The sequence below is a fragment of the Pongo abelii genome, chromosome 4 (assembly GCF_028885655.2).
Source record: "Pongo abelii isolate AG06213 chromosome 4, NHGRI_mPonAbe1-v2.0_pri, whole genome shotgun sequence".
NCBI classification, from domain to species: Eukaryota; Metazoa; Chordata; class Mammalia; order Primates; family Hominidae; genus Pongo; species Pongo abelii.
Window position 1 is genome coordinate 151,643,554 of NC_071989.2, and position 288,358 is coordinate 151,931,911.

At 38.2% G+C, this 288,358-nt stretch overlaps 1 protein-coding gene, 1 long non-coding RNA gene and 1 pseudogene across 11 annotated transcripts; all 3 read right to left on the minus strand.

Moving 5' to 3' along the window:
• Window positions 1–6,210: 6,210 nt before the first annotated feature.
• NR3C1 (nuclear receptor subfamily 3 group C member 1) lies at window positions 6,211–130,876 on the minus strand. 10 transcript variants are annotated; one of them, XM_024246811.3, is made up of 9 exons: window positions 130,610–130,876; window positions 125,903–127,099; window positions 41,919–42,085; window positions 37,855–37,971; window positions 28,477–28,755; window positions 26,667–26,811; window positions 23,462–23,592; window positions 10,849–11,006; window positions 6,211–10,315 (listed from the first exon to the last, which is right to left on the minus strand). In XM_024246811.3, exons 2-9 carry the CDS (start codon window positions 127,084–127,086, stop codon window positions 10,163–10,165), a joined length of 2,334 nt encoding a protein of 777 aa, XP_024102579.3. In that variant the 5' UTR covers window positions 127,087–127,099; window positions 130,610–130,876; the 3' UTR covers window positions 6,211–10,162.
• Window positions 78,475–92,488, minus strand: LOC129059560 (uncharacterized). Its single transcript, XR_008525532.2, has 2 exons — window positions 82,666–92,488; window positions 78,475–78,564 (listed from the first exon to the last, which is right to left on the minus strand). It is a non-coding gene; the product is annotated as an uncharacterized LOC129059560 (long non-coding RNA).
• Window positions 130,877–270,697: 139,821 nt separating the features above from the next.
• Window positions 270,698–270,767, minus strand: LOC112133602 (U7 small nuclear RNA; annotated as a pseudogene).
• Window positions 270,768–288,358: the final 17,591 nt, after the last annotated feature.

Here is a 288,358-nt window from a genome sequence, read left to right on the forward strand (position 1 = left end):
TTAGTGGCATTTAGTATATTCACAGTGTTGTACAGTCACCAACTTTGTCTGGTTCTAAAACATTTCCATCACTCCAAAGTAACACTCCTTACCCATTAGCAGTTTCCCCCCATTCCATTCCCTTCTTCCCCCAGCCCCTGGCAACCAGCAATCTGCATTCTGTATCTATAGGCTTATATATTCTATATATGTCATATAAATGGAATCATACTATATGTGACTTTTTGCATCTGGCTACTTTTACTACGCTTAATGCTTTGGAGCTTCACTCGTGTTGTAGCATAAATCGGTACTTCATTCCTTTTTATGGCTGAATATTTCATTTTTTATATATACTATGATTTATTTATCTGTCATTCCTTGATGGAGACATTTGGACTGTTTTCACCTTTTGGTTGTTGTGAATAATGCTGCTATGAACGTGTGTACATGTGTTTGCTTGAGTACCTGTTTTCATTCTTGTGGGTATATACCTAGGGGTGGAATTGTGGGATCATATGGTAATTCTGCATTTAACTTTCTTTTTTCTTTCTTGAGACAGGGTCTCACTGTCACCCAGGCTGGAGTGTGATGGTGTGACTATGGCTAACGGCAGCCTCAGCCTCCCAGGCTCAAGTGATGTTTCCACCTCAGCCTCCCAAGTAGCTAGGAAAACAGGCATGTGCCACTACACCCAGTTATTTAAAAAAAAAAAAAATTTTGTGGAGATGGGGTCCCACTGTGTTGCCCAGGCTGGTCGTGAACTTCTGGCCTCAAGCAGTCCTCCTGCCTTGGCCTCCCAAAATGCAGAGATTACAGGCATGATCTACCACGCCCAGCCTTTTTGAAGTCTAGTAGTGTTTTTTAATTTTTAAAGATCACATCAGAATTTCTAAACAGATGATCACATCATCTGTTAGTAAAGAGTTTTACTTCTTTGGTGATCTGGATGCCTTTTATCTCTCTTTCTTGCCTGATTGCATTGGCTAGAGCCACCAGTAAAATAGTGAATGAAAGTGGTGAGAGCAGACCATGTTTTGTTACTGTTCTTAAGAGGAAAGTATCCATGAAGTATGTATAATGCTGGAAGATGGTTTTTTTGTGTGTGATGCCCTTTATTAGGTTGAGGAGGTTCCTTCTATTTCTAGTTTGCTGATCTTTTTTTTTTTTTTTTTTTTTTTAATTGAGAGTGTACGTTAGATTTTGTCAAATGGTTTGTCTGGCATCTTAATCACATGGATTTTTTCTTTTCCACTATTGTGAATTGCATTGGTTGATTTGTAAATGCTAAGTCAAACCTATATTCCTGAGATAATCCTTTGGTCATGATGTATCTTCCTTTAATATATTATTATATTCTATTTGCTAAGATTTTGGTTAGAACTTTTGCATTTATATTCATGAGGGATATTAGTGTGTAGTTTTCTTATATCTTGTCTAATTTTGTTATCAGAATAATGAAGACCTCATGGAATTAGTTGAGAAGTACTCCCCCCTCTTCAGTTTTTTTTGGAAGTTTCTGTAGAATTGGCAAATAACAGAACAGCCTCCCTCAGCCTTATGCATAGCTTTGATTAATTAAGAAATGCAGGGTTGGAAATTTGTGTGCAGTTATTGTGTTCATACTGCTCTTCATCATTTGCCTCACTTCTGTACATTTTTGGGGACAGCATTAAAAAATTCTCCTTCTCTTAGATTTTCATGAGGACTTAAAAAATAGCTAACATGTATTGAATGCTTGCTATATGGTAGGAGTTGAGCTAAGCAGCTTACATTTATTTTTCTGATGTAGAAACAGATATAAAGTGATTATGGAATTTTCTCAAGATCACAGACTTAGTAAATAAAGAAGCAAGGCTTGAACCCAGATTTGTTTATTCCAAAGTTGTAAGACCACTAAGGTCTTAACAGTTATTAACACTTAGCATTCATACAAGACATTGTTTTTGTATTTAAAATGAGTAGTCATGTATATGCTGTGAGTTTTTTTACTTGTCATGTTGGTGATCTCTTTGTACATGGTTGCCCTCTCTGGGGATGGGTAGAACATATAACTAATTAAACATTACAGGGGCATCTATTAATATTAAACGAGCAAGGCTTTGTGCTGCTGAACTCCAGCTCATCCTTTAACATGTAGCACAATGAAGACATCTTCTGACAGGCTTTCCAAAAAAAATAGCTGCACTTGTTTTAGTGCATTCAAAGTGCATTTAGTGCATTTGTACCTGCTTTTGATACAACTGAATGGCAATTACACATTTGCTTGGCTGCCTCTCTCTCTATATTTTTAATATATATTTATTGAAATTTAATTTATATACCATATAAAATCCACCTATTTTAAGTGTAGCATTTACTAAATGTACAGAATTGCACAACCATTACTACAGTCTAGTTTTAGAACATTTCCATTCACCCCCAAAAGTACCCTCATGTGCCCATTTGCACTTAAACCCTAATATTATCCCTAGCCATAGGAAACCACTGATGTGCTTTCTTTCTCTATATAGATTTGCCTTTTCTGGAGGTTTCATGTAAGTGAAATAATATATGGTCTTTTGTGTCTGGATTCTTTTACTTAGCATGATTTTGAGGTTCGTCCATATTACATAGCATGCAGCAATACATCACTTTTTTTTTTTTTTTTTTTTTTTTTTTTTTTTTTTGAGACGAAGTCTCACTCTACTGCCACAGGCTGGAGTGCTATGACACGATCTTGGCTCACTGCAACTGCCACCTCCCTGGTTCAAGCAATTCTTCCACCTTAGCCTCCCAAGTAGCTGGGACTACAGGCGAGCGCTACCACACCCAGCTAATATATATGTATATTTTTGAGATGAAGTTTCACTCTTTTTGCCCAGGCTGGTGTGCAATGACGCTATCTTGGCTCACCACAACCTCTGCCTCCCGGGTTCAAGCAATTCTCCTGCTTCAGCCTTCCGAGTAGCTGGGATTACAGGCATGCACCACCCGGCTAATTTTGTATTTTTAGTAGAGACAGGGTTTCTCCATGTTGTTCAGGCTGGTCTCAAACTCCCGACCTTAGGTGAGCCACCTGCCTTGTCCTCCCAAAGTGCTGGGATTACAGGCGTGAGCCACCGTGCCCAGCCAATTTTTTGTATTTTTCATAGAGACAGGGTTTCACCATGTTGACCAGACCGGTATCGAACTCCTGACCTCAAGTGATCCACCTGCCTTGGCCTTCCAAAGTGCTGGGATTACAGATATGAACCACCGTGCCCAGCCACATTTTGTATGCCACATTTTATCTGTACATTGGTTGATGGATATTTGAATTGTTTCCACTTTTTGACTATTAAGAATAATGCTGCTATAAACATTTGCATGCAAGTCATTTGTGTGGACACATGTTTTCATCTCTTCTGAGTAGATACATAGGAGTAGAATTGCTTAGTCATTTGCCTTTCATCTTTAATTCCTTGAGGGCAGGAACTTCTCCTTGGAGTCTTAGTATTGCCTTAGTGGTCTTTGAATTGCTTCATCTAGCATGCTTGCCACATAGTAGGTCTTGAAACTGATCAGGAGGTATTTGTGACATATTCTCATGTTTTGTGAGCCTTTGCTTGCTTTTATGCACACTGTCCCCCTTTCTTGCCATATTGAAAGTTTCATTTTTATCTTGATTCTTTGGAATCCTAGTGAACAATTGTAGTGGTTTTGGATGACCTAGATTTTTATTTCTAGCAAAACCCCATGTATATACTCAGTACTTTTAAGACAATGCAACTTTAACAAAAATAGAAAAACGTGTGCCATTATATACACATTATTACCCTATTATTACCCTATTGAATATTTTGGTGAGGGTACATAAGGTGAACAGAATACAAGTTGTCTCTTACACAAGTGGGTAGAGTGAAGAAAGTTTTTTGAGTGTCTGATATGGTCTGCACAAACTCTTTTGTTCTGAGACTTACATGTTTGTAACCAAGTGAAGTAAAACTACTTCCCTAACAAAGTACTGCCTCATTTTAACTAGGAAACAGGAAGCCTAAATAAGAGGGAGGATGGGGTTATTTCACCAGAAAGAAAGTGCTATAAAGTTACCAATACTGTTAAGAACGACTTACTTTAAGTTAAAAGAGATTAGTTGAAATTCTAAAAAAAAAAAAAAAAAAAAAAAAAAAATCACCTTGTGTAAAAGCCTCTGTATTTTCAACTTTTTTTCTACACCCAAAGTCTGGCTCTTTACCTGCAAAACTAGGAGCAAATTTTAACTTGCACTATAGTTTTCATTTATAAACAACTTTCTTCCTTGGTTTGACTGTACCCTATATGCTCCGTATCACTTGAAGAAATGTTTGATTTTTCTGTGGGCATTAGTGAGATAGGCTCCCTGTTGTATATTAGACAAACCAAAGGGCATTCTGTAATCTGTAGGCAACTAGTATTTTCCACCATCAACCACCCCAGGGTACAGGACACGTTTTTAAGAGAAGGAAATACAATAATGCCCCCCTTATCTGCGGTTTCACTTTCCGTGGTCTCAGTTACTTTCAGTATAGTACGATTTTTTGAGAGATCACATTCACATAACTTTTATTACAGTATATTGTTGTAATTGAGTTAATCTCTTGCTGCATCTAATTTGTAAATTAACTTTATCATAGGTATGTAATATAGGAAAAAACATGCAGTTCAGTACTATCTATGTTTCAGGCATCCATTGGGAGTCTTGGAACATATCCTCCATATAAGCAGGGACTAATGTATCATTGTTAAATTTCTAAGTCAAAATTGATATGGTAGCAAAAGGGATTAGATTAAATGAGGACATGTCAAAAGGCCAGACACATAATGATCAATATGGGTTCATTCGCCCTAGTTAGCTCATATTAATAATTTCTCAATAGTGGTTAAAACTATAGATTCTGGAGCTAGCTTTGTGACTGTAGGCAAGTTACTCAATTCTTTAAGCCACAGTTTCCTGATATAAATGCAATGAGGATAATAGCACTGCTTTACAGTAGTACTTCAGAGGGGTACTAAGATTAAATGAAATAATATATTGAATTATCATTGTGCCTGGCACATAGTAAGTGCTCAGTAAAGCATTAGTTTAATTTAAAACAGAAAAACATAACCAGTTCCCTTAGAGGCTCACAGGCCAGAGACATACTTTTTGACATCTGATAGATGAATGGCCTCATTAGAGGCTTTCCATTCAAACTTCAATAACATGGGAGCTAGGAGCTATGAATCAGTGCTTAAATTCTGAGCCTGTTTACTTTCTTACAGAGTTTACTTCCTTATAAAATGGAAACGAGAATAATCTGCCTCATTATTTTCATGTCATTCATTCATTCCATGAGGCTTGTTAAAAATGTATGTGAAGATGTTCTACAGAAATGTAAGGTTACTACTTAAAGTGAATGGTACAGCCATAATGTGTATACATATTGATGCTGTATCTGGTATCTCTGCATTATACCTGAAGACACTGGGAAAGATTTGTTACACACTTTTCCAATCACATACTCTAATTGACTGAGGGTAGCAATAGTATTTTTCTTATTCATGTTGTATCTTCAATATTATATACTAGGCAGGTAGCAAATACTTGGTGCACATGATGATGGATAAGGCAAATTTGGCTTTTAAATCACAATGCTCTTTTTCTTAGTGATGGAGATCTCTTGTGGAAAAAAAAAAAGTAGTCAAAGAAGTTTGTTAGGTCATCTAGTTCCTGGATATGGCCTGAACATCAAATGTCTTGGAAAATACTGACTGGATTGTATAGAATAGCTGACTTCCACTACCCTGCCTGACCTTTCTATTCTATGTGCAATACTGCTATGATATTTATATTAAATGTTTATTCCCTTTTCTTGAAGCGTTGATTTTAAAATAAGCTAAGAATTTTGACTAGATAACGTTAGCTTACATAAAATGTCATCTTTTGTGATAAAGACATACATTTGAAGCAGCCTCAGGAGTGAGTTTCTCCTTCCCTTAGTACCCTTTGCAGTAATTGGCACACAACCATTTGAGGCATGGATGGGATAATCTTCAGGTCTTTGGCACCAGGGTTAAGCTTATTTTGAATTTATGCCATATTAGCAGGCGAACATTGCCACACTGACATTTAAATGCCCACCATATTATCTTAAGGTTCCTGAAGCAGGGGTAACTCTACTTTCAGAACAAAAATCAGATTGGACAATCAGAACTGTACAAGTTCTACAAAAGCATGTTGGAGTCACATAATGAAAAAGCAGATTTTGTTTATTATGATGTTTCTCCATATTTGGCATTGCTGTAAATGGCTAACTAACATTTACTGCCAATTCGGTACAAATGTGTGGTTTGGTAATACCAGAACAGCAAATTTAAATGAAAAAATAAAAGTTAAACATTTCCACACAAGGTTTTACAGTCTGACATTTCACTGCGTAGGTAAAAAGACACTTTTTTTTTAAACTACAGATTATTATTCAGCATGAATAAAAAACTACAACTTTTATTTTTAAACAGGAGTCACTGGTTTTAATTTTTACACATTTTAAAATTACTGTGATAAAAAATAATGAAAAAGCTTCTTAATAATGCCATACACAGTATAATATAGATTTGTCCCCATTATATAGCATTTAATATACAAAATAGAATATTGACACACTTGAATCTATATGTAGTTAAGCAAGTTATTTGAGGAGGGTATTTTCATACAGCCTTTCATCAGAAAATAAAATCCTTTCAGACATTTTCTAGAGAGAAGCAAATCCTTTCCTGAAAACCTGGTCACTAATCCTGGGTGGACCAGGTTGCTTGAAAATAGTCTGGGAAATTATGAAACTCCACCCAAAGGGTTTAAAGTGTCCTCCTTACACTTTTATTTCCCTTCTGACACTAAAACCAGACACATAAAAAAAACACATTCACCTACAGCTACAGTCAGGGAGTGACCAGCCAAGATGGAAATCTCACTGAAGGCTGCCATGGTTCTGGAAGTTTGACAGATCAATGTACTGTATAACAATATTTTTCATTCCATGGTGATGTAGTTTTCAGGGTTTTTAAAAGGGAACTAAAATTATGAGACTTAGGTGAAACTGGAATTGCTCCCTGCCTCTGAATCCTGAAGGGAGCGTGGCTTTCCTTCATGGGCATGCCCAGGGCTCATCCCATGCTAATTATCCAGCACTTCATAGACACAAATCATGATAGTTTTCCTTTTGGGGTGGCCAAGGTTTCCTCCCATAGTTTTAGGCATTTGGATATATATACCCCAAAAGTGTTATGTCCTAAGTGCCTCAGTTCTGCTTGTATAGTATCCCACAGAATGCCTACAAACAAACACTAAAAATACTTTTCAGGATTTGTTGTGAGTAACCAACTCTCACTGAAGTTACTACAAACTTCAATAGTTGGGGTTGGGATGGCCAGATAACACATACATAGGAAATAAATCTGCTTTCAAACAGCACCACCATATAGCATTTAAATCCATAATTAAACATAATTAAGATGACTTTCTTTTCCCCCACGTATCCTAAAAGGGCACAGCTTCTTTTCCCATTTAATGAAAAGCCTCCTATAGTTGTTGATGAACATCAGTTGACTTATTATTGACAACAAAGTGCACATAATCTTTTTTTCATTGAGTTCTATTTTTTTGAGCGCCAAGATTGTTGGGACGAAAATCAGATTAATGTGTGAGATGTGCTTTCTGGTTTTAACCACATAACATTCTATAAATGAATGATAATCTACATTTTAGAAGCTCTTTTTGAAACTTAACACTGTCATTGATAAGAATATTCAAGCAGTTTTCTTAGGCACCAAAAATTTATCCAGCCGGGTTACAAACCATCTTAAAATATTACATTCCCTTTTAGAGAGCATTCAAAAAGCAAATGATTGTTTTTTTATTAAATAATTTCTCCAAAATACTGAAAATAACAAATAACATTCAAAAAGCATTCAAAGAAAACAAAAACATGTCCTCATTTTATTTGGAAATAAACTCTTGTTGTAGGATAGAAGGGAATTAGTGTATTATTGGCAACCTATGAGATTCTGCACTATTTACATATTGCTGGTACCTCTATGCAAACTATTGCCAAACTTCTGAAGCTTCTGTTGTCATTCAACTGCTGGGGGAGGGCTGTATGTGAAAGTAACCCGCTATTAGATGGTGCCTTTAAGTATGTAAGCACCACCTTCCTGTCTCCTGTTTACATACTTTACATACTTTAGTGCAAGGGGAGATTGAGTAAACTAAACCTGCGCTGACAGACTCACTGTTGGAATGAGAAGGGTGGTCAGAATGGGAGGCAGAGGATAACTTCCTCTGTAATCTCACTGGGTCAGAGCCTCAGCAACCTTCACTGCACACAGGACCAGTCTCCATCTCCCCCTAGAACAAGCTGTTTGGTTTCTGAGACCATCGCTGCCTGTATGAATGCATGTACAAACTATAAATCATATAGGTTATCCATCAGCATTTCTTTGACCCCTACAAAAAATATATAACATGTCATGATAAAACAATCTCATCTAAAAATCATTCTTATTTTACACTATACAAGCTATTTTACAATCATTTTAATAAATTGCATGTAAAGCTGCAGTAGCCCTTCCCTTCCCAGATTAGTGAATACCAATATGATATATATCTGAAACTATAACTAAATATAAAAATATATTAGAAGTTCCATATTTTTAATATTAGATTTTCAGTTTTCTATTACACAAATAATTTGGCCACCTTGAATAGAAATCAAATTTCTTGTGGCTTAGTAAATATGTTAAGTTTTGAGTTTACAGAAAGTTGGTAAGGTGCACACAGAAAGGGCTACTACAGCTTCTATTTTGTTTAAAATAATTTTCAACAGTGAAGAAATTCACAGGACTTGTGTTAAACTCTATGGCACACATTAGGGATGTGTAGTTTTACAAACATGGATGTCTGACATACAGTTCTAAATCACAAAAATCAGTAGCTGAGCTTTCCTGTACCATCAGGAAAGATTAACCAATTGGTGACAGATGGGAATGTGAAAATGGGTGTCTAGCCATTTTTGCCATATTAGAGATTTAGTTTTTGGGTAAAGAAGTTTAGTGAGAGGAATTACTTGCTCTGATTAAAAAAGTCTCTCAGCTGTGTTACAGCTGGTTATCTGGAATCACAACTTTTAAGAAGTTATACAAACTACTTCAAAAGGTCCCGAAAGACAAATAGTTTACCAGCTTTCTTGCCATATAGCCATTGCAAAAAAAGGGCATTAGGTACAGACAGGGCCTCTTGGTAGTTATTTTTTAAATTAGTCTTTTGCAACCATCATCCACAATTTACCCAGCAGGTCACTGGACTAGGTGCTCTATACCAGTTAGGACGGTTAATTTGCACAACCTATATAATTCTCCACTGAAGCAGATATATACAAAATATGAAGTTTTTTTTTTTTTTTCTTGACAAGAATACTGGAGATTTGAGTCAATTTTTATGGTCTTCTGATAGCTAAGTGCCATCAGGTTAGAAGCACCAACCCATTTTCACACAGATGATTGATTAGAGTTTATTTGGGAAAGCTAAGAACTAGCTGCCCATCTTAAACAGCTGTACAATAACTTGAATAAAAATCGTGTAAGAAAAAATGAGCAAGCGTAGTTCACTAAATATAAAGGAAACTGTTAAAACCAGACAGTAATAGCTATAAAAGGCACAACTTCCCTTTTCTGATATACACTTGTAAACTTTTTTTCAGGTTTCCATGCATAAATCAAAAATGCTATCCTAACTAACTATACGGGGGGGATACACCAACAGAAAGTCTAGAAAATTTCATCCAGCCAACTGTGAAAAAGTATGAGCAGGAAGTTCATCACACAGACTTTGGGCACTGGTGGTTTAGGTGCCATCCTTCTTTGACTGTGGAGATTACGTCCACATATTAAGGTTTCTAATTTCTGGGATATATTAACTAATGAATTTCACCGTCTACTCTCCCATCACTGAAAAGTGATGACGACTCAACTGCTTCTGTTGCCAAGTCTTGGCCCTCTATAAACCACATGTAGTGCGTATTTAAAACAAAACAACAGATGAAAACAATAAAAAATAAAACAACAAAACCTCTACAGGACAAACTGATAGTTTATACAATAAAAGCTATTAATTCGACTTTCTTTAAGGCAACCATTCTTATTAAGGCAGTCACTTTTGATGAAACAGAAGTTTTTTGATATTTCCATTTGAATATTTTGGTATCTGATTGGTGATTATTTCAGCTAACATCTCTGGGAATTCAATACTCATGGTCTTATCCAAAAATGTTTGGAAGCAATAGTTAAGGAGATTTTCAACCACCTGCAAGAGAAGATATAGTAATGATCAGGCTTCCAAATTGGTCAGTGGGAACATCTCATGTTTGTTGTCCTCTATTTTGAAAAAATTATCTGGCCTAGAATATACCAATCTCACTGGAATTCCCCAGATGAAAAATAAGCACTTCCGTACAAAACACATTTTAAATTTCTTTGATTGTATGTAGAATTATATGGAATTGAGTATTTCATGAATCATTGTAGTACCATAATATATGAAGGGTGCATTATTCTAATGTAATGGATTAATCATACTTTTTAAAAACAGTGTTATTAAATTCTGTAATAATATGGTGATTTTATATACACATGACTAGGTGAAAGGATATTTCATAATTGGCCTTAGGAAAAATGTCTACAAAACTGAAGTTCCTAAGTTGAACTCAAGCTATCACCAACATCCACAAACTGGGGGTGGGGGGAGGGGGGCGCTGTTGGTATATAATTATATTCACTAATCAAAACATACTTTGTCACAGAAAATTCTTTATATTTGGCTTTATGTTTGACACTTACTTCATGCATAGAATCCAAGAGTTTTGTCAGTTGATAAAACCGCTGCCAGTTCTGGCTGGAGTTTCCTTCCCTCTTGACAATGGCTTTTCCTAGCTCTTTGATGTAGGTCATTCTAATTTCATCAAATAGCTCTTGGCTCTTCAGACCGTCCTTAGGAACTAAAAGGTTAAGATGAAGTCAATTAAAGGATTTTCTTTTTCTTTTCTTTTTTTTTCTTTTTTTTTTTTTTTGAGATAGGGTCTCACTGTGTCATCCAGGCTGGAGTGCAGTGGCATAATCATAGCTCACTGGAGCCTTGACCTATTTGGCTCAAGTGATCCTCCCACCTCAGCCTCCTGAGTAGCTAGGACTATAGGCACAAGCCACCATGTCTGAGTGGCATAATCATAGCTCACTGGAGCCTTGACCTCCTTGGCTCAAGTGATCCTCCCACCTCAGCCTCCTGAGTAGCTAGGACTATAGGCACAAGCCACTGTGTCTGGCTAAATTTTTTTGTAGAGACAGGATCTCCGGATCTCCCTATGTTGCCCAGGCTGGTCTTAAACTCCTGGGCTCAAGCAATCCTCGTGCCTCGGCCTCCCAAAGTGCTAGGATTACAGGTGTGAGCCACCATTCCCAGCCAGATTTCTTGCTATAACTTTTTATACATGCAAGACGGGCATTTAACATTGTTTATGTACTCTTACTGCACCCTAAAATATAAGCATTTTCTTAGGATTATTAAACTACAGCCAAGAGAAAATGCAGGATAACAAAGAATTGGAGGACTTAACCTTGAGTAAATCACTTGATTTCTCATCTATAAAATGGAAGTGGTGATGATACCTTCTCCTCCCTAGCTCACAAAGCTATCTGGAGGACCAAATGAAATAATACAGTGATTTTTAGTTAACTTTGTCTGCCATTCTGCACTTGAGTTTAATTCTAGTATTGAGATAGCTAGAAGGCTTCAACAACAGTGTTTATTCCAGCAATTATATCTTAGAATATCTGTGATATCACCAGTTAATTATAACTTTAAAATTGGCATGCAATACATTTTTTTAATGTAGCTAATAGATATGTCTTAATAGGGAGCAAATATCTGTCCTTCCTTATGTACATGGATTCTGGTTAGTGAAACTAGTATAAAAATTTTGTGGGGGGTACACTACTCTTCAGAAAATGGTACTAATAAGGACAAAGAACAGAGGGTTAATCATGGTTTCACTTAATCCTGTGGAAATTAGGACTTTTGTGGAGTGCTACATTTTTCACAGTGTGCTCCTGGGAACACTGATTCTGTGTTAACTGTGATTAGAGGGAGAAAAAGGATTTGGTGGTCAAAGTTTGAGAAAAGCTAAATGTTTAATACATATTAGGCAGACTTCTGAATTTCAGTACTTCTTGGAGATATAACTGTACACTCTCCAGAGAGGGGAAATGCATTATTTCCCAAACTGAAACTTCACTGCTGCTGACATTTTTAGAAGATGCTGGTATAGAGGAAAAGCTATGGATTTAGGAGCTTTGAGAAGTCTTATTATTTTTTTCCGAGACAGAGTCTTGCTGTGTCGCCTAGGCTGGAGTGCATTGGCCTCCCAAAGTGCTGGGATTTCAGGCGGTAAGTCACCGTGCCCAGCCGAGTAGTCTTATTTCTTACTTGCCATGTGGACTTGAATATAACCTCCTTGAGCATCTTTCCTGCTCTTTTTCATTGGATTATGATTAGAATTAGACTAATGAATATGTATGAAAATGTTTGATTCCATAAAGCATTATAAGACATCAGTATTAAAAAATGAAGACCACTTAATCAGGAGTGATAAGGGCATTCTATATTAACAATGGGTTAATTTTACACATTACTACAGAAAATCTAATTATTGCAAAATTGTAAAACAGTGATGGCTTATAGGTTTTTTTTCCCTGCTGGTTAGTCCTAATTCTAAAAATAACTATGGTGAAGCCCAATTCAATATGCATATAAAAGAATTTCCTCCATCTTAAATTTTTTTTTTTAATGTTTTAACATCCTCTTTTGGCTGCAGGAAGTAAGTACAGCCTGGAATTCCCCTCCTACTGGAAAAGTGGACAAGCAATACATGATTATGATCCCTAGGAAAAGAGAAACAAATACGGTAAGCCATACCTAGCCCAGGAGTAAGAAATCTTAATTCTAAGCCTTTGTGCTTGAAAGTAATTATCATACTGCAGTGCAGGGAAAGGGAACCCAGGGTCTAGCAATCTTGCTGGGTTGAGGAGAAAGAGATTGAAGTTTGGGGAGGCTAAAGCAGCTTTAATTTATGGGTCAGACTATTGGAAACAAAGGAGGTACACAAAGAAAGGCCTCCAGAAATCTGTAGTCTTCGGCTGAATAAAAATTTGTGCATACTTAGGGTGAAATCCCTTGAGGCCACAGAGGAAAGAAAGATCTGATTAAACATGCAGGGCATTCAGTAGAGACCTAGGGGCCACATCTCAGAAGCAAGGCTAAATTAGTCCCAGAAAAAAAGGCTACATAGATCAGTGGTTCTCAAAAGGGAGGGGGAGATTTTTGCCTCCAAGAGGATATTTAGCAATGTCAGATATAGCAGACAAATCTACAATTATAAACACCTTTGTCTCAGAATCAATAACAATAAACAAGACTTAAATTTGACTGACATTTCTGAAACAGTCTACCCAAGAACTTGCATTCTTTTCAAGTATACACAGAACATGAATCTAGAACATAAAACAAGTCTGAATACATTTAGGAGGATTGAGTCATACAATGAATGCTCTCTGACAAAAATGAGATTAAAACAGAAGTCAGTAACAAACATATCTGTAGAAAAACCCAAATGTTTGGAATTTGACATTTAGTAAGCTATGGATTAAATAAGGCATCATAAAATTGAAAATCTCTAGTACTGAAAACACAGCATATCAAAATGTGTGGGATGCAATGAAGACAGTGCTTAGAAAATTGACAGCATTAAAAGCTTTTATTAGAAAAGAAAGGTCTCAATTATATATGCTTCTACCCTAAACACAAGAAAAGTGGAAAGGATAGAGTAGAAACGGATAACCAAGAACATGCATAAACAACAACAAAATCAAGACCAAGCTGGTTCTATGAAAACATCCGTAAAACTGAAAAACTTTTACCCAGACTGATTAAAAAAAAAGAAAAGCAAGAATATATTAAATACCAATGTCATGAATGAAAGGGAATAACACTAGAGATACTGGAGCCATTAGAAGGATATTATGGGAATATTATGAATAACTTTAAATTCAACATTTGAAGGAAACAGTTAAATTCCTTCAAAGATGTAAACCAACAAAGCTCACTCAAGAATAAACATATTATCAGTAAACATTTGATGAACTTGTACTTGAAAACCTTTCTACAAAAAAGGCTCCAAACAAACCAAGACAGCTTCGCAGCTGAGTTTTACCAGACGTTTAAGAAAGAAATAATACCATATTATCATATATCCCTCATGGATTTAGATGCAAAAATACCAAAATTTTAGTACAATGAATTCAGCTATATGTAAAAAGGATACTATATCATAACCAAATAGGATTTATCCCAGGAATGAAAGGCTAGTCAATTACTCAGAAATTAAACAGTATATTATACCATTATACCATCTTAGTGACTAAAAACGAAAAATATATGGTCTTGAGGCACAAAAGCATATGATAAAAAGTTTTTTTGCTATTATGAATAATGCTGCTATGAACATGGGCAGTCATTAAATGCATGGCAAGTCACAAGGGTCAACTACATACTCTTTAGGATAGCGATAATAAAAAGACCATACCAAGCTTTGGCAAGGATGTAGACAAAGTTGTAGGATCTAGAACAACTAGACAGAAAATCAGCAAAGATACAGAAAACTTGAACTAGTCTATCAATCGACTTGACCTAACTGACGTTCATAAAACTCTACTTAACAAGAGCACAGTAAGTTTTTTTTCAAGCACTCATGGAACACTCAGGATAGACCATATGCAAGTGCCTAAAAAAGTCTCAGAAGACTTATTAGAGTCATTCAATATTAGAGTCCTTCAATGTACCTCCCACCTCAATGGAATTAAATTAGAAATGAATAGGAAGAGATATGGAAAATCCCCAAATATGTAAAAATTAATTAAGCAATACACATGGGTCAATGAAAAAAATCATGGACATTAGAAAATGAAATGAATGAAAATATATAAAAAATTTATAGCTTTAAACATCTATATAAGAAAATAAGGTCTTCAACTAATAATGGAAACTTCTACCTTAAACTAGAAAAAGAGGAACAAATTAAATGAAAAGCAAGCAGAAAAATAATAATGACATAGAACACAAAAAGAGAAAATCAATGAAGCTAAAAATTTCAATGAAACCAAAAATTGGTTCTTTGTAAAGACCAACAAAATCGATAAATTTTTAACTAGACTGACCATGAAAAAAAGATGATCAGGCACAAATTATGAAAATCTATAATGAAGGGGACACCTCTATGGATCCTACAAAATTTAAAGGATTAGATTACAAACAACTTTATGCCCAAGTTAGACAACTCAGACAAAATGGCTCATTTCATAGAAACACAAAAATTACAAAACTATGTCAAGGAAAAATATAAATTCTGAATAGATCTATATAACAAATAAGCAAATAATTAAAAATCTTCCCTGAAAGAAAACACCAGACCCAGATGGCTTCACTGGTGACATGTATCAAATATTTAAAGAATAAATAAGATCAATACTCTATAAACTCTTTAAGAAAATGGAAAATACTTCTCAACTCATTTTAAGAGGCTAGTACTACCCTGGTAACAAAGCCAGAAAAAGATATCACAAGAAAAGAAAGTTGTAGGTCAGCATCCTTCATAAAGAGAGATATAGAAATGATCAACAAAATATTAGCAAACCAAATTCAAAATATATATGGAAAAGATTATACACCATGATCTAGTCAGAAAACTAGATCTTAAACCATTTCAAGCCATTTTCCTGATTTTGCAAATAAATCTGTATTGGAACACAAGCATTCACATACTATATATCGCTGCTTTCCTGTTATAACTGTAGAATTGAGAAATTGCAATAGGGATTATATGGCCTACAAAGACAAATATGTACTGTGAGTCTCTTTACAGAAGAATATTTGTGGAACTATACTCTGCTTAGTAGTATTTTTGGAAAGAGGATTTGATGGTCTCCCCACTCCTCCAAAGCTGGAATTCCTATTCTCTCTCAACAACTGGAATTTTTTTTTTTTTTTTTTGGAGACGGAGCCTCACTCTGTTGCCCAGGCTGGAGTACAGTGGCACAATCTCGGCTTACTGCAACCTCTGCCTCCCAGGTTCAAGCGATTCTCCTGCCTCAGCCTCCTGAGTAGGTGGGACTACAGGCATGTGCCACCACGCCTGGCTAATTTTTTTGTATTTTTAGTAGAGACAGGATTTCACCATGTTGGTCAGGCTGGTCTCGAACTCCTGACTTGATGATCTGCCCACCTCAGCCTCCCAACGTGCTGGAATTACAGGCATAAGCCATAGCGCCCGGCCAGAAATTGGAAATTTAAGATGTTAATTATTTTCAAATGGATCTATAGATTCAAGGCTATCCTAATAAAAATTCTATCAGACTGTGTTTTTGAGACAGAGTCTCACTCTGTTGCCCAGGCTAGAGTGCACTGGCATGATCATGGCTCACTGCAGCCTTGACCTCCCTCCTCAGCCTCCTGGGTAGCTGGAACTACAGGCACAAGCTACCATGCCTGGCTAATTTTTTCTATTTTGTGTAGTGACAGGGTTTCGCCATTTTGCCCAGGCTGGTCTCAAACTCCTGGGCTTGCTTAAGCAATCTGCCTGCCTTGGCCTCTCAAAGTGGCGGAATTACTGGTATGAACCACCACACTTTTTTTTGGTAGGGATTGTCAAGCTAATTAAAAAATATGTGGAAGACCAGGCGCAGTTGCTCATGCCTGTAATCCCAGCCCAGCACTTTGGGAGGCCGAGGTGGGTGAATCACCTGAGGTCAGGGTTCGAGACTAGCCCGGCCAACATGGTGAAACCCCGTCTCTACTAAAAATACAAAAATTAGCCAAGCATGGTGGTGGGTGCCTGCAATCCCAGCTGCTGGGGAGGCTGAGGCTGAGGCTGCGATGATGAGCCAAGATCATGCCACTGCACTCCAGCCTGGGCAACAAGAGTGAGACTCCATCTCAAAAAAAAAAAAAAAAAAAAAGAAGTGGAAATGCAAGGAAACTAGAATATCCAAAACAACAGTTTGGAAAAGAACAACAGATTTGGAGAATTCATATTACCCAGTTTCCAGATTTACTGTAATGCAACAGTAATCAAGACAGGATGTTATCAATATGAATATAGGCATACAGATCATTGGGTAAGAAAAAGAGTCTGAAAGTAGACCCACACATATACAAACAACTGGTTTTCTACAAAACTGCCAAGTAACTCAATAGGGAAAAGAGAGTCAAGTTCTGGAGCAACCAGATATGGATTTTGGGGAAAAAATTTAACCTTGTCCCTTACCTTGCATCATATACTTAAGCATGTGAGCTGAAACTACAGAATTTCTACAAGAAAACAAATAGTAGAAAATCTTTTTAACCCTGGATTAAGCAAAACTTTCTTAGTACACAAAGACATGAAGCTTTCTTCAAAATTATACACTTTTGCTCATCTCTACATTTTCTGTTAATAAAACTGTAAATGTAATCCACTTAAAGAAAACATGCAAAACATATATTTAACAAAGGGCTATATTGAGAATATTTGAACAATTCTTAAAACCCAGTTAAAAAATGGGCAAAAGATTAAAAGAGGCACAATACCAAATAAGAAATATAGGTGGCCAATAAGCCCATGAAAAGATGCTTAATATCTTTAATCATCAGTATACCTATGATGAAAGAGGCTGACAGTACCAAGTACCGAGGAGGATGTAGAACATATCTTAAGAAGTCTCATACATTTCTGGTAAATGTTAACAATTGTGGAAAATTTTGGCAATTTTAAAAATGAATTTAAACATATACTCAACCTATGTCCCAGTGATCTCACACCTCAGTATTGACCCAAGAGAGATGAAATGTACATCCATATCCTTATTTTTTTGTCTGCTTAATTTGTAAGAAAGGTATAGTAAAATCTCATTATTTTTACAAGATTTATCTAAGTATTCTTGTTCTATGAATTTTTGTATTATGTAATTTGAAACTACATATTTACAATTATTTTTCCTGAACAAATGCTTTAAGGATTATTTTGCCTTAACATCTATTTTACTTGGTAATAACGTAGCTCCTTTGGTTTTCTTTTGGTCAATATAGGGGCCAGCAAACTTTGGCCTATGGGCCAAATCCTACTTGCAGCGTGTATTTGTAAATAAAGTTTTATTGGAACACAGCCATGCCTGTTCTATTTGAGTATTGTCAATGACTATGTTCCTGCCACAAGGGCAGAGTTTAGTAGCTGTGACAGAGACTGTGCAAAGCTAACAACATTTACCATCTGGCCCTTTACAGAAAAAGTTTGCCATGTCTTGGGTTATACCATGCAAAGTAGATCCTTTTACTTCAGCCTTTCAATATCTTTATTCAGATATAGCTCTTTTTAAATAGCATAAATTTGGATTATTTCTAAAATCCTGTCAGATTAGCTTGGAGCATTCAGTCCATCTCTACATTTATTTTATTTTTGAGACAGTGTCCCTCTGTCACCCAGTTTGGAGAGCAGTGGCACGATCTTGGCTCACTGCAACCTCCATCTCCCAGGTTCAAATGATTCTTGTGCCTCAGCCTCCTGAGTAGCTGGGATAACAGGCATGCACCACCACACCCGGCTAACTTTTTATAGTTTTAGTAGAGTCGGAGTTTCGCCATGTTGGTCAGGCTAGTCTCGAACTCCTGACCTCAAGTGATCTGCCCACCTCAGCCTCCCAAAGTGCTGGGATTACAGGTGTGAGCCACTGCACCTGGCCCCATCTCTATATTTAATGAAACTAAACTACTGATGTGTTTGAATTTAGCTGTACTACTGTACCTTATCTGTTACTTCCTGTTATCACGCCCTTGTTTATGCATTTTTTTCCTCCCTCCTCTCATGTCTTTCATTCTTTTGGATTGTTTTTCTTAGGTATTCTCTTCCCCCGATGGTTTGGTACTTTGCATACCCTGCATACCCTATTTCTAGTTGTCATCCTTGAAACTTAAACATACTTTAGTTCTACTTTTTAACCCTCAAGGAAATTGTTACTGTTGTTATTTTATATATAGTAAATGTCAGTTTAAATATATCTATATTATTTACCACTTTCCTTATTCTTCAGTCCTTCTTAAAGATGGGATTACTTTTATTTTATTTTTTTTCTAAGATGGAGTCTCCCTCTGTCACCAGGCTGGAGTGCAGTGGTGTGATCTTGGCTCTCTGCAACCTCTGTGTCCCAGGTTCAAGTGATTCTCCTGCCTCAGCCTCCTGAGTAGCTGGGACTACACAGGCATGTACCACCACCCCCAGCTAAGTTTTGTATTTTTAGTAGAGATGGGGTTTTACCACGTAAGCCAGGATGGTCTTGATCTCTTGACTCCGTGATCTGCCTGCCTCAGCCTCCCAAAGTGTTGGGATTACAGGTGTGAGCCACCACGCCTGGCCAGGATTACTTTTCTTTAGCCTAAGTATATCCTCTAATAATTTTTTAGTGAGCATCTGGTGGCAAACTTTATTTTCACCTCCTAGTTAAAAAAATAGGTGATTGGTGTACTTAGAGCATTCAAATTTAAAGTAATTACTGATACAGCTGGATTAATGTCTACCATGTTTATATTGCATTTGAGTTTGGGGGAATTTCCTTTGACCTATCTTCAAGCTCACTGACTCTTTGCTTGGCTGGGCTCAGTCTACTGATGAGCCCATCAACATAATTCTGCATTTCTTTACAGCATTCCTTAGCATTTATTTTTAGAGTTTCCATCTCTCTGCGTACATCACTTCTTGCATGTTGTCTACTTTTTTCCATTGGAGCCTTTAACCTACTAATCATAGGTATTGTAAATTCCCTATCTGATAATTGAAATATTTGTGTCATATCTGAGGACTGCTTCTGATGCTTTTGTCTCTTCAGACTGTGGGTTTTTTCTTGCCTTTTAGCATGCCTTATAGTTTTTTTGTTGAAAGCTGGACATGATATATCAAAACTGAAGTAATTAGACTTGTAGTGTGAGGTTTCATGCTAATCTGGCTAGGAGCTGGGCTGTATTTAATGTTTGCCATAGTTGTAGGTACTAGAGGCTTCAGTTTCCTCTAGTTTCCTTGTTTATATTTACTTATTCTTCTGTTGTTCTTGGGTTTCCTAAGAACTCCTTAAATAGCTTGTGTCTTGCAGCTCTCTCAGTTGTAATCCACTGTTATTTTATCCTGGAGCCCTTTTTATACGGTGGTAAGGTGTTGGGGAGGGGGAGGGGGAGGTGAATTGTTTTTTAATCTTTATGATTAAGTCTCAGTTTTTCTTAGTGGGTCTGAATCCCTGGGCTGTGACTTTCAGAAATGAGACAAGAAAGCTAAGAAAGGGCTAGAATCCTCTATTTGCCTTTCCCCCAGGTCATATAAGGGCCTGTTGAATTAGTTTTCCTTACAGGGCAGGCCTTTGTTGTGAACACTCTGCTACATATTTCCAAATTTTACCTTCCCCCTACTCCTACCAGAAAAAGGAGGGAATTTTTCTTGCATCTTCACCATAAGAACCTTGTGGAGTTTCTGGAAGTTAGAAATTTTGTGGGGTAAACCCAGGAAATTGCAGGAAACCCCCACTAAGACTGGGTCCCTGGGAGTTTTTAACTCTGAAACTAGTCCTCACTCAACCTCCAGCAATTCATCAAAATTGCCATAGTCTTCCTGGCTTCAGTGGCATCTTTTCCCAGTAAGCTGATCTTGGCTGTTTCTCTGTATTTGTCTGTTCTTCTAGATTTTGAAGTGGTGGTTTGTTCTATGACCTCCATTCTCTGCGTGATCTAAGGAAAGTCATTGCTTTTCCAGTTTCTATAGCTTTGTTGCCATTTTCCTGTTGTGATTTTCAGTACCTACAGATTTCCCTTGTGGTTAATATACACAAACATCAAAAACAGTTGTATTCTGGCTGATTTTTTCAGATATACATTTCAAGTGTTTCTTCAAATGTGTCCAATCTGCTTTTAGATCCATCCACTGCCTTTTCAACTGCATTTGTATTTCCATCCCTTGTTTTTAAACTTACTAAATATACAGAACCAGTCCAAATGCCCATCAATTAACAAATGGATAAAGAAAATGTGGTGTATATATACCATGGAATACTACTCAGCCACAAAAAGGAACAAAATAATGGCATTTGCAGCAACCTGGATGGAACTGGAAACCATTATTATAAGTGAAGTAACTCAGGAATGGAAAACCAAATATTGCATGTTCTCACTTATAAGTGGGAGCTAAACTATGAAGATGCAAAGGCATGAGAATGATATAATGGACTTTGGGGACTAGGGTTGGGGAGGGGATGAAGGATGAAAGACTACACATTGGGTACAGTGTACACTGCTCGGGTGATGGGTGCACCAAAATCCCAGAAATCACCACTAAAGAACTTATTCATGTAACCTAACACTACCTGTTCCCCAAAAACCTATTGAAATCATTTTTAAAAAGATTATAAACTTAAAAAAACCCCAACTTATTAAACTTACTAATTTACCAGGTTCTACAAATGCCCTCAAAGAGCAAGTTGGCTTGAGTTCCACTTATCTCTGTAGGTTCCTGCCTTCCCTTAGTTCTTAATTTTTTTAGTCTAGCATTTTTGGTGGGAGGTTATATACCTATTCCAGTAGTCTATCATAGTAGAAGTCTATATCTTAAGGTATATATTTCCATCCTTATGATTCTATTATTTTTTAAAAAGAAGAACTCGTGATATTATTTACAATGAAAAAAATCATATAGCTCAATTAGTCTGGGATGTATACAATTGAAACCATTCTTTTTTTTTAAACAAGTAACGTTGTTAGTATCTAGACACTGAATTATACCTTCATGGTATCAATCAAAGTTATGATCAGAATTTTATGTAACTGCTTAATCACTTCTTTAACAAGTGTACTGCTACAGGTAACATTAAACATGTCTCTAGCAATGATCTTTACCGGGTTCTCTTGCCTTGATTGAAATATTATTAATACTTCTTATATCCATTAACATAAAATAACTTTTTGTTGAGCAAAAATAGTGTGAAAACATTAAGAAGAATGTGTGCTCTGGAAATGTTTAAACAGATATGAAATGGTTAAATAAAATCACAGTCTTGTGCAACATCCATAGCTTACAGTATTTGGCAACTATGAAACCACAGTTACTAATGGAATTAAGACTTTTTTAAAAATTGCAAATGTACTTATTTGTATATGAAAGAGATATTCAGCTATTAATTCAGTATTTAGTAAACACTGATATGTAATTTTTACTTGAAATGGCCTAAGGTTTATAATACCAACTAGTTCATAGAGCTTTTTTTAAAAAAAGACTTTTTTTTAGATCAGTTTTAAGTTCACAGCAAAATTGGGAGGAAGGTACAGAGATTTTTCATATACCTCCTGTCCCACACATCATCACCCAAAGTCCATAGTTGAGGGTTCACTCTCGGTGGTGGACATTCTTTGGGTTTGGACAAATGTATAATGACATGTTTCCACCATTATAGTATCATACGAAGTATTTTCACTGCCCTAAAAATCCTCTGTGCTCTGCACATTTATCCCTCCCTTCCTTCTAAACCCTGGCAACCACTGATTTTTTTTTTGCTGTCGTCACAGTTTTGCCTTTTATGGAATGTTATATAGTTAGAATCACACAGTATGTAGCCCTTTCAGATTAGCTTTTTTCACTTAGTAATATGCATACTTAGTAATATGCATTTAACATCCCTCCATGTGTTTTCATGGCTTGACAGCTTATTTTTTTTTAATCCTCAATAGTATTCCATCATCTGGATGTATCATAGTTTATCACTTCACCTACTGAAGGACATCTCTGTCTTTGCTAGCTAAAAAGTAATCTCACAGAAGTTTGTTTTATAAACTCTTGTTGCCATTTTCTAGTTAGTGAATCTCTGACAATCCAGCTCCCATGCTATGTTAACCAATCCCCAATAGTAATTAAGCACACCTTTTCTAGGATGCATCTTTTTCTCCCATAATTTCTTATACATGCTAATAATTAGGAAACTAAAATTTTTAACCAAATAACAGCGTAGCAGACAAAATCACTGTAGTCAGCTTTCTTTTTCCGTGTCTTCCCATGATCAAAGATCAAAGGAAGGCAGGAGAAAAAAGTCTACACAGATTCTTATCAACAGAGATCCCTATGCAGCTCATATACCTCTCTGTTTCTGCTATACCTATTTGTCTTATTAATCTTGGTATCACTTACTGTGCCTTTCTAATATTTTACATTCATAAAAATCATCTGACTAGTAGGAAATAATAGTAGACTTGGTATAATTATTAGTACTATGTATATAAATTAACATTTGTTTCTAAGGCCTTCATATTTCATGCTTTTGACATAAGGTGAAAAGGTGTTCTACCAACCTGAAGAGAGAAGCAGTAAGGTTTTCATACAGAGATACTCTTCATAAGATACCTGAAGCCTGTGTAACTCAGAGGAAACATACAGCATGTGTTTACATTGGTCGTACATGCAGGGTAGAGTCATTCTCTGCCTGTGAAAGATAAATAGCAGGGTATTAGTTAGAAATACTGCTACTTCCCCCAAAAAAGCACATTTTTGTTTTGTTTTGCAAAACTATGAACTCATAAAGAAAAACAACTACTGCAATAATATTATTGCTAATTCCCTATAAAATCAGAATTTTGGAGAACTTTCCTTAAACTTCTTCCTGCATCTTGGCTGTTTAAAGAGACTAATGAACAATCTAATGTAACAGTGGAGATGTTATTTTCTATCATGCATGCCATGTATTATTTTATTATTTAATTAAAGTATTAGAATTCTTATAGAACTTATTACTAGTTGCTCATTTAAATCAAGGTTTATCATTTGAATATGGTCAATTAGACAACAGTTTTATGTCCTACACACTTGATTTTTAAAGGTAAATTTTTTCACAACATTCCATCCTAAAGACAAAAATGTGTGACACTGTTCACAGTTATGCAGAGGGCGAGACCTAGAACTTGATTCTAGACTTCTGATGCTCAAAATCTGCCTCTGACAGGCATATGCCCTAATATTCTTTAAACTAAAGGTACTAAACCAATTCTTGCTTATGATTCTCAAGTCATTACATACCTATGATTTTCAAATAGGTCTCTAAATTAGTTTCCTGACTTGTGAAATGACACTAAGAGCCTGAAACTGGGCCCAGTTCACAGCTTTAAAATGCTTCAAGATTTTTTTTAAGTTTCTGACAGAAAGTCATCTTGGACTTAACAACAGAAAGGTTATTATTTTTCTGTACTGAATATGTGGTTTATTCCTTTATATAAAATAAATTAGACATGAATTATATGCTGCCAAAGTGATCAGAGGCTCTTCAAATTTAAAATCTGCTCTTACCGAAGAGGCACCTCCCCAGTCCTTAATAGTAGGTAAAGCACTCCTTTTTTGGGAGGCACCTTTTTTTCGTTTAGTTACTTGTACATGGTTATACTCATATAACTGAAAATTTCAACAAAGTTATAGTGTAGTAGAATAAGTAAAAACTCATTCTTGTTGGCTGTAAAAACAACAAAATTTTTTTTTCCACAACGTTCTGACCTAAGGGCAACCATGAGAGACTGTTTTACAGCTCTATAGAGGGTCAGAACTTGAATGCATACTTTCTGATATGCAATATCTGCCTGTCACAGACACCAGAGCAGTATGGAAACACAGTGGGCTAAGAAAAAAGGGTGGAGGGCTGGGTGCGGTGGCTTACACCTGTAATCCCAGCACTCTGGGAGGCCAAAGTGGGTGGATCACTTGAGGTCAGGAGTTCAAGACCAGCCTGGCCAATATGGCAAAACACCATCTCTACTAAAAATACAAAAAATTAGCCAAGTGTGGTGGAGTGCACCTGTAATCCCAGCTATTCAGGAGGCTGAGGCAGGGAATCACTTGAACCTGGGAGGCAGAGGTTGCCATGAGCCAAGATCACACCACTACACTTGAGCCTGGGTGACAGAGTAAGACTCGTCTCAAAAAAAAGAAAAGAAAAAGGTGGAGGACTGCCCATCTTGTATGCAGCAGCATGAGAACACAAGAATAGGAAGTACATATATCCCTTAATGAAAATGAAACTAATGTAAATCTGTTGAGGAAAAAAAATTATAAATCCCACTTTATGTAAGGAATGTATGTGGCATGATTAGATTTTGCTGTGACTGCTTAAAGCTAAATCTGAATGCCCTAATAATAAGAACCCTAAATTAGGTTAGTTTTATAAACCAGAAGGATAAGTTGGTGTTTCATACAAATCTGTTTATGCTTTTAATTCCACTTAAATGCCTTCAAATTACATATTAAAAAGTGACTAAAAAACAAATACTGCCAACATGGTATTTTTTAAACAGCATGGTAGGATTCTGATGAGTAATAACGTCTTCAGTTTCCCCAGAAACTAAATATATTTACCAGTTAATTTAAAATTGGATCCAACTACCTAATCTTGTTACATTGTGATGCAGTACTCTTTCTGAACATTCAACAGTCCTCTTTTTGGCAATAACAGTCAAGGTGACTTCTGTTTTCTATACAAACAGAAATCTTCATTTTTTATTCTTCTTAGACCAGGGGTATGTGTGTGAGAACTCCTTGTTTACAATGTACTAACAGCAATAAGCTAGGGGTACGAAAAGTAGTAACACAAGGTAGAAAGTGAGAATAACTAGGATGTGACTTCTCTGCTGTGTATCTGGTGATGTGAACATCAAGAGTCTAAGAGTATGCTAGAAAGAATGGATAGGAATGAAGAGTGTGTGAAGGAAAACAATGGGAGAGGAAGTGAGGTCAGATTCTGGGAAGCCTGAAATCATGCAGAATATGTACTGGAGGGTCAGTGGGAAGATACTGAAGACAATCTGTGTACTGGGGAGATATGTGATGCAGTCAGACTGTGCTTGAGGAAGCAAACATTAGCCAACATGATGAACGTTACAGTGGAGGGAAAAAACGAGTGAGGAAACAACTACAATGAGGTAAGGGGAAATAGACACCTGAAGTATTTCACAGACACAGTAATAAGCCTAGAGGATAAGAGAATAGCTGATTTATAAAATCTTAAAGGCTTGGTCTTCTCTCAGTTAAACAAAACAAATTTGTTCCCGTATTCTTAAACCATAGACACTGGGTGAGCCTTGCCATGCAAAGAGATACCTCTTGTGTCTGGGTCCATATGTCCCACCCCATCAGCCTAGATATCCTCATCTACAATTGTCCCCACTGAATCCACATGAGTTTTATCATGCTCCTTTTTCTTTCTGGAATAGGGTTATGTAAATAATATCCCAGTAAGATTTCTTGTTGCTTGTGACAGACTTTACTAACCTCAGATATGCTGTTAAATATCCTCAAACATGTCCTGGGACAGTAATAATGCCACATGTACATTTGCACATGTACATTACACTTGTCCTGCCCCAAGCACTCATAACTCTATTTCCAGTTTGCCTAGATCCTAGATACCTAGTAGGATTGTTTCAGTCCTGAATTATCACAATAGCAGTCAATCAGGAAAACATCAGCTGGTTAAAGATACCCTATGAATACAGGGAAAATGACTCACATACAACTTACTCATTAATAATCAGATCAGGAGCAAAACACAGCAGGTTTGCACTTGATTGTCTATATGATCTCCACCCCAGAGCAAATGCCATAAGAAACATCCAGGAGTACTGCAGTAGGGTCATTTGGTCATCCAGGTGTAAGTTCCTGAAACCTGAATTAAGAGAAATAAAGGTATGAGGCAACACTCTTAAGAAGATCATCTCTGTGGGAATTGCCAAAGAGCAATGAGATCAATTAGCCCTGTCAAAACAAGGGGACCCCTAACAGAAAAAGGAAATTAAATACTAGGTAGACACAGTTTTCTTCTGTTATCTGACACTTTAAGACTCACAAACCCTCTGCTTTTTTTTTATTTATTGAGACAAAGTCTTGCTCTGTCGCCCAGGCTGCAGTGCAATGGTGCCATCTCAGCTCACTGCAACCTCTGCCTCCCGGGTTCAAGCGATTCTCAGTGCCAGCCTCCAAAGTAGCTGGGAATACAGGTTCATACCACCATGCCCGGCTAATTTTTGTATTTTTAGTAGAGATGGGGTTTTGCTATGCTGGCCAGGGTGGTCTCGAACTCCTGACCTCAAGTGATCCACCCACCTGGGCTTCCCAAAGTGCTGGGATTACAGGCGTGAGCCATCGCACCCAGCCCCCTCTGTGCTTTTTAATAGCTTTTAATGTAAAAAAAAAAAAAAAGTAGCCAGTTTTGTCACCTTTGTCTGCTTAAGTAAACATGAACTAAATAGTAAAATAGCCAAAATTCTTGACTTGGCGGTTACCAGTGACCGGGAAAGACAGTGGTGACGGGGATGAAGCGGGATTGGTTGACGGGTGCAAAAATACAGTTAGAAGAAATAAGTTTTAGTGTTCAGTAGCACAACAGGATGACTATAGTTAACAATAATTTACTTTATATTTCAAAATAGCTGAAAGAGAAGATTTGGAATGTTCCCCAAACAAATGTTTGAGGTGTTGGCTATCCCAGTTACTCTGATTTGATCCTTACACGTTGTATGCTTTTATTAAATTATTACATGTACCCCCTAAATATAAATATGTACAGTAAATATGTACAACTATTATGTATCAATTTTAAAAAACAGAAAAGAATCTTGGCTTGCGGTATTAATCAATGAGTTAAGTAAAACATTTGCCCTGCTAGTCACACCTCTTTCCCCCTTAATAAAACAAGGATGACAGGAGGTCAGATTCCTTTCTTGCTCTCTCCCTAACTATCTGCGTGAACACAGGCTTGTCAATTCCCTCTGTCTTTAAAGTCAGAGCTGACACTAACATTGACCTCTGCTGTTCCACACCAAATTCCAATAGGGTAACTTTTATTTAAAATTATCTTTAAAATTACATTCAATGTGTAGCATTTCATTTAGTGAAGGGTTAAAATCATTCTACTTTAGTACAAATTTTGACAATCAACATACTTGATGTTTACCAATCTTAAAAACAACCTGATTTTTAAAAGTGGCACAATGAAGGAAAACAAATGGAATTAACTAAAAACGTTTTATTTCCCCAAACTTCAGTGTAAAAGGAGTTTTGAGTGAGTCTTGTAACTCGAGTTCTGATATTACATCATCCTATGTGAAATTACCATCCTGTGCATAATGATTTGAAAAGCAGGGAGTAATGTAAATGTTTTATTATAAACTCCCTATCACCTGTATTCACCTGACTCTCCCCTTCATAGTCCCCAGAACTGAGTAAGAGAAACAAGATAAGCCATGGGCTCACGATGATATAAAAGCCAAAGTGTTTTTGCTGAAGAAACACAAAGGTTTATATAGTTGCTCTTTCATCTTTTGCATCTTACCTGGTATCGCCTTTGCCCATTTCACTGCTGCAATCACTTGCCGCCCTCCTAACATGTTGAGCGTGGTCATGATCCTCCAAGTTGAGTCTGGAACAGAGCTATCATATCCTGCATATAACACTTCAGGTTCAATAACCTCCAACAGTGACACCAGGGTAGGGGTGAGTTGTGGTAACGTTGCAGGAACTATTGTTTTGTTAGCAGGATTTTCAGGGGTTTCTTGTGAGACTCCTGTAGTGGCCTGCTGAATTCCTTTTATTTTTTTCTTTGTTTTTCGAGCTGTGGGTATTTTAAAAAATACATAGAAATGAACTGTAATGGGAAGGTCTGTGCTACATAGTTTATTCAAGAAGTATTTTTACTTTCTAAAACTATTAAGATGGGAGAAATATTTTATTTAGCAATTATGATAAAGTGACATGGAAAAGGAGAAAAAACATTTTTTTTTTCTGAAAGCAAAAGATCCAGAGGAACCTATTCCCAATTAATTTTGCCTTACAAATAGGCCAGAAACTTCATTATAGTTATTCCTTATACAAAGTATTATAACGGTATGTTAAAACAATCTGAGTAAATAACTTTTGTAAATTCTTCTATAAATTTTTTTTTGTCTCACTTTCACTCTAAATGCAACAATTTCATTGGTTATATAAGGCAAATTACTCTTTACTATAAACTGAAAAAAAATCTAAGCTTGGAATAACGGATTACAAACTGTGGTTTAAGATAATCTAAATCATGGTAGTATATATAATGAAAAGAATTACACTATTTTCACTTGTTCAAAGCCACTTATAAAGATAGGAAGATGACAGCAGATTACATGCTAAAAATAGTATTAGTTCTACCAGTAGAAAAATTCACTTTTCACTTTTACATAGGTACTAACATAAATACTGCTTGGGACTAAAAACATTTGGGAAGATGAAATGAAAAACTTTACATTACTTCACATAAATTATAAGCGGGAAATTTCCCTTTTATAAGGAAGATTTATATTGATTACTCTACAAACCTAAAGCAGCCATTCTCATATTATATATAAATTATCTTTTGCCTTGACTTGGTATGGAACCATCTAATCAAACTACAACATGGATGCTGTAGACTTTTTGGTAGACTTATTCATACTCCTGAAGTTATTTTAGTGACTAAATAAGAATTACATTGTTCCCTCAGAGGGAAAGTACTCAGAATTCCAAGGAAAGGCAAAAAATGTAATTTATATCAGGAAGAAATGTACCTGTCTAAATTATTAGGGGTGCAAACCATTTTGCAAAGGGAAGAGTAAATGTAAATCACCTTTAAAAATCATTTTTAGATCCTCTGTCCTTAAAATGACACATCACATAGTCTGTGGAGGACAGATATGGTGGTGGGAACGATATCTCAATGTACAATGTTAGAATAAAATGGTTCCATTCTTATTGTGTTCTATATTAAATGGGGTACTGAGAAATTCAAAAATTTTTAGTTCAAAACAGAAACAGAATCATGATAGAACTATTCTAATTAGTTTACCATGCTCTCTTGGAGGCACAGTATGATATAGGACTAAAAAGCAGAAACCTGAAATCAGCATATTTGGATTTAAGTCCTGGTTCTGCCATGTTGTAGCTGGGTATCTGTGCAAGCTACTGCCTGACTCTTCATTTCCCCTTCTGTAAAATGAGGATAATATTAGTCCCTACCTTATAGGGTTGTTGTGAGAATTAAATATGTAAAATGCTTAGAATAGTTCCTGGCATATATTATAGTAAGTACCATATAACAACTATCATTACCTCAACTTGCAGGAGAACATGTTTTTAGAATATTTTAAATTTGGATATCGCAACTTAATAGAGGAGTGATAAAATTTTAAAAAGGAAGGACACCAATACATAAACTCTTTAAACAACCAGAAGTATCCCAGTGAAATCTTGATCCAAAATCATAAAATGTACTTTGTTGACAATGTAAAAGAGAACACACATGTGCCAAATCAATACACTGAAACAGTACTTTGACAGCCTCAATTAGCCGTAACTGTAAATGGTTTAGAATGCATATTTCTTTACTCCACATTAGCACAAGGAAGAAAGAGTAAAAAGCTGGAGGATTAAAAAAAAACATTTTCTATGACTCAGTTTGTAATTAATTTCTGACTACTTATATATAGTTCTAAATGAGAAAACTGATGTTTTTCAATACAGCTCAGAAAGTACAAGTGAACCCAATTGTGCTGTACTGACTAGAGCAAGAAATAATACTAATTAATTTTTCAAAATATCTTCAGGAAGGAGTTAACTGAACTGAATCATTTAGTTAAACAATCACTATTTTAAAGCAACTTAGTTAATACAACTTTACTCTATATAAATTCCTGACCCATTGGAGCATATAGTTGATTAGCAGTCAATATAGGAGCTCCACAGAAGTGCTCATGAGTCTGTGGTAACACTACTTCTTTCTTAATAAAAGTAGAGAAATCTTAATTAGCTTAAAACCTAGTTTATAAAAGTTGGTTACTTGAAAGGATAAACAAGATTGATAGACCACTAGCAAGATTAACAAAGGAAAAAAAGAGTGAAGACCCAAATAAGCACAATAAAAAATGTAAAAGATGACATTACAAGAGATTCCACAGAAATGAAAATGATCTTCACACTATTACAAGCACCTCTATGCACACAAAATAGACGATCTAGAGGAAATGGATAAATTGGAACAAAGGCTTTAAAAAATCTTAGGGTTTATGCGTGTATGTGGGGGCGGGGGGGGAGGGTAGAGTTTACTATGAAAGTATCATTTTTGTTTTCAGCTGATCCCCGTATATATAAAGCCATTATTTGGAGTAATAAGTATGTATGTGGAAATGGAAACACACAACCTGCCTAGATTGAACCAGGAAGAAACTGAAATTCTGAACAGACCAATAACGATTTCTGAAATTGAATCAATAATAAAAAACCCACCAACTAAAAAAAGCCCTTGACCAGATGGATTCACAGCCAAATTCTACCAGATGTACAAAGAAGAGCTGGTACTAATCCTACTAAAACTATTCTAAAAAAGCAATCTAGAAAGAGGGCCTCATCCCTAGCTTATTCTACAAGGGAAACATCATTGTAATACCAAAACCTGGTAGAGACACAACAACAACAACAAAACTACAGGCCAATATCCCTGATGAACACAGATACAAAAATCTTCAACAAAACACTAGCAAACTGAATCCAGCTGCACATCAAAAAGTTAATTCACCACAATCAAGTAGGCTTTATTTCTGGGATGCAAGACTTGTTCAACATACGCAAATCAATAAATGTGATTCACCACATAACAAAAAAAATACGATCATCTCAATAGATGCAGAAAAAGTTGTGATAAAATCCAACATCTCTTCATGATAAAAACCTTCACCAAACTAGGTATTGAAGGAACATACCTCAAAGTAATAAAGAGCCCTGTATGACAAACCTACAACCAACATCATACCAAATGGGCAAAAGTTGGAAGCATTCCCCTTAATGCAGTAAGACAAGGATGCCCAATGTCACCATTCCAATTTAACATAGTACTAGAAATCCTAGTCAGAACAATCAGGTAAGAGAAAGAAATAAAAGGCCTCCAAATAGGAAAAGAAATAATCAAACGATCTCTTTTCACTTATGATTCTATACCTAGAAAACCCTGAAGACTCTGTCAAAAGGCTCCTGGAGCTGATAAACAACTTTGGTAAAGGTTCAGGATTTAAATCAATGTACAAAAATCAATAGCATTTCTATACACCAGTAATGTTCAAGCTGAGAGCCAAATCAAGAATGCAATCCCATTTATAACGGTCACAAAAAGAGTAAAATACCTAGGAATGCATCTAAGTTAGTTTAAAATTTTTACAAGGAGAACTAGAAAACACTGCTGAAAGAAATCAAAGATGACACAAATGGAATAACATCCCATGCTCATGGACTGGTAGAATCAGTATAGTTAAAATAGTCATACTACCCAAAGCAATTTATAGATTCAACACTATTCCTATGAAACTACAATGTCATTTTTCACAGAATTAGCAAAAAGCATTCTAAAATTCCTATGGAACCAAAAAATGCCCCAAATAGCCAAAGCAATCCTAAGCAAAAAGAACAAAGTTGGCAACATCACATTACCCCAAATCAAACTATACTACAGGCTACAGTAACCGAAACAGCATGGTACTGGTAAAAAAACCCCAAACACAATGGTACAGAATAGAGTCCAGAAATAAAGACACACACCTACAGCCATCTAATCTACACAAAGTTGATAAAAATAAGCCATAGGGAAAAGACTCCCTATTCCATTAATGGTGCTGGGATAACTGGCTATCCATATGCAGAAGAATGAAACTGGACCCCTACCTACTGCCATACAAAAATTAATAAGGTGGATTAAAGATGTAAATGTAAGACCTCAAACTATGAAAATCCTAGAAGAAAACCTAGGAAATAACCTTCTCGACATTGGCCTTGGGAAAGAATTTACGACTAATCCCCAAAAGCAACTGCAACAAAAACAAACATTGACAATGGGACCTAACTAAACTAAAGAGTTTCTGCAAATCTAGAGAAACTATCACAATCTACAGAATGGGAAAAAATATTTGCAAACTATGCATCTGACAAAGCCCTAATATCCAGAGTTTAAATGGAACTTAAATTAACAAGCAAAAACAACCCCATTAAAAATGGGCAAAGGACATGAACAGACACTTCTCAGAAAAAGACATACGTGTGGCCAACAAACATATGAAAAAATGCTGACTGTTAATCATCAGAGAAATGCAAGTCAAAACCACAGTGACACCACTGTGGAAAGAAGTTTGGAGATTTTTCAAAGAATTTAAGAGTTTAACTACCATTCAAACTAGCAATCCTATTGCTGGGCATATACCCAAAGAAAAATAAATCATTCTATCAAAAAGACACATATACCCATATGTTCACTGCAGCATGGTTTGCAATAGCAAAGACATGGAACCAACCCAGGTGCCCATCAACAGTGGACTGGATAAAGAAAATGTGGTATTTATATGCCATGGAATACTATGTAGCCACAAAAAGAATGAAATCACGTCCTTTGCAGCAACATGGATGTAGCAGGCGGCCAGTATCCTACATGAACTAATGCAGAAAACCAAATACCGTGTTCTCATTTATAAGTGGAAGCTAAACATTGAGTACATGTAGACATAAAGATGGGAACAGACACTGGGAAATACAAGAGGGGGGAGGCACAGGTTAAAAAGCACCTGTTAGGTACTGTGCTTACTTCCTGAATGAAAGTTGCAATCATACTCCAAACACCAGCATCACACAATGTATCTTAGTAACAAACTTGTACATGTACCCTTAGAATCTAAAATAAAAGTTGAAAATAAGAGAGAAACAACTAGATTGGGTTTTTGAACTTAAAAAAAAATTAGTTTCAATAATATTTGGTAATAAATCTGATAATGCCATAAGACTGTTAAGTTTCATTTGACTGTTTATACTAAAAATAAAGCCATACTTTGGACTGATTACAATATATCTTAAAATGAAGTGAATAAAAACATTTAGTTTCAAGAGAAAAACAAGCAAGTAAAAAAAAAATTTAGGATCACCATTAAAAATCTTATCTGTTCTTAAATGCTAGGCACTTTAAGCAGTGAAGGCCACTCCCTTAAAATAAATCTTGAGAGTTACTTGGTATGGGGCAAGAGTATAAAAATACACCACTTGCAGTCCTAAGTTACATTTATGGAGAGACTTGGGCAAAGTTATTCTGGAGCTATCATCGAAACTGCTTGGCTTAGGGGAAGCACTCTGATGAACAAGAGAATATTTCTGAAGGTTGTAAAAAAAAAAAAGTGTGAAACACATGGCTCATCTGTATTGTAAGTGTTAGGGTCTGCCAAAGATTCCTGGCATACGTACATACCAGGCCAAATAAAGATTTTATGTATACTGGGGTTAGTTCAATACAAAAATGATACTTTTACAGTAAAACCACACACACAAACCCTAAGAACTTTTTTAAGCCTTTCTTTCAATTCATCTACAAGTAGAATGGGATCAACTAATGATATATGCCACACAGTACATATCATAGTAGGAAATAACAAATTAGAATTTTCTTCCACTATGTAGTATAAAAATGGATATAAAGTAAATCATGGCCCTATTCAAAGGTGTTTTTAATAATGAGGGTCCAAAAAGTAGAAGAACGTGTATCAAAGACTAACATGTAGTAGTTTTTAACAAATGCCAATTTCTACACTAACTGGATACGTTATACTGACTATAAAAGCATATAATTGGTTATTTTTAATACAATATTTTGAGAAACTGCAGCCTAAATTGTATGCTTAAAAGTTTTTTCTTTTTTTTTTTTTTTTGAGACGGAGTCTCGCTCTGTCGCCCAGGCTGGAGTGCAGTGGCGCAATCTTGGCTCACTGCAAGCTCCACCTCCCGGGCTGATGTCATTCTCCTGCCTCAGCTTCCCGAGTAGCTGGGACTACAGGCGCCCGCCACCACGCCCGGTTAATTTTTTGTATTTTTAGTAGAGACGGGGTTTCACCGTGTTAGCCAGGATGGTCTCGATCTCCTGACCTCGTGATCCGCCTGCCTCGGCCTCCCAAAGTGCTGGGATTACAGGCGTGAGCCACCGTGCCCAACCGTATGCTTAAATTTTATTCATGTAAGAAAAATTTCTGATGTCCAACAAAAGATTCAACTGGGAATGGCAGTGATGGTATAATTAATAGAAAAATCAGATGTCAGTCACTGCCTGGGGTCATCTTCTAGTGCAGTAAGGCCAAAGGGCACTGCAATTGCTATTAAACTGTAAGAGGGAGGAAAAAACGGACAAATTTTGTAGCCTAGTCCATCAAAATCATTACTTTGTAGTTGATATATCTTTTTTCTTTTGATGAAAGAAGTCCCTCATAGTTTGGATACAGAGAAATTGCCCAGAAAAACATTATATACTTAAAGCTCCAAAGATCTTAAACTTTGTATGTATTCAGAAAAGCACCTAAAAATGTTACTGGGTAAGCAACCACAATATATTAGAGATACAACAGAATTTTATTTGGGTTTGTCCTTTGAGCTTCATTCAAAACCTATTTCAAAATATAAAACAGGTAAAATGAAAAAATGAAGATTAGAGATAATTGGGACCGGAGAAAATAAACCAAAGGGCACTAAAAACTCAAGTGTCTTAATACATATTTAAATGGTCAAAGTATATTACATACATAGGAGATTAGAGAGCAGCAAGATGAAACTGGGTAAAATCTGGGCAGAGATCTGGTATCTAAGAAAGTGGGGAATACTGTTTTTATAACAAAAATAAACTACCCTTGTGGAACTGAAAGCAAACTTCTGTGTGCATTTTTTAGTTAATCTCTGCAGTTTTTATAACATTTACAAGAAAGTGGGCAGCTATCATTTTATGTAAATCAATGTTTAACATGCTGACACTCTGCAGTTAAGTTTAAATAGCCTGGTCAAACGTAGATAGAGTTGTGTATGTGGTTTGGGGAATTACACTCTTCATAGTCATACCCATAAACCTATTTTCTATTTAACAAGATGTATACACACAGTGTGTGCTAGATAGCACCAACAATTAGTCTCTCCTATCAAAAGAACCACATAGGTCAGTTGCAGTGGCTCACACCCGTAATCCCAGCACTTTGGGAGGCCACGTTGGGAGGATCACTTAAGGCCAGGAGTTAGACACCAGCCTGGGAAACATAGCAAGACCCCTTTGTCTCTACAAAAAATTAAAACAAAAATTAAAAAAAAATCAGCTGGGCATGGTAGTGTACATCTGTAGCCCTATCGGGTGGGAAGATGGCTTGAGTCTAGGAGTTCAAGGCCACAGTGAGCCATGTTCATGCCACTGCACTCCAGCCTGGGTGACAAGAGTTAGACTCTGTCTCTAAAATAATAATCATCATCATAATCATAAAAGGAACCACACGGTTTCCATTCTCTCTCAGTACTGCCATCTCTTATCTGGAGGACTGCCATATTCATTTAATTGGTCTCTCCATGTAAGATTAGTCTTTGTAAAATACAAATCTGATCATGTCTCTGCCCTTATTTTTCATCTATCTAATTCCTACTCAGCTTATAGATTTCAAATTCAATGTTACTTCTTCCTTGACTTCCAAGACAGAATTAGGTGACCTTCCTCTTGTTCCTGCGGCCCTATGCCCTCTATGGTGTGCCATGCTATTCTGTGACTGACTCTGCAACCTAACTACCAGATAAACTACTTGAATACAGGCACTATTTTATTCATTTTATACCTAGTGACTGCCTTGTTGGTGCATATTTGCTGAATAAAAGTGCTAATTTCACAATAAATACTAAGCATATGTGTTATTAGATCACCACTACCTTCACAGAACTTGCAATTTCAACCACAGCAGAATTCCAAACTTTTTTCACAGGAAAATTTTTTAATGCTGAGATCAGTGTTAATTATACAACTTGTTATATAAACAGGGATATGAAACTCTAACTTATAACTAGTTTCAGGTTTCTCTTTTTTTTTTTTTTTTCAAGACGGAGTCTTGCTCTGTCGCCAAACTGGAGTGCAGTGGTGTGATCTCGGCTCACTGCAACCTCTGCCTCCCGGGTTCAAGCGATTCTCCTGCCTCAGCCTCCTGAGTAGCTGGGACTACAGGTGACACCACCACGCTCAGCTAATTTTTGTGTTTTTAGTAGAGACAGGGTTTCACCATGTTAGCCAGGATGATCTCGATCTCTTGACCTCGTGATCCGCCTGCCTCGGTCTCCCAAAGTGCTGGGATTACAGGCATGAGCCACTGCGCCCGGCCCAGGTTTCTTCTTTGCTTGAAAACCAAAACAAAACCCATCTAGTTCTTCCTTGAGGTTTTTTTTTTTTTTCCCCACCCCTCCCTTGAAGATCTGTCATAAAACACAGATCTCCAAGTAAAAGGTGTGCTTTTAAAAGGCAAACAGAAAAACGGACATGTAAATATGTATGATACAGAAACATTTCCAACCCTAGGGAATAGTTCTGAGGCTGAAAAAAGGAGTAAGAATAATAAAGTTGCTGCATGTTGTGTAAGTTTCATTATTACATAATTTCCTTTCTTTGTATATAGTCTGGCTGTACTGAATTCAGTGTGTGTAAGAAGAACTGGTGGATAAACAAACAATGACATATTCATGAAAAAAATTTCCCATTTTTATTGGGCAGTAACATTATGCTAGTCAAGCATACATATACTGAACTGACTACACTGTTACATCTGCTTACTCATATCTTCAAAGTAAAATGATAAATTTTTATAAGCTACAGAGACAAACAATTGCTTTCAGATATTTACATTACCTTCCAGGTTCATTCCAGCCTGAAGACATTTTCGATAGCGGCATGCTGGGCAGTTTTTTCTTCGAATTTTATCGATGATGCAATCATTCCTTCCAGCACATAGGTAATTGTGCTGTCCTATATGGAATAAAAGGCACTATTAAAGTTTCACAGGTCTTCAAATATATTTTATATGCAGAGCCTCTGTCTGTTTTTGTTTCCGGTGGAATATAACCAAGGCACCCACAGGTATTGCCTTGAGGGAATGTTCTTGCCTACATTGCCATTATGAGGTCGAGAGGTCAAAAACAACACAAAGAGTTTCCCTTTTTCTATTCAACAAACTGAAAACAGTGCAATAAAAAACCTTACTGCAGTATTCACATATTAAAAAAAAGTACACAAATCATCAGCGAACCACTTAATAAATTTTTACAAACCAAGAACCTTTATGTAATCAGCTCTCAGATCAAGAAACAAAACAGTACCCCAACAGGCCCCCTTTCTGCCCAATTCCAGCCAGTACCCACCAAGGGTAACTACTTTTTTGATAAACTGTGTTTTACACAGTTTGATAGATTGTGGTTTTTTTATTTTTATTTTTATTTTTTTGAGATGGAGTCTCGCTCTGTCGCCCAGGCTGGGAGTGTAGTAGTATAGTGGCATGATCTCAGCTCACTGCAACCCCTGCCTCCCAGGTTCAAGCAATTCTCCTGCCTCAGACTCCCGAGTAGCTGGGATTACAGGTGCACGCCACCACGCCTGGCTAATTTTTGTATTTTTAGTAGAGACAGGGTTTCACTATGTTGGCCAGGATTGTCTCGGATCTCAGGACCTCGTGATCCACTCGCCTCGGCCTCCCAATGTGCTGGGATTACAGGCATGAGCCACCACACCCGGCCAATAGATTGTGTTTTAAACAAATAACAGTTTGGGGTAGATGGTTAACTGTATCAGGTTCAATTCTTTGTAAACAATAGGCCACAAAATTGACCACTGGACTATAATTCACCTTTGTTCAGAGCTGCTCTCCAATGCCATATATCTGTACCAGCTGTTTCAATTTCGTTTTGTACTCTGTAAGTTTCCTAGCTTCTTTACTTGGACACAAAATGGAAGCACTAACCCAATTCTATCCCCTATAAATCAAAAGTACGATCAACAGATACATCCATTGTTGAAGTGGTTATAATACAAAAAAGTTATACCCTATAAGGAATCTCTAAATCATTGTCCTACAGTTACTGGAAGAAAAAAAAATCACCCACTGCTAAAAATGAAAAATTCCAAAGTTTTGTTTATATCCAACTGAAATGTCAGGATGTGCACATTATGCCAGTATTGATTTCTTTATCCCAGGTATGTCTTGTGCACAGCTAAGACTCTGAGCTATAGGATCAGAGGCACTGTACCTTCGTAAGTTAAAAATAGCCCTTTGTGGTTATTAGCATGAAGTTGGACAAGTCTATCTATGTGTTCCTTATCTATAAAATGAGGAGTTTTAACTAAGTTAGTATTCACTATTTCATAACACATGGCCACGTACAACTAATAGTCATTTCCTGTCAATCCATTCATTCATTCCTTGACTCATTTATTTATTTATTTTTAGACAAGTTCTTGCTACGTTGCCTAGGCTGGAGTACAGTGGTGTGTCATAGCTCATTGCAGCCTGAATCTCCTGCTTTAGCTTCCTGAGTAGCTGAGACTACAGGCGCAATGCCTGGATAATTTTTTTTTTTTTTTCCTGTAGAGACGGGGTCTTGTTATATTGCTCAGGTTGCTCTCAAACTCCAGGCCTCAAGCAATCCTCCCATCTTGGCCTCCCAAATTGCTGGCATAATAGGTGTGAGCCACAGTGCCCAGCCCATTTTCCTGTCAACCCTTCTGATAAGACAATGAGATATCTTATTTTGGAGTTCCTGTGTCTTCTACTACTTGGTAAATTCCCTTTCTAACTAATAGAAAGATGAGTTTTCAAGTCAGCTGAAATTTTGTGACATTGTTTTGTTTACATGGTATTTATTTTTGTGGTTAAAATCTATTTTTGGCAAGTAATTCTGGTTTTCTATTTATGGTAGGTGTGGTAGCCAGCCTCCCAAGATGGCCCCAGTGATCTCTGCCTCCTTGAATGCATGGTCTTATGTAGTCCCTTTCCGTCCTTTACCAGGATTGGTCTGTGTGGCCAATAAAATATGGCAGAAGTGATGGCATGTTACATGTGAAATCAGATAATAAAAGACAATAGTTCTGCTGCATTGATCACATACTCTCTTGGATCATTTGTTATGGGGGATGTAAATTATAACGCTGCTCATGTTACTCCACAGAGACCACAAGGATGCCAGCTTTAGCTAGTGTAGTAGTAGTCCCACCTACTGATTAGAGTCAAAAGTAAAGCCCACCCCTGCCTAGTGTAAAGCTCTGAATAAAGTGCAACAACTTGCTGATAACCATGTTATACTATGCCAATTTTGAGGGATAATCTATAATTCTAGCAGGTATTAAGAATGGAGTGCTAAGTGTAAGATATTTTCAATTCACAATGGGTTTATCTGGAGGCCACCCCATTGTAAGTCGAGGAGCCATACTGAATGCGTATCACTTTCCCACCATCATAAAAGTTGAAAAATCGTTAAGTCAGGGACTGTCCGTATTATTATTATCACTGCATTTATATCGTGGAAATACTTAAGCAGTTAAGAAAGTGAGGACACGAAGACGCTTCTGTCTTTTGCATATGTGTTAAATAACATCCACTTTATTAGGAGCAATGCACAAAGCAGGGCTGGGCTTTACTTTTGACTCTAATCAATAGGTGGGACTACTACACTGGCCAAAGCTGCCATCCCTGTAATCTTTGTGGTGTAATAAGAGTAATTTTATAATTTGCTAATGTATTAAAAAGTAAAACAAAAGAAAATGACTCATCTAACTCTCATGGATATGCAAACACAACATGAGACAAATAATAATAATCCTCATACAGTGAATGAATAATTATGTTTCTTTAAAAAGTTAATATAATCAGAGCTTTAGGCCACACTGCTTTCAAACTGCTTTAAAAGTAACTAAATTATATGACTATTTTTTTCCAAGAGGAGTCACTGGTAGTATTAGGACATTTTAGACTCTCTTCTAATAAGTTTGCTATGGAATTAATTTCTCATTCTTTAGGGAGATAATGCTGTTGCCCTGTCAACAGTCTGAATCCATAACAAAGTAAGATTTGTGTTAATACAACATTTTTATATATATAAATATATAAAAAAAATATATATATATAAATATATATATAATATATATAAATATATATAAATGTATTAACACAAATCTTACTTTATATATATAAATATATATATAGATTTGTGTTAATACTTTTTTATTTTTTATATATATATATATATATATATATATATATATATATATATATAGTGGAATCACTTTCTCTAAAATACCTTTCCCGACCTCCTCAGGCCGAGTTTTTCTCTCCCTCCTCTGTATTATAATCTCTGTACCTTGTCATTGTTAACTCATCTTTCACTTTAGTGGAGTGTGACTTCCCAGAGGGTAAGGATCAGGTCTTATTGGTATTTATACCACTTAGCACAGTGCCCTGGCTTAACAGAAAAAAAAAAATGAATAAGAAATGAAATGAAAATCTTTTTTTTTTTTTTTTCCTCTCACAGTTCTCACTGTGACTCATTTTTGCCAGGCCAGTATAGTTGGTGACTTTGAAACCTATTAGCTTATGGAAGTTAAAGCCCATGTTTCTAATACAATGAACATTGTTATGCCCAAACTTAACATCATCATTTCATATGATAGCACTTTCTTATAGTGTTACCTTATGCTCCCTGACCAAACTCCCAGACATCAACTTATACTTTTCTATTTTATTCTAGATCTTTTTGTGTTGTTTTAAATACTTTCCTGCCCACTAGAGGACCTAGGAGCCACCCTCCTCCCCCCTCTTAACTGATATTTAGCCTTCATGGGCTTTGCATATAATGGAAATTTCAAAATCCACCCTGAGAAATGAAAACCAAGTAGAGGAAAAATAAACTCTTCAAAACACACACTACCTTCCACTGCTCTTTTGAAGAAAACTTTACAGCTTCCACAAGTTAAGACTCCATAATGACATCCTGAAGCTTCATCAGAGCACACCAGGCAGAGTTTGGGAGGTGGTCCTGTTGTTGCTGTTGAGGAGCTGGATGGAGGAGAGCTTACATCTGGTCTCATGCTGGGGCTAAAGAAGGGAAAGAATAGTGTTATGATTTAACTGTCAAAGGAATATCAAAATGCAGTTCTCTTAGCCTCTCACTTCATAGTCAGAATGCTCACACTGAACTCTGGCTTCAAGTGCTAGCAGGCACTAAAATATCCTATCTAAATATATTCAAATCATGTTATATTCTTCTTTAAACAAAACTAAGAATGAGGTCATTTCTTTTGAAGTGTCTCCAAAATAGAATGGTGTGGTTCTGGTTCACTTGGTTTTTTTTTTTTAGATGCTTAGGATTTATTTTTATAATCACCTTTATTAAGATGTCACATACAGTAACATTTACTGTTTTCTAAGTCTATAATTTATGATTTTTGTTAAATGAATATTCATGTAACTACTATCACAATCAGGAAAGAGGATATTTCCATCATCCCAAAAAGATGCCTCCTATGCCTTTAACTGTTTAGGACATAATTTTTTTCCTAATTTTAAGATCTTATACAGGCATCTTTTAAGATTCAATCAAGTGTCGTTACAATTCTACCCATGTTTCCTACTAGAGTAAAAATTTTTTTACAATCTTAAAGTTTTTGTCCCATGTCCCTAATTTCTAATGTCATCTTGGCTGAAACCACAATTTCATATGACTCAGAGAAGACTGATCCAGAAACATTTTCTATAACCTTCCTGTCTGGATTGCAGTAAGATTGGACAAAGCACTAGGCTTTCAAAAGTGAGTTCCATTCTGCCCACTCCACTCTATGACTATTTGGCTTGAAGAAGAAGACAGAAATGTGAATCTGCTTCTCTTACTAGGTCTCTAACATTTTTCATTGTCTCACCACAAAGAGTGCAGGTCTAGTGATTACTAGGTGTTTAAAAGATAATTTGTTGTTTTAAAAATTTTCAATCTCAAAAAAAATTTGCAAGAATTGTACAATGGATATAAACTTTTTACCAATATTCACCAATTCTTAGCATTTTGCCACATTTAATCATAAAGATGTATTTTTATAAACCAATGAAACAGTGATCTTTTTATTACTGGAGGAAAAATTAATTATTGCATTTCATATTACATGATACAATGGTTTTCAATGTTGTATCTTCCTGAGGAATTTTCCTCTTACGTGCTGACTTTAGAACCAAAACTGTATTATGCAGCTAAAATGATTTTGTAGCCTTCTGCTTATAATTAGAGACTGCCCATTCCATTTTTGGATGTGTTCTTAAGCAAATCTTCAAAAACATGGATGCTGGCAACCTGTTGATTCTGGAATTCTACATATTAAAGTCCATTTTGCTTATCATCTCTACAAGTTCATAAACATCCTAGTACCTCTCTCCAAACTTTTCTTAATTTGCCTTTTCTCTAAAAAAGATGGCACTTAGAAATAAACTTAAATTGAGTGTTCGTTGTCTCTTTGTTATTCTTTATTATCTCTTGCTTTTATTTATTTCAGCCAATAACAGTAGTAAGTCTCAATTACAAATATGTTTAAACTAATTCACAGAGCAAAGTAACTTAAAATTTTTTGCTAGTTATCAATCTGGTTAGAAATTACATTTATCAAGTAATGAAGTTTGTTGCTAATGTTCTGTTTAGGAATAAAAGTTAAAAGGTAATAATACTGGAATGACAATTTCTTTTACAAATGTTACCTTAAGTAATTAAGCCAGTAAATCCAAACGATCCCCCTAAATTCTATCTTCAAATGAAGCTTCCTGAATCTTGCCAACTGCCTGCTTACCTAACAGGCTTAGTCAATAGGACAGCATTCCCACCACCCTAATTCTGGGAAAAGGCCCCAGGGTTTCACATTGTTCTCTGAACACTGTTAAGAAGAATTTGTAGATGCTTCCGTATTACAAGGCACTGATTCCCTGCTAGATTTGGGCGAGTGGACTGACTACACGTTGAAAGCCTGTAACAGAAGAGAATAACCTGAAATGACTCTGCTGTAGGTCTGGCACAGGCCACTCCTGATTAATGGAAACTTGGGACAAATGTAGAGGAGCTGCTTTGGGCCAGAGTTTTCCAGAGAAGTAGGAAGGTCCTGGAACAGTGAATGGTGCAACAATGTGTTGGGGAAGCAAAAACTTCTCTGGCTTCAATTCTGAAGATACTCCTATTCTTGCTCAGCCAGTCTCTGTCACCTGACATCTATTTTTAGGGACCAAACAGTTGTCTGTATATTAGTTTACAGAAAATGAGTGCATTGTTTAAAGTTTAGGACAGTATTCTGTGATGTTTCCCCAATTAATTATATATGCACACATATGCATATATAGTATATATTTATATTTTAAATAATAGTTTGTAGTACTTCGTAGTTTTAGCTCTCAATAACCCTGTGAAAATGACATCATCACCCCTGGATGTGGTCATATAGGCCATGGCAGATGGTTGATCAGAGAGCCTATCTATGGTGAAGCTGACATGTTTTAGATCCCAGCTGTACCACTTCACAGCTTCTGTTACCTTGAGTAGGTATCTACTACTTTGACCCCTGAGTTTCCTCATCAGTAAACTGGGAAGGATATCACCTGTGTGTGTGTTGTGAAAATAAGATAACACATAGAAAATCTACTACAAGTTCCTCCTTCTAGCAGGCACTCAATACATGTTCCTTTTTCTTTTTCAGGAACACTGAAGATTTTATGAGTAAGTATTACATAAATGGAAGGTAGTATTAAGTCTAAATCCTAGGACCGTATTCCCAAATTCTTAGATATTACAATGTATGCAAAACATGTTTAGGCCACTCAACTGTAAGCTACAGATGACAAGGGAAAGTAAAAATGAACAAATGGATTGATAGTACAGTAGCTGAAAATTTGGAACCTTAATCAGGCTTTTGGCATCCCTTCAGGCAGTCGTTCTGGGCTACATCAGATAAGAACTGAGTACATGGAAAGCTGCCAGATGTACCATAGACATCTGTGAAAAAAACCAATTTTTGTCATACAAATAGGAGGACTAAGATAGCTTATAATGAACACCATTGGAACAAATGGATGAATGCTAAATGGTATTCAGTTGCAAGTTTGATATTGTTAAAAGGGCTAGGGTACAACAAAATGGTTAGAACTCAAGAGAAAACCATATGGAATTGACATCTTTTAATAAGGATACATGGCAGAAGGAACCAAAAGTATACCATAGTAAGAGTGCATATTTCACCCCCTTTGAATGGGAAAGCTAAAATATCCTGGTCTTAAGGGCATCATTATCTGTAATAGTTATTGATTGCTCAATGTGTGTTCACAGCTGTGCCAAACATTCTGAGAATGTTAAGAAGTTCCATTATGAACTATTGCTAGGGTGCTTGCTTTTAAGTGAGGAACCCTTGGAACAGAATGCCTTGTTCCAGGTGAATACCTGAATGCTGGTGGTTCCCAATCAGAATGGCAAATGTAGTAGAAACCGAATAATTCCTGAGGCTGAGTTTATGTTAGAGTTCAGAGAGAGAAAACCATGCATAAAGCTAGATATGTCTACTTAATTTTGTTGCAAGCAAAGCAATTGCTACAAGGAGGATTATGGGTGAAAGTCATGGATGGATTATGAGTTAATCACACACCTTGAGAAGCATGTAAAATGTGCAGGTAAATTACACCCATTCATTCAGGCAGACGTTTCCTGGCACCTGAATGAAAGGCAAGCACTGTGAGGATCCAGTATGATGCTACAAATGATAACGAACCTTGAAACTCTGGTCTAGGATGGAGTACCAGAATATTCTGTAGCCACCTCTTGTGTCTCAGTACTATTACGAAGAGAATCAGCTTTACATACAGACAAATCTGGGTTCAAATCCTAGTTCCAGTGCTCTAATAGCTGTGACAGTGGCTAGCTGACTTAACTTCTTTGAGTCTATTCCCTTATTAGTGCCATTTTAGGGGGTTTGTGTGGATTATATATATTAGAGTTATATAAAGCATTGTTACATACTTGGTGATCATCACACAATAGGTCTCTATCCTACCCCCAAGGATTATCTTCTTCCTTCCTGGAGGATCTTAGGGAAAGAGAAGTGCTACGGTCTTCCCTGTGAGCCTGTAGAAGGTCAATGGTCCTCCAGAAACTTAAGTTCAGGTAATTATAGATTTCCTTTTCTGATACTACACCAAAATTTGACAGTTTAGTTTTTTATAGGTTTTAGTATTGCAATGTGGAATCCAAAACTGTTATCAATGAACTTTTGATTGTTACACTGAAATCTGTCAGTCTATCTTGCACTTTGAATGTATCTTTTACCCATGCATGATTTTGTATTATCATGCATTAGTCACCTGCAAAATACTGGTTCACTGAGTTATGCAGATCTTTCAAATGTTGACATAGTTCATTATATAATATAAAAGAGTCACATTTGTCAAGCTCACAGTGGCAGATACAAGTCTTCAAAAATTCTGATTTTTGCTTGAAACCTATATTTTATCAATTGGCAACAAATACTTTAAGTTGTTTTCCTTAAAGTGCTAAGTTTACTTCAGTCATTTTTGGGAAAACATTGCCAAATACCCAAGGCTGAAAACCAGAGTTTATCTCTCATGGTATTCCATAAAAAAAGTAGGTTAACTCACAGTTTAATCTTATACACACTTTTCTTTGAGACAACTATCAAATGCTGTATGCGATATAAGTGGATTATGCACCTTCTCATTTTGTCACACTGACATGAGAAAGACCACATGCATTTAAGGGTTGAAATTTAATGTAATTAATAATTTTTTTGCTTCTTCAAAGATTTTAAGTGCATGGCAGTGAATACAGTAACTACTGTATACTAAGATGCCAACAGTTTTACTCATCTTTGCTTTTGTACCATTATTGCAAATGTTGACATAATGAAATGGCAAATAAAGTATGTGTTACTGTGAAAATAGTCTGCCCTTTAAGGGGAGACTCCCGGGGCCCCATGGACCACACTGGAAGAATTGTTGTTATGGAGACTACAGATAGGCTACAATTCATAACCTAATTCTACAATGCAATAGCTTGGTGACCTTTTAATCTTTCTTAATCTCAATTGCCCTATTGCTAATAGGAGTGGTAATGTACCTGACAAAAGGATACAGTATCGCTTACTAAATTAAAGGCTTCCCTGACAGAGAAAGGGGCAGAGTTGCTAAACTATTACCCAAATGACAGGATTGGCTTAGTCTTCAATTTAAGTGAATTAATCAGCAATTTTTCAGTGTAATGCAAGAAATCTATTTGGGAGAAAGATATTATCACCTCAGAAAGCAAGTGTTAATATGGAAAAAAAAATTCCAGAAATACAGCTGCTATAACTGGATTAATTTTTTACAACTACCAATAGAATATTCCCATTGGCTTGTCAGTTTTTGTCCAAACACCATAACACAGTAGTTCTCAACAGAGCAATTCTGCTCTCTAGGAGACATTTGGCAGTGTCTGAAAATACTTTTGGTTATCACGGTTGGGGAAATGCTATTGGCATCTAAGTGAGAAGAGGCGAGGGATGCTGCTAACCAGCCTACAAGGCACAGGACAGCCCCCACCACAAAGAAGTATCCAGCTTCAAATGTCAATAATGCTGAGGATGAGAAAACCTGGCCATAAAGCTTTAAGCAACATAAAGTGGAAAAGAAAAAAAAAAGGACCAGAAACATTTTAAAACCTAAACCATGCTTAAAAATGCAACAACTGCACTACTGAAGCAGCCCTAAACAGTCCATTCAAGACAAGTCCAAAAAGAGATTCAAAACAGAACTGAAGCCAAGCCGTGGACTATACGGCTTAGTTATCAAATACAGGATTGGCTTGAGCCAGTAATTTCTTTTTCCCTCTAGCGCTAGCACTAAAAGGTAGTTTTTACACATTAAAGTCACCTGTACTTTTCTTATCTTTGTTCATTAGGAAAAATGTAAATACTCAGCTGCACACACCAGGTGATTATATTTTCTGACTGCCCATTTATCTCTGCATTAGCTAAAGGATTACTGATTTGTTTGATAATAAGCTATGGAATAGTTTTCAAATCAAATAGAAAAATGCTTTAGGGGAAACCTTTCACAATATTTCTGTTAAATGGTTTTAGCAGAACACATTTTATCTTATTTAACAAGCCAAAGAAAGACTGATTATTCTCTTTGCTTTGCATTTATTGAGAGAGGTTTGTATTGGTTTCAACTTTAGGTTCTTATTAAGATAGTTCATCCAAACTCTGCATCATTTATATTCACTCCTCTTGGAGAGAGGGTTACAGCAACAAAACCTATACATTAATAGATGAAGAGAATGTTCAGTAGAGGATTTTTCAGACCTCTAAGACACCAGTGGCCTACTATTCAGTGTCTCTGGGCTTGGTTTCCCTGTCTGTAAAATGAAGGTCTTGATTTAATTAACTCCAAATAAGCTGGCCATATCTTGCAAGATGGGTTTGGGGATGGAAAAGTGGAGAGGAAAACACTTGGATCTGTAAAGGGTTTCTTAGGTCCCGTGTATTTATTTGTAGAGAGAATATAATCATGTTATCTATGCTACTTAAAGTCTAATCTGTTTCACAGAAATAATGTATTTCTTTCTCATCGGAAGAATTAATCCAGTTTGGTCACTGTGTTTGGGTAACTTACTTCCTAAAAGCTGTATCCTTTTTGGCTCTTCAAACCAAGTGTCAAAGATGGAGAAAAACAGAATAAGTCTTGAGACCCCAAGCACTCCCTTCTCAGGCTGTGTGTTCTCAGTTCTGTTTGCTCAGGCTTGCATTAGGGGATGCGAGTTTTAAGCAGAAGCAATAATAGTACATTGAATGGTAAACAGAATACCAAGAACAAGTATGGTAAGAAGAAAGACTAAAAACTTTTTCATCACATGGTTACTTCTAGAATGAAGACCGGATTTTGTTCCCACCTTATGGTTCCTCACACGTAAGAGCATACAAGGATAATAGACGGTTCATAATTCAGAATTATGAACATGATGTCTTCAAAGAAGGCAAGAACATGTTGGAGACAATAGTGCAGTTATTGCCTTTTTCCAACAAGGTATCTTGAGCATCTTTGAAATGCCATTTGTGTTCACCTCAAGTACAACAGTAACTTATTTCTAAATATTTTATTCGATTCTTAAAGAGAGATTTGAATTTCTCTATGTTTAGTAACCCAGACTCACATGCAGAGATTTTGCCAATTCTAACCCATCTTCCACATCCTATTTATTACTCCCTGTAACACTATGTCAGGACCTTTTCCTTCCCGTCCACTCTGACCACCGCCATTCTAATGCATGCCTTCTCTCACCTCTTGCTTTAACCACTGCAATGGTTGATACTAAGCAGTCCTTCTGGCACTGGCTTCTCTTTCCATTCTATCCCCCATACACTGCTAAAACTCTTTTCTCAACATGATTAAAAATCTGAAGGGCTCCTCCACTGTTTATAGTACAAGCTCAATATGGTCCATAATTTGGTTCTTTTTATTTTTCCAGTCATGTGTCTTATCACTCCCCTACATAATCCGTGTAGTTTCTTTATCACTACAGGGATCCTGGATTCTACAAATATTTATCAAGTACCTATGATAGGAGTAGCTTTTGCTAAGATCTGTTTTCCCCGCCTGAAGTGTCCACCATGGTATTCCTGATCCATGACAGCTTCTAGACTTCCTAAAACACTGCCATATAGCACTCTGCACAGATGATCCTATGTTACCTTTTGATGTATATGTATCCCGTTTCTATCAATAATTTCTTTTAGGTAGGGCCCATGTCTTGGGTCTCTCCATATCGCCAGCATCTTGTACAAAGTTCAGTATATGTTCACTTATTTTGCTTATTTACACTTTCTATCTTTATCTGTTTTGCAAAAGAACTCTGAGACAGCTAACATGGTAAATATTTATGAGATTATAATCAGTATACAGGTATAACCTCACCATTACTTGGCACTATTATGCAAGCTCTTTCTTTGTATAGATTATCCCATTTAATCCTCTCCACAGACCTATGAGGTGGGTACTATTTTCAGCATTTACAGATGAAGAAACAAGATTTAGAAAAGTTGAGTTGCCTAAAGTGATCTAAGTAACTAGTAAAGTCAGGGTTCAAACCCAGGTCTTTGTGACACCAGCATCAGTGTTCTGAAGCAATCTTCTTCCTTCTCCACTATGATAAAGTGTCAGAACTGAGAAGCTGAGGTATATCCAGGCCTTCAACTTGAGAAATAACGCTTTCTACTTTGTAGGCTGAAGTTTGATGTCTTGGTGACATAATGCAATTTTTTTCTGTACCTGCTTCCAATCATGACCTGCAAATGAAGATTTTTGCCCAAATAGGGATTGCCAGACTAGGTCAAATAGGTAAAAACATTTGTCTTAAAACTGTGTGACAATCTGTGTCATTTGATCAAATTTTCAAATGTTCCTCAAACTAATGTATATCTCATATTGCATAATTAGCAGTTCCTAAATCCTAAAAAGACATTTATAAAAACAAATGGAAATGCAGAACAGTTGTGTCTATATTCATTGTCAATATAAAGGAAGGAAAAGGAACCCTCAGAACCAATCTCAACCTGATTTAAAGTCACATTACCCTTTCCTTCCCTCAAAGGCAAAGGCTTAATTCTTTAATTCTTAGATTCTCACATTAACATGAGAACTTCTTGGTTTCTCTGTCATGCCAGTATACTAGACAAGTTTCTTTTGCTATCTGAATTTCCCTCAGGTTTTGATGCTGCTGCTCTCACTTCACACTGAGGTCCCTACATATCCACTGAAACAATTTAAAGGAATAATCTTAGGTACAGGAATCCCCACTTATCTATGGTTTCACTTTTGACAGTTTCAGGTACCTGCAGTCAACCACAGTTTGAAAACATTAAATGGAAAATTCCAGAAATAAACAATAAGTTTTAAATTCTATGCAATTCTGAGTAATGAAATCTTATGCCCTGGAACGTGAATCATCCCTTTGTTCAGCATATCCACACTGGAGACGCTCCCTGTCGGTTAGTCTCTTACTAGCCATCTGTATTAGTTGTTTTCATGCTGCTGATAAAGACATACCTAAAACGAGGAAGAAAAAGAGGTTTAATTGGACTTAGAGTTCCACATGGCTGGGGAAGCCTCAGAATCATGGCGGGAGGGGAAAGGTACTTCTTACATGGTGGTGGCAAGAGAAAAATGAGGAAGAGGCAAAAGTGGAAACCCCTGATAAACCCATGAGATCTTGTCAGTCTTATTCACTATCATGAGAATAGCACAGGAAAGACCAGCCCCCATGATTCAATTACTGCACCCCCACCCCCGGGTCCCTCCCACAACACATGGGAATTCTGGGACATACAATTCAAGTTGAGATTAGGGTGGGGACACAGCCAAACCATATCATTCTGCCCCTGGCCCCTCCAAATCTCATGTCCTCACATTTCAAAACCAATCATGCCTTCCCAACAGTCCCCCAAAATCTTAGCTCATTTCAGTATTAACCCAAAAGTCCACAGTCCAAAGTCTCATCTGAGACAAGGCTAGTAAGTCCCTTCTGCCTATGAGCCTATAAAATAAAAAGCAAGCTAGTTACTTCCAGATACAAGGGCCGGAGGGATGCGGGGACAGGGGGTAGGGGGGCTGTCACAGGTTAAATACAGCTGTTCCAAATGGGAGAAATTGGCCAAAACAAAGGGGTTACAGGGCCCATGCAAGTCTGAAATCCAGTGAGTTAGTCAAATTTTAAAGCCCCAAAATGATCTCCTTTGACTCCAGGTCTCACATCCAGGTCACACTGATGCAAAAGATGGATTCCCATGGTCTTGGGCAGCTCCGCCCCTGTGACTTTGCAGGGTACAGCCTACCTCCCGGCTCCTTTCACAGGGTGGCATTGAGTGTCTGCGGCTTTTCCAGGTACATGGTGCAAGCTATTGGTGGATCTACCATTCTGGGATCTGGAGGATGATGGCTCTCTTCCCACAGCTCCACTGGGCAGTGCCCCAGTAGGGATTCTGTGTGAGGGCTCCAATCCCACATTTCCCTTCTGCACTGCCCTAGCAGAGGTTCTCCATGACAGCCCTGCCCTGCAGTAATACTTCTGCCTGGGCATCTAGGTGTTTCCATACATCTTCTAAAATCTAGGCGGAGGTTCCCAAACCTCAATTCTTGACTTCTGTGCACCCACAGGCTCAACACCATGTGGAAGCTGCCAAAGCTTGGGGCCTCCACCCTCTGAAGTCACAGCCTGAGCTCTACATTGGCTCCTTTCAGCCACAACTGGAGCAGCTGGGACATAGGGCACGAAGTCCCTAGCCTACACACAGCATGAGGACCCTGGGCTTGGCCCATGAAACCACTTTTTCTTCCTGGGCCTCTGGGTCTGTGATGGGAAGGGCTGCTGTGAAGGTCTCTGACATGGCCATGGAGACATTTTCCCCGTGGTCTTGGGGATTAACATTAGGCTCCTTGCTACTTATGCAAATATCTGCAGCCAGCTTTAATTTCTTCTCAAAAAATGGGTTTCTCTTTTCAACTGCATTGTCGGGCTGCAAATTTTCTGAAGTTTTATGCTGTTTCCCTTTTAAAACAGAATGCTTTTAACAGCACCGAAGTCACCTTTTGAGTGCTTTGTGCTTAGAAATTTCTTCCACCAGATACCCTAAATCATCTCTCTCAAGTTCAAAGTTCCACAAATCTCTAGGGCAGAGGCAAAATGCCGCCAGTCTTTTTGCTAAAACATAACAATAGTAACCTTTGCTCCAGTTCCCAAAAAGTTCCTAATATCCATCTGAGACCACCTCAGCCTGGACCTTATTGTTCATATCACTATCAGCATGTTGGTCAAAGTCATTCAACATGTCTCTAGGAGGTTCCTAACTTTCCCACATTTCCCCGTCTTCTTCTGAGTCCTCCAAAGTTCCAAAGTCGCTTCCACATTTTTGGGTATCTTTTCAGCAACACCCACTCTACTGGTACCAATTTACTGTATTAGCCCGTTTTCATGCTTGTGATAAAGACATACCCAAAACTGGGAACAAAAAGAGGTTTAATTGGACTTAGAGTTCCACATGGCTGGGGAGGCCTCAGAATCATGGCAGGAGGCAAAAGGTACTTCTTACATGGTGATGGCAAGAGAAAAATGAGGAAGAGGCAAAAGGGGAAACCCCTGATAAACCCATCAGATCATGTAAGACTTATTAACTATCACGAGAACAGCAAGGGAAAGACCAGACCCTGTGATTCAATTACCTCCCCCTGGGTCCCTCCCACAACACTTAGGAATTCTGGGAGATACAATTCACGTTGAGATTTTGGTGAGGACACAGCCAAACTGCATCACTGTCTCTGTTACCAGTTGGACTGCCACAGTATCACAGCGCTTGTGTTCAAGTAACCCTTATTTTACTTAATAATGGCCGTAAAGCACAAGAGTAGTGATGCTGGCATATTGTTACAATTGTTTTATTTTATTATTAGTTACTATTACTCTTTTACTCTTCCTAATTAATAAATTAAACTTTAACCATAGGTATGTATTATAGGAAAAACAATATACACATAGGATTTGGGATTATCTGTGGTCTGTCATTTCAAGCATACACTAGGGGTTTTGGGACCTCTCCTTCAGGAATAAGGGCTGGGGGCTGCTATATTTAGTAAGTAATGAAAACATTGGTAAGCTTACCTCTAGAAGATCAAGGAGGAAAGAAATAGTTTTTAAAATTATATAAAAGTTATATAGCAGACATCTGCAATACAGCCAGTTAGATAAAAAATTTAAGACTGAAAAAAGTTTTCAGTAGGTGAAACAAAGTATCTCTTTCACAATAATAATCATACTGGAAACTACTGACTTGTAATTCTGTGTGTCAAGCTGCATGACTAGGTACAGTACATAAATAAATTATCTCAAATAATTTTTACTGAGTCCATTTTACAGATAAGAATACAAAAATTGGGCCTTTTATTTGCCCAAAGTCACATTATAAGGCAACACCTGGATCTGAATTCAGCTCTGCCTAATTCCAAAATCTATGCACCTCATAACCTTGTGACTGTTGCCTGGCAGGGGCCTGCAGAGTAACATCCATTAAGCTTGACAGAGTTTTTTAAGATTATGTGGGTCACTTAACAGACAGTCTTAAGGTAAGGTTAAACATCAAAGTTAATTTCTGTTTTCTACCTATCCTGCCCCTTCTATCCTTCATATCACAATGGAGCACAAATTATAATTAGGAGATACAAAAGCATTCAGTCACTTCCATTTTTTTCTTTAGATACTTACTATATTAAGTCTTAAATGAACATATTGGCATTCCAAATTATTAAGATAATGTCATGCTGGTCAATAAAATGCTAAATTGACATGAAGACTGCATTTCAAAAATACAAAAGTATAAATAGGAGTGTTTTGCATATTCATACCATGATTTTTGCCCTTAGAGGAACTCTGAAGTACACTGTTATATGTTTGACTAATATATTCAACCCTAGAATTTCTGGGGAAGCATTTATTTTTTTCTGAAATACACTGTCCCACTAAAGTATCAAACTGGGCATACATGATGATATGAAAAGCATTCCCAAACCATAGTTAATTTAAATAAAATGAACTTAATATTATACAGCCTTAACTAGAAAGGAGATGTCTTGCCACACTACCAGTTTTGTAAATAGAAGTTGAGTGAATAGATTTATATCTATTAACTAGAAAAAAGTATAGGCATAAATTAACATGTCATCTGATGTAAGCAGATTGAGAAAGCCAACAAATTTCTAGTTACTCAATGTAAAGGACACTGAAGTACCACAATGTATGTATACATTCGACTACATAATAACAGCTGCTATTTACTTAGCAGTTCTTCATCTACATATTCTGTAATCTTCATTACTATCCTGTATTAGTCCATTCTGACACTGCTATAAAGATACTATCTGAGACTGGGTAATTTACACAGAAAGGAGGTTTAATTGACTCACAGTTCTGCATGGCTGGGGAGGCCTCAGGAAACTTATGATCATGGTGGAAGCGGCAGGGGAAGCAAGACACGTCTTACATGGCGGTAGAAGAGAGAGAGCACAGGGGAAACTGCCACATTTAAACCATCAGCTCTCTGGAGAACTCCCTATCACAAGAACAGCATGGAAAAAACTCCCCCCATGATCCAACTGCCTCCCACCAGGTCCCTCCCGCAAAACATGGGGGTTACAATTCAAGATTAGATTTGGGTGGGGACACAGAGCCAAACCATATCATTTTGCACTTGACCCCTCTCAAATCCCATGTCTTTTCACATTTAAAACCAATTATGCCTTCACAACAGTCCCCAAAAGTCTTATTACAGCATTAACTGAAAAGTCCAAGACCAAAGTCTCATCTGAGATGTGACAAGTCCCTTCCACATATGAGCCTATAAAATCAAAAGCAAGTTAGTTACTTCCAAGATACAATGAGGGAACAGGCATTGGGTAAATGTTCCTGTTCCAAATGGGAGAAATTGGCCAAACCAAGGGCCACAGACCCCATGAAATCTGAAACCCAGCTGGGCAGCCCCTAAATCTAAAAGCTCCAAAATCTCCTTTGACTCTATGTCTCACATTCAGGGCACACTGAAGTAAGGGGTGGGCTTTCATACCCTTGGGCAGCTCCGCCCCTGTGGCTCAGCAGGGTACCCCTGTGGCTTTCACAGACTGGCATTCTGTGGCTTTTCCAGGCACATATTGCAACCTGCTGGTGAATCTACCTTTCTGGGGCCTAGACAGTGGCCCTCTTCTCACAGCTCCACTAGGTAGTGCCCCAGTGGGGACTCTGTATGAGGGATCCAACCCCATATTTCCCTTCCGCACTGCCCTAGTGGAGGTTCTCCATGAAGGCTCTGCCTCTGTGGCAGACTTCTGCCTGGACATCCAGGCGTTTCTATACATCCTCTGAAATATAGGCACAGGTTCCCAAACCTCAACTCTTGTCTTCTGCACACCTGCAGGCCCAACACCACGTGGAAGCTGCCAAAACTTGGGGCTTGCACCCTCTGAAGCAATGGTGCAAGCTGTAACTTGGCCCCTTATAGCTACAACTGGAGCTGGAACAGCAGGGATGCAGGGCACCATGTCGTGAGGCTGTACAGAGCAGCAGGGCTCTGAGCAGGAAACCATTTTTCCCTCCTAGTTCTCAGGCCTGTGATGGGAGGGGCTGCCCTGAAGATCTCTGCCATGCCCTGGAGACATTTTCTCCATTGTCTTGGTTATTAACATTCGGCTCCTTGTTACTTATTACTTGTTATTTATTACTTATTACTCCTTGTTACTTATTCAGATTTCTGTAGCTGGCTTGAACTCCTTCCCAGAAAATGGGGTTTTCTTTTCTACTACATGGTCAAGCTGCAAATTTTCCAAACCTTTATGTTCTGCTTCACTTCTAAACCTAAGTTCCAATTTCAGACCCTATCTTTGTGAATGCACATGACTGAACGCTTTCAGAATCAGCCAAGTCACCACTAGGATGCTTTGCTGCTTAGAAATTTCTTCTGCCTGATACCCTAAATCATCTCAAAGTTCATCAGTTCTCTAGGGCAGGGACAAAATGCTGCCAGTCTTTTTGCTAAAGCATAGCAAAAATAACCTTTGCTCCAGTTCCCAATAAGGTCCTCATCTCTGAGACCATTTCAGCCTGGACTTCATTGTCCATGTCACTATCAGCATTTTGGTCAAAAGTATTCAAAACAAGTCTCTAGGAAGTTCTAAACTTTCCTATATCTTCCAGTTTTCTTCTGAGCCCCCCAAACTGTTCCAACCACTGCCTGTTACCCAGTTCCAAAGTCGCTTCCACATTTTCAGGTTATCTTTATAGCAGTACCCAATCCTGCCAGTACCAATTCTCTGTATTAGTCAGTTTTTACACTACTATAAAGAATATCTGAGACTGGGTAATTTATAAGGGAGGTTTAATTTACTCATAGTTCGGCATGGCTGGGGAGGCCTCAAGAAACGTACAATCATTGCAGAAGGCAAAGAGGAAGCAAGGGAAGTCTTATATGGTGGCAGGAGAGAGAGAAAGCACAGGGGAAACTGCCATATTTAAACCGTCAGATGTTTTGCGATCTCCCTCACTATCACAAGAACAGCATGGAGGAAATCACCTCCATGATCCAAACACTTCACACCAGGTCCCTCCCTCAATATATGGGGATTACAATTCAAGATAAGATTTGGGTGGGGACACAGAGCCAAACCATATCACATCCTGAAAGTAGGTATCTCTAATCCCATTTGACAGATGCAGAAACTAGGACTCAGAAATGTTAGAGAATTGGTCCCAGGACACTATATTATACATTTATTAAGAGGCAAAATCTAAATTTGCATTCAAGATTCCAAGTCTACTGCTGCTTTATTTTTTTGCACATGCCAATAGTAAAAGCTTGGTTTTCAAACTGTATCGCAGATTAAGATAGATTAAATTAGAACAATATTATAATAATTAGAGGATGTTAGAACTCCTCTACACAGAAATAAAGGTTAAATGATACCCAAAGTAGCAGGTATCATAAGTAAGAAATTAACACCTTTTTTTTTTAATACCAATACTCATTCATTATTCCTTTACCCTGCATTCTCCAGATACAGATAAAAGGGCTGACTACATTTTTTTTTAATATGTGAATTGTTCTAAAATTCAATACTTTTCTACATTCTGGTGAGATCCTCTTGGTAAATTATATAATTAAATATCAGTCAAAACATACTAAAAAATGTATTGTGGCACTGCATATAATGTATATGTACTCTGATTTACACGTCTACACATACATTTATCAATTCACAATAACAGTGATGTGCCAAGTAAACTATCGTGTAGTTTCACTTTTGAAAATTTAACAATAGAAAATAAGTTTTGGTTTTGGTTGTTTTTCACAGTCTAAGTAAGTATAGGTTACTGTGGTTCATTTTAGAACATTCATTAGAAAAGTAACGTGTTTCTTCTAAAACGCTATCTGCTAACATTTTAGAAACTGTACGTTAAATAAAGAAGAAACATTTAAAGCAAGTGATGATGTAATTTTTGTTTTAAAATTTTAGGGATATTCTGCAAAATGTAAAAATTTGAAGGGCACACTTAGCACTTTTTTTGAGAAAGAATAAATGGTAGCTACTGTTGTAGTGGGAGATGTGCAGTGTGGAAGCTTTAAAATTGATAAACATTTATAATCAAAATAATAGTAAATAATCTTTTCCTTTTTTCTAAAATAATCGTTGGATTTACAAGTGAAATCAATACTGTATTCTCTCAAACTTGTTTTAAAAGCTTTGTCAGAGTTTGTATCTTCATAAAAGTATTGCAGAAATTAATTTTAACAAACCAAATCCCTTTTTGAAAAGAATCAAAAAGAATAAGAATGTGAATGTCAGCCATAAGAAAGCATTTTTAAAACTGTGTTTTCATATAAGTAGTTCTGCATGCAGGAAACAGAAACCGCTGAGTACCACTGCAGATTGGACACTGCTGATAATAGCTCCAAAGTCTAAGAGAAATGGAATCTCTGAAAATAAAAGCTTTACTTAAAATTTTACTTACCAACATAATTTTTAGAGTTGTTACTTTCAACAAAATCATCCCTGAAAAAACTTCACAAGTAAAAATAGTTAAATACAACAACAAAGAATTGCAGGGGATAGAAAGAATCAATATTGTTAAAATCGCCATACTGCCCAAAGCAATTAGTGGGTTCAATGCTGTTGCTCTCAAAATACCAATGACATTCTTCACAGAATTAGAAAAAAACTATTTTAAAATTCATATAGAATCAAAAAAGGGCACAAATAGCCAAAGCAATCCTAAGCCAAAAAGAACAAAGCTGGAGGCACCGTATTACCTGACTTCAAACTACTACAAGGCTAAAGTAACCAAAACAGCATGGTACTGGTAAAAAACAGATACATAGACCAATGCAACAGAATACAGCCCAGAAATAAGACCACACACTTAAAACCATCCGATCTTCAACAAAGTCAACAACAAGCAATGGGGAAAGGACTCCCTATTCAATAAATGGTGCTGGGATACCATCTCACACCAGTCAGAACAGCTATTATTAAAAAGTCAGAAAATAATAGATCCTGGTGAGGTTGCAGAGAAAGGGAAATGCTTATACACTCATGGTGGGAGTATAAATTAATCCAGCCATTGTGGAAAGCAGTTTGATGATTTCTCAAAGAACTTAAAACAGAACTACCATTCGACCCAGCAATCCCATCACTGGGTACATATCCGGAGGAATATAAATGATTCTACCATAAAGACGCATGCATGTGTATGTTCACTGCAGCACTACTCACAATAGCAAAGACATGGAATCAACCTAAAAGCCCATCAACAGAAGACTGCATAAAGAAAATGTGGTACATATACACCATGGAATTCTACACAGCCATAAAAAGAATGAGATCATGTCCTTTGCGGCAACATGGATAGAGCTGGCAGCCATTATCCTAAGCAAACTAACACAGGAATAGAAAACCAAATACCACATGTTCTTCTCAGTTATAAGTAGGAGCTAAACATTGAGTACACATGGACACAAAGAAGGGAATGACAGACACTGGGGCCTACTTGAGGGTGGGAAGAGGGTAAAGACTAAAAACCTATCCATCAAGTACTATGTTTATTTCCTGGGTGATGAAATAATCTGTACACCAAACCCCTGTGGCACAAAATTTGCCTATATAACAAACCTGCACATGTACCCCTGAACCTGAAATAAAAGATTAACAAAAAAGAATTGCAGGGTTTTTTGGGGAGTGGGTAGGGGAGAAAAGGAACCAATAAAACAATGATTATGACAAAACTTTTATCCATAGTTTAAAATTAGAACACAAAACATCTAACCACCTGCCAAAACATGAATCACAAAATTGATATTTTAAGGACAAGTCATTAATTTGTAGCATAAATAGCTGACAACCTTAGACTAAATGTTTCATTGCTGATAAATGATTCACATCTTTAATACTGAAAGCTGACAAGCATTCAGAACATTAAAACAATATATCACAACACAGACTGTTACATGTTAGGTGGACAGTCAGTGCATGAGTTTAGCTGTACCAGGATTATTTTAAGCAAGTTTGGGCACTTTGAGTGTTTGTTTCTTTTTTAATCCATAACTTTCTGTAAGAACCACACTGTGGATCATAACATCTGAGCTATAAGGATTAAGAGTGTAACTGGGGCCTGTTGGGTGGGGGGGCGGGACAGCATTAGGAAAAATAGCTAATGCATGCCGTGCTTAATACCTGATGGGTTGATAGGTACAGCAAACCACCATGGCCACATGTTTACCTATGTGACCTGCACATCCTGCACATGTACCCTGGAACTTAAAATAAAAATTATAATTAAAAAAAATTAAGAGTACAGAGAGCAATAGAAAGAGGGAGATCTTTTAAATTACATTGGAAGCAGTAAGTTTTCTTAGTTAGCCTGAGGAGGAACTCTGTCCCTGTCCCTGCCTCCCAAAAGGGAGCAAAAGGGTATAAATAGTTTATAAGAAGCATCCACTTGAAAGTTTAATTTTTCTCACAGTGCCAAAAAGAATAAAATAATAACAGAAAAGGTTATTATGATTTCTGAAATGTAGCATAAAGCCAAAACCTGAAAAGAATAAGAAACAGTGAATTAGACAAGGGTATGCAATAGAGAACATGAGGGGTTCACACCTTCTTGACACTGCAGGAGTAGCTGAAATGACTGGTTGATGCTGTTTGTGGGTCTGGTTTGAATAGGAGGCAATTTGCTTCTCTCCCTGCTAGCATCAAGAAATCACATCATACACAGTACAGTGGTACACGCCGAGGCACTTCCAGTTGTAGGCTGGCCCCATTTTTCATTCACGTGGGAAAGGAAAACTGAATAAACTCAATACAGCTATGATCCCCACACTGAGGAAAACTCTCTGTAACCATAAACCCCAAACTATTTTTTTTCCTAGTTCATGTTTTACATCTAATCCGTAGTCTACTCTAAGATTACTGTTGTAAATTCATCTGCTCTAAGATTACTGCTGTAAATTCATTTAGAATTATACAGCTAGATAGAATGAAAAGGTAATTTGTCAAATGAAGCTAAATTGGAAGATACTTTTACATTATAAAAACTATTTAGACAATTTAGAAAACAGTAAAAAGTTTAAATTAGAAAATAAAGTTGCCATTCTTTTGACAGTAAACCAGCAAACACTTCCATATATAGCCTTCATCTTTTAAAAAAACTGCATCTATTTATTTTGGGGATAACAATATAAATGGCTAATTTGCACCTTGCTTTTTATGTGTGGTACTATTCATCTGTATACTTCACATTTTGATAAAACTCTTATGTCAATAGATATTTTACATGATTCTTTAGTAGTTGTAAAGTACTTGGCTGGAACTTCCACTCTCCCGTTATTGGTCATTCTTTGGTTTTTCACGATTACAAACACCACTGTACACACCTTTGCAAATGTCTGATTATTTCCCTAAGTTAAATTCCTAGAAGGGACTGGAAAGCCGATGGACAATTTTAGAGTTTATCACATGGATCGTTAAACTGCCTCTCCTCACCTGCTCCAGGAAAGTAGGCAAAACATAGGCACATGTATTTCCCCATATTCACTTCTAACAGAAAACAAATCTGGTGAACTGGCTATTGATAAAATTTGCCTATTTCTCTGTTGGGGTGTTTGTCTTCTCTTGATTAGTAAGAACGTTTTGGATGCTAAGTAGTTAAACACTTAGTCCATTGAGGACATATCTATAAAGCTCTCATTTTGAATCAAAATTTAAAATATTTCAAGTATGATGATATAATCTGTGATGTTCAGAGCCCTGGCTGTTGTTCACATGATAATTCCTTTAGCCATATCTCTGTTTGAAGTGTATGTGAGCTTGAAAATAAAATGACCAGTCAAATAAAGTTCTGGTTAAAGATGGTATATTTAACACATGCTTTTATTTCAGCTCCCTCTCGAACCCAGTATTTGTTTTTAAAAGCATACACCTCTAAGAATAAAGAGAAGAGACAATACCAGCAACAGTTCACAAGACAGAAAGCAGATGGACAAGGATTGTTGGCTTCCTGAGATCTGTTAAGTCACCAGTGGGGAAAGCTAAGAAGCAACCTAATTATTATGAAAAAAATTCTGAAAGGCTCAAAAACTGGGGGTAAAGGTAGGGGTTCAAAATCAGGAAGACTAGTTCAAAGTCTGTTTAAGAACATTTACAGGTTTCTTTTTATAGAAATGGTAGGTCAGACTATGAGTGCCAACCTGCCTGCCAAAAACCAAAGTGCTAGATAAAAAATATTTTTAAAAAATATCCAGGCCAGGCGCGGTAGCTCATGCCTGTAATCCCTGCACTTTGGGAGGCTAAAGCAGGCGGATCACTTGATGTGAGGAGTTCGAGTCCAGCCTGGTCAACATGGCGAAACCCTGTTTCTATTAAATACAAAAACTAGCTGGGTATAGTGGCACACTTATAATCCTACTCGGGTGGCTGAGACAGGGAAAAGCTTGAACCCAGGAGATGGAGGCTGCGGTGAACCAAGACTGTGCCATTGCACTCCAGCCTGGGTGACAGAGTGAGACTCTTTCTCAAAAAATACATACATACATATATATATATATATACACACACGCACATGCGCACGCACACACACATATATATCTCCTTAAAAGCACCATCAAGCTGACAAAATGATAAAGAATTAGGCTAAATCTAAAGGAAAGCATCCAAAGTTACTTGTGCTCAGAGAATAACAGATTTAGGCAAATTTGGATTTCAACTAAAAGGACAGAAAACTAGAAAAATGGACAAAAAAACTTATAATTTACAGTACAGGAACTCCAAATGGCCAATAAACATATGAAAAGTTACTCAGCTTAATTAGTAATCAGGGAAATGCAAATTAAAACTACAATGAAACACCATTGCATACCCATCAGACTGACAAAAATTAAACATTTGACAATAAGATATGTCCTGAGTTTAAGGACGTAATCATTTTGGAAGACAGTTTGGTATTATCCAGTAAAGTCAAAGACAAGAATGTCCTATGATGTAGCAACTCCATTGATAAACATGTATTCAAAAAGAAATTTATACTTGTAAATAAATTAACGTGCATATACAGTAAAATGTGTAAGAATGTTGGCAGCAGCATTTTTTTGGTTAAATAAACAAAAACTACAAACTAGTCAAATGTTCATAATAGTGGAATGATTTATAAACATCCATATATCTTATCTCTGAGGATATAATTCTATACAGCAATGAATAAACGACAGCTATATACTACAACATGAATGCATCATACAATGTTGAATGAAAAAAGCAAGATGCAAAATGACATATATAATATTCTATTCACATAAATTCATATACATATGATATTCTATTAACATGGAATTCAAAATATACAAACTGAGTTATATTGTTTAAGGATGTTTGTATAGGTAGTAAGAAAAACAAGAAAATAACGATCACATTTGTTAGGGCAGTGGTTACCTCTGGGGAGGAGGAACAAAATAGGATTTGTAAACTTATATGGTCATACTGGAGGCCTCCAAGGCACTGGCAATATTCTATTTCTTGCCCTGGTTGATAATTACACACTGCTAGCTTTATTATTCATTAAATTGTATGTATGGTCATGCACGACATAAATTTCAGTCAATGATGGACAGCATTTATAGTGATGGTCCCATAAAATTATAATGGAGCTGAAAAAGTCCTATCACTTAGCTGTAGCTATGCATTGTAATACAACACAATGCTTATGTTTGTGGTGATGCTGGTGTAAACAAACCTACCGTGCTACCAGTTATAGAAAAGTACAGCAAATACAACTGTGTACAGTACATAATACTCAATACTGATAATAAATGACTATGTTGGTGGTTTATGTATTTACTGTATTATACTTTTTTCATTATTTTAGAGTGTACTTCTTTTTTTTTGTTGTTAACTGTCAAACACTCTCAGCCAGGTCTTTCAGTAGGTATATCAGAAAAAGGCATTATTATCATAGGAGACGACAGCTCTGTGTTTGTTATTGCCCCTGAAGGCCTTCCAGTGGGATAACATATGAAGGTTGAACACTGATGATACTGACCTTGTATAGGCCTAGGTTAATGTGTGTGTTTGTGTATTAGTTTTTAGTAACAAAGTTTTAAAAATAAAAACATCTTAAAAATGGAAAAAAGCTTACAGAAGAACCACATAAAATTTTTTTTACAGCTGTACAATGTGTGTGTTTTAAGCTAAGTGTTACTACAAAGGAGTCAAAATGTTAAAAAAAAAATTAAAAGTTTACCAAGTAAAAAAGTTACAGTAGGCTAAGGTGAATTTATTATTGAAGAAAATTTTTCTATAAATTTAGTGTAGCCTAAGTCTACAGAGTTTACACTACAGTAGACTTTATATAATAAATGTCCTAGGCCTTCACATTCACTCACTACTCAATGACTCACAGCAACTTGCAATCCTGGAAGCCCTATTCACAGTAAGTACCTATACAGGTATTTTTTTCCTCTTTTATACTGTATTTTTATTGTATTTTATTGTATTTTATACTGTATTTTTATTGTACTTTTTCTGTTTAGACACATAAATACTTACCACTGTATTAGAGCTGCCTACTGTGTTCAGTACAGTAACATGCTGTAAGTTTGTGGCCTAGAAGCAACAGCCATACCATATAGTCCAGGTATACTGTAGGACATACCATTCAGATTTGTGTAAGTTCACTCTATGATGTCTGCACAATGATGACATCACCTAATGATGCATTTCTCAGAACCTATCTCTGTTGTTAAGCAATACATGACTGCATATGTGTTTTGTTCATTCTCATGTACATATGCTTGTTTCACAGTAAAAAAAAAAAAAAGTAATTCAAAATAAAAAATAGAAAAAGAAACAGCATGACCTCCGCTACTCCAGTCTTTGATGATTTCTTACCTTTTGTTGTCTACATTTTCTCTTTCTAGAACTCCTAAGATGTTTCTCTAATTCTCTTATCTTCTCCCCTATTTTACATTGCTGTCTGTTTGCTCTTATTTCTGGGATATTTTCTTACTTTTATCTTTCAATCCTTCAACTGAGCTTTTCATTTATGTTATCATCCTTTTAATTTCCAAGAGTTTAGTTTTATTCTCTGAATGTTCCCTTTTTCAAAATCCTTTAATTTGATAAATGCATTATTTTTCTTATTTCTGAGGATATAAGTAATAGGTTTGAGGGAAGTTTCCTTATCCAAGATGACTGCTCTGTTGTTTCTTCTGATCTCTGTTCTGAAGCTAGAAGCTCTCCCCTTCCTTTCACCCTGTCCTTCTCCTCCTCCTTCCTTCTAGGCTGAGGATTGGTGGGGCTCTGGACTAAAGGATTCCAGACACAGCTGAGAATAGAAATATCTTACAAACAACAGGAAGTTTAAGTGAGCCATTACATACCAAATTATCAATGGCACTCATTCAGCTGAAGAACACATAAAAAATATACAATGAAGAAAAATTAACAGAACTTCATGGACCTGAGAGACAGTATCAAATGGCCTTACATATGAATGGAGTCCCAGAAGGAGAAGACAATGAAAATTCAAGAGAAAGATATTGAAGACATAACGACTAGAATTAGTTAATTTAGCATGGTCACAGAACACAATATTTTTAAAACATTCTATATATTGCGACAAACAATTGGAAAATAAAATTTATATTAATATAATTTAATAACTGTAGCAAAACACATATACTCAATAGATATGGGACAAAAGATGTGGAAGAGCTTTACAGGAAAAATGAGAAAATATTGCTGAAAGGAACTAAAGATCTGAAAATATTGTTGAAATAAACTAAATATCTGACTAAATGGAGAGATATACAGTGTTCCTGGATTGGAAGACTCAATATAGACTCAATCCCCAAATTGAAGTCTCTTATACCCAAATTGATTTAATTTCAATGCAATACCAATCATAATCCCAGCAGGCTTTTTTTGTGTGTGTATAGAAATTGACAGGCTGACTCTAAAATTTATAGGGAATACAAAGGACCTGGAAGAACCTTAACTTTGGCCCTGCCTTCTGGGGAAGGGTTAGTTATCTCTTAAAAGATGATTTTTTTTTTTTTTTGAGACGGAGTCTCACTCTGTCCCCCAGGCTGGAGTCCAGTGGCACAATCTTGGCTCACTGCAACCTCCGCCTCCTGGGTTCAAGAGATTCCCCTGCCTCAGCCTCCTGAGTATCTGGGATTACACGTGCGCGCCACCACGCCCAGCTATTTTTTGTATTTTTAGTAGAGACAGGGTTTCACCATGTTGGCCAGGCTGGTCTTGAACTCCTGACCTCGTGATCCGCCTGGCTTGGCCTCCCAAAGTGCTGGGGTTACAGACGTGGGCCACCACATCCGGCCAAAAGACGATATTTTTTAAAACACATCAACTGATTTACCACATATATATTTTTAAACTTTTAGGCTTGGGGATACATGTGAGGGTTTGTTAAATAGGTAAACACGTGTCATGGGGGCTTGTTGTACATATTATTTCATCACCCAGATATTAAGCCCAGTACCCAATAGTTGTATCTTTTCTGCTCCTCTCCCTCCTCCCACCCTCAGTACCAGGAATTAAATATGAATAATGAAGGCAGCTCAGCCAATAAAACTGAATCAGTTCTTCAGTCTGTGGGCAAACACAAAACTCTTCTTTCAGAGGTTTGATAAGCTGTTGTAGTTTCGAAATGATCCAAATAATAACTTATATGACTTGATTTATTAAGAAGCCTGAAATATATTAAACAAATCACAGCTCCAAAGAATGAACAATAGGATAATGGAATGTTAAAGGAAAACAAACCAATTTAAAGGAAATTTCCATCTGCAAAAGGCTTAGTAGGATCTGCTAACTCAGAATCAGGAGTGTTCTTTAATTTATGAGGTTCTCATTTCAGTACTTTAAAAAATTAACGGTAAATGGCCCCATGGCTTATAGCAAAAGGAGATGTTCTATTTAAGCAAAGTTATTAGAACAATGGTGATTGTGAGAAGAGCTGAAAACAAAAGTCAGTCACTCAGCAACTAGAATGCCAGAAAGAAAAAAGAAAAGACAAAAATAGAAATACATCTACCACTGGTCCTTTCAGGACATCTGGATACATGGCTCATAACTACCCCAAGTAACATCCCTTTCAAACACAAGAAGAGAAGTCTTCTAATTGCCAAAACTGTTCTAACAGAACGTGTGTATCATATCCTAATTAGTATTAGCATATTTTTTGACCACCAGAAAGTTGAAAGTGAAATGACAGTATTTAATATAAACCTGTTCTTAAATAATACTTCTCCTAAGAATATTTTTTAGTTATTAAAATAGAATTTTGGGGAAAGAAAAGACCCACTTCAAATACTCTGTGGCCAAATATAAAATTATAATTTACAACAGATAATATATTCAAATGCCCTCAAATTTTATTATGAATTGAACTGAAATATTAGTACCATGGGCTTAACATCAATAATTTTATAGCAAAGAAAATACAGAGAGGGAGGAGGGGCAAAATGAATGTCTTTTTATCACATGTCCTGACTCACTTCTACTGGTGCTTGTCCAGGATGATGCAATTATTGAATCATAAGCTGTTCCACTGATGCCATGTTCAAAATGACAAGTCTCAGTGTCTCAGACTTTCAACAAGAATCTATGACAGCCACAGTCAAAACTGTATGCATAACAAAAAGGCGCCATGCAGGTGTTTCACAGGAAAAAAAAAAAAAAAAACTATTACGTTTTAAGAATTAGAATTTCTTTCCTTCTGGTTACTTCGATTAGTCTGTTCATTTTTTATGATCATACTATAATGATGGATGCTAACTCTTGCTTAGTATGTGGCAAGCACTATGCCAAATCATCTACAGTAATTATCTTGGTTATTTTAATCGTGGCAACATCTCTGAGAATGGGTTCTATTAATATCCCCACTTTAGGGATAAGGACACTGAGGCTCAGAAGGTCCACTGTCCAAGGTCACCAAGGTGGTGGCTCTGTGAGAACTGGAATCTAGATTCTCAGACCTCCAGGGGAGAAGTTTACTCACTGCATTCTGTTGTTGCTCTCCATATTGATGACATATCAATGACATTTATTATGGAAAAACATTTGCTGAATCAATTTAAGAGAAGTTGGAAATGTCAGAAAAAACCTTCATAGCAGTATGAGAATATGTTTCCAAAAACCAGGAGAAGGAGATGCCCCAAAATGTTTTAAGAAGGAATCAGAAAGTCCTGAGCAAGGATGCATCGAAAAATGATCAAGTTCCTAGGCAGGAGCCAGGAATGTGCTTTGTAATTGGAATTATAACTGCCCTGAGTAAAACAGATTGTGTTTTCATGAAGCTTCAACAGCTCATTTTAGGAGACATACAAGGAAAAGGCCAGTTAAAATACACTGTGATTCATGCTGCCATGTGAGAATATGGAAGGACCTTTAGACAGAAAGAGGTGTCAGAGAAGTCTTCTGATTTGCTACGAGCTGGAAAGGTAAGTAGAGAGGGAAGCCGAGGAAGAGAAGACAGCCATGTGTGAAGTTTCCTGGCACACAGAGTATAGCTCTTCTGAGGGAACCCCAAGACAACAGAAGATGACAAAAAAATATACTAAAGAACACTAGAAAACACTGTCCAACCAAGTTTCTAAGTGATCTGAAAGTCACAGGTTAAATTTCCTAAGGACAAATATAAGATAGCATCTAGGGAAGGGAAAGTGACAAGCACAATGGTCATACTGCCTTTTCATATTTAGAATGGCACAGTATTCTAGTGCAATGTAGAGCCCAGAACTAGGAAACGGGCAACTACTGGGATTCCAGATATCTTTCTATCACCATCTCACAGGGTGACCATCAACAGCTCTTTCAGCTTCCCTGGGTTTCCGCTCCCTCTTTGGTAACTCATGGATAAAGCTAATTGTCTAGCAGGAGGCAGGTCGCTCCACCTGATAGTCTTCTCAGGACTCTCTAAAATCAATGACTCTCTAACTCAGATACATGATGGCAAACAACCAGGGATGAACAACAACAATACTATCTTAATGAGAACCACTAATAGAAATTAACACTATGTGTGAGGTAGGTACTATTATTATCCCCATTATATAGACAAAGAAAAATGCAAACTCAGAGAAGTTAAATTATCTGCACAATTTCATATAACTAGCCATTAGTGGAGTCAGAGTTCTCTTTCAGGCATCCCGGCTACAGAGTCCAAATCCCTAACCATCAGAATATGCCATATGCTTCCTCTTTCTTACAAGTTGCAATATTCCCAGTATTGTTACTCTGTGTGTATTTATAATATGTAACTTTTTAATCTTCATAATATTCTTGGAAGGTATTATTCCCATTCAGAGATGAAATCAAAACCTTGAGAGTTCCTACAGGGATTTAGTTGTGGCACTGGGCCTAGATTTTATCATGACCTCCATTACTATGCTCTTTCAAATACAGCAAATTATAGAGATTAAATAAACCAGCATCACAGAGAGATGAACTGCAAATCTTATTCACTCAATTTTTTGTCATCAATTAATTTATAAAAAGACTATTAGTATTAACAAAATATATTTTACTTTTATAAATCAGTCACTGTCAGCTAGTTTTTTTTCTAAATTGTAGAATTTTACTAATTATGTTCCTTTTGGACTGTATAAGATGTAGCAACCTTTAAGTTATTTAACTATGACATAGTGCTTAGAATTTAAACATTTTTAAACATTATATTTTGCTATGGCTCATTTGGAAAATCTAAGCTTTAAAAAGACTAAGACAAATTAGGTAAGAAAGAAAAAGTAGACTCCCAACAATCTTTCATACCCATATTGTACAAAAGTTTGCTTTTCTATATCATAAAGCCAATTCTTAAATTTTATTTCAGCATGTCCTGTTAGCACACAGGTGAAACCAAACAACCACCACATCAAAATAATAGCAAAGACAACAACTAATACTAATTAGTTATTATGGTCTAAGTATTTTATTAAGTATTAGCTGATTCTAATTCTTACAAAACCTTATGCATTATTACTAGCCCCATTTTATGAATGAAGACATTTAAGCTCAGAAAGGTTAGCTAACTTTCCCAAAGAAAGTCACACAACTAGAAAATAGCCATACGGCAGGTCTTTGAATAATGTTTTGTTCAACATTGTTTTAATGTTGATGAGAAAAAAAAAAAGATGCTGACTGGGCGCGGTAGCTTACGCCTGTAATCCCATCACTTTGGGAGGCCGAGGCGGGTGGATCACCTGAGGTCAGGAGTTTGAGACCAGCCTGGCCAACATGGTGAAACCTTGTCTCTACTAAAAATACAAAAATTAGCCGGGTGTGGTGGTGGGCGCCTGTAATCCCAGCTACTTGGGAGGCTGAGGCAGGAGAATCTCTTGAACCCAGGAGGTGGAGGTTGTGGTGAGCCGAGATCGCACCACTGCACTGCACTCCAGCCTGGGCCACAGAGTGAGACTCCGTGCTGCACTCCCACCCCCCACCAAAAACAAAAGAAAAAAAAATGATGCCTGCCCAGCTCTGTCCAGGGCCACTGTCTGTGCGGAGTTGACTCGTTCTTCCCACGTCTGTGTAGTTTTTCTCCAGGTACTTCGTTTTCCTCCCACATCCCAAAGCTGTGTGCGTTAGGTTAACTGGCATGTCTAAAGGGTCCCAGTTTGAGTGTGAGTGTGCATGTGAGTGCACCCTACAATGGGGTGGCGTCCTATCTAGAGTCAGCTGCTCTGAGCTATGAGGATAAGCTGCGGGCCCCCTGGACCCTGAACTGGAATGAGCACATTGGAAAATGAATGAATACAAATTATTATTATTGTTTTTTGAGACGGAGTCTAGCTCTGTCACCAGGCCGGAGTGCAGGGGCACAATTTCGGCTTACTGCAACCTCCACCTCCCAGGTTCAAGCGATTCTCCTGCCTCAGCCTCCCAAATAGCTGGGATTACAGGTGTGTGCCACCACACCCGGCTAATTTTTGTATTTTTAGTAGAGACAGGGATTCCCCATGTTGGTCAGGCTGCTGTCGAACTCCTGACCTCCAGTGATCCGCCTGCCTTGGCCTCCCAAAGTGCTGGGATTACAGACGTGAGCCACTGTGCCTGGCCTACAAATTATTATAAAATGAAAATTCATAAAGTCTGCGATAATCATTCAAAGGCATGACAATAAACAGTGCAGTTTAAAAATGCTCAGCAAGCCTGCCCTAATTATTATTTCTGAGCTATGTGGTGATAGGGGGTGCTTCTTACAATTTTCACTTTGCAAATATTTATTCCTTGATTTCATCCACCATCACTATGATCACTATCACTCACTGGTTCACCAAAAATTGGGTAAATAATTATTTTTTGTTTTTATTATTCTTAAATGTATATACAGCTCACATTTATTTCAGTGGTTGATATTACAAGTGTTTTGGGTCCTTATTTAGAAGTCTAGTGATGTTTCTGTGACCAGAAATATACCACAGGAACTTAACTCTTGTTTATATCAATTAGCCTGTGGTAAAATTGGTTTCATTAGAGGTTGTTTTACTTAAGGTCACAGTTTCCAAGAACCTACTGATGATGTTAAGTGAGAGCTTACTGTATCTGGATCCCAAATAAGTAGACCATTCCAGATGGCAGGCTCTTAACCATTATGCTAAACATACAATGTTATGATTTTCATAAACTGCAGATTACTATAAGGCATAAACTGCATGCTGTCAGAATCCTAAATCTAGGTTATCAAAGTAAGTTACTGACAAGTTAGAGATAATCAGCAAGCAATTGAGCTGATATCTACTTGCTCAAGTGAGACATCTGCTGTGGTCAACCAAGGGGCTGTGTCAGGGTCATTGTGCCTCTTCTTCTCCTCCTTAGTAACAGGCTTAGAATTCCATGGTATCTGCCACTTAACATACAGCACAATCTCCTAATCTGTTCTAGCCTAGGTCCTAGGATCTCAAACCTTCAGTCCACACAAAGTGGTCTTCAGAAGAGGAGATGTAACAGAAGAGGAAAACAGATTTCTATCTAGCCTTTTTAAAAAGTCAGTATCAGTTTGGCCTGAACATAGTTTATGATTTTTTCATTTATCATTGATACTTTATTTTGACAAAGGTATAGGGGCCTTGAAAATATATAGGAAATCAGACTTTTGTGTTACTGTAAAATTTATAAATCTAACAAATCAAAATTTCCCAAATTTGGTTGATCTCGTGCTTACAAGGAGAAAGCCACCAAAATAATGTTTATATCCTAGTTGTGGCTAAAATGAAACATTCCTAAAATATGTTAACAAAGTATAGCAGCAAAACTGAAACAACCGGAAACTTCAAAAACTTAACACAACTATACTTTAAATGTCTTTTTACACATTAGCTGTCTTAAAAACTAAAAACGTAGCATGCCATTGTTCAATTTAGGATATTTTCTTTATGAGCAGAAAACAAACAAGAGAATCACAAAATCAAATAAGATTCTTTTATAATTTAAGATTGCTTGGCAGAAATAGTGAATGGTATAAGGCTAATGAAAACCGACTTCTGATGCTACCAAAGCAGCAACACGTGTGCTCAGTGCTTTCTGATTTACAACACAGGCTTTAGTACACAGCACCGTAAAGGAAATCCCTTTTCAGAGAGGGTGAAGCTCTTTTTAATGAGCACTTTCCTCCCTGCCTGTCTCTCTTTTCTAGAATGTTTATACAGTACACAAAATGTATATTTGACACTGGAAATGTCAAATGTCCAAATACTCAAAAATCTTTTGCAATTATTGCAGTTTATTCAAATTGTCTTACCAAACTAAAAAGTAGAGACGAAAGTTCAAAATCTTCTCATCTGTTACAAAAGGGAAGAATATGGTCTGTAACATTTTTATAAGTTGCAGTCATTAATATTTGTAAGAACTGAAATTGGCATTTCCTTCTTCTATTTGAAACACACACACACACACACACACACAAATAAAAAGAAAAACTTGCACTTGAAAACAGACTTTAACCCAGTGCTAATATATCTAGGCCTCAACTCTAATGTTAGTTATTTTTTTACAGGGCATCACACTAGTAAAGAATTAAAGGCCCCCTTCCTCTGTAAATCCCACTTAAAGTACGTTATTTCTAATGTCTATTCAAGTGGATAGAGAGTGACTTTCTGGGAAATCCATTTTACTATTATAGAACTGGAGACTGCCAAGGGCTAACTTAAGCGTTAATTTTTGCTACACAAGAATTTCAGCCTGAAAAACCTACTTCCTTCCCCAGTAAAGACTATAAAATCACATTCTCGTTGTAGAAATTTAGACCAAACACCAAGGGATAAGTATCATTTGTGTGAAATGACATTGATGTTTTCAGGCAGGTAACAGCTCTACCAAAAGATATGCTGTTAAAATGCAGCTTTTATGCAACCTTCAAAAACCAATAGCTTTGTTTTGTAGAGGATAAAGTCTAAATTTCTTCAGTTAGCAAATATAGCTCTCCACATTCTGTGCCCAGTCTGCCTTTCCAAAATGGGCTCTCACTTTTTTAAGTACACATTCCAGTGTCAGCTTTCAATCTCTGTTCCCCAGTGAGGCCATCTGAGTTTGTTCATTTGATGTCTTTTTGGTCTGAGGACTACACTCTCAAAATACAGGCAGCTTGACAGAGTAAACCTGCCTATGATTCTTCAGTATTCATCTCAGGTCTCTGGGCCTCCAAGAAGGTTTCTTGAGCATTCTAGCCCACAGCTGTGATGATGGTGGATTACCTGCTGATTTTGTCTCACAGTATCAACTCGTGTTTCCGGTAGCATACTTTGGAGCTTCAATTACAAAATTTGAATGTGACTTCAGATAAAACTACTGAAAATGCCCAATGAAACTATAAACTACAACACTCAGTGAATGGGGCAGGTTATAAGGTGTTATAATAGTACTTTAAAAAACTGATTTAATGATCAGACAAACATAGTTGATTCTAATTACTTGTAGATTCCACATCTGCAAGTTTACACATTTGCTACATTTTATTTGTAACCCCCAAATCCATACTTGCTTTCCTATCGATTCGTGGATAAACACAGAATAGCAAAAAATTTGAGTCAACTGATATGCATGTTCCCAGCTGAGGTCAAACGAAGTGACACTCCACCTTCTTGTTTTAGCTCTCAAACTGTAAACAAGTGTCCTTTTCATGGTAAATTTAGTGGCACATTTTTTGAGTTTTGTGCTTTTTGTTGGGAATTTTGCTGTTTAAAATGGCCTCTGCATAGTCCTGAAGTACTACCTAGAGTTCCCATGTACGAGAAGACTATGATGTACCTTACGAAGAAAGTACATGTATCATAAGCTTTGATCAAGCATGATTTATAGTGCTGTTAGCCATGAGTTCGATGTTAATGAATCAACAATATATATTAAGTATGGTATCTTTAAATAGAAACACACATGAAACAAGGGCACAACTTAAAATTTTCACATAAATATAGAAAGAGAATGGGTCTTACTGTATTTGTGAATATTTTTCTCCACAAATGCTCCTTGTATTATTGACAAAGGAAAACATCTGAATAATTTTTCTCTCCACGCATGCCAACCTGGTGAAATTTTATACAAATTCTTAATTATTGTTGCATTACGTGTGGTAGAACTGAAGTGGAGGGATGATCAGAGAGAGAAGCCTCTTCTACAGATTTCTCTCTTCTTAGTCCTCCAAGTTCCTGAGAAAGGATGAGGGGGGTCAAAGATGATCCTACTGTCTTTTTGTGGTGATTGTTAAACAGTGGTAGTATATTCTTTCTTAGTTGCTTTGCTTTACCAAAACGCAGGTTTCCCCAAGAATATCATTTTCCTTACAACACTATCTGATGATAGCTGTTCCTTCTCTAACTGCTTCTACCTGAGAGATTCAAGGTTAAGAAGGGTTAGCATCCCCTTCTTCACTGGACAATTGCCTACTCTCTTCATGATGACTCATCATTTCATGTTTAAGATCTATGAGTGGAACAGGCTCATATTTCCATCCCCTAATTCTTCTTACTATAATCTATCTTCTTAGAAGACTTTACCCCTTCTGTTTTGGAATCTGGCTCTCTTCCTCTCCAACTCTGCCACCCATCAGTATCCACTGTTATCAGATAGTGGACTTTATCCACACCCAGGCCTTGGTTTTTTGCTTCAGTTATAGTGGTTTAAAACACAGTATTTCCTAAAACAAACTCTTCTTCTAGGTTTTAACCTGCTGCTTTCCTGCAGCTTTCATAGCCTTGTTTCCTAGTCTTGAAACTTACCTCTTCCTGTTCTCTTTTTCATTTCTTCATACAACTAACAGATATTTTGAGAACTTATCATATACTAGGCACTGGGGTATACCACAGTGAAAAACACAAACATGAACCTTTGCTCTCCCAAAACTTTTAGACTAGCAGGAGTTGTAGAGACAAGTACACAGTAGTTGTAATATAATGAGGCAAATGCTAGGACAGGGGACACACCTGGTGCGGTGATGGTACTGAAGAGGGATATCTAACACAAACGTGGGAGATCAAGAATGGGCCTGCATGACAATGTGATATTCAGCTGGATTTTGGAGGAAGAGGAGAAGTGAAAAGGAGATGAAAGTTAGATGTGAGGTGAAGTAAAGGGAACAGCATTATGCAAAGACACAGAGCCAAGAAAGAGGGAAGTAAAGGCAGTTTAGAAAGGTTGTACAATAAAAAGCTCACCAAATCATAAAAGACCCTGTAAGCCATGGTAAACCCTTAGACTGTACTCAGGACAGTGAGAACCCTAGGGTGTTCTAAACAGGGGACTAATCTGATCACATGTTTATGTTTGAAAGCTCTAGCTGCAGTATAGAATATAGATTGAAGATGACAAGGGAGCCAGTCAAGATGATGATGCAGTCATCCAGCTACAAAATTATGGTAGCCTGGCTTAAGGGAGGAGCAGTTAAGAATATAAGGGTTTGCGAGGTATTTATTTAGTCATCTATGAGGCCTAATGACTGCAATTATATGCACAGAGAGGGGAAAAGCGTAGTTAGGGATTATGTCCAGATTTCTGCTTTGGGATTGATAGCACCATATACTTCCTGAGATAGGGACTACAAGAGAAAGAGGAAGCAAGCCTTAGAATAAGTCAATGAATTATTTTGGATATGTTGTGTTTGAGAGACCTGTAACTCATCCAAGAAAAGATACCCAGTTAGATAGTTGGAAATATGGGTCAGGAGGAAAAGAGATAGATCTGAGCTGGAGATACAGTAGATACGGCTGTCCTTTGCATAAGGACAAATGGTAACTGAAGCAACAGAAAAGGATGGGATCACTTAGAGAAGGAGAAAATGAGAAGAAGGCCTAGCACAAAGCTCTGAGAAACTCTGAAAGAAGAACTTGCCAAGAGTCTAGAGAAGTAGAACGAGGAAAATTAGAAACAGAACTGTATCACAGAAACCACTGGCGATGCCTTTACAAACAGGATCCTGGTGTCTAGCACAGGGCTGGTGCCAACAGTAGGTTACTGGAAAGTGTCCACTGAATTTAACGACAAGCAGGTCACTGATAACCTTGGAAAGGTCAATGTCAATGGAGTGGAAGCAGAAAACCAGTGATTCTGTAAGGTCAATGAATTGCTTCATACTTTCCAAGTGACTCCCACATCTATCCTTTTATTTCCTTCCCCACTGCTACCACTCCAGTTAATGCTTTTACTACTTCTTGCCAGACCTTTAGTAATGACTCATATAACTGCCTTCGTATGTAGTCTCTCTTCAAGAACTGTCTCCCCAAACAAAACAAAGCAACATACAGCTCATCCTATGTACAACTGCCAGAGTAATATTTCTAAGGTACAGCTTAGAACAAGTCAATCCTGGCTTAAAAACATAATGGTTCTCTACTGCCTTCAGAGTAAAACCCAAACCTCTTAGCATGATGTTCAAAGCCTTCCATGATTTGGTCCCAATGTAAGTGTCCAGCCATATCGCCCACATCGTAAACACCTATCTTTATAAAAAATGCTGACTTTAAAAAAATTAAAGCCATTCAAAGAGTCAGGATTACAGACATACATATAAGAATAATTTTCCTCTTTTGTTAAGGAAAAAAAGATGTGTCCAGGGCTCTCTTCATTTATTCACCAAAATGAACAAACAGCATCTGACAGAACAGAATTGTCATAAAACACAGACAATTGTCCCTTTTGTGTTGTGGCATGAAACACATGGCATACAGAGGAAAAAAAGTGGTGTTTTAGCATTTAATAACACATTTGATCAATATTAATCTGTTACAGAAAACATTTCTACTCTATTATTAGCTGACTTATTTTATATTCTCAGCTAAGTAAAATGACAACAAATTTAAAAAGATATAACTTTCTTTATAAAGGTTCTCCCCAGCAATCTGTAGAAGCTATCCAATGGTTCCTAACTGAAAGATGGTAGTTTTTACATACTTCACTAACCTAGCACGTGTGATAGCTTTACACCTATACTACAAGCTAGTTGGGAAATAATTTTATAGGTAAAAAGTCATTTTAGGCTTTCAGACCAATTTTAATCCAAACATGAGAGAGACCTACAACAAATTTAAGAGAAAATGTTCTAAAGATGACCTAATAGACGAAGAGAGTTTTGTTATATAATTTTAGGGGTAGCTTAATCCCTTTCACAACATTCCTAGTCATTTAACTTTTCTGGGGTGGCTTTCTAATATTTTATACAATCACACACATGCACAAACACACACATGCATGCACACACAATGTGGTATGCTGATGACAAAATATTCTTAGCAAAAACTTTGTCCTTCTATAATTTGGTCTGCTTGTCTTGGTACTATATTGTAATGCGGGGTAAGTGGTTGTAAAGTGATCCTAAGATTGATCATAAGAAGATTACTGTGTACTTTATAAATTCTATATCCCAAAGAAATAACAGCTATTAAAAGTATTCTTACTGAGATTGGTATAATGAGTTTTCATATTATGAACTGCAAGAATTGGCTATCTCAGACATATTTTCTTGGTTTATATTCTTCCCTAATTGCAATTTATCATGTTCTTCAGTTAGAGAAAAACATTTTCATCCATATTACTGAAATCTCAACATATTCTACTTTTTTTTATATGCTGGGTTTTTTACTTGCAAAATAATATTAATATAGGCACACCTCTGAGATATTTCAGGTTTGGTTCTAGACCACAATAAAGTGAATATTGCAACAAAGCAAGTCACACGAATTTTTTGGTTTCCCACTACATATAAAAGTTATATTTATACTATACTGTAGTCTATTAAGTGTGCAATAGCATTGTGTCTTTAAAAATGTATTTACCTTAATCTTAAAATATTGTTTAAAAATGCTAACAATCATTTGAACTTTCAGTGAGTTGTAATCTTTTTCCTTGTGGAGGGTCTTGCTTCAGTGTTGATGCCTGTCGACTGATCAGAGAGGTGGTTGCAGAAGGTCGGGTGGCTGTGGCAATTTCTTAAAGTAGACAAACAATGAGGTTTCACTTTTCTTTTCATAAAAGATTTCTTTGTAGCATGAGACGCTATCCGATAGCATTTTACTCATAGTAGAAACTCTTTCAAAATTGGAATCAGTCCACTCAAACCATGCTGCTGCTTTACCAGTTAAGTTTATGTAATACTCTAAATCCTTTGCTGTTATTTCAACAAGGTTCACAGAATCTTCACCAGGAGTAGATTCCATCTCAAGAAACAAATTTATTTGCTCATCCGTCCATAAGAGGCAACTCCTCATCCATTCATGTTTTCTCATGAGATTGCAGCAATTCTGTCACATTTTCGGGCTCCACTTCTAATTCTAGTTCTCTTGCTGTTTCTACCACATCTGCAGTGACTTCCTAAACTGAAGTGTTGAACCCCTCAAATTCATCTATAACTGTTGGAATCAACTTCTTTCAAACTGCTACTAATGTTGATCCTTTGACCTCCTCCTGCGAATCACAAATTCTTAATAGCATCTAGAATGGCCAATCCTTTTCAGAAGGTTTTTGATTTACTTTGCCCAGGTCCACCAGAGGAATCACTGTCTATAGCAGCTATAGCCTTACAAAATGTACTGATTTGAAACTTGAAATTACTCCTTGATTCATGGGCTACAAATGGATGATGTGTTGGCAGGCATGAGAACAACATCCATCTTGTTGTACAATTCCATTAGAGCTCTTGGGTGAGCCCAGGTGCACTGTCAATGAACAGTAATATTTTGAAAGTAATCATTTTTTTCTGAGCAGTTGAACAGGTCTTTACAATGGCCTTAAAATATTCAGTGAAGCATACTATAAACAGATGTGCTGTCATCCAGGCTTTGTTGTTGCATTTCTAGAGTACAAGCAGAGTAGATTATGCATAAGTCTTAAGGGTCTTTGGATTTTTGGAGTGGTAAATGAGACCTGGCTTCAACTTAAAGTCACCAACTACATTAGCCCCTAACAAGAGTGTCAGCCTATCCTTTGAAGCCAGACATTGACCCCTTTCTAGCTATGAAGTCCCAGATGGCATCTTCTTCCAACAAAAGGCTTTTTCATCTACATGGAAAATCTATTATTTAGTAATCTTAGCTAGATCTTCTAGATAACTTGCTGCAATTTCTATATCAGCACTTGCTGCTTCACTTACACTTTTATGTTACAGAGCTGGCTTCTTTCCCTAAACCTCATCAACTGACCTCTGCTAGCTTCCAATTTTTCTTCTGCAGCTTTCTCACCTCTCACAGCCTTCATAGAATTGAAGAGAGTTAGGCTTTGGCTTAAAGGAATGTTGTAAATGGTTTGATCTTCTGTCCAGACCACTAAAACTTTCTTCGTATCAGCAAGAAGGCTGTTTCACTTTCTGATCATTCACATGTTTGCTGGAGTAGCACTAGTTATTTCCTTCAAGAGCTTTTCCTTTGCATTCACAATTCAGCTGTTTAGTACAAGAGTCCTTGCTTTTGGCCTGTCTTGGCTTTTGATGTGCCTTCCTCACTAAGCTTAACCACTTCTAGCTTTTTATTTAAAGTGAGAGACATGCAACTCTTTCACTTCAATACTTAGAGGCCACTGTAGGGTTATTAATTAGCTTAATTTTAGTATTACTGTGTCTCAGGGATTTGAGAGTCCCCAGAAGAGGGAGACAGACAGGGAATGGCCAGTTGGAAGAGCAGTCAGAACATGCACAATATTTATCAATTAAGTATGGTGTCTTATACAGGTGAGGTTTATGGTGCCTGAAAACGATTAAAATAGTAACATCAGTCCGGCATGGTAATCCCAGCACTTTGGGAGGCTGAGGTGAGCGGATCACCTGAGGTCAGGAGTTCAAGACCAGCCTGGCCAACATGGGGAATCCCCGTCTCTACTAAAAATACAAAAATTAGCCGGGCATGGTGGCACACGCCTGTAGTCCCAGCTACTGGGGAGGCTGAGGCAGGAGGATTGCTTGAACCTGGGAGGCAGAGGTTGCTGTGAGCCGAGATTGCACCACTGCACTCCAGCCTGGGTGACAGAGCAAAAGTCCATCTAAAAAAAAAAAAAAAAAAAATCAAAGATCATTGATCACTGGTCATAACAAATACAAAAATGATGAAAAAGTTTGAAATATTGAGAGAATTACCAAAATGTGACACAGAGACACAAAATGAGCACAAGCTGTTGGAAAAATGGCACTGACAGACTTGCTTAATATACGGTTGCCACAAACTTTCAATTTGTAAGTGAAACAAAACAAAATAAACGTGCAATATTTGGGAAGTACAATAAAACAAGGTATGCCTATATCTAAATATGACAGAATACCCCTATAATGGCCACAGCTATTATGTTATCAATTGTTCTTAGAAGCAATACCAGAAACATTTGGAGGGCTTTACCAAAATTCAGATACCCAACCCCAAAATTCTAATTTAGGAAATCTGGTATACAGCCTTGGAATTTGCCAGGTGATTCTTACTTGATACTTAGCTACTTGGGCTGAGGTGGGAGGATAGTCTGAGCCCAGGAGTTCAAGGCTGCAGTGAGCTAGGATCATGCCACTGTGCTCCAGCCTGGGTGACAGAGGAAGACCTGTCTTTAAAAAACAATAAATAAATAAATACATCTAACGGGGGAAAAACTCTAAAACTCTTGGTTTTTAAATATCATATAACATTTTCCCCCCAAACAGTGATGGTCAGTAAATTAAATACATTGAAAGTAGGGCAGAGAAACTCCCAAATATGATCCTAAATAAATCAACATAAGGAGCAAGCCAATTTGAGAAATTCCGTTTAACTATAAAACCACCCTTTAAAAACTTCTCATTATCATGTTAAAGGTATTCAGATTCAATGAAACAGTACTAATAACTTCCAGGCCATTCCTAAAAGATCTTATAAGCCCTAAAAGACCTTATGAAATACTTAATAATTAGTACAGTTGTGCCTTTAATGTTTAAAAGAGGCAGAGACAAACAAGTTAAAAGGCATTTTCCTAACCCTGACTGCAAGTCACAAGCTTGATGCTGCCTGAAGCCAACTGGCATGGTGCCCATTTACAGTAAGTTGTTTACTCCCTGTCTACCAATCACACCGCAGAGAAGGAATGCCTAGAGACACAGAGTGTCTTTTCAAGATAGATCAACAGAGAAAGAGGAATTTATAAGTTTATTAAATTGTTACAGATATTATTTTTAATATTGCTCCAAAATATTCCAATCCACTTTCCATAATCTCAGCATTTTTAAACCAAATAAGTAGCCCTCAATAGACAAACTTACAGTAATAGTTTATCAGTGGAATGGGTAGTATCCTCTCATCAGTTTAAGTATCTTTTAAATAAAATTTTTAAACGACACAATATTGATCTTAAAATGGATTTGAACTTAAACCAATTAGAGTGAAGTTGATTTAAATTGTTTTAAATAACCAATTTTTAGCATAAAGACTGAGACTATTAAGAAATGGAACATCCAGAGAAATAGAAAATAGAAAAAATGAACCCTGATTATCAAGAGAAAAATGGGTAGGAAGTATCTGTCTAGTATATCAACAATTTCACTTAATTCCCAAGCCCAAATAGCAGAGCAAATCACTCCAGTAACAATATAGGATTGTGGATTTTAATACTTTGTTTGGACCCTCAGAGCTAGTCTGGACTGTCCCCTTCCTCCACTGCCCTGTTTTTAGTACATTATGCCCAATAATTTTGGAGTTTTGGTTCCTGCAATCTTTTGATCCTATAATGATATTTCTTCTGCTGCTTCTTTTACTTTTCTGTTTCTCACAATTTGTATTTCTCAAAAAAAAAAAAAAAATCACACACAAATGTTGTCACATTATTAAATTGCTAAATTATTCTATACTTCTTTCTCAACATTCACTTTTTGCTGAAAAAGCTCAGTGCTAATGATCATCAGATGTATGTTAATTTTCCTTTTAAGAGCCCAAATGAGAAAGAATACACACACAGAATAATAGGATTAGTTACAGGTCAGAGTACATATGTTATTTGTAAGATCTTACTAGGTGTAAGATTTAAGTTAGACTTTAGTCAATAGGTAAATACATAAAATCAAATTCTATCTTTGTCCCAGTAGTTAGTACCTGGAAAGGTGCTGGATTCATGACCTTGGAAAATGTATAGTTTATAAACAGGATTTCAAAATAATGCTGAGGCACCAGTGGTACTTCCTCACCTCTTCAGTGCTTGTATTTTAAATCCAAAGGCCTAAAAAAGCATCAGCTGTAAATAGGTTGAAAGTTACATATTTATAACGTATTGCTAGTGTATTTGCTACAGGAAAGCAAGTTTGTCAACATGGTAAATAGCTTGAAAAAAAGATTATGCACAAAGAAAATTCAAATTTAGATTGATACTTTAGTAATTATAGGGAAAGATACTTTTTTTAGATAAATTTCTAGCTTCCACTTTCTCTTTAAATTTTAACCAATGGGAAAAAGAAAAACAAAAACACCACTTTGTTAATTTAACAAAACTATATATGGTATACAAAATTGAGCATCACAGCATGAGAAAGCTGAAATTGGAGAAAATAAAAAAATACACATTTTACCTAATAAGTGAAAAATAATTCTACAAACATTTAAAAAGAATTCTATAATCCTCAGCGTGCAGCTGCATTGGCAAAAGGCAATTTAAACCCACCTCATGAACTACAAATAGGGGAATGCCATGCTCCCTTTCTCTTCCTCTCCTTCAGTTTCCACACTTAAAAAATTTCCTAGAGCCACCAGATGAGATTCCACACTCACTTTTTCTTTTTTTGTTGTGCAAGGTAGTATCTCCAAAACAGAATTTCTAACACTCAATAAAAAAGAAAATTCTGTGCAAATATTTTAGTTGTCTTCACTGAAAAATACGTATCTTCATAACTGCATTGTAATTTGTCTATTTTAAGGTGGTATAGTTACTAGAAGTTCATAGGCCATTCCGAAAGTCTCCCTTCATCTTCTCTTATTACTCCTCACCTTCCCTTATATATTTTAGACTTCCAGAACTAAAACTAGTTTTTGGTTAATAACTAACATAAAACCCTGAGATAACAAAAAAAGTAAGCACTTGATTGAATGAATAAATACTAAATACTTGAACAAGCCAAATGATAGTTCTTTCATCTGAAAACAGACAAGTTAAGATGCCTTGATCGTTAAGTTATTGTGTACTACTGAATAGGAAGTTTATGTTCTGTATAGCGGGTAAGGATTTGGGTAGATTTCTCTTCCCATCCTCTCTTGCCAGCAGCACTTCCTGTTCACCACCCCAATAAATTAAACATTTACTATATAGAGAACTCCCCACCTAAGATGTTTTTTCTTAATCATTCAGTGAGACCCATGTTAGCTCAGCAGTGGACATAAGAGGACATGAGAAAGGAAGAAAGGCTCTGGGACAACTTCTACATTAAAAGCAAGTTGCAAGTTTTCCACAGAAGTAACGTATTTAATTCTGAAGAAGGATAGCCTTATAATGTTCATTTTGATCATGAATCATGAATATGATAGCATCCTTTGAACACTTTTGCCATTATAACCATCTAATATCTGGTACCATTAAATATTTGTGGAAAGAATTATATTGTGTAAACATTAGCAAAGAATTCCAAACACAAGAGCCTCCTTCTTTGCCTTTAGTTTTAATCAGTCTTAATCCCTTCTTGCTAAAACAAGAGTTTCCAAACCCTTAGAAAAATATTTTCTTTTTAAAAAAAATTAAATCTTGGCCGGGCACGGTAGCTCATGCCTGTAATCCCAGCACTTTGGGAGGGTGAGGCAGGTGGATCACCTGAGGTCAGGAGTTCCAGACCAGCCTGACCAACATGGAGAAACCCCATCTCTACTAAAATTCAAAATTAGCCAGGTGTGGTGGCACATGCCTGTAATCCCAGCTACTTGGGAGGCTGAGCCAGGAGAATTGCTTAAACCCGGGAGGCAGAGGTTGTGGTGAGCTGAGATCACACCATTGCACTCCAGCCCCGTGAACAAGAGCAAAACTCCATCTCAAAAAAAAAAAAAAAAATTAAATCTTATGCAGAACCTCCAATACATAAGACAGATAAAAGTTGCTATTTTACTGCTAAAGCTTCCTCTGTACATTCAAATTTATAATATTAATCTGCATAGGAAGGAATCAGTAAGATCAATGAAGATGTTTTGACAAAACCAATAAAACTAAAATGGAAGTTATAAACAATAGTTATGTCAGGGTTATCATCAAAGTTTGGATTTAAACAGTTTGAAAGCCACTACCCTAAAACCTCACTTTGTCCCCATTAACAGCCCCAAGCCTCATTTCCAAACCCCTATGAAACTTTCTCCCCTTATAAAAATAAAGCCCAAACTTTAACAAGGCTCACCAAAATCTAGACTGTAACATATGTCTCACCAGTTTCTTGTAGGAACTATCTTCCAGTCAGTATGGTTTTCTCAGTGTTCCTCAATATACCAAGTTCAGCCATTCATTCTAACAAATATATACTTGAGTGCCTACAATGAGTCTCTAGATTTTTGCTTATTCTGCCTATTATTGTCTTGGACTCTTCCTCAACCATCCTCAACAAAATTCTCTCTTATTTCCCACTCATGAATCCTCCTGCCACTCATGAATCCTGAAGTGTTTGCCTTTACAAGCTGTTTAAATGATAAAGAGCCATATGGTATAGCGTCAAGGCTGCTAATAAATGTACTAAAATACACAATTCTGTCTTCAATTTGGATTTTTAAAAATCAAGTTTTTAGCTGGGTGTGGTGGCTCGCACCTGTAATCCCCAGCACTTTGGGAGGCTGAGACAGACGGATCACCTGAGGCCAGGAGTTCGAGACCAGCCTGCCCAACATGGAGAAACCCCATCTCTACTAAAAATAAAAAAATTAGCTGGGCATGGTGGCAGGCACCTGTAATCCCAGCTACTTGGCAGGCTGAGGCAGGAGAATCACTTGAACCCAGGAGGCAGAGGTTGCAGTGAGCTGAGATCACCCTCCTGCACTATAGCCTGGGCCACAGAACGAGACTCCGTCTCAAAAATAAAATAAATAAATAAATAAAATAAATCAAGTTTTTATTTCTACTGGAAGAAGATAAAACCCATTTCTGAATTTCAAAAGTGAAGACTTGAAACCCATGTACTATTTATAGGAAATGCATGTGCAAATGTGTACAGTTTAAGTGGTATTTGTGGTTTGTTTACTCTGTTGAGTAATTTAAAATTTTAAAGTCACAGTTTGGCACACAGAAAAGCTACTTGGTTGTCAAAAAAAGCCACATTTTACACACACATGATTAAAGAATAATTATCTAAAATGTTTTTCATAGCACAGTATTTGATCAAAAGTTTCAAACATATTAAATGCACGAGTTCCACTCTACTAATGTTTGTAAACTTAATAAAAGTACTTCTAGTGGCTTGTATACAATTCAGATTTAAACTATGTTTACATTTTTCTGTGACTTTCTGTGCTATCAAGCTTTTTAAAATTTATACATAACTGCCTTTTTTTAGAGAGGACTTGAGACAGCTTTAAAAAATAGGTAAATTTCAAGATGGCAATTTAAAAGAGAATGAAAAGTTTATCAATTACATTTCTACAGGAGTAGCTAATTGGATGACTGTTAAATTATTTAGAAACACAAAATATTTAGGATAGTATCAGACTTTTATCTTTGTTTGCTGATTAACTTAAGCCTAGTCTAAAATTTTCTATTGCTACATCAAGGGAACAATTTCAATATGAGAATAGAAGAATACAGGTCTTTAAACACCTAACCTTGATGCCACAAATAGTACTAGGCTTTGTCTCACCTATAACACTTAATGAAGCATTAAGGACACTGTTCCACCTAATGATGTTTCCGGGGTTTCTGGTATTTCATTAGGGATTCATCTAATATGACTGATAAACAGTAAGCAGAGTGACCTCCAAGTTAGATACACGTAAATACACAGACAAGTTCTAATGTAAATTTCCTCTGCTATAAACTGATAGCTACTGCTGTAGGGTGCCAGGTTTTATCTTGAGTCTATCCAGTGAAAAATAGAAACAAACAAAACACGCAAAAATCACAACATATTAAATACAATTTAAAACAAATAAGCTATCCTATAGAAGAACAGGAATGAGATAAAATGATCCTACTGCAGGACAATTCCGAATTAAGCATTCTCCTGTCAGCAACTAGAAAGTCTACTGGGTATTTAGTTTGAAAACAGTTCAGAACTGTTTTTCTTAACTTAGGCAACAGCTTTCTTTTTTGATTGTTAGATTAAGCTAGCTTATTCAGTATAAGTAGGAAGCATGGCTGAATGACTAAAGACAAAACAGGTAGCAGCAACACTGGCATTAACTTCATTAGATTGAAACCTTGGTCTGGATTACAGCATAAACTGAAAATTGTTAAATTTTAATAAAATTCAAAAAGGAAATAAAAAATTAATTGCCAGAAGCTTTGACCAACATTCTTAACACTAGTATCAGTACCTTAATTTTTCTACTTTCCATTGATTTCTCTAAAATAAAATTAAAATGCAATATAAGTGGCATTCAAGGTAATTTTTTAAACCTTAGAACTCTTTCTTCCAAGGAAAGCTTCTCTAGAAATAAGATGTGTAATACAAGCTGGGTGGATTTCTCTACTTGCACCCAACTCTCTGAGCTACCTCTATAACCCCTGATAGTTCTTCTGAGTAGTTAGGAAAACACTAATAAACAATTGCTCAAACACTGCCTTACAGATAAAGGTCGCTCTACTACTGAAGCTGTTGCCTGGTGGACAGTACTACCAGGCACTGACTTGAAATATTTGTCAGCTGCTATAAGAAATTCCTAGATGTCCCACAAATAATAGTTTGATGGAGGGGGCATCAATGTAATTTCCAAACAACTGGCAACTTGCACACAAAAAGTTCATTTGTTCCAAAGTTGAACTTATGACAATTGAGGACCACCAGTATGTTAGACAATGTACAGGAATCATTAGATTCTAAAGTTTAGATAAATGGTAAAACAGTTTGAAAGACCTCTAGTATTGAATTTTGGCCGATACGAATTCATTTCCAAAATCAAAGGGGAGTAAGAGTATTTTTAATTATTGGCTAGCCTTGAGAGAGACAACATTTGGGTTTTACAAAAAGTACTTTTAAAACAATGTCAGCAAAACTGGTGGAACAAAGAACTCAAGTTCTACACATCCTTAAAAGCAAATAAAAAGGGCAAAAACTGTCAAACTGAATTTTTTCGGAACCTGAAAATTAATCAAAGGCTTGAAGCAGCCCAGGGAATTTTTATTGAAAAACAAAAACAACCCTCTTCCCCAGCTAATTCTTGGTAAGAACAGCAAACTCTGTGGTATTTTACCCAGTCCCATCTATCCCTTGACCCCTAGCTTAGCAGTAGCCATGAAAATAACAGTCCACATTCCACATTCCTGGTATGAAAGACAGCAGAATGGACCTCTTTCATGAAGACTTGTATTTTTTTTTTTTTTTTTTTTTGAAACGGAGTCTCGCTCTGTCACCCAGGCTGGGGTGCAGTAGCGTGATCTGGGCTCACTGCAAGCTCCGCCTCCTGGGTTCATGCCATTCTCCTGCCTCAGCCTCCCGAGTAGCTGGGACTACAGGCGCCCACCACCACAGCCACCTATTTTTTTGTAGTTTTAGTAGAGACGGGGTTTCACCGTGTTAGCCAGGATGGTGTCAATCTCCTGACCTCATGATCCACCTGCCTCGGCCTCCCAAAGTGCTGGGATTACAGGTGTGAGCCACTGCACCCGGCCAAAGACTTGTAATTAATTATTTGGTTAATTACAAATAATTAATGTCTGGTGACTCCATGGAAGACCACCTCAAAAGGATTGTCTTTATTTTGCCTAACTTAGAACTGGCTTAGTGCTTCGCTGGGGCACATGACAGGTGGAGGAGTTGAAAACATTTATATTAATGTCTTAATTTGCTGCTGCCTGACAGATAACTGTTGAAGAAAACAACAGACTAGTCTAAAGATTGAGAGGAAAAGCTGGGGAGTCTGTAAGGGCTTTGAAAGTGTCCAGCATATTCCTGGAAATCTAGAATGCCACATGTATGAGTAGGGCTGTGCATATGCTCAGGAAAGATGAAGTAGGCTCCAAACTCTCACCACCTGTTGACCTTAATGCTCTGCAGAAGCTGGTAGTAAAGGCTAAGGCAGGGTTGTAAACTCCCTGGGTAAGAGTTCAAGGCCTGCCCTAATGCATACACAGAGGCCATGGGCAAAGACTGGAAGATATTTTGCTTCTAGGCATTTAATGAAATCTCTGTTAATTATTAGGTGACCACTAAACTAACAAACAGAGACTTCAGGGTGCCCACAATCTTCAAAGAATATAAAATTTACAGAATTAGCCATGAAAAGTCACTAAACAAACATCTACAATACTCACCAACAACAAATACTGGGGAGGGGAGACAGTCTGACTGCCAGAGTTGTTACACTATAATATTCAAAATGTCCAGTTAACAACAAAAATTACAAGGTATACAAAGAAACAAAGTACACAGGAAAAGAAAGAAATCAACAGACACTATGCCTGAGGAAGCCCAGAAACTGGACTTCATAGACAAAGACTTAAAATTATGGCGTGAACCCAGGAGGTTGAGCTTGCAGTGAGCCAAGATAACGTCACTGCACTCCAGCCTGGGTGACAGAGTGAGACTCCGTCTCAAAAAAAAAAAAAAAAGACTTAAAATCAGCTATTTTAAATATATTCAGTGACATAAACTATGTCTAAAGAACTAAAGTATAAAACAGTATCTCATTAAACTGAGAATAATATAAAGATAGCAATGATAAAACTGAACCAAAGAGAAATTTTGAAGTAGAATAACTGAAATGAAAAATTCTCTAGAAAAAAATTCACCTCACAGATGTCACTTGGAGAAGAGAAAATCCATGAACTCAAAGACAGGTCAAATTGAGATCATCCAGTCTGAGGAACTGAAAGAAAAAAGGATGGGGGGAAAAAAACTGGACAGAGTCTCAGAGACTTCTGGGACACCACCAAACAAAGCAACATACAAATAATCAGAGTGACAGAAGGAGCAGAAAGGGGCAAAAAGATTATTTTTTAAAAAAAATAGTGGCAAAAGAACCTGACACATCTGATGAAATACATCTACAAAGCTCAACAAACTCCAAGTAGAACAGACTAATAAAGTACACACCTAAATGCATCACAATCAAACTACCAAAAGCTAAAGGCAAAGAATGAATCTTGAAAGCAGCACGACAAGCAAGTCATTACAAACAAGTGATCCTCAATAAGATTAACACCTGATTCCTTATCAGAAACCATGGAGGTCAGAAGACAGTACGATGACATATTCATAATGCTGAAAGAATTACATGTCAACCAAGAATTCTGTATCCTGGCAACACTATCCTTCAAAAATGAAGGATAAATTAACACATTCCCAGATAACAAAAACTGTGAGAGTCCATCATTAGCATATCTCCAACACATGCTAAAAGGAGTCTTTCAGGTTGGAACAAAAGGACACTCACAATAACTCTACTTCATCTGTAGAAATACAACACCAGGAAAGGGAATTACATAAGTAAACATACAAGACAGTAAAAATGCATCTTTTGTTTGTATCTCCTTTTCTCCATATCGGATTCTAAAGACAACTACTGAGCAATATTTTTAAATCTATATTGATAAACACACAGTGTAGAAAGATGAAAATCTATGACAATAACAGCATAGAGTGGAAGCAGAAGAGGTATAAAGAGGCAAAGTTTTTATACACTGTTGAAGTTGAGTTGGTATTAATCTAAATTACATTTTTTTTCCTTCATTTCTTTGAGCTAGTTTTGCCCTGGTGCCCAGGCTGGAGTGCAGTAGTGTGATCAAAGTTCACTGCAGCCTCAACCTCCTGGGCTCAAGCTATCCTCCCATCTCAGCCCCTCAAGCATCTGGGACTACAGGCACACACCACTGTGCCTGGCTAATTTTTGTATTTTTTTGTAGAGACAGTATCTCACTAAGTTGCCCAGGCTGGTCTTGAACTTCTGGACTCAAGCTATCCTCCTGTCTCAGTCTCCCAAAGTGCTGGGATTACAGGCATGAGCTACTGTGCCCAACCTAGGCTGTTAAAATGACAATAAAATCTCCGTGGCAACCACTAAGAAAATAACTAAAAACATACAACAAAAGGAATGACAAAGAAATTAAAATTGTTACACTAGAAGATATGTAATACAAAAGAAAGAAGGTAGTAATGGAAGAATTTAAGAACAAGAGACACAAAATAAAGGAAACAAATGGCAAAATGTCAGAAGTAATCTTCCTCATCAATAATTATATTAAATGTCAATGGTTTAAACTCCCCAAATAAAAAGCAAAGATTGGCAGATCCAATTGCTATCTACAGAGACTCACCTTAGACTCAAGAACACAAATAGAAAGTAAAAGAAAAAAATATTCCATGCAAACAATAAACAAAAGAAAGCTGAAGTGGCTATACTAATATTAGACAAATAGACTTAAGATAAAAATTGTTCTTATAGGGCACTGTATAATGATAAAAGAATCAATCTATCAAGAAGATGTAATAATTATAAACTTACTTGCACCTAACAATAGAATTTCAAAATATATAAAGCAAAAAGTGACAGAACTGAAGAAAACAATAAACAATTCAGCAATATTAGTTGGAGATTTCAATATCCCACTTCCAATAGATAGAACAACTAGATAGAAAATCTGCAAGGAAACAGAAGATTTGAACACAACTACGTACCAACACACCTGTCAAACACTCTACCCAACAAAAGCAGAATACACATTCTTCTCAAGTGTACATGAAACATCCTCCAGGATAGATAATATATTAGGTCATAAAACAAGCCAAATAAATTTTAAAAGATAGAAATCATACAAAGTATGTTCTTGGACCACAATGGAATGACACTGAGAATTAACAAAGAAGGAAATCTGGAAAGTTCACAGATATGTGGAAATCAACAAGTTCCTAAATAATAAATGGGTTGGGGGGGAAGAAATCACAATGGAAATCAGAAGAATACACCTTGAGACAAGTGAAAACAAAAATACAACATACCAAATCTTATGGGATGCAGTGAAAGCATATACATTTCTAAGAAGGAAATTCATAGCAGTACATGACCACCTTACAAAGAAGTAAGAATTCAAATCAGGAACTTAATTATCCACCTTAAGAGACTAGAAAAAGAAGAACTAAGTCCAAAGCAAGCATAAGGAAGAAAATAATAAAGACCAGTGTAGAAATAAGTGAAATAGGGAAGAGAAAAACAATAGAGTAGGTCAACAAAAATAACCAAAGCTGGGCTGGGCACGGTAGCTCACACCTGTAATCCCAGCACTTTGGGAGGCCAAGGCAGGCGGATCACCTGAGGTCAGGAGTTCGAGACCAGCCTGCCCAACATGGTGAAACCCTCTCTCTACTAAAAATATAAAAAATTAGCCAGGCATGGTGGTGGGCGCTTGTAATCCCAGCTACTTGGCAAGCTGAGGCAGGAGAATTGCTTGAACTCGGGAAGCAGAGGCTGCAGTGAGCCGAGATTGCACCACTGCACTCTAGACTGGGTGACAAGATGGAAATTGTCTAAAAAAAAAAAAAAAAAATCTGTTCCCCTGAAAATGGACAAAATTTTACTTTAGCTAGACTGACCAAGAAAAAAAAGGAGAGAAGACTCTTAAATTACCAGAATCAGAAATGAAAGAGTGAACATTATGACTGACCTTACAGAAAAAAAATAAGATTATAAAGGAATACTATGAATAAGTATATGCTAACCAATTAGATAACTACATGAAATGAACAAATTCCTAAACCAACTGTCAAAACTGACTCAAGGAGAAAAAAATCTGAATAGACTTATAACAAACAAGTAAAGACATTAAGTTAGTAATCAAAAAACTTCCAAAGAAGACCCCAGATGGCTTCACTAGTGAATTTTACCAAATGTTTAAAGAACAATTACCAACAATCCTTCTTCTCAAACTCTCCCCAAAAACAGAGGGAACACTTAGTAAGCTATACAGCTTACTATACCTACTGGTCAGCTATAACAGACCAATATCCCTTATAAATATAAATGCAAGCATCCTCAACAAAATACTGGCAAACTGAAATTACAAGTATATAAAAAGGATTATAAACCATAACCAAGTGAGATGAAACCCAGGAACACAGGGTTTGTTCAACATATGAAAATCAATTAATGTGATAAACCATAAAAGACCAGAAAAACACACAAAAATCTCAATAGCTGCAGAAAAAGCATTTGACAAAATCTAATGCCCTTTCCTGATTAAAACAAACAAACAAACAAAAAGAAAACACTCAACAAACTAGGAACAGAAGGGAACATTCTCAATCTGATAAAGGACAACTATGAAAACCCCACAACAACACACTTAAACTGAAAGGTTTCCCCACAAAATGAAGACCAACACAAAGATGCTCATTCTCACCATTGCTATTCAACACTGCACTGGAGGTTCCAGCTAGGGCAGCTAGGCAAGAAAAAGAAGTAAAAAGTGTCCAGACTGAAAGGGAAGAAGTAAAATTATCTCTAACTGCAGATGACATGATCTTATATATAGAAATCCTAAATCTATTAAATACTCTATTATGCTAATCAATCATTTCAGCAAGGTTGCAGGATACAAAAATCAACACACAAAAATCAGTTGCATTACTAATCAGTAGCAATGAACAATCTTAAAATGAAATTAAGAAAACAAATTCATAAAAGCATCAAAACCCAAAATATTTAAGAATAAATTTAATCAAAGAAGTACACAACTTTTATATTGAAAACTACAAAATATTAATGAAAGAAACCAAATATCTACAGAAATGGAAAGAAGTCTTGTATTCATGGGTTGGAAGACCTACTAATTTTTATGATGGCAATATTCCCCAAACTGATCTACAGGTTCAATGCAATCCCTATCTGAACTTCAATTGCCTTTTTTCTTCCAGAAATGGAAAGTTGATTTAAAATTCATATGAGTTTGCAATGAACACGCAATATAGGCAAAGTAATCTTAAAAAAGAACAAAGTTGGAAGACTCACATTTCCCAATTTTAAAACTTTGTACAAAGATGTAATAATCAAAACAGTGTGGTACTGGCATAAGATTAGACATACGGACTCATAGAATTGTGAGTCCAGGAATAAGCCCATATATTTATGGTCAGTTGATTTCAACAAGGTATCAAGACCATTCAATGGGGAAAGAATAATCTTTTCAACAAATGGTGCTGGGACAACTAGGTATCATTACACAAAAGAGTAAGTTAGAGCCCCACTTCACACCATATACACAAATTAATTCAAAATGGATCAAAGGCCTAAATGTAAGAGCTAAAACTATAATTCTTAGATGAAAACATAGGTGAAAATCAGTTTGACCTTAGATCAGGCAACTTTTTAAAGATACAATGCCAAAAACAAAGAATTAAAAAATAAATTGGACTTCATAAAAATTAAAAACTTGTGAGTCAAATGACACTATCAAGAAGTGAAAAGATGGCCTACTAAATGGGAGAAATTGTCCGCAAATTATATATTTCATAAGGGTCTAGTGTCTAGAATATATCTACATATATACATACACATATATTCTAGATACACACACACACACACACACACACACACACACACACACACTTACTGACAACAATAAAAAGACGACCTAATTTTAAAACAGGCAAAGAATGTTAAAGACATTTCTTCAAAGAAAATACACAAATGTCCAAAAAGCACAAGAAAAGATGTTCAGTATTGTTAGTCATTTGGGAGATACAAATAAAAAACACAATGAGATACCAATACCCAGTAGGATGGTGTCTTAGTCTGTTTTCTGTTGGTATAACTGAATACGTGAGACTGTGTAATTTATTTAAAAAAAGAAATGGATTTCTTACATTTCTGGAGGCTGTGAAGTCCAAGGTCAAGGGGCCACAGCTGATGAAGAACTTCTTGCTGCTGGGGGACTCTCTGCAGAGTCCCAAGGTGACACAGGGCAGCAATCACATAGTGAGAAGGCTGAACTTACTAGATTAGTTCTCTTCCTCTTCTTATAAAGCCACTAGTCCCAATTCAGTGATAACCCATTAGTCCACTAATTCATGAGTGGATTAGCCTATTCATGAGGGCAGGCCTCTGATGACCCAAGCACTTCTTAAAGGCCTCACATCTCAATACTGCCACATTGGGGATTATGTTCCAACATGAGTTTTGGAGGGGACAAACATTCAAACCACAGCAGTTGGCTAATAAGAAAAGACAGTTAATAAATATAGGCAAGGACAGAGAAATGGGAATTCTTATACATCGTTGGTGGGACTATAAAATGATACAGCCACTGTAGAAAAATGTTTGGCAGTTCCTCAAAAGGTAACACATACAGTTATCATATGATCCAGTAATTCTACTCCTAGGATCCACACAAGAGAAATAAAGATATATGGCTACACAGAAACTTGTATATGAATGTTCTTAACACCATTATTTATAATAGCCAAGGAATGGACACAACCTAAAAGTCCATCAGCTAAAGAGTGGATAAACAAAATATGGTAGTATATCCACATAACAGAATATTATTCAGCCATGAAAAGAAAATGAAGTGCTGTTACATGCTACAGTATGGATGAACCTTGAAAACATGTTAAGTGAAATAAGCCAGGTACAAGAAGCCACATATATATGATTCTATTTATACGAAATGTCCAGAATAGGCAAATCCATAGAGACAGAAAGTCACATTTGTGATTGTCAGGGATGTTGCTAACCATCCTGCAACACACAGAACAGCCCCGACAGCAAAGAATTATCCAGTCAAAAATGTCAATAGTCCAGAGGTTGAGAAACTCTGTTCTATGGTGAAGTTTAATCTATTAAAAAGCAAAAAATAATCAATCATGAGAAAATACATTAATATCATTCGTTCCAAACTTACTAGAGCACTAATTCCTCATTCATTTTGACAATATCAGATCAAAAAGTGAAGGAGTATTCAGTTATCAGTCTTAAGTTTAAAGTGCATCTTGGAGTTCACCTATTTTAAGATGTCTTCAAAATCCTGCAATCTTCAAGCTTTTTTTTTTTTGTTTTAAATGAACCAAGCTAAGAATTCACAGAAGAGCAGATTAAATTGGAATCTGGCTCTTTCCAGTTCTTTAGTTTAAGATATTACGATACTGAAGCAGTTCAGTGGATCTTTGTAATAATAGTCCCTCCAATCCCCTTGCCCATGCTGCCCTGCAAAGATGGTTTTCTGCTACCTATTCAAAAGTAGATTCTCAAGTAGCTCAGAAACACATTGAGGGATGCTATCAATGTATTATGATTGCTCTCTTTAGCTGACTTTACAGCACCTTGGAATAGCAGCCAGGAACCAAGGACAAGATGGTACCCCTTGCATACACTCCAGACTGCTTTTTGTTTATTTAGGACCTGAAAAATGTTAACTTCAAAGAATAATGCATATCGTCAGCATTCTTCTCAAATTCACTAATTATAAATATGTCCTTATTGTTTAGCCAACTTTACTTAAAATGAGGGGATACATTAATTTTGCAAATGTATCTTCTACAGCAGAATAACTTGAATTTTTTAAACTGCATATTTACAGAAGGGAGTCATGAGACATGAAGCCAACATATTAAGGGCACTGGCTACAGACTTGTACATTGCAGAATACCACACTGGTCCTCCCAGCCTTTAGCAAGGTCGGCATTTAGCTGAAGCTGTACTGGTCTGGCTTCAGCCTATTACTGTTTCTACTCCTATTCAAACACCTACTTATTTGAGCAGCTTCATGGCAGATGCAGAAACACAAAAATTCCCACTTGGAAATTTTTAATGACTCAATATTTCAATCAAATAGCAACTGAGGAAAAGAAAGTTTAAAGAAAGAGAAATTAGGTCTGTATAAAAGCAAGATATCAGGAACCTATAAGTGGTTGGAAGCTTCGCATATAAGAGTGATGGCAATCTGATCCTAGAGATCTATCAATTCAGCATAAAGTTGTTAAAATCTGCCCTTTAAATTTTCATGGATTATCTAGACCATAGCCAAGTCAAGTACCTGTGTAAGGTATGGAGGACATGAATAAAAGTATAGAAATATACTAAATGTTTTCTATGTGTCTTTCTTTGATATTTAAATAAGTCCTTAATTAACCAAAGACCAGAAAAGGGGGAAATTTTGTTTTAGATTAGATTGTGGTCCTTAAAAATAAAATGTTTGCTTTTGTCATTATATGTACATCTTCTATAATATTAGGTGGCTCCCTGAAGGTTATCAGACAAATTAGTAATACCATAATTACCAAAACAAAACATATTTATCTTGAAAAAAATTCAGAACTTTGAAAATTCCTTTAATTCCAACACTTCTATTCCATTCTGAAAAGACTGCTCTTGCTTTTGACTTACAGCTAAAGCAGATTTTTACTACATAGTCTAGCACCTTATTATAAATCATTTTGGTCTCTTCATATTTCATATCTGTCTTTTCTGTTGCTCCAGCAGACTGTAAACTCCTGGGCAGGAATCTGGCTTTTTCTTTCCAGTCCTTACTAAGACATAAGAGTGCTGAAGGCAGGGGATCAATGCTTGCTGACAGACATTGTCCACAGTAGAAACTGCAGCCATGGTGATCAGGAGGCAAAAAAGTATAAAGCGAAAAAACCGTGGGCTTGGCGAGAAGAGCCTTGGGGTCCTGTCTCTTACCAGATGGGTATCATTGGCCAATATGTTTCATCTCTCTTACCTTTTATATCTTTATTAATAAAGCAGTGGTAGATGATACCTTTCTTTCAGAGTTATTGTTAAATAGGATCACAAATGTGAATATTCTGTAAATGCTAAGAGTTCTGTGTGACTATAACTTATCATTATCTATGCCACTATTGCTAAGGTAAAATACTAATCACATTTTTCTTCTTTCTCAAACAATTGTTTACCTATACTCAAACTGCTGAACTAATCTTCTCCAACCTCTTCCCCACCTCTGTTCCTTAGTGTTCATTTAACACTAAAAGAGTAGTCTCCCCTTATACTCAGGAGACCCTCAGTGGATGCCTGAAATCACAGGTAGTACCAAACACTATATATACTTACCTTAAATGCCTTTTTCCTTTTAACTAAGCACTTATCATACACATTGGCTGCAAACTTTTGCAGTCTGAAATATGACAGCAAAACCAGCACGCATTTCTTTTTCATTCTTCACAATTTCATGTATAAAAGATTCATTCTTATCATAGATCGTAGCAGTCTCAGCATATGATTTCTTTTCTTTATATATAAGTCTAGAATTTTCATCTTTCACTTAAGGGAAGCAATTTACAGCTTCTCTTTGACATATCTGAATTGCCAGGATCACCACTCCTGCGCTTTGGGGCCACTATGAAGTAAAATAAGGATTACTTGAACCCAAGTGTTGTAATACTAGAAGAGTCAATCTGATAACCTGGATGGCTACCAAGTGACTAAGGGGCAGGCAGCACCTACAGCATGGAGATGCTGAACAAAGGAATGATTCACATCCCAGGTGGGATGGGTGGGACAGCCTAAAATGTAAAACTCATTGATTCTTTATTTCTGTAATTTTTCACTTAATATTTTCAGAGTAACTGAAACCTTGGAAAGCAAAACTGCAGATAAGGCGGACTACTGCATAAATTTTGAAATTCTTTGCAAGGGTTCCCTGTGTTTTATCACAGCTGGTCACCATCTGGCCTATCAAACATAAGCCCTTAAACCTTGTTGCAACTTTTAACATAAAAGTTGGGGAGGCTAAAACTGACCCACAACAAGTGTCCCTTGTACAGTACAATTGTTTAGAAACGTTTTACTGCCATTCTGTTCAAAATCACAATTATTGCTCTGACTTCTAAACTACACATACATAATTTAACATACTTATTTTATTCAGTACCAGAAAAGCTCCAGAATACCAAAAAAAGTTTTCCTTTTAGGAACTTTGCAACCAATGTTTATTCCAAGTCGTAATCTCAATGTCTGCATTAAAACAAAACAAGCAAAAAATAAAAACAAAAACAAAAAACTGCCTTGACTTCTATTTTTTTAAAAAATTATTAAATGGCACCAAGAAAAACTAAATGTAAATATTTCACACCCACCATACTGCCACAAATGTAAAAGACTAGCACTACTAAAAGTTGATGAGAACACTTATAACGCTCCTAGGAAACAATTTGGCATTACCTAGCAGAAGTTGTAGATGTGTATGCCTTGTGATCTAGTTATTCAATTTCTAGGTATAATTCCCTTGGGGAAAAAAACTCTTATAAATATGTTTCAGGAGACATTTTCACAGCAGCATTGTTCAAAATAGCAAAACTCTGGAAACAATCCAAGTGTCCACTAACGGGGAACAGAGAGATGTACGTACTGTATTCATTAAAAGGCTTAACAAAGATCTCTATAAAAAAGCTTCAGCTTACATGGATGAATCTTACAAACAATGTTGAGTTAAAAAAACAAGTTATAAAGACTACATTTATCGGGGGTGGGGGGCTAGGGGAGGGATACCATTAGGAGAAATACCCAATGTAAATGACGAGTTGATGGGTGCAGCCAACCAACATGGCGCATGTATACCTACGTTAACAAACCTGCACGTTGTGCACATGTACCCTAGAACTTAAAAGTGTAATATAAAAAAATAAAGACTACATTTAATGTGATTCCACAACATAAAGTTAAAACATATAAAACTAAATAATGTATTATTTAGGGATACGTAGATAGGTAGTAAAATCATAAAACAAAGCAAAATAATGCAAAAAATACAAAATTTACTATTATAGTCCTGCAGATTGGAAGGGAGGGGGATATGACTGGGAAAGGGCATCCAGCGAGCACCAAAGGGAATAGCGATGAGCTGTTCCTTAAGTTGGGTGGTAGGTACAAAGAGGTGTTTATTATTTCTTACACACATACATATATTTTCCTATGTGTATGAAATAAAAAAAATTTAAAAAATATGGTGCCTATGGTATTATACAAAAAATGTGTTAAGATAAGCTCCTAACTTCAGTTACTCTTTCCTGTCCTTCAACTTCTACAACTGTCTTATTTTGCCATTTTATTGATATATAAAGTATTATGCTACTACCTTCATTGTTTTTTCAGGATGATCATTATCCAATATTTATATTAATTTCCCCAGATTTTAAATTGTTAAAAATTTGCCTCAGCCCCAGATTGGCTTGGGGAATGTTTTACAGTGCAGCAAATGAAAACAAGGGCTTAAAAACATAGTGAGTAAAGGGCCGGGCACAGTGGCTCACGCCTGTAATCCCAGCACTTTGGGAGGCCGAGGCGGGTGGATCACGAGGTCAGGAGATCGAGACCATCCTGGCTAACACAGTGAAACCCCGTCCCTACTAAAAATACAAAAATTAGCCAGGCGCGGTGGCAGGCTCCCTACTCCGGAGGCTGAGCCAGGAGAATGGCGTGAATCCGGGAGGCGGAGCTTGCAGTGAGCCAAGATCACGCCACTGCACTCCAGCCTGGGCGACAGAGCGAGACTCTGTCTCGAAAAAAAAAAAAACATAGTGAGTAAAAAAGACATGATCAGGTGGGTGATCATCCAAATTTTCTACAGAGTTTTTAGTAACTCTGATTCTTGGGTTCTGCCTCTATACTTTTAAATGGGGGCGAGGGCAGGGAGGAGAGACAGTATACAGAAATCTATTTTATAAGCCCAAATAACAAGGGCTTCAAAACACAGTGAGTCAAAAAAAAAAAAAAACAACAAAAAACAGTGAGTCAAAAAGACACTAGATTCAACACTTCACCTTGCCAGGCTCCAGGCTGACGTATGGTCAGCAACTGTACTTGAACACAGCTTCCACAAAATCCTTCGGAGGTCCTCATTCTTTAAATGCCCATGATACATTTTTAAGAGAATTTGTATGCACACACACATGCATGCACTCACATGTATTTTACAAATTACTATATTACTCAAATTTTTTGAAAATAAGAGATTATGCACTTTTATTTACAAGTAAATTGTAAACCTCCAGAAAGTATTAAAAAAAATCAAAAGCAAGGAACAGTCAGGTGCAATGGCTCACACCTGTAATCCAAGCACTTTGGGAGGCTGAGGAGGAAGGACTGCTTGAACCCAGGAGTTTGAGACCAGGTTGAGCGACATAGTGGGATACCATCTCCACACATTAAAAAAATGGTTTTTTAATTAGCTAGGTGTGGTGGCACATGCCTATAGTCCCAGTTACTCGGGAGGCTGAGGCAGGAGGACAGCTTGAGCCTGGGGGTAGAGGCTGCAGTGAGCCATGGTTGAGCCACTGCATTCTACCCTGGGTGAAAGAGTGAGAACCTGTCTAAAGAAAAAAAAAAAAAAAAAGAAAAGAAAAAGATTAGCAGGTCCTGTTTTATTTGGTATCTATAGTTTGCGGTTTCTCTATTCCAAGTGACTTGGGCCTTCATATTCTACTGATTTTCTAGAGATTCCATCTTATAACTTGGGATGATTACCATGAAGTGATGAAAACCACAAATCTCATCAGTAAAGGGATGCTGGCATGCAGGCAGACACTAGATTTAACACATCACCTTGCCAGACTCCAGGCAGACATCAGGTCAGCAGCTATATTTGAACACAGCTTCTCCAAAATCCTTCCTGGGACCTCCCTCTTTCAGCTGAGAAAGTCTAGTCATGCCACCTATTTTTAAATGGAAGATTTCGGGAATTTTATGCAGAACAAATTACTGAAAGCTAGTCATAGAGATGACATAAAACTTTTAAAAGAAAAATTAAAAAAAAAAAACCATGATTTAATGCTTCTGAAAAAACTTAAGACAATTTTAAAACTTTTCCTTTCTAAGATTTAAACCTAAAAAAAAATCTGAAATAGCCAAGGGGAAAATATACGTACACACATACAAAGATACACACACAAAGATACATACACAGATACACACTGCAACACTATAGTAGCTACAAAAGAGTCAAAATTCTTTTAACAGGGGCCTAGTTAAATATATTATGGTATACCCATATGGCTATTAGAAAGAATGAGGTAGATTTGTTTGGACACGGAAAGATGTCCGTGATACATTTTTAAGAGACATAATTTGTATGTGCACATATCACACACATACATGCTGCTCACATTTTACAAATTAGATTGTTACTAAAAATTTTTAATATAAATTATGCACTTTTATTTACAAGTAAGTTGTCAACTTCCAGAAAGTATAAAAAATATGAAAAGTAACCAAAAGATTAGTAACTATGCTAACAGCACAGAGCCACTTGACAATTTCTGTAAGAAATCTACTTCCCTGAAGACTGTTTACATTACTGGAAAAATTGATCAAAGAGGAACATAAGGGTTAATGTATAAAGTGCCTTTTTTAAAAACTAGGGGAAAATCTTTATTTCAAAATAATCATGTTACATTCTGAACAGTATCTGGATGAGTATTTGGGAGAATACAAAACACAGAACAGGGTTTGGCATTTCAAAAATTTTCATGAACCACTTCTATTTAAACTAATATGCCAATAGGCATAATATGCTCTACATTATATTTTCATAAATTCTCAATGTTATTTAGCTTTCAAGGGAGGCTCCCTGAAATTAGATCTATGCCAATGAGAATTTTTCTAAAGCAAAATAAGGAAAATTTTTACTCATCAGAAAGCTGAAAGATGTGGAGAAAAAAAAAAAGTTGGCATACACCTTGCATAATCACAAGAAGCCAAAAAAGTTTCTATATTTGACACACAAGGGTAGTGGGAGAAATAAATTGATGAGATGATACAATGGAAGGAGACTGGACCATAGCTTTTTGCTGTCTCACAAATGCAGCTGGAACCAAAGACTGTTAGAGTGGGAAAGAACTGTGGATAAATTCTCATGTGAGGACACAGACACCTAAGCAGGGCTAGGACATTCAGAGCACCTCTTTACTTTTTGCACATGATTCTTTCCATGACACCTAGTGCCCTTCTCCATCTAGAGCTACCTCTATATGTCCATGTTCCTTCTCTCTAGGCTCATGACAGACCTCAGGAGAAAGTCAGGCAGGCCTGCTGCTTTTGGCTTTATTATAATGTAACTAGTGCATGGACTATTTGGCTATTGTGGGATTCTCCTCATGTTATCAGGGTTCCAGCTCACATAATCACCTCCTTGGCAACAGAATTTATTGGCATATTTGTTGTCCTTCTTAGAGCAGTGGTTCTAACTGTAGGTGATCATCCAAAATTTTTAGGGACTTTTAAAAACTCAGACTCTTGGGTTCTGACCCTGTAACTCTTAAATGGGGGTAAGAGCAGGGAGGGAAGACAATGTACAGAAATCCATATTTTTCTTACTGCATTCCAGGTGTAGCTGTGTACCACTAGTTTTTAACACTACTTTTGACTGATTCGCCATCTGTGACTTAAGGGTATCAGGGTTTGGATAAGGTGCAGTGGAGGACTGGAGATTTAGAATGAATGATGGGGGAGGGAAGAAAAACAAGGCAGCTATTGCTCTATGGGAGAGATAGGACTGGTTTCCTGTGTATGTGGAGTAGGTGCTGTGTGATCTCAGTTACACTGGGAAGGCTCTTTTGTCTCAAAGTATCTCTCATCAGCTTTTTATTAATGCCTGAAATTCCATCCTTATGATTTCATTCCTTCAAGTTATGTCATTTGTTAAATAGAAATACCCCTTACTCCTCAGTATTCCACTGTAACCTTTCCCTAATGAAGCATAAATGCATTCACTTCTTTTTAACAATCCACTAAAACAAAGCAGGTTTAGGAGGGCACTGTATTCCTTGATTTGGCAGACAGGAAGGGGATGCCATTCCCCTCCCCCCACACAAAAAAAAGGCCATGACTCAATATGATGGCTTTTGCAACTTGCCTCAGGCTAGCCTTAGGGCATTACCTATGGAGCTGCTGCGTGCCAGGATGATACTTGACCCAGAGGAGATGTGAATTTGCATAAGGAAGAATCATCTGATGATGCTCTGGGCTATACCTTCGCCCACACTAGCTCTACCATTCTCTGACCTCCTGGTATATTCTTCAGCACCTGCTACAGTTAATTGTTTCTTAATTATTTCATGTGTCTGCATCATGTCTCTCTAGCCAGATAAAGGCTCCTTTGAGGTCAGAAAAAACACATGATTTATCTTTCCTCCCTATGAGCACGTAGCGCAGCGCTGAAAAGGTACAAGGTCCTTAGTAAGACCTTCACTGATACATCCTATCAGCAGGTAATATAGGGAGAAACATTTTTATGGCTATCTCTGTATGATCCTCTCATTTCTGAACACTGAACTTGACTTGCCTCTTAAGTTTTTCTTCTCTCCAAGTAACTGTCTTTCCCAAATTAAGAGACTTTACTAGTCCATTTTTGTAGGTTTTGCAAAAATGTATTGATATGAAATTAGCATTAATCATTTGGGAAAATATCCTTGGATCTCAAATATGTCTGAAGGAGTTGAAGTTTCCGTTGATTTATGGTTGAAAGTAGTCTTTGTAAAGGATGAAACTGGGGGCCAGGTGCAGTGGCTCACACTTGTAATCCCAGCACTTTGGGAGGCTGGGACCAGAGCATCACCTGAGACCAGGAATGTGAGACCAGCCTGGGCAACAGAGCAATACCCTGTCTCTACAAAAGATTTAAGAAATTAGCCAAGGATGGTGGTGCACACCTGTAGTCCAAGCTACTTGGGAGGCTGAGGTGGGAGGATTGTTTGAGCCCAGGAGTTCAAGGCTGCAGTGATCCATGTTTGCCCCACTGCACTCCAGCCTGGGTGACAGAGTGAGACCCTGTCTCTTAAAAAAATAAATAATATAAAATGAACTGGGAAATGTCAATCAAAACAGCAAAGACTGCAATCCATAAAGGGTGGTAGTTTAACTTAAAAACAAAAAAAATCTAAGGGCTTCTATGCCAAATGCCTTTACTGTCTACACTAAATTTCATCCTTAATAAAAAATTACACCCAAATGTTACCTTCTTTTCTTCTAAGAAAAGAAGCTTACATGAAAGGTAGCTATGGTGCAGAAAAATTCAGACTTGCTTGTGTTCACAAATAGATAATGCCAGAGGTGGTGGTCTCAGTTTCCGGTTCTTTGAGAACACTTACCTGGTACCTCTCCTAAAAGAGGCATTAACTCTAGTCAACATCTCTGACTGTCTGAATTCTGAGATATCTGGCCCTTTGTATAAATTAAATTAATCCAGTTTTACTGTGTGTGTGTGTTTCATCTTTTCTATTACTACTAGTTGGATGAATTTAGGTGTTTAGTCCTCACCCAATATGACAACTATGTTTAACACAAGAAATTTATGTGATTTTATTTCCATATGGCCCTTTTAATTTTTTAAAAGCAGTCAGCTTTCAATTGTTAATGTGGAATGAGACTGTTCTTTTTCCTATCTTATGTAAAACCTGATTTATAGGAGGGATAATTGCCAAATATAGTATTAAGGCACCCAGTGTGTATAGGATGGACCACAATTCTTTAAAAAAAAAATCTAGATTGGGACTGTGTCTAATGTTACACCTCTCAACCCATGAATCACAGGGAATCCTACCCCAAGGAGACTTTTGGATTTGCATCTCTTAACTCTGAGCCTCAACCATTCTTTTCTTACAGGAAAATACCCCCAGTGAGTGGTCACTTTATTGAGGCCACAATTAGTCAAATATTTCTCTTCCCTTCCCTAACACACTTTCTCTTCCTTTTTAATTCAAGGAAGACATTGAGTCTTACACCTTGAATGGAGAGTGGGAGCCAGGTTTGCAATAATAAAAGCAGTTACATAAGTGCTTTGCATTTACCTAATCCCTTCTTTAAAATACATAAAAAATCTGAGGTTCAGGTGAATCAATCATTACTGAGTGCCTATCAGGAAGATTAACTTCTGCAGGATTGCAGAAATAAGTGATGGAGCTGGAATCTGAACCTTTGTTAGTCTCCAAATTCCAAGATTTTATCCTTCTGTCATAATGATTCTGCCTTTCACTGCAGGCAAGGTTCATGAACAATTCAGATATCACAGAAGGATCAGAATTTTAAATACACCTGATTCCTACAACTACTGTGACAAATTGCAAAAAATAAAAATAAAAAAAACACCTCTCCCTACAGTCACACTCCTTTGCAGTTTAATTGCAGCTCCTCCACCCACTTGAATCTAGACTAGCTCCGTGATTTGCTTTGACCAATAGAATGTAGTAGAAATATAGTTGTTCCAAGCCTAGGAGTTAAAGAGTTTTGCATGGTTCTGCTGGTTCTTTTGTAACTCTGATGCTACTGTGTGAAAAAGTTAAGGGCAGCCTACTGTCACCATTCATTGCTACAGCCAACCAGCCAACTGGCAGCAGACACGCTGAATGTGCCCAGCTGAGATAAGTTGAGCTTGGCCAGATCAGCAGAACTGCCCACCTGATTTGTAGACTCATGAGGAATAATAAATGGTTGTTATTTTAAAGCCACTAAATTTTAAAAGCAGTCAGCTCTAAACCGTTAATGCGGAATGATACTATTCTTCTTGGAAAGATACTGTTCTTTTTCCTATCTTATGTAATATCTCATTTACAGGAGTGATAATTGCTAAATCTAAGTGGGAAGGCACCCAGTGTGTTTGTTATAGAGCAAATACTAACAGATACAACAAACATAGCTACTTTGAGCAAGCAGAGAAAACAAAAGGTTGCATATAAAAGAGGGACCCAACATGCAAAAGCTTGATATTAAGACAAATGTTTAACAAATCTTTAATTATTTGACTTAAATTTGCAAAATAAGGCTGAAAAATAAGACCTGATCCATTCAAGAATTTGCTAGGTGCTTTGGTGTAATAAATCTACTTATAAACATCAGTAATTGTGTATTTGAAAATCTACATTAAGAAAGTAAAGTCCTTTTCATTGTGGGATTTAATTCACACTGAATCATACAAAAACCAGTTTTTTAAAAGTCCTTATTTGAAGAGGCAGAACCTTAGTATTATGATGTTCAAAGCATTAGTATTCTCTTTAAGAAGAAGCCAAAGTAACTGGAGAAAAAAAGCAATGAAGTTATTTCTAAAACCCCAAGAATTTCTTAAGACATGAAAGGCTTGCTCTTCTTCAGACAGTTTCATTCTAATTTACCTTAACCCCAAGTTCCTCAGAGGTTCAAGTAGTTGATGAGTGACTGAGAGAGGAACTTGTGTGGATTATAGGGCAGGGAGGTGTGAGAAGAGAGCCAAATAGGAAGCATGTGCATCACATATGCATTTTTCAGCTCCTCTTCAAGCTTATGGCTGAAATATAAATCTGATAATGGTACCACAAGTTAAAGTCTCCACTTCCTAACTATAATCAATTAGTTTGAAAGTTATGCCATCTGCAACAGACTGACAGCTAGTATCATACTGAATGGGGAAAAACTGAAAGCCTTTCTTCTAAGATCTACAACAAGACAAGAGCGTCCACTGTTATTCAACTGGAAGTACTAGAAGACCTACCTAGAGTAATCAGACAAGAGAAAGTTATAAAGGGAATCCAAAATGGAATGGAAGAAGTCAAATTATTCTTGTTTGCAGACTGTATGATCTTGTTAGAAAAACCTAAAGACTCCACCAAAAAAATATTAGAACAGATAAATTCAGTACAGTTGCAGGATACTAAATCAACATACAAAAATCTGTGGCATTTCTATATGCCAACAGAGGACAATCTAAAAAAGAAATCAGAAAGTAATCTCATTTACAATAGCTACAGATAAAATAAAACACCTAGGAATAAACTCAACCAAAGAAGTGAAAGATCTCTACAATGAAAACAATAAAACACTGATGAAAGATATTGAAGACGACACACAAAAAAAGAAAGATATTCCATGCTCATGGATTGGAAGAATAAATATTGTTAAAACGTCCATACTACCCAAAGCAATCTACAGATTCAATGCATTCTTTATCAATAAATATCAATGACATTCTTCACAGAAATAGAAAAAAAAAAATCATAGGATTTATATGGAACCACAAAAGCCCCAGAATAGCCAAAGCCATCCTGAGCAAAAAAAAAAAAAAAAAAACACTGGAGGAATTACATTATCTGACTTCAAATTATACTACAAAACTATAATAACCCAGACAGCATAGTACTAGCATAAAAACAGATACACAGACCAATAGAACAGACTAGAGAACCCAGAAACAAATTCATACACCTACAGTGAACTCATTTTCAACAAAGGTGCCAAGAACATACACTAGGGAAAGGACAGTCTCTTCAATAAATGGTGCTGGGAAAACTGGATATCCATAGGCAGAATGAAACTAGACCCCTATCTCTCACCACATATAAAAATCAAATAAAAATGGATTAAAGCCTTAAATCTAAGACCTGAAACTAGGATACTAAAAGAAAACATTGGGGAAGCTCTCCAGGACACTGGTATGGCCAAAGATTTCTTTAGTAATACCTCAAATGCACAGGCAACCAATGCAAAAATGGACAAATGGGATCACATCAAGCTAAAAAGCTTCTGCACAGCAAAGGAAACAATCAACAAAGAAGCAACACACAAAATGGAAGAAAATATTTGCAAGCTACCCATCTGAGAAGGGATTAATAACCAGAATATATAAAGAGTTCAGACAACTTAACAGGAAAAAATCAAACAATCCAACTTAAAAAATGGACAAAAGATCTGAACAGACATTTCTCAAAAGACATACAAATGGCCAACAGGTATATGAAGAAATGTTCAACATCCTTAATCATCAGAAAAATGCAAATCGAAACTACAATGAGATATCTCAACCCAGTCAATTATATATCACCCCCACAATTGCATGCCTGCATCAAAACATGACCTGTACCCCATAAATATATATGCCTACTATATACCCATAAAAATTAAAAATAAATTTTAAAAATAAAACTGAAATAAAGTTAAGATCATAATGAAGCCAGTTTGAGATCAATTAACGAAAAAGACTTATTTTATGAACAGGGTGTGGCATGGCACAACAGACAGAGTTCTCAAGTAAAAACCTTTGGCATTAAGGAGTTGTCTAATCTTAAACCACATCACTAAAAATAACTTCAGGAGTGCTTTTTAAGTGCCAGACACTGTGCTATGCAGTTTACATGCATCATGTTGTTGTGCCCATTTTAAAAGTGAGGAAACAGTTTACAGGGTTATGAATTTGGTCAAGTTCACACAGTTGTTAGTCAGATTCATACCCAGGGAATCTGAAGAGTCCTAATTCTTACTCACAATACTGGACCTTAGTTTCCTCATATGAAGTGAGATCTGGATATCAAAACTAGCTCCATTTGGAATTCTATGATTCTTTGACAATGACAGGAACATACTTCTTAGTGGTTTGTGTACTGGGTACAGGGATGAAGACTGGCACCTTTCACTAAAAACAAATGTCCCTGGGGTGTATGCTGACATGAATCCCTATATCTAAACCTTTCCTCATATATGCAAATACAGAAATGGTGAGGCTAGTTTTGGAAACAAGTCTACTGCCCACAGGTATCCTGGTCAGTTCACTACCTCTCAGGTAAGGTCTGCCTGTCTTTGGGCTTTCTCTTCAATTCCTGGCAGAGCAGACACTAAGTAAATGCTGAATGAATGGAAAAATATTCCAGTTTCTGCTGGAAAGAGCCTGAAATTGGATGGCATTTTAAAAACGTGTCCTACAAATGTCTTGAATGTAACACCCATAAACCATAAGCTCCAGAAAGGCAGAAACAACTAAAGCTTTGTTCACTGTTGTATCCTCTGCAGTTTGAACTGTGCCTCACATATAGTAACTGCTCAATAAAAGTGCTATTCTTATTATTGTTACTAGATTCTTACAGTTCCAGTTTTCCCGAAGAGAAAGTAAAATATATGTACTAAAGGCAAGGCCATGCTATTTGCTTCCTCTGTGGTTCTTTGTTCAAACAGCCCTACCTAAATTGAGTACCTTAAGTGCTAGGTGGTATAGTGAAAATATTCCTTGTCCTTAAGGAGACTGGATTCACTTGGAGATAAATTAGAAATATATAAACAGTATTAATTCAACAAACATTTACTGGGTACCTACTATGTGCTAATGACTAATTTAGGTAGAAAGAACTGTGTGGTCTGTGGCTGCCAGAGGATACCATCAGATGAGGGAGGGGGGCTATGGTCTGGACTACATAAAGGAAAGCATACAAAATAAGTAGCACTAAATTGGTCTTGAACATTACACATATTGTGAGAAGCAGAGAGAAGAAGCCTGAATTCCAGACTGCAACAGTCTTCAGCTATGTCATATGGCACACTGGTATGTTGTTATCAATTTTAGGACTCATGTCAAGGAATTTGTTAGTAATAATGATTTATGTATTTTTATTATAAAGAAAAGTATAAACACTGCCAGGGGAACTGTGACTTGCCATAATCCTTGAAAAAAGTAATTTGGAAATATCTGTTAAAATTTTAAATACACATACCCCTGACTCCAGAACCCAACTCTGGGGAAATCTATTGTATTATTCCATTTTCACACTGCAATAAAGAACTACCTGTGTCTGGGTAATTTATGAAGAACAGGGATTTAATTGACTTACAGTTCCACAGGCCTCAAAGGAAGCATGACTGAGAGGCCTCAGGAAACTTAGAATCCTGGTGGAAGTTGAAGGAGAAGCAAGCACATGTTCACATGGCAGAGCAGGAGACAGAGAGAGAAGGGGGAAGTGCCACACACTTTCAAACAACCAGATCTCATGAGAACTCACGATCATGAGAACAACAAGAGGGAAGTCCACCCTTGTGATTCAATCACCTCCCACTAGGCCCCTCCCCCAACATGTGGGGATTACAAGTGATTGAGATTTGGGTGGGGACACACAGCCAAGCCGTATTATTCTGCCCCTAGCCCCTCCTAAATCTCATGTTCTCACATTTCAAAACACAATCTTGCATTCTCAATAGTCCCCCAAAGTCTTAACTCCTTCCTGCATTAACTCAAAAGTCCAAGTACAAAGTTTCCTTGGGTCAAGGCAAGTCCATTCTGCTTATGAGACTGTAAAATCAAAAACTAGTTACTTCCAAGAAAAAATTGGGGTACTGGAAGTGGGTAAATTCCCCCATTCCAAATGAGAGAAATTGGTTAAGACAAAGAGGCTACAGGCCCCATGCATGTCCAAAAACCTGCAGGGCAGTCATTAAATCTTAAAAATCTGAAATGATCTCCTTTGACTCCAAGTCTCATGTCCGAGCCATGCTGACACAAGGGGTGAGCTCCCAAGGCCTTGGACAGCTCCGCCCCGGTGGCTCTGCTGGGTACAGCCCCTGCGGCTGCTTTCACAGGCTAGCATTGAGTGCCTACAGCTTTTCCAGGTACATGGTGAAAGCTGTCAGTGGATCTACCATTCTGGAGTCTGCGGGATGGTATCCCTCTTCTCACAGCTCCACTAGGCAGTGCCCCAGTGGGGTCTCTATGTGAGGGCTCTAACCCCATATATCTCCTCTGCACTGCCCTAGCAGAGGATCTCCATGAGGGCTCTGCCCCTGCAGCAGACTTCTGCCTGGACATCCAGGCATTTCCATACATCCTGAAATCAAGGCAGAGGCTTTCAAGCCTCAACTCTTGCCTTCTGCACACCCACAGGCCCAACACCACATAAAGGCTGCCAAGGTTTGAGGATTACCCCCTCTGAAGCAACAGCCCAAGATTATCTCCTGGCCCCTTTTAGCCACAGCTGGAGCTACAGCAGCTGGGATGCAGGGCACCATGTCCTGAGGCTGCAGAGAGCAGTGCAACCCTGGGCCTGGGCCATGAAACCATTTTTTCCTCCTAGACCTCCAGGCCTGTGATAGGAAGGGCTGCCATGAAGGTCTCTGACATGCCCTGGAGACATTTTCCCTACTCTACTGGCTATTAACATTAGGCTCCTCTTCACCTGTGCATATTTCTGCAGCTCACTTGAATTGCTCCCCAAAACATAGGTTTTTCTTTTCTACCACAAGGTCAGGCTGCAAATTTTCCAACTTTTATGCTCTGCTTCCCTTTTAAACCTAAGTTCCTACTTCAGACCATCTCTTTGTGAACACGTATGACTGTATGTTGTTAGGAGCAGCCAAGCCACATATTGAATGCTTTGCTACTTAGAAATTTCTTCTGCCACATACTCTAAATCATCTCTCTCAAGTTCAAAGTTCCACAGATCTCTAGGGCAGGGGCAAAATGCTGTCAGTCTATTTGCTAAAGCAAAGCAAAAGTGACCTTTGCTCCAGTTCCCAATAAGTGCCCCATCTCCACCTGAGACCACCTCAGCCTGGACTTTATTGTCCATATAACTATCAGCATTTTGGTCAAAACCATTCAACATGTCTCTAGGAAGTTCCAAACATTCCCTCATCTTCCTGTCCTCTTCTGAGTCCTCCAAACTGTTGCAACCTCTGCCCATTACCCAGTTACAAAGTCGCTTCCATATTTTCATGTATCTTTATAGCAATGCCCCACTGTCCTGGTACCAAGTTTCTGTACTAGTCCATTTTCACAGTGCTATAAAGAACTACCTGAGACTGGGTAACTTACAAAGAAAAGAGGTTCAACTGACTCATACTTCCACAGGCTTAACAGGAAGCATTACTGGGAGGCCTCAGGAAACTTACACTCACAGTGGAAGGCAAAGAAAGCATGTTTTCACATGGCAGAGCAGGAGAGACAGTGAGTGAAGAGGGAAGTGCCATACATTTTCAAGCAACCAGATCTCACGAGAACTATCATGAGAACAGCAAAGGAGAAGTCTGCCTCCATGATTCAATCACCTTTCACCAGGCCCCTCCCCTGATATGTGAGGATTACAATTCAAGATGAGATTTGGGTGGGGACACAGAGCCAAACCATATCATTTATATTTAGGAAAAAAGTTGCTATTTGTAAAGGACACATAGAAAAGGGTATTTATTAGAAACTTGCTTGTAGTGGCAAAAATCATGAAACCACATGAATAGAATATTGTCTAACTATTTAAAAGAATGGGATCCGCATCTGTTTACCTGGAAGGATGTTCAGGGTGTATTTGTTAGGTGAGAAAAGCAAGCTGCAGACAAAGGGGTATAAGATAATCCCATTCTTTTATTTAAAGGCAAGCAACCCAGAAAATCTCATATGTGTCTCTGTTTATGATTATATAATTACAGAGAAATGTGGAGGATAACGGGAGATGTACACGAAGAAAGAGGAAAGAAAGAAATAGGAAAGGAGAGGTGATGGAAATAAGTTTATTAACATTTTGGGGTATAATTTTACTGATGGAATGAACACATTATTTCTGTAAATTCTGAAGGGGCATTTGCAAATAGAAGAATAAATTTTAAAAAGAGCCAATTCTAAGACTATCCTTATAGTGCTCACTTACACTCAGATATGCTTTCTTGGATAAGAGACTGTGTATAACCCAAATCCTCCAAAGGTTATGGAGAGTTCATGTGGCTACCCACCATCTATCATCTGGCACATGGGCTGTGGTACAAAGAAGGAGAACCACTATGCTATGAGCAACAAAACCACAGACATTTTTTGATCAGGGGAATAATACTGAAAGTGGTGTTCTAGGAAGATTAATCTGGCAGTAGACTGCAGAATGAATTAAGAAGGGAGAAGAGAAAACTAGAGAAACAATTAGGAGACTATTGATAGGAGTAATAAGAGTTTGAACTAGGGTGTGGCCAGTTTTTTCCTGTTGTGTTGGCTTCTCAGGGAACAGAAACTTAATTCCCTTCTGGCTTCCAGCCTTTCTACCTTACTCTTAACTGAATCTCAGGGTATTTGTGGTCTCAGAAGTATGTTTCTTATTATCTGCTTTAACTACATCTAAATTTCAAATTTAAGGCTCATTTTTAAAAAAATTATAAACGAATCACTAGTTATATTGTGCCATTTAAGATTTCTCTAATTTATCTGGCTTTAATTTTTGAGACTGTTCACATGTTTTAAGGACTGGTTTCAAGAACAATAATCACTCATATATTTATGTTATTCTATTGTCTTTTCTATGCTAGTTGATGTGACAACTACCCTCTCCCTGCCACATTTTAAGATTATTGTCTCCTAATTCTTCAGCTATTCATTATCTTTTGTGGCTGCTCTCTTTGGTTGCCTTCCAGAGCCCTGTCCTTGTCCCTTCCCCTCTTTTTTCCTGAACATTAGAGCAGTTCATTCTTAAATGACCTCATCCGATTTTCTTGCTATAGCTAACATCCACTTACCTTGCATTTTCTCTTTTCTGTGACTGTCATTGCCATATTAGGTTGAACTCTCCTATAACTCTTAGTGGAAGAGATGAACTTATTCTACCAACCTTCTGACTGTTATATACTATAGACAGAATAAGTCAAATCTAAAATATAAATAAGCTGAAGAAAGATATTTTGAAAATTCAGGCAAAAATAAAACACCCCTCCTTTCTTAAGGTACTCAGTGATTACACACACACTTATCTAAAAAATGAGGAAACCGATTTCTTGCCTGACCTTCTAGGTAAGTCAGTACAAACATATACATTAGACTCATCTGCTTAAATAATCTCAATTCTTATAAAAGTGAAAAGCATAAAGCTTCTGCTACAAAAGTTCCTATATTGACAATTTACTATAAGTTACTGCCTTGAGCAAGCTTTTAACAACCAACCAAAGGAAAAAACCCTCTAACCCTTCATTTACAAACATTGGCTACTCTAATTTTTCAATGGTAAACAGACCAGAGTTATTCTAAGAAATTATGAAAAGCAATACATTTCAAAGTCTTAAAGCAAATTTAGAGACTGACAATTGAAAATACATCTTCTTTATGTATACTTCTCTCTGTATTCATATACACCTGTCAGTCTTAAGGCTCATTTCTATCTGGGGAAGATAACCTGGGCTATCATCTCTCTCTCAGTGATATTCAGTATCTGCTGACATTTTCCTTACTCGAGAAAGATTAGAAATATAATCCATTCCTATACATCTTTTTGGTTTATATGTCAAATTTTGTTTATTTAGGTATTCAACATGTATTTGTAGAGGTCTTACTATGTGCTAGACACTATTCTAGATGCTGGCATACAGGAGTAAGCAAGGCAGACAGTATCACTGCTCTCATGGAGCTTACATTGTAGCAGGTGAGCAGATAAGACACAAATAGATGATGTCAAGAAGAAGGAAAGACTATGTGAAAGATTCTACTATTTCAGATAGAGCAGTCAGAGATCTCTTTTACAGAGCTGACATTTAAGTGAGAGAGTAAACCATGTGGGTATCTGGGGAAAGAACATTTCAGGTAAAATTTCCTCAGATTTGAGCTTATACACTGGGGAGCCCAGAAACAGGATTATTTCTCCTAGACAGTAAGGATATTCTTAAGTGACTAGAAAAAAAAAATATCTTGCACCTAGGGTACACAAACTGAGGTTATGGTGAAAGTCATGTTTTCTCCTTGTCTTGTATCACGTAATATTTGATGACAACATGCATGCACATAATACTTTCATCCATTAGTTGCTGAAGTCTCCTGTTGGCTCATTCCTATCTACTCAGTCCTCATCTAGTCAACTAATTCTTTCCATCTTTTCTTTCATTTGTTTCAGACTCCTTGTTGTCCCTTTTCTTATTCCAAATAGTTGAATCAAATCTTGTTTCCCATTCGTCCATGCACTTTCCTCCATGAAGTTTCAGTTATGTCTTCCCAGGAAGGAGCTTGAGATCCTTCAAGCTCACATTTCAAAAAGCAAATTGAGGGAGAGGGAGGCAGGGATGACTATCATCAGAGTGCTCTCCATGCTGCTGGGGGTTTTCATCTTCTTCATCTCCATATGCCCAGTGTCTAGCTTGATAAATGCTTGCTGCTGCCAAGTGCAATTAGAAGGACCTTGGAGATCATCTAGTTAATCTCCCACTCTACCTATCTCAAGAATTCTTGGCCTAGAACATGTCTTTGTAGTTCTTTAGTTCTTCCACTAACGAACATAATAACGTAGCTAGTTGCTTATTGATTTTCCAGTGTCCATAGAGAAACACTGAGGCATACAAAAATCAAATTTAGACAGGCAGCAGAATTGAAGTTTAGAATTTTCATTTTCTTTCTTATAAGTTTTATAACTTTTCCTTCTGGCTTCCTTATTTACTGTTTTCTTGTTTAAATATGTCTGTGGGACCCCCAAAGCACTGTACAGCTCTGTTAAATGTCACTATCAATTAAAAGGTCACTCATCCCTAAAATACTGAATTAGAAATTACTTCACCAATTTGTCTTTCCTTCAAAAATATTTCTTGATTAAAAAGGTAGTGCCCATCCACAGACTGCACTAACACCAGCCCATGATATGTGTTTAGTAATGAGAAACATTTGCTACCTAATAGAAAATCGACTAGCCTCCCAGCTGACAGAACAAAGTAAGAGGTTCAAGGCTAATAAAGCAGTGCAGAGAAAACCTGTTAGCAGTAAAACATTACCTGCCATGCTAAGATAGCTCTTCATTACCATTTCTTAGCTCTGAAAACTTATAAATCTTTTGGGGAGAAAGAACAAATATCCAAGAAAACAGTTTGCTTTTAGTACAATTCTAAAAAATCTAAAGTTCTTAAGCAAGCTGTTGTCACAAAGAAATTCTAAGAACTTCAGCACTAACAGAATAGTTACAAAATGAATATCCTATTTTTGACACCACTACACGTGTCTTCATCATTTCAAAGATTAGGATCCATTTTAATCTAGCATTGTTTGAACAGTAAACATGACTAAACATGTTTACTGTTTAGTAACATGATGTGTTTAGTCATGACTAAACATGACTAAATTTAGCAAATAGTAGTAACAAAATTCATTTAGTTTTTAAAAGTACTATCAGTAATCGCAGAGGCTTTTTTCAGGTTGTGAGGAATAAAAGTCGAAAATATATGAATTTTATATTGTAGCTATAACTCAAACTATTTTATGAGTATAAATAATTTTAGTATATTTGAGTTGTTCTTGCTATACTGATAATAAATGTGTATGAATGGGAGATTAAACTGTTTGGGAGACTGTTGTAGGAATTCACATTATGTTTACTTTATATCTGCTATTGCCAAATTCAAGTCCAAGCCAAAAGCAGACCTACCTTACTTAAACATAAAATAAATACTTATTTAAAAAATCAGGCTTAGAGGTGAATAGTCTCTATTACTTCTTTACTATGCCAAGAAGAGGGAATATATAAACTGTTAGCATAAAGTTCCTTAATAACTTAAAGAAAACACAAATCAGAACTTAACCACTAAGCATCATCCATTTCAGAATAGTCACCCTGGGAAGCTATTAACTTATTCCAGGCATATTCAAAACAGAATTAAACATTTTCTGTAGAAATATCTATGTGGGCTCTTTTAAAAACCCTCAAAGAAAATAAATGTTATCATTCGAGAGAGGATTAAATTTCTAAATATCTGGCAATACTCAAATGATTTGGAGTCACACAAATAAAGCTTAGGAATAAATACATTTTCTTTGAGCAAGAACAGTTAGGTGTTACTATAGTGCAATGAGTCCAATTTTCTTTTATGGCTTACAAGGTGGTTCTGAAGGCAGTTTCAAAGAGGAGCAATATACATAGCCTCCTAAGGTGGAAACTTAGAACATTTATTTTGGGTTTTCTGTTTTTTAAAAAAAATCAATCTATTTTATAGTCATACACTTTGTCCTTAATAAACCCAGCTGAATTCCAGATGACAAACTTCACATAATGTTCTAATTAAAATTTTTTTTAAGTTTCCATCTAAGAAAGCTGTCTACAAACTTAGGTTCTACATCGGTATATTTACCAATTTAAACTGCCGTTTAATAATTCTATGCTTGCCTCTGCTTTTATAACTTTGGTTTAATACATCAAATTTGTTCAACTGAAGTTTTTTTCAACCATTTGATCAATAAAGAAAAAAAGTAAGTGCAGTCAAGTTTCACAATCCTCCCAGCTTTATGCAGTTAGGATAAATTTTGGTATTCAATATACTCAAGAGCTTTTCCAGACAGCTTCAATAAATGTAATAAATGTAAAAAAAATTTAAACCTGATAATTTCATTCCCATTTTCAGGCAAATTAAGGTTTCTAATGACAAAGAATCTTTGCATACTTGATTATATAAAAATATCAGAATAGGAAATACCAGAAAGAGAATACTCCAGCATTTATTAATAAAAATATAACAATGTGGTTGGAGTTATCACTATGGCTATTATGTAGATGGCATACTTAATATCCCTCAACAAAATCCACTGAAAACTTTGTTGAAGGCGCTTTCAAAAAATAATAAAACTGAAAAAAAAAATCATTGTGAAGATACTACCTTGGCATTTGAAGGCTTTAAAATACAGTAGTCTTTATGAAACTGCGATCCATGACCCTTCAGGGATTGCACATAGCAGACCCTAAAAGATTCTTGATTATAGGAAATACCTACACCACAGTCACAGATGTCATAATGTACTTAGCCAATGAGAGTCATGCTGGTTTAAGCTAAGTGGACTTGGCAGAGCTTTAAAAATTCCACCTTGCATTTTTATAATGCTTTTTAATTTTCTTTTCTTTTTTTTTTTTCTTTTTTTTTTGAGACGGAGACTCGCTCTGTCGCCCAGGCTGGAGTGGAGTGGCGCGATCTCGGCTCACTGCAAGCTCCGCCGTCCAGGTTCACACCATTCTCCTGCCTCAGCCTCCCGAGTACCTGGGACTACAGGCGCCAGCCACCATGCCCGGCTAATTTTTTGTATTTTTAGTAGAGACGGGGGTTCACCGTGTTAGCCAGGATGGTCTCAATCTCCCGACCTCATGATACGCCTGCCTCAGCCTCCCAAAGTGCTGGGATTACAGGCGTGAGCCACCGCGCCTGGCCTAATGCTTTTTTAATTTTCAAAGTAAACGTACATGCACAAATCCTGTCAGGTAAAAACCCTCTCACTATTTTACAGAAATTGCAACTGTGACAAAAAGCAGTAAGTGACTTTACAAATATATGCAGGAGAGCAGAGGCCTAATCCTTTATATTTTATTTAAAGATTCACTGTTGACAAAAATTATTAAAGATACATGAGGAACTAACATAGCCAATATTAAATATTTCCCTTCAGATAAGTATTAAGGTTTCCTGGGGGGTTTTTTTCCTCTTTTTAAATGCCTTTAGTTTTCGTATCTATAAAATTAAGGTAAATAACAGCTGCCTTCTGTGCTACATGGATATTGACAGAATTGAGACTTAATACAGTAACTAGAATAAAAACTTTCACAGAGTTGAGATTTAAATGAGATGAACGCTTGCAAAGTGCTTAGCATACTGCTGTCACATAATTGGTGCTTAATCATTATTAGGTAAAAAAAGATTAACAAAATGTATAGGGAAGAATACAGACACTGTATATTTTAAAAATCTAAATGAGTCAAAAGTAACTCTTATAAAATATGTGGCTAGTCTGTATTATGTCAATCAGCTATTTGTTTCAGATGTCTAGAAGAGACCCAGATAATTAAAGAAGCCTACCGGGGAACTTAGATAACTGAGAATTGAGATATTCAAACTGGCAACACCGCTCATTAAGTGTTTTGTGATCTTTACCTCAACACTTTCTATGGATCTCGATTTCTCATTCAAAAAAATTAGGGGCTAGGATTAGGGAAACTCTCAAGTTCTTTTAAGTTCTAATCTAAAATAACTGTACCGAACATAGAAAACAAGCTCTGAGAACCCAAGAGCCCCACCTCTCGGGTGCTAACAGCAGCAATAGTTTATTTTTATATATCACCAACTACATTATTTTAAATCCTTATCTTATAAAAACACCAAATCTGCATTCACTTCTATTTGTCTTACATTCGATAATCTATAAAGAAAATGTCAAAGAACCAACTTTGTTATACCATTCCCTACCCTAATTACTTCCCTCATCAAATTGACAGGTTAAAAGGATTGTGGAATTTTAGAAACACACACACAGGTGTTTTGAAAACAATTCAAACATAGTTGTAAAGAAAGTATTTTTGATTCCAAAATACCTAGTTCGAGGCCATAGACTGTCTCCCTTAGCATTAGAAACTAGGTCTTTGGACTTTTAGTTGACTATTTTTCTTCTGTTTCTACTACTGAATATCTAAATCAAATTCTTTGGAAGGGATGGTTAAAAAAATAGAAAAGCCAAATCTGCAATTTAAATAGTCTTAAAATTAAGGAAGCTCTTATCCTCAATAATTACAAAAAAAATTAAAACAATAACATAAAGTAAAACAGTGTCCATAACAAACTGGTAGAGCTTTAGTGTTCGGCATGTGACAATCATAAGGTCATAAGTCACAGCACTGCCCCAACCAGCATGAATAAATCATGTACTGAATTGTATCATTTCATAATAGCTTTCAAAATCTGGCTATCAAATATACTTTCATAATAGCCACAGCTAAATATTATGGACAATTATGAAATCAACTAGAATAAAGGCTAATTTTATTGTAAAAAGAAATAGTAAGTTAACACTTTTTGCAACAAACTGTATGTCTTAAACACTGCATACTTACTGAACTCTCAAATTATTAGTTACAAAAATAAAAATTCAAGGTAAGATAATGTGTAAACATTTACAACTAATCATATCATTAAAACTTTTTTCCCCTTATATATATTTTTGGTGCCCTATAGTGTGAATGAAAAAAAAATTCTAAAACAGGTACTTTCACTGAACTTGCTGCATTATAGACACTATTAATCTTGTTGAAACTTGCTAAAAAGAAAAAATATTTTAAAGCACTCGAAATTAATACTTGGGTTACTCTGAAAAAGCATGTTTAAGCATGCAGCTCTATTGGGATGTAATTAATATTTAAATTGGCCAAGGGATAAAATTAGGGGATAACACACTTTCATTCAAAATATTGAATTTAAGGAATGTATTGCAATATAAGTAGTTTAAGTGACTGTCTAACACTTGCAGAACCCCATAATTTATTCTGCATATTATGAAAAATTTTCTGAATATTCCAGCAGAAAAATACATAACCCATAGAAATATATTACCAAAGAAAAGGGTTGCTCTCCAGTCAGTTGACAATGGCTGTAAAAGGGCACTATGAAATATGAAATGATTATATCAACATTAAGACATTAGGTCGACTACATTCAAGTCATTAGATTTTCATTTATTAAACAGCAGCTTAAATAAAAATGAGACAAATATGAACTTAATCTTAGCTAAAGTAATCTGAAAGTAAAATGTGCATTTTATCCTTTTTTGATAATAAAGCATAGTAAGAAACAACATAACTCAACAATTAGTATTATATAGCCATGATTAGTTTTAGATTTCTACCTGAAATAAAAGAAATTAAATTGTAATCCTGATTGATGCATTCCCTCGTACCTATAGCCCTAAATTTTTCTTTTCTTAAACCTCTAATTCATGACAGTTGATCCAAACTGTTAGTTTTCAGAACTGATCTGGATACTCCTAAACTTATCTATAGCATTCCACATCTCTGTTGCTCCTCCCTCTTCACACTCCACCCCCAATTAATTCATGAACTCCATTGGAAATTCTGTATTTAGAGACATTTACGACAGTATTGAGGACTAAGGAAAGCAACCTGTCAAAATTAGGTGTTTGGGGGTTAAAATCACTGTCTACAAATAATTTTGAACTGCAATAAAATTCTATTTCTTTCTTAATATGTAAAATGAACAAAAATCACCATCACAAGTCACACCCTAATCTAGTTTAGCATAGAAATGATCACACATAATTCAACAGGGAAAGGAACACTTAGTAGATCTTTTCTTTTCTAAAATTGAAATTCTCAATAGGAATTTTTTCTTACTTGAAAAATACAAAACCTAAGTATTAATAGAATATGCCAAAAGAAAATAAGAGCAGTTGGCTCTCTGAAGCTGCAGAAATAAGGACAGCATGGGCTTTTAAAAATCCTTTGTAAAGGTCAATAAGTAATGGATTTTTTTTTGTAGTTATAGTTTAATTCAACAAAATTTTCTTGAAAACTCTTTATGCAATAGGAATCACCAACGTATATTTTCCATGACTCAGAAATATGAAAACAAGTGCCCATTAATCTGACAAATACCTGTAAATATTGCATTACACAATTACTCTTGATGAAAATATTACCAGGATGTCCTCAGAAGGGTAAATGCTATTCAGCACAAACTTATTTTGCTTATTTAATTTGCCCACCTAAGTACTAGTACATAATGAGAACCCACTGCTAATTAAAATTAGGAATAATCATTAAAGTAAAAAAGAATGTGCTTTAAGAACTATGCCTCAGACCTTGTCTAAACTTAATGTAAATTAAGATTTCCTGGGCTGTTTCAATCACCTGCAGGCCAGAGTGGACTAAGATTTATGTAACTAACCAATTAATGCAGATGTTCCGACTTTCACATTAGGCAGTCACATTAAGGTAAACCCTTTTAATCCAATCTTTCCTTTACTAAATCTCAAAAGGCCCCTAAAGTGATCTCTACCCACATATCCATTTCACTATTAATACAATTTGCATTTAACCTACATTTATGCAAGGTATATTTCAGAATAAGTCTTTCATAAAATGTATAAACATTAAATAAGTAGCAAAAGTGGTCAGACTAAAATACATGTAACACAAATAGACAAAACCAAAATAACATATGAATTATGTTACCAATTATAAAAATATAAGGGGAATAGCCATAGAAACATCGTAAGTAATTTCAATAAAATCTGACCACATGCTAGTCACATATTTCTGTATTAGTCATTCCACACTAAAATGACACACCTGAATATACAGTGTGTTTTAAAAGCTTTTCTTTTACTAATCATGTAGCCATAACAAGTTATAGATTTAAAAAATAAGATTCTCATCATAAAGCTAAAAATAAGTGAAAATATATTTAAAAGGAAATCTCCTTTAACATTCAGAAATCACTTAAATAAATGAGTACCAGAAATATTAAGCTTAAAAAACACTGAAACACCCATTGCCAGAATCTTCAGAAGGAAAAGAAAAAGAAAAAAGGTAGGAAGTAAAGAAAGTATCCATGGGGGTGGGGGTAAATCACAGTCAAAACAAATCTCTTCTCTTTGTATTCCCTCTTTTTCTGAGAAAACATTCAACATGATGTTAGCAGAATTTGCTTCATTCATTCTGTATTTGTACAGGTCTTCAATTTCATTACTTTTATAAAACCAGATACAGATGCGATTACTAATGAGACATTAAAATCAACATAAATTTTAGTAGCTTCATTAAGTGCCAATCATCAGAGCCCTAGACTCTGCCGAAAACTGAATTTACAAGTTCATCCTACATCATTCATTCTCTCCAATAATCCCTCCCTTTAGGATACGAACAATTTTTTCAACACTAAAATTTCAACATAATCCCAATAAAAGCTCTAATAACCACCTAAAACCATTTCTGTTCTCTACCTCTGCCATTAATGCTTAAGTGAAACAAGGCTGAAAATCAAATAATGCAGAAATGTGCCTTCATCAGTAAGTTTATGCTAAATGTACTGAATTTCAGTATTTTTAAAAGCATATTTAGAATGGCTAGTTTGTTTTACTTAAAGAATAGATTTTGAGAATCAATAAGGTTTCTCTTGCTTTACTATAAATGAACTTAAAAAGAAAACGCTTTACTAAGCTCAATCATAATATTCATAATTTTACAATTTTATGTGATAATTCAATGTTGTGGTGGAAGGAAGGAATTGCCTCTTCCCACCCCCAGAGAATAAAGTGAGGATTTTTTTTTTTAAGTATTCTGATAAAAACAATTTTAGGTGGCATTTTAAAAAGTCAAATTGTAATTTATAACTTTTTTTAATTTAAAAGGAATTCAAGTTATTAGTGGCATTTAATATTTTTCTACGCAAAGTCAGAATGTCAGTATTCACTCAAGTTGTGGTCTCAATGTGTTGATTATTTGCTGATCACTCAGGGTCACTGGTCATAGCAAATGTTTGGCTACAGTCATGTAACATATAAAGAAGAGAAAGCAACTAATTTTAGCTATATCAGGGCTGTTGTTTGGAAACAATTGACTAATTCAATGATGGTTTAAAAGAAACACTGTTTCAATTTATTTGGATGAAGCTTTGTTTTGGGTAATCATAGTTCTCAGTGCTTAGTTAGTGCCATAAGGTATAAAATCTTCAAATATTAACAAAATACCCTGTATAAAGTATTATACCTTCTTGTTAGGACACAAACTACTGATTATATTTCCCAATCACAGATTGGCATAAAAATAATAATTTCATTCGATATTAAAGAACTTCTAAAGAGCCGCATCATCATTGCCTTGCCTACTACCTCCATAAGGTTATGGGGCCCAAATTAAAAATACATAAAGATGCTTTATGTCATAAAGTACTATAAAAGTTAAAGCATTGAAGTCACCTTTAGTGATTTAAGAGCAACTGTGTTCATCTACTTATACTCTATATCCCAGATTTTATAGGGTTTAAAAGTTCATAGCAAATGGAAAATAAGTTTTGTCCCATGCCTTTTCTTTATAGTAAGGAAAATGAAAACCATGCCATGATGATTATCAGGGCAAAATCCATTAATAATCCCCAAGAGTTTCCTAAGATGTTTTATTTTTCTTTGTATAACTACATGTTTTATAAATCAATTTAAGAGTTTCCTACAGATAGCTTAGTCAAATCAACCGTACTTAACTCTTTTAAGAAAACCAAGTATGTGAATTCTATTGCCAAAAATTTGCAATTGAAAATTTTAAAACACAGCATGTCTTTTAGCATTTAAAACACAACAGCTTATGTAATAATAAACATCTCAAATCTCCTTACTGAAAAGATTTTAAACCTTCAACTCAGGTTGAAGTAGTCTTCTTCTAAATGAAAGATAATTATTTAAACAATAGATTAGGAGGTAGTTCGCATTAAGACACATAAGAACCAAGGTTTTTTGGGTTTTTTTTTTTTGACAACAACTAAGTCTTTTAGAAGAACAGAACATAGGCTAAATCTAAGTCTAAATTATTTCCCTAACAAGAAAAGCTTCCTACGTAAAGAGGAAAGAAAAAAGACATCCTCTGGGTTAGGATAGCTTTCACAGAAAAAGTATTTTCAAAAATCTGAATAACTGGTTAATGGGAAAGATGAATATCACTAACATTTAAGAAAAAACTTCAATGGCTACATACAAATAAATCACTCTGTCTACCATGTCTTGTTTAAAAAAAACCGCTGATTAATCAGTCTTGTGTCACTACAATCCACATTTTTATATTTTCCTTCACAACTAAAATGGATATAAAACCTAGCATTTATCTGAATTGGGGATGAGGTTACGGGGTAGAGAAATTCACCTCTACCAACACATATATCTACATTTAGAACTTTTTTCTGATAATTCCATTTTCTGACCTTTTTGGGTCAGACAAAAATATCAGTATGCTTATAAATGACTGAGTAAAAAAAAGAGAAAAATCAAATGAAAGCTGAAAATTGAAGCTTAACAATTTTGGCCATCAGTTATCTACTTGAGAACTTGCAGGAACATTTGAAAGTAAAATTTTGTTTTGCACCATGTTGGCACCAATTCCTCTCTTAAAGAGATTGATCGGCAGACATAACTTGTCTACTTTAAGGCAAGAACCCTGTGAGCAAGACCTGTGTCTAATACTATGGTCTGGTACACTGTTCACTGCATTGCTTTAGCAATTTCAAAACTCAAATTCTTTAACAGAAGATTCAGTTTGAAGAACAGGGCTCTTTGTTAGTACTTCTGCTTTTAATCCTTTAATCTCAAGCTAACACTTAACGAATTTACAAATAAGGCAGCACAACTTTTGACTATGTAAGTAAGGGTATCATTTATTGTAATATAAGAACATATTCTAAAACAGCTGTATGAACATGCACAACACAATATGATGATATGAGACATTATACTCTCCTGAATTTATATAATTTTTCCTTAAGATATTTGTTAATGAGCAATATTATTTTTAAAATGTTAAATAAAATCCTCACCGTTGGCCAATGGGATACTGAAAACCACTATTTAAGGAAAAAACCTGAAATGGTTACATACAGATGTCACTTAGGTTGTCTTCCTACTTTCAAAAGGCCACTTAAACTTATTCATATAAAAAAGCACATGAATCTTTAGAGAGCACATACAAATCAATGAAGATTTACATCTATTAATCTATCTTAAATGTACCATTCTTAAGAAACAGAAAAACATTGATCTTACCTTGAATAGCCATTAGAAAAAACTGTTCGACCAGGGAAGTTCAGAGTCCCCAAAGAAGTCAAGTTGTCATCTCCAGATCCTTGGCACCTATTCCAATTTTCGGAACCAACGGGAATTGGTGGAATGACATTAAAAATAGGCTTCTGATCCTGCTGTTGAGAAAGGGATGCTGTATTCATGTCATAGTGGTACATCTGTCCTCCAGAGGTACTCACACCATGAACAGAAATGGCAGACATTTTATTACCAATTATATTTGCTCCAGGAAAGCCTGCCTGACAGTAAACTGTGCCCAGTTTCTCTTGCTTAATTACCCCAGGGGTGCAGAGTTCGATGAAATCTTCTTTTTCTGTTTTCACTTGGGGCAGTGTTACATTACTGGGGCTTGACAAAACCAGATCTCCATTATCCTTAATTTTGGGTTTAGTGTCCGGTAAAATGAGAGGCTTGCAGTCCTCATTCGAGTTTCCTTCCAAAAGGAATGAATCGTCTTCTCCCGCCAGAGGAGAAAGCAAACAGTTTTCATCTATCAACAGGTCTGATCTCCAAGGACTCTCATTCGTCTCTTTACCTGGGGACCCAGAAGAAAACTCCAAATCCTGCAAAATGTCAAAGGTGCTTTGGTCTGTGGTATACAATTTCACATTGCCACCGTTGGTGCCAGTCTGGCCCTTCAAATGTTGCTGTTCTGAAGATATATCAGAGTGAGTTTTTGGAAACTCCTTCTCTGTGGGGGCAGCAGACACAGCAGTGGATGCTGAACTCTTGGGGTTCTCTGGAACACTGGTCGACCTATTGAGGTTTGCAATGCTTTCTTCCAAAAGCTTTAAGTCTGTTTCCCCCGAGGAAAGGCTGATTTGGCCCTGCTGTGGGAATCCCAGGTCATTTCCCATCACTTTTGTTTCTGTCTCTCCCATATACAGTCCCATTGAGAGTGAAACTGCTTTGGACAGATCTGGCTGCTGCGCATTGCTTACTGAGCCTTTTGGAAAATCAACCAAAAGTCTTCGCTGCTTGGAGTCTGATTGAGAAGCGACAGCCAGTGAGGGTGAAGACGCAGAAACCTTCACAGTAGCTCCTCCCCTTAGGGTTTTATAGAAGTCCATCACATTTCCCCTCTCCTGAGCAAGCACACTGCTGGGGTTTTCTTCTCTACCAGGAGTTAATGATTCTTTGGAGTCCATCAGTGAATATCAACTACAAAACAAAAAACAAAAACGGGGGGAAAACATCGTAAGCTCTAAAGTCACATTATCTTCCTGATCCGATTAGTAAGAGGCAGCTTGTTAAATGAACCTTTTAGTTAACTCCGAATCAAATTCTTTGTTACCAGAAGAGTAGTTTCTATCTTCCAGAATAAAAAGCCATGTCCCCTGCTCCCATTCAGCATGCCACATTTAAAAGTACAATGCAATCCATTTGCACAGCTGAGGGCAAAAGTGTATCGAACTAAGCTTGGCTATTCATCCTGCCGCTCACTGAACGTGTAGCTTTGTTAATCACAGACATTATAATTCATTACATCTGATTATTCTAAAGGTTCAAGTTGATGTCAAAGTATTTAATTTCAAAAAAAGGAAGTGTGATCATTAAAATTCCTACCTCTTTTCAATCAAGGCTGGTTGCTTTTCTGAGAACCAATACGTATAACATTTGATAAATACTATGCTAGAATTCTCAATCCCTAATTACTTCCAAATTTCCCTCCTACCAGCTAGTCACACATCCAAACCTTTGAGTACAACCAACTGGTGAACCATGCACATTTTCTTTGAAAAATAAACAATGCTGATCTGCTTATCTTCCGACAGGCTGGGAAAAGGCTTTTTAACCCATACTTCTGACTGGATGTGCCTACCTCCAAATTTTGGATATATGAAATGAGATACACTTTATATAGGCCAACTAAAATTTAGATTTTAAACAGCAGAAGAGAAGGTGTAGTAGCTTCTCACTATGTTGTTAGCTTACGTAACTTAAACATAGCTGACCCTTATCATAACTCACAAAACCATCTAGATTAAGCTACATTTGTTTACATTGCTTGAGATCCTCAATATGAAATGGTATTACATCTCTAAGTTCTTTCCTTTCCAAATATCGAAGTACTGAAAAATGGAAAAACACAGAACCGTAAAATCACATTCATATAAATTCAGATACAACTGTATCCAGTAAAATGTTCAAAATAATTTTCTCTGCCTTCACCTATCCAAACCTTCACCTATCCCAATTCTCAGCCTATTCTCAAGAGAGTAAGACTGTTAGTATATTGTTAATCAGGTTGTTTTAAGAGACAGGCTAAGACGGAGAGGCACATTTGGGATACTGCAGTCAAATCCCATCCAATAAAAGGTAACTTTTCCTATGCGATGACGTTAGGCAGCATAAATGTCACTGACCCTCACTGAAAAGTGAACATGAAGGTAGAGAGAGGGGTGTGGACTTGCCACTACAAATCTTGAGGGTAAACTGCTTATCTCCCCACATCTCTGCCCCGTTTATCTGAGGTGATCTCTAAACACGAGGTATCAAATGGAGCCCAATGAATTTCCATGCCACTTTTTTGACAGCTGCCTTCAAACCCGAAACCAAAACAATACTTCCTAAAACGAAAACGCTCCCTCAAGCGACATTATACCCCAGTTTAAGTTGCAAATAACCCAGCCACATTAATCGGCCCTAATGAACCATGCCAGAGGGTCTTAAGTGGTATTACAAGGTTGCAGTTATCAAGTCTGCAACCCCAAACGTCAAACTAGCACTTATAAAAATCGCAGCACAAAACTACTATGGTTACAGGGGGTCTTTTTCTAAAAGGGGCCACTTAGAAACCTCAGGCGCGAATTAACAACAAACGCTAAAGAGCAAGCCCTTGCGGGGCGGGGGTGCAGGGGAGAAAAAAAGTGCGAGGTTAAAAGAGAAGTATGTCCAGACCTGTTGAGTTCTCTCTCCGACACGCCCACTTCTGACAGATAACACCAGCCCCGGCCGGAGTCTCCAAGTTGCAGGCTGTTAGCCCCCCGCGTGTGCACCCTCACGCGCCCCGCACGCCCTCCTCAAGCCAGGCGCCGCCGGGGCCTCCGCGGAGCCCGGGCTCGCGCTCGGGCGCGCCGGGGTGGAGTGCAAATATTCGGACGAGTAGAATTCAGACGCGGCTTAGCGTTCACCACGAAAACGGGTGTCGGGCGACCCCCTTGGAGGGAAAGGGGACATTGGGGGGAGAAAAGAAGCCAGGATTCCCGCGAGGAATGAGAGGCTCGAAACCCCCGGCAGTTCGACAAGGCTCCGCTCGCCGTCCGAGCTCAGGTTCCTCCCCCTCGGCCCGGCCAGGGGACGCCGGCGGAGGGAGAGGAAGAGGCCAGCGCTGTCACCCGCGCGCTGCCCTTTCGTCAGCGTCGCCCGGCCCTCGCCAGCCCCCCACCCCCACTCCCCGAGGCTAATAAAAGTTTGTAGGCTCCCGCGGCGGCCCCCGAGTTGTCTCCGGTCCCAGCGGCACCTCGGGGGAGCGAGCGCGCCCCGGCCCCCTCCCGCCTCGGTTCTTACCTCTGGCAGAGGAGCCGCTCGCCCGCCACCGTCCGCAGCTCCCGCCGCAGCCGAGATAAACAACTTAGCTTGTGAACGCAGAAGGAGCAGGAGGGAAATATATATTTTTTTTCTTAAAAAAAGGAAGTAAACAGCCGCCCCTTTCTCCATGGGTGGGGGAAGAGCCCCTATTTAAGAAAGTCTCCCATTGCCCAGCTGACAAGCCAGCCCTCCACCCCGCGCCGGGCTCCGCGGGTCGGGGCTTCCAGACGCGCGTGCCCTGTCCCGGTCCCAGCTGCTTCGGCCGCTCGGCTGCGGCGTCTGCTTCCACCCACAGAATCCGTCCCCGACGGGCAGGCGGTGACTCGGACTCCCGTCACAGACACGAGCTCGCAAAATGGAGGAGGCGACGGCGGAGGGAAGAGAGCGCGGACACGCGAAAGGGCAGCCCGGCCTGGGCGGGCGAGCGAGCGGGACCGAGCGGGGAGCGGGTGGAGGCGGCGCCACGGCGCGCACACACTCGCACACACGCGCTCCCACTCCACCCCCGACCGCTCCCCGCCCGAGGGGCCGCGCGGCGGCCGCGGGGAACGATGCAACCTGTTGGCGACGCTTGGCAACTGCAGGGGCGCCCGCGGTCCCTGCCCCCACGCCCTCCGCGCGGGCCCCGCCACCCCGGCCCCGACGGCGCCTGCACGCCCGCGTCCCCTGGCGTGGCCGCCCCGCCGGGTGCGCCGCGCTTCGCCCCCCGCCCCCAACTCCCCAGGAAAAAGGGCGGCGGCGGGGGCCGACCTGGTCTCTCTGGGGCGGCGTTAAGAGGGCCACCGAGTTTCTCCAGTTTCTTTTCTCGCTACCTCCTTCCCGCCCCCGCCCAGCTCCGCGGCTCCAGACCCACTCGGGAGCTCGCTCTGCCCCTTGGCGGCAAGCGCCGCCAGTGCCCCTGCGGGTGACAGCGGGCGGGCCAGAAGAGCCGGGGCGCCGCCCGCAGCAGAGCTGCGTGAGTGGCCCGCGCCGCCGCCGCCGGGCCGAGTTGCGTGAAGTGTGTCACTTCGAAAGGGACTACGGGGTTGCACGGAAACGGTGCCGCAGCGTCTCGGCGGCGCTCGGGGCCCGGCGGCCTGACACGCCCTCTGGGGAGGCTTCAGGGAGGGGACGGGATAGCGGGGGTCGGCGCATACGTACTTTGGGCCCGGGGGGAGTCGCGTGCCGGCAGGTCCCCCACCACCGCATCATCTGGGCGGCCGGGTCTTCAGCTGCCGCCGCCGCGCTCTCGCACTGGGAGAGAAGTTGCAAAGCAGAACCCACCCTCCCCCGCGCCCCGACCGTCCCCCACCCTCTTCCCCGAGTCTGCGAGGCGGCGGCGGCAGAAGGAGGCGCCGCCTGCCAAGTTCAACCCCCACCCCTCCCGCCCATTGCGCTCACACTCGAAGGAAGTTGCACGCCAAATGCGAAACCTCCAGCGAGCTGGATTTCTTTGCACTTTTTTTTTTATTATTATGATTAAGGAAAGCAGGGGGCGGCAGGCCTAAAAGCAAGTTGCAGGCGAAATAGTAAGTTGCTGGCGAAGTATATCCCCCCTTCCCAAACTGCTGACCTCTCCTTCCACCCTGGCCAGGGCCCGCGTCCAAGTTCCCGGTGCAGGCCCCACCCCCGAATCTTGACATTTGCTGCCCTCAACTCTGTGCGTTGCTTACCCTCTCACGTTCATAGGACCCCTGCCCCTACAAATAAAACAAAATACAGGCAGCTTTAAAATGCCAGAGTTCAACTCCCTACAGCTGTTCCTGTTACGAGCTTCCCCCTCAGTCCAAGGGGAAGGGAACACGTGGCCCGTCCTGAGAAAGGAGAGGGCCGTGGGGCAAGGGGTGCCCGTGCGGGAAGCCCCCGCCCCAGCTCCCTTCCCCAGCTCGCTGCGTCGGGAAGGCTTGGAGGATGCCAGGACCGAGCCTCCTCCCTTGTGCGGCACAGATTATGATTTTTGTGACTCTGGGAAAGGTTGTCCTGTGTGGCTTTAGGGTTTGGGGAGGTAACTTTTGCGCCCCCACAGGTGACATCGCTTGCCAACTCCTGACACGGGCGGGGGCTGCCGCAGCTCCACCTAATCCTGCTCCGGCGCTCGGCCACAGCCACTCTCTCACCTCCCGCCGCGCTCAGACGACGGCGGCGGCCTCTGCTCTGACATCTTGAAGACGATTGGGGAAGCGCGTCCCGGAAGCCGCCCGCCGCCATCTTGGTAGGGTACAGTGACGCCAGCCCGGCCCCGCGGCCACCATCTTGGCAAAGGTTCGCGATCGCGGGTAGCCTAAGCTGTCCTTCGGTTCTCAAGGGTAAACGGTTCCCTGTGCGTTGTCTGGCGTGAAAGGAAAGAAGTAGGCTTTCAGCAAGCCTCTTGTCCGGAGACGATCTACGAGGGCCGCCTCCAGAGGATTCTGGAGCCGCCATCTTGGCAAAGGAAGAGATACTCGCCACCTCGGAAAAGAAGAGGGAACCAACCGTATGCCAACGTAGAACCCTCAGCCAGAAGAATTTTTATGAAGGAGCTGAGCAACTCCATGTTAACAAAACCCCTTTCTGGACCCAGAAGGCAGACTCCGCTTCTCCTGTCCCTTGGCACAAGTCAACTAGAAGGAGGCCCTTGCTTTGGATGCTCATCTGTGAGGCTATGAGAACGCTACTTGACCTAGTTGTGCGTTTTTCCAATTTCTGAGCCTGAAGCACTAGAATGAAATGTCTTTCGTTAATTTGGCCCCTAAACTACCGACAGTTTCATGGGAAACAAATCAAGACCCAACCCTACAATGATGTTTTACACGTTTTAAAAGTGAGTTAAATAGCCCATGCTAATAATTATCCTTGTACACAGCTTAAAATAACTAAGAATTCTATTTATATATACATGTACATATACATATGTATACATATATTATATACATATATGTATATAATTAAGGGGACAGTACAGTTGTCTAATAGAACACATCTCACCATGCCATAAGCCTGTCTCACTACTGAATCTGTGCTCTAATAATCCACCTCATTGCTCATACATGCTCAAATCCTTAGTGGTAGGTACTCTGCTTAAATAATTTATAATTTCACAAGAGTTCCCAATTATTCTTCCTTCATTTTTTTTCTCTGCAGATCTTAATGGGGAAGAATACTTGCATAGTTTTAAATATGCCATTGAAAACATTTTTAATTGAGCAAAAAAAAAAAAAAAAAAACTTTTCCTAATTCCCTCTTCAGTGATCTAAATGTGCCTGTTGATTTTTTAATTTGATAGCAAAAAAATTCTCATTCTTTAGTCTTTCACATTCATTTGGAAGCATGCATAAACTATAAGTTAACTCCTCTTTTTCAGAGTAATACAAATAGTTATGTTTGTGGCTAACATTTATTGATCCCCACTGTTCTGCTGCCCACTTTTGCTGACAGCAATTGAATGAGATAGGTATTGTTATTCGATTTTTCAATATGAGGACAACAGGCTTACAGAGGTTGATGCTTATCTAAGCTCACACGGCTCCTATGTATTAAGAGGAATTAGACAATATTAAAGTGGTTTTCCTCACTGATCTCAATCATTAACATGAAGTAGTATATCAATTCTATGATAGACTACTTACAATATGTGCTTACGGAATTTAATTCAAGAGATGAATTCCAGTGTACCAGGAAGGATGTGAGATTTAGCATTATAATAATAACACAGTTCTAACGAAAGTCAACATTTATTGCGCATCTGCTGTCTGACAGACACTATTGAAAGTGTTTTATGCATAATATCCTAAGTCTTTAGGCATGGCATTTACTAATCTGTAACGCTGGGAACTTATAATTACTACAAGAAATAGGATGAATCCCTATCTGAGTGGGACTGTATTTGATTGTCTTAGAAGCAGAGGTAGAAATGAAGGTGATGTATTCAAACTCAATCAAGGCAAGGATCTGATCTATCTTGTCATAGCTTTATGTCCCACTCCTGGAACAGAGCTCACTACATAGTAGGCACCCAACAAATACATTACAGGGTTATAATAACATTGAGTCAACTAGTTAACTAGATGTAAAATCACTTTTACTGGGTTATTGTTGTGGCCAAATGGGTTAATAAAAAGTGTAAAGATAACACTCAAGATCCTCATTTTTATTGTTTTGTGTTTAAACATCTGAGTGCTCCCCCCACTTTTTTTTAAAATAAACTAGATTAGATTCTTGATGGTATGTTCTTCTAGTATTCTGCATACTTTGTTAGCACATTACAATGATAGTTCATTATTTGTGCCCTCATTTGTTATTTCTCTGTATCACCCACCAGAACATAAGCTCTGCAAAGGTAGGGACTGTGTCTGTCTGTTCACCCCTGTATCACTAGTTCATAGTTGGTGCTCAGTGGGTGTTGGTTAAATGAATGAATGAATGATAATATATGGTCTTAGAGACTATGTCCTAAGGCCAAGAAAACCTTAAGCCTAACTAATAACCAAACCACTTGATACATTGATATCAGAAACTGATATATTACCCAAGTGAGTTCTCCCATTCTCTTCATGTTTTATCATCTCCATTCCTGCTAAAATAATCCAAGCTGTACTGCCAGATTACCCCTCCAAAACATCAACTAAATCATGCTGTGCTCCTTCTCAAGTATATACGATAACTCTTGATTCTAGTGCTACACAGATCCCAGCTCCCAGTATGGTATTTAAGATCATCACCTTTACCTGCCTCCTTGTAGAAAGTGAAGCCTTCTAGTGGATGTGATTGAACTGGAGTTTAATTTAAAAATTAGTTAAAACAAGGAAATAATTTTAAGAAAGATAACTTGCAAACTTTAAACTTTTGAAACTTTTGAAACCTAAAACCTGTGATTGAACATTTATTTTCTAATCTTTTGATGAAGGTCTAAAGCTTTTATGAGCCCACTGACTGGAATTCCATGTCTTCTTTAGTGTGTGTATAAACTATACCTGTAATGCATTGATACAGTGTAGCAGTTAAAAGCCAGACTATAAAGGCCAAATACAGTCTCCACCACTAAAAGGAATGTAACCTTGGGCAGGCTAACTCTCCGTGCCTTTTTGCATCATCTGTAAAATGGGGATAATAATAGTACTAATTTATAAAGATTAAACAAGTTTGAAAAATGTGAAGTGCTTAGACTAATTCCTGGGTCATAGGAAATATTTCCTATGAAATAAATGCTCATCATTAGCAATTATTATTCATCTGTAGAATTACTATTTCCCCCCCCTTTTTTTTTAACAAAGTAGAGCAAGAAATTAAAGATACACTTTCAGTATCCATGACCTGAAATGCTTAATACTGAAAGTGTTTTAGATTTTGGATTTTTTTTTTCTGATTTTGGAATATTTGCATTATAATGAGATATCTCGGCCATGGGACCCAAGTCTAAATAGGAAATTCATTTTTTGTTTCATATACACCTTATAGCCTGAAGATAATTTTATACAATATTTAAAATAATCTGGGGCATGAAGCAAAGTTTGTGGTAAGTACTTCCATGTAGGATTTTTCATTTGTGGTATCATAACAATGCTCAAAAAGTTTTGGATTTTGGAGCACTTCAAAATTCAGATTTTCAAGTTAGGGATGTTCAACGTGTACTTTTAGAATAATTTTCGTGCAGATTTCTAAATTTTTATGATTCCTTGCTCCTGTCCCCACCCCAGTCTTTTAAAATTATCTTACATCTACCTTACTTGACAGCAATTGTAAGTCAAGGAAGGCTATATGGCATCTTTCCATTTAGATTTTGTAGAACAATTTTTTACACTCATTTCATCATTTTACTTAATATTTAATCAAATTAAGTAAGTACAGTAATAAGCAACAAATGGCATAAATATGTTTGGGAAGCAAAAGCACCAGGAACTGTTGGTAGCTCAACTGGTGGGAGCAGAATCGTGTGAAGTGCAGAAGTGACTATGGTTCCAGTGTTCAGCGTACCCTGGGCATCAATCCATTGTTTTCCAGGGAGACTGGAGAACTGGATCAGTTAAGATCAATATTGAGTAGAGTCTGTTACACGATTCTGTTAAAGAAAGGACATAACACACCACATTCATTCCCATGTCTCCTGTTGTTTATCACATATATTTCCTCTTACATAAGCATACTTCCTTGTGACTTATTTTCCTATAGTCCATGATTCTTTGTCATGGCTTCAGTTACCATTTATTCTTTTTTTCTGTACTCTCCCACTTTAAATGTGTGATGTTAAATGTAAATGGGAACCATGTATATGTGTATTGTGTATATGTATTAATAATTTTGAACATGTTAATTTTAAGCCCACACAAACAGCTTTTATTGGTGGTTAGAACTTACTTTAAAAAATTATTCCTGCGGCTATCATAGCTATTATTTGTCTCTTTAAAATAATATCTTGACTTTGGAAAATACTTCTATTCCTATTTAACTTTATAAGGTAAGAGGTTCAAGGGAACCCAGCTGAGCTTTGAATGACCCATCTCTGCCTGCTTCAATATTTGTATTTTATGCCAGACATGCCTATTATAAACAATTCACACTAGTACAGCAAGTTCTTAATCATAATGAACTCCACTTTGGTATTCCTCGTTGTAATTAGAATTAACATTCCTGCCTGGACTGGGAAATGCTAAATTGTTACTAGCTTTCCTGCTGTTTTGTTGTTTTTCATGATGCTTTCAATGATTTCATCATAAGCAACCTAAAATATCACAATTTGTGCTCATATGCGTGAAATGCCCAATGGGTGTCCTGGTTGACTTTATTCTTTATGCTGGCAGAACTTAGTTTAAGCAATACCTGATTCAAGGATGAGGCAGATATCAGCAGATAAATGAGATAAATGTTTCCATAAGCAGGAACTCAATGTTTTTAATGTTTGGAGGCATTAGAGCAAGCACACTGAATAATTGCAACAAGTATTACGTACTTTTTCATTTGTGGCATTTGTGGCTCCTCGTATGTCATTAGCTTTCTTCCTTTTTTGATTTAATCTCCTTTTCTGTCCCATGTTCCTTTGGTAAAGAGTGTTTCAATCTGCCCCACTGCTATGTGGAATCTTTCAGCTCATTTTAGAACCTGCATTTCCATTTAGGTTCTTATATCTTCTTATTAGAGCACACAGGGTTTTGTTTTGTTTGTGTTTTGTTTTAAGCTAACTTAGAAATAGTGGGGTTGAGATGAAAACATTCTTGGTATAGGGATCCCTTAACAAGATAAGAAGATACTTCACATCAAACTCCAAAGTGCTACAAAGGACATTTGTTACCATTGAAAAAAAATTGTTTTGAGATCAGTATTTGTCAATTAAATTTTCTCTATCCTCTTGTTGAATTTTCAATACAAGACCTGGTTTTTAGACCCTATTCTGCCATTTACTTACTTGAATGAGCCTGGGGTAGGCATTTGATTTTTCTCAGCTTGTTTTTCAATCTGTAAAGGAAGGATAATGATATCTACCCCACCTATCTCACAGGAAATAATGTAGGCCTTACATGGGATCATGTGTTCAAATGTTTTTAAACACTAAGCTTTATTTGGAAAACTTAGAGGGGCTTATGGAATTTTTGCACTATCACTTCACCACAACAAAAATGAAAATTATCATTGTCTCTTTTCACTTATTTTCCAGGGAATCAGTGCAATGGGCAGTCTGGAATTTTAGGCAGGGGAGTGATAATTCAGTAGTGCACTGGAAACAGTTGTACCAGCTTGCAAGCACTGACTGTTAAATTTTCAGAGATTTTGTAAGTTGGTTGTTAATCACAGTCATTATTAAAAGCCAAATTATTTATAAACTTACAATCAAATATTTTAACAACAAAAATAAATGCTGAAAACTTTACTGCCTAATTATTTCACTCCGTTTTACTATTATCTGTGTTCTTAAAGTTATTTCTGTCTGTTCTGTGTAAGAACATACCATACAATGGTGTGATGCAGCATATCCCTAACGCTGCATTCAGAAATGTTATTTTGGTAGTTTGAAATCAACCATGGTGGAGTACCTATACTACAGAAATTGGGAAACATGACAAACCAGAGCTTGATTTGTTTTGTTGATTGTCTAGACTGACACAGTAGAAGAAATTTTAATAATGAAGATTGAACTTAAAAGTGCCTTAGTTTGTGAACACAAAAACTTGAGGAAATATTTTTTCCAGTACTTGAAAACTATTATCAGCAAAAGAAGTCACTCCTGTCATTAATGAACGAGTTTAGTTCCAACATCCATTTTTGTTGCTTCACTTTTATCTCGCTCATTAATTTAAAAATATCACCCAACATTCATGTTGGGACTTCAGTACCATGAATGACTTCTTTGCTGATTGAATATTAATGAGATATTTATTTGTGGTCTGATTTTGCCAAACATGTTTGAATTTTAGCTGTAGGTTGGCTGTGGACACAAGTATTCTGCAAAAATCACTGAAACAGTTCTGTGAAAATCACGTGGCCATATAGAATTTACTATTTAAGAGTGTTATATCTTTTCTTGCTTTTTGTAAATTATGTGATATATATCTTTTCTTGCTTTTTGTAAATTATGTGATATATGTATGTAAAAATTATAACAAACACATAGATACTCTATTCCCCTCAGGAGCTGTTAAACATTTACTAACACACTAATGGACATAATCTAATTTACTATTTGAAAAGCTCGTTCTGCTTGTGATGTGGAGTATGAGTTGTAGGGGCTAAGGGAGAAAGCAGGGAGAGCAGTGAGGAGACAGGCACATTGGCCCAAGGAAAGATGACGAAGTTTGTATTGGTTGCAATGGCAGGGGAGCTGGGGAGCTATGGTTGGACAGGAGAGGTATTTTGAAGGCCAAAGGTAAGCAAAGCAGTCATCCAGCAGCTCTATGAAGGAGATGGACTTCCAGGAACTTTTTATGCTAAGAGAAGACCTTCTGGTGAAGAGTAAGCAGGCTCAGTTGAATGGGGTGAGTGCATAGAAAGCTGTGCCAGAGAAAAGGATTCAGGGAGGGTTGTAGTAGGAAGTAGGAGATATTGGCAGTTCTAGGATTTCAAGGTAAATATCTTTATAGCAGATGGAGAAAGTTAGGCTGGATTGTTAGTCAAATGTCGAATTGCCTCAAAGTGCGGGGGGGAGGGGAAGCTCCAAATACCAGTAACATGTTGCAACTGGAACTCACATACTAAGCTACTCATCTAGTAATTTCATTGATTTTTGCCCACACGGAGGGGTTATTTGTTCATCTCCATGCCTTGAGCCTATCCCAATTTATAGTAGATTTTTTTCTCACATTTGGCAATTTTAATTATAAAACTCACACTGCATCACCCTGTGTTACACATATATTGCTGCCCCCTTTCATGCTTCTCACTTCTTCATTCCTATTTTTCTTTGCTATGCCATAAAGGAGGACCCTACCGAAAGCCACCCTATTGTCTTGCCTATTAGTTATCAGCAAACTTCTGGCAACCACAGTTTTCCCCACTTTCTCTGCTTCCTCCATTATAACCTACAATCTATATTCCACATTACAGGTTTTTTGTTTGGGTTTTAACATTTTTCAAGAGAAGTTATTAGATTTTATGGAGTTTAAAAAATAGTAAATGTTTTGCAAAAGAAAGAATCATGTCTCCACATTCACCCACCCTTTCAACCCTAATGACCAGAAGAAGGAAAGATTTTCAGCTATACAGCTACCAATGACTAACACTTTGAGGATTCAGTTTGGATATGTTGTTTACTTTGGTCTTCTGATGATTAGCTATTTTATGCATGGTTTCAATCAATCAGGGAATGTTTTTTAATAGAAGAGACTTTCTTAATTAATATTCTCTCCTATTCATTCACTCCTTCAACAAAAGAGAATTCCTTCAACAAAAGAGAATTCCTTCAACAAAATAGCAACTATTATATGTTAGGCCCCAGTATAAGGCTGCAGGGATATCAAAATGATACAATCTCTTCTCTGGAGGAAATGGAGACAGATAACGATTACAAGTCATTATAGAACAATGCAGACTTACAGAAATGTGGTAGATGCATAGGGCACTTCATAAGCTTCAAGAAGTCATCTGGTGTTTAAGGTTAGGAAAATGGGTGTGGGTATGGAGATGGTGGTCAGGGAGGGTTTCCTAGAGGTTAGCAGGACTGACTTGAATTATGAAGGGTTTCCTTCAAGTTATTTGTTTTTTTTTTCTCTTGAAGATAATACTTCTAATGGAAGCTTGTAGACAACATTCATTAGGTCATTTTTTGGTGCATTTATAAGAAACCCCACTCTTAAAACAAAAACAGAGTTTTTTTATTCACTGAAAAGTCCAGGGGAAGTTTAATTTCAGGAGGCATGACTGGATTCAGGGGCTCAAATGAAGTCAAAAGGGCTTAAATTTTATCCCTTAGCTTCATTTTCCTGTTTTGTTTTGTTTTTTCTGGAAAGATTATCTCCACCTCTCCACCTGGTGGCCTGTGGCACCTGGATTTAAAACATCCTGCCAGGTTAGTAACTTCAGTGGAAAGAGTTCTTTTCCCATAATTTTAGTAGTTGTTCCTGGGAGGGGTTTTACTGGTCTAGTTGGTTCAAATGCTTATCCCTGGACCAATAACTATGACCAAGGGATGTCAGGAATGTGTACTATGATGGACAAAGCCTAGCTCAAGTGCCCACCGCTGACATCTAAGAATGGGGTACAAATGAAAGAGAAGAGGAGGTGCTTCTCCAAATAATTGGAGATTTTAAATTTAAATAGGAGAAAAGGGATTTCTGGGCATGCAGAAAAAAACCCAGATGTCCATGACAATAGCTTTTTATCAAAATATTAACAGTGACATAAACATCATATTTGACGTTTTAAGAGAATTAGACATGACTTAAGATGTTTGTCAGCAATGGAAAGAACCCTGAAAATTAAGTATAGTTGTTACAAGTTTTATTGGTTTCACTTCCTGCCTTTAATAGAATGTGGGTTTGTATTTTGAAATTTCAAATGTTACACAAATGAATTGACGATTGCTTTGCAAAAATAGTATCACCACTTAATTGGGCCTTTTTTGGGTGATGAAGTGATGTTTACAACTTTTAAGCTAGTTTTATCGTCTTCCACTGAAGGAGTTTGTCTCACTTGACTATGATTCCGGCAATATGATGGGTATAGGCGGCTGCAGTAAGCCTCTGTCTGCTTATTTTGCTCCTTCTGTCTTGACAAGCTGAATGTCACGCAAATGTCTCAAGCCTCTGCACTGGGCAGACAGGAAGCCAGAACCAGTAATAGAAGCAGTAGGCACTCTGTGAATACTTGCTGATTAATTTTAGCTCCATAGGCCTGATGGGTTTTCCATCCCTATAATTACCATCAGCAAATAGTTATTGAATGATGTCCAGCATATTTTTATTTCCCTTTTCTTGATCCTGATTTTCATTTTCTATTTTACCTCTCTGTGATTTTATCACATGTGTTTCTTTTCATCAGACCAACAGAGCCTCCTGTGATTAGTTTATAATTACTCAATTTTATTTCTACCTATGAGATATCTTTATCTGTCTGTCTAAATTTGTCTTTGTTATGACCCAGTTCAAGTTCTTTCTGGAATCAGGGAAAGGATGAAGTGTGAAAAAAAGGAATTAAATAGTTCGGTTATTGAATGGCTATTTTGTGCTTGATGCTATATTAGTACATTGCCACATTTGCTTTACAAGTTAGTCTTTTTTATTAGAAGTAATGCTTAACAAGCCTACAAGTACTGACTGGGCTCACTTTATAGAGAAAATGGAGAGCAGTGAAGGGTGAGGAGGTTATGAGTTATGGGTGTGACAAATGGGGAAAGATCTTACAGAAGAGAGATTGGGGCCATCCAAGAAAAATCGTTATCTTTGTGTAGACGGCATTAGAAGGATGAAAAATAACTTTAGATATTACTTATGTCTTTAAGGAAAAAACTTTAAAAGATGCTAGAAAATAACACATACTTATTGTAAAAATCCAAACATACAGAAGGTAGAAGTGTATAAAGGTAAAAACTTCCTCACACAATCCCATTTTGCAGATGTAACTATTTTTTTCTTTTTATATTTTGATGGCAGCAAAGATGTAATTATTTTTGAATTTTTATGTATATTCCAGATCCCCCACCCCATTTTCCCCTCTTTAAAAACTTTTATTTTGTGAAATAGAAAGTAGAATTGTGACTATCAGAGGCTGAGAAGGGCAGGGGGAAGGGGAGGATGGGGAGAGATTAGTTAATGATTACAAAATTACAGCTAGATAAGAGGAATGAGTTCTGATGTTCTGCAGTACCACAAGGTAAATGTAATTAACTATAATTTATTGAATATAATCAAACCCTTTTTGTCTATACATGGATGCATGCATGCATATACGTTTTTTAAAAACAAAAATGGGATTTTACTACATGTATTTTTCAACCTTTATTCATCAAATGTTATTGGACATCTTTTCAATATTTTCAGGTAATAGTAGCATAGTATACCATTGTTTTAACCTTTCCTTATTGAAGTATATGTAAATTGTTTTCAATTTTTCACTATTGCAAGCCATGCTACAATGAATATTTTTGTATCTAGATCTTTCTGCTATTGTACAATTATTATAGAATTGAAATTTCTCAGGCAAATGTGATTTGCAACAATTATTAAGCACCCAAAAGTGCTACATTATTGGGCTTATTTTAAAAATGCTTGTCCACTACAGCTCATTTTCTACTTTCATCTTCCTTTAGACATTCTAGAAAAAATCAATTAGAGCAGGAGTCATGGATGGCTACGCAGGACAGGCTACTACGTGGAGACCCCTCATGTTTTGCTATTGATACAGTTTTGCTGAATCCATCCTTATGTTAAATGCATTAACAATTTAAGAGGATTGGTTTACATATGAACTGGGAAGGGATTATTCAGGGATACCATAATGCTTGATGACTGCCTCCATCCTACCAGGGACCTTGATCTGCCCTGTTGTGGCCACATGGTAGATAGGTACTGTTTTGCTTGCCAAGCATCCACTCTCTACATATTATACTAGGACCTAACATTTCCTTTGGAAAACTATCCTTTCCCTAACTTTGGTCCATGCACTTATGGTGGTATTAACCCATCTGTAACTCTGCATGGGCCAGGTCTGGTAATATCAGAGATAGGCACATGACAGGGACAGATAAGCCTTAATTCTTGGCTTTCTGGGACTACTTGGAAACTTGCCTTGTTTCTCAACAGGAATAGCTAAGCTGATACGATGCAAGCTTGGAGCAGCTGTGATCTACCACTTAGAGACTCCATTGGATTGAGGTTTACAAAAAAAAAAAAGCAAAGAGATCTGGAAATAGATTCCCAATTATATAATTTGAATGTCTAGATCCTGAGGTTAGGGCTGCTCCTAGACTTGACTATTACACACTTCAATACATTATTCCCCCTCCTTCTCTTCCTCCTCCTTCCTCTTCAGCCAGCTGGAGTTAGCTAACACTTGCATTGGAAGGGGTCCTGACATCAGAAGTAAAGGTCTAAAACATGGGGGTGTTGCTCCTTCTGGAAGAGAGAGGGAGGTTAAAGTTACCAGACATGGAGGATGACCCCAAAAGAAAAGGGGAGCCCAGAAGAGAAGCCAGTTGAATGTCTAAAAATAAACTTTACCTGCTTCACAAGTTTGGGTCGAGTTTCCTTTTAATGATTAACTAGATGAGATGGTCAAACTCCTTCTTTATTTAAAATACACAAACATAAATAAGAATATCAGTCTTCAGTTAATTCACCTATTCTGGTTACATCTGCCTCAGGTTTCTATTTTTTTTTGTTAATACATAAATTGCTTTTCTATTTTAGGCTGTGTTTAAAAAGAGAGAGAGAGAGAAACCTGGTAATCCTCTAAGAAATGTCTTACGTAGTTTTTCTTTAGGGCCTAAATTATTACTCTACTTTCCATATTGATCCCGCCTTTTGTTTTATTGTTTTGTTTATAGTAGATTTGGTAATATATTAACAGTACCTATAAATATGATCTAGTGGAATTATGTATTAAAATATTTTAATATCTTCTTAGCATTTGTGATCTTGAAACTGAAACTTGATAGCTGAAGAAAAAGCTCCATTAAGATGAAAAATCAATCCCTTAGTGGAATTAAATCCACAATGCTTATATAAAATATTGCTTCTGTCTTATTTACATAAACTTTATACTTCTCTCTCTCATCAGTGGCAGGGGAATATGGAGTGGGATGCCATTAGTTGGATTCAATAGACATTTATTTACTTATTAATAGCTCCAGCTCAATCTGGAGCTTGAAATAGACTTGAGACTCTACCTCCTAGTAGACACATGTCTTTAGCAAGTTACTTAACTTTTCTGAATGTTAGTTTCCTTATCTGAAAAGTAAGGTTAATAATATCTGCCTCACGAGGTTCTTATACAGATTAAAAAAGATATTCTCTGTAAAGCATTTAGCAGGGTCTCTGACATTTAATTAATGCATGGTAAAGTAACTTCTTATTACGCTTTCAGAAAGTGAGATAGCCCTGTAGGCACACCCCAAGCAGAAAGTACACGCGCATACACACTACACTAACTTCCTTCAAACGAAGCCCCTTTTCTCCTTACATCATGGATTGTGAAGTGAGCACCTGTCCAATAAAAGAAAGATTCTGTAAAAGAAATCCAGGCACTGGCTGGAAATTTTCACTATATGATTTATCAGGCTTCTCCCAGCTTTGAGGTCCTATAATTCTGTAAACCACACAAGTTTACATATCACTGTGGGATTTGATCCTTATGAAACCCAAGAGAACCATAGATTTTCCACATCCAGCTGAGCATGCTCAAATAAAGACAGACATTTAAAAGCATAGACATTGATCACGTGCTCTTTAACCAGCAAAATACTACAGCCAAAAGAAACCAAAGCACAGAGAAATAAAATGATTTGTTTGAAGTCTCATTGATTTGCCAAGAAACCAGACTGAATGTGCAAGCTTTCCTAATTCCTAGTTGGGTTCTCCACACACTAAACATAGTGATATATAATCCTCAGATGTCAATATTTACCTTTTATGAGTTTATTGCTTGTCATGTGTTAACTCATAAAGCCATTTATTTACTTATATCAATGCCATCAAAAACCCTTTAATTTCACGATCACAGTTTGTATAACGTAGCAGACAAAGCACTGGGCTGGGGGCAAGGGACTGGGTTTTGGTTTTGGCTTTGTCCCCCTTTCTTCCTGCCCTTAACTGCATGATTTGGGCAAGTTACTTTTCCCTTTTTGGACTGTTTGCCTTTCTCTGCTTAAGTATCTGGACTTTCCCTTCCCTTCTTTCTCAACCCACACAGAAGTAATTATGTTTCTTTCATTATCTCTAGCTGCAAAGTTTTAACTAGACAGCCCATATTTACTGGTCATCTGCTGAATGCCTCTGTGCGGGGAGCTGGAGATAGAGGTAAATAAGGTATGGCCCCTGCCCTCAGGGCTTTCCCAGTTAAGAGGGCACAGGGTGTGAAGGGAGCACAGGTCAGAAGGTGAAGGCAGGGGTCAGGGAAGGCTCCTGGAGGAGGCAGAATGAGACTTAAAAGGGTGAACAGTTGGTGCTGGGTGGCAGGCAGGTAGACATAAGCTCCAGCGATGACAAAGATTATGCTGAAAGGAAGAATAGTGTTAACAGAACTGGCTTGGACGAGGGCAGAACATAGAAAGAATCCAGACTCTGACACTCCAAGTTGTGTGACCTTGACCTAGTTACCTCTGTTTCCTCATCTACTAAGTAGGCATAACGATCGGGTTTCCTCTTAAGGCTGTTGTGACAATTCAATGAGATTACATTTGCTAATTTTAGTGCAGTATTTGGCATTACTATAGGTCAAATATCCCTAATCCCAAATTCTGAAATCGGAAATGCTCCAAAATCCAAAACTTTTGAGTGCTATCACGATGCTCAAAGGAAATGCTCATTGGAGCATTTCAGATTTTGGATTTTTGGATTAGAGATGCTCTACCTTTATGTATTCTGCAAATATTTCAAAATCTGAAAATATCTGAAATCCAAAACCCTTCCTGTCGGAAGCATTTTGGATAAGGGATATTCAATCTATGTTATTACCAATTTATTTTCACCAACAACATGCTGTTATACCTGTTCTCTTCTCCCCTCTTTCTCTTCCAAGGACACAGGCATATTCATATCCTGCTATCAAATATATTTTGTTTATAAATATTTTCAGTAACACACAAGTATTTGAAGCACTATGATAAAAGAAAAGTGGCATTCCATGCAATACTTTGGGGAGTATCAGGGAACCTGCCCCGATAGTCAAGTAGGTTCTTTTCTATTTTCCCTAAGCATCAGCCAGTTTGAGAAATAAAGGGACAGAGTACAAAAGAGAGAAATTTTAAAGCTGGGTATCTGGGGGAGACATCACATGTCGGTAGGTTCCGTGATGCCTCACAAGCCGCAAAACCAGCAAGTTTTTATTAGGGACTTTCAAAAGGGGAGGGAGTGTGCGAATAGGTGTGGGTCACAGAGATCATGTGCTTCACAAGGTAATAGAAAATCACAAGGCAAGTGGAGACAGGGCAAGATCACAGGACCACAGGACGGGGGCGAAATTAAAATTGCTAATGAAGTTTTGGGCACCATTTTCATTGATAACATCTTATCAGGAGACAGGGTTTGAGAGCAACCAGTCTGACCAAAATTTATTAGGCAGGAATTTCCTCTTCCTAATAAGCCTGGTAGCGCTATGGGAGACGGGTTTATTTCATCCCAACAGTTTCAACCACAGAAGACGGCCACACCCAAGGGGGCCATTTCAGAGACCCACCCTCAGGGGCGTATTCTCTTTCTCAGGGATGTTCCTTGCTGAGAAAAAGAATTCACCGATATTTCTCCCATTTGCTTTTGAAAGAAGAGAAATATGGCTCTGTTCCACCTGGCTCGCCGGCAGTCAGAGTTTCAGGTTATCTCTCTTGTTCCCTGAACAATTGCTGTTATCCTGTTCTTTTTTTTCAAGGTGCCCAGATTTCATATTGTTCAAACACACATGCTCTAAAATTTGTGCAGTTAACACAATTATCACAGGATCCTGAGGCGACATACATTCTCCTTGGCTTATGAGATGACAGGATTAAGAGATTAAAGTAAAGACAGGCATAGGAAATCACAAGGGTATTGATTGGGGAAGTGATAAGTGTCCATGAAATCTTCACAATTTGTGTTTAGAGATTGCAGTAAAGACAGGCATAGGAAATTATAAAAGTATTAATTTGGGGAACTAATAAATGTCCATGAAATCTTCACAATCCACGTTCTTCTGCCATGGCTTCAGCTGGTCCCTCCATTTGGGGTCCCTGACTTCCCGCAACAGGGGAGATCATAGACATGCTATTAATTATAATGGTTTTCCCTAGACCACTAGTTTTCAACTGGGTGATTTTGGCCCTAGGGGATATTTGGAAATTCCTGGAGACATTTTTGGTTGTCACAGATGGAAAGGGAGAATCTTATTGGCATCTAGTGGGTAGAGGCCAGGGATCCTGCTAAACATCCTGCAATGCATAGCACAGCCCCCCACAACAAAGAATTACCCAGCCCAAAATGTCAATAGTGCCGAGGCTGAGAAACCCTGCCGCAGATGTAACCCAGTCACTGCTTCTTTTCAACAATCATTGGGAAACATGGTAAAACCATGTTTCTTAAGATCCTAAATTCAGCTGCAAAAGTGTATCCTTTGGATATTTTACACATTTTAACATCTCCTTTGAAAACAAAGTCCTTCAGAGAACCTGGTAGAATCATTCAAACTTTTTTTGCTACAAAGATAATGGAAATTATTTTATTTTATCATTTTTCTCCTATATGTATAATTCAGGACAAATTCTTCTTTTTTTATGTGGTAATTTTAATGAAATTCACCAAAAAAGAGACTTGATTAACCCTAGTTTGGGAGTCTTTTCCAGAGCAGAGAAAACTCTGGAAACTTGCAACAGTGTGGGCTTTTCTCCGCCATCACAGGGATACAAATGGCTAGCTACCAATGATGGCTCCTGTAGCCTCTGGAGGAGAGTGCGAAGTGTCACCTTTGAGTTCCCATAGTCTTCCTAATACTCCTGCCAAAGTGGGGCCAACAACAGGGGGCTCAGAAGGGCTTGCATGTTTTTACTATCCTTCATCCCTTATTTTCTTTCTTCTAGAAGCAACATAGTGATTAAGAGTGTGGGCTCTGGGTTTGAATCTGGTTCTGCCGCTTGTTAGCTACAGTGACCTTGATAAACTCCTTAACCTCTGTGTGCTTCAGATTCCTTCCCTGTAAAATGGGGGGAAACAATAGTACCTACCTCACAGGATTGTTATGAGGACTAAGTGAGTTCTCATGGGTAGAGCACTTAAAACATAGCCTGGCACATGGGTGTGGTGGCTCACGCCTGTAATCCCAGCACTTTGGGAGGCTGAGGTGGGCAGATCACTTGAGGTCTGGAGTTGAAGATCAGCCTGGCCAACATAGCAAAACCCCATCTCTACTAAATGTGCCTGTAATTTCAGCCACTTGGGAGGCTGAAGCAGGAGAATCACTTGACCCCAGGAGGCAGAAGTTGCAGAGAGCCAAGCTCGCACCACTGCACTCCAGCCTGGGTGACAGACTGAGACTCTATCTCAAAAAAAAAAAAAAAAAAAAAAAAAAAAAAAAAAAAAAAGGACATAGCCTGGCACATAATAAGCAGCAAATAAATGTGAGTTGTTTCTCTTTATTCTTACTTGCTTTTATGGACACACTGAAGTAGGCTTTAGGTATGATATGGACTTGGTGGAAGTTACATGTCATTGCAGAGTATGGAACACAGTCACAGCCAGGGCCAGCTGGGGCCAAGGTAGGGAGCGGCTGAAGCAGTGTTCACTGCTTCATCAGGTCTGCCTCTTTTTTAGCCTAGCAATATCTTGTGTTTTCCCTTCTCCATCATCTTTACTAATACCCAGTTTTCTCTTACTTTCCCTGGCTTTTCCTCCCAAGTATGACATCTCACCAAGCTCTCCCCATCTTTACCTTCCATAGAGTTTTATTTGGCTATTCCTTGAAGCATTGATTTTCATCTGAGTTGCCCATCAGATCATTTGGGAATTTGTTTAAAGTATAGATATCTGGGCCCTGCCTCCCAGTGATCGTCCCAAGTATCTTGATTTTAGTGTTTATTTGAGAGACAGTATGGCATAGTATTTAAGAACATGACCAAAGAGCCAGGCTGCCTAGGCTACGTGTTAGTCGTATGACCTTGAGAAAATTATTTAACTCTCTGTGTCTCACTCTTCTTATCTGTAAAATGGGGGTGCTATGTTCTGAATATCTGTGTCCTTTCCAAATTCCTGTTGAAATCCTAACCCCAAGGTGATGGCATTAGGAGGTGGAACCTTTGGGAGGTGCTTTGGTCATGAGAGCAGAGCCCTCATGAATAGGATTAGTGCCCATATAAAAGAGGCCTCAGGGAGCTTCTTTACCACTTCCCACCATGTGAGGACACAGCAAGAAGATGGCTGTCCATTTATAAACCAGGAAGCAGGTCCTCACCAGATAACAGTTCTGTCAGTGCCTTGATCATGGACTTCCCAGTCACTAGAACTATGAGAAATAAATTTCTATTGTTTATAAGCCACCGAGTCTATGGGATTCTGTTATATCATCCCGAACAAACTGAAAGTAAGAGGGCTTATCTCATAAGGTTGTAAGAATAAATGAGATGCCCCTTAAATCAGTGCCTGGAATGACTTTTGTCTTTCTTGTTCATTTTCCCTTCTCTCTTACTTTCTCCCCTGCCCTTTCTTTCTTCATTAGTTTCTTCTCTCCCTCCAACACATATATATTGTTTTATTCTCGTGGTTTCATACTTGCAGGCCTTAGATTTAGGTTTTTAATCCAATTTGATTTGATTTTTGTATATGGCAAGAGATGACATTGGTCTGGCCAAAGATTTTTTGAGTAAGACAGCAAAAGCACAGTCAACCAATGCAAAAGGGGACAAATGAGATCACCTCAAGCTAAAAGGCTTCTGCACAGCAAAGGAAACCACCAACAAAGTGAAGAGACAACTCACAGAATGGAAGAAAATATCTGGAAGCTACCTCTCTGATAAGGGATTAATAAACAGAATATATAAGGAACTTAAACAACTCAATAGGAAAAAATAATTTGATTTAAAAATGGTCAAAAGATCTGAATAGATGACATACAAATGGCCAAAAATACTCAACATCCTTAATCATCAGAGAAATATAAGTCTAAACTACAATGAGATATCATCTCATCCCAGTGAAAATTGCTTTTATCAAAAAGACAGGGAATTACGGATGCTGTTAAAAATGTGGAGAAAGGGGAACCCTCATACACTGTTGGTGGGAACGTAAATTAGTACAGCCACTATGGAGAACAGTATGAAGGTTCCTAAAAACAACAACAACAACAACAACAACAACATAGAGCTGCCATATTATCCAGCAATCCCACTGCTGGATATATACCCAAATGAAAGAAAATCAGTATATCGAAGAGATATCTGCACTCCCATGTTTACTGCAGCACTATTCACAATACCAAGATATGGAATCAACCTAAGTGTCCACCAACAGATGAATAAAGAAAATGTACGTATACACAATGAAATGTTATTCAGCCATAAAAAAGAGTGAAATTATGTCTCTTTCATCAACATGGATGGAACTGGAGGACATTATGCAAGAGAAATAAGCCAGGCACAGAAAGAGAAATATCACATTTCTCGCTCATATGTGGGAACTCAGAGAGAGAAAGAACAGAATGATGGTCACCAGGGTCTGGGAAGGGTAATGGGGAGGGGGGATAAAGAGGGGGTGTTTAATGGATACAAAAATGCAGTTAGATATGAGGAATAAGATCTAGTGTTCAGTAGACAACAGGGTGAGTACAGTTAACAATAATTTATTGTGTATTTCAAAATAACTAAGAGTGGAATTGCAATGCTTCTAACACAAATACATTACAAATGCTTGAGGTGACGGATATCCCAGTTACCCTGATTTGATCATTATATGGTGTATGCTTGTATCAAAATATCACATGTACCCTATAAATATCTGTAACTCTTATGTATCCATAATAATTAAAAATAAAAATTTTTTAAAAGAAAAAAACCCTATATACTTATGGTCTTAAGCATGGCTTTGGGACCCAGCAATGAATTAGATGTAATTCTAGTCTTATATGACATTATAGTCTAATTAGTGGAAAATAGACACATAAACAAATAAAGATATGTATGTGTACAATGTATGAATGAGAGAGTTACTGATTTTCTTGGAAAAGAGAAGGGAGAGATGAATGGCTCCAAAGGGGAAATGAACATGGCATTGAGAGTTAGAACAGAGATGAAATCAATCCATTCCATGCAACAAACATTTTCAAAAGCACCTACTACATACCAAGCATAGGTCTCAGTGTCTTTCTGAAATTGTCCTCCTTTAGAGAGTGGCAGCTTCATTTTTAACTTCATGTTTTTTAAAAATACTTAACTCAAAATAGCAAAACAATCTATAAAAAAAGGCAAAGTTCGAGGACTCAGAAAACGTACTACTACTTACATACTACAAAGCTGCAGTAATCAAGACAGTGTAGTACTGGCATGAGGATAGGCACTCAGATCAGTGGGGTAGAATTGAGAGTCCAGAAACCCATATGCCTACAGTCAACTGATTTTTTACAAGAATACCAAGACTATTCAAAGAGGAAAGAATCACCTATTCAACAAATGGCATTGGAACAACTGGATAGCTACATGCAAGAGAATATTTAAAAATTAACTCAAAATGGATTAAAAACTTAAATGTAAAAGCTAAAATTATAAAACTTAGAAGAAAGCATGTATGTATATCAGAATCTCGGATTAGTCAATGGTTTGTTAGTTATGATAGCAAAAGCACAAGAAACAAACAGTCAAACTGGACTTCATCACAATGAAAAACTATTCTGCTTCAAAAGACATTATGAAGAAAATAAAAAGACAACCCACAGAATGGTTGAAATGGTAGACAACACACAGAAATGGTAGGATTTGGAAGTCATATATCCAGTAAAGGTCTAGATCTAGAATATATAAAGAACTTTTATATTTCAACAATAAAAAGACAACCAATATTTCAAAAAAAGGCAAATGACCCGATAGTTCTCTAAAGAAGATGTGCAAGTAGCCAATAAGCACATAAAAGATGCACAATATCATTATTCATTACAGAAATGCAAATTGAAAATACAGGAGATATCACTTCATACCCACTAAGCAATAATTGTTTTTTAAAAAAAGGAAAATAAATGTTGGTGAAGATGTGGAGAAAGTGGAACTCTCATACATTGCCAGCGAAATTGTAAAATGGTTCAGACACTGTGGAAAACATATTGGCAGTTTTCTCAAAAAGGTAAACATAGAGTTACTATATGACTCAGCAATTCAACTCCTAGGAATTTACCCAGGAGAAATAACATGTCTACCTAAAAACCTGTACATGAACGTTCATAACAACATTATTCATAATAGCTAATAAGTGGCAACAGCCTAAATGATCAGCTCATGAGTGGATAAACAAATATGGTAGATTCATAGGACAAAATGTTATTCAGCCATAACAGGAAATGAAGTGTGGATCGATGCATGCTACAACATGGAGAAACCTTTAATACAGTATGTTAAGTAGAAGGTGCCAGACACAAAAGACTACATATCGTGTGATTCCATTTATATGGAATGTTCACGGTAGGCAAATCCATAGAGACAGAAAAATAATTAATTAGTGGTCGCCAGGGGGCTGAGAAAAGGGAATTGGGAGTGACTACTAATAGAACCAGAGTTTATTGTTGGTGTGATGGATATGCTTTGAAATTTGATAGCGGGGATGGTTGTACAAAATTAAGAACATACTCAAACTCACTGAATTGCACTTTTTAAAATGTTAAAGTTTATGTCATGTGAATTACATGTCAATAGTAATCATAAAAATTATTAACCAACATATGCTTCCTATTTTCTTTGGAATGTTGATACATTGATACAAATCAGCTAAAATAATAAAGCACAAGAGTTATGCCATTAATATTTGTTTTATAAAAACACGTTTTGCATTCTAGTCGAAAAGTTAAAGTTTATTCAGATTATGATCAGGAGTAGGCAGAGGCCAAGGGAAGGCCAAGCTTAAAGGACTTAGTTGTCAAGACTCCTTTGACTAATTTTTAAACTCCCACATGATAATTCATCTGCTCGCAAAGCATCACTTTGAAAAAACAATTTTTATTAAAATGTTACGGTACAAAAATTAGTGGGTCAAATCCTGTCTCGTAGGTACAAATTAGTCATTTTGAAATATGTACGAATTCTTGTGATGCACGGAACAGCTGTTTGGCTGATGCTGACCTGTGAGGCTCTGATGTGCTACTGCAGCCTTTCAGTGTGTCTCCTGGTGAAGAGTCCACCAACAGTATCTGCTCCCTTTTTCTTAAATGTGCTTTTACGAAGTTTATCCCTTGGGAAGACCACCCATGTGAGTGGATGTCAGATTTGCTCATATCGTAAGTCCATAAATCATACAGACTTAACCTTGTTTATTAAAGCAGGTCTTTTTCTTCATTTCTGTTCCTTTTGAAGAGTTCAAAAGCTAAAACACTAGCCCCAATGAACTCCCCATCACATCTTAGCAAGCCTAATATTTCTAATTCTAGAGGAAAAACCCCGGTCTGCACTATTAAGTAAGAAGTTAGCATTTTCATTATTTTGTGTGACAAACTGTGTTCTTACTGACCATTTCACTCCAGATATAGCTTAGTATTTTTTTTTCATTGAGATTTCAGGAAACGATAGCATAGTTTTTTAATAGTGAAAATATAAATAAAGATTCTGAAGCAGTCTGTGGTCTTAGTATGTGGGAATGATTAGTCATATTGGGGACTGCCCTGATAGTAGGGTGGGCTGGGGGAATTACCCTGAGAGGTTAATTATGAAATTCATATAAAATGGATGAAAAGTCATCTTAATGGATAGAATGACAAATAAGGCAAGAAGAAGAGGGGAAAGCTAGTTGGCAAAACAAACCTCAGCAGTGCCTCTTCCAGCACCATCTAGGAAATTATAGGATTTGGGAATTCCTATCCTAGTGGGAAGGCCATAGCCAGTGTTGTAAGCAAACATGGAGGACCTGCTAGCAATACCGTTCTTCTGCAAGATGGCTGCATCAGGCCCCATTAACCCAATAACATTAAAATCAGATTTGCCTGCCTTCTTTTCCCCCATGGATTCAATGTCCACTAGCAACCTTCTGAACATGTCACCTATGAGACACTATGTTGTAGTGGTTAGGTATCCACACTCTGGTTTACATTGTGTGGGTTCAAATCTCATCTCTACCACTCACTAGCATTGTGATCTTATAAGTTTACAACCTCTGACTTTATCTATAAGAGGGTTTTAACCACAATTCCTACCAATAGACTTGTGAAAGGCACATGGAAAATGCTTGACACTGTGCCTGGCACAATGTTATTGTTAATAAATGCTAACCATTATGGTCATTGTTATTCTAATATAAGTATGTCTATGAAAATAGAATGGGCTTCTCACATGTGGCAATTATGCTTTTCATTAGAAATTACTAAAGTGGGCTTTTTGACTTAATATGTTAATCACCTGAACTTAGTGTAAGTCTTATAGGACTCACAGGAAAAGAGGACTTACAGGCTGACAGATTCACGTTTCTGATCCTGCCAAGCCAAGGTCATGGCAAATCCACCAAGGCCACAAAAATGCCATCTTGTGAAGCCCCTTGGGGTCTGCCTCCTGGTCTTTCCCTGAAAATGCCATCTCATTCAGGAGCTTGCTTTCAATTTCCTTAAGAGGAGATTCTACGGAGGAAGTAACAAAATGGGATCAATGGTTCACATGGTGAGTGAATGCTGAAATACTGATCTGCTGAGGACTGAGCTTCTGTAATTCAGGTCATACCCTTTTCTAAAACCCTTCAAAGGCTTCCCTTCTGCTTTTAGGATAAAATCCAAACTTTGTGCTAGAGTTCCACAAGGTCTTTCCTCCCTGACTTCTTCTGCCTTTCCAACCACGTTCTACAATTCTCTCTTGCCTTACCATGCTCTAGTTCAGGGGCTGGCAAACTATAGGAAAGTTTGGTAACGTTTTATTGGAACACAGCACATCCCTTTGTTTAAGTATTGCCTATGGCTGCTTTCACACTGCAATGGCAGGCTTGGGTGGTTGAGACAGACACCATATGGCCCCACTGTAATTGTATGGTAACATTTAACTGTACAGGACTTGGGAAGTTAGGTCTAGCTGTGAGTCCAAGAAAAGGAAATGATTTTGTTCATCAGCCAACAATTTTTGCTATAAAAGCAAAGCGATGTGAGTGGAGGCCCTAAAAATCCCCACTGTTTTCACCATTCTGACTACCACCCACTCCCCACCAAAGGTCCCTGGGGCACGCCCTGCAGACCTTATTACTTTAGGGCACACATTTTGAAAAGGGCTGACTTTACTAATTTGACTTGGCATGTTGATTAAAGTTACTTTCATATTTTGATTAAAGTTATAACTGCATGATACAGACATACTCTTATCACCAGTGCTTTAAGAACATGCAACAGGAAGCCGATGACTTCTAAACCATTTCACATTGAGTCTAAATTCACTGCTTAATAATAAGTAACAATGATAATAATAGTAACAGGTGTGTACTACTCACATATAGCACCATCTTATCTCATCTTCACTTATGGTAAGTGCTTCTGTTATTCATTTTATAGATGACGAAACTAAGGAGAAGAGAAGTTAAGTAACTTGCCCAGGTTACACAATAGGAAGTAATGAATAATGGATCCAGGATTTAAAGCCAGTAGTCTGACCACGGAGCACAATTAATTAATTTTAACTACAAAATCTCACCATATGGTTAAATGAATACCTCATTCTTGTGTAGTAGTTTACAGTTACAAACTGGTGAGTATCCTCATTTTCCATATTAGAAACCAAGGCATGAAAATGTTAAGAGATTTGGCAAGGTTATGTAGCCATTTTTCAGGCAAAAGAATATTAGGAACTTGGTCTTTGGATTCTCCCGCTCACAAACAAAATCTAAACTTGAACTGTATGCAACTATCTCTGCTATGGCAGTTGTGCACCTAGAACCTGGTGGGCACTAAATCAGAATAAACTATCTGGATGGCATTTTAGCTACACATATCCAAAATAAAAAGAACCAAATATTTATAAAGAAAATGAGAGGCAATGTAACAATAATAAAAGTTGGAAACAACCTTAATATTAACTAGTAGAAGAATGGTTAAATTAATTATATTGCATCCATAAGATGAAATGCTGCCATCGAAAATCATGGTTTTTGGTCTGGTGCGGTGGCTTATGCCTGTAATCCCAGCACTTTAGGAGGCCAAGGTGGGCAGATCACCTGAGGTCAGGAGTTCGAGACCAGCCTGGCCAACATGGTGAAACCCCATCTCTACTAAAAATACAAAAAAATTAGATGGGCATGGTGGCAGGGGCCTGTAATCCCAGTTACTCAGGAGGCTGAGGCAGGAGAATTGCTTGAGCCTGGGAGGTGGAGGTTGCAGTAAGCAAAGATTGCACCACTGCACTCCAGCCTGGGTGAGAGAGTGAGACTTCATCTCAAAAAAAAAAAAAAAAAGAAAAAGAAAAGAAAAAGAACAAAAAATCATGGTTTTCTAATAATATGGGGGAATGCTCACAATAAAAATAATAAGCATATATGTTTGTGTATATATAAAAATACATATACACGCATACATATTAACTTTATTTTAAAATATCTTTATGAATTTCATGCTTTTATATTAGATTATGTTTTCAAACTCTATTAATATGTACTGAATATCTTCACAGGAATTGTATTAAAATATTTACCATGGATATCTCTGGATGTGAGATGATGGTAGATTTTCTTCTACATATTTTTCTGTACTTTTTTACTTTCTCCAGTGAAGATATATTACTTTTATGAGTAGGAAAGTTTCACAGTACGTGTTGTTATATAGACTGAATGTGTCTCCCCAAAATTCATCATACGTTGAAATCCTAACCCCCAATATGATGGTATTAGGAGGTAGGGCCTTTGTAAGTAATTACGTCATGAAGGTGGAACCCTGTGAATGGGATTAGTGCCCTTATAAAAGAGTCTCAGAGGAACTCTCTCACCCCTTCAGCCCCTTGAGGACACAGTGAGAAGACAGCTGGCTATGAACTAGGATGCAGGCCTTTACCAGACACTGGATCTGTCAGTGCCTTGATCTTGGACTTCTCAGCCTCCAGAACTGTGAGAAATAAATGTTTGTTGTTTAAGCCACCAAATCTATGGTATTTTTACTGTAGTAGCCTGAGCACACTAAGACACATGTTATTTTAAGGAAAGATGCTAATACCCTGCCCTTCACAGCCTGCCTCCTCAGCAAGTTCTCACTGTGTTTAGGGGTGTTGAGCCTTCACTGCAACCACTAAAAACACAGCCCCACATTATAAGTAATTCTGCTTAGGAATTTCCAGTTGACCATCAGTACCAAATAAATGCATCTTGAATTCAGTCATCTATATAAATGTTGTTTATGTAGAGATGTGGGAGGAGAGAGGAGAAGGTTATGATTTCTTTGTGGTTTCATGGGATGTACTGTTTGGTCCCTTTCTGGGGCCACAGGGGTACAGGTTCAGACATGGTTCAGGATACGAGGGTTCCAGGACTGGGTAAGAAATGTGGCTCAGGAGCTTCTGGGGAGAGAGATGGGCCACACCCTTCCCCAGTGCATTCATTTTTCAGTAGGGCTTAGGAACTTTCAGAGAAAAGACCGAAATCCTGCCCACCAATGCACTGCAAACCTATGTCTGAGAAAGTAGGGTGTTCCCAGATGGAGAACAGATTATAGAGAAGAACAAGTGCTTCCACTGAAGAACTAAACTGGCACTAGAATTCCAATAAGAAAAGTTGGTGTTATGCATGTTCTCACTCATAAGTGAGAGTTGAACAATGAGAACACATGGACACAGGGAGGGGAACATCACACACCTGGGCCTGTCAGGGGGTGGGGGGTAAGGGGAGGGAGAGCATCAGGACAAATACCTAATGCATGTGAAGCTTAAAACCTAGGTGGTGGGTTGATAGGTGCAGCAAACCACCATGGCACATGCATACCTGTATAACAAACGGGCACATTCTGCACATGTATCCCAGAACTTAAGGTAAAATAAAATAAAATAAAATAAAAAAAGAAAAGTTGGTGTTAGCAGAGAGTGGGGGTTATAGGTAATTTCCCAGCTGACATCAAAACTTGCCTGTACCCAGCCACCCTAGGGGCACTTTTGCAGCCTTGGAGAAAGGTGCAGTGGGTGTGATTTGGAAGAATAATAACTCTGTAAAAGGTAGTAACACTGTGGTTTAAACAGCTTTGCAGTGGGGCCCCTGGATGAGTGGACTATAACAATTACTACAGCAATTACATCCTCTGGCTTTGAATGACATTTATATGGGTTTGGGAACAGAGATTACTCTCCCTGAGGGGGTGGTGGTAGCTGCAAAGCTGACAGGAGCAGAGTTTCAACCTTGTTGGGGTTGGAGGAGCAAAATATGTGTACAACTATCAGGGTTGGCGGTAAAAACTGCCTTGCTTGGCTCAGCATGTCTCCAGTGAGGAAGCCCTGTCATGAGCCACTAGGATACCTGGGACTGGGCGCATCTACAGTGCCAGCCTAGCTGAATGTAGCACCAAGTGTGTTCATCTCACTTTGCTGAGTGGGAGGTGACACTGGACCAGTGATCCGAATCGCTGAATTATACATTTAAGATATGTAATGCGCTAGGTTAAAAGTGCTATAAAGAAATAAGGTCATAACAAGGTAGTAAGGCATCTAGCATATATTCCAAATTCACAAACATTAGTCCTGCAGGATTTCCAGGTGATGGTGACTGTGGTGGCAACAGGGATGGGGACAGATTTCTAGTCCTGAGGGGCATCTTTGTGGAAACATCAGAGCCTGGGTCCATGGATTCCTGCCATAGTGGGGACACAACTGAACTATTTCTGGCTGCACGTCAGCACCCTTAGGCATTTCCAGAAATATTTAGGGGAAAGACACTCTTTAAAAGGCTGAGGTAAAGCAGGGACACTCACAATTGGTGAAGTGTGAGATGCTCGGGATGAGTTTGTTTAAACAAAGTAAGCCAAAGGGGCTATTAAAGCGTACGGTTCCCCATGAATTCAATGTTTTTCTTTAACCAACTCAACTTCTGTGGCTACTTGTTATAACTATTTCAAGGAGCTGCCCTTGGAAGCCTTCGTTTTTATGAGGTGTAAGAAAAACCATGACTCAGGTAAATCTGTCAACATTTTCCCATAGAAAGTTTATCTTTAGAGGCTCCTCCCGCCGGGATCCTCTCCATCTGTCCACAGCCTACTGAGTAACCCACCGACTATTGCATTCTCTGCCCCACGTTCATTCTTTCCTTTTCCCTATTCAAACTTCAACTAGCTCTAATGGCAGAAAAGTGATCTGATATATAATGTCACCTAAAAGGACAAATGACTGACAGTAGCTCGATTTAGTTTCCATTTTAAAGGACGATGTTTGGAGTCCACAATGCCTTAATGGAAAGGAATTGGGGTAATTGTGTAATTCTTTCAACAAGGCAGGCCATTGGTGGGAGGCTTTTGGGCAGGGGAGCTTCCTGGAATCTGTTAATGATATACCCCAAAGGCAACTCAACTGACTCATGAAGTTAACTCTGACGGTGCTGATGATGTTACTAAGAAGCCCTAAGCCTGTGCTGCCTGATGTTCACAGAGTTTTATTTAACATATTCTTTTGAGCTAGGCAGAGAAGAAATGATCATCTCTCATTAACAGCAAGGATACTGAGGACTGGAGATCACCACTCATTTGCCCAAGTGTCTCAGCTAGTAGCTGATGGAACCAGCGCTAAATATATATATATATATATATATATATTTAATTTCATCTTGTGCGGGCAAATAAAGGCAGAGTGTCCAAGACAAGGTTTTTTACCTTGGCTGTTATTGGCACCTTGGAATAATATTAAGCTGTAAGGGTCTTAAGATCAACTAAATTACCTGATCTGCAAGCTTAAAGATCAGCTAAATTACCTGATCTATAAGCCTCTCTCTTTTTCTCATCCCCCATGTCCAATCCTCCAGCAAATCCTGCAGGCTTCACATTCAGAATAAACACTTTCCACCATTCCACTGCTCCCCTCCATCTGAGGCCTCACCTCTCTCACGTAGATGGTTGTGGCAGCTTCCTGACTGCTCTCCCTCCTTCCACACTTGCCCATCTACAGTTAATTCTTCACACACCAGCCAGAGGGATCCTGTTCAAACCTAAAGCAGGTCAGGGCGGTCCTTTGCTTGGAACCTTCAGCAGTTCCTCCGTGCACGCAGAGTCAAAGCCCAGTCTGCACCTGGCCCCTGGCTGCCTTGATGGCCTCAGCTCCAGTTCTCTTTGCTCCAGTCAGACTGTCTTTCCTGTTCCTCAAACTTGCCACACACCTTCCTACCTCAGGGCCTTTCTACTGGCTATTTCCCGCTTGCCCCTTGAGTCTTCCAGATATTCACATAACTGGCCTCTTTACTTTATTCAGACCCCTTGTCAAATGTCACCTCCTCAGAGAAGCCCCTCCGCCACTATCACTCTCTAGCCTCTCATTGTGTTTTAGCTCTCCTTATAGCACTTTTTACCTAACACATTATATATATTTTAAAATGCGTTGTCTCATTCTCCTTTCTAGATGGAAGCTCCATGTCAGTTTTGTTTTGTTCCCTGCTGTATCTTCATTGCCTACAATAGCACTTGGCACATACTTGCTGAATAAATGAAACTGAGAAACTCAGAGCAAACTATTTCTTTTTAGATAAAGCCCACAAAAATGTTTTCTTCCTGTTCAGTTTAAACTATTCAGCACACAACATCAGCCTTGTGATTGTCTTTTTTTCTGATGCTCTGACCTCTGAGTGACCTTTAACAAGTAACTTTGTTAGAACTCACTTTACGCAGCTATAGAATGGGAATAAAAATATAACCTACCTTCCTTCTCAGACACTTTAATGAAGCAAAGTCTTCTTTGTTCTTTGAGGAAAGGAGCCAAGCAGATGAAAATTCCTGTTATTATGGTACAACTAAAGCCCCAGGAGGGTAGGAGCTGCATTTTGTTCCTCCCCATTCTTGCACAGAGAAGGCACTCATTAAGTGCTTATCGAAGTTAATATCTATGGCACACAAACTGCACCTGCCTCTGCAGCAGTCGTCACAGAAGCTGGCCCCTTTCCTGGGCTAACTGCTCTGAGAGCACCAGAATGAAATCTGACTTAGATATGACGCAGATTCCTTTTTTCAGAAGAAGCCAGCTACACAACTCTTGATGTACAAATAGCTTACCAACGATGAGCACAAACCAGAGAATTTCAGAAGTGAAGAAAATTTCAGATCAGAAGATCCTGTCTCTTGGGTATAACTTTTTTTTCGGAGAGACCCTGACTAATACAGTGACTCTCCTAATTATGGTGAATTTCCTAGTTCAGCTCAGAGCCACTGATTCAGCAGATATTCCCCCAGGCAGATCCTAATGGAAACCAACATGTGAGGTCTGCTGCTGGGAATTTTATCATGCTCAACAAGGATTTGAAAACTAAATGAATGCGTGCATATTCACACTAAGCAATTTTCCTCCCTGCCTTCACCACTTTCCCTTTTTTCTTCTCTTATCCCCTTTCTGACTCTGTTTCTATTCCTTCCCCACTCCTGCCCCAGTGCTTCTGTTGGACACATGCGCATTTTACGGTCCTGCAGGGCTTGAAAGATTTCTGACTTTCTAAGGTCCAGTGATTTGGTATCAGAAGATCTAAGTTTTCTCCTTCTCTCTGCCATTTAAAGAAGCGTGTTGCAATTTCCCCAGCAGAAGTGAAAGTGATTCGCCTCTACTCAAATGTCTGCATAGGCACAAGAATGAGGGCGAGAGGGAGCAAGAGAAGAGGAAGAGGTACTTTTGAATGGGGTGAAAGCAAACCCTTACATAACCTGACCACACAATAGGAGGAAATGAAAACTTGGGTTCAAGGGCAATTTTGTCATTGGTTATTAGTCTGTGTCATCAAGCAGGTGCCAGAAAAACAAATTTTATTTTGATTTTAGACATTCATTTTAACAACTGGATTTTCCTAATTTCTCATTCCCAAGGAGGATCTATGCAAGAATGCACAATTTATAGTTAATTTGGAGATGAATAAAATATTAACATACCTTTCGTTCCCCCTAAAACATAATACCTAAATTAGTGTGATGCCTTAGTTACCATCCTACATATGTATTTGGGTTGTAAATGAGCTCAGTTTTAAGCACATTTGTAACAGTGGAACAAGTGAGACTTGTATTACATGGCCAAATTGATATTAATGATGGTGGCCTCGAGAACGGATTCCATCCCAAGACATCTGATCTGCAGACAGTTGAGCATTCACAGCAGTTTTGACTTTATTGACTTCATTGGCCCCAGTCATAAGGTTTTCATCTAGTGCATTCAGTTACCCTGATTTCTAATTACAATAGAATCTTTCAAATAGATTTGTTTCCAGAGAGCTTGCTTGAGACAGATTAAATGGCAGAAGTTGCAAAGGATGTCATTGTTTTACATAAAAGATCTGTGGAAATTACGCCTAGAAACTTGTTGCCTTTTTATTTTAAAAGCTGCTATATACAAAATAACAGTCAGGGTCAAATAGTTACCACTGTGGCAACAATCATTTATGGGACATTTGCAATTGTTCTACAAAGTTAATATGGAAAAGTTACCAGAATTAAGTGGTGATGTTTTACTTAAGAAGTAGAAAAGATTTACAATTCATTAAGGATGTAAAAAGAAATGGACTCTAAGAAACTTGTTACTGTAGTTGTTGAAAGAATATTGTCAAAGTCTTTATCCATATTAAGTGGCTCCATAGGACGTAGTTCCTTTAGATTGTAGTGTTAGCTTCTACAAAACTGCTGGTTTTTTTAATCTTTTGGAAACCATAGGTTTTTTTTTTTTTTTTTTAATACCAGTGATCATATTTTCCTTTGTGCTTTTGTTGGTAGGAAGCTCAGAGCTCAATTTACAATCTCTAGTGACTCCTATTGAACTTTAAATTTGCACTTCTTTTAATTTCTTTTTTTTTTTAGGGTGGGAGTAGGGTTTTATTAATTTTTCCCTGGATTTATTTGCTTCACAATATTTCTCTTCACTTTGATTCAACTGTTTCTTTTCTTTTTTTCTATGATATATGTTCTTAAAAGCTGGCATGAAGGGAAATGGAGCATATCTGGTCTCAAAGTGATAAACTTAACACATCCAAAATCATCACCCTAGTGTGACTATTTATCCCATCTTACTATCGTTTTAGAACAATGCATTTAGAATGCCGTCCTCCTTCTTGAAGTTTTAAAAATCATTTAATTCTTCTCTGAATTAGTGTACACTGTACTTAGGTTTACATCTTAATCTTTTATATTTTGTTTGTTTTTATCCTTTGCTTCAAAAGAAATTAATGTGCACTGCGACCTTAGTTTCTATTAGTCATCAACTTGGGGACTAACATGACTGCCTCACTGTCAGTGAGTATCTTTTTCTGATAGTTCCAGGAGGGGTGATTAATCTCATCTGATTCATCATGTTCTTTTACTCTGTCTGCCCAGTGACTATGGCCTTGCATTTCCTTGCATTTATTTCTTTACCATCTAATTCAACTTAATTATTTATTATTTGACCATTTTGCATTCTCTCTCTTTCTTCCTGTCTCTTGCACAGAACTTGCCATTCCTTCTCTATTTCCATTCAGCCTCCTTTGCTGGTTCCTCATCTCCCCTACATCATAATGCTGGAGTGCCTTAGGGCTCAGTCCTTGGGTCTCTTCTCTTACCTGCAAATACTCTTACCTTGGTTGGTTTGTTTAACCCAATGCTTTTAAATCGAATTTCTACACTGAAGACTGAAATTTATGTCAGGAACTTGCAAGTCTCTTCTGAACTCCAGACTCACATATGCAACAGCCTACTCATCATGTCCAGGTGGATATTTAGTAGGCATCTCAAAGTTATTCAAAACTGAACTTCTGGTCTCTACTCATAACAAAACAGTGCTTTTCCTGCAGCCTTCTCCTATTCACTTTAGAGCAATTCCAAATCTATCCTTTCAATTGCTTAGGCCTTCGAAAGTCTTGGAATCATTCTGAGTCCTCATGTTCTCGCACACCTCACATCCAGGCCATTGATCCAATCCTGTGATTTCTAGCTGCAGGATATATCCAGCTCTATCCTGTATTTGCTTGGCTGCTAGCAGCATGACCCCAGCCACTGTCATCTCTTGCCTGGGTTAGCAACAGCCTCTTTTAGTCCTGGCCCTGTTCCTACCTTTGCCCTGGAATGCGCTCTTCTCCACCCAGCAGCCAATGGGGTCATGTGAAAATGCATCCCCAGTAGAAAAGAAAAGCCTTTTCACCTCACTCACACTTAAAGCCACAGTCCTTACAATGGCCTTCCCAGCCCTACAAGATCTGGACCCCAACCTCTCTGAGCCTCCTCCTCACTCATCATGCTTCAGCCACTGTCCTCTCCCTGGCCTCTTCCAGCCACATGCCTCTCCCCAGGCAGGGCCACTCTGTTTGCACACATCCCTCAGCTGCCCTCACTCATCTCTTTCAGGTTTTTGCTCAAGCCTTCTCTCATCAGAGACTCTTCTGGTCAAATATCTGATCATCCTACTGAAAATTAAGGCTCCTTTTCTAGTCCCACCCTGTCTATCCCCGTTCTTGTTTTATTTTTCTCTGTAGCACTTATTACCGTTTCAGATACCATACATTATTATACTTATTTATTGTCTATCTCCACCTCCTTCTTCCAGAGTATAAACTCCATGTGGCTAGGGTTTTTTGTTTGTTTGTTTTTGTTTTTGTGTTTTAGACAGAGCCTCGCCCTGTCACCCAGGCTGGAGTGCAATGGCACGATCTCAGCCCATCGCACCTTCTGCCTCCCGGGTTCAAACGATTCTCCTGCCTCAGCCTCCCGAGTAGCTGGGACTACAGGCGCCCACCACCATGCCCGGCCAAGTTTTGTATTTTCAGTAGAGATGGGATTTCACCGTGTTGGCCAGGTTGGTTTCAAACTCCTGACCTCATGATCTGCCCACCTTGGCCTCCCAAAGTGTTGGGATTACAGGTGTGAGCCACCACGCCCGGCCGAGGGCAGGGTTTTTATCTGTGTTGTTTATGTGGTCTGCTGAACACCTAGAACAGTCCCCGATGTGTAGGTAGCTCAAACAATATTTATCGAATGAACGGATGAAACCAAATACTCTGACCTCATTGGCACTAATTCTAAAACATTAAGCTAAAGAAACAGAGTGCCATCCAAAATAAATTAATAGAATGAAGCAAGTCCCCATTATCAAAGCAAAATAGAAAATTAAAGCAATAACTAGTTAATTGGGGCAAAGGGATTTTTTTTATAACTGTGTTACAGGGTCATATAGGATCGTGGGACTGAAAGAAAACCTGAGCTCTCACTCAGTCCTGCTTCCTAACTGCAAGACTGAGAGGGCACACTCCAACCATGTCAAAGAGGATCTTTCCGTGTTAAGGGTATTTGGAGAAATACTCTGGTTTTTCAGTAATTCATATTTTTTCTTTTTAATGTTCAACCACTCACCATCTGCTTCCCTTCTTAGAAAAGTCATATCTCTACCTTAAATAACACCGAAACGAAAGGGCAACTGCGAGTACATGCAAACTCCTACTTGTCTTTATCTCTGACTATCTGGCCCCAGACAGGAATGGAAAAAATACTATGTTCCTCAGGTGTCTAATATCAAAACAATGGCAACTCTACTAAAGGTACTGAAAATTTTAGCGTTTTCCTAAGTTATCCTGAGTAATTTCCTTTTAAATACATTTTTTCTATCATAAGTTAAAACTTTTACTTTTTTAAAAAAATAGAGGGCTGGGGCTGGGCGCAGTGGCTCACGCCTGTAATCCCAGCACTTTGGGAGCCCGAGGCAGTCAGATCACGAGGTCAGGAGATTGAGACCATCCTGGCTAACACGATGAAACCCCGTCTCTACTAAAAATACAAAAAATTAGCCAGGCGTGGTGGCGGGCGCCTATAGTCCCAGCTACTCGGGAGGCTGAGGGAGGAGAATGGTGTGAACCCGGGAGGTGGAGCTTGCAGTGAGCTGAGAACCCGCCACTGCACTCCAGCCTGGGCGACAGAGCGAGACACTGTCCCAAAAAACAAAACAAAACAAAACAAAACAAAAACAGTAGAGGGCTGGGTGTGGTGGCTCACACCTGTAATCTCAGCACTTTGGGAGGTTGAGGCAGGCAGATCACTTGAGGTCAGGAGTTCAAGACCAGCCTAGCCAACATGGTGAAACCCTGTCCCTAGTAAAGATACAAAAAGTGAGCCAGGCGTGGTGGCTATAATCCCAGATATTCAGGAGGCTGAGGCATGAGAATCACTTGAACCTGGGAGGCAGAGGTTGCAGTGAGCCAAGATTGCACCACTGCACTTCAGCCTGGGTGACAGAACAAGACTCTGTATCAAAAAATAAAATAAAATACGGAAGAAACTGCTAGCTCATCTTTTAAAAGTATGTACACTGTAAGTCAAATTCTGTTATGGGAATGTGCTACAGTTTTTTGAAATCTCATAGGGTAAGATTTTCTGGTCAAGGGGAAGGTCTATTTTTTGCTGAAATACTATTTATGTTAGATGTTGCTTGAAATCGATTTAAAACACTGGCAAGTTTCCAATGAAACAAAAAAGTTGCAGCATGAGAGAAGGTAGGCTAGACTGGAAGTTAAGAGACCTGGCTGGAATCTGGTTCCCATTATGTGATGAAACTGCTGTGTGAGCTTGAGGCAAGTTCCATCTTTCTGGCCTTGAACTGAGCTGTAGAACGAGAGCCTTAGATGTAAAGGAACTATGTATTCTCTTTCATCCCTAGGACTTATGATTCTTTGTATAGTTGAAACGAATTTAGTCTGAAGTTTTAAATTTTGATTTTCTCTCTTCTTCTTTCCCTTTTGCCTTCTTCCTTATCTCCTTCCTTTCCTTCCTTCCTTCCATAATTATTTATATTTTGCTTCTCTATTTCTTTTTTCTTTCTATTCTTTCTCCTTTTTTCTCACCTTTCCTTTGTCTTTCAATTACTTTCTTACCTACTTCTTTATCTTTTTACTTGTCCCTTTTCCTTTTATTTTTTTTCTTTCCTTTTCTCTTCATTTTTCCTTTCTACCTTCTTTCCAGCTTTCTTTCTTTCTTCTCTTTCTGTCATTCTTTTTCTCAGCAGCAAATCACTTGACATTTCAACAAATCCACAAAGTAGCAGTAGTTTTATGGGCTGGTATTAACACCTATTATGACCAGCCAGGCATTGCAAACTGATGTGAGTGCCGATAGGCCCGCTTTTAGGCCATGCATGGAAAGTAGCCAAATCTGCACATGGCTATTATTTAATGATGCCCAGAGTCAAACAGGAAACCTTCTACAAATTGCCTCACAAATTATACAGTGGCTCCCTGCCTGCTTGTTATTGGCATGAAATAGATTTGTGAAACCAGCTTTTGACATTCAAATTATTTCCCTGTCTTTTACACACACACACACGCACACACACACACACTCAAAGCTACCCTTTTAACATAAAAATTAAAAATATATTTAGATAGGAAATGTCGTAATCAAAGAAAGCATAAGCAAAAAACTTGAGAAAATATTTACAATACAATGACAATCACAAGGTCTGATTTCCAAAATATGCAAAATGTTATTACAAATTATTAATGCATATAATTTCAATATAAAATGGGCAAAATTTATGAATAGATAATTCACACAGAAGGAAATAAAAATGTCCAGCAAACATAATATACTCAACCTCAATAATGAAAGAAACTCAGTCTGAAAAGGTCATTTTTTTGAAAGAAAAATTTGTTGTTTTAACAAAGTATAATGCTTCAAACTGGCCTGAAGAATAACATTGGTGTATATTTTCTGTTCCATAACTTTTAATCTTACCATGCAGACTTTCAAAGTGACTAAAAATACTTTCTCCCAATAAACAATTTTGCCCAATAATATCCATCCCCTCCCCGACCCCAGTTCTCTTAAAACTCTAGGTTGTAAAGAAATTGGGGAGTATTTTTTCTGAGTAATAGCCTATGCAAGCCAAATTCTTTTTTTTCTTTTAAGAGACAAGGTCTCATTCTGTTGCTCAGGCTGGAGTGCAGTGGTGCTATCACAGCTCATTGCAGCCTCAAACTCCTGGGCTCAAGAGATGCTCTCATCTCACCCTCCTGAGTAGCTGGGACTACAGGCACATGCCACCATGCCTGGTGAATTTATTTTGTTTTATCTTTTGTAGAGATGGGGCCTTGCTTGTTGCCTAGGCTGGTCTCAAATTCCTGGCCTGAAGCGATCCCCTCACCTTGCCCTCCCAAAGCACTGTGATTATAGGCATGAGCCACTTCGCCTAGCCTTGTAAGCCAAATTCTGTCAGACTGGGTCACCAATTATTCTTCTCTTTCCCTCATCCCTACTAAAATGCTCAGAGTATTAGATATCATCATCCTTATTTAAATGTTTGTTATAAAACTGGAAAGAGTTGGACCGCCTTGGGAACATTTTTCACTTTTATCTCTTGCTTAATCAGTATAATAGAAAGCTAAGAGAACAGGATTTGGAGTCAAACCGAACCTAGCCTTAATCTTAGCTCTGGTATTTAGTATTGTGTTTCCTTGGGTAAGTTCCTTATTCTCTTGAAGCTCAATTTTCTCATCTATCCGCAAAACAGGACTAACCATAGCATCTCTTTCATAAGGTTGTGGTGAATCTTTAAGTGCTATTATGAATGTGAAGCATATAGCAGAGTACCTAACACAGGACAAAATAAATAAACTGCTGAGATAATGATGTCAATGACGATGAAAGCTTACGAAAGTAAGAGAACTGGTCAGAACGCTGATGAGAACTCCGTATAGAATCTGCAAATTTAGAAAGAAGAGACCGAATCTCACTTAAATCCCAAGGAAAGAACTTTGCAACTTGTTCAGGGTTTGAATCTAAGTCTGTTGAAATCCCACTGAGTCAGTACAATGCTGAATGATGTCTCATTCTGGTGAATAGCCAGGCTGTAAAATCCTTCACAAATTTAAATTCAGTATAGTGGGGGAAACAGATCAGAAAAGAGTGACAACAGTCAGAACAGTAGGGGAGGCAAACACACCAAGGTCTATGTCTAATTTTGATACAATATGGGTCAACATCTAATAATATTCCTAAGATGATGAGAAGTAACCTTGACAACCCAGCTGATGCAGGCACTGAAAGAATAAGAGATTCACAGGGAGAAATAGGAGAAAATCTGGGCCATTTTCTTGGTTCTGTGCTGGCTCTTACCTTTTGCTCTGTAGAAAATTTCTTATTACTTGTAAACCAAAGTCTTCTAATATTTAATTAACAAACATCTATTAAACACCTGTAATATGCCAAGACAATAGGTTAGGCCTTTGAGGATATAGAGGTCCCCTGCTCACAAAGGATATCAGGGAGGACATTACTATTCACAAGCAAGTAGGATACAGCTTAACCCACACAGTCCTGCAAGCTCAATACTCCTAGTGAAAGCAACAAAAGTCACTGATTAATTTTGACTTGGGATATGCTAATAATAGCAATAACAAATATAATACTGATAATAATAAATAGGCTAGGTTTTGCTGCGGCAGCAAATAGATCTCAGTGGCCCTATACAACAAAATTTTATTTCTTGATCATGCTCCACAGCCATGTATTAGGTTGGTGCAAAAGTAACTGCGGTTTTGCCATTATTTTCAACGGTAGGCAGGGGACCTGTCTCACATAGTCATAGAATGCTACCATTGAGAACAGGCAACCTCCTCAGCTGCTGTGGCAGGGGAAGAGAGCATGGAGAATTGAGTGCTGGCTCTTAAGAGTGACTTGCTATTGCAGCTCACTGGCCAGACCTTGTCACATGGGCTTACCTATCCTGTGACTAGAGTGAGGAGTGAGGTACCCAGAATATAGTCTTAGGAGGCTCTTGCTCTTGGGATCATCCAGGTAAAGAGTTGGTCCCTGTGTGGCTCTGTGTGAAAGCCAGTGGCTCCTTGTATTTTTCACCTTAGGGACCTCACTTTCTATCCCAGTCCCAGCCTAATTGAAAGGGGGTTAGGAAATGTCATGTTCCTTATTTTGAGGTAGGGGAGGTCAGTTTTGGGGAGTACTAGAAATGTCTAGTAACCTAGCCTTGAAACCTTGACCTCATCTGTGGCACTTCCTTTTCTCTCCACCTTTCTGATCCAGGCAGTCACCAAATCTTGGGATTTGAATCAAACATAACAAAAGCACTAATATGTCAGTTACTTAACTATTTGCCAAGAATCGTACTATGCACACTTATGCTCACTGATTCATTTATTCATTCCTCAGACAGCCCTATGAGGAAGTTCCTATCACTATTTCAATTTTTAAAATGAGAAACTTGAGGCTTGGAGAAATTGAGTAACTTGTCCAAGGTCTTCATTTATAAGAGGCAAAGTTGAGATTTGAACACATATCTGACTACAATGCCACTAATCATTGTGGGAGCTCACACTTATTCAATATTCCAAAATATTTTAAATGAGAATGTGGCTAGATCAGCCCAACCCATAAGATAGTTGGAGCAAAGCATACTGACCAGCAATTTGTGAGAAGTGTATATAGATATCATCATCAATGATTTCAAGCTTATGCCATTGATAAAAAGGATGGTTTTGTTTTGTTTTGGGTTTTCACATGAGAATGCAGTGCAATCTGTTATTAGAAGACGTAGGATATAGAATAGGGATCAAAAAATCTTTACTAATCAGATGTGTGATTAGGGCAACTCTCTTCCTCTCAGTTTTGCCAATGATCAAGTAAAGAGCTGAATCAGATCTTTTAAGGCCATTGCCAGTATTGATATTACAAAATTTTGTAATGATGGCAGAAATACAGAAGATAGGGAAGAAATATATATTTTATATATATATATATATAGAGAGAGAGAGAGAGGATAGAAATATATGTATATAAATATATATAAAAAATATAAATATATTAAAAAATATATATAAATATATAAATATATATAAAAATATATAAATATATAATATATAAATATATATAGATAAATATATACATATATAAATATATATAAATATATAAAATATATATAAATATATAGATAAATATATAAAAAAAAATATATATATTTTTTGTTTTGTTTTGTTTGTTTGTTTGTTTGTTTTTGAGAGGGAGTCTTGCTCTGTTCCCCAGGCTGGAGTGCTTTGGCGTGATCTCGGCTCACTGCAACCTCCACTCCCAAGTTCACGCCATTCTCCTGCCTCAGCCTCCCGTGTAGCTGGGACTACAGGCACCTGCCACCACGCCTGGCTAATTTTTTTGTATGTTTATTAGAGACGGGGTTTCACCGTGTTAGCCAGGATGGTCTCGATCTCCTGACCTCGTGATCCGCCTGCCTCAGCCTCCCAAAGTGTTGGAATTACAGGCGTGAGCCACTGCGCTTGGCCAGAAAAATATTTTAAAAACATAAAAATATTCTGTAGCAAAACTGAAACACTGATATCTCAAACTAGACAATGTCTGACTGCTAATATTGAAGCAAATTTATCATACTATTTCCAACACTGAACCATAAAATAATCCCTTAATCAGAAAAAAATGTGAGGTTAGTTGGAAATACAGCAAGAATTTTACGTGCTAATTTGGCAGAGATTAAATTTTCTTTGGTCAAATTGTTAACTAAAGTGTTTATTTGGGGTTTGTTTGCAGAAAATACAGAAGGAGTATGAATAGAGCTAAAAGTTTGACTCCTCCTGAGGCCACGTGGGACAATCACAAATGGCTGAAATGCTGAGACTGTGAAGATAAAGACAATAGATGCTCTTACAAAGGACCTGGGGGAGAACTACTTAGTTTAATTAAGGAGGAGGACCATTTGAAGCAGTCATTAAGGATGAAGTCATGTATACTAATGCACACAAAAAACTTGCCTTTACTTTTTTTTTTTTTTTTTTTTGGTGGAAACATCTGGCAAAAACATGTTGAGAAAAGAAAACTTTTCTGTTTTGTGCAGCAGGATCTTGCTGTGAAGAGATGAAAACTTGAGCTAATTACAGGATATCTGCAAAAAGAAAGGGCTAGCTTTATATTTTAGACCAACTTTTCTCCCTACAGGGTGGACTGTCTAGTATAAAAGCAATGGTATGCTGTGGGAAATAAGTATGGGGTAGGAAACAATGAATTGAATCTAATCTATAATACCATACCATGAGGGTTATTAAAATAGCATTCAGTATATGCTTGCTTTTATAAGTGTGCCAAGAAAAGAACAGACAACTCTGAAACTTATATGATAAAGACTGCAGAACTGTACATTTTCGTATGTGTAATATGTTGCAGACCTTTTATTAGAAATGTCCCAGCTATTGTACTATATGGAAGTAAATAATGTATCTTTTGGTATTTTGTTTTACATTTGAGACTACAGCATCCTAAATCTCTTTCGAAAATTCCTTTCCCAATGTCTCTTTAGCTCCTTTTGCCTTTCCCCACAATCCTACATTCATTTCACCCCTTTTCCAGAGCCCTGTAGACTCTGACCTAAAAAAGCACAAGCAAAAAAAAAAAAAAAAAAAAAAAAAAAGAAAGAAAAGTTTGGAGTAGCCTGGTCCTAATCTCTCTTGGAGCATCCTGTGTGGCCCTCCTACTAACAGCAAAATGTCAAGACTGGAGTGATAGTCACCCAGGAGTTTAAGCTCATCCCTAGCCAGTTAACAAGTACTACAGATAATTAACCATTCTAAAAGGATTAGGATTTGATTTAGGCAGAGTAATGTTTAATCCCAATGGCCTCTTCCTGTGGGAACAAGATGCTTAAAATCACTAGGAGGAGACTTTCTTTTTCTAACCATTTTCTGGAGCTGATTGAATAAAAAAAGATGGATTCCTCCCCACCCCCATCTCTAGAATTTGGGTTATTTTTTAAAAAAGTTTTTAATAAAGGGCTAGGCTGGTCATTACTTACTTCCTATTCGTGTGACATCACCTACACTGTTATGCTGAGCCTTGTGGGCTCAGGGACTCGGAGAATCTGGCTCCTGTAGCCCAGTCTCCTGGGGACCATGCTGCACCTTTCCCATCTCCCGTGCAACTGTCCACCATCCTCTGATCCTTGATGCATCACAAGCACTCCACAGTCAAAACTCAGATCTCCTCAGATGGACCCAGAAATCTCAAAATGACTTGGAGAATGTGCCTTTTTATTGCTCAACAGTGACATTCTTTCTAGCTCTCTACCCTTCCCACTGCTCCAAAACTGAGCCATGTCATCTGCCATTTACTATCATTCTTGGAATGTTGGTTTTCTTTAAGTTGAGAACTATTTCTCCATAACTATATGTATATCATAAATGAAAAAATTATGAAAAGATTGTGTGGCTTTTCTGTTTTCTGCCTATTCCCAGTCAGTTGTTGATTTGCAGTCTTTGCAATAGGACTATAAACTCCCCAAGGGCCGTGACTGTGTCTGCTTTTGCTCATCACCGCTCATCACTGTCCAGAGCCTAGAACTGTTTCTGGCATATAGTAGATGCTCAATAATTTTCCCTGTCAAGCACAGGAGCATAGGAATGAATGCCCTTACTTTGGCCATACACTGTGCTAGGTGCTTTGAGTACAGATATGAATGAGACACAGCTCCTGCTCTCAAACCCTAGAAAAATGACTGATCTTTTAGCATGCCTGTCAGTGCTTTTGGCTTTAAGCAAAGCAAGAGAAATTGAAGTTCCCATCACAGATCTGGTTTAGGGATCCTAAAGGAAACTGTTCCCACATGTCTCTCCCATTAGCCTGACAGCTTATAGTATTTTCTGTATTTATTAACAATGATAACAGCAGTGACAAACATAATTTATGGGTACTCACCCTGTAATGAACAATGCACGTAGTGTCTTGCATATATTCTAGAATATTATTCTCACAATCGCCCCTATACACTAGATATTATTACCGTTTTATTGGTGAGGAAAGAGAGGCTCAGAGAAGTTATGTGCCTTAGTTGTTATACCACCTACACAGCTGGTAACTGGAGGCAATTGCTTAGAACTCTGGCCTGTTAGAATTCAAAGACCAGACCCATAACCACGCTCTGTTCTGCCTCCCAGTCCTTCCTTATGGCTAAAGTCATTTTGTCAAGAAAAGGCAACACAACAAGCAGTATTACTGGGTCTGACTCTGCCACTTATAGAAAATGAAACTGGGTACATTTTGATTTGATTTTTCCCACTATTCATTGACATGGGTAGGTCAAATGTTGTACCCCTACTGTATGGAGGAGCTTGAGACTCCCCAGAGGTCGCAGAGGTCATAAGGGGCAGACTGCTAGTCTGTCTGGATCACTATACTGTATTCTTTCTACAGGATGGGGAGGGAAGCCTCCAGGGATTTCAGAAAGAAATTTTCTCTTTCATGTTTTCACAAATGGATGGGACACCACATAGCCTTTTTGTGCTTAGGCCAAAGGAGACCAAACTAGTGATTAGAAAAACATCTGACCAAGAAGGCTAATGATAGTTTTGCCTCATCTGAAAGACAGGAAAGCAGTCTGCCTTCTAGCCTCTTCCTCCCTTTACACCAGGGGCTCTCAACCTAGGGTGTTTTTGCCTACCTAGGGCAAATTTGGCAATGCCTGGAGACAATTTCTATGGTTATAACTGGGGCTGGGAGGGTGCTACTGGCATCTAGTGGGTGGAGGCCAGAGGTGCTGCAAAATATCCCATCATGCACAGGGCAGCCTCCCACAACAAAGAGTTATCTGGCTCAAAATCCTTGCTTTAAAGCCATGTTCTACCTATCGATTTAAAAAAAAAATCCTTATTCTTCCAAAAAATATAGAAAACCCAGACAGTTCAATAGGCAAGATATCTAAATTAATTTTATAAGCAAGTTGTATAGGATCACTGAAGAGAAGGGAGATGTTTTACTTACTTATTTATATGAACATGATATTGTAAAAAAAAAAAAGTATTTCTTCTCCTCCCCACAAGGAGAGACTTGGATAGTATCTTAAATTAAAAAAAATAATAATTGAAAACAAATTATTATACCACAACTAATAAAGTATCAACTGGGGTCCTTTTTCTGTATAAATAATGTGGAACAATCCAAATGATGCAGCTAAGCATTAATGATGCAGTGAAGTCAACATCAAACAGATGAGCATGGAAAATTCAAATAATTTCCTGTAAACAAAAAGAAATATGCAATGAGGTTAATGTAAACCTTTAGCTCACCACCTCCTTTCCGAGGCTTTGAGAAGCATGTCATTTAGAGATGATTCCGCTTACGTGGCACATGATCCATGCTTCTCTCTCTGCTATTTGTTTTGGGGACATATGTGGGTTAGCAAGAGTTCATCATCTTGTTTTTACGTATCCTGCAGCACACATCAGGACACCAGAGGACTGCTGCTGCTCAGGGTTTGGGGAATAACCAGACCTAAGGCTTCACACTCAGAGACTGGGGTGGCATCACTCCAGGCCCAGCAATGGCAGCCGACCTGTCCTCTGTAGTCAGGTTCTTCTTTTTTTTTTTTTTTTGAGATGGAGTCTAGCTCTGTCGCCCAGGCTAGAGTGCGGTGGTGTGATCTCGGCTCACTGCAACCTCTGCCTCCCGGGTTCAAGTGATTCTCCTGGCTCAGCCTCCCGAGTAGCTGGGATTACAGGCACCCGCTACCACACCTGGCTAAGTTTTGTATTTTTAGTAGAGAGGAGGTTTCACTGTGTTAGCCAGGTTGGTCTCGAACGCCTGACCTCGTGATCCACCCATCTTGGTCTCCCAAAGCACTGGGACTACAAGCGTGAGCCACCGTGCCTGGCCGGTTCTTTTTTCAGTCTTCTCCTTAAGCCTATGTCTTGTTTCTTCTCATTAAATCATTGAAGAAACATTTAGTTATTTTTCAGCCTAAGCCAGATTCTGTGTTAATGCTAGAAGTATGTACAGTGATGTGGAAACCAGATAGACACAGTTCCTGGCTTGATGGAGCTGCTAGTACAGTAAGGGAGAGAGGTAACTGATAATCTCATAAATGACTATTCAATGACAGCTGTGGTAGATGTGATGGGGAACATAACCTAGGATTTGATGAGCACACACAGAGGGGAACCTGACCAAGTCTCTGTATCAGTGGGGTGAGGGTGGGAAGTATGAGATGAGGATGAAGCTGGTTAGGGTGGTTTCTTCAAGGTTGTGATGTTTAAACTGCGATCCATAGGATTAATGAGTAGTCCAGGGAAACCATGTTCCAGGCACAACAATCTACCTTATATAGCTTGTTGTGAGCCACCGTTATACTTTTTGCTGATATGTAAACTTACCATGCATGTAGGTCTTCACGACTTTTTGAGCTCCTGCTACTTCTGCTTATAGCCTTATTCTCTAATATTTTCTCCTTCACGTGTATAACAAAGGGAAGGTGATTAGGTCAGTTTGTTTTTCACCCTAGCTTTGTTTGACTTTTAAGTTATTCCTGTTTCTGCAGCTAGAGTCAAATTTCTTCACGGGCAGGAGCCAAGGCCCTCAGACAACCTTGCTTTTCATTTTCTGGGTGGCTTCTTGGTCACTGCCACATGAAAATCCTTCTTTCATATGGAAAAAGTGGGGTTTCGAATGGCATGGTAATGCAACATTTAGGCTATTCCACTGTCATGTATTATTTATCCTAGTTAGAATAAGAGGAGGAAAGGAAAGCATGAGATATTCTTTGTCATCTTCATATCTTCCTCTGTTGCAATCATTTTGGGTCAAAAAAGCATGACACCCTTGCCTTGTCCCTCCCACCTGTCATCTTCACTGAACTTGGCTGTGATGGATCTGCCTGTCTGTGCTTCCTAAAATAGCATACATCTTGTTTGGACTTCTCAAACAATTCAAGGAAATAAACCTTATAAGTAGAATGCTGAGAAACAGTGTGGATAATATCTTATTATTATTTAATTTTATCCTGAGTAAAAAATAAAAGGGACCTTATTGAAAAACCCTCTTGGATGAATCCTGTCTTTTAGGGCTTAGCATCTTTTACCCATGCCTTGTAAAAGAATTAATTACTTAATTTATGGTTAACAAGGAGGGAGGAATCTCTTATTTTAGGCCTTAAACAGGGAGGGATGTCAGACTGCTTCTTTTGCACACACCACCATGCACAGCATGGGCTGGGCAAATGGTAATGCCAAAGATCACTCCTTGAATGTTTGTTTAATGAGTGGAGGAGGGATATCATGAAGTCTTAGTCCTGCCAAACTCTTTGGAATCTCACTGCCTTACTCCCCAGCGTACCCTTTTTATTCTTCTTCTGTTGTAGCACTTATCACATTACACTGTCATCATCATCATCATCATCATTGCCAACACTTGTTTTGAGTTGCTTACTAAGGGTTATTATCAAAAATAACATTGCCAAACTTTCAGAAGCTTGATTGTTTGGGCCATTTGTGTGTCTGTCCATCTGTCTATCCATCTACCCATTTATCCTTTCAAACATCAGCTCTCTGAATAAGAGAGTCTTGGTACCTAAGTTATTTAAAGTCTAGTAGCACCATTTTGACCACAGACAACTTCTTCTTGGAGGTTTGAATTCTTAAGCTACATACAAGTTGGAGAATGAGGGTGGAATGGGATTGAGTGGGGACAGGTGAGAGAAAGAAAGAGCGAGAAAGAGAGAGAGAAAGCATGTGCCTGTGCGAATGTGAGTACATACAGTAGCAAGGAGGTACAGATTTGTTCAGTAGCTATTTTTGAAATAAAAGACTAATAAGTATATAAAACAATTTTATGTATGTATATGTATGTATGTATGCACATATATATAGATTTCCCTAGAAAAATCCCAAGGTCTTAAACAAAGATCTTTTGTGAGAAGCCACAGATATTAAAAGCCACACTCATTTAGGGAGAGCGTGCACAAAGAGGAGAAACTAACTCAAGGGAAACACTGAGAAATAAGGAAATGCTGAGAAATGCCAAAGGACCTTAATGAAGAGGAATGGGGTGGGAACAGGGAGAGCAAGAAAAGCCCACCATGCTGAAAAAATCAATGTAGCTATCTCATCTCTTTGCCAACCACAGTCTCAGGCATTGAAGCAGAATGGGGGAATCCAGGAGGAGTGACCCTGTTTCTGGCCCGAAAGAATTCCTTGCAGTTCCTTTAGACTCCCCCCACTCCCACCCCAGCACTCAACAGCAGTAAATCTGCTTTTGCTTCTCCATGAAGCCCTCCTTGATTTCCCAAGGCAGTGTAAGGCATAACCTCATTCTCACACCCGTAACCCCCATCCTATTCATCCTTCTACTAAGAATTAATGTCTTATGACATGTTATTTATTTGTCTGGATTATTAACCTGGCTATGGACTTGTGGGCAGGAATTTTGCTTAGGTTATCTTTTAATTTCTAGTGCCTAGCACAGATACCCTGTTGATACCTATTAAGCATTTGAGAAATGGAGGAGGAATAAAGGAACAATTTGACAACACTATTATAATTCTTAGATAGAAAGACACATTCAATGGGACTTTAGACAGTCATTCATTCATTCAACCACCCAACCTACAAATATTAGTATTTACTACATACCGATATGACATGATCCCAATCCTTGAGGGTTGAATTCCCACTAGGGGGACTCAGACTAGTCAGTAGGCTGGTAAAATGAAATGAGCTACAAAGAGGTAGATGGTGATGATGGTTGCACAACATTGTGAATGTAATAAATGACACCAAATTGTATATTTAATAATGGTTAAAATGGCAAGTTTCATGTTATACGTATTATACCAACATAAAAAACTTCAAAAAAGAGTGCATATTGTATATTACGTGAAGCCCAATGATAGGCAAACTAATCTAGTGCTGGAAATTAGAAAGTTTATGCTTTGGATTATGGAACTTTTATTGTAGAGAGGTAGGGAGAAAGTTACTTGGCGGGAGAAACTTTCTTGGCAGAAGAAATGCTTATGTGTTGTTTGGGTTGGTGATTATCTGAGTATAAGCAATTGAAAAAAACTCATCAAACTGAATATTTTAGATTCATATTTTCAATGGTATATTAATTTTTCAATAAAAAGTAAAGTGAGAAAAAAAGAAGTAGAAGAGGAATTTATGTGAGTAACAGGAGGAACACCAAAACTCACTAGAAGATGAGATGGGGGTGTCAGAGAAGGCTTCTTCTTCTTTTTTTTTTTGTTTGAGATGGAGTTTTGCTCTTGTTTCCCAGGCTGGGGTACAATGGTGAGATCTTGGCTCACTGCCTTCGCCTCCTGGGTTCAACTCATTCTCCTGCCTCAGCCTCCCAAGTAACTGGGATTATAGGCATGTGCTACCATGCCTGGCTAATTTTGTATTTTTAGTAGAGATGGGGTTTCACCATGTTGGCCAAGCTGGTCTCAAAAACCTGACCTCAGGTGATCTGCCCACCTCGGCCTCCTAAAGTGCTGGGATTACAGGCATGAGCCACTGTGCCTGGCCAGGGAAGTCTTCTTAAAAGACAGACAACTAAGTATATGGAACATCAAGGAGAAGTTTACACATTTGAAAGAAGGGAAAAGAGAATCAGAGGAGGGAAATGACATATCCAAGGTCACACTGCTGGTTGATGGCAAAGTTGGAAATAAGACCCAGTTTTTTGATTCCTCCTTGTATTAGTCCATTCTCACTCTGCTATAAAGAACTACCTGAGACTGGGTAATTTATGAAACAAAGAGGTTTTACTGAGTCATAATTCCACAGGCTGTATAGGAAGAATGGCTGGGAGGCCTCAGGAAACTTAAAATCATGGTAGAAGGCAAAGGGGAAGCAAACATGTCTTACTACGGCAGAGCAGGAGAGTGAAAGAGAAAAGAGGGAAGTGCCACACACTTCATCAAGAGAACAGCAAAGGGGGAAACCTGCCCCCACCAGGCCTCTCCCCTGACATATGGAGATTAAAATTCAACAGGAGATTTGGGAGGGGACACAGAGCCAAAACCATATCACTACTCCAGGGCTCATTCCCTAAAGCTGTTGTGCTGGTTATTTATCTAATATCTTTCAATCCCAAGCTCACTTCTCCAATGCTGCATTTCCCAGGTATTTGAGCCTCCTGTTAGGCACTGTCAATGGGAGGCAATGGTGGAAAATTGGAAGGCAGGAGGCAGGAAGGAAGTGCAACATGCAGTTCCGGTTTTGTTGTTTTCTGGTGTTCCAAGTGTCAATCACCCATTAAAGGTATGGACACCAGCCACACAGTGCCCCCTCAGAGGTTTAAGTACTAGCCACATAGGGATCCCACCTAGAGGTCCCTGTGCCAAGCCTCCAAACTCAGAGACACGATTTCAGGCCACATAACCCCTTCAGAGGTCTGAACACCACTATAGGTACCACACCTTAGAGGTCTGAGCACCAACCACTAACCTGAGCTGAAATGAAAACCAAACTCATGATCTTTTCCCCAAACCATGTCTTCTTTCAGTGCGTCCAAGCTCAGTGAATAGCACCAGGATATCCAAGGACTTATCTGACACCTCTCTCTCCTTCACTCCCTCCGTCCAAAACCAAGACCAAGTACTGGCAATACTGCAGCCTAGAAAACCCTTAGATATGTCTACTTCATCTCTATGCTATCACCCTACCATCATCCATTGCCTGGACTTTTGTTTTGAGACAGGGTCTTGCTCTGGTTGCCCAGGTTGGAGTGCAGTGGCCTGATCTCAGCTCACTGCAACCCCTGCCTCCCGGGCTCAAGCTATCCTCCCATCTCAGCCTCCCGGATAGCTGGGACTACAGGCATGTGCCGCCATACCCAGCTAATTTTTATATTTTTAAAATTTAATATATAGATATATTTTTTAGAGATACATAGAGTTTTTTATTTTATTTTATTATTATTACACTTTAAGTTTTAGGGTACATGTGCACAATGTGCAGGTTAGTTACATATGTATACATGTGCCATGCTGGTGTGCTGCACCCATTAACACACCATTTAGCATTAGGTATATCTCCTAATGCTATCCCTTCCCCCTCCCCCCACCCCACAACAGTCCCCAGAGTGTGATGTTCCCCTTCCTGTGTCCATGTGTTCTCATTGTTCAGTTCCCACCTATGAGTGAGAACATGCGGTGTTTGGTTTTTTGTCCTTGTGATAGTTTGCTGAGAATGATGATTTCCAATTTCATCCATGTCCCTACAAAGGACATGAACTCATCATTTTTTATGGCTGCATAGTATTCCATGGTGTATAAGTGCCACATTTTCTTAATCCAGTCTATCATTGTTGGACATTTGGGTTGGTTCCAAGTCTTTGCTATTGTGAATAGTGCCACAATAAACATATGTGTGCATGTCTCTATAGCAGCATGATTTATAGTCCTTTGGGTATATACCCAGTAATGGGATGGCTGGGTCAAATGGTGTTTCTAGTTCTAGATCCCTGAGGAATCGCCACACTGACTTCCACAATGGTTGAACCAGTTTACAGTCCCACCAACAGTGTGAAAGTGTTCCTATTTCTCCACATCCTCTCCAGAACCTGTTGTTTCCTGACTTTTTAATGATTGCCATTCTAACTGGTGTGAGATGGTATCTCATTGTGGTTTTGATTTGCATTTCTCTGATGGCCAGTGATGGTGAGCATTTTTTCATGTGTCTTTTGGCTGCATAAATGTCTTCTTTTGAGAAGTGTCTGTTCATGTCCTTCACCCACTTTTTGATGGGGTTGTTTGTTTTTTTCTTGTAAATTTGTTTGAGTTCATCGTAGATTCTGGATATTAGCCCTTTGTCAGATGAATAGGTTGTGAAAATTTTCTCCCATTTTGTAGGTTGCCTGTTCACTCTGATGGTAGTTTCTTTTGCTGTGCAGAAGCTCTTTAGTTTAATTAGATCCCATTTGTCAATTTTGGCTTTTGTTGCCATTGCTTTTGGTGTTTTAGACATGAAACCCTTGCCCATGCCTATGACCTGAATGGTAATGCCTAGGTTTTCTTCTAGGGTTTTTATGGTTTTAGGTCTAACGTTTAAGTCTTTAATCCATCTTGAATTAATTTTTGTATAAGGTGTAAGGTAGGGATCCAGTTTCAGCTTTCTACATATGGCTAGCCAGTTTTCCCAGCACCATTTATTAAATAGGGAATCCTTTCCCCATTGCTTGTTTTTCTCAGGTTTGTCAAAGATCAGATAGTTGTAGATATGCAGCGTTATTTCTGAGGGCTCTGTTCTGTTGCATTGATCTATATCTCTGTTTTGGTACCAGTACCATGCTGTTTTGGTTACTGTAGCCTTGTAGTATAGTTTGAAGTCAGGTAGATTGATGCCTCCAGCTTTGTTCTTTTGGCTTAGGATTGACTTGGCAATGCGGGCTCTTTTTTGGTTCCATATGCACTTTAAAGTAGTTTTTTCCAATTCTGTGAAGAAAGTCATTGGTAGCTTGATGGGGATGGCATTGAATTTATAAATTACCTTGGGCAGTATGGCCATTTTTACGATATTGATTCTTCCTACCCATGCGCATGGAATGTTCTACCAGAGGTACAAGGAGGAACTGGTACCATTCCTTCTGAAACTATTCCAATCAATAGAAAAAGAGGGAATCCTCCCTAACTCATTTTATGAGGCCAGCATCATCCTGATACCAAAGCCGGGAAGAGACACAACCAAAAAAGAGAATTTTAGGCCAATATCCTTGATGAACATTGATGCAAAAATCCTCAATAAAATACTGGCAAACCGAATCCAGCAGCACTTCAAAAAGCTTATCCACCATGATCAAGTGGGCTTCATCCCTGGGATGCAAGGATGGTTCAATACACACAAATCAATAAATGTAATCCAGCATATAAACAGGACCAAAGACAAAAACCACATGATTATCTCAATAGATGCAGAAAAGGCCTTTGACAAAATTCAACAATGCTTCATGCTAAAAACTCTCAATAAATTAGGTATTGATGGGACGTATCTCAAAATAATAAGAGCTATCTATGACAGACCCACAGCCAATATCATACTGAATGGGCAAAAACTGGAAGCATTCCCTTTGAAAACTGTCACAAGACAGGGATGCCCTCTCTCACCACTCCAATTCAACATAGTGTTGGAAGTTCTGGCCAGGGCAATTAGGCAGGAGAAGGAAATAAAGGATATTCAATTAGGAAAAGAGGAAGTCAAATTGTTCCTGTTTGCAGATGACATGATTGTATATCTAGAAAACCCCATTGTCTCAGCCCAAAATCTCCTTAAGCTGAAAAACAACTTCAGCGAAGTCTCAGGATACAAAATCAATGTACAAAAATCACAAGCATTCTTATACACCAATAACAGACAAACAGAGAGCCAAATCATGAGTGAACTCCCATTCACAATTGCTTCAAAGAGAATAAAATATCTAGGAATCCAACTTACTAGGGAAGTGATGGACCTCTTCAAGGAGAACTACAAACCACTGCTCAATGAAATAAAAGAGGATACAAACAAATGGGAGATACATAGAGTTTTGCCTCAGCCTCCTGAGTAGCTGGAACTACAGGCATGTGCCACCACGCCCAGCTAACTTTTGATTTTGTTTTTGTAAAGACGGGGTTTTGCCATGTTGCCCAGGCTGTTCTCAAACTCTTGGACTCAAGCAATCTGCCTGCGTCAGCCTCCCAAAATGTTTGGCTTACAGGCGTGAGCCACCGCCTCTGGCTGCTTGCCTGGACTTCTGTAATAAACTTCTGTAATTACTGATCTGGCCTATCTTTGTTGATCACCTGTTCTCCTTTGATTTAACACAGTTTTCAGACACCTAATAGGGATTCAGGAAACTTGATGTCTAGTCACATCTCTGTTGGCATCCAAGAGTACAGTCTCAGGCAAGTCAGTTATTCTCCCTAGCTTCTAGTTTCCCCGTCGTAAAATATCAGGATTACTCTGTCTCTCTCTGCATGCATACAGATGCTTGTTGACTTAGGATGGGTTAATGTCCTGATAAACCCATGGTAAATTGAAAACATTCTGCATCAAAAATGCATTTAAAATACCTAACCTACTGAACATCATAGCTTCGCCTGGCCTACCTTAAATGTGCTAAGAACACACTTACATTAGCCTACAGTTGGGCAAAATCATCTGGCAATGCAGATCACTGTAGAGTATCAGTGATTTACCCTTCTGATTGCATGGCTGACTGGGAGTTGTGGCTTGCTGCTGCTGCCCAGCATTGCAAGAGGGTATCATACTATATATTGCTAGCCTGGGAAAAGATCAAAATCCAAAATCCAAAGTATGATTTGTATTGAATGCATATCACTTTCACAGTATCATAAAGTCAGAAAATTGTAAGTTGAACCACTGTGTTAGGAAGCATCTCTCTCTCTCTCTCTCTCTCTCTCTGTGTGTGTGTGTGTGTGTGTGTGTGTGTTTCTCAGCATTGTAATGATCAAGTAACATCGCACAGAAGATGTAGCACTAGTTCTAGACACTGAAGGCTGAGGATCATGATTTCAAGTGAAAACCATGGCCCAAAGAATAGGCAATGTGCCCTTGTGTGTTTAGTAACAGCACAGAGGTGACAAGTAGTGACAACCATATAATAAAGTTGATTTCCCGGGATTTGTGATGAGATGACCTAGAACAATGCTCCTTCTCTAGTCTTCCTCATCTTATTCAATGGCACCACCAACCATGATTTGCTCAAGCCAAAATCTAGGCATTATCTTTGATCTCTCTGTTTTTCTTCACCAATCCACATTCAACCCATCGGCAAGTCTTGTTGACACCATGCCCAAACCAAGTCAAATCACCTCCCACATCCCTCCTGTGCTACCACTTAGGTCCATATCACCACTGCAGTTGACTCTTAAATGCTTTTTCTTCTTCCAAACTTTTTTAATGAAAACATAAGGCAGCCAGACTAGCCTTTTTATATTTTATCTTATTTTTATTTATTTCTTTATTTTTGAGACAGAGTCTTGCTCTGTCGCCCAGGCTGGAGTGCAATGGCATGGTCTCGGCTCACTGCAACCTCTGCCTCCTAGGTTCAAGCAATTCTGCCTCAGCCTCCTGAGTACCTGGGATTACAGGTGCCTGCCACCACATGTGGCTAATTTTTGTATTTTTAGTAGAGACAGGGGTTTCACCATGTTGGCCAGACTGGTCTTGAACTTCTGACCTCATGATCCACCTGCCTCGCCCTCCCAAAGTGCTGCGATTACAGGCGTGAGCCACCACACCTGGCCTAGAATAGCTTTTTTAAAAGGCCAATCAGATTATTTGGCTTACTTACTTAAAATTCCCCTTTGGCTTTCTCCTGTAGTTGGAGTAACATTAAAATTTCCTACCGTGACCTAAAAGGCCCAGAATGATTTGACTTGTATTGTGAGTGCTGTGTCTCATTGCCCAGATTCCCCTTTGGACAGAAGGACTTATTTTCCCCACTACTGGGAGTGCTGCTTCCAGACAGCCCTCACCTCTCAGCCCTGGCGGTCAGAGAGCAGCCCACGTCCAGGGAATGTTCAGTTTGGGAACACGAAGGCCTTTCTCCCTTGTCCCAGCTTGGAACAACCCTGAAGGACCATCCCAGTTCACAGCTCCCCACAGGGTTGACTGAGGCTGTCGTGACCATACCATAGCTCAGCTTTCCCCTCTGCCCAATCTTACCACCTCCCTTACTCCTGTAGTTGGTGATCTCAAGTGCTAGGGGATTCAGCCAACAGCAACCTCTATCTAAGTCTATCCTACGTCCTCCTCCAACCTAGTAGCCTCACACTTTGTTCAGTTCCTCTACTGCACTGTGCTCCTTCTTGCCTCAGGGCCGTGGCTCTTGCTGTGTCTTCTCATTGTCTGGAAATCTCTTTCTAATCTTCACCTGGTCAGTTCCTACTCATCCTTCAGAGTTCAGTTCAAAAAGACTTCCCCAGGGAATTAATCCCTGACCTGTCAGACTAGGTCAGGGGCCTTTTCATAAACTCTCATAACACCCCATACTTTTTCCTGGCCCTTACTTCTGGTGACTAATAAATGATGTAAGTGGGCGTTTAAGATCTGCCTTTCCTGCTAGACTATCAGTGTCAGGAGAGTAGTGATTTTGTCAGCTTTTTTTCCCACCCTGTCTGCTTAACATTAAGCAGACTGCCTTATATATAATAGATGTTTAATAAGTATATTTGTCTAATGAATCAATGAATGATTTAATTCCCTTGTCTTGACCCTTAGTGATAGGCAGTAAAAGGCAATTATAAGTGTCTCTGAGTAATTGTGGCTGACAACAACTTGTTTCTCTGCTTGTGAGACTACAAAACAGAACACAACAGAAGAAAGTAGCAGCACCTTAAAAAGGAAAGGTGTTTGGACCATCTCCAGCTAGAAACGTGAGTTTTGGTTAGAGCCTTAGTCAGCTGAGGCTTACTGATACATATTTCAGCCAGTGAGATAATGAAAGGATAATGACCTCAGGAGAGACTAGCAAAACTCCTCTGTGTCCAACGTGGAGTTAAGTGTTTTTCCAAGCATTCAAAATGTGGCAATTAAATTAGACTCAATTCAAGTCAAGAAGCATCTGTCTTTTCTTTTAATACTCCTAAGGTTTCATTTTTTTACATGGAAATTTTCAACATTTGTGGAATGCTATCTGGTATACAGTGTAACAGCTAATCCTTTTTTTTTTTTTAACCATATGAAGGCCTTGCTAACTATGACTCAAAATCTAGAAGTTATAAAATAAAAGATAAATAAATTAAAGTACATAAAAATTAAAACGATTTTGCGTGACAGAAACCTCACAAGTAGAGAAAAAATCAAGTGATGCCTGGAAAAACATAATTGCAATTCATATGACAAAGTGTTTATTTCTCCAATATATAAGGAATGCTTTAAAAATGATAAGAAAAAGACCAACAACTTCATAGAAAAATGGGCAAGAGAGTGGTATAGACAATTCCCAAAGATGGCGAAACAAATGGCATCTAAACATATTATAAGATCACCAACCTTACCCTTTATAAGAGAAGCTATATTGAGATGCCATTTTCTTCTTATATTGGCAAAAATACAAGTGTTTGATTACTCATTCATTAGTGAGGCTATTGGGAAACAGGCACTATCATTTACTGCTTGTGGATATATAAATTGTAAAACTCCTAAGGAGGACAATTTGACAATTTCAATTATCAATGCAAATACTCTTTATCCCCCATTTAAGAATTTATCCTACAGTTGTACTGGTACATGCATAAGGGACCTATGTAAAAAGTTACTCATTATAGCACTGTTTGTAACAGCAAAAGATTGGAAATAACCTATAGCGTGTTAATCAATGGAAAACTCTGTGTTTTTTTTTGTATTTTCTTTTTCTTTTTCTTTTTTTTTTTTGAGACATGGTCTTGCTCTATTACCTAGGCTGTGGTGCCTTGGCATGATCTTGGTTCACTGCAACCTCCGCCTCCCGAGCTCAAGAGATCCTCCCACCTCAGCCTCCCAAGTAGCTGGGACTATAGGCGCATGCCACTGTGTCCAGCTAATTTTTGTATTATTTGTAGAGATGGGATTTTGCCATGTTGCCCAGGCTAGTTTCGAATTCCTGAACTCAAATGATCTGCCCACCTCAGCCTCCCAACTAGCTGGGACTATAGGTACATGTCATCATGCCTAGATAATTTTTTAATTATTTTTTGTAGAGATGGGTATTGTTTTGTTGCCCAGGCTGGTCTTGAACTCCTGGCCTCAAGCAATCCTTCTGCCTTGGCCTCCCAAAGTGCCAGGATTACAGGCATGAGCCACTGTGCCCAGCCTAAAGCTTTCTGGTTGATTTCTAAGTAGTTATTAGCAAGGAAGTTCAAGATATATTGTTAGTTGGAAAAAAACCTCACAAAGTGCACAGCAATGTTATGGAAGCTACCTTTTAGGTAGCAAAGAGAAATAAGAATGTATATATTTTCACAGAGAGATATGGGGAGTTACATTTGTCTCTTGGGGTGGGGTGGGGTGGGAACCAGGTAGAAGAGAGATTGGGAGGATGCTCTTCACTGAATACCTTTTGTAATTTTGTATTTTTGAACAATGTGAAAATTATCATTGACTACTTAAAAAAATTGTGTATTACCTATTCACAAATTAAATAAGAATTCAGAGTAGTACCTGTGGAATTTGACCTGGGTACCGCACATTCTCCTAGTGCCCTCTCTTTGTGGAGCTAGCAAAGATCACTCTTATCTCAAGGAGCATGCAATCTACTGTGGATATCATATTGAAACATGCAGAGAAGGAGGCGAGTCCTAGGAAGATAATGACTATATCAAAAGTGAGGTGAAGAAACAAAGTGCTGAACAAGAGGATTAGGGACACAGGGAGAGGGCTAGAGCTTAAGGGGTGGAGTTCATAGAAAAGATATTATACAAAGAACTAGGCCAAGACTGAATCAATTTTGGAAGGGAAGTCAAGCCACTGCTTTTCAGGGGTCACATTAAAATTCTCTCAACAACCGTATGTATTTTCATCTCCACTTAGACTTAGCTTGTGGATTTTTGGAAGGAAGACCGCAGAGGTGAATTGTTATTCTCATTATATCACATCAAAGGTACGTGCTAACAACATTTGACTTCATGCTATCGCCACTGTTGGTGTTCACCTTGATGACCCAGCTAAAGAGGAGTTTATCAGTTTTTTCCATTGTAAAGTTCCGCTTTTTTGCCTGCCTTCTATACTATACTCAGGAAGAAAAGAAGGAAGGAAGGGAGGAAAGAAGTAAGTCACTATGCACATCCCACATTTAAGGGGTAGGAGCTATGCTCCTCTTTCTTAAGGGATGAGTGTCTAAGTTATTTTTAATTCTTCTGCACAGGATATTTGCCTATTCTCCCCCATTTATTTATTTATTCCAATATTTATTTATACCAATAGGGATTAATGGATATTTTATTTTATACTTTGGGTTATAATTCAGGAGTACTTTATTTTCTTGCTCAAATTGTTCTGACTTTGGCCATTGGGAGCTCTTTCAGTTGCTTCCTATGCTCCTTTGACATACCCCTTCAATGGTGTTTGCTTTTTAGCACTTCCTTACTTTCTCATACTACAAGATGCTCCAGGCTTATCTTGTATATTCCCTCCCCCCAGTTCTAGGACTATCTATTTCTCCAAGAAGTTATGATTCCTTTTAATGGGGAGTAGTATAAAGATAAGTTCTGGAGACTGTATCTGTTCATTGCTGCTGGGGTATCATTGCTCCTAGACTCTCCCAGCTGACAGAGCAAGGAAATATATGTATGTATACTAACCCAAGTATATATACAAACCTATAAATACTTCTATGTGTAACCATCTATCTATGGTAAACTAAACATGAGTTTATATTGAGGTCTCCAACTCTAATCTAGTACTACATGGATTGCTCTAGCTACTTCTCCCCTTTGCTTGTCCACAACCTTCCACTGTAATAGTGAGAAAGCTGGCTCCCACCATCCACCACCCATTTACTTAATTGTTAATTCCAGTAGACATGTGTAGTAGTTTCAGATGTGTTAACCTGTGCCCTCATGGGAAACAACTTTAACAACTAGAGTATGGCACCTATAACAACTACAAGCTCTCTTTGCCTTTAGTCTTATAGCTTCCACTCATTTCCAAAGTTACATAGGTCAGCATGTTTCCCCCCACCCCTCCAGTGAGGTTATTTCATGCATTTATGATAGAGTTAGATTCTTTTATCACAGCCTGGATTCCACCCTGGGATCACCCCATCTTCCTAATTTTTTTTTAAATTTGCATATACTAAGATTCACTTTTTGGGCTGTAAATTTCTATGGATTTTGACAAATATATACTGTCATGTACTTACCATTACTGTATCATACAAAACATTTTAACCTCCCTAAATAATCCCTTGTGTTTCACCTATTGAAACCTCTTCCCTCTCCAAACCCCTAACCACCACTAATCTGTTTACTGGCTACATAGTTTTGCATTTTTCAGAATGTCATATAATTTTTTTTGTTGTTGTTGTTGTTGTTTTTGTTTTTTAGAGACAAGGTCTTGCTCTGTTGCCCAGGCTGGAGTACAGTGGCATGATCCTAGCTTGCTAAAGCCTCCAGCTTTTGGCCTGAAGCCATCCTCCCTCCTTAGCCTCCCAAAGTACTGGGATTACAGCTGTGAGCCACTGCACCCAACCCCAGAATGTCATATAAATCTGCATGTAATATTTTCATATTTTCAGACTGGCTTCTTTCGCTTAGCAATGCACAAGATCCATCAATGTTTTTGCATGGCTTGGTAGCTTATTCCTTTTTTAATTTTTTTCACAGAATAGAATTATATTGTGTGGATGTACTGAAGTTTAACCATGTAATTTCTTTCTTCCTTTCCTTTCCTTTCCTTTCTCTCTCTTTCTTTCTTTCTTTCTCTCTTTCTCTCTTTCTTTCTTTTTCTTTTTTTTGTTTTGCAGATGGAGTCTTGCATTGTTGCCCAGGCTGGAGTGCAATGGCGCCATCTCGGTTCACTGCAATCTCTGCCTCTGGGTTCAAGCGATTCTCCTGCCTCAGCCTCCCAAGTAGCTGGGATTACGGGTGCCTGCCACCAAGCCTGGCTAATTTTTTGTATTTTTAGTAGAGAGGGCATTTCACTATGTTGGCCAGGCTGGTCTCAAACTGCTGACCTCGTGATACACCCACCTTGGCCTCCCAAAGTCCTGGGATTACAGGTGTGAGCCACCATGCCTAGCCGTAATTTCTTTTAAAAATATATTTAACTTGTATCCTGCAAATGTGTAAAATTCACTTATTATTTATAGTAGTTGCTTTATAGAGTCCTTGAAGTTTTCTATATAAGTAACTATGCCATTTGTAAACAAGAATAGTTTCATCTATCTTTTCCAATCTTTATGTCTTCATTTATTTATTTTGGCTGCCATGTTGCATTGGCTAGAATATCCAGTATGATGTTGAATAGAAGAGGTGATAGAGGACATCATTGCTTTGTTGCTGAACTTTGGGAAAAGTTTAAAGCTAGTTGCAGGTTTTGTAGGTCCTGTTTCCCAGTTGAAGAAGTTCCTTCTTTTCCTTACTCACTGTGAATTTTCATTATGAGTGGTTCTGACTCTTGAAAATGCCTTTTCTGCATCTATTTAGTTAATCATATGAATTTTTATTTTTATTAACATGATGAATTGCATTATTGATTTACAAATGTTAAACCAACCTTAAATTTCTGGAATAAACCACACTTAAACATTATGTACAATGTATATATCTTACTAGATGCAACTTGCTAATTTTTTTCTTTTTAAAAATTCATGTTTATGAAGGTACATTACATATAGTAAGGTCTACCTTTTCTAAGGTAAATTTTTAGACTAATGACAAACATATATCATTGTGTGATCATCATTATAATTAAGATACAGAGTAAATCATCCACCCAAAAAAGTCCTCTCAATTTCCTCCACCCTAACCCAGCCCTGGTAATCATTAATTTGATTTCTGTTTCTATAGCTTTTCCTGATTCAATATGTTTTACAAATGAAATAATGTCTTCTTTACACTAGCCTAATACCTTTAGGATTCATCCATGTTTTTGCGTGTATCAGGGGTTTGTTTCTAATTATTTTTGAATACTATTCCATTATATGGATATACCACAGTTTGCTTATTCATTCATCAGTTGGTAGACATTTGGGTTGTTTCTGTTTCGAAGATATGAATAATGTTGTATCTTAGTCTGTTAAGTGTTGTTCCAAAAGAATATCTGAGACTGGGTAATTTATAAAGAAAAGAGATTTATTTAGCTCATGTTTCTGTAGGCTAAGATGTTCAAGGGCATGACCCTGGCTTCCGTGGAAGGCTTTTTGTGCTGTGTCACAACACAGTGCAGAAGGTCAAAGGAGAAGTGGACACATATGAAGAGAGAAAAATCTGAGGAGTGACCTGGCTTTATAATAACCCACTGTCATGGGAACAAAATCATTCCTGCTAACAGCACCAGTCTGTTCATGAGGGATCTGCCTCCATAATTCAAACACCTCTCATCAGGCCCCATCTCCCAACACCACCATATTAGGGATCAAACTTCAATATGAGCTTTGATGGGGAAAAACAAACAAACCATATCCAAACCATCACATTCTGCCCCTGTCCCCCAAAACTCATGTACTTCTCACATGCAACGTACAATCATTCTATCCCAATAGTCCCAAAAGTCTTAACTGTCCCAGCATCAACTTAAAAGTCCAAAGTTCAAGGTCCAAAGTCTCATCTGATATTTAAGGCACACCCCTTCCATCTATGAGCCTGTAAAATCAAAACAAGTAACTTACTTCCAAGATACAATGGTGGTACAGGCATAACAGACATTCCCACTCAAAGAGGGATGATTAGGAAAAAAGAAAGGAGTAAAAGGCCCCAAACAAATCCAGAACCCAGCAGGGCAGACATTACATCTTAAAGCTGGAGAATAATCTCTTTTGATTCCACGTGCCACCTCCTGAACACACTGGGGTGGGAGTTGGGTCCTCAAGGCCTTTGGCAGCTCTGCCCCAATGGCTTTGCTAAGCTCATTTCACCCAGCTCTCCCAGGCTGGCATTATACACTGGTAGCTCTGCAGTTCTGGGGTCTCAGTGGTGGTACCATTTCCACAGCTCCACTAGACATTATCCTAGTTGAGAGTCTCTGAAGTGGCCTTGTTCCTATGACTCTGGTAGGCATTGTCCTTGTGGGGACACCCTGTGGCAGTTCCAACTCCACATTTCCACTTAGTACTGCTTTAGTGGAGCCTCTCTCCATGACTATACCCCTGCTACAAGTCTCTACCTGGGACCCCAGGCTTTCTTTTTTTTTTTTGAGACAGAGTCTCACTCTGCTGCCCAGGCTGGAGTGCAGTGGTGTGATCTCAGCTCACTGAAACCTCTGCCTCCTAGGATCAGGCAATTCTCCTGCCTCAGCCTCCCGAGTAGCTGGAATTACAGGTGTGCGCCACCACACCCAGATAATTTTTGTATTTTTAGTAGAGATGGGGTTTCATCATATTGGCCAGGCTGATCATGAACTCCTGACCTCAGGTGATCCACCTGCCTCGGCCTCCCAAAGTGCCAGGATTATCAGGGTGAGCCACTGTGCCCGGCCAGGACTCCAGACTTTCAATGATGTTCTTTGTAATCTAGGTGGAGGCTGTCAAGCCTCCATAGCTCTTTCTTTCTGCAAGCCTGCCGAATTAGCATCATGTGGAGGCTACCAAGGTTTATTATGGCTTGTACCTTCCACAGCTAGAGCATGAGCTGTACCTGGGGCCACTTGACCTGGGGTGCCCTGAGCCTGTTCCCAGAAACCATTCTGTTCCCCTAGGCCTCTGAGCCTGTGATGGGAGTGGCAGCCTCTAAGACTTCAGAAATGGCTTTGAGGCCTTTCCCCCATTGTCTTGACTATTAACACCTAGTTCCCTTTTAACCAGGCAAATTTCTTTAGTAAAGGGTGGCTTGGCTGTACCCTTGGAGTTCTATCCTGAAAACACTCTGTCATTCTTTACCACACGGCCAGGCTGTGAATTTTCTTAATTTTTCTGCTCTGTTTCCCTTCTCTCTATCAGTACACTATAAGCACTTAGAAGGAAACATGTAGCAGCCTGAACACTTTGCTGCCCAAAAATTTATTCTGCCAGGTACTCTAGCTCATCACTCTCAAGTTCAGCCTTCCACAGAGCCCTTGGGCATGGACACAGTTCAGCCAAGTTCTTTGCTAATTTATAACAAGGATGGCCTTCACTCCAGTTTCTAAACTTTCTTACTTAGTTCCATCTGAAACCTCATCAGAATGGCCTTTATTGTCCATATTTCTATCAGTGTTCTGGTCTTGACCACTTAACTAATCTCTAAGGAGTTCTAAACATTCCCTAGTCTTCTTGTCTTCTAAGCCCTCACCAGAATCTGAGCTTTTTCTACCCTGCTCCTCCAAATTCTTTTAGCTTCTTCCCATTATCGGGTTCTAAAGTTGCTGCTACATTTTCAGATATTTGTTATCAGCAACACCCTCCTTCTCAGTACCAATACTTTGTTTTAGTCCATCTTATGTTGCTATAAAAGAATATCTGAGACTGGAAAATTTATATAAAAAAGAGGCTTATTTAGTCACGTTTCTGTAGGTTGAGAAGTTCAAAGGCATGGCCCTGGCTTCTGGTGAGGGCTTTCCTGTTGCATCACAACATGGCGCAGGTCAAAGGGGAGTGAACATGTGTGAAAGGAAGAAAGCCTGAGAGGCCATCCTGGTTTATAACAACCCACTCTTGCGGGAACTAATCCATTTCTGCAAGAACTACTCCAGTCTTGGAGAGTGAGAACTCACTAACTACTGGCATAACAGCACCAAGCCATTCATGAGAGATTTGCCTCCATAACCCAAATACCTCCCACTAGATTCCACCTCCCAACACCACCACATTGGGGGTGAAATTTCAACATGAATTTTGATGAGAACAAACAAACCATACCCAAAGTACAGCATGTTGCTATAAATATTTGCATATAAGCTTTTTTATGTCCATATGTTTTAATTTCTCTTGACAACATACTTAGAAGTGTTATTGTTGGGTCATATAGTGTGTTTAACTTTCTAAGAAACTATAAAAAATTAGAAACTTTTCCAAAATGGATATACCAATTTGCATCCCCATCAGCAATGTAAGAGGGTTCCAGTTGAACCACATCCTTGCCAACATTTGGGATTGTCAGTTTAAAAATTTTTATTTTTCTAGCAGATAATTGTATCTCATTCTAGTTTTTATTTGCATTTTCCTAAAAACTGATGATGTTGACTATCTTTTTATGTGATTATTTATCATCTAATTTGCTAATATTTTATTGCAAAATTTTATATCTGTGTTTATCAAAGATATTGGTGTATAGTTTCCTTTTCTTATGATTTCTTTTCCAGCTTTTGGTATAAGGTTTATTCCTTGTAAAATGAGTTGGGGTAAATTCTATCCTTTGTTTTCTGAAAGAGTTTGTTTAGTGTTTGAATTGCTTCTTTATTATTTTATAGAATTTTCCAATGAAACCATCTGGCCTTGGAGTTTTTTTTTCTTATAAAATTTGTATAAATTTAAGGGATACAAGTGCAGTTTTGTTCCACAGACACATTGTGTAGTTGTGAAGTTTGGGCTTTTAGTGTACCCATTACCTGAATAGTGTATGTTGTACTCATTAAGTAATTTCTTATCTACCACCCTCTTCCCACCCTGCTGCCCTTCTGAACCTCCAATATTGATCATTCCACAGTCTATATCCATGTGTACAGATTATTTAGCTTTTACTTATAACTGAGAACATTTGGTATTTGACTTTATTTCTGAGTTGTTTCACTGAAGATAGTAGTGGACTCCAGTTCCATCCATGTTGCTGCAAAGGACATGGTTTCATTCTTTTCTATGGCTGAATAGTATTCCATTGTGTATATATACCACATTTTCTTTATTCAGTCTTCTGTCAATGAACATTTAGATTGATTCCATATCTTTGCTATTGTGAATAATGCTGCAATAAATATATTAGTGGACTTTCTTATAAAGAAATTTTGAAAATGAATTTAATTTGTTTAATTAAATTCTGATAGGATATATTCTGAGTATATCTGAGTCTGATAAGATATATTCATAACGGAATATTCAGATTTTCAATTTTTTCCTGTGTCAGTTATTGTAAGTTGTATGTTTTAAGGAGTTTGTCCAATTAAGATACATCAAATTTTATTGGCATAAAGTTGTTAATTACAGTCCCTTATTATCATTTTCATGTCTGTAGGAGCTATAATTACATGTCATCTTTCATTCTTGACATTGGGAATTTGTGTTCTCATTCATTCATCCTCAATCAGTCTTGCTGGACGTTTATCAACTTTATTAATGTTTTCAAAAAATAGGTTTTGTTTTGTTAAAATTTTCTGTTGCTGTTCATTTCATTAAATTTTGCTCTTATATTTATTTCCTTCTATTTCCTTTTGTATTGATATACTGTTATCTTTCTAGCATCATAAGGTAAAAATACAAAATTATTGATTTTTTGCCCATATTTCCTTTTCTTATATAGGCATTTAAATGGATAAATTCCCTTCTAAGTGCTGCGTTAGCTGCATCCCACAAATTTTGATATGCTGTATTTCCTTTATCATTCATTTTGAAATATTTTCTAATTCCCCTGTAATTTCTTCTTTGATCCATGTGTTATGTCTTATTGCTATTGATTTATAATTTAAATTCATTATGGTTGGAGAATATATTCTGGATGATTTTAATCTTTTAAAATTTATTGAGATTTATTTTGGTGCTTAGAATACGGTGATTTTGGTGAATGCTCCATGTGCACTTGAAAATAATGTATTTCTGCAGTGGTTTCATCTGGTCTATAAATATCATTTAGGTCAAGGTGATTGATAGTGTTTGGATATTCCATATAATTACTTGTTCTATCAATTACTGTCTGCTTGTTCTATCAATTACTGAGAGAGGAAGGATAGGATCTCCAAGTATAATTGTGACTTCGTCTAATTCTTCCTTTAATTCTGTCAGCTTTTGCTTAATATATTTTGAGCTTCTGTTTTTATGTTAGTACACATTTATAATTGCCATGTCCTCTTGGTAAAATGATGCTTTTTTCATGATAAAATGTCTGTCCTTATCTCTGATCTTACTCCTTGTTAAATCATTTTTGTTTAATACTAATTTAGCCACATTAGTTTTTATGTTTACAGTTTGCTGGAAACTGTATTTTTTGTCCTTTTGTTTTCAACATAATATTATATTTCAAGTGTGTGTCTTGTAGACAACCAATAGTTAGGTCTCGCTTTTGTATACAGTCTGAAGGTTTCTGCCTCTTACTAGAAGGCTTAGCCTATTTATATTTAATGTAATTATTGATAAGGTTGGGTTTAGGTCTGTTATCTTGCTATTTGTTTGCCGTTTGTCTATCTTTCTTCATTCACTTATTTGTCCTTTCCTACTTTCTGTTGGGCTAATCAAATATTTTTAAATATTTCATTTAGTTCCTCTATTGCCTTTTAAGTCTTTTCTCCAGGGATTAAAATATGCATTATTTATTAATGGCATTCTACTTAGAATTGATATTGTACCACTTCATATAAAATACCTAGAAAAGTATTCCATTACCTCTATGTCTTTTGTGCTACTCTTGTCATATAGCTTCCTTTAGGCCCATAGTAGAAACATGGTAAATATTCCCTAAATGCATGGATGACGGGTCAAGTAAAGGGAAGTGCCACATTAGAACTCTGATCACAGTTAATCCTGCTGTGTTCCCCAAGTCAAAGGTTAGTGGGATTTCTATGGCTTTGTTGAGATCATCATTTTCGATTAAATGCTTACTGAACGTCTAGGAGCTGTAGTTTCGGCAGAGTAGAAAGAATGGTGAACTGAAGAGTCAGGATTCGGTTGCAAGTCAGAGAAATGCAAGTCAAACTGGGTTAAGCTAAAAATAAAGGAAATGGGCAGGTTTTATAAATGAGAAGTTTAGAGATACTGTATCCAGGGACCAGAACAATGTTAGTAAGCCTCTCTACATCTTTCTCTTCTCGCCCACCTCTATTTGTTACTGCTTGTCTTTGTGGATTGACTTCATTTTCTCTGTTGGAGGTAGAATCTCCCCACATGGCGGGAAAGACAATTTTCTAGACGCTCCAGGCCTGTATTATTTCAGCTCAGCAAAATAACAAGATTCTGATTGGCTCAGCTTGGGTCACGTGATCTTCCCTGAGCTAATCATCATATACCAAGCAATGTACTATATTTGACAAAAACTGAGTCATGGGCTCTGGCGATTGGTTACGGAATAACTGACATCCTCAACAGGGTCTCATGGAATGAAGGAGGAGTTTTTCAAAGAAGTCTGAAGAAAGTAAATGCACGGTATCCTGGGAAGAGAACAACTGGCTGCTCCAGGCTACTCTAATCTCTTTGAAAGTCCTGGCTCCACGATCTTCTATATGATTTTAGCCAAATAACTTCCCTTCTCTAGCTGCATTTTCTCATCTGCATGTCCATCTCTGAGATTTCTTCTATCTCTAACACTGGAAGCAATATAAATGTCCCTCAACAATGGGATGGGTAAATTAAGAAATATTTATATAATGCATATATGACACAGTAATGAAATTGAATTAACTCAAGTTACATAATTTAACTTGGGTAAATCTAAAAAAAGTTGACCAAAACCACAACTTGAAAAGGGCTATGTACAGTATTTTACCACTTAAATAAAATTTTAGAACACAAAGTAAAAATATAAAGGCATGACTGACACAAAATTTGGGATTGTCACCACTGCTATAAAGGGAGGGAGGGGAATGGGATATGGAAAGGGTACACAGAGGGCTTCAACTCTATCTGTAATATTTTGCTTCTTAAAAGTATGAAAAAGTAAAGCTTTATGTTATGATGTGCTAAAGTTGAGTGTCAGAAGCATAGGTACTTGATGCTTTATATGCTAAATTTTTCTGCATGTTTAAAATATTTCAAAATAACAATAGCTATCATTATAGTACTATTTAGCATGTTAGGTACCATTAAGCACTCATCTAATAACTTTACATGAGTTTCTTCATTTATTTTCTATTAATTATCTAGTGGAGGGCTCAGCTCCTTGTATGTGGGCCTCTTCATAGGGTTGAGTGTCCTCAAACATGGCAGCCTACTGAATGAGTGACCCAAGAGAAAGACGGAGGAGGAAGTCACACTCTGTTGCTTCTGTTACATTCTAGTCATCCACGAGTCAGTGAGTACAGCCCACATGCAAGGAGAGGAGAATGAAGGGTCCATCTTTGAAGGAAAGAATATAAAATAATATATGGACATATTTTTTCAGTCATCACACTGTGCATTGTATTTTACTTTATTTAACTCTTTAAGACTTTATCTTTTTAGAGAAGTGTTAAGTTCACAGCAAAATTGAGGGGAAGTTACAGAAATTTCCCATATACCTCCTATCCCGCACATGCATAGCCCCCCCACTTGGCCTCATTATTGACATCTCCCACAAGAGTGGTACATTTGTTACAATTGAAAAAACTACATTAACACATCATTGTCACCCAAAGTCCATAGTTTACATTAGGGTTCACTCTTGGTGCTATACATTTTTATGGGCTTGGGAAAATGTATAATGATATGTATCCACCAGTATATTTTCAGAAAGAGTAGTTTCACTGTCCTAAAAATCCTCCATGCTTCACCTAGTCACCCCTTCACACCCCAACCCCTGCCAACCACTAATCTTTTTACTGTCTCCATAGATTTGTGTTTTCCAGAATTTCATATCATTAGAATAATATACAGCCCTTTCAGATGGGTTTCTATCACTTAATAGGATATATCCTATTAAGTGTATGTATCTTAGTAAGATACATATTTTTCCCATAATTTGCATTTTCAGGTTGCATTATCTGCAATTTATAGAAGACACAGGCAACTTGCTCAAGTTGAGAGCCAGGAGGTGGCAATTCAACCCCTGGCAATCTGGCACTGGGGTTGGTGCTCTTAACCACTGTTACACTGCCTCTGTAATAAATAATACATTGAACACATACCCAGATAACTATGTAGTGAGGTGCTAGATACCATGAAGCATACAAAAAGTATGCAGAGCTACAGGATTTAAGATGAAGATGGCCTTACTTCTTAGTGAAGTGATGAGGCAGGGTTTAAAGGAAGAGAAACCATTTATTCAAGGCTCTGAATAAGAGGTGGAGACTGGCAGGGAACCTTGGTGAGGATCAGGAGAGGCAATTTCCAAGTAGAGGGAACAGCATAAACAAACAGCCTGGGAAACTCTGAGTCACTGCACAGGCCATTAGTGGGGACTGACTCTAGGCTATGGGATGTAGTGTAGTAATAGAGGCCAAGAATGCCAGCCCAAGGGTGAAGGAAGCCCAGGAAGATTTCGAGGAAGAGACAAACACCTCAGAGCTGGGCTTTAGGAAGAGCCAGGGGAAAAGTGGTAGATTAGAGGGAGGAGCCCAAAAGTGGGGAAGCAGCCATGAAATTGTCCGGCACAAGAGGGAATGAAGGTGGTGGCTGAGAGGCGGACAGGTGGAGATGGACCGGCCGTGTAGGAGCACAAAGCTAAGTGCTTTTATATTCGCTATCTTGCATATTCCTCCCATTTGGTTGATAAAGAAACTGAGTCCCTACTGTCTACTCTCTGGGGCCTGGTTCCTGTTGGTGAATCCTCCTGCTCTGGAACGAAAACAAATCCATGACATTCACCTTCTGTTGATTCTTCCCAACTTGAAGTTTTTGAGAACTTCCCAGCAATGACCTAAAAAAAAAAATCTTCCTTGCTGCTAAAAATAGACCAGTGAAATTACTCATTATTAGATAGTTCTTGCCTTTAAAATAAAAATCTACAGATAGATTCCTGGGATGGCAGAGTAGGGAAGAAAATAGCCTCATTTCTTTTAAAAATAAATGGGACTGTTAGAGGTGGCTAATGCATTCAAGTTTCCCAGGGAGAGCTAACCCCAGGTAAAACAGTGGAGTCAGGAAGTTTGCTTTGGTGGTGCTGTGCCTCTCTGCCCAGGGACCTGTAGGGAGAGAGGTGGTGCTTCCTATTGGTTTCCCAGGCAGTGACAATCACTATCCACTTTTAGTGAGGACTGGCTGGAGGCCAATCAAACCCTGTGTGTGGATGAGTGGAACGGGGTCCTCGCCTCAGGCTGCTGTCAGCCTAGTAAGAAGCTAAAACCTTCACCACGTGTCTTGACAAAATTAAGGTTCTGTCCATTTGCCTGTCATCACATCACAGGAAACTTTTATGGGTAGAGTTTTGTGAAATCAGCAGGGTATGTTTTGGATAATCTGACATAAAAAGCAGGCTCTGTGGAGTACACAAAAATGACCTTCGGAGGACCTAGAGGGCACTTCGAATAGATGGGCAGTTGCCCTCCAGTGCAGCTGAATAGAACTAGTCCATGGTACCACCAGCTTGGCATGGCATACTATGAAGAATAGCTGATGTTTTTTGAGTGTTTACTGTTACATGTATTAAGAAGACCTGGGCAGACAACAAAAACAGTGGTTTTATACATAATTCTCAAGAGGAAAGTGACTGAGGGCAGATGCTTCTGATTCTTGACACTTGGTAGCAATGATACAGCTGCCTCTCAGCAGAGCAAATATATGGAGTATTCCAGGGTGAGTAGCAGCAGAAATTTATTTATTTTACTATGTTTAGTAATTCTCCTGAGCAATGCCAAGGAGGCCTGTTACTTCTGCTACCACCATTTAATAATAGCTACCACTTGCCATGTGCTTGCTACAGGGTAGCAATGATCTAAGTGCTTTTATGTTGGATTATCTCATTTATTTGCATAACAACCTATTAGGTAGGTTACAATGATGTCCATGTTATAGAGAAGAAAACTGAGGCTGCGTACTAAACCACTAACTTGTGCTAGACTGCCATAGCAAAGATAAAATCTCCTCAAACTCAAAGCAGACACATGGGTTGAGAAAAGATTGCCTGAACTCCAGGCCTCAAGTGATCCTCCTGCCTTGGCCTCCCAAAGTCCTGGGATTATAGGTGTGAGCCACAGCACCTGGCCAGACAAAAGATTTCTGTGTGATTTATGCATCTGTAATAGTTTTAGTAAGGTATAAAAATTCACATACACATTCAATTAATGAATCAACTTTACTGAAAATACTAAAATGATATCAAATTAGCATTGTCCTCAGAAAGTCTGGGTTGGAGGGCTACTGGTTTGAGGCACAAAGTGGGAAATCCCCCGTTAGCAGTGGATCAGGTTTTGTTTCTCGAGTCCTCCAGGTCCTACCTCTGCCCCATCTAAGCGTTTCTGTCTAGACTTCTGTGGTTTCCATAATTCCAGCCTCCTTCCATTGCTAGTCCTAAAATTCGATCTACTCCCACCCCACCTTCCGCTGTGAATCCTTTAATGGCTCATCATCTTCAGAATCAAATCCAAACTCCTTAACAGAGCTTCTGGGACTCTTCATAGTCTCGGTCACAGCCTACATAATCGGCGATCATTCAATCTCATACCAAGAGTAATTTTAAATATTTAAAAATAATTTAATAGCAAATTAAAAACATTTTTAAATAAAAATAGCTTCATTTAAATAAAATAATACTTAAAACTTTGTATATTTGTGATGTGCACCATAGTTGAGAAAGTATGGTAATGCCAAACCTTATCCTCAGCTTTGCTTTCTAAGGTTTCAGTTACCCAACCACGGTCCAAAAATAAATGAATATAGTACAATAAGATATGTTGAGAGAGAGAGAAAGAGAGAGAGACTACAGTATAACTTTTTATTACAGTATGTATGTATGTATTTATTTAGTACAGACAGTGGCTTGCTATGTTGCCCAGGCTGGTATCGAACTCTTGGGCTCAGGTGATCCTCCTGACTTGACTTCCCAAAGTGCTGGGATTACAGATGGCCACCAAAATTTTTGTTTTATTATTAGTTATTGCTGTTAATCTCTTACCATACCTAAGTTATAAAGTAAACTTTATCATAGGTATGGATGTTTAGGAAAATACATAGTACATATATGGTTCGCTACTATCTGTGGTTTCAGGCATCCACAGAGGCCTTGGAACCTATTTTCCATGGACAAGGGAAGACTATGGTACATTCACATACATTACATCATTTGATATGCATAACAGCCATATGTGGCAGGCAAGCAGGTGTGATCATTCCTACATATTTTAAAATAAACTTTTAATTTAAAAATAGATTTAGATTCATAGAAAAGTTTAAAGACAGTACAGATTTCCCAATATGCCATATCTGGTTTGCCCTATTATCAACATTTTGCATTAGTATGGTACATTTTGACACATTGATTAACCAATATTGATACATTCATTAGTATTAGCTGAAGTCCATACTTTATTATTCAGATTTCCTTAGTTTTAGCCTAATGTTCATTTTCTGTTTCAGTATCCCATCCAGGAAAATGCATTATATTTAGTAATGTCTTCTTGGGCTTCTCTTGGTTATGACAGTTTTTCAGACTTTCCTTATTTTTTAAATAACTTTTATGGTTTTCAGGGGTACTGACCAGGTCTTTTGTAGAATGTTTCTTAGTTGGGATTTTTCTGATGATTTTCTCCTGATTATACTGGAGTTATGCATTTTTGGGAGGAAGACCACAGAGAAGAAGTTCCTTTCTCATCACCTCATACCAATGGTATGTACTGTCTGGATGGCTTATTACTGTTGATGTTCAAGTGGATGGCCTGGCTGAGGCTCTGTGTCAGGTTTCTCCACGACCAACATACTCCTTCCTTTCTATACCATCCTCTCTAGAAGGAAGTCACTATGCACAGCTCACACTATAGCAGTGGAAGTTATGCTCTACCTCCGTGACAGCATCTACATAAATTATTCCAAATTCTTCTGCATGGGAGATTTGTCTCTTTTTCACCTTTGTTTATCCATTCCTTCATTTATAGAAGTATGGACTTATGCATATGTGCTTTATACTTTGGATTATAATTCAATACTATTTTATTTTGTTGCTCAAATTGTGTCAGCCTTGACCATTGGGCGCTCTTTCAGATGTCTTCTGTGCTCCTTTGACAGGCTCATTTTGTATATTCCCTGTTCCATTTCTAGGATCAGTCATTTCTCCAGGCAACCCCGGTTCCCTTTATTGGAGAATAACACCAGGCACTGGGTATCATTGTTGTTACTGGGATGTGATTGCTCCTAGGTCCTCTCACCTGAAAAAGCTGATCATTTCTAATTTATGTATGAGAATGGTGAGGTTCCAGGAGATTTTTACCATTTCTTGAAGACACCTAAAACTTCCAAAAGTCTCACTGCCTTTGAACATGCCTTCCTCTCTTTTCTGGGTAGTGAAGCAGCTTCTGTGGTCCCTCCTGTGAGTTTCCTTTTTGGGAAGGTACCTCCTCTCCCATCAGAATGAAGGTTTTTCCCCTATGCTCCCACTGTACTTTGTTAATACAGGTTGAATATCCCCCATCTGAAATGTTGGAGGCCAGAATGTTTTGGATTTCAATTTTTTTTCTGGACTTTGGAATATTTGCATATACATAATGAGATGTCTTGGGGATGAAACTCAACTCTAAACACAAAATTCATTTGTGCTTCACATATACCTTATACACATAGCCTGAAGGAAACTGTATACAATATTTTAAATAATTTTGTGCATGAAGCATAGTTTGTGTACATTGCACCATCGGAAAGCAAAGGTGTCCCTATCTTGGCCACCCATGTGGACAATCTGCAGTTGTTTGGCTTCACCATCCTTCCTGACTGAATTTATATGATACCAATAAGTATTCATTTTCTCACACTCATTCACACATAAGTACTTAACATTAAAAAATATGATATACTGGCCGAGCCAGGTGGCTCACGCCTGTAATGCCAGCACTGTGGGAGGCTGAGGTGGGCGGATCACTTGAGGTCAGGAGTTTGAGAGCAGCCTGGCCAACTTGCCAACCTGGTGAAACCACATCTCTACTAAAAGTACAAAAAATTAGCTGGGCATGATGGTGCATGCCTGTAGTCTCAGCTACTCAGGAGGCTGAGGAATAAGAATTGCTTGAACCTGGAAGACGGAGGTTGTAGTGAGCTGAGATTGCACCTCTGCACTCCAGCCCAGGCAGCACAGTGAGACTCCCATTTCAAAACAAAAACAAAAACAAAAACAAAAACATTTACCATTCATACAGTGAAGGAAAAATATGTTCAGAATAACTAAGCAGCACAGTGTCATCAGCAGAATGCCTGTATCAGCTGTTAAGCAACAGCAACAGTAAACGATGCCAGGCTTTCAGTCTCTACTTATGATGCTGTGTTTTGATTAAAAGGTTACTATACACTGTATTTTATATAAGGTGAGCAGAAACACCAGAAGTAGTTAAGGGACCAGGAAGGGGCTGTCTAGGGAAGAGGAAGCATTCTGCTGGATGGCTTTTTAAAATGTTTCCTCCACAATCAATCTTCATTAAAAATGGTTTTTGTCTTAGAAGTGCCTCTGATTTTATAAACTGATGTAATTTCTTTTTCTGTTATGAATGAATGAAGACATATGGAAGCACAGGGGAGCTAAGTGGGTCTTTTCCCCCTGGGGACAGTAAATAAACTGTGTGCTATGGACCTGTGTTGTGACTTCGACAGGTCACATGAGGTCAGGAGTGGAATTTTCCGTTTGTGGCATCATGTCTACACCCAAAAAGTTTTAGAGTTTAGAGTATTTAGAATTTTGGATTTTCAGGATCAGGATGCTCTACCTGTATTACCAGGAAACATTCATCACAACGTGACGTGTTAGAGTTAGTTAACATATATATGCCTGCTCTTATGACTTGCTCCTCTAGCACAGCTAGTAGGTGCTCAGCAAATGTTTGCTGAGTTGCTTTCACATGTACAGGCAATGTTTGAGCTGGAAGGTATAGAATGAACTGAGATATGAAGGGCATGCCTTGCAGGATGCCTGGTATCTTTCTACCTCCACCCTCTCCTCTTCCCATTTACAGTTCTTCCTGTGGGTTAAGATTTTATGGCATCGAGCATAGAAGACAGGGTCCACGAGAATCATCTAGGCAAGTGTTCCTGAACATTACAGCACACCAGAATCACCTGGGAATTTGTTAGTACACAGAGTCCTCCTCCCAACTTCTACTTCAGAAATTGATTTCAGGATGTCTGGGATGGGGCTGGAGATCTGAATTTAATAATTTTGCCTGGGCCCTGGAAGAAAGGCAGTAAAGCCAAAATAGACAGTCTGAAATCTGATATTTGGGAATTTCTGAAATACAACTCCAATCTAATCTGTAATAATTGAACTATTAAAAAACTCTACTAGAACCTATATCTCCTCCCATTGTGGACCTACAGGGGTAACTAAAGCATATAAACTTAAGTGTGAAAAGAGATATTGCCTCGAAGGAGTCTCTTGGGGACTTTTCAGCATTATAACCTTAAAGCCATCTTTACAAGGTCAAACTGGGCCAAACCAAGAGTAAAAGTGACAGTTCAGAGTTTGATAACTGAGCAGCCCATCCCTCTTAATGCTCAAGATTTATTAGAGCACTCTCACCTTGTGCTGTGGGTCTGATAAATATATTGCTAAGAACAAAAGACTCAGTTAGCAGGATATGATATGTCAGTCATCACAGCTTTTCCAAATGTGCTTAGTAATGCAGCCTTGTTCATTGTCTACAAGCAAAGACTATTCTACAGTAAACCCATTTTCCAGTAGCCATCTTCTTTACAAGTACATTTATGAAAGACTTTCTTTTTTTCTCCCTCTTTCCTCCTCCTCCCTACTCATCCTCCTCTTTCCTTGTTTTCCTACACTACCAAACATTTGTCTGAACTAAGTGCATTGGTTGAATAGAGTAAAACCTAAATTTTAGAATATATTAAAAATAATTATAGTTTATGGATTTCAGCTATGTTTAGTGACATAAATAAATCTGAAAATATACTGACAAAAATATTGATAAGATGAAATTTTTCAAAGTTAAAGATGAGAGAAGAACAAACTTGTAATTCGTTTGAATGCGCAGTTTCTGGTTGTTTCACAAAAATTAAGGTTGCTGATACCTTAGATTTTTTGTGTTATAAAAGTATACCCCTTGCTATTGTTTGAACGTCCTGTCCAAAAGTTATGTTGAAATTTAATTGCCATTGTGATGGTATTAAGAGATGGAATCTGTAAAAAGTGATTAGGTCATGAATTTGGTTTAGCTGTGTCCCTACCCAAATCTCATCTTGAATTGTAACTCCTACAATTCCCACATGTCATGAGAGGAACCCGGTGGGAGGTGATTGAATTGTGGGGGCAGGTCTTTCCTGTGCTGTTCTCGTGATAGTGAATGAGTCTCATGAGATCTGATGGTTTTAAAAATGGGAGTTTCCCTGCACAAGTTTTCTCTTTGCCTGCTACCATCTGTATGAGACGTGACTTGATCCTCCTTGCCTTCCTCCAGGATTGTGAGGCGTCCCCAGCCATGTGGAACTGTAAGTCCATTAAACCTTTTTTTCTTCCCAGTCTTGGGTATGTCTTTATTGGCAGCATGAAAACGGACTAATACAAGTCATGAGGGGCTTGGCCCTTATAAGTGGGTTAATGCCATTATTATGGAGGTGGGTTAGTTATCATTGAAGTTCAGCTCTCTTTTTTTTCTCTCTGTCTTGGGCACTCATGTGTCCTTCTGACACTCACCAAATGTGGTACCATGCTCTAGAACTTTTCAGCCTCTAGAACCAAGGGCCAAATAAACTCTCTTTTTTTTTTTTTTTTTTTTTGGAGATAGAGTCTCACTCTGTCACCCAGGCTGGAGTGCAATGGCATGGTCTTGGCTCACTGCAACCTCCGCCTCCCAGGTTCAAGCGATTCTCCCACTTCAGCCTCCTGAGTAGCTGGGACTACAGGCCTGTGCCACCACACCCGGGTAATTTTTGTATTTTTAGTAGAGACGAGATTTCACTATTTTGGCCAGGCTGGTCTTGAACTCCTGACCTGGTGATCCGTCTGCCTCAGCCTCCTGAAGTGCTGGGATTACAGGCACAAGCCGCCGCACCTGGCCAACTTCTATTTTTTTTTTTTTAATAAATTTCCTGGTCTGTGGTATTCTGTTATAGCAGCAGAAAATGGGTTAAGACACTTCTTTTCTCATAACCTTATTATTTTGCTTAACAGGATGATTTTTTTCATAGTCAGGAAAGGTAAACATTTTAGTTATGCACCATGTAACCACATGACATACTAATTTTTGTGATAATGATGATGATGAAAATCATAAGAAGTCAGTGTTTCTGAATGCTTTCCATATGCCAGTCACTTTATATGCATTGTCTTATCCAACCCTTGTATCAACCTTATGAGGTTGGTAGATATTATTATTCCCACTCTTAAAGAGGTTAAAATAACTGGTCTAAAGTCTAACTGTTAATAAGTGGAAGACTTCACTTGACTGTAAAGTACAACAGACCATGCTTTTGATGATTACACAATAGCATCTCTCTCCAATGACTCATATAGGTGCTTGATACTTATAGGTGCTAGATGATGATAATAGAAAAATATTTGTTTTCTGGGAGGCAGGGTAAACATCTTATATACAAAATGTTTAACATTTTCTACATTTTTTAATGCTACATTAGTGAATTTAAAAATCTTGAATTTTGTAGACTTGCACTTAACTAAAATGTGTTTATCCTCCTACTTTTCTAAATCAAGCTACCATTAGAGTAACATTTGCAAAGGTGTAGTTAATTTTGACCAAAAATGACTGCTCCCTGAAAACCCACTATTTTTAACCAGTCATAACTCTTGCACTAAGTCACCTTAAGGCTGTAGCTTTCCATTCTGTGAAAATCTTTTTTTTTTCTCCCAAGTTCTGGTTTCAATACGCTTTTGAAGGGTTCAAATAACTCAGAACCCCAGAAACTTGGCAGGACCTTTTCTGGGACTCTGTTGATTCAATGGAAAGGAAGACAGGAAGCCAGTCACACACAAAGCACCTATGCACTGCTGTCTCTCTATCCACACCAGCATCTTCTTTCTTATCTAATACACTCTTTGAGGAATCCACCAAGGTGGTCACTTTGCAGAAACATGTTTTTCCGTGTTTGGTTTTAGATATTTCTGCCATGAAAACTATTTCCATTATTCATTTGGCTTCCTCTTGACACAAAGCATGTTTCTCTTCATTTTACATTGAAGAATGGGGTAGGGAGAAAGCTATAGTCTAACATCATTGCATCAAACTTCTTTTATAGAAAAGAGAACATGTTTACCAATAACGAACTTTTCTCAATGCTACCTGATTATAGGAATATTTTTTTTTAATTTTTTTTTTTTAAGATGGAGTCTCACTGTGTCACCCCAGCTGGAGTGCTGTGGTACGATCTCAGCTCACTGCAACTCTGCCTCTTGGGTTCAAGCGATTCTCCTGCCTCAGCCTCCCAAGTAGCTGGGATTACGGGTGCCCACCACTATGCCTGGCTAATTTGTATTTTTAGTAGAGATGGGGTTTCATCACATTGGCCAGGCTGGTCTAGAACTCCTGACCTCAAGTGATATGCCCGCCTTGGCCTCCCATACTCTGGGATTACAGTGATTATGGGAGTAATTTGATAACATGTCTTTTTCTATCTCACATGCAATTGTCATTCTTTTATCTCATTGGTTCACAAATATTTATAATGTACTTCCTTATGGTGGTAATCACTGGTGAATAAAATTGACAAGATCCTTGCCTTTAGGAAGTTTATAGTCTATCAGAGAAGCATGAAAACAGAAGAATAATTTTATTTAATTTTCTTTACTGACACATGTAATGATTTGCCCTATATAAAATAAATCCACGAATAATGGATTTCTGGGGGGCCTTTGTAAGGAGACAAAAGTCATGGCCTCCAACTCAGCCTAGTCTAGTTGATTTCTGTTTTTCCATGGTTACGGAAATAGATTTCTCACCTGCCAAACCTTTTTCAAAATACATTTTATTGATCACAGGAGGTCTGAGTAACACAATTTAGATGGATGAATCTACACTTATCCTGACTCTTAGACCAAGAAATCAAAGGGTGTATCCTATGGACTGATTGATAATGCATCCAAGATAGCCTATCTATCATCAAATGTCACTGGATTGCCTCTTTATCATGCCTTTTGAACATTTGCTAATAAAACAGAACTAAGCATAAATTTAACACGGAGAAATACATAATCTCTACGTCTTTTGGAGTTAAACCAGTCCCATGCAGAGGCTTCAAAGTTCAAAAGAGAAGACAGTTTATTTTAGTGTTGAAAAATGATAAATTTTAGTGTGATTATTAAATAATTAGTGTTTTATACTGAAATAATAGAAACTAAATATTCATTCACTCATTTGCTCATGCATTCATTCTTCCCACAAGCACTTATTACCTGCCTATGATGTATCAGGAAATATACAGACACTGCCGGCAGAGACATAAATAATATTTGGTTCATAGCTTCAGGCATCTTGCAAAGTGGGACAAAGAGGCAAACACAGAAACACAGAATGAGATCAGGCATTATATGCATGGGGCCAGAAGCCCATACAGGGGCTTGCTGTTTAGTCAAGGCTTCAGAAAGAAAATCAGACTTTAAAGGAATTCGGAAAGATGTACAAATTTTTGCCAGTGAAGGGAGGGAATTAGGTGAAAATATTTCAGACTCGGAACAGCAGTGTGTTCTTGAGAAGCTGGATCAGCTTTGTGTGGCTGCAGCAGTATGCAAGGGAGATGAGTAGGGAGGGTAGACAGGTATAAGGGTCTCCTGAGGGTTTGCCAGGTATAAGAGTCTCCTGACAGTAGTAGTAAAAAATGGCCATACCGCATATGTTCAGATTAGAATTTTGTGATCTGCTGTCTAAAAGAGTTCTTTTAGAGAGGAGAAAATTTATAAAAGTAAATTCCTATTTTTTTTTTTTTGCTGTTTGCAGAAACATCAGACTGTTTTGGTTCTGTTTTGTTTTCACTTGTATGAACTGTCTCCTACATCATAATGCAATCTCATTGCTGTAGTTTTAAGTTCTTGATTGTAACCATTCCAAACAGGGCAGAAGTACTATACCAGGAAGGAAAACTTACACAGTCCAGGAACTTTGTAACTCAGATCAGAGAGAAAATTCACTATGGAACACCCAAATTGGCAGTTTTCCTAGTGCTGAAATCAGTGTGAATTTGTCAAACTTAAAAAAAAAAAGAGAAATTATGTAACTTGGCTTTGAGAAACACCTTTCTTCTTTTGGGGTATTGGGCCTCCCTTCTCTGCCTATTGTAAAGACCCATGACCATCTAGAGCCCAGCCCAGAATAGGCCTCATACCTCATGGCTGGCCCCTCACCCAGGGTAGAGTTTTCTGATTGATCATGGTCCTCTTACTCGATAAGTGGAATGATCCAGGCAGCTGTTACCAACCAGTAATAGGAGAAACCTCTGTGACTCTCGTCTCATTGTGAGCCACATATGTAATTTGAAAATTTCTAGTTAATACATTAAAAAACTATTAACAAGTGAAATTAATTTTAAGCATGTATTTTATTTAGCTAAATATATCCAAAATATCATTTCAACATGGAATCAATATAAAAATCATTGAGAAATTTTGGATTCATATTTTCATACTAAGTGTTTGAAATCTGGTGTGCATTTTTACACTTGTAGCACAACTTAATTTTCAGTAGCCACATTTCAAGTGCTTATGAGCTGTGGGGATACAGTAGCTATTATATTGGACAGCTTGGGGCTAGATTTGACCTCAGGCCTCACTGGGGTAGCCGAGGGAATGGGCTCAGAAATACTCTTCTTCCTTTGAGTGGCCAAGTCCATCCCATCCTTACGTGCACATTCCCCGGGGAGGAGGCCCAAGTCAGGGTGAGACTAGAGAAAATCCACTTTGAGGCTGGTTGCTACAGAGCATGTCCTTGGAACAGCAGGAATTGCCCTCTCCAAAGAGAGAATATCTTTACATTGGCAATTGACAGAGCCTGTAAATATTCTCACATATTTCCTATGGTTATAATAGAGGAAGATATGTGACCAAAGTGAAAAACATTCTTTTAATGTAGTTCTTGCTTTCTTTTAACAATACTTTAAAGTTGGATATCTTAAAAGGACTATGAACAAAATACTGGGATTTAGAGAAGATGTTCAGGAGAGATCAAAGACTCCAGAATGTTAGAGCTGGAGAAGACTTTGACATCAAATTTACATGTTTGGAAACTGAGACCCACAGAAATTAAGGATCATTATCAGCTACACATCTAGGTAGAGACAGTATCAAATCTAAAACTCAGTTTCCTAAATCCCATTTCTCATTCAGATGTGTTGGCCCTGTATTTGAGGCCAAATGACATTAAGGATGGAACATTATTTGAGGAATATACAACTAATTTTAAGGCTGCATCTACATATCACAGAGTGAAGACCTGGATATCATCTGCCTAATGTCATTTATGGGAACAAATAAATAAACAAACTTTTTTTGAGGGGAAGATAGAGGTGAGGATGGGCTTCCTTCCTCAAATGTGTTTGTTTTTATCCTGGTCAATTCACCAGGCAACCGTTAACTGTGCTCTACACTATGGAGATAAAAACAAAAAAACAAAAAAACAAAAAAACAAAAACAACGGGACAGAGAGCAAGGTGTAAGAAGGCAAAAGAAAGAATGAGGGCAATTATTCGGATAAATGAGGCCAAATAAAACTGTCATGTGAAGACTGGGGTTGGATTACAGCCAGATAGCCGGCCCTCCCCTCATCTCCGTTTAGCTGAACCTCACGACGTGGAGGGTTCCCTTTAACCTCAAAGGCCCAAGAATCTAAGCTCTGTTTGATGTTGCCTCGCAGAACTATGAGGAAAAAAGATTTCTGGTTCTGAGTGATTTTTAAAGAGAAAAAAATGTAAGCAGATATTTTAATTACTAGCCCTTGAGCCAATTTATTTTCAGCAGCAACAACAAAGTCATACAAACCAGTGACACGAGTCAAGTGATTACTCTTTAAATGTGGGAGATGAAGAGGAGAGAGAAAGAAAAGAAAAGAAAAGAAAAAAAAAAGAAAAGAAAAACAGCTCTGATTTCACATTATGGCTTCCAGCCAGACAGCAAAGATGAAATCTGTGAAATTCAAGGTCTTCAAGTATATTATTTCTTTGCTATTATTTCTGAAACAAGACCTGGGCAAAATCAGTTCAGGATTAAAAAGAATATTACTTTAATTTTCTACATAAGATTGTCACAAAGTCTTAGTCAGAAAAGGAGAAAAGACAGACAACTATCACTCAAAGAGAAAAAATGAATAAATTAAATGAGGCAATGTACATTTATATTACCAAAAGTCTGGTCATAGACAAAACATATCTTTTGGCACAAACTTATACAGTTTTGAAGAAAAGAAAAAAAAAACCCAGCAACACAAATGATGAGATAATGCCCCTGAAAATGAACTCCCCTAAGTGTTAGGAAATCAATCAAGGCTAGGTTCATCAAACAGAATTAATTTTATTTTTATGCAAATGTATCCTGAAAGCTCTTAGAGTTCATCCTAAAATATGTGATTTTCATAAAAATTTAATTCATATTCCTCCCTCCTCAAGTAACTAACATACAATTTTTGAAAATTGAGGAAGCTCTTGGAAAAGTCATCTGCCCAACGATGATGAAATACTGACGTTTTTGTCCTACTTTCAGAGTACATTTTCCACTAACCATAAATTCAATCTGTCTCTACTTCAATCTCTACCAGATGTTGAAAGAACAGCAAAAAAATCCAAAGGAGCTGGTGATAACATTTATATGAGTCTTCCCTGCCAATATCCAAGTGGTTCACAGTCTGGTAGGACAATTTCATTGCTATTAAGCTTTTGTCATTTTAAGGGACTTTAGCTTTTGTTCTTCAAGTTTTTGTCCCTAACTCTTGGTTAGTAGAAGCCCTTTGAGAGGTTTTTCAGGCTGGATTGCTTGGACATGGCAAGAATCAGTCAGAATATGGCTGTTTGTATGATATCGACATGTTTCTTTGACTCTCCCCTGACCAGGTGAATGCCAATGGGGAAGGAGATAAAGTTGGTATTTGGCATTCAATTCAGCATAATCGTTGAGTCCTTCCGTCTGGCCAGGACTTGCTGGACACTATGTCTGTGAGTGTCCACATGCCCTATGTGGTGAGCTTACCATGGGAGATCCAATATTTCTCATCAATTTTTTTTGACGCACACTGGCTGCCTTAGTTCATTTGTATTGCTATAAAAGAATACTTGAGGTTGGGTAATTTATAAAGAAAAGAGGTTTATTTGGCCCATAGTTCTGCAGGCTGTACAAGAAGCATGTTGTCAGCATCTGCTTCTGTTGAGGGCCTCAAGATGCTTCCACTCACGGCAGAAGGCAAAGGGGAGCCGACGTGTCACAGGGTGAAAGAGGAGGCAAGAGAAGGGGAGGGAGGTGCCAGCCTCTTTTCAACAATCAATTCTGGTGGGAACTAAAAGAGCAAGAGCTCATTCATTACCACAAGTGCAGCAACAAGCCATTCATGAAGAATCTGTGCCCATAACCCAAACACCTCCCACCAGACTCCAATTACAAAATGAGGGACCAAATTTCAACATGAGATTTGGAGAGGACAAACATCCAAACTATGTCACTGAGCTTACTCCATCTTAAGTATACAGAATATATGGGCTATCCAATTTGACTAAGTATATCTCCCCTTGGTTCAGACTTACTCTGAATTTCTACCACTCCAAATAAAAATTTACCTTCTCTGTGTCTCATTCCCTCCTGACATTGCTATCTTGTAACAAGGGCTAGTCTAGGCTGGGCGTGGTGGCTCACACTTGTAATCTCAGCACTTTGGGAGGCCGACACAGGCCGATCACTTGGGGTCAGGAGTTTGAGACCAGCCTGGCTAACATGGTGAAACCCCACCTCTACTAAAAAAATACAAAAACAAAAATTAGCAGGGCATGGTGTAGTCCTGGATACTCGGGAGATAGGCAGGAGAATCACTTGAACCTGGGAGTTGGAGGCTGCAGTGAGCCAAGAACTCGCCAGTGCACTCCAGCCTGGGCGAAAGAGTGAGACTCGGTCTCAAAAAAAAAAAAAGGACTCATCTGATCCATGACCTGCCAGAACTGAAAGGAATCTCACAGCTCATGTAATTTGATGGTCTCATTTTATACATGGGGAAAATGAGTCCTAAAATGTTCAGTTTAATAAACATTTAATAAGAGTCTACTCAGGTCCAGGGAGTGTGGCAGCACCTGCGGCTGTACCTTATATAATTAAGACACGATTCCTACCATGATTATTTTGCGGGAATGTAATTGGAAAAGGTAATTAGGATCCTTGAAGTGCAAAGATAGAAGTATGCTTAGGGTGTTATGGTGCTTATGGGAAGATCACAGCCCAGGAGAGGGTGGGGTGGGGACAAAAGAGAGGAATTCTTGGAGATGATCTTTAGGCCAAGTCATTAAAAAGATGAGATGGAAGATGAGAAGGTAAAAATTGAGTGAGGAAAGGAAAGGGACACTCCAGGCAAAGGCATGAGTAAAAGCCTGAAGAGTAGACTCAGCTTGGTGTGTGTGCATGAGTGTGCACTGCAGGGAGCTCAGTAGCTGAAGGTTGCTGGGATGAAAGTGTGAGACCAAGGGGTATGGGACTGAAAAGCAGGAAGAGCACCTTTCATGCCAATCAGGGACCTTAGATTTGATCCCGCAGGCAATGGCAGTGGGGTGCAGAAGCAGGTGGGTGCAATGAAGAATTCCAAGCTGAGACATGGTTAGATTTGCATTTTAACCAGATCACTATGGGAATGCTGTGGAAAATGGATTTGAGAATATACTAGAGGCAGGAGAAGTAGTGAGTCTAGAACCCTGGTCTTGTCCTTCTGAGCCAAGTGTCCCACCTACTATACCAAGTTGCTGGTATGGATCCAGCCAGAAGCAAATGCCTCAAGAAGACCCTAAGAATCCCTTGGCTTTGTGAGCATCTGCTGCTTCTGGCCCATGGGGATCCATTGCTTTGTCTGATGGTAACACCATTTCAATTTGCTTTTTGGGGAGCCATCCTGTCCCACAGTTAACCTGAGCTTTCAGGGTAGGCTAATCTCTCCCTCAGGCTCCAGGAATTGGTATCTGACTTTGGCCTAGCTAATTAATATATTCTATCCTCATAGGAAGGTGGCTGTTCAGTGATCGGAAGATTCCTGACAAATACATCGAGATACATTTTTGGATGTTTCCAATGCCACAGGCATTGTTTTAGATTAGACTCTACATGAAGATTCTAAGTATCACAGCAGGTATGTGGGCCAGGATATCTGGGGACGTATATCTAATGCATATATTAGATATATGTTTTCTACTTTGGCCAACCCTGAAAGCCAACCGTGACTTCAAGATCCAACTGACTATGGCAATATAAAAGTATTAGAAGATTCGCCTTGCAAAATGACCAGCTTCATTGACCAGACTGCGAAACATACATAGACGAGGCTTAGGGGACCCCAGTGGCTCAGTCTCCTTCTGTGGGTGGTAACCCATCTCTCTCTATTTTTTTTTTTTTGAGACGGAGTCTTGCCCTGTCGCCCAGGCTGGAGTGCAATGGCACCATCTCGGCTCACTGCAACCTTGGCCTCCCGGCTTCAAACGATTCTCCTGCCCCAGCCTCCCAAGTAGCTGAGATTAAAGGTTCCCGCTACCACGCCCAGCTAATTTTTGTATTTTTAGTTGAGACGGGGTTTCACCATGTTGGCCAGGCTAGTCTTGAACTCCTGACCTCGTGATCCGCCCGCCTTGGCCTGGTAAAGTGCCGGGATTACAGGTGTAAACCACCGCACCTGGCCCCATCTCTCTCTTTATATCTGAATCACAACACCTACTCTGAGGGAGCCACTCAGTAATTACTGATTGATTAAAAAGATGGCTAAATGAGCCCCTGCCTCTGTCCTCTGTGTTGTAGTTTGAGATCTAAGATGCAGAGCGGTTATCCAGGAGGAAATGGATCAGCAGGGGCTGAGCTTTCTTCCTCAGATTGCCCCAAGCAGAAGTAATGCTGAGCAAGGGTGTTTGGGAGCTTGAAGACGAGGAGGAGCAAGACCAGCCCCAGCCAGTATCTCCAGGAAGGAAGCTGCAGTTTTTTTCTTTTCCCACTCACTGACTATCACAGGTTTATGAGAGAAAAATTCTGGAAAACACAATAAGGCAGAAAGAAGAATGAAAATATTGCCAGAGTCCCAATATGCAGAGCTAACTACTATTAATTGTTGGTTTTTGTGTACTGACTTCCAGGCTTCTTTTCCCCGCAAATGTTTTCAGGTATACCTACAAGTGTGCACACATACAGAACCCAGGGCAGGGGATTCTGTCTCCCCTGCTTTGTCCCAGGCTTTCTCCAGGGCAGTGTATTGTGGGCATTTCCCTCACATGCATATCACTCCGAAGTAGGCTATGTTAACCTCCAAGCAGTTCCAAGATGTCCTTATCTGACTCCCACATTTCTAGGTACATGACAGCTGCCTAAGAGCAGTTTTCTCTTGGCAACCATTCTAGGGAACATCTGCCGGCTGCCTCTTTCTCCTCCTGCAGCCACCAAGTGATCCATTGACCTTGGAAAAAGTACACGGCCAGGATCATGGACAAACCCTAGGGATAGGAGGATGGAAAGTGCTCTCATAACTCTTAACATGTATACACTGTTAAGAGCAATACTATTTGTATTGTTGTTGATGACGCAAATATAAACCAGATCTCACCATCTACCCCTTGCTTAAAAATGCTTCTTGGCTACCTGTTGCTTTTAGATTTTTAGAATTGTTTTATTAATTCTATTTTTTTTAAGAGATAGGGTCTTGCTATGTTGCCCAGGCTGGTCTCAAACTCCTGGCCTCAAGCAATCCACCTATCTCTGCCTCCCAAAGTCCTGGAATTACAAGTGTGAGCCACCATGCCTGCCCTATTGCTTTTAGAATAACTGCTTGCATTCTTATCAAGGGGGGCCCTGGGTGGCATCTCCCCTACATGTAACAGTGTATACATGTTAAGAGTTAGGAAAGCACTTCCCCATCCTCCTAGCCCTAGGGTTTGTCCATGATCCTGGCCGTGTACGTTTTCTGAGGTCAGTGGATCACTTGGTGGCTGCAGGAGGAGAAAGAGGCCTGCCCCTCTCCCCATCTTCCCTGCCTACCCTTGTAACCTGGCCTTTCTTCTTTGTTCTTATAACACTGTTAGTTCCTATCAGGCCTTAGGGCCTCTCTTCTGCCTCTTCCTAACCCTCTTCCCAATCCTCTTTGACTATTTCTGTTCCTAATCATACTACTGCCCCTTTTCTATCAACACTTCTCAGGGAAGTCACCTTAGGGGCCAGATGAGGTCCTCTATTTTTTGTTCCTTGCCATTGTCCTTCACTGCACTCATCATTTCTGCAAATGCATATCAGTTTATATGACTGCTTGCTTGAATGTCTGTCTTTCCTGCTAGACTGCAAGCTCCATCAGGGCAGGGGTGGTGTCTGAGCTGTTCACTGAGTAATCCACAGTGCCTAGGTTGGTGCTTAGCACATAGTAAGGTTTCAATAAATAGTGAAAATAAAGAATGAAAATATTGCCAGAGTCCCAGTATGCAGAGCTAACTATCATTAATGATTTTTGTGTATTGACTCAATAAATAAAAATGAAGGAAGGAGTAATGTCATTATTGTAATTTGGGTGGTAAGTGGGGAGAGGAAGGGAGGTACACAGAGAAATCCACTTCATTGCTTGTCCTCTTTCTACTTGCCTTTCTTCTGCTACTGAATCTTCTGACTCCTCCAGTGTCACCATGGCCGTGTTCAGCAAAATCCCAGAAAAGATCCCAAACCTCTTTATCTTGCTTAACTCCTCTATTTATCTGCTAAAGAGAGGGAGTTTGAGAAAGAGGGGCCAGGGCCATAGCATTTCTAAAAGGCATAGAGGTGAATCCCTGCCCTCTCCATGAGTCTCCACCAGAGCAAGCAGAGATCTCATGCTCATAAAATTCACCCAGGTTGTGGAAGCAGAACTGATGAGGGCTCTGCTATGGGAACTCGATCAGCTCAGCCCCTTGGACCTGGTACAGCTCATCCTTATGTAACACACCAAGTCAGAAATTATAGGAGTAAAGTGGTTACTGTCTTTCCACTTTCTGCCTGGAGGCTCTGTTTTTCTACTCTTCCCTTTGGGGAAATGATGGCTGGTCCATGATAACAACACCTCTAAATAGTGCCTCCCCCGTGAGTTTCCCATCCAGGAGCTCACAGGATGGTGTGACAAATCTGCCTGCTCTAAGGAGTGTTTTTGTCCTTTGCTGCTGAATCTCAGCTTGAATTTGTATTTTTGAAGTGTATGCCCAACCCAGTTACTAGGAAAGATGGCATCTCCTATAACCACCAACTTCTCTCATGGCTTTATACGGTCGTTGGTAGGCCCAGAAACCACAGATGACCTTTCTGTGCTAGAGAGGAAAATCCAGGTTCTTTGCCAGGCATCCAAGGCCCTAGTGGCCCAGATTTCCTGTCCAGTATCCCCTTCCAGAAGGTTACCATGTAGGGAATATCGACTCCCACATACAATGTTCCCCAGCCACTACTCCATTGTTTGGGTTTTAGGTAGTGTTGTTTCCTGCCCAGCTGCCTTTCCTCCTTCTCTCCATGTCTGAGCACCATCCTCTACCCCATTCCTCTGGGATCAGCACAAGCTCTGACTTCTCCACCAAGTTTTTTCCAGATCCCTCATGCTAAAGCCAACAGCCCCTTCTGTGTCCTAATTCACTTGGCCTCTCGGCAGCATTCAACCCTGTTGTTGCCCTCTATTGTCCCCTTAGTCTCTGTGATACCCACCTGTCCTTATCTACCTTCTCTGTGGATACATCCTTTTCTACCCAGACATGAAATGTTGGCATTTCTACAAGCCTGGCTTTAGACTTCCTCCTCCTATTTCTTACCTATATGCAAATGGCTCCCAAATTTGTGTCTCCACCTTAGATATCTTATCTGAGTTCTAAACTGTTATATTCAGCTCTAAGACTCTCAATGGTATCTCACCCCCAATATGCCCAAGACAGTCATGATTTCTCCCTGTCCTTATCACTTCCCCCACCTTCTATCTAGCTCCTTCCAGTGTTTCTTCTCTCAGTAAAGGGCATTACCATCCATCCAAGCATGTGAGCCAGAACTCTGGAAGTCATCTTGGGACGTCTTTGTTACAGAGATACTTGTGGATGCTTACCGTGTTCCAGACACTGGCTTTCATTCATGCATGTCATATTGTCTTAGTTCTCTGTATACACATGACCTTTCTCTCCAATAAGATTGCAAGTCCTTGGAAAATAGAGAGTCTATCTCTTACACATCATGCCAGGCCCTAACTTTAGCAGAGTGTCATATTCCTAGCAGGCACTCAATACATGCTTATTGACTGCTTAAGTAGCCATACAGCAATCTATGATATCCAAACAAGATAGATATTTAGAAAGTAAAAGAGGACTGCTCTTCAATTCTTTAGTGCTGCCTAATATTAGATGCCTGATTCAGGTAAACGTAGAGGATTTTATGGTCTCTTTCTGCTTTTAAGTCTGTCACTCTGGGAGAATGCATGTGTTTTTAAATCAATGGAAAGCCTAATTCCAAGCTTTTACATTTTCAGGTGCACACACGGTAATGGAAAGTCTGGATTCAGAGCAGTAATTTTGTTCTTTGCATAGCTTTGGGATGGGAAGCAAATATTTCTTCACTGTTTTTTCAAGTGTGATGGTGCAATACATTAGGTCATCTGTGTTGAGTCCTTTCTGTCATAATATGAAGGGTTAGATAAGGTAAAAGGGTTATAAGGTAAATTATTTATGAAACTAACCACATGCAGAAGAAAGGATCAGATACATGGCATTTGGGCAAGCGATTATAGATAGGCATTTTAATATGGAAATCATCAGATGGATGGATGTGAGTTTTATACATAATTACGGGGGATTTAAAAAAAGTGTTGGTTAACTAAAATTTATGTATTTTATGAAATTTTGGAGAATAGAGGAGGACTTTTCCAGTCCAACCTCTTGTCTAGTGCTCTATTCCTTAAACAATAGGCCTGCCAGGTAATCAATGGGACTGTACTTACATACCCTTAGTGATGGGATGCTCTATATTTTAACATATCTGATAATGAGAAAGTTTGTGTCATGTTTGAGCTTAAGTCTTGCCATGTAGTTTTACCTGTTTATATTCACATTGCTCTCTAGAGTACCTGGAATAAGTTTGAGGACTTGTCCACATAAAGGCTGCAGAGGACAGCTCTCAGGTACCTTCAGAATTGTGTTTATTTATTTGTCAACAAATCTCTTTATGTGCCAGATATAATAAAAGAATTTTAAAGACATAATAACATCTCCATGGCCTTTGCCATGTATCTTCAATGCTTCTGTGGTATCTGGCACATACTAGGCATTCAGCAGATATTATTGAATGAGTGGCGAAGGCCATGATTCTTGACTAGAGATGCTCAGTCTCACTGGGGCAATCAGACATAGAAAGAGTTGAATGATAAGGAAAAGACAACAAATCCATTACAAAATGAGCAAATAATATCAATAGGAAATTAATGGAAGATGAAAACCATATAGCCAAAAACATCTGATATAATGCTTAATCTCATTAGTAATCATGGAAATGTAAATTAAAATGACACTGAGATACCATTTCACAGCTATGCAATTGGCAAAAATTGAAAAGTCTGACAATATGAAGTGTTGGTAAGAATGTGGAACAATTAGAACAATAGTACACTGGGATGGGTGGATAACTGATAAATCAGTTTGGAGAGCCATTTGGCAATATGTTGTAAAATTTAAAAGTACAGAACCTGTGACTCAGCAATTCCATCTCTGGGTATATGACTTAGAGAAATTATTCCACGTATGCAGAAAGAGGCATGTACAAGAAGTTCATTGAAGCATTGTTTTAGTAGCAAAGAACTGTAAAAATCTAAATGTCCATCAATGAAAGAATGGATAAACAAATTGTATTATGTTCATCAAAGCAATATTTATACAGCAATGATATTGAGTGAACTAAATCAAATGTGAATAATTCTCAAACATCAGAATTAAATTTAAAAAAGCAAGTTGAAGAGGGCCAAGTTACAGTATGATACCATTTGCACAAAATTTAAAACCACTTAAGCAATATTATGAAAATAACCATACAAAGTAAAAATATGTGTGGGAATGATAGATGTCAAACTCAGGATACTATGTAATTGCTTACTGGGCCAGGGTAAGGAAATGTAATTGAGCAGGAATATATAAGAGGCTCCAACTGGATTTGTGATGTTTTATTTTTTAGCCATGTATGGTTGTATGGGTACACATATGACAATTTTTTATAGTAATGAATCTTCTACAGCCAGGCTTGTATCTAAACGTTAGCTGATTCAATCAGGAGTGGGGGGACATCTGATAAATCTAGACCAATAATATTCTTTTTCATATATATGAAATAGTTCCTTTTTCCCAAAAGGGAAAGGCAATAATGCCAATTGTGGCAGACAATGCCCTTTAGCTGAAATATTGCAATTATTTTTCTTCTTCCTTGCCATCTTCTGCCCAATACTCACCTTTCTAGCCTCATCTGTAGTTGATGGTGTACTTGAGACACAGTTCTATGAATGAGATATAAGCAAAAGTCTTTTGGAATTTTTTCAGAGAAAGATTTTGTATTTCTGATAATATGAACAAATCAAGCTAGTAACAATCTTCCTCTTCTTTTTCCTGCTTTGAACATGGATGGGATATCTGGAGCTCTGACAGTTATCTTGCAACCATGAGGTCAAGAAAAGGTCAAGAGAATCACAGAGATGACAGCCTTAACATCACTGGACCACTCACTCTGTGCCAGAAACTACCTGCCTCTAGACACCTTGCTATGTAAACATGAATAAATACATTTTCGACTGTTTAAGACCGTGTGGATTAGAGTTTTTTAAAAAAGGCTTTTGAACTGATACAATGGCATGTTGTAAAGAGAGATTAAGTTCCACCACCTGTTCCAGTTTGCCAATATTCCTGTTAATGAGGCACCTCAGATCGAAGGGTCTACTCCAGGAGAATCAGATTTTTATCAAATGGAGGGAGGCTGTCATTTTTTCTCATCTTAATGTATACATGTATATTATTATGTCCCAAGACCAAGCTTGCTCTTTTGGTAGCCTTATAACACTGGTGAGTCATCTTAAACTTACTGCCAACTCAGGCCCCAGCATCCTTGACTAGCAGTTTAGTGTTTATAAGGCAGTGTTCCTTACAGTAAGTAGAAAGTATAATCCATGACTGGTATGCAGAGGCTCACACAGGCTAAAGTACTTTCCCCAAAGCCATACAAGTCACAGAATTCCTTTGACCGTTCTTTCCCCTGAGAACTTCTCTTCAGTCTGCCCCCGTGGGCTCCCATGCACCCGTGCTTGCATTCTTGGTCCTACCTGATTGGTTCAAGTGTGGATACCTGACTGAAGCTGTACTAGTCCTGTTGTCTCTCTGCAGTGCTTCCAAGATTGGAAAATCGTTCTGATTTTTAAAGAATTCATTGCAATGGATGTGGAATGAGACTCAAAGTCCCAACATTATTTCAGAAACCTGTTAATCTTGAAGAGCAGGTATATGTAGGTCATTAGAGATAAGAGTGAAAAATGCCTCCTGCTGAAATTGTTGTGTCTCCCTCATGCTGTGTTGCCACCTTACCTGGCTCATCCCGCTCAATACTACTGTGGATTAGGTGCTCTATGCCTTTAAGTTTCTGTCTCTCCACATTCAACCTAATATACTTCTTCCTAGGAAGAAGTGTGTGCTACCACATTATATTATGGAGTAAGAAAGTAAACATTTTTTTCCAAGTAATACATGCTCATGTCTATGTATCTGTCTCCTTACAGTAAAATCTACAAAAAGAAGGCAATGGAAATAAAACATTGTTAATTTCAATGTAAGGAAAGATTTAAGACACAAATTGACTGCAAGCTGTTAGGGACTGATTGTACTTTTGCTCCTGTGGATATTGGGAATTTTAAGGCAGTTTTCATGAATGAGAGAATTCAAGCATTAGAAAGATTTTAGGGAAGGGTCTCTGAAAAAAAAAGAATAGCATCTAAAGTTTGGCCTTCTCTATATTTGCATGGGGTTAGCCTTGAGCATTTTGGTTTATGCAATAACTTGGGTGGATCTTGTACTTTCATTCCTGAAGAGTGCAGTGAACTTTTTCTTCTGAGACAGCCTACAGTTGAGTGACATGTTTTAGATTACAAGAGCCCTCAAATTTCAATTTTAACTAGCTGGAATGAGCAGACATTTTATTTTTATTGTTTGGTATAGGAACTTTGAAGAGTAATGATTCTTCTTTGCCACTGGAGTAGTCTTTAGGAAAAACAATATAGTTAAGGTAATTTCCATAAAGAATCCTGTTCATGGCAACAGCCCCCATTGATAATTAGTCCCATTCAGAGAGATGGGTATGGAATTCAACTAACATCTTATTTCTCTACAGGAAATGTTTAGGTATCCCCCATGTTCTTGACCGTCACTTGGGACTAAGACTATTTTAGAATGTAAGGGGAAGATAGAAGAGATTTCTTGGAAGCAAAGAAAACAGCCTATTAGGGTCAAAACAATTATATCAGGAGTCCCTGTGGGTTTTGCACTAAGCGTGGCCTTATAGAAAATACAGATTGAGGCAATCAGCTCCTTCCAATTTTATGCAAGCAGTAGCAATGGGAAGTATGCCAACAGAGATGATTAAGGATTAAACAACAGCATGGGAACTTGCTCAGAAGCTCCAAAATGTTGTTGCCAGCACCTGATATTTCTACATCCCTAACTTCTGGATTGTGAAAGGTGGGGCCCTTCTCCCAGACTCCACCCCTTAGCCCACTTACAGCTCCAGGGAAAGTTGAGGAAGAGAAAGATTCTGTCTCTATTAAATCCTAATAGGGAGCAGAGCCAAGAGAGACAGGAAGAGGCATGCTCATTTCCAACCTTTTTTGGCAAGCTCAAGCAGGAGCAAAAGCCATTGCCAATTCTATTTTTTAATACAGATTTAAAAAGGGTTGTGTCTACACATGCAAAGTGGAGTGCACAGTGCACTGTGTTAATTTAAGCAGCACAACAATTTTTTTAATTAAAAAAAAAAGCCTGACTATTCAGATATTTGTTTTACATCTGGTAGATCCAAATTGGGGGACGAGACCAAAGTGAAATAATTTCTCCTCTAGTTGTGCGTGTGCTTTCCAGCCCTACATTTATCGCCCTTCCAGTTCCAGGCTGGGCCAGTCAGAGACCATCCCTGGGACTTTTCAGTTTGAAGTGAGGAGAGAGAAACTCTTTCCCTTTGGAAACAGAGTTGAGTTGCTAGATGTAGTGGACCATGATGTGAGTGGCACTTTGGTAGTTTGAGTTGGATAACTAAGGAGACAGCAAGAGGCCAGGTGCGGTAGCTCACACCTGTAATCCTAGCACTTTGGGAGGCTGAAGTGGGTGGATCACTTGAGATGAGGAATTCGAGACTAGCCTGGTCAACATGGTGAAACCCCGTCTCTACTAAAAATGCAAAATTTAGCTTGGTGTGGTGGCGGGCACCTGTAATCCCAGCTCCTCAGGAGGCTGAGGAAGGAGAGTCACTTGAACCTGGGAATCGGAGGTTGCAGTGAGCTGAGATCGTGCCACTGCACTCCAGCCTGGGCAACAGAGCAAGACTGTCTCAAAAAAAAAAAAAAAAAAAAAAGAGAGTGAGAGAGAACAAGAATGACAGTGAAAGCTAGACAATAAAAGAGTGATTCCAATTGTATAGTTTGATGAAATGAGAAGTAAAGGAAATGTGTGTAGTTTAAAGGCAAATACACATGCTTGGGCCTGAAAAGTTAATACAAATTGGAGTTGTTTGGTAAAATGGTAGTTGAGTAATTTGGAAAAAAAAACTCATGGTATATATAGATGCCTTTCCTGGAAAGTCATAGGTTCAATGAATTAACAAATGTTCGTGGAGGACCCACATAGGATTAGTCATGCTAGGCTATTTGCAGGGGATCCTAGATTGTTTTATGAGAGCAGGGACCATGGCTATTTTGTTTTGGTCTGCATAATCCCTTAGGGGTAGATATTGTTATTACTTTTTTTTTTTTTTTTTTTGAGACAGGGTTTTGTTCTGTTGTCCACAGTGGAATGCAGTGGTGCGATCTCGGCTCACTGCAGCCTCTGCCTCTTGGGTTGAAGTGATTCTCCTGCCTCAGCCTCCCCAGTAGCTGGGATCACAGGCAAGAGCCACCACGCCCAGCTAATTTTTGTAATTTTTAGAGATAGAGGGTTTTGCCATGGTGCCCAGGCTGGTCTTGAACTCCTGGGCTTAAGTGATCCTCTCACCTTGGCCTCCTAAAGTGCTGGGATTACAGGTGTGAGCCACTGCAGCTGGCCTGTTATTAGCATTATTTAAAGACTCAGAGAGCTTAAAACTTGCCTAGGGTCATCAGCTAGTTAGTGTGACTGCAAAGCTTGCTGGTACTGCTATTACAATGCTATCTAGACAGCAGGTATAAGACTGTTGTTCTCTGGGCTGATAGAAGAGAGAAAGGAGGACAAAGGAAGAATGGTTGATTTAGAACCTTTTTAGCAATACTATCAATCAATCAATCAATCAATCAATCAATCAATCAGTCATCTGCCTACTTCCTTATCAGGGTAAATAGCTGTAACCATTTACAGAATGCTTGCTATGTGCAAGACTCTATGGTATTTTATCTCATTATATCCTCACTTCAAAATAGATAATATTGCCCCATTTTATGGATGAGGAAACTGAGACTCAAAAGATCATACAGTGGATTAGTGTTAGACCCAAGATTTGACAGTGGGTTTGTCTGACTCCAAAGTCACCACTCTCAACTATTTTCTATACTGCTGCCCTGACAGAGGAGTTTCTAAAATAGTCTTGCTTCTCTCTTCTAGTCAGTGAATATTTCCCACAGTCTGTTTCCCCATCATATTTTAAAAGTCAGTTTTACATTTCCCATGAAAAATTTGTGCTCCAAAGATTATATATATAAAGAAACATTCATTTATATAGTCAGTGTTACATTTAACAGCCTTTTTATATTCTAGTCTTTTAAATTGAAAAGTATCTCGGTCAAAAATTCAAACAGTCAAAATAGAGAAATCCAGCAACACAAATCTCCCTCCTGTCCAAGATACCTAGCGCTCTTCTCCAGAACCCACTGCTGCTAATTTGCTTCCTGAGATCATATATGGATATATAAGTACAACTATGTTTTTTGGTACCTTATTTTTCTTCTAACTTCAGGACTTGGGGATCTTTTACTTTAATACATGTTGCTCTTCTTTGTTTAATAATAGCATAGCAGCCACTGCATGAATGCAGTATACCTTACTTACTGAGCCCCTAATTGATGGGCATTTTTGTTGTTTCTGGTATTATGTAATGAGCATCCATATAGCTATTCTTTTATATACTTGTTCCAGTTATAGTCAAGTTCTTGGAAGTGAAACTGTTGGTTAAAAGGGCATCTTTGTCTATTTTGAGAGTCCCACAATGCCCAGCCATACTCAGCTGAGTAATAAACACACAGCATATGCTAAGTAAGAGGCAGTGAAGTACTGTGGTTGGAGCGCCAACTCTGCCATCAGCTGGTTCCAGCTCTGCAACACACAGTCTGTATGCCTTTGGTTGGGTTATTTAAACTTCCAGAACCACAGTTTGCCATCTATTAAACAGAATAATAATAATACTTTTTTGAACTAGCTATGTAGCAGGCACTCTTTTAAATGCTAGGCTCACACTACCTTATGATGTAGGTGCTATTAGCATCCCCCCTTACAGATGAGGAAACTAGGCACAGAGAGGTTACTTACTTTGTTCAAGGTCACACAGCTAACAAGTGGTAGAGCCAGGATTTACCATCTAGGAAGTATGGCTCTAGAGCCCACCTTTTAAATACTTTCTTGGAGGGGGAGTTGCATGGATTAAATGAGACAGGTAGGTAGGTAATAGATGGGGGGAGTCAGGGAGAAAGAGAGAGAGAAGGAGAAAACAAAGAGAAAGAGAACATGAATATGAATGTAGCATGGTGTGCGGACCTCAAATTATGGGATATGGCTACAACAGAGATAAAATCCCAATCCTTCTTCCTCCAGTGCACATCCTTTAAGGATTAACAAGCTGGTCTGATGGATTTCCTTAAGATTTCATTTCTATGAAGTGGAAGAGTAGAAACAGAGAGGCATGTGACTCTGGAGATCTGCTAAATCTTTTAGTCTGGAAGCCAACAGGACCATGGGAATATATATAATGCTGAGACAGGGAATCAAGTGGTACCGATTAAAAAACTTTAATGAGTATAAGCAATTAGTATTTTATCTGAGGAAGCCTAAACGTGGGGTGGACATGGGCAACTAGCTACGGAGCATGACCTTGGCTGTGAACAATGCATTGTCAGGCTAGACCACATGGAGAAATTCTTTCTGATAAAATGAAGTGTGATATTCCGGGAGAGTTAGGCAGGGTTCCTAAAGGGTGAGGCAGTGCTCTACATGCATGACCTCACTGAATACTCACAACAGCTGTCTGAGGTTGGTGGGATTATTGCTCCTGTTTAACCAATGAGGAAATGGAGGCAAAAAGGGGTGATATGAGTTGCCCAAGACTCTGTATCCTTATTCATCACATTTAGCCTGAAGAGGTGGTGGACACTTCTCTCATAGAGAGCACAGTTAAAATGGCAGAGACATGAGTTTGTGTATTGTGTCTGCCACTAGGTGGGTAACCTTGGGCAATACACCACATAGTTCCAAGCCTCTGTGTTCTCATCTGTCATATGGGGGTGGGATAGTATCTAACTTACAGGTGGAAGGTTAGATGAGGTAGTTCATGTGAAATACAGCACAGTGGCTGGCACATGGTCAGCACTCAAGAAATATATTAAGATCTGGAAAATACAGATTTTCAAAAAATGGATGTCAAAAATCACAATGTTTAAAATTAGGCTCTTTTTGTCTAGATTATAAATACTTTCTAGAGTAATGAGTACCAAAGTGTCTCTTACACAGGAAATAGAATACATACAGCATAGATCCCATGTCCTTAGTTCCAATGAAACCAAGACTATTGTTATGGATTGTTTTTTATTGGCAATTTGCTGGATTCCACATGGCTTTGGACATGCCCTCTGTGGGACTGAACTGTGTTGTTTATAGTGTAAGGATACAATTGTAATTCATAAATTATTAATAAAAAGGAATAAATAGAAGAAAAATTTACAAAAATAATTACCCTAACACATAGAATAAATTTTTGCTTGGTCCTAACTATGAAGTTTGTCCTAGTTTTTGTTTTTTTGAGACGGGGTCTCACTCTATTGCCCAGGCTGGAGTGCAGTGGTGAAATCTCTGCTCATTGCAACCTCTGCCTCCTAGGTTCAAGTGATTCTCCTGCCTCAGCCTCCCAAGGAGCTGGGACTACAGGCATGCACCACTATGCCTGGCTAATTTTTGTATTTTTAGTAGAGACGGGGTTTCACTATGTTTGCCAGGCTGGTCTCGAACTCCTGACCTCAGGTGATCTGCCTGCCTCGGCCTCCCAAAATGCTTGGGATTACAGATGTGAGCCACCGTGCCCGGTCCAAAATTTTTTAAAGAAGAGAAATAGTGCCTCATGAAATAATAATAATTACTATTTCTGAGCTCTAACTATGACTCAGACACTGGGCAGTGTACTTGACACACATCAGTTTAGTTAGTCCTCTCAACGGTCCTATGAGGGCCATAGCATTATTTATCACCTTTTAACTAATAAGGAAAATGAAGTTCAGAGAGAGAAGTAACTTGTTGGACATATCAGATTACCTGTTATCTCCTTCTCTTCCAAACCATGGTAATAACAGATAAAAGTGTTATAAAGTCCCTGTGAATAACTGGACTAAACAGCCAAGAAAGTCCTATAATAGATTATTTAAAAATTGTCCTACATATAGTTATTGCTTTTATTACATCACATGATGATATGTGGCAAGTAGTTTCCTGTCATAATTCAAATCACAGGCTTTCTCAATTATGCGCTATAACAAAGCTTTATCAATTTCGTGTTGTGCTTCTTTTGAAATTGTGAAACAAGGATGAGAAAATAGAGTTGATGACTCCCTGAGACCCTGTCAAGCAAGTGTCCCTCTATTGCAAAGCTGGCCCAGGGCCATACTCCACTCCAACAGCCTCCAGAAGTCTCCTTCCAGGAGGCCCATCTGCTAGCGTCCATGCCCACAGGACAGTGTTCATCCTCCTGCTTGCAGGCAGAGAGAGGGGATGAAAAAACTGCTGTACTTAATTGGTTAATAGAGAAAGCACTTGGGGAGAGATCAGCCTGCAACAAAAAACCTTAGTGCGAATCCCAAGTCAAGGTCAGCAAGTTTTCAGAGAAGCAGGCTTGGTTGGAGGCTTTAAGCATGAATTGTAGTTCAGGATAGGCCTGCTGTAAATAGGAAACAGATGGGGGTGAAGCTGAGGCTCCCTGTGGAAGCTTCTTCACCCTGAGATGACAGGCTATGGAGTGGGTGGCAAGAGGCCATCTCCAGAGAGCCACAACAGTTACTCTGGCCTTAAATGGGCTTTAATTATGCACAATTATGCACACAATTTCCAGTTCCTTCCCTTACACGTCCATGAGCACCCCAGGCTCTTCCTGCCTCAGAGCCCTTTGGCATGTTTCCTCTGTGAGGAAATTTCTTCCCTCAACTCCCTGTGTTTCAGGTCTCACCTCCTCAGAGTTCTTCCCTGCCATCTTATCTGAGGAAGGCCTTTCCTAGTATCCTCCCTCCCTTCTGGTGCTCATCATAATTCTGAAAGACACAATTCCAAATGTCAGAACCCTGAATGTTGAAATCCCAAAATATCCAAATTTCTAAAGTCTAAAATCCTGAAAATCACAATTCTGCAAGATTAAAATCCTGCAAGCCGAGTTCTGAGGAAGACAGCTGTGCATTTTTGATCGTATACAGCATAGTTGCCTTGTGTTTGTTGCAACATGTTGGCAGAATGATAAAAGACAACAAATTGTCTTTACTTGGAAATCAAGTATGGCTTAAGGAGATATCTGTGGGTGCCAAGTTGACAAAAGGTAGACTAGTGGACTTAGTTTTACTTGTCAACTTGAATGGATTAAGGGATATGTGGAAACCTGGTAAAGCATTATTTTGGATGTGTCTGTGAGGGTGTTTCCAGAGGTTAGTGTGTGAGTCTGAGTGGATTAAGTGGGGAAGATCTGCCCTCAGTGTTGGTGGGCACCATCTAATCAATCAGGAACCCAGAGAGAACCAACACAGAAGGTGAGTTGGTCTCACTCTGAGAGCTGGCACAGACTTTTCCTCTCCTGCCTTAGACATCAGAACTGCAGGCTCAGCAGCTGTTAGTCTCTAGAATCTACACAGGGTCCTGAGGCTTTTGGCCTGGAACTGAGAGTTAGACCATCAGCTTCCCTCGTTATCAATGTAAAAACATTAAAGCTTCTTCAATCAATAAAGAGATGTCCTTTTTGTACATCTATCTAAATTTGTGAAAGAAAAAAATTTTTGAGATCTCAGCTCTTCGGGAGATTGCCTATTCAGTAGTGATCTGTTGTAATGTTTGACAAATCTTGTCAAAAGCCTTAAGGTGTTGGTCATGGTATTTTAGATGACCACAGTTAAAAGCTAGGTGCACACAATTACCAACCATAGTGATATGCATTTATACATTTTGCTTTTTGACCTATTTATTTGTGAATATGGTTCATCTTCTCATAACTGTTATGCTCATGTGACTGTCATTAGTATACTGAGTGTTTATGCTTGCAAAAATATGTTATTATTGCCTATTTTATTCTGCGAAGGGGACTATGAGTGTTTGATTGTGGGTTTGTGTTTCTAAAATAAATCCCCTAATATAAATAGATGTCTTAAATTTTTTTAAATTATTTTTTCCAGAATTGTGTTTTTAGAATTTTGATCTTTCGGGATTGTGATTTTGGGATTTTAGACTTAAAGATTTTGATCTTCTGGGATTTCAACATGTGAGATTTGGGCGTTTGGGATTGTGTCTCTCTGGATTATGGCCCAAACTCCTTCCCTTCACCCTGTTTGTTCCCCTCATGTCATGTGGCATGAGTTTAATTCCAGGTTCTGTTATTTATTCATCTATTTATTGCCTGTTTCTGCCATTAGTCTAGAAGGCCCAGAAAGGCACATGTGTCTGACTTTCAACGTTGATCTCAGTGCCAAGCACTGAGCACAGAGCTGGGAACAGAGTAGGTGTTCAGCAAATGTTTGCCAAATAAATGAAGGAAGGAATGGAACTCTCAGCCACCCCCTGGGCAACATATTTGGAAGAAGATTTTAATAAATCCATGGAATAAGGAAGTATTAAAGGCCTTTGGAAAGAGGTTAATTTGATTTTAAAAACATTCTCAGAGAAGAACCTTGGGAGAAAAAGAAACATAAATAAGCTGGTTCATGGTATTTCCTGGAAATGACTTAATGACATTGCCTATCTGACATCCAAAAGCTGTGGGAACATTGTCCCTTTTATATTCTGTTTCTTCCCAGTTGTATTTCCAACAGGATTACAATGATAAAAGTACAGAGAAAGTACCAGAAGAGTTAGATTTTCAGCTATGCTAAGATTACATTTATGGACTTTGAAGTGCTGTCATAGCAATGTTGACATTTTGGCTGTTTGACTACTCTTTAGTGTAAAGAAATGAGTATGAAATCTGTATATTTATTAACAGTTCTTGTAAAGATATGAGAGGATGTAAGTTATTGACCAGACTAAAGTTTATATTATAATAAACTTACTTAATAAATTTCACTTATTTAAGGTATTCCTATCCCCATGACCGTAGTTTAAGACTGGAAGTACTGAATCATAAACTCAGCTCCACAATCAGTTGAGCATAGATAGCAGTGGTTGTGGCTGTGAGCAGCTGAGACTGGGCCTGGGCCTGGTGGAGCCAGTTGCAAGTTGCTGCACTGACCTGCTGGTTGGGGAGCTGAATCCCAGCTTCAGGGATATTATTAGAATTATAGAGTTAATCTGAGCACAGACCAGGTCTACTCTTTGGGATATGGGCCAAGCATCAAGCTAGAGGAAGAAATACAGCAAATCACAGTGGCTGGGAAAGGAAGAAAATATCTTCCTTCATTCCTAGTATGTGAATATAGGTGAAGCCCACTTAGAATTCATTCATTCATTCACCCAAACCTAAACTTATATTCTTGTGAGCGTGTAGTAAATTACTATGATGTACCAGACGTACAATTGATGCTCAATATATAGGCAGTCCTTACTTTGCATGTGGTGCAGGACCACAAATATTACCATGCAAGCTGAAACTGCACAAAGTAATCATCATCATAAATAGGAAAAATTATGATTTTTCCATGACCTTTAAAAACTGCCAGTGATAAATATATAGGGAAATGAAAAATGTAATAAAATTATTATTTACTTAGTGCATGATAATTGAAAACATTAGAAACACTGAAAATTAGTGTAAAACACTCATCCAAAGTAGTCTGAACAGTGCCTGCTCGCCTTCTCTTATCATCATATATCTTACAACATGGAGCAAACATGTTTTCTATGTATCAGCAAATTGTCATATTCCTTTCTAAGTATGGATCAGTTTCTAATATTTTCTCCTTTGTTCTTTGTATGTTGATGTGAAATATCTCTGAGAGTTCTTTCAAGGTGAAATGATTGGCTGGCATCACTTTCTCTGGGACATCTTTATCTTTTTTGTCATAGCCACTTTGCTAAGTTCCTCTGACTGCATATCTAGAGTAGATGAAATGGTAAAGGATGTCAACATGCCATAATCAGTTACTTCTTCTATAACTTCACTTACATTTGATTTGAATTTGACTTCCAGGTTATCACTTTTCATTTTTTGGAGTACTTTCATCTTTTTCAGCTAATTCCCAGTTTTGATTATTCATGTTTGTAAACTGTCACATGGGTTTATTACTAGGAGACAAGGAAGCAACACAACCACTTGATTTGCTCTCTGTGTGTCAACTGAATAACAAATGCGCAGTGATAAATCACCAACAGACTTTGGAAGAAGTGATGTGATTGGTTACTGATCATGATGTGAATCTGTTAAGAAGTGATTTGTGGACCAAGGAGCAAGCAGCTCACAGTTTATAGTTCATATATCATGGTTACTGAAGTTTGAACTGTGTTGTTGAAGGGCTGGTGCTGTTTAACTAAATTGTGGTCATTGAAGTTCATGCATAGTGGAACTGTGTAAAGCAAAGTGTTTTACTCTGTTTTATGCTACCATAACAGAATGCCACAGACAGAGTAATTTATAATGAAGAGACATTTACTTGGCTGATGGTTCTGGAGGGTGGGAAGTCCAAGAACATGGTCCCAGCATCTGACAAGGGCCTTTGTGCTGCATTATCTCATGTAGAAGGCAGAATGGCAAGAGAGGGTGAGCACAAGAGAGCAAGAAGGAGCTCAACTTGTTTTTATAACAGACTCTCTCCCATGACAACTAACCTGCTCCAGTGATAATGATCATGACATAATCACCTCCCATTAGGTCCCACTTGCCAGCACTGTCACATACGAGATTAAGTTTCCAACACATGAACTTTGGGGGATGCATTCAATCCATAGCACAAGGACTGCTTGCACATAATAGGGATAATTTGAGAATGTCGTGGGGGTACATAATAGAGAGTCCCACTAAGTCTGTGGGTCAGAGAATAAATTCTTAGAGAGACGACATGTAAGTTGAGACTTGATAAATGAATAGTAATTATCTTATTAAGGGGGAAGTGTAGGGAAGATTGTTCCAGGCAGAGGAAAGGGTATGTGTAGAGCCCCAAATGCAAGAAAGTACATGGGACTTGGGGTGGTAGCCATGGTTGTTTCAGGCTGACTGTGGGTGACAATCCAATTCCATTATCTTGACTTCCTCCAGCCATGCAGGCTGCTGCTTTTGGTTACCAGGCAGCACTGACCGCTGTAGCTGGGGACCTCAAATGCTCTGTTTGGGACATTCACCTGAAGAAGGTGAAGGGCAGTCTGCTGCCTCTTCTATACCAAGAGTCGCAGTTGGGGCAGCTGGGAAAATCACCAGGAAAATAAAACCAAATCAAACAAAATTAATTTAGAGGATAGTTTATATACATAAGATAGGGAACACTAACGATTCAGATGCAAACACTCTAAGTACAGAATGGTATAAGACAGGAAGAAAATCCCTTTCACGAGTCACAATTCAGAAGGTCAATTCAAACCTTTAAGTGATAAACCACATTTCTAGTCAAGGTGAATACAGAGTAAGTATTTTATTTGCTAAAATCTGAATGGTTACTACGAGCCACCCAGCCTAGGTAACACACCCAAAATAATCTCTATGAATTCCCACAACACTCTTATGGGATAGCCATTATTATCTCGATTTTATAAATGAGAAAACAGTGGTTAAGTCACTATAAGGTCACAGAGCTTGGATCCAAACCTAGTGCTTATTTTACAGCCTGTGCCTTTAGCAACTATACCACCAGTATATTTAATCATAACTAATAGAAACAAACACAAATATTGAGTGATTACTTTTATGCTTTTATAAGATAAACAGACCAAGAGAAATGCTAGTTAAAAGCATTTATCTTTAGAGCAAGAATGCTCCATCCTTGTAGAAACATTGAGACAAAAAGAATGCACAAGAGCAGCAGTTTTAAGAAAAGTTTGGTGAAACTAAGTGAAATTCCAGGCATGAGCAATCAATTTAAGATTCTATTAGGAAAGCAAAACAATGAGATTATTTCAATTATTGAGTTAACAATGAGATTTCACCATCTACATTCTAGCCATGAGTAAGACATTTATTTGAATCAGATAAGGAGATATAATGTCATTTGAAGGAGGCCCAGTACATTTAATAACAGAGATAAATGAAACTGACAATGATCTCATACTTTATAAATCTAAACACAGGACCAAGGTTAGATACAGGGGTCCTAGTGGTTGATGAGTTAGTTAAAATGTGGCTTTTTACTCTATCTATTGGAGACCAGACAGGATTTTTGTTTTCTTCCTCTAAACAAGGAGGTTAAGAAAGAATTAATCCAATTGCATTTAAAACAAAGTGCAGGAGCAAGAAACAACCTTGAACCTTCCTTACTCAAATAGCAGCTCTGTTGGTAATTTAATCACTAACTGAGTTGTGTAACTTGCCTATGACAAATGGTAAAATACCTACAATGTGGAAATCTGCCAGAGTAATTCCTTCACAGGAATGGGAGGGAAAGGCTCAGCCAGCTCACACTCACACTCTGCCTCCCCACGCTCAGTGTCTGAAATTGCTTCTGTATTAGGAGAGAATACGGGAACAGTTCTGGATCTCAGGAGAGTGTGAAGTCACTGAAATGTTTTTGAATACCCACTTCCCTTCACTCCCCTTCCCACCCTACTTGGTACTTGCTGGCATGTGGCACCATGTGAGCTACAGGCAGTGCATAATGAAGTCAAAATGTTAGCAAGGAATGGACAGGAGATCCTGTGGTGTGTGATCTGGCTCGTCCTTTCTGCCTTCCTTGCGCCAATGTTTAGTTTCAGACACGGAAATTTTGAATGGGATCAATCTGAACTGTTCCTTCCTTTGCTGATAACTACAACTTTTCATTCTCCAGTCTCAGCTTAAGCTTCATTGTCTCTTGGAGGCTTTCCTAAGTCACCTGAACTACATTAGGACTCCTTGGCACACACTTCCACAGCTCCCTATGCTTTCTAGTACTAAACACACTTCTTCCATCTTCTCCACTGCATCAGAGGGTTCACCGCAACATTTCAACACCCAGTCACAATGTCTGGCATGTTGCTTGCCTTTAGTCAATATTTGCAGAATGAATGGTTGCCTTTGTTGTTTTCATTTTTAAAAAGGTATTGTAGACAAAGGCAGTGGTTCATGCCTGTAATCCCAGCACTTTGGGAGGCTGAGGCAGGCAGATCACAAGGTCGTCACAAGGTCACGAGTTCAAGACCAACCTGGCAAACAGTAAAACCCCATCTCTACTAAAAATACACAAATTAGCTGGGCATGGTGGCACGCACCTGTAGTCCTAGCTACTCGGGAAGCTGAGGTAAGAGAATCGGAACCCAGGAGGCGGAGGTTGCAGTGCGCTGAAATTGCGCCACTGCACTCCAGCCTGGACCACAGAGTGAGACTCTATCTCAAAAAAAAAAAAAAAAAAAAAGATATTGTAAAATATTTAAGACAAACACAAACGTGTAAATAAAAATATTACAAACCCCCACATATTGACTACAGATTAAGAATGAAAACAATATTGATACAAGTTTAAGTCCCTACTTAGTCCTCTTTGATCACATTCTGCTCTCTAGAGGCAACTAGTGGTCTGAATTTGGTGACTACTATTTCCATGCATTTTTTAATATTTTCACTAAACATATATGCAAACTTATTGTTTTGCATATTTCTATAGTTTGTACAAGCATTATACTATATGTACCCTTCTGATATTGACTTCTTTGAAACTGTCTGTGATTCATGATTCATTCATGCTGTTGTATTTAGCTAGAGGTTATTTGTTTTCACTGCTGTGTATTTCATTGTATAAATGGTTCATTATTAATCTGTTTTCTTGTTAATGGGTTATTTTCTAAATTTTTGCTATTGCAAAATATTATGAATGCCCTTGTACTTGCAACCCTTTTCTTCTTTAAGGTCACATTGTGGTTTCCAATATACTAGACCTTTTCATTATTCACCTGTCAAAAATGACCTGCACAGGATCTCTGAAAGCTGTATGAGAGATAGGTGATAAGCAGACCTGTGCTTGTATGAAAATGGGTATCACTGGATTTACAAGAAGCAGTGTGGAACAGTGACATGAACATTGATCTGGGAATTCAACAGACATGGATTCCAGTAACCACTCAACTGCTTAGCAGCCATGCTGCACTGGGAATACAATGCTTCAGTTTTCATACTGTATAACTTGAATAATAGTCTCCTATCTGCCTGCCTCACAAGGTTGTAACTATGATCAAATGAAATAATATTGCTAAAAAGATTTTGAAACCTGATATATTATGCAACATTGGAACATCAACAACCAAAATGTATTACCCAAGTGTAATGTGGCAAAAGAGGTATAATAAAACAACCATACAAAAATATAAAATAATGTGTTATCGCCTTCTACATTTAAACTTGTTATTGTCTACAAGTTGTTATCCTTTATCTACATTAAATTGAGGTGTTCTAGAAATGATACTTTATTCCCAGAGGAAAGATTGGAAGAAAATCAGGCTTTTGAGAGAAATGGACTTTGGGTTTCTACTGCCTATAAAATCCTACTGAGAACATCATTGAAATGACTTGAATTGGTTCAAAAAATGGTAATTTTGCCAAGGTTCTGTCTTTAGGCTTAGGTATATGTTGAAGCAGGAGAGTTGTAATGGTTAAAATGAGAATTTTAGAGTGCAAATGACCTGGGTGCAAATCTTGGCTCTATTTTCCTTCTCTTTAATGAGTATAATATGATAATTTAACAGGACTGTTGGGAAGATTAAATGAGCTAATGTAGGTAGAGCTGCATATTTGGCCCTTTGAATATGTGGCTCAAATCCAGGCTTAGTTGAGATTTCCCAACAGGTGAGGCAAGGTTGCTGGGGTTTTGTTCCTGTCACATGATCTCAGTTACCTCAGTTTAACTCCTCACTTTAAAAAAAAGTGTTGGTACAGCCATTATGTCAGGACCTGCAGCTGTCGTATGTCTACTGATACTTTTGAATAAATGACTGAGCTAGCTATGTTCAGCGAACAAAGAATGCTGTCACTACTAAAAAGAGTTTTGGATGTGCCAAATGTTTGCCCTGAAGTGCTGACTTCTGGTTTGGAAACTGAGAAAGAGTAGCCTGGTTAATCTGTTCGATTAACCAGCAAGGAACCAAAGAGAGGGTTTCAAAGTAGTTAAAGACTAATTTTAATCATGCAATCTTTTTCTCAAGCAAGAGCTAAGAACAGATAAGACTGAGGCCTAGTATCAGAACTCTGGGTTCCAAATAGCTATTCTTGAAGCATTTTTTTTCTTTTGAGACAGTTTCGCTCCATCCATGTGCAATAGTACAATCTCAGCTCACTGCATCCTTTGCCTGCCAGGTTCAAGTGATTCTCCTGCCTCAGCATCCTAAGTAGCTGGGATTACAGGCAAGAGCCATGACACTTGGCTAATTTTTGTATTTTTAGTAGAGATTGGGTGTCGCCATGTTGGTCAGGCTGGTCTCGAACTCCTGACCTCAGGTGATCCATTGCCTTGACCTCCCAAAGTGCTGGGATTACAGGTGTGGGCCATCGTGCGCAGCCTTCCTGCATTTCTGGTACCCACATCTGCTTTACCAGAATCCTCTTGTGTTATTCTTATGGTCATAATGAGTCAAAGACCAGACTGACCTGGTGCATTTGCTCACGGATGTTTGATTTCTTGGGAACTGGCTTGCTTTGCAAGTACATATTTCCGTAAACACATTTACTATAAAGGTCTCTCCACATCTAGGAGGAGGTGAAAAAGAGCAGGGAGGAGGGACAGAACAATGTCCTTTCTATTCTAGTAATCCCGGGAGGCTTCCTGGAGGGATGTGGCTGGAAAGAATGGGTGGAGATGAGTAGATGGAATCTTACTGTCATGAATTTCTTTTGTTGCTCTATAACCTCTACTTGTTCACTCAAGTAGGTTTATGAAGCTCCTCCTATCAGACAACATAGCGTAGTGACTGGGGAACTGAATTCCTGGGTTTAAACCCCCAACTCTACCATTTACAAGTTGCACAATCTTGGGCAAGTTTCTTTTCATCTCTCTGTACCTCAATTTCCTTATCTGTAAAATAGAAATAATAAGAATACTTGTCTCACGGGGCCATTGTGGAGATTAAGTAAATTAATTATCTATATCTATATCCACATCTAGCTTAAACAGTGGTGGGTCCATTGTAAGAGTTTACAAAATTTTAGCTGTTATTATTACTTCCAGCTGTAATTGCTGCTAAAAGTAGTAGTCCTGTAAAATTTTGGTAAGGACAGGGCTTTTCTGATAAGTTCATCAGTTCTTCAGGGTTAAGAAGATACTTAACAATTTTGAGGTTATAATTTTCTTGGCTGTGACAAATAGTTCCAACTTGGTAAACTGATGTCCAGAACTGGTTTGGGGGGTAAAGACTCCAAGCTATGTCTAATAGTAAAGAAAATAAATACTATTATGTACTGCTAAATAAGCTGTTCTTTCCAAATGGAAAACGTTGCAGTCATTTAGTTTGCCACTGAGTTTGGCCAATGCCATTGGAGCAGCACAAATGGAACATAATATAAAAGTATACACACAATGTACTGTTCTAAATTCAAAGAGTGCATTTCTCTTACACAGCTATTCCCCGAAATTTTCAGAGAGATGATGCATAGAATGAGGTAGTTATTAAGCTGAAAATGAACAACAGTAAAACAGAGGACGAATTGCAAGGGCTGATAGAGTTGAAGGGAAACCATTAAATATTATAGATAACAGGAATGGAGGGGGATTGTAAGAAATATCATTAGGCCTGTTACTTTTTGGGAAGACTAAGGCTACTATAGTTTGAAATCAATGGATAAAAATCTTTAAAGAAACTAAAAAGAAAAAAAGATGTCCACAGATGGAAAACTTACTTGTTTGTGCAATAGCCTATTGTTTAGTAATGCTCCTAAGAAAATGACTTTTGTGCAACCTAAATTTCTCACACTGCAGTCAAAGTCTGCCTAAATGATGCTGCTGCCACTGTAGGAAAAAAAATACATAACTAGTATTCTTGAGAAATGGTTCTGTTGTTACTGTTTTTGTTGTTCTACTTAGTTTAGACTGAGAAGAAAATATATTTCAAGCTTTCTGTTTATATACATTTTTGGAGAGGGGGCTTGTGCAAGGCTTAGAAGTACAGTAGAATGGAAATATTTTAACCTTCCTTAAATAATTCAGGACACTACGGGGCCTTGGGGCTCATTAGAAAGATGATTATGACTGGGCAGGCAGATGTAGAAAGCTGAGAAGACCTGGCTTAATCTTTGTTCATACTATACATATCTTGGAAGTAATACTTTTTATGGGGTATGGGGTGAAAAGGCAGTCAATGTCAGAGCCTTTTCTGAAGAGAGTGAAAACTGAAACAAAAAAAAAAATGCAATTCCAGAAAATTAGAAGATTGTGACACTAGTTCTAGTTCATATAATTTTTAATACTTTTATTGAGATATGTCACATACCATGAGATTACCCATTTAACATATACAATTCAATGGAAGGTTTTCATTATACTTATAGGGTGGTGCGGTCATCACTACAGTCAATTTTAGAACATTTTCATCATCCCCAGAAGAAACCCTATACCCATTAGCAGCCACTCTGTATTCCTGTTACCCGCTTCGTGCTCCAACCTCAGGCAACCACTAATCTACTTTCTATCTCTATGGGTTTGCCTATTTAGTACAGTTCACATAAATGGAATCATACAAAATGTGATCTTTTGTGACTGGCGTTTTTCACTTAGGATGCTGTTTACAAGTTTCGCTGATATTGTAGGATGTGTCAGTACCTCATTTCCTTTATTGATAAGATTCCTTTATATAAATATTGCACATTTTGTTTATCCATTCATCAGTTGATGACATTTAGGTGGTTTCTACTTTTTAGATCTTATGAATAATGCCGCTAGGAACATTCATGCATAAGTTTTTGTGTGGGCAGATGTGTTTCTCTTAGGTCAATACCTAGCAATGGAATTGCTGGGTCATGTGGTAACTCTATGATTACTATTCTGAGCAACTGCCAAACTGTTCTCCAAAGTGGCTGCACCATATACTATTCCCACCAGCAATATATGAGGGTTCTAATCTCCACATCCTCGTCCAACATTTGCTATTATTTGGCTTTTTATTATAGCTCCCCTAATGGGTGTGAAGTAATACCTCATTGTGGTTTTGATTTTCATGTTCCCAACGACCAAGGATGTTGAGCGTCTTTTCATGCACTTATTGGCCATTTATGTATCTTCTGTGGAGAAATGTCTACTAAAATTCTTTGCCAAGTTTTGAATTGTGCTATTTTTAATTGTTGAGTTATAAAAGTTCTTTATATATTCTAGATACAAGTTCTTTGTCAGATATACGTGATTTGCAAGTATTTTTCCATTTTGAGGGTTTTAAAAAATCAATTTCTTGTTAGTGCCTCTTGAGGCATAACTATTTTCAACTTTGATGATGTTCAATTTGTTTCTTTATTTTTAAGTTGCTTGTGCTTTTGGTGCCATATGTAAGAAACCATTGCTTAAGCCAATGTTACAAAGATATACACCTATGTTTTCTTGTAAGAGTTTTAGAGTTTTAGGTCTTAAATTTAGGTCTATGATATATTTTTGAGTTAATTTTGTGTATGCTGTAAGAAAGGGTCAACTTAACTGTTTTGCATGTAGATATCCAGTTTTTCTAGCATCATTTGTTGAAAAGACTATCTTTCTCCATTAGCTCATATAATTTAAAAAGCCATAGGGAAATATTTTAAAATTCAGCTATTAAACACATATCTGTGTGATACCAAACATTGATTTTGTGGATTTTTCTTCCTTACCAATACATTGTTTGACTTTGGACCAAACAGCTTTCATGTATTTGTCCATGTGTTTCATTCATTTATCAGTGGTATGTTGAATGCCTATTAGGCATTTGATAGTGGGTGCATTGAACCTGAGGCCAATTCCTTCCTGCATAGGGAAGGGAAGGGAACAGTAGATGATTCTTGCATCTTCTGTCTCTGTTCCTCTCCAATACGCCAGTCTTAATATGCAAGGGCCTTCAACATGCTATTTTCCCCTCTCTTCAATGCTTTTCTCGTTTGTTCTCTCCTGATGAACTCCTACTCACTTCAGTTTTCAACTAAACTTTCACTTTCTCAGGGAAGATTTCTTGTTCCCCCAGGTCAGTTCCTCCTTGACTTCAGCTGTATAGGACTTACATAATGGTAATGAATGAATTAATTGGTAATTATTGGCTTGATGTCTATGTCCACTGTTGGTGTGATGGCTTCTCCAAGATGAGTACTATGTCTGTCTTTCCCTGCTCCCTATTGCATATTGCTTGAGAGAGTAGGCGCCAGAGTCAACAGGCTGATCTGGTGAGACTCCTAGCTGTACTTAGCCACACTGAGTCTCTGTTTCCTCATCTATAAAATGGGGATAATAATGGTACCTCCCTCACAGGGCTCTGTAAGTATTGAAGAATAATAGTATGTGAAGTGCTCAGGATGGTGTTTGGCACATGGAAGCTGGTTAAAATCTATCACATGAGTGAACGGTGCAATTTGCCATGTCCAATGGATACATGTGGCCAATGTACACTTCCCATGGAGGCTGGAGGATAAGGTTGAATGACTGAATGGGCACAATGAATCCCTAATAACATACTGGAATCTCAGGCAACCCCCCAGCATCCTGGATGGAGGTCAAACATCCTGAGAAGGGAGAGATGATGTCTTTCTGAGCCACTGTCTCCAAAACCACTAAAAACAATTATTAGCCAAACTACTTTTCCACAGAATACAAAGTAACCAGTTTGGCTGATTTAAAGAACAGATTTTTCGTGCCTACATTACTATAGCTTAGTGTTTAACATAGTGCTTAAGAGAAAAAACTTGAGTCCAACTGTGTGGCTTCTCTACTTACCATTTAGGCAAGTCACATCACCTCTTTGAGCCTCAGTTACATCTGTAAGATGAGAATATTAATCATACCTTCATTGCAGGGTTGTTGAGAAAATTCAGTGGGACAATGCACAAATAGCACATAGCCTAGTGCCTGGCATATTCCACTGGCTCAAAGAGCATGAGTTACTTCCCAGTTGTTAGTGTTGGAGAGGCTCTGATTTCTGGCTATGAGAGATCTAAAACCCAAAGTATTAGTTTCATTAAACTCTTGACGATCTTCCAAGGAGAATGAGAAACAGAGGGCTTATAAAACACCCATTCGTGCTATTTTATTGTAAGCTGCAGTTAATCAGATTGCCAAATTTTCCACTCAACCCCAAGAAGTCATAATTGGGAAAACAAACATACACACACACACACACACACACACACAGTGTGTGTGTTTGTAACAATTTGGGGATGGTTGAAATTCAGCCAATTTATTTTTGTCTGGGTTCATAGAACATGAAACAAGTCAATCTCTTGAGTATTTCAGTTTCAAATAAAGGTAAAAAGACAGTTTCTATTCATCTTTTGTTTTAGGCCTTCCACAGTCATTCTATCATTTATTCCAGAAGAAAGCTGAGCTTGGGAACTCTGCCCTTTTCTTTCCTTCTTCCCTTCCTTTCCCCATCTCTCTCTCTCCCTCCCTTCCTTGCCATTCCCTTCCTTCCTTCCTTTCTTCTCTCCCTTGTCCTGTAAAGTGACAGCCTTACATCTCTGTGTTAAATGGGAAAAATTAAAATATTTACTTCATGTAGTAAGCACTGATTACATGTTAGTTATGATTCTTATTACTATTTGGAAAAGGCACATTCTCTATTATTCCTTTTCTCTTGGTTCTTCTGAGTTTGTCTCTTCAAATTCAAAGTCTTGGGAAAAATTTGCCTATATTTCTTTCCCTAGATCTTTCATTTGAGCCTGGCTAGCAGCTGTCAGTAATGAGAGAGCATCAGAGTTGCTAATAAATGGTTTGTGTATGAGACTCCTTAGGAACCAGGCATCAGGCCAGCTTCTTAGACGAGGATTGATTCTTCGCTGGGAGGTGTTCATGGCATTGGTTAGTGTGTGCATAGGTCCTGGCTGCTGCTGTCATGTTAGCCCTGTCCCAAGGGTGCTGGGGCAATGACCTTTACTGTGCAGTGGACAGGGAGAGACAGGCTCAGACACAAGAAACCGTTTCCATAGGGACCAGTCAATACCCTCACGGTCAGTTGTGAGTGCCTGCAGCCTTGTGCACCATATTAAGTAGCATCACATGGATCTCTGAGGTTCACTGTTCTAAATCAATGCATAGATTGTCAGTTGGCCAGCCTACTGGAAGGATTTCTTGCAGTCTATTTCTCTGGCTCTGGGGACTGAGGCAATATGAAAAGTAGGAAAGATGCTGGCATTCTTGCCTGATTCTTCCCTGAGGCCTAGCAGGGAGAGCCATGGCTCTTGCACTTTAGAGGGCAAATGACTCACTTTGTTAAATGCAGATTTTCCCTTAGAGACCCAGATAGATTCAGTTAAGGGTAGAGACCAGGAAATGGCATTTTTAGAAGCACCTGGGGCTTAGAACTTAGTTGTAATCATTTTCTTATTTGTGGTCTGTTTCCCTTCCCTCTACCAGTGTGGAGGCTGATGAAGGCAGGACCTTGTCTATGCTGTTTACTGCTGTAGCCTCGTGGCCTCACCTTGGAGGACAGGAATGAAATGTAGCATCTGTCAAACTTCATTATGCACACTTTTGTGCATAATTATCATAAATGCAAATTCTCATTCACGTTGTCTGGAGTAGGGTGCAAAAGTCTACATTTCTATCTCCTCCTGGGAAATGCTGCGGGAGGTTGCCCCTCTGAGTAGCAAGGGTGGAGTCTTTAAGAATACGACTTTGGAATCAGACTACCTGAATTTGAATCCTGATTCCTCCCCTTGCTAGTGGGGAGACCCTGAGCAGGCCCCTGCCCCTTAAAGTGGGGCTAGTACCTCTGTCACAAGATTCTTTTGGGATTTTCATAATATACTGGAGCAGTTAGGCCAGTATATTGGGAGTGCTCAATAAATGTTAACTCTTATTATAATTATTATGAACACCACCAAGAAGTTTGTTCTCAGATCACAACTTAAGAGACACTGGTGTTGTGAGTAACACACAGAGTTTAGTGTCAGACTGCCTGGGCTTACTTCCTGGCTCTATCACTTACTAGTTATATGGTCGTGGGCAAGTTTTTTAACCATTGCTGCAAATGGGAATAAGAGCAGCACCTATTTCCTATGTTTTTGGGAATGTTGGAGAAGGTAATGCATCCAAAGTTCTCATCTAGTACCTGGTGTCTGGGAGCCTCATTTATGTTACTATTATTATTGGTCAGCTGTAGCTATATTTATGGAAAGTTTGGTATGAGATTGTAAATTACTGGGACCTCTGCTCTGATTAATCCAAACTAAAAGTCAGTTCCATTACATATCCTCAACTAGCCATAAGTCATCAACATACCCACAACTCTTCAGCTATTTCTTAAGAATAATCACAACTTCATTTATTAGCTGCGTGCCTTTATAGAGTTATTTAACATTGGTGTACTTCACTTTCCTTATTGATAAGTAGGGGAAAATAACAACAGCTGCCTCATAGTATTGTTATAAGCAAACAGCATAAAATAATTAGAACAGAGTATAGTGCATGGTAAGTGCTTAGTAGATGTCAGTTATAATAGCAATTATTATTATGGTTACATTATCATTGCAATAGAATATATAAAATAGATGTTAGCTGTGATAATTATTATAGTTATAGATTATAGAAAGCATATAATAATAATCACATACTAGCATTATAATCACATTTTAATAATTAACATTACTTTTGTGGTGGAAAATGTCTTTGTTTTGCCTTCATTGACATTTATTTTATTTAAAATTTTTTTTTTTAACTTTTAATTTAGGTTCGGGGTACATGGGTGGGTTTGTTATAGAGGTAAATATGTGTCATGGGGGTTTATTGTATAGATAATTTCATTACCCAGTTACTAAGCCTAGTACCCGATAGTTATTTTTTCTGATCCTCTCCCTCCTGCCACCCTCCACCCTCAAGTAGGCCCCAGTATCTGTTGTTCCCTTCATTGTGTCCATGTGTTTTCCTTATTTAGCTCCCACTTATAAGTGAGAACATGCAGTATTTGGTTTTCTGGTCCTGTTTTAGTGTACTAAGGATAATGGCTTCCAGCTCATCCATGTTCCTGCAAAAAACATGATTTCATTCTTTTTTTATGGCTGCATAGTATTCCATGATGGATAGGTACATTTTCTTTAACCAGTCTGTCATTGGTGGGCATTTAGATTGATTCTATATCTTTACTATTGTGAATAGTGCTGCAATGAACATTCACATGCATGTATCTTTATGGTAGAAAGATTTATGTTCCTCTGGGTATATACCCAGTGATGGGATTGCTGGTTTGAATGGTAGTTCCGTTTATAGCTCCTTAAGGAATTGCCACACTGCTATCCGCAATGATTGGACTAATTTACATTCCCACCAAGAGTGTATAAATGTTCCCCTTTCTTTGCAAATTTGCCAGCATCTGTTATTTTTTGACTTGTTAATAATAGCCATTTTGACTGGTAGGAGATGGTATCTCGTTGTGGTTTTGATTTGCATTTCTCTAATGATAAGTGATTGAGCTTTTTTTCATGTGCTTGTTGTCCGCATGTATACCTTCTTTTGAAAAGTGTCTGTTCATGTCCTTTGCCCACTTTTAAATGGGATTTTTTTTTCTTGTAAATTTGTTTAAGTTTCTTATAGATGCTGGAATCAGACCTTCGTTAGATGCACAGTTTGAAAATATTTTTTCCCATCTGTATGTTGTCTGTTTACTCTGTTGATGGTTTCTTTTGCTGTGCGGAGCTCTTTAGTTTAATTTGATCTCATTCATCAATTTTTGCTTTTGTTATGATTGCTTTTGGCATCTTCATCACGAAATCTTTGCTGGTTCCTATGTCCAGAATGGTATTGCCTAGATTGTCTTCCAGGGTTTTTATAGTTTTGAGTTTTACATTTAAGTCTTTAATCCATCTTGAGTTTATTTTTGTATATGGTATAAGAAAGGGGTCCAGTTTTATTCTTCTGCATGTGGCTAGCCAGTTATCCCTGCACCATTTATCGAATAGGGAGTCCTTTCCCCATTGTTTGTTTTTGTCAGGTTTGTCGAAAATCTGATGGTTGTACATGTGTGGTCTTATTTCCAGTCTCTCTATTCTGTTCCAGTGGTCTATGTGTCTGTTTTTGTACCAGTAGCATGCTGTTTTGGTTACTGTAGCCCTGTAGTGTGGCTTGAAGTCAGGTAGTGTGATGCCTCCAGCTTTGTTCTTTTTGCTTAGGATTGCTTTGGCCACCCAGTCTCTTTTTTGTTCCATACGAATTTTAAAGAAGTTTTTTCTAGTTCTGTGAAGAATGTCATCAGTAGTTTGATAGGAATAGCTCTGAATCTGTAAGTTGCTTAGGGCAGTATGGCCATTTTAATGATATTGATTCTTTCTATTCAGGAGCATGGAGTTTTTCCATTTGTTTTTGTCATCTCTGATTTCTTTGAGCAGTGTTTTGTAATTCTCATTGTAGAGATCTTTCACCCTGGTTAGCTGTATTTCTAGGTATTTTATTCTTTTTGTGGCAATTGTGAAAGGGATCACATTCCTGATTTGGCTCTTGGCTTGGCTGTTGTTGGTGTATAGGAATGCTACTGACTTTTGTACATTGATTTTGTATCCTGAAACTTTTCTGAAGTTGCTTATCAGCTGAAGGAGCTTTTGGGCTGAGACTATGGGGTTTTCTAGATATAGAATGTCATCTCCAAACATGAATAGTTTGATTTCTTCTAAATAAATTTAAAACACTTATTTACAAATTTTAAATTTACATTTATGTTATAAATATAAGATTAAAATATAAACTGTATTTTAAAAAATGTTAAATACATTTTGAATTTGAAATTTATTTAAAAAATTTAAAGTAATTATAAAATATGTATAACATAACATTTACCATCTTACCTATTTTGTGTGCAGTTCAATAGTATCAATTATATTCATGTTTTTCTTCAACCACCACTATCATTCATCTCCAGAGATCTTTTCGTCTTGCAAAATGCAAACTCTGACCTCATTAAACAGTAAATCCCCATTAATTTCTTCTAATTCCTTTTAAATACCATTTTGCTTTCTGTTTCTATAGATTTGACTACTCTAGGTACCTCATATGAATAGAATTATGTAGTATTTGTTCTTCTATAACTGGCTTATTTCACTTAGCATAATATCTTCAGGGTTCATCCATATTATAGTATGTGGCAGAATTTTTTTCCTTTTTAAGGCTGAATAATATTCCATTGTATGTATATACCATGTTATTTATAGTTTCAAAAATTTTTATTATCATTTTTGTGTTCATCCATTATCTATCAACAGGCACTTGGATTGCTTCCATCTTTTAGTTATTGTGAATAATGCTTCAGTGAACACGGATGTATAAGTATCTCTTCGAGGTCATAGACATTCTATCAGTTCTCATGACTTCTCACTGTAGTCAGAGATGTCTCTCCTTACATTATCATACTTTACTTTAAGGAAAAAGCCAAGAAACAAAAAGTAGGAACTTCTTTCATTTATTTATTTAGGTTTTATATATGCCTTTATTTCTAGCGTTTCTTTGATTATCTACTATGTGCAAGGTACTGTGCTAGGTGCTGTAGGGCTTAGTGGCCAATATTCTAGTTAGCTATTTGTGTGTAGAAAAGTTATATATACATAGTGACTTTTCTTCTTTCCCAAGTCACCACATAGAAGCTCAGAGTTTAGGTTAAAAAAAGTTTCATTCACTGTTGTTTGGATAGAATTCCAGCTTCAGGCATACTCAGAAACTTGGTCTAAGTCAAAAATGGAATAGTCCTGTCACATGAGGCAGCTTTTCCACCCAAGGGATTTCAAAATAGTCTCAAGACTTTGCAAGAACTGGGAATCTGTAGAGGTAAGACCTGTGTAAAAATTGTATAGAAGTACAAACCTGTGGTTATACCTTCTATCGCTCAGAAACATATTTGGAAAAGATTTTTTATTGCTTTTTTTTGTATAAGGACAGGTTATTTTACACTAACTTTAGGGAAACCGTAAACGTAAAGCTCTATACAAAAGCCCTTTCCTACCCCCTGTGTCTTAAAAGGTGAGCTGCCATGGTGGCTGGAGGTGCAGTGGGAGGTGCCTTTGGGGAGGTACAGGGGTTAAGGATGTGAGCTCTCAAGCCAGGCTGTCTGGGTAGAAATCCTAGCACACTTATGAGATGTCAGACCTTGGACTCAGAACATCATATCTTAATCCTAACTTCTCTGATGATTCTCAGCTTCCCCATAGTAAAATGAGGTGAACAACAGTTCCCAGTTTGTAGGATTGTTGTGCAGATTTCATGAGCTAATACTCCTAGTGGGCACACTTGTCACAGGGCCTGGCACAGAGAAAGTAAAAATTATTGTTGACAATCCATCCTAAAATGAACATGTTCCATGTTCCCTGCTGCAGCTGCACAGACCATCTTTTAATCCCTCAAATATGCTGCACTCTCAGTCTTCTATTGGCCCTTTGCCCATGCTCTTTCCTCTGCCTGGACCTTCTTTTCTACTCTGGCCCCCTCTGCCTTTCTAATCTTATTCATTTTTCATGTCCCATCACAGATATTTTCTCTAAGAAGCCTCTTTGGCCCCAAGACTGGTTCCATGTCTTTTTCATGTGCTCCATAAATGCCCTGCCCAGACCTCCGTCATGGTAACCCACCACCTTGTGTTCTCATCCCCTCACTGAGCTATGAGTTCCATGAAGCCAGGGCCTGTCTATCTTGGTCTCTGTAGCATCTCAGCAAAAGAAATTAATGAAACATAGACCTGTGTGTGGTATGAGCTTCCACTGGAAGGACCTCTACTTTGGAAAGCCAATCCCAGGCACCGTGGAGACCCCCTAGTATGGTGCTCCGTATGACCCTTTCTCATAGACCATCTTGGAAAAGGTCCTAGTCAGTTCCCAAGTGGAATGTCTGTTCCTCCAAGCATCATTTTGTTGGCTACCAAAGGGCAGACACGTGACCCTTCTTTAGCTTTGCAGAGCTCTGATTCAGCTTTCAGATACAGCCATGAAGATTTTCCAAGGATGTTCTTGCCTGGGACCACTGGCCAAGGCTCTCTCCACAGCACACTAGATTTACTTGCCTCTTTCTTCCTCAGACCACTGTCTCAACCCTCATTAGCATTTCTCTATCCTGGTTATTACAATGGCATATTTGTCTCCGTTTCATTCCAAATGAATTGCAATTAGCTACTGGGCTTGCCAGTTGGCTAATTTCTCAGAAAGGCTATGTTCTTGGTGATGAGACACTTTTGTGCTATTTCTATTCAATCCATCAACCTTCCTGTCAAATTAATTCCTCTCAGATTAATGTAAGAACCACGGCTATCATAGTAAACATTTATTAAGTGCTTTTCTGTGCCAGATGCTGTGTGAGTGCTTTACATGGGTTATCTCATTTAATTTTTATAACACCCTGTAAATTATCAGTATCCCCCTTTGCAGCTAAGGAAATTGAAGCAGGGAGAGATTAAGTCATTTGTTCAAGGTACACAGAAAGAAATTGACAAAACAGGAACTCAAACTCAGGTCTGCATAACTTCAAAGGCTGTGCTCTTAACCATGAGGCTCCATCACTGCCCTATAATTTTCAGTTATTATAATGTCCCCATTTGAAAGTACCAGGTACACTAAAAAATATACACTTTGTACCCAAAGTGACTTAGCTATCGTGATCTTACTAAACCCATGCTTTTTGTGTTACATTCTAGCTTCCATTTTATCTTTTGTTTGAAAGGTAAATGGGATGGAAATATTTCATTTTCTCCTCTTCTTTCTTTTGGAATCAGGCATTGTTTTATTTGTTTTGGATGTAAGATTGAAGGTTATGAGATTGTCAATGGATAGATAGCTGGGCTAGTGTCCTGCCAGCAAGATTCATTTGATGATTTTGTGTTAATGGGAGCCACTTTTCTTCTCTTTGAGGACTGGCAGGCTTCACCCATCTGCAAAAAGCGATCTTAGTTACGAGAGGTATTGAAGTGGTCATATGGACAGCTCTGCAGGCAAATCTACTCTTGTTATTTAACAAAATACTCTAAGATGTTCTCTAAACTGCCTCCATTGTTCATGCGTGTGTGTGTGTGTGCGAGCGCACACGTGCGAGCATGCTGTGTTTTAAGATTAAGAATAGAGAGAGAAGAGAGGTTGGAAATCAGTAACTCCCAGTTTTGCTTTCAAAGTAAGTCCTTGTGATTCACCAAATTCAGAAAATGAAGTTTGATAAATATAGCAACTTGTTTATTCTTTTTCAAATTGCTTTTATGTAAAAACTCTGGTAGAGGAAGAACTTAATACTTCTCAGGAGGAAATAATTGTTTCAATCTCATCTTAATTCGTTTATCAAATACTTATTGAGTGTCTAATATTTGTTAGACATGCTGAGCACTTGGGGTGTGGAGGTGAATAAGAAGTCAAAATCCTTGCCCTCACTAAATTGAGAGAATGCATACAAATACTTAGATAATTAACAAAATTAACTTGGCATTGGAACATGAGAAAGGAAGAACTGTCTCACAGGTATTGTTAACACATGGTTGGATGAGACTCTTGGCTGGAATATAAAATGGAAGAAACAATCTTCTCGTGTCTTTGATAATAATCTGTTATTAGGAAAGCATTTTCCACATTTTTGACCTAGCCTGCTGTTGATAGCCACCACAGTTAATATTCTATTGCCTCTTCTTTTCTCTAAGTAGCTTGATAAATTCTTGATTTACTGTGGTTTTATTGGTCAGAATATGGAAGAAACCACAAGATATTACTATTGTTTCTCCTATGAACAACAGACCACTGATTGGTGATGAGGAAAGGATGGGAATCTTGCAGAAAGTGACACTCCATTAAAGCTAGGGGATTCTGGGCACTTACATGTGTGTCCCAGGTTTTGGGAAGATAGCTTTCAAATGACTGAGGCAGGTTTGTTATGGGCAGAAATTGTAAAACAGATCTAACTCAAGAGAAATTTAGGCACCAAAGAAGGTGATTCTGACTGCCTGCTTGTGGATAATTCTAATGTACAGAAAAGAGAATGTCTAAAGCAGGCATGGTGAATAGATTTAAACCCAAATGCCAACTCAGACTGAATGGTAGCAGAAGCTGTAGCACTAGTTGAGAAATATTCTGAGCCTAATCTAGAATGCCACTGATAACAGATTAAACCTCAAATACACAGACATTAGCCCCAAATCCCACAGTATAACTCCCTGAGTGTATGATTGAATTAGGATCCAAAATAATGTTAATATGCTAAACAGTGAATCAAAACCAACAAGAAAGCTAGTGAGAATAACTATATGTATATATATGTATTTTTTTTTTATTTAAATTCAAAATTCAGTGGTGTGTTACATTTTGGGATTGAGGAAACTTGACTTGATAGTGGTTCAGGAAGACAGATTTGACCCTAAGTTCCACATAAATCATAGAATTATGGGCTACAAAATATCCTAGAACCATAGTGGGCTTGCTAGGTTTGTACAAGGTAGCTCAACATTAGCCACTCCTCTGTAACTGAATTTTAAAGTGTCCCCTCCTCCTAGCCTGCTGCTTTGCTTGTAGACTGGAGTGTCTGCATAAGCCCTAGATTTCAGGAGTTGGACTTTTCTGTCTCTGAGACTAGGAAGGAGCATGCTCATATAGAAACAAAGGGGGAAGGTCCCTAGAAAAGACCAGTAACTCTTTATTTTTGAAAGAGGCCAGATTTGGAATCAGTAAAAAATAAAAATGCATCAAATGATTTTGCAAATGTATGGGTTTTTGAAAAGCTGGAAGTGTGTTTTGCCCCACATGCTCTATCCTTAAACACACCCACATGCACTTCAGGAAGAATTTCATCCATATGGTACATTCATTGGAAGTTAACTCATCAAGATCACTATTGTGTCAGAACCATTTGATTTCCAAGTTGCCATTTAAGTTGTTCCAAAAAAGCTCCTGAAAGCTTATTTTCTTGAGCTAGGATATGGAGTTTGGTAAAAGAAATGAAGAGAATGTGGATTTTTCAGTTTGATCTTAAGATGGAGGGAACTCAATAATTTTAAGCTTGTTAGAATTCATTCTTCTTAAAACCAGGTTGAACTTTGCCACTCCCTTTTAAGGATAATGATAATGATGGCGATGATCGATGATGATGGTGATGATGATGATAATGATTGTGGTTATTTGACTCATTGGATTTAGGTTATTTTTCTGATTGTTCTTTGAGCAAACTTTTTCCTAATAATGATGACTGCAAAAATACAGCAGTTGTAAAAACTAGAAAGGAAAGTTAGAAAATAGCCAGAGTAGTTAGGCTACAAGCATTGGCATAGATTAAGGACATTAAGTTCGCAGGCAGAAAACAATCTGGGAATAGACTTTCTAAGTAGAAAGCATTTAATTAGCTCTCACTTAGTTTTTCTTCTTGTAGGAAGGCAAATTCCAGGGTTAGGAAGCCAACAGCTGGTTTGGTAACCTGTATCCAGGCACCATCTGTTTGCCGTCCAACTAACAAGAGAGGATGAGGACTTGGCCTAACCTAACATAGTGAGTGCAAGTTGGAGCACAGGTTTCCAATCTCTGTGTAGTGGGCATTTGCTATTTTTTTTTCACTAGTTTTCATAGTCTTCTTCTTTAATTGCCTTTCCACCAAAGACAGGGAGAAAGACTAAAGCAGTATTCTCTGGCATCCTACATAAGTAAGTAAAATTAACCCACCTGTAGATTTAAACTCACAATTTCGGTCTTATGAAGACATGGTCTCATGATTGGTCCTAGTTCTGTTTTCAGGTGAATGCCCCAGCTGTTTTTTGACTCAATGGGTGATGACTATTGATTGAGGGGGTAAACAATTCTACTTTATATTCTTTGGTATATTTACCTTTTTTCAGTTGATATTTGAGGAGGGGGCATGAAAAATTTTAGCTAAATTGAGATTCATAATAAGAGTGATAGTATAGGTACCACGTGTGGGTGGTTGCAAATAATCTCAACTCAGGTATTTTAGTGGGTACAATGAAGGGCCATGGATAATATTTAAGCAGAGAAGAGAAGAGAAGAGAAGAGAAGAGGATTTAGCATCTCTCATTTTAATACTGGAAGCCTCTGGAAAGCATTATTTGTTATGCACTGTATTATTATTCCAGAGAAATAGTTAGCTTCAAACAAGCCTTCCCTCATCTCCTGTGCCTTTTCTAGCCAAATAACTTTGAACATTTTTTGGTGACTAGAAATCATCAGTGTAGGCTGTAAGTTATAACAGGAACAGATAAGTTGCACATTCATGGGTGCTAGGTGTTTATTTTCTCAAGGAGGTCATAAAAAACGCACATTTACCCAAGCAACCCTTTATAATATTCTAGTTCTGGGCTCCTTTCGAGATTCCAATGCTTTCTCTAAGGCCAATAGAACTGTTAAATTGGTGCCAATATTTTATAAAATAGCAAGGATGGTGTTGATTTTGAAAACAAAAATGGAAATGGTGCTTGTCCAAGGAAGGAAACAAGACAAATTTAGATGTGCGAAAACTCACTGTCTCAGGAAGAAACTTCCCAGGTAGCTGGCTGACTAGATTTGCTGCATGAACAGTTTCTAAGAGCTTTCAGTTCAGACTCTTAAAAAAGCCTGAGTGGCCGGGCATGGTGGCTCACGCCTGTAATCCCAGCACTTTGGGAGGCTGAGGCGGGCGGATCACCTGAGGTTGGGAGTTTGAGACCAGCCTGGCCAAGATGGTGAAACCCCGTCTCTACTAAAAATACAAAAATTAGCCAGGCTGCGGTGGCACATGCCTATAATCCCAGCTACTCAGGAGGCTGAGGGAGGAGAATTGCTTGAACGCGGGAGGCAGAGGTTGCAGTGAGCCAAGAATGCGCCATTGCACTCCAGTCTGGGCGACAGAGGGAGACCCTGAATCAAAAAAAAAAAAAAAAAAAAAAAAAAGCCTGAGTTCCAGTTACAAACTGTGGGTTCTCTCATTCTTCATTGTTAAGGTACTGATTCCAGCCCTTTTTGGGCAAAGAGTGGTAAGTAAATAGAGGAAAGGTGAAGGTTTTGGGTCAAATATTCTATCCAAATATACATAACCGTATTTTAAAGAACTGCTTTTTTCCCATATTATCTAATTAATTCTCTGACCAACAAGGAAATAATCTATGAATAAAAAAAGAAGATTATACTGTTTTAAGGAAATTAGAAATTGTATCACCATGGTAGAATTTAGTTTTATACGTGATTAAAAATTATCACTTCTTTGGCAAGCTCTTTTTTTTCTTTTAAATGTTCTAAGGGTTTGCCTTATTTTGCTTCAACTTATTTTATTTTTTCCTATCTCTGTTATTTCTAAGTCCAATTTAAAAATCTCATATATTGAGAACACATGAACATACAGAGGGCAACAACACACACTGGGGCCTACTGGAGGGTAGAAGGTGGGAGGAGGGAGAGGATCAGCAAAAATAACTAATGGGCACTAGGCTTAATACCTGGGTGATGAAATAACCTGTACAACAACCCCCACGACACATGTTTACCTATGTAACAAACCTACACATCTTGCACATGTGCACCTGAACTTAAAATAAAAGTAAAAAAAAATTCATCATATATATCTCCTGGATATTGCTTATTTTTACTTCTTTTTAAAACATTTATTTTAGGTTCAGGGGGTACATATGCAGGTTTCTGATATAGGTAAATTGCATGTCAAGGGGGATTTGGTGTACAGATTACTGATTTTTACTTCTATTTGCGTTAAATCACTCTTTGCAGTACACATATAGCAACAGAATAGAAAACTACAATATATTTCTGAAGAATACAGTAAGTGCTCAGTAAAAGTTCGTTCTATTAAGTAGCAAAAATAAGGTCTAATGGAAGACTCTCATTGCCTAGAAACACTTCATTCATTCTTGCAAATTCATATTAATTCAGCAAATATTTGTGGATTACCACTTATCTATGTGCCAGACACTGCTGCAGGTGCTGAGGACCTCTCTGAACACATTTAAGCTGAGGTTTCATTCTACTTACTGTGGCTTCACTATGAATTACCCTTGAACTCAGTGGCATAAAACAATGTATTATGCTCATGGATTCTCTGGGTTGGGAATTCTGACACAGTGTAGTAGAGACAGCTTGTCTCTGTCACACAGTGTCTGGGGTCCAGCTGGGAGGTGGCTTGAAGGCTGAGGCTTGGAACCATTTGACGGTCTGCTCCCTCACGTATCTGGTGGTTGTCGCTCGCTGTCAGCTGTGTGTCTGCACTCCTATACAGGCCTTTCCATGTGACCTGCTCTCCTTACAATGTGGTGGCCGGGTTCTGGGGATGAGCCTCCCAAGAGAGAGATTGAGCCAGGTGGAAGTTCTATTGTTTTTTATCACCTAGCCTTGGAAGTCCTGTAGTGTCGCTTCTGCCAGACTCTTTCAGTTAAGATGGTTACAAAGACCCATTTCGATTCAATGTAGAGAAACATAGACACCATCTCTTGATGTAGGAGTTTCAACATATAAGAAGAAGAGCAGAAAGGATAAGATATGTATTGGTGTGGTCATCTTTGAAAAAATCCAATCTGCCACAGTCTGAATGACAAGATGCAGTTAGGAATGTGAAAACCAAGAAGAAGAATATTCTTGGAAAAGGCCTTGGTAGAAACTAACCTGGTGGATAGTTGGGCCATAGGTAGAAGGCCAGGGTAGCAGGATATAAAGAGAAGGGCAAGAGTGCTACAAGGTAAACTTGGAGAGTTGGGCAGGGGCAAGGCCACGGAACACTGAGAACTGCCCCTGCTCTAGGCAAAAGGTAAAGAAGACCGGGTTTGTCTTGGGGATCATTCATACCTTTGTGGGAATCTCTTACTCTTTCTTTGGTCAGTTTGACAATTGGGGCCTATATTTCTCTAGATTCTCATAGCACTCTTCTTAGCAGTGCTTTCATTTGAAATTCCCGCCGGTCTAAATTTTTCCCTTACTAGACATTGGACACTGTGTGGTAGATTGGGGAATATAAAGAATCATTTGATTTCTCCAGCTTTTCAAGGACCTTTTAATTTATTTGAATAGATTCACACACACGCACACAGATGTAAATTTAAATATGAGTTAGTACAAGTTTTGTCAAATATGCAGTAAGAACCACATGTGCTTCAGAAGTCAGAAAAAGAGATAATCAAATATCTAACTAAAAAGAATTCATTGCAGTAGGTGTAAAGGAAAATATTGTACATCTGTCTACATCAATGCTTAAAACTTCTATTTTTAGAAATAGAAAGAAATGCCATAGACAAAATAAAAAGATGAATGATAAACTAGAAAAAAATTCACTGCACACATGACAAAGGCCACTGTTAGACAGAGATAGCTTATACCAGTCACTGCACAAAATAGAAAAATTAAAAAATGAGCAAAAGTACAAAGCAGAAGCTCACAGAAAGGAAAATATAACCAATAATCGTGAAAAGACATTCAACCTCATCAGAATACATAAAATAAGTCACTTTCACCAAATTGACAATGTTGACATTAGGTAAAACTCAGCATTGGTGAGTATGTGGGGAATGTCAGCACTGTTGTAAACCATTGGTATAAACTTTTTCAATGGAAACTTGGCAATATTTAGCATTTAGCATTTAAAATGAGTATTTTCTTTGCTTTGGCATTTCACTGTTTGAAAATAATCTTATGGTTATACTTACTCCTATATGCAGTAATATATGTTTGAAGATATAAATTTTTATAGTATTTATTTGATTATTTTTATAATAGCAAAAAATTAAAATTACCCAGATAACCTTCATTAGGGGACCAGGTTTATAATTGTGGCACATTCAGAGGAGTATGAACCCTGAAATATCATGCAGAGGGTGGAAAATTAAACAGTGCTGAGAAAGAGAAGGATAAACGCCAGCCAATTCATAGACTATTAAATAGAGCAAGAAAGTGCAGGACAAAGGAAGAACATGACATCACAGTGACGAATTCTTCACAAAAGGTGATAGATTTGCACTAAAGAGCAATGGGATATTTATAAAGAAGATATCATGTTATTAGTGACCTATTCGTATCCCATTGGTTTTCTAACCTCAAGAACATTTAAAATCTCAGACTTAAAATTTCTATCTAAACATAACAATTGTAAGCACACTATTCATGATACTTGCTCCCTTCAAAATGCAGGCATAGTTGGAACTTTGTAAAGCATGGGAAGGCAAAAGATAGAAGTCTACAAATCCTGAAGGCCCAAGTAGACCCCAAGTAGGAATGATCATCTTTTCTTGCTTAACTCAGTTCTTTTCCATCCACCCTATCCCCATCCTTTCGTATTCCCAACACCCCCACAACTCTGATACCAACTCGAAATGAGAGAGGAGTAGACTTGTGAGGTGTCTGCCTCACAATTCAGTGATGAATTCAGCCTGCCTCATTTCATTGATGTCTGCTACTGAAATTAGGGTAGAGTACTTTTGCAATTATAGCTTGGAATAGAATTTTCTCAAAGGTGGAAATTTTTTAGATTTGATATGAGGAGTCAAAGAGGTAAAACAATGTTTTATGACTTTTTGACTTTAAACTGAGAGTATTATTTATAGCCTATGCTTTGGCACACCCAGCCAGCAAGGATGGCAAACAGTATAATTTGAGGGGCACCAAAGAACCTAAGATATGACAGCATATCAGTGCTTGACATTCCCACCAATAACTTCATTATCTAAGGACTTTGTGGAGACATGCTCAGAAGACATTTAGTATTATTCTTTAATTTTAAGATTAAAATAAATGCACAAGATCTTAAAGGAAAAAATCAAACATGACAGAAGGTTTATGATAAAAATTAAAATTCTTTCTACTCCTTTCAGCCTAGAATTCTATACTTCAAAGGCTACCATTAACGTTTCATAAACTGTATATCCTTCCAGAATTGGATTATGTACATTTTATATATTTAACAGTATATGAACTGGTGGTCATTTACCTACCTCTTACTCACTAGGAAAGTTTTTAGGGCCGGGCGTGGTGGCTCACGCCTGTAATCCCAGCACTTTGGGAGGCCGAGGCGGGTGGATCACGAGGTCAGGAGATCGAGACCATCCTGGCTAACCCGGTGAAACCCCGTTTCTACTAAAAATACAAAAAATTAGCCGGGCATGGTGGCGGGCGCCTGTAGTCCCAGCTGCTTGGGAGGCTGAGGCAGGAGAATGGCATGAACCCGGGAGGTGGAGCTTGCAGTGAGCCGAGATTGTCCCACTGCACTCCAGCCTGGGAGACAGAGCGAGACTCCGTCTCAAAAAAAAAAAAAAAAAAAAGAAAGTTTTTAAGTTTTTAGTTATTGTTTAGTTTTCCTATTTAAAAAAATTCAATGATAAACGTCTGTCTTCCACACCCATATGCATGCACATACACATTCTATGGCAGTTAAGAGCAAAATTCCAAGTTAAACAGAATACCAAGGACAGTCTGGAAGGGAAAAAGACAGCACACAAAGGTAGAAGGCAGGTTTGGATTGAAAAAAAAGGATCCATGACTTTAGTCTTTTTTTTTAAATTTTATTTTAAGTTCTGGGATACATGTGCAGAACGTGCAGGTTTGTTTCATAGGTAAACATGTGCCATGGTGGTTTGCCACACCTATCAACCCGACACCTAGGTATTAAGCCCTGAATACATTAGCTATTAATCCTGATGCTCTCCATCCTCCTGCCCCCAAGACAGGCTCCAGTGTGTGTTGTTCCCTTCCCTGTGTCCATATGTTCTCACTGTTAAGCTCCCACTTATGAGTGAGAATATGCAGTGTTTGTTTTTCTGTTCCTCTGTTTACTGAGGATGATGGCTTCATCCACATCCCTGCAAAGGACATGATCTCATTCTTTTTTTATGGCTGCATAGTATTTCATGGTGTATATGTGCCACATTTTCTTTATCCAGTCTATCATTGATGGGCATTTGGGTTGATTCCATGTCTTTGCTATTGTGAATAGTGCTGCAATAAACATTCACGTATATGTATCTTTATAGTAGAATGATTTATATTCCTTTGGGTATATACCCAATAATGGGATTGCTGGATTAAATGGTATTTCTGGCTCTAGATCCTTGAGGAATCACCACACTGTGTTCCACAATGGTTGAACTAATTCTCACAGGCTTTTCCAAAGCAGCTAGTGTAACCACCACCTTCATCCTCTTTTTTACTTCCTTGAGCCATTGTGGAGATTTCTTCCCTTGGCTCCTTTACAGCTGAGAGTTCTTTACTCACATCTTGGCAGCATCTATTGAAAATAAAATGTCACCCTGTGGCCCAGCAGTAACATCTCTACGTATCTATCCTTGTAATCTTTTGCCTTTGCACAGGGGACCATGATAAGGACATTCAGTGCTGCATGGCTTTTAAGAGGCCCAAAGTGGAAATGACCTTTAGATCTTACAGAATGGGAATAGTTAAATAATTATGGTGAAATGATAAGAGGAAATGCCATACAGTACTTAAAATGGATGACTAAATGTATATCAATATGATAGATGTCCCAAAACATATTTTGCACTGAAAATAGCAAGTTGCAGAACAGTATGACACCATTAATGCAAAAAATCCAAACCCATATTATATGTTTTATGTGAATTATGAATACGCATATTGTGTGCATGCAAAAGTGTGTGTATGTGTGTGCGGGGACCTCACTACCTCTGGGAATATGGGGAAGGGATTAGGATGAGAATATTGGTCAAAGAGGACCTTAGCTATATCCACAATATTCTAACTTTTAAAAGTAGAATTGAGTCACACGAATTACTTGTGGAACTAAAACTAAAGTTAAAATATCTAAAGAATTATTAGACTTCTGCCTTTAAAGAATGTCTGGATAGGGTAAAATAATCAAACTGGGTTCTGTGGCACACTTGTGCTCTGTCAGATAGCATTGGGCATTTGTTGATTTCTAATGTCATTAATCATACAGAGGTCAGAGAGTGAAACAGAATTGGCACTGGACTCAGAGGGATCAGAAAACTCAAACTTTGCTTCCATCTTCACTTTCTGCCAGGGAGCTTGTCAAGGATGACTTGGCTCTAAATGGCTCTATAGCGGCTTTCCTTTTAGTGGTGTTATAATATTTTGTTAAATATATGTCTTCAGATTTTAGGACTTTGTTTCAGGCCTTTGTAAATAAGAGGATAGGTGGGAGAGGTAAAGAATGTATTCTTTCTGCCATCTACATATAAACTCAGAATCTTTGTGACCTAGTAAAGGTTCAAAGAAGCCTACCAATGGCCTATTTGCAATATTAAAAGATGAGATGAGACCTAACAGGACCTAACAGATGACATCGCTCGTCTCTCTTGATAAGCTCCTCTCCATTCTCTCCCATTTCATGATATAGGAAATCATGTTGTGTGACAGGAGTAGGTTGGAATTGAAGGAAGAGATCTTAGGCAGTTGTTATCAGTTTGGGGCTCTGTAAATTCTTTGGGAAAACTTTTCTGGGTCAGGTTAATTCTGGGACTCTCAAGGGCAGGGGAGGGAGGATGCCATGAGGTCAATGAAATCCCTTAAGATTCTACTGGTCTTAGCATTCTATATTTTTAATTTTATGCCCCAGAATCGAGGGCACATGGCCATGGGAGAATGTGGCTTTATAGCAATAATGGTAATCTCCTCCTCAAAAACAGTTGGGTGCTCAAATAGGGAAACGCTGGGTAAAACAAAGTTAACATGTGTCTGTACTGCAGGACTCTTCAGAGCCTTTAAAATGCCTGTCCACACAGGAACTCTCCAAAATTAGGGTAGCATATGCAATGGGTTTCTACATGTGTTTGACTTTTTCTCTCTTCCCTCCTTACCTACCCCTGTAGTAGATAGCATCTATAGAATATCGGATGGTAAAAGGCAGAATGAGAAAGTGCTACCTCATCTTAGTGAAGGTGAAGTTCTCAAATTGCTATGATGGTTAATTTTATGTGTCAACTTGACTGGACCATGGTATGCCCAGATATTTGGTTAAACATTATTTCTGGGTGTGTCTGTGAGATTAGCATTTGGATCAGTAGAATGAGTAAAGCAGATTGTCCTTTCCAATACAGGTGGGCCTCACCCAATATGCTGAGGACCTGAATAGAACAAAAAGGTGGAAGAAGGGAGAATTCACTCTTTGCCTGACTTTTTGTGCTGGGACACTGGTATTCTGCCCTCAGACAGGGACTCACATTATCCTTGTATGATCAGTGTTCCTGGTTCTCAGGCCTTTGGACTTGGACTGGAAGGTCATCACAGGTGTTTCTGAGTCTCTGGTTTGAGATGGCAGATTGTGGGACTTCTCAGCCTCCATAATTCAATAAGCCATTTCCTTATAATAAATCTTACATATATTTATATTTTATTGCTTCTGTTTCTCTGGAGGACCCTGCCTAATACACACCAACTAAAAGTGATGCTTACTGGACTCTGTACTGGGTTCTCACACTTACTGTAGCAAGAAAAGAGTGGAGATTATGAGTAGCTTTGCTAGTAAGAGCCTATAATTCCACTTATATAAAGCCTACTGTCAGCTCAAGCTGAAGTACCATGCCATTGGTATGTGCTGCCACCACCAAGTTGGCTCTCACAGGGACTGGCACACAGCCACACACATCCCTGCAATCATGACCTTTGATAGTGAGGTGAGGAGTTGGATAACCAGGCGACATCTCTGCTCCAGCCAGAGATGACTGGAGGCAATTCATGGTAAAGATGGATGAAGATAAAAAATTCAGGTTTGGGGAGTTTGTGGGCGTTTTGCAGAATTCTGTTATCCTCTTTCTTGATTTATTGGAGGACAGTGTCATCTTGGCCATAACTGACGTCTGTCTGAGCTGCTTGGGAGCCCATGATGATAAATTACTGAAAACACTGAAGCAATTATCCAGTTAATTTAGGTTGAGCACCTATATTATCTTCAACACCACAAAAATGTTCTTCTTCTGGCAGGAGAGCTCTTCTATTAATATTATGGCTGCCTAATAAAAAATGTGACGTAAAGCAGAGGGCAGCTACATCTACATGTGCTTGCTGATGAGGAACAGTACACATAAATGGTGACAGGTAATGATTAACTTAAAGTGTCTAAATACATCTGAGCCTTGCTGAATAAAATGCTTAAATCTAAGAATGGCTGTCAGTGCAGGAAAGGCATGTGGAGTATTTCCAATGTCCCCTTTCTCTTACGGTAGCCTATGCTAGATGAAACTACACGTTCAAGATTCCACTGCTGCGGCAGTGCTGTGACATGGTTGGGAGCACAGGCTTTAAAGTCAGGAGCCCGAGGCCAAGTCTCAGGTGTGCTGTGTCCTAGTTGTGCACATTTGTTTGGGCACTGGGATTCTTGTAAGAATCAAGAGTAAGTGCAAGAATGTTAAGTGCTAAGCAAAGTGCTGGGCATGGAGTGAGTGCTCAGTAAATTAAAGCTGTTATCATCACCATCACCATCATCATCATCATCACATCATCAACATGATCATGTTTACACCCAACAGCTGGGATAGGTGCATAAGAAATAATTTGGCTTCTAGTTGAAAGAACTGTGAAATAGGATCCATATACAGATGCATCTCCTAGTTAACTTTGGGAAAGTGGCTTTTTCCTTAAAAGTTTCAGAAAGAGTTCTTCAAAAAAGTTGGGCTTTGGTGGTTTAGTTGTGGAATGGTGGCGAGAGGGGAAAAGACATAGGTTTTGCTTTCACAAACTTGGGTTTGAATCCCAGCTTCGCTCCTCATCAGGTAAATGACCTCAGGCTTTACTTTCTTGAGCATCAATGGCTTTATCTACAAAATGGTATAATGGGCCAGGCGTGGTGGCTCATGCCTATAATCCTAGCACTTTGGGAGGTCAGAGTGGGAAGACTACTTGATGCCACGAGTTTGAGAGTAGCCTGGGCAACATAATCAGACCCTGTTTCTACAAACAATTAAAAAGTTAGCTCAGCATAGTCCCTGCTACCTGGAAGACCAAGGCAGGAGAATTGCTTGAGTCTAGGAATTTGAGGTTGCAGTGAGTTATGATTACACTACTGTGCCCAGCCTGGGTGACAGAGTGAGACCCCATCTCTAAAAAATAGAAATAAATAAAAAAAAAATGAACGAAGTAGGGATACCAATTCCTGGGCTTCAGGGAAGATTGTCAGATAACATTTGAACAGCATCAGGCACATACAGGTTCAATAACAGCTGGTTCTAATATCCAATAGGGACTGGACAAGCTCATGTGAACTTTAGGGGAGCATTTTACTCTGCCTTTACAACATAAAACACCCAGCTAAAAGGTGGCTGGATCTAGTATTTCAGTTAACTTAACCAGCACAGCCAAATCACAGCTCAGTTGCTGGGTGCCATGGTGTCACTTAACAGAAAAACCCATAATGATATAACAGAGCTAAGAAAATCTTCTGAGACATAGACGTCACTCTGCCAATACAAGGCATCATTATAGAGGTGAATTCCTAAAACAGGCCAGATCTGTGACTCCCTGGTGCCCCTGCCAGAATTGATCTCGAAATGATGGATTACAACAGCCGTGGTACATCCTCAAGCTGCCTGGGAGTTTCTTGTCTTCTCATCACAGTCAAAATGGCTTCCTGGCTTGGTTCCACCAGCCTTGCCTTCATTCCTACACCAGGAGTCATGACTGCAGCATGCCTTCAGGATGACTGTTATCATGGGCTTTAGCTTCCATATCTCAGCTCCTAGCCAGTCCTCCCAGGGGCTTAGAATGGCTTCTGCTCCGGCTTGGCCAGCCTGCTTGGGGAAGGATGGAGGAAGAGGGCAGGAATGTGGAGGTGGCCTGCAGGGGTACCCCTATCTAAGGAAGCGTCTTGGGAGAGTGGCAGTTTCTGAGCAAATGGGGAAGGGCAGAACTGGCTGCCTTGAAGTTCTGAGGGGGACAAAGAGGTTGCTGTAGCATTTGTAAAGCCAAAACCTGGAATCAACCAGAATGCTCATGAATAGGGGAATGGTTGACTAAATGGGGGTGTATCTGTGCTATTGTAGAATTACCTAACTGTTACAGAGGGAGTTAGAGCTCAGTCCTTACACTCAGAGGAATGTCTGTGCTACTAGGAAAACAAAGTGCAGAGCAGTATATGTAAAACCACCTCCATATGTGTACAAATAATAATGGCTTCCATTTATTATCTATTGTATGCCAGGGACTGTGCTAAGTGCGTCTAACTAATGCGTTAACTAATTTGAATCTCACAACAACCTGATCTACTTATTAGACATTTCCCTGGAGAACTGAAGACGTTTAGTAGAAGAGGCAGACGGTAAAAATCTCTCCCTATACATACTCTCTTTCATTTGCTTTCAAGTGTATGTGAACTAGTTGAACTTGTTTGGCTGTGTCTATACCATTACTGGATTTAATTTGTGTTGTCTGACAGCTTTTCAAAGAAAACAGCTTCATTGAATCCTCAGGGCCCACACATAACACACACTAAAAACCAAACAGAAATAAGGTCGTACTCACCACAGACTACCAAGAAGAGCCTTTTTCTCCAAAAGTACATTTTCGAGGCCTTAGGTGAAATATACACTGCTTAATAAAACCCATACTTGAGTGGAGGGTAAAGGCAGGAAAAAGACAGGCAGAACAAACGACTCGTGTTCCAAGAGTTCAGTTGCAAAATTTTAAACTTGTACCCATAGGTGGCTATGTTAAAACGTCCTTTTATATAAAATAAATTGGTATAAATCCAAAATGGTCAGACAGTATCTGTTAATTATTATTCTTTACAAAATATTAGAAGTACACAGGGAGCTTCAGGGCCATGTACAGGTTACGATTTCTCCCTTGAAGCGTTCTACTTGTTTATAGATGAATTCAGTACCCAAGAAAGCAGGTCTGCCTGTGGATTTATCATATACCATATTTCAGTGGGGCATGGGAATGTGGCAGTAATTCTGAACTTAGGTAAGTTTTATAGATTAATTTCAGTACAAAAGAGAAATAGTTTAAGTTACTCCTGATGATAAAAAAGCAACATTTTGTCTGTGTAAAACCTTCAGACTACACAAAAAAGAATGTACAAGATGTTAGAACATAAAAATTACCCTTAATACTACTCTTGGAGATAATTTCTAATATTTTTGGTAGATTTCTATTCATCGGATAGTGCCCGTTAATTATTATTATTATTTGTAAAGTATTGAAAGTGTACAGGGAGCTTCAGGGCCATGTACATGATATGATTACTTCCTTGAAAGGCTCGACTTCAAAGGCTTTAAGCAGCTATAGGACATTAAGTTTGAAGATCTACTTAAAGTGGATAAATTCCTAGAAAAAAGATGAAATGCCAAAACTGGTATAAATAAGGTATAATAAACTGGTATAAATAAGAAATATATATATACATATTTTTTTTTTTGAGATGGAGTCTCACTCTGTCATCCAGGCTGGAGAGTGCAGTGGTGTGATCTTGGCTCACTGCAGCCTCTGCCTCCTGGGTTCGAGTGATTCTTATGCCTCAGCCTCCTGAGTAGCTGGGACTACAGGCATGAGCCATGACGCCTGGCTAATTTTTGTATTTTAGTAGAGATGGAGTCTCGCCATGTTGGCCAGGCTGGTCACGAACTCCTCACCTCAGGTGATCCACTTGCCTCGGCCTCCCAAAGTGCTAGGATTACAGGCGTCAGCCACCATGCTTGGCAGAAATACATAATTTGAATATATCAATGAATATTAAATAATTTGAAATGATAAACAAAGATCCTCCTTACTCAAAGAACTCTAGGCCCAGGTAGTTTTATTAGAAAGTTCTACTAAATTTTCAAGGAATATTAATTCCTGTCTTGTATACAAGTTGTTTTTGCAAAACAGAAAAAGGGCAAAATCTATACACATCATTTTATGTGTAATAAGCATGGCCTCATTCCAAAATTAGATGAGGACAATACAATGAAGAAAGTAATAGCTCACTTTTTAATGTGTAATGATATACATTAAAAAATTATACATAATATATTAGCTAAACTAATTGTAGATTTAAAGAAATACCTTAAGATCAAATAGGGCTTATTTTGTATTTTGTATTTTATTTTGAGATGGATTCTCACTCTGTTGCCAAAGCTAGATTGCAGTGGCATGTGATCTCAGCTCACTGCAACCTCCATCTCCTGGGTTCAAATGATTCTCCTGCCTGAGCCTTCTGAGTGGTTGGGATTACAGGCATGCACCACCATGCCTGAGTAATTTTTGTATTTTTAGTAGACACGGGGTATTGCCATGTTAGCCAGGCTGGTTTCGAACACTTGACCTATTAGGGTTTATTTTAGACATGCAAGGATGTTTCAATAGAGAAAATCCATTTATGTATGTTAGAGTATTAACAGACTAATGGAGAATAAAAGTATATAATTGTATCAGTCAACCCCCAAAATGTAAATTTGATATGGTTCTACACAAATTTATGATAAAAACTCTTAGGGAATTAGGAATAGTAGGGAATTTCCTTAACTTGGTAAAAATGATTTCTACTAACAATTTATAGTAACTCTTATACTTAATGGAGAAACTTTAGACTCATTTTCTCTATGCTAAAGTTAAGACAAGGATGCTTACTATTACCATTAGAGGTCTTGGCTAAAGCCAAAGGAAAGACAAAGAAATAAGAATGAGGGTTAGAAAGAGTAGTAGATTATATTGTTATTTCCCATTATCCACTACCACCTTCCCTGCAAGAGTTTTGCACTTGTTTGCCCATTGCCATGTGATTTCTAGAGCCTTCCTCTGAGAAGAGAACACTTTTTACCCTATGTCATTTTACTTAACCAGGGATTTGTTTAGGCCAATGAATATGAATGAATTTGACAGTGTGCTAGTTGTGAGCAGAAGCTTTAAAAGTCATTGTGTAGATCTGCTGGTTTCTTTGCATTTTTCCTTTGCTATGAAAATACTGTGTTCCTGATCAGGGCTGCTTCTTCTGTTCAGATCCCAGAATAAGAAAATATACAGAGGGAGCTGCAGCCAATATATATTCAACACGTTACATAAGTGAGAAACAGATGTTTGTGGTTGTAAGTCACTCAGTTTTGGGAGCTATTTGTTATCACAGCATAACTTAGTGAGAGCTGACTAATGCAGAAGGTAAGAGAGAAAACTTTCTTCATTTGCATATGATATGATCATTTATCCAGAAAAATCCAACAGATTTCAAAAACAAAGTGTTAGAACCAATAAGAGAACTGAATAAAATTGTTGGATACATCAATCCTTTCTATTTTTTTAGGGCTAGCAATAGCAAATCAGAAAACATAATAAATAATAATATATCATTCCCACAACTAAGAAGTCTATTAACTACATAGGAGCTAATTATATTAATAAAATAATATAAAAGCTATCTACAGAAAAGATGATCTGAATAAGTGAAGAAAATTCCTGAGCTTTTGGATGAGGCAATATTATACTAGAAAACATAAATTCTCCATTTAATCTGTAAATTTGATACAGTCCCATCAAAAATTCTACTTATATATTTTTGAGCAACATGATAAAACTTACTCTAAAATTTATGTGGCGGAATAAAAGTTTATAAACAGCTAAGTCAAGCTCAAAAAACATAAGTAGAGAATGGGCTTGTCCTACTAGATATGAAAACATATGACAAAGTCACAGTAACAAAAACAGTGCTACATTGGTGCAAACAAAACAAAACACACAAAATACCAAATACCCTAGATAAACAGACCAATAAAATAGGACACAGAGCTCGGACACAAACACATATATATAGGTGGAAACTTAAGTATGATAAAGAGAGTATCATAAGTCAGTATCTAGCAGCTTACACTGGGAAAATTGGCTGACTATACACAGAGTAAACTAGATCCTTACCTCACATAACATACGAATGTGGCCCCAACTTGAATTAAAGATCTAAAAGGAAAAGCTACAACCATACAGTTAATGGAGTATAATGTAGGAGAATATGTTAGTGACTGAGCTTAGGGCAGGGAAAACCTTTTTAAACAAAAGTTCAAATGGCATACTCATAAGGAAAAGTGTTGATGACTTTGAGCATCAGCATTATGGCTTTCTGTTTGAAGAAGACACCATGAGCAAATTTATTACACAGATGTCAACATGGGAAAAGTATTAGAAATGTCTAAAACCCACAAGGGCCAAATGAATAACACAAGTAACTGCTGCAAATCAACAAGAGAAAGGCAGCAACCTCAGTAGAAAGATAGGCAAAGGATACCAACAGGCAATTTACAGGAGAGGAAGCTCAAATTACTACTAAACATATGAAAGAAATGATGCCCAAATCCTGAGTTATCTGAGAAATGTGAATTAAAACAACAAGTTGTCTCATGTTTTACTTATTAGACTGGCAGAAGTCAGAAAGATGGATAAGGCCAAGTGTTAGTGGAGATGTTCCCACATACAGGAATTTTATCATTGCTGATGGAGTCACTGCGTCATTACTGCAGCCTTTTTGGAAAGCATCTGTCACTACTTAGCCAATTAAGAAAATGCATACTCTATAACCCAGCAATTATACCTCTGGGTATGTATTTCAAAGAAAATATTGTATGGATCCTTCAGGGGATGTGCATGAGGATATTAATTACATGTTACTTGTAGCTTTAGAGACTTGGAAGCAACCTATGAGTCCAATAGCTGAGAGAGCAGATGGATAAAATGTTGAGGACACACATTCTGGAGTACTAAGCAACATTTAGAAAGAATGAATTAGAGGTACACACAGCAACATATTGTGAATTGTGGATCTTCAAAATGTAGTGCTTAATGAAAAAAGTAAGATCAATGAGGTGTATGATAGTTTCACATAATTACAAAATATTGTATAAAACAATAATTATTTTGCAATATACATATACAAAAAAGCACATGTTAACACATTAGAGTGGTTGACGAAGGTGGAAATGGAGCCCAAAGAAGCACAGAAAAAATCATTCTTAAGCCCATACCCAGAAGTAATAACTATTGACATTTTGTATCATCTCACAGGTCATAATAATAATGGCTATGGTTTACAGATCACTTACTGTGGGGCAGGAACTATGTGAAATGCTTAATATACTTTATCCATTTAATACTCCTAGCAACCTCAGGAAGTCAATTCCAGTATTACTTTCTTTAAAGAAGAAAGTGAGACTGAGAAAGATTAAACAATCTGTCCAAGGTCATCTAGCCGGGAAGAGAATGGATTTGAATCCCTGTCAAACTGACACTAATATCTATGCACTTAATCATTACCCAGGTTTGCTTGCATCCAGACTTTTAGCAACGTGACACCACAAGCTCACATTTCCTGTTATGAGAATGAGATCACACCACACTACTGCTTCATAACATGCTGTTTTAAAAATTTAACATTTAACCATACAATCAATCTCCACCTTAGTAAACATCATCCTCAATCTCATTTTAAAAGGTAGCATAGTATTTCACTGTCTAAACGAATGATGGAGGAATATAATAGAATAATGGGGGATGATTCTATCTCCAAAAGCTAAACATTTAACAGGCACTGAAAGAAAGACTCCACCTATGTCAGACACGTGTTGATTGAAGAGGGGTTCTTTTGTGTGTGTGTGTGTATGTGTGTGTGTGTGTGTGTGTTTGTGTTCGGGGTGGGTTTCTTCTTCTTTTTGTAAAACCCCGAAAACTTGCTAGACAAATTCAAAAAGAGCAGTAACGCTGAGGAGGAATTCTTGATAACTATTAAGTAGTGAGGAAAACAAGAGCTACTGGATAATCTTTCAACTTAATTGGACCCTGGAAATATGTGGAGGATGCATTTTGATGATTTGTTACACTGAAAACAGTGCCACCAGATAATGTAACCAATACAAATACAATTATATTTATTTAAGGCAGTGGTTATCTTTTAAAAGATAGACTTTTGGATGTTGTTGAAAGATGCTGAAGGAAGATGATAAATTTCACTTGCGGATTAGTCTTAGCTGTCTAAAACCAGTGATTTTTCTCAATGAACTTTCTGGGCATGCCTCACAGAGCTAATTCTTAAGTAGATAACAGCGTCAAAGGATTCAAGCTCACGAGAAGGGAAATGTGTCAGTTTCTGCTGGTTAGTCTCAGTAATAATGATAGCACACGGCCTGGGAACAGAGCTTTACACTTCTTAAACTCAAATAGCCTCTGGCATATTTAATTGTCCTGTTAGCCAAATGAGCTATATTGGGTAAGTGACATTATCACCTCCTTGAAGATGAGGAAAAGATTTAGGAGATTTCGCCAAGTTCCACAGTAGCATCTTTTTGGGAATTCCAAGTTCAGTGCTCTTCCTCCTACTTCATACTTTCTCTGAACCTGGAGGAAAACATCATTGTTTATTCTGAATTGTACAAAATTATTAATTTTTAATGATATAGAGAGTACAGCCACAGTAAATGTCAAAACTGATTTTTGTGCATGTCCAGATGAGCTTGTTTTGTTGCACACATGCAGATGTGCAAACTAGCATTTTAACCAGCAGAATAACTTGCTTTTATTTCTACACTGGGAATTTTGTTTAGAGAGTGGAGTGAGGTGGGAGAGGGGAGAGTATCCATGCTGTATTGAAGTACACAGGATAGAGTTTATCCAGAGGCCAGATTTTACAGGTGTTGTCTTTTGGTCTCCCTGTGGGTTAGACAAAGGCCATTCACTGTGATGTCATGTAATAAAACAAAACCAACAACAACACAGATTTCCTTCAAATCACAATCTGCTGCTCCAAGGAACAGCTCTATAGAAGCCCTTAAAATGAACTGTTTAAATGGTAACCCATTTAAAACACATTTGCTGAGTGCCCACTCAATTATTAGCTTGCTGTTTTGCAAAAGTAGTAGAAATATTTGAAATGCTGTCTGGTAAACAGAAGAATGCAGCTGGAATTCCATTAAAATTAGAGGTGAAAAGTGTCCTCAGAAAAGAGTGGGGAGATAGATCACAGTGTTTTGGGGTAGAGGAATAGGGAAAGCAATTTGAATTAGACCTTCAAGGACAGGAAATAGTTTAATAGAGATGATGGGAGGCTGCAGGATGGGACAGTCCAAGAGTTCAGAGGTGGGGCAACTGATGGCATTTTCAGCACATCCTTATTGAGTGGGTATGGCTGTGAGAATAGGGTTCTTGGAGTGTTTCACACCTTTTCTTATCCCCATTCTGCTCCCTCTGCTTGGTGAGCATTGCTTACTCCCTCTCCCTTTTTGCTCTCCTGGAAAATTCCTACTCATCCTCAAGAGTCAATACAAATATTTCCAACTTTGTATGCCCTTTTACTGACTCTCCCAAATGTGACTCATCCCTGTTACTGTATCCAAACACACCTCCACTGCATTTGTCCCATTGTATGGCAATCATCTGCTTGGGCACCAGTGTCTCCTGCCAGCCTGGTAGCCTTGGAGAGAAGGAACATGCTGTCTTACCAGCCTTTGTATTTCTACTACCTAGCACAACGCCTGGCACACTGCTAGCTCTTCATAAGTATCCTCTAAATAGTTTTTCTACTTTTCTACCTAAAGGTTTACATGTCTTTTGTAGGATGTCTTTCTCGTTACCTTATATCTTTAGTTGCTATCATAGTGGTATCTTTTTTTTTAAATAAAAATTTTCTCATGCTTATGGATGAATAACTAGATTTGCAATGGACTTTTATATATTAATATATCTAAAAATTACTAAATTATCTGAATTTTAATAATTTGTCTGAAAATGTTTTTGTGCTATGTAGATAATTTAGCAATTGCTAATGCTAGAGTTTTATGTTCTCTTTTTAAATGCTTATATATTTAATTTTTTCCTCTTCTTGTTATTCTGGCTAAGATTTTCAATGTATTATTCAATGGAAATAGTGATAGAGGGCTTCATGGTCTTAATCCTGATTTTAATAGGCATGCTTGCAATATTTCTCCACTAAATATGATGATGGTTCCAGGTTTTCTATAGATACCATTTATCCAGGTAAGAGGCTTATTTCCTACTCCTAGTAGCTAAGAAACTTTGTCAGGAATGGTTATTGAATTTTATGGACTCCTTTTTCGAATATGTTGCAATGGTCATATGTATTTTTTCTACTATTCACTGGATGATGTGGTGAACTATATATTAGTCAGTTCTCATGCTGCTGTGAAGAAATACCCAAGGCTGGGTAATTTATAAAGAAAGAAGGTTTAATTGATTCACAGTTCCACATGGCTGGGAGGGCCTCAGGAAACTTACAATCATGTCAGAAGGCACCTCTTCACAGGGCAGCAGGAGAAAGAATGAATGCAAGCCAGGGAAATACCAGACACTTATAAAACCATCAGATCTGGTGAGACTCACTCATTATCAAGACAACAGCATGGGGGAAACTGCCCCCATGATTCAATTACCTTCATTGACACATGGGGATTATGGAAATTACAATTCAAGGTGAGATTTGGGTGGGACACAGAACCAAATCATATCAACTACATTAACAGATTTTGTAAATTTGAATTAAACTTGCATTTTGGGAAAAAGCCCAAAACCCAAATTGTGAGTTATATTTCTGTACATTGCTTAAATTAGTTTGATAATATATTATTTAGGGTTTTTGCATCTATTTTCAAGAATGAGACTAGAAAATAATTTTTTCTTCTATTTTTCTTTCTTTTTTTTTGAGATTGAGTCTTGCTCTGTTACCCAGGCTGGAGTACAGTGGCACGATCTCGGCTCACTGCAACCTCTGTCTCCTGGGTTCAAGTGATTCTTATGCCTCATCCTCCTGAGTAGCTGGGACTACAGGCATGCACCACCACCCCCAGGTAATTTTTGTATTTTTAGTAGAGACAGAGTTTCATCATGTTGGCCAGGCTGGTCTTGAACTCCTGATCACAGGTGATCTGCCCTCCTCAGCCTCTCAAAGTGCTATTTTTCTTGTTAATTTTCTCTATCAAGTTTTATAAGGCTGTAAAATGAACTGGAGAGTGTTATCCCCAACTTTTTTTTTTCTATTTTTTTGAATAAGTTTAAGGTTGAAATGATCTGTTCCTTGACTATTTGGTGGAACTCACCTGTAAAACTGGATCCTATGTAATCTCTAAGGAAGATTTTAAACCACTGATTTACTTTCATTAGTAGTGATAGGATAAATTAAAATTTTCTATTTTTCTAAGATTGGTTGTGGCAATTTTCATAACAATTTTATCTACATTTTCAAGTTTGTTGACATAATGCTGTTTATAACATTCTCTTATCTTGTTTTATTTTTCACATCTTAAAGCTTTACTGTATAATTTAAGTGCAATAAAATGTACCCACTTTAAGTGTAAAGTTCAATGAACTTTGGTAAATGTATTTGGTTATGAAAACAACACTACAATATGCTTTAGAATACCTTTCTCACCTCAACAAAGTTCTCATGCCGTTGTACTCAATTTCTGCTTCTAGACAACTAAATATCTGTTTCTGTTCCTACAATTTTACTTTTTCCATAACTTAATATAATTTAAATCGTGATATTTAGTCTTTTATACCTAATTATTTCCATTAGAATGTTTTCATCCATGTTGCGAATATCATTAGTTTGTTTTTCTTTATTGTGGGGTAGTATTCCATTGTATGGATATACCACATTTTGGTTTTTTTTTTTTTTTTTTTTTTTATTTTCCCATTTTTTTTTTATTATTATTATTATTATTATTATACTTTAGGTTTTATGGTACATGTGCGCAATGTGCAGGTAAGTTACATATGTATACATGTGCCATGCTGGTGCGCTGCACCCACCAACTCGTCATCTAGCATTAGGTATATCTTCCAATGCTATCCCTCCCCCCTCCCCCCACCCCCACAACAGTCCCCAGAGTGTGATGTTCCCCTTCCTGTGTCCGTGTGTTCTCATTGTTCAATTCCCACCTATGAGTGAGAACATGCGGTGTTTGGTTTTTTGTTCTTGCGATAGTTTACTGAGAATGATGATTTCCAATTTCATCCATGTCCCTACAAAGGACGTGAACTCATCATTTTTTATGGCTGCATAGTATTCCATGGTGTATATGTGCCACATTTTCTCAATCCAGTCTATCATTGTTGGACATTTGGGTTGGTTCCAAGTCTTTGCTATTGTGAATAATGCCGCAATAAACATACGTGTGCATGTGTCTTTATAGCAGCATGATTTATAGTCCTTTGGGTATATACCCAGTAATGGGATGGCTGGGTCGAATGGAATTTCTAGTTCTAGATCCCTGAGGAATCGCCACACTGACTTCCACAAGGGCTGAACTAGTTTACAGTCCCACCAACAGTGTAAAAGTGTTCCTGTTTCTCCACATCCTCTCCAGCACCTGTTGTTTCCTGACTTTTTGATGATTGCCATTCTAACTGGTGTGAGATGGTATCTCATTGTGGTTTTGATTTGCATTTCTCTGATGGCCAGTGATGGTGAGCATTTTTTCATGTGTTTTTTGGCTGCATAAATGTCTTCTTTTGAGAAGTGTCTGTTCATGTCCTTCGCCCACTTTTTGATGGGGTTGTTTGTTTTTTTCTTGTAAATTTGTTGGAGTTCATTGTAGATTCTGGATATTAGCCCTTTGTCAGATGAGTAGGTTGCGAAAATTTTCTCCCATTTTGTAGGTTGCCTGTTCACTCTGATGGTAGTTTCTTTTGCTGTGCAGAAGCTCTTGAGTTTAATTAGATCCCATTTGTCAATTTTGGCTTTTGTTGCCATTGCTTTTGGTGTTTTAGACATGAAGTCCTTGCCCATGCCTATGTCCTGAATGGTAATGCCTAGGTTTTCTTCTAGGGTTTTTATGGTTTTAGGTCTAACATTTAAGTCTTTAATCCATCTTGAATTGATTTTTGTATAAGGTGTAAGGAAGGGATCCAGTTTCAGCTTTCTACATATGGCTAGCCAGTTTTCCCAGCACCATTTATTAAATAGGGAATCCTTTCCCCATTTCTTGTTTTTGTCAGGTTTGTCAAAGATCAGATACTTGTAGATATGTGGCATTATTTCTGACGGCTCTGTTCTGTTCCATTGATCTATATCTCTGTTTTGGTACCAGTACCATGCTGTTTTGGTTACTGTAGCCTTGTAGTATAGTTTGAAGTCAGGTAGTGTGATGCCTCCAGCTTTGTTCTTTTGGCTTAGGATTGACTTGGCGATGCGGGCTTTTTTTTGGTTCCATATGAACTTTAAAGTAGTTTTTTCCAACTCTGTGAAGAAAGTCATTGGTAGCTTGATGGGGATGGCATTGAATCTGTAAATTACCTTGGGAAGGATGGCCATTTTCACGATATTGATTCTTTCTACCCATGAGCATGGAATGTTCTTCCATTTGTTTGTATCCTCTTTTATTTCCTTGAGCAGTGGTTTGTAGTTCTCCTTGAAGAGGTCTTTCACATCCCTTGTAAGTTGGATTCCTAGGTATTTTATTCTCTTTGAAGCAATTGTGAATGGGAGTTCACTCATGATTTGGCTCTCTGTTTGTCTGTTATTGATGTATAAGAATGCTTGTGATTTTTGCACATTGATTTTGTATCCTGAGACTTTGCTGAAGTTGCTTATCAGCTTAAGGAGATTTTGGGCTGAGACCATGGGGTTTTCTAGATATACTATCATGTCATCTGCAAACAGGGACAATTTGACTTCCTCTTTTCCTAATTGAATACCCTTGATTTCCTTCTCCTGCCTAATTGCCCTGGCCAGAACTTCCAACACTATGTTGAATAGAAGTGGTGAGAGAGGGCATCCCTGTCTTGTGCCAGTTTTCAAAGGGAATGCTTCCAGTTTTTGCCCATTCAGTATGATATTGGCTGTGGGTTTGTCATAAATAGCTCTTATTATTTTGAGATACGTCCCATCAATTCCTAATTTATTGAGAGTTTTTAGCATGAAGGGTTGTTGAATTTTGTCAAAGGCCTTTTCTGCATCTATTGAGATAATCATGTGGTTTTTGTCTTTCGTTCTGTTTATATGCTGGATTACATTTATTGATTTGCGTATATTGAACCAGCCTTGCATCCCAGGGATGAAGCCCACTTGATCATGGTGGATAAGCTTTTTGATGTGTTGCTGGATTCTGTTTGCCAGTATTTTATTGAGGATTTTTGCATCAATGTTCATCAAGGATATTGGTCTAAAATTCTCTTTTTTTGTTGTGTCTCTGCCAGGCTTTGGTATCAGGATGATGCTGGCCTCATAAAATGAGTTAGGGAGGATTCCCTCTTTTTCTATTGATTGGAATAGTTTCAGAAGGAATGGTACCAGCTCCTCCTTGTACCTCTGGTAGAATTCGGCTGTGAATCCATCTGGACCTGGACTTTTTTTGGTTGGTAAGCTATTGATTATTGCCACAATTTCAGCTCCTGTTATTGGTCTATTCAGAGATTCAACTTCTTCCTGGTTTAGTCTTGGGAGGGTGTATGTGTTGAGGAATTTATCCATTTCTTCTAGATTTTCTAGTTTATTTGCATAGAGGTGTTTGTAATATTCTCTGATGGTAGTTTGTATTTCTGTGGGATCGGTGGTGATATCCCCTTTATCATTTTTTATTGCATCTATTTGATTCTTCTCTCTTTTTTTCTTTATTAATCTTGCTAGCGGTCTATCAATTTTGTTGATCCTTTCAAAAAACCAGCTCCTGGATTCATTTATTTTTTGAAGGGTTTTTTGTGTCTCTATTTCCTTCAGTTCTGCTCTGATTTCAGTTATTTCTTGCCTTCTGCTAGCTTTTGAATGTGTTTGCTCTTGCTTTTCTAGTTCTTTTAATTGTGATGTTAGGGTGTCAATTTTGGATCTTTCCTGCTTTCTCTTGTGGGCATTTAGTGCTATAAATTTCCCTCTACACACTGCTTTGAATGCATCCCAGAGATTCTGGTATGTTGTGTCTTGGTTCTCGTTGGTTTCAAAGAACATCTTTATTTCTGCCTTCATTTCGTTATGTACCCAGTAGTCGTTCAGGAGCAGGTTGTTCAGTTTCCACGTAGTTGAGCGGTTTTGAGTGAGATTCTTAATCCTGAGTTCTAGCTTGATTGCACTGTGATCTGAGAGACAGTTTGTTACAATTTCTGTTCTTTTACATTTATTGAGGAGAGCTTTACTTCCAAGTATATGGTCAATTTTGGAATAGGTGTGGTGTGGTGCTGAAAAAAATGTATATTCTGTTGATTTGGGGTGGAGAGTTCTGTAGATGTCTACTAGGTCCGCTTGGTGCAGAGCTAAGTTCAATTCCTGGGTATCCTTGTTGACTTTCTGTCTCGTTGATCTGTCTAATGTTGATAGTGGGGTGTTAAAGTCTCCCATTATTAATGTGTGGGAGTCTAAGTCTCTTTGTAGGTCACTCAGGACTTGCTTTATGAATCTGGGTGCTCCTGTATTGGGTGCATATATATTTAGTATAGTTAGCTCTTCTTGTTGAATTAATCCCTTTACCATTATGTAATGGCCTTCTTTGTCTCTTTTGATCTTTGTTGGTTTAAAGTCTGTTTTATCAGAGACTAAGATTGCAACCCCTGCCTTTTTTTGTTTTCCATTTGCTTGGTAGATCTTCCTCCATCCTTTTATTTTGAGCCTATGTGTGTCTCTGCACGTGAGATGGGTTTCCTGAATACAGCACACTGATGGGTCTTGAGTCTTAATCCAGTTTGCCAGTCTGTGTCTTTTAATTGGAGCATTTAGTCCATTTACATTTAAAGTTAATATTGTTATGTGTGAATTTGATCCTGTCATTATGATGTTAGCTGGATATTTTGCTCGTTAGTTGATGCAGTCTCTTCCTAGTCTCGATGTTCTTTACATTTCGGTATGATTTTGCAGTGGCTGGTACCGGTTGTGCCTTTCCATGTTTAGCGCTTCCTTCAGGAGCTCTTTTAGGGCAGGCCTGGTGGTGACAAAATCTCTCAGCATTTGCTTGTCTGTAAAGTATTTTATTTCTCCTTCACTTATGAAGCTTAGTTTGGCAGGATATGAAATTCTGGGTTGAAAATTCTTTTCTTTAAGAATGTTGAATATTGGCCCCCACTCTCTTCTGGCTTGTAGGGTTTCTGCCGAGAGATCCGCTGTGAGTCTGATGGGCTTCCCTTTGATGGTAACCCGACCTTTCTCTCTGGCTGCCCTTAACATTTTTTCCTTCATTTCAACTTTGGTGAATCTGACAATTATGTGTCTTGGAGTTGCTCTTCTCGAGGAGTATCTTTGTGGCGTTCTCTGTATTTCCTGAATCTGAATGTTGGCCTGCCTTGCTAGATTGGGGAAGTTCTCCTGGATAATATCCTGCAGAGTGTTTTCCAACTTGTTTCCATTCTCCCCGTCACTTTCAGGTACACCAATCAGACGTAGATTTGGTCTTTTCACATAGTCCCACATTTCTTGGAGGCTTTGCTCGTTTCTTTTTATTCTTTTTTCTCTAAACTTCCCTTCTCGCTTCATTTCATTCATTTCATCTTCCAGGGCTGATACCCTTTCTTCCATTTGATCGCATCGGCTCCTGAGGCTTCTGCATTCTTCACGTAGTTCTCGAGCCTTGGTTTTCAGCTCCATCAGCTCCTTTAAGCACTTCTCTGTATTGGTTATTCTAGTTATACATTCTTCTAAATTTTTTTCAAAGTTTTCAACTTCTTTGCCTTTGGTTTGAATATCCTCCCGTAGCTCGGAGTAATTTGATCGTCTGAAGCCTTCTTCTCTCAGCTCGTCAAAGTCATTCTCCATCCAGCTTTGTTCCGTTGCTGGTGAGGAACTGCGTTCCTTTGGAGGAGGAGAGGTACTCTGGTTTTTAGAGTTTCCAGTTTTTCTGCTCTGTTTTTTCCCCATCTTTGTGGTTTTATCTACTTTTGGTCTTTGATGATGGTGATGTACAGATGGGTTTTTGGTGTGGATGTCCTTTCTGTTAGTTTTCCTTCTAACAGACAGAACCCTCAGCTGCAGGTCTGTTGGAGTACCTGGCCGGCCGTGTGAGGTGTCAGTCTGCCCCTGCTGGGGGGTGCCTCCCAGTTAGGCTGCTCGGGGGTCAGGGGTCAGGGACCCACTTGAGGAGGCAGTCAGCCCGTTCTCAGATCTCCAGCTGCGTGCTGGGAGAACCACTGCTCTCCTCACAGCTGTCAGACAGGGACATTTAAGTCTGCAGAGGTTACTGCTGTCTTTTTGTTTGTCTGTGTCCTGCCCCCAGAGGTGGAGCCTACAGAGGCAGGCAGGCCTCCTTGAGCTGTGGTGGGCTCCACCCAGTTCAAGCTTCCAGGCTGCTTTGTTTACCTAAGCGAGCCTGGGCAATGGCGGGCGCCCCTCCCCCAGCCTCGCTGCCGACTTGCTGTTTGATCTCAGACTGCTGTGCTAGCAATCAGCGAGACTCCGTGGGCGTAGGACCCTCTGAGCCAGGTGCGGGCTATACTCTCCTGGGGCACCGTTTCCTAAGCCCGTCGGAAAAGCACAGTATTCGGGTGGGAGTGGCCCGATTTTCCAGGTGCCGTCTGTCACCCCTGGGAGGGGAACTCCCTGACCCCTTGTGCTTCCCGAGTGAGGCAATGCCTCGCCCCTGCTTCGGCTGGCGCACGGTGTGCTCACCCACTGACCTGCGCCCACTGTCTGGCACTCCCTAGTGAGATGAACACGGTACCTCAGATGGAAATGCAGAAATCACCCATCTTCTGCGTCGCTCGCGCTGGGAGCTGTAGACCGGAGCTGTCCCTATTCGGCCATCTTGGCTCCTCCCCCCACATTTTGTTTATTCATTTTTCAGTTGATAGACATTTAGATTGTTTCCACCTTTTGGCCATTACATACAATGACTGCTATGAACATTGTGTACAAATATTTGTGTGAACTAGGCTTTCATTTCTCTTGAGTAGATACCAAGGAGTGAAATTTGTGTATTGTACAGAAAGTATGTCTTTAACTTTTTGAGAAACTACCAAATTTTGCTCCAAAGTGGCTGTACCATTTTGTGTTCCTATCAGTGATATATGAGAGTTCCAGTTGTTCCATATCACTTTGTCAACACTTGCTATCATCAGATTTTAACAATGTTAAAGAATTTTAGCCATTTTAGTATATGTGTAGGCATATCTCATTGTGGTTTTAATGACCAATGATATTGAATACTGTCTCCTGTACTTCTTTGTATATCTTCTTTTGTGAAGGTTATGTTCAAATCATTTGTCCATTATTTATGCATATGCCCATTTACATTTTTACTGGATTGCTTTCTAATTTTGAATTGTGAGTTCTTTATATGAAAGGTCTTCAAAAAGTTCATGGAAAATGGAATTAAAAGATAAAAATAAAAAATAAAATTCATTTCTTAATTTAAGCTCTGTCAAGGTCAAGACAGTTTAGTAAGCAATAATACCAGCCATTTAGTTCATCTTAAAGAACTGAGGGTCCTGGGAATTTAACCACATCAATGCAGTCTTTTTTTTTCTTTTTTAAGAGACGGGGTCTCACTATGTTTCCCAGGCTGGTCTTGAACTCCTGGGCTCAAATAATTTTCTCACCTTAGCCTCTCAAAGTGCTGGCAATACAGGCATGAGCCAATGTGCCTGGCCCCATAAATGCAGTCTTTTTACATTACTAACTGAAGAAAAATGGGGGCTGTTTACAGATTTTTTAAAATTAGGAAACAAAAAGAAGTCAGAAGGAGCCAAAGGACTATAAGGTGGATACATAACGATTTCTCACTAAAACTGTCACAAAATTGCCCTTGTATGAGAAGAGGAATGAGCAGGAGCATTGTTGTGGTGGAGGAGGGCTCTCTGGTAAAGTTTTCCTGGACATTTTTCTACTAAAACTTTGGCTAGCTTTCTCAAAACACTCTCATAACAAGTAGATGTTATCATTCTTTGTTCCTCCAGAAAATCAACAGCAAAATGCCTCGAGCATCCACCAAAAACTGTTGCCATGACCTTTGCCATTGACAAGCTCACTTTTGCTTTGACTGGACCACTTTCACCTCTTGGTAGCCATTGCTTTGATTGTGCTTTGTTTACAGGATTGTGCTAAGTAAATGCTTCAGGATCTTGATCCCACTTGTATACATTTGTATTGAAAGCTCTGTTCTTGTCTGCAGCTGTTTGTTCTTGCTTCAATTTTAGCTGAATTCATGTTTCTTTGATACGGGTTCTTTTCAAATTAATGTCTTATCCTTCTTAGTGTCTAAAACTAGATCCTGTTCAGATATGTTACAACAAGTTAGTATGAGTTTATTCTGGTACAGAAAAATTTTGAAATCCATGCATACTTTTTTTGATAATATGCCTTTTCCATGAACTTTTTGAAGTGCCACAATATATTCTGGATACAAATCCTTTATCAGACTCTCTTATCTTTTTTTTTTTTTTTTTTTTTTTTTTGGATACGGAGTCTCGCTATTGTTGCCCAGGCTGGAGTGCAGTGGCACGATTTTGGCTCACTGCAACCTCCACCTCTGGGGTTCAAGTGATTCTCCTGACTCAGCCTCCTGAGTAGCTGGGATTACAGGTGCCCACTCCCGTGCCTAGCTAATTTTTGTATTATTAGTAGAGACGGGTTTTCATCATGTTGGGCAGTCTGGTCTTGAATTCCTGACCACCGGTGATCCACCCATCTCGGCCTCCTAAAGTGCTGGGATAATAGGTGTAAGCCACCTTGCCCAGCACCTCTTATCTTTTTAATGTCTGCACCATACATATGCTAATTATATTTTCTTTTGTATTTCTAGAATTATTTATTTGTGCCTTTTTTTATTTTTACCTTGATCAATTTTGCCAATTATTATCCTATTATAAATTTTATTAATCCTTTCAAATAACAAATTTTTGGTTTTGTTAATCATTTCTAATGAATGTTTATTTAATTGATTTGTAGTCATACATTTTTTCAGCTTTATTGAGGCATAAAGATTTGAGATATATCAAATCCTCACATTGTATACATTAAATATTTCCAATTTTACTTTGTATTTTTTGTCTATGAAATTGACAAATAAAATTGCATATATTTTATGTATATAATTTGATGATTTGATATACAAATATATTGTGAAATGATTGCCACAATCAAGTTAACTAACACATTCACCACTTCACATAGTTACCTTTTTGGTGTTGTGAGAACTCTTAAGATCTACTGTCTTAGCAAATTTCAATTATACAATATAATAATATCAACTATAATACCCATGCTATAAATTTCTCCTCAGAGCTTATTTATCCTATAATTGAAAGTTTGTACCCTTTGACCAATATCTCCCCATTTTCCCTACCCCAGAAAGTCCTGGTAACCACCATTCTACTCTGTTTCTATGAGTTTAACTTAAAAAAAATTCCACATGTGAGTGATATTATACATTATTTGTCTTTCTCTGCCTGGTGTATTTGACTTAGCATAATGGCCTTCAGATTCATCCATGTTGCAAATAGCAGGGCTTTCTTCCTTTTTTATGACTGAATAATATTTCATTGTATGTATATATGCCACATTTTCTTTATCCATTCATCCATTGATGAACACTTAAGTTGTTTCTATATCTTGGCTATTGTGAATAATGTTGCAGTGAACATGGGAGTGTAGATGGTTCTGAGATACTGATTTTGTTTCCTTCAGATATATGCTCAGAAGTGGGATTCTAGATCATACAGTAGTTGTAGTTTTACTTTTCTGAGAAACTTCTGTACTATTTTTCACAGTGGCTGTACCAATTTACATCCTCCCCAACAATGTACAAAGGTACCCTTTTCTCCACCTCCTTGCCAACATTTGTTAGCTCTTGTCTTTTTGATAATAGTCAACCTATCAGGTATGAGGTGATACCTCATTTCAGTTTTGATTTGCATTTCCCTGATGATTAGTGATGTTGAGTACTTTTCGTGTACCTATTGGCCATTTGTAATATTTTTTGGAAAAATACTTTTTTTTTTGAGATGGAGTCTCGCTCTGTTGCTCAGGCTGGAGTGCGGTGGTGTGATTTCTGCTCACTGCAACCTCGGCCTCCTGGGTTCAAGTGATTCTCCTGCCTCAGCCTCCTGAGTAGCTGGGACTACAGGCGCATGCCACCACACTGTGCTAATTTTTGTATTTTTAGTAGTGACGGGGTTTCACCATGTTTGAAGGCTGGTCTCAAACTCCTGACCTCGTGATCCACCCGCCTCGTCCTCCCAAAGTGCTTGGATTACAGGCATGAGCCAGCGCACCTGGCCTGGAAAAATAATCTTATCTTTACTACTTCTCTTCTTCCACTATACTTTCCTTTATTTACCTAGCAACCAAAGTAGTTAGGTATATAACTTACAGCATTTCTTATTTTTCTAATGTAAGCATCACACTTTCCTTTAGCTGCTGCTTTAGCAGTTATTGTTGTCAGAGATTTTAGTTCTATCCTGACTTTTTAAATTTCATGAATTAGGCGTTTTTCCTTTGCTTTCAGTTATGCAGTAATACTATATGTTATGTCTAAGGATGTATTTTTTTTCCATTTGTTCTTTCTCCTCTTCCCTATTTCTCCATTTGGAATTTCTAAATTTGAATTGTTTTATCAATTTTAGAAAATTCTAAGCCCTTTTACTCTTCAAATATTTTTGCCCTCTCATTCTCTCTATGAGCTCCTTCTGTAACTCTAATAAAATGTATATTAGATTCCATTAGTTTCCTTTGTCTCTTATCCTTTCTTTTAATGTAATTTTTTTCTTTATGCTTCTTTTGGATATTTTCTTTTGTTCTCTCTTCCACTTCACTGATTGTCTCTTTAGTAGTTGTGTATAATCTGCTTTTTAATCTCTTCTCGAATTTCTAATTTTGATTTTTATGTTCTTATTTCTAGAAAGTGTTTGTTTTTTTAATATCTGCCTAATAAAGTTTGATAGTTTCTAATTTCTTTGTTATAATTTTAGTGCCCTCTTTCTTTCAATATTTCTTCAAGGCTTTTTATGTTTTGTAACTGATATTTTGAATGTAAGTAGACTTATTGGTCTGATTCTATAGTTTGTAGTTTTGACCATCTCTTGCTCATGGTGGTTTACTTCAAGTGTTTATTTTTGATGGTGAATTCATTTTTTTTTTTTTTTGCAAAGACATCTGTGAGATGTTTTTGAGGCTTGTGTTTGAAATAAATTTTTTTTCCAAGAGGATTTGTGTTGGCAGAAGCAGATTTGGGGTAACTCCTGACCCCATATTATTCTAAATTTCCTTACCCTCCCTTACCCCTCCTCTTCCTCCTTCTTTTTTCTTGCCACAAAGATTTTATAAATTATCACCCCCAAACTGTGTTTGCAGTACTATATACCTTAGGAATTCTCAGAAAGACTCTCTCTTTCCTTTTTTAATACACCACCTAAACCCTTAATCCAAGCAGGCATTTATTTCCATAAGCTCCCTCTGTAGGATGGTTTTTTTTTTTTTTTGAACAGTGAGGTGTGATCTCTCAGTTCTATGACTTCATGAATAGTCTCTGATCTGGTGTCTTACTCTGTCTGCTTAGATTTCAGGATTTACCTCCTATCTCTCAGAAGAAAGGGCTTTTAAAATTTAGATTCAAAGTCACCAGAAATTGGCAAATTATGCTATTGCAAATGCTACTCTAGTGCTTACTAACCTCTCTGGAATTATATTTTTGGCCTCCAGAGAATTCCCTACATTTGTGCCAGCTCAACATACATATGTGTGTGTGTGTGTGTATTTGTGTGTGTGCATATTTGTGTGTGTGCACGCAGTTGCATGTACGTGCAACACTTTTAGGCATGCTATATCAGAAAGGGGTTCTCTAAATATCTAGTCTACTTTTGACTCAAAACAGAAGTCTTTACTCAGATGGTTTTAATGTTGTTTGGAATTGTTTAACCCAAAGTTTCATTGGATCATGCCTTACTCAAAAGCCTCCAATAACTTTCCATCACACTTAGCATGATATACAAAGTCCTACTCATGGCCTGCAAAGTCTGGCAAAATCTGACTTCTGCTGCCTCTCCAACCTCATCTTCTCTTCCTTTCCTTCTCACTGATTTAAATATACTGACTTCCTTGCTGTTCCTTGACTATGGCCACACATGCCTGCTGATGCCTCTGGCGCTTTGTGCTTCTCTCCTGTCTACCTGGAACTGTCTCCAAATATTCATATGCCTTACACTGCCATTCCATTTTGGTCTCTTACTTGAGTGTCATCTTTTCTGAGATATCTTTTACCCTTTGTAAAATTGCATCTCTCATCACTCTTCTCTTTTTCTTCACAGCACGTAACATACTATATGTCTGTTTATTTATGTATTTAATCACACCATTAAAGCTTGTCTGCCTTGTTCACTGCTGCATTCCTATTGCTTACAGCAGTACTGAACATATAATAAGTTCTCAAATATATGTTGAATGCATCATTATCATTTTAATACAAAAATGAATTATTCCCTTTTATTAAGGGAGCTGTTTTCTGGGGCATGTGGCTTTGAAACTAATGCTAAAAGAATATCCTGTAACACATGGAATCATTTATTTTTATTAACAAGTCAATTCAGTTTTTTTGCAAAATGCGCAATTCCCAAGCAGCTGCTTAAAAACGAGGCAATTCATTTCCAAGATGTTTCCTGCAAGTACTGTTGATGGTGCTAAACATTTATTAAGTGCCAGCATGCTAAATTAGGTGCTGGTGGACAGTGACCACATTTTAGTCCAGCCCAGTGGGTCCAGAGAGCACAAGGAGGGAAGATGTGGAGTTGGCCTGGTCCCCTTCCTCAGACCCCTCAGGATTCACTTCCCAGATGAAGGGAGGTGATTTTAGAGAAGGTGTAATTATTATGTGTTAAGTGTTACAATGGCCCCAAGTGTTCAGGTAATTTAGATAAGAAAGTAGAAGGGGACCTTCTCCTGGGTGACTTGGTTGTTCCTGAAATGACTAGGTGCTTCTAAGTTTTAACTGAACTGGCTCAATAAAGAGTTGTTCAAATACGTTTTTGGGTCTGTGCTTTAACAATTGCTCTCTCACTTCCTTTAATTCCTCTGAGTCCTGATTTAGCTTGGGCCATAGTTGCTTGTTCATGGCCAACTGTAGGTCATCCTCCCAGGTTCTAGTGATGTTTTCTATCGTCTTGATATTATTGCATAAATTTCCTAAATCCCCAATTACCTGCTGACCTTAGTCCTCAATTTCTCAACCATTTCCTTGAAAACACACTGAGCCTTCATAAATATGGTATTTTAGCATTGTGTTTTAACTAAAACTGGTATTTTAGTATCATCCTGTTGCTTCTTTGTGGTAAGTCTAGCTCTACCATCTGCTGTCTTTGTCAGCCATTGTGGGTCAGAATTGTCCACAAAGGCTTAAATGAATGGCAGGAGGAAGCCATTCATGTGAGGTAACAACCCACAATGTAGAAGCACATGCAGCTCAGTGGGACTCAGTGGGGCATTTCTTGGCTGAGAAGGCTGTGTGGTATAGGGAACTTACTGGCTGAGGCTGGGCATGCTGTTTCTAGTACTGGTTTGAGGTTAAAAGTATATATAAGCTATATACAGCAGTGGACTGTGTTATCTATTTATTTAGGAAAATGTTTGAGACAGTATTATACAAGATTCCTACTATACAGGGAGACTTTAATCACAACAGACACTTACTAGATGGAGTTCTGTGACACAACTGACTCTAGCTGTGGTCACACACAAATGAGCACTATGGGCTTTTTACATTTTGTGTATGGTAAGACTATGGGCATAGCTTGTCCTTTAAAGATGTCTGCCTACAAAGGATATTTATATACTATGTATACATGTATAAACATATGTTACAGATATGTGTAAATTTTGTAAAAATCCAATTTAATTTAATAGCAATTTACTGAGTACCCACCATGTCCAGACACTTTTCTTAAATACAAAGATCGATCAGAAATAGATCCCGCCCTCAAGGAGTTCAGTGCAGTCCAATGAAATACAGACGTATTCCCTCACTCCTTCCTGGCAAGGGTGGGTACAGTTTCCAAGACCCAAGAGGCATTAAACCATTCATTTATTGCTTTAGCGATCACATTACTTTCTAAAGTTGTCATTTGGCTTGGGTTGGGTAAGATACAGTTTATTTTTTTCTTCTACTTTTTTTTCAATAAGCTTTCAACTAAACCAAACAAAAAACCCCAAAAAACCCTAAACATTGCAACTAATTTCAATAAATTATCGTTTAAGGTTTCTTCTATTTTGGCATATAACATGGAAACTATTTTTATTATGTGAAGAGAAAGACAGCTTAGTATTAAGTGTTTAAACTAGACTCAACCCAGGTTGGTTTTATTTATGAAATATCACAAATAGTTAATAAAAGCTGGGGAGAGGGAGAACAAAAAATGCAGGTGAAACAATGAGTAATATGTCAATG

Coding starts and splice junctions, on each gene's coding strand:
- NR3C1 (XM_054555228.2), bottom strand. CDS start 127,086: ATGGACTCCAAAGAATCATTAACTCCTGGTAGAGAAGAAAACCCCAGC. Junction 23,593..26,666: donor CCTGATCTGATTATTAATGA/GTAAGTTGTATG, acceptor TATCTTTCACAG/GCAGAGAATGACTCTACCCT. Junction 10,316..10,848: donor TCTTGGATTCTATGCATGAA/GTAAGTGTCAAA, acceptor CTTCTCTTGCAG/GTGGTTGAAAATCTCCTTAA.